Source organism: Paramormyrops kingsleyae, chromosome 14, assembly GCF_048594095.1.
Source record: "Paramormyrops kingsleyae isolate MSU_618 chromosome 14, PKINGS_0.4, whole genome shotgun sequence".
NCBI lineage: Eukaryota > Metazoa > Chordata > Actinopteri > Osteoglossiformes > Mormyridae > Paramormyrops > Paramormyrops kingsleyae.
This window is the reverse complement of record NC_132810.1, coordinates 12,643,137-12,888,999: the sequence shown is the minus strand read 5'-3', so window position 1 is coordinate 12,888,999 and position 245,863 is coordinate 12,643,137. Positions and strand designations below refer to the sequence as shown.

Below are 245,863 nucleotides of genomic sequence, written 5' to 3'. Positions count from 1 at the left end.
CAGTTGCCCCAGGGGCCGAGTCACCGTGCTTTCTCAATGCCAAGTCTCTTTGGATAAGTAGCTGTTAAATGTAATGTGAACTATAAGCTGCCCTCACGACCATATAAGTGAGTAATACAACAACACAATTGAATTATTATAACAAAGAATAGAATTTTTAAATCAGCACCACCCACATTTCTCAGATTAATTAGTGCATTTTAATTTCATGACCTGTTTCAGAAAGATTAACTCCTGCTCGCATCCTCTTTTCTCTCTAAAAGGCTTTGAGCAATCCGCTCTGCATATGCGCATTCTTCTTTTTGTTAGAAAGAATCCTGGCTGTGTCATACGCTAATTGTGGGGCGCGGGCAGGAGTCCGTAGCGACGGAACACATCAGCTTTATTCTTCCGCTGAGACGTCAGTTAGTGCTCCTCAGCTGCCTCTGACACATGGCTTTCAGGTTCCTGTTGCGTGCTGCCAGCTCCAGCAGTGACTGACACATTGCTCTTCCTATCAGGCCATAGCCCGCCCACACAACACCTGTTGATTGGATGAAGAGGCCTGAGTAAAAAGGAAAAGAACTGGGGGGAGGGGGTACACAGGCTGCCCTCAACTCCTAGTAGATTCCCAGCCACTTGCAGCAAAGAGGCCAAAAATAAGTGCAAAAGCCAGGGAACGTTAACAAAACAAGCCGTTTCTTCTGTTGTCATGAAGGCAGAGTCAGGATAACCCTGAGAAATCTAAGAGCAATAAGAAAATCTGTCACGACTAAATTTGGACCTAGGAGGCCCTGTAGGTGCACACTGGCAAAAGCACAGCATGTCCCATGGAGGACCGAAGGAAACAAACACACCTCTCGTTCCATTGGGTGGCTGGGTCTGCGGGTGGATCTGAGCGAACTGGGTGAAGCTGGAGCTACTGGTGGGTGGGCTTGGTTATCGTATGATTGTGAGTCCCCCCCCACCACGTCCCTGCACAGGTACATACTGCGAAGGCGGCGTAATGATAGGATGCAGGGAATTTCGGAAGATGTCCTACACCAAAGATAAGGAGCACACTAACTGCTCTGCTGCTGCTCCGCAGAATGGTTTTTTTTAAAAAATGTTTTTCTGCTATCATTGCCAGTCTCCGTCGACATGGAGACACAAGGGCTAATGCGCTGCTGCATATACATTAACATACATATCATAATGGCCTAGTCCAAGAATGAGGATGATGTCAGCTTCTGCTGTAAAACACACAAGCGTCCTGCTTCCCAGTCTTACGCTGCAAGGGCTTGAACCTTGTGCTGCACATGCAACAGTGCCAACCACCAGCGTAGTCAGAAACGAAACGCCTGCACTTCACATCATCACCATCATCATCATCATCATCATCATCGCTGTCGTCATCACCAGACACCCTAATGGGGAGGGGGGTCGTCCCTGGGGTCACAGAGTACAGGACACACCTGTGGAACACACTGCAGGGTGCCCACTGCCCATACCCACACTGCAGGGTGCCCACTGCCCATACCCACACTGCAGGGTGCCCACTGCCCATACCCACACTGCAGGGTGCCCACTGCCCATACCCACACTGCAGGGTGCCCACTGCCCATACCCACACTGCAGGGTGCCCACTGCCCATACCCACACTGCAGGGTGCCCACTGCCCATACCCACACTGCAGGGTGCCCACTGCCCATACCCACACTGCAGGGTGCCCACTGCCCATACCCACACTGCAGGGTGCCCATACCCACACTGGAGGGGCAAACCCACCACCACAGATGCAGGAGAACCTTTGGCCAGCTCGTGGTTTCTAGTCGGGGGTGGACACACGATTAGTCAAAGGAATCTGGGGTGGGGGCTAAACAAATATACCAAGAATTCCGTAACAGGGTACATATTTAGATTTGAACAGGTAGACATCCTCTGCCAGCCCGAGAAAAACTGTAAAAACTATTCTGTCTGTTTATATACAAACATACACTGTGTTCACATCGTCTCAATGTTGATAACAATATCAAGAATGATTAATCCTGAGTATTAAGAAACACGAGGAAAAAACCCACATGCAACATCCTACTGCATGCAATCTTATGCTAAAAGAACACAGTGAGCTTCAAAAAGAAAATATTTACTGTCATCTGATTTTCCAGTCCCCACTGTACTCTGCCTGCTCAGGAATCAGGAGAGCAAGCCTCCATCCAGCTACTGCGGGTAATTAAACACTCCGCTTGCGAATACACTTCATAGCTCAAAACTGCTCAATAAAAATATACCACAAGCATCTCCCTGTGGCTGAGCATGGAGCTCCTAGAGTCGTAATGGGAGTCTGGCCTTAACTTTGAATAGAATGTGAACAGCACATTTTCCATTTTCTGTCATGTGACTGGATGACCTCAGGGGAAACAGACAAGCTGAAACCTTAAAAAGGGGAAGGATTTTGAAAATGTTACTATAAAGGCAACTGTGTCAAAAAACTAACAGAGCTGCTGATGAGACAACAAATCATTGATCGGATTTGAAACATGGCTCCTGTGATCAGATAGTTTATGAAATATGTTTCTCCTTAAATCAAATGACACAGAACGGGCACTATGGGGCTCAGCGGGTTGCGGCTCCGTGCCCCCACACCTGGACGGCCGGCAGAGTCACCAAATCACTTTTGGGCCTTGAACCCAATTATTAAAGACCCCGGCTGAGCCTGCTCTCTGATTGCCTCTTCAGACAAAACAAATGTAAAACAAGGAAAGTCTATTGGAATAATATAGCCCAGTCATGGCTGCCATGGGCTTCCCAGTGACACACCTGTCACTGGAAGGCGAGTCCCAGGGCAGGGCTCACGCTAGCCGGCGGTGCGGGGAGGCAGCCCACCTTCTGTCAGATGGCTTATACCGTCGGGTCTGCCGCTGTCAGCTGTGGGGGGGGGGGAGGGGTGCACGAGGCCCAGAGAGCGAGGAGGAGAAGGAGCGGCTGGGGGGCAGCGTAAGAGAACCAGGGTGGGATTAACTGGCCACTGCTGACTGGTTCAGGGAACAAAAACTAGCAAACAGAAATGAAATGGAGAAGATTAAAAATCATTCTGACTTACTGGCAAAGATGAAGACCAACATCAAAACTTTTCACATGTTAATTTAATCATTAAAAAAATATTAATATTCCTCTGCATTAAACAATCAATTTTACAGTTTCTGGCAAACTAAAAATACAGTTCAGATGTGATGTATGCTGTGTGTCCAGTGTAGCACCATGAAGGAAGCATGTCCTCTTCAAGTGCCTGACAATAATGATGATGAGGAGGAGGAGGACGTTCTACAAACGCTGAGGCAACAGCATGGCCGTGCTGCTAGAGACATATCACCCCGACCTGGACCGGGTGCAGGCAAGCGACAGGTGTGACCACCAGCATGGTTTCTGGGTGACAGGTGTGTGTGTGTGTGTGTGTGGGGGGGGGGGGGTAAATGTCTGAAATAACAGCAGACTCTTTAAAAAGTCTGTCAAATTTAAAAGGAGGGGCTTCTGTGTCTTTCCACAGATCATGTGAACCCCGCAAGCCGTCCGATTGTAACAATACCAGGGAGGCATATAAAAGCTTCAGAAGAAAACAATCAGATGCAGTAATGAGGAAAGATTAAATTTACAGGCTGATCACACAAAAATGGAGTGCAGTGCAAGACGTAACATTACATACAGTCCTACTGCCATCGATGTCCCGTCTATTACAATCATGACTCCAACAACCAGGATTGTTCGATAACCTATTCCTGTGGTCATCATCTTAAATCAGACAAAACATCAAATTAAACCACATTTCTGGGAAACATCCACAAGCTTTTCCTGCAGCGTGCCTAATTATATACGTATTCTTTTTAATGTACCCCATGTACTTTAAAGCAGGAGGCAGATATATTTACATGGTTTGTTTCCCCCACAAACTGCGTACAAATTACCAGCACTGAGCATGATGTACCAGATCTCCAGGGGAGCCCACCGCACGACAGACGTGACAAGCTGCCAGGGACACACTCTGTCCCGCACACACAGCCACACGGCCCACAGACCCCTGCTGCCTGCTGCCCTCTCTCTGCCATCATGCGGCTCCGGAGATCTCATACTGTAGCTATCTGAAGATGTGGCCAGCCACATCCCAGCCAACTAGACAGAGACTAACCTTATACCATCATGGAGACAATCGCCAGAATTAAATCTGGTGCTCCGCTGCCTTGATGGGGCTGTGTCAGTAGCTATACCACCTGTGGTTCATGCCAGGTAATCCACCTGAAACTAAGCAGGCTTGGGGCCTGACCAGTACTTAGATGGGAGACCACTAGGAAAGCTGGGTTGCTGCTGAAAGAGGTGTTGGGTGTGGCCAACAGATGAACCCATTCTGAGGTTCGTGTGGGTCCCAGTGCAGTGAAGGGGACGCTGTGCTGTAACAATGGTGCCGTCCTTTGGATGAGACATAAAACTGAGGTCCTGACTCTTTGAAGTCATATAAGATCCCGGGGCATCTTCTGAAAGAGTAGGGGTGGTACCTCTGCCTAAAATTGCCCACTGTGGCCCTATCAAATCTGGCCTCCTAATCATCCCCTGTATCTAACTGGTGAATTCTCTGCTGCCCCTTCACCACCTTAACTACTGTGTGGTGAGCGTACTGGTGCAGAATGCCATCACTTCATCCAGGCGGGTGCTACACAGTGGTGCTGGCTGAAGTGGCTCCCCATTTGGTTAAATGAAGTGCTATATAAATGTAACATTCATTATGACATGAGTTCAGTGCAAACCATCACCCAGGGCTGTAGCCCCGCCCCCTGCATGTCATGTAACCTCTTGGGTCCCCAGTAAAATGAGATTGATATGAACTGTATGTTAACGATACCTGTTCTCCACGCACAACAGGCAGGACCTCACCCAGCTCCCTCTGGCCACACCCAGAAATTCAGCAACATTCAGATCATACCTTTCAATCACAGACAGTATTTAAATGGCAGTTTCATTGCTATATTAAAAACATTCCTGTCTTAAATTACAAACAGTCACAATCTCATGTGTTAAGTGCATGATAAACATCATTCACTATCATTCATAAAACCAGAAAAGAATATTCCTGTTGTGGAAAGAGGGACATCGCATTTTAGCTTTTAACACTAGGATCTTCTTGAAGAACAAATACTTTTAAAACAGGCGGCGTGAGGAAATGATGAGAATGAAAGGCTTTCAGTTTTATAGCTTCTATAGTAAAGTTTATGTCAATACAACTTCCCTTTACAAAATGATGCAAAAGAAAAACAAAACACGCCATGAATAATCTTAAAGTAGAAGAGGCTACTTGTAGGCTTCAGTCACAATAGCTGTACTTTCAACTACAGAAAGAAACACAATGGACTGATTCTCCAAAATGTGTCATTTCCTTCCTTCCATCCATCCATCCGATAAGCCTGGAGACAAGATCTTCGTTCAGGGTACCTACTGAGCCACCTTATTATTAATTAAACAAACAAACGTGTGTTCCCCTGGACTCTTAAAGGCAGATTTTAATTAGTAATTAAAACAATTTCCCAAGTTCATTAGCATCAAATGGGGCCCTCGTTCGCTTAAAAATGCACAGCAGGTAGCGCTGCCTCACATGCAACCGAAACTGCTCACTGAGCAGCAGCACATGCACCGTTACGACAAGGAATGGGCCCTGCCCTCCATTCAGCGCTCATCTCATCAGAATCCTTCCCTCCAAAATGAAAGCTAAGGATCGGCCCGCAGCTATTTCAAACGTTCAACTCCTACTTACAAACCTTAGCCTGAAAGGTTAACACAACTGACACTTGACAGAATTCACCGGCATGTATCACTTATAAACATAACACTCCATTGTAATGTTATGTGGAGTCTATTAAATGTATCATAGAACAAAAGGTACAATTGCAATGACTGCAGCCACTTTTGATTATTTAAAATGTTAAACTCTAAACTACACTCACAATTTTGACTGCTCACCACTTTTTATTCAGGCCTACATTTACAACTCAACAACTATAAATGTCTTGCAAGATCCCTTTTAAAGGGTACACGTCCCCATAGCGCAGTTTTAATCAGGCACTGTACAGGTCCACCCCACCTCCAGGCCCACCGGCGCTCAGTTACATCCATGGGTTTAGGGTGATGTTTTCATTGGGGAGACAAGACAAGCAGAGCAGTCAATTACAAGGTCAGGCTGAATGATCAATACAAGACGCCTGCCTACAAAATGCATCTGACATAACAATCAGGGATCCACGAAAACTAACTGAATATCCCATTATAAGAATAACTAAGAAGTAAGATTCACAATCACAACAGCTTGGTAAGACCAATCTTATCCTACAATTGGTTAGAGATCACTGACTCAGGTTCAAGCCTGTGCGGGAGGGTGTGGCTTAGTGTGTCAGCTTTTGGGTCAGCAGAGCGATTTTGCTATTGGGCCCTTGAGCAGGGCCCTTAACCCAGAGCTCCAGAGACTGGCTGACCCTGCGTTCTCAAAAAACGTTTGGGTCATTCCATTTTAATTCAACAAATGGCCTTTGTATCACCATTTCCGATTTTGATTAAATTTGGCATGTGAATTACACATACCTTTCAGAGTTCAGAAATTAAATTATTCGTTTATTTGCAAAAAATATATACCTTTGAGATATAGTGCTTTTTCTATATATTGGGTAGCATAAAATGATAGAGTGCTTTCCTGTGAGTTGTAACTTGCTTAATAATTACAGCTAAGGATGTATCAGTACATAAAATTCATGGATTCGGCAAAAACTTAGCTTTTGGGTTCATGGTTTGGTGCAATTTTGATACAGCAGGGAAAACAATTTGTTTCAAAACTATTATGAAGTACGTCATAATTAAAATGAGCTAAATCCTGTCTAAATTCTATATTCCCTTCTACCGAGTACAGTCACATATGTATAGTGATAAATACCCCAATGACCTTAGTTATACACCAAATAACCATTTTCATTGGGTCACAGAGCATGTGGTTAAAAAAAATCATTGTTTTTTTCCCTAATGTCGGACTTTTTTTTTTTTTTTTTTACTTTTTACAGTGCACGAAGGTATTGCGCTACTGTTAATGTTCTATTTACTATTACTGCACTATTTCTTTGTGCAATAAATTTGGTTCAAAATTTGGGTTGTGACTTAATGACTTATGCTGACCGATAAATCGCATTGTCATTGCGATATGAACATGTGCAATAAACACATTGCAAAGTCTGCTGGAAATGTGATGAATAACAAAAATATTTTCATTTACACAAGCCATGCACCCACACTCAGCATACAAACATCTCGCCTATCAGATGGAGCCGTCATGCAACATCTCTTCCATTGCGCAAATTCCTTCCTCCTGTGACGTGACGACTGTTAGGCTAATGACGCAATCGTGATTATGCAATCATAAGTTTCAAGTTACCCCGCAAATTTAAAGTTTACCCTTACCTCGGCAGCAAGCATTTACAGCAATAAAACATGCTCACAAATGCAGAGTTTTACTAATTATAATAAAAAATTGTTTACATTTAGCTTGATTATTAATGTATATTTAGCTTGACAATGATGTTTTATCGAGCATAACTATATATTATGCTTGATAACTGTTTCACTGATGTACAAAATTTGTGTATAAATGTTTTTTAAAAAGGTGAGTTATTAGTTATAAAAAATAATTTACATGTAGCTTGATAGTATAACCGACATGTTTTTTTAGATTAATATACTTTCAGTTCAGCATAGCAGTGCACATATTAAACCAAAAATACATGGCCTAATATGCACAGTTTAATGTTTATTTATTGCAAGACAATATCATCAGTGCACTACTGAACAATGTTGTTGCGGATCGCAGATTTTCTTCATATCATACAGGCCTATTAATGACCAAGGAAAAATGTGGGTCCTGAGGCAACACTAGCTGAGAACCATTTCTGTCAAACAGATCATGTGCACATGGCTTCTAATTGGGAACATCAGCCCTGCACGGGGCTGTCGTGATGTAACTGCGATTATATGGCGCATGCTCAATAATCACCAGGGCTTTAGATGACGGGTGAAATGTTCGTCTGGATGCCAACTTTTTGGTACTATACGGACATTTACTTACACCGACAGTTTGGTAAGTAGATTAGTGATGTTCCTAAAATATTAATGAGATGTGTATTTTGATGGTCAAGAGTTAGTGATCTGTAAAAACTTAGTGTATCCTTATGTTTAATAAACGTGATGAACTTTAAACTGCAAAAAGTACCGCCACACACAAAGATGATGTGGCTGCTGATCTGTCCCTTTCTTCACTGCCACTTCAGTGCTTATTGCTTCCATAATTTACCGAAACAGTCACACGTGACGTGCTCCGCTAACCGAAATGAATAAACATAAGGATTACACTGTGACATGATGGCGTCCCCCCTACCCCTCCACATCATTTTGATGATTGCTGAATTATGGGCACCAACTATGACTACATGCCTCCAGCACAGGGGGAGGGGGGGGGGGGGGGAGTTTAAGTGGCCCAATCCAAAGTTGCGCAAATAGGTGACTCTAAAATGCCCACAGACTATGACTGTGTCCCGTTGCTGAATTAGGTCCCAGTCCCCCGTGACACTGACCATTTTAAGACATTGGAAGATGGACAAATTATTGACTTCTGAGTTTCACGGTCAGCTTAAAGAACCAGGTGGGAAAACTGAGGAGGAAAAAGGCAACAGGAGGTGGGAAGAATAAAGAGGATAAACGTCACCACTGACGATCAACGATCAGCAGAATGCGCCACTGCCGGCCGGCGATGCATGTCCTCGGGTCCAGCGTGAGAAGGAGAACTGAAACACGGCAAGCGAGGCAGGGCGACCAAGCGTGCAGAGCTGGCTCAGAGCCGGCAGCCTCCTGCAACCCGAAAAGAAAACAAGATCTGACAGGAGATTCAAATCACCGACTGTCTTTCCCGCCTTACTGCACACAGACCATTTGTAGAGTGATTCTGCAACTTCAAAGGATTCCTGCATGACTGACAAGACAGAGAGCGGATATACATGGACGGCTGATCCTTCGCTATGCTCCGAACACACCGTCAGATGCTGACCCTTTAATGAATCGTATTTCATCAGCGTGCTGTCAGCCTTCCTCAGGTATTCTGGGAATCCACTCTGCATGAGAAGGTAGAGTTAATGCAGTGCGAAGCCTTGCAAGCCTGGCCTGCGAATGGTAATGTGGAGCTTCTCCCCACACTTTGGAGGCTGCCACAGGGGACATCCATCTTGTCACTGGCAGGCTGTGTGAAGGGCATGAGCTAATTCAAATTTAAAAAGGGACATCACACTTGCTTAAACAGCTCTGCCACACCACTAGCCCTCAGCCTCAAAAGAACAAGCTTGCAAGCATCTTAAGACTGGTCCGTGATGGGCAGTTCCAGCATCTAATCATGCTCGCCACTGCTGGACCGATTCCTTTTATGGTGATGAAGAAGGGTGCCGGGATTCTGCAGGACAGCAAAGAGCCCCAACCGTTCTGCTCTAGTTCATATCTAGGCACACTGCTGCCAACATCCAATACTTACAGCTGGTTTTTTGTTTCTGCAGTCCCAGGTATAAATGAATCTCTAATTGTTACCCCTGTTACCTGCAGAACACAGGGCCACAATTATATTTCAGGTTTTATCTGATGTAATCAAAAGCCACTATTTGCAGTATGTTTTTCTTGCGTTCGTATGGGATGTCTGTACCCTACAATGCATAACTCTTGCATTACTGCGTTAAAAGATTCTTAAATATTAAACTGCAAGGAGAATCCTAGACACATATGGACATTTCAGATTTTTCTTAAAAAAATCTGTTAGCTAATCTGAAACCCCCACATAAAAATATGCATTCACTCACATTACATCATACAATAAGCGCAATTTATACCCAGTAATTTAACATTATTTTGAACAGTGGTAGGAAGGCCAAACAGAATGGGAACATGTAAAGCCTGCTGGACTGCAACCCACAACACAGAACGAGGGGACGAAAATATTATACAAATAGAGAGCCATAAAACTGAATATGAGCTACCAAGGTCCCCATAACAGAAAACATAACATAACAGAAAAACATTCTGAAATGAACATGAATTATCAACCAATGATGAAGAGTTCAGTCAGTTGGTATAAATAGTAAATATATAATGTCATTCAACGTTATTTATGATTGTCATGGTGTAACATCTCAAATCGGCATACAACGTGTATATGGCATAACAAATGAGGAGCAATGGGGGTTTTTAAGCGCCATTACGCTTGTTCCTACGTGTTAAGTTAGTTTTTATTTTTCTTAAGACACCCAAGAGGCCGTGCTAAGCAGCTTACTCGCAGTAACTTCAATCACGTTTCCTACAGTAAGGCTGTTTATTTTTTCCACGCCCCCATCTGCTTCCGGTTACGTCGTCGTCGAAACAACTGTGACGTTGTGAAGAATTAGAAGAGACGCCATTGCTCTCTAGACAGCCTTCATTTGACCTTTTTATAACAATTTCTTTTTAAGACTATTGTGTACTACGAAGCGCCACGGATCACGTTAATCTACATCCTTTGTGTAAAACCTCCGAAATAGTGAACACGACCAAGTACAAGAATGTTAAGAATCGACGTTAACCCACCTTTAATAATGCGCCCTTCTTTCTCTTTACCTCTGCCCCGAAATGGAAAATAATCACTAACAAAATGGCGAAAGGAGATCATCAGCAAGACATGCGCAGTATGATGCTCCATACATGCTTTCGCAAATTTGCACTTGCGCATAATGACACTCCAGATAGCCGCTTCGGTCTCAATGTATTAAATTTAGCCAATGGCTAAATTCAGGAGGGCAAGCTCTGAATTTGTTTAGCCAATGGCTGGAAAACGGAGCCCAACACCGGATGAAGGAAGACCAATCGCATTTTGAAGACGGAATGCCTTATTGTAAAGAAGATCTACGGTAAAACCCAATAAGCATAGGCCCTTCAGAGCGCCGCTTTTATATAAGCCAATCACATGATGGAAATCTGTAGGGCCTATAGAAATTACGATATTTGGCAACCAATCCCAACTCTTAAACACATTCACTACTGCTGCCGCAGCCAATTGGGTTTCGAGAAACACTGCCTCGGCTCAACAGCTTGTTATTTCGTTTATTGCTTTGCAAACCTGGCAAGTGGAGAATAGTCTCGTCGCTGTATGTAAGTATAGCTGCGGATATTTCACAAAAAATAGGTAACCGTTAACATTCGTTATTTAAGACGCTTCAGTGTGTCATCGGTCTGTACTTTGGCGGGGTGACGGCCGGTGGTTAAGTGTGCGCTTTGTAGTTTTTGAAGGGAAGGGAAGAGATGGGTGAGGAATTGAATGGCAGGGGCCAGTCGGCTTGTTTTTGCGGCGAAATGCGCCTTTTGTAGATCACTTTAATAAATAATGAATTCGCGCCAGTTACTTTACGGTGAGTCCGTCAGTCGGCGCGTTTCCAGCGAAAACGGAGCTGGGAGCTGAGCTCGGCCAGCTATGGGAACAGCTCGGCGTTTTAAATCGCCACAGCGAGGGATACTCGGTGAGCTAGTTAGCTGGCTAACTTGGTAGCTTAGCTACAGTTCTTCCGTTCCCACTCCTCCCCCACCCCCCTCTCACCGAGACCGCCCGATCTTTTCTCCGCGGCGGCGTTATTAGACCGTTTCGCAGAAACTTTTCGGCGTCAGGGAGACGCGGCGCCCCTCCTCGCCTGCCCCGGGAGCCGTGTGCGTGTTTGCTAGGCGGGCTGCGCTTTAGCCTGCTATTGACACGGTGCGACGCCGAGGGCGCAATGATGGCGACGTGACACGGTCGGGATCGGGGAGCGAAGCGGGAAGGAGCGACTCGCAGCCCTCCTGGTATCTCTTAGCCCCCCGCAGCTTCATGCCAAACACCGTCACACAAAAATGTCACTTTCCCCGCAATTTAAAATGGCATAAAAAACAGTTTCGCGGAAAACTGACTGGGATTGCCTGCTGAAGCGTTTCTTTTTTTGTTAATCTATCGAGTAAGGGGGAGTTGAGCCGAGCTGCAGAAGAATGCGTTAAAGTATCCAGCATGCCTTTTATCTTTTTGTATCGATTACGTGCTGCTGAATAAAAATTTCGTTTTTTCGATAGATCTCATACCCCTTTTTCTGTCTCCCCAGTTTTTTTTCAGCAGTCATAAACCATTCGACCTGGAATCCCTCAAATAGCCTCCACGATGAAGGTAAGTGACTTTACCTTGCGGGAGATGCAGGCGACGCCTCCCCACCGGCCTGTCGTCGCCCGGCAGCTAGCTCTCATAGCCCTGATGGCTAGCCAGTTAGCCGCACACGTGTCCTCTTGCCCCGCGATCACAGCGTGCGGTTTAACATGTCCCTCTAGCTCCAGACACAGTGTACCGCTGCTATTTTATAAACAGCAACCAGATCTGCTTGCTCGTAGCTGTAGCAAATGCGAGATAGCTTTGCTTATCGTCAGGGGAGTCGACCCCGTTCTGTAAAGCTGGCGCGTCGTCTTTGTGTCTGCATGACGACCGCTCCAAGTCACACTGCTTTTGCTTAAAGATGTAGCACTGATGACATTTGTTGATGCATTTGGTAACTTTTAGGCCTTTAATACCAGCCAGGCCAAAGCATAAACGTGAAAACCGACAGAACTGTAGATCAGCCTTTCACCGCTCCCCACCTTGTGCCAATGTTTCCAAATGGCCCCTATTGAAGGAACGGAATCTTATGTGGGGTATCTGACCTCCCCATTAGGCTGCAGCAGTTTAAGATCCCAGTCTACCTTGTACACTAAGGTTCACTGAATGCTGCATTGCTCTTAACCTTGTCATGTGCTCTGGCCTGTCAGTTGGCTGCTGTCCCACCCACCTTTGATAATTATGAGATGAAAGTCTGAATATTTGCTGCTTTGGGGAAATAGCTGTTGATAACCACTCCAAAACTCCAGTAATGCAAGACAAATTTTGCAATGTTTAATATTAAGAATTACATTTTCAGTTGCAGTGGTGTGTAACAGGAATGTATCAGGAACTTGTCCTTGTTCCCTGCAGCTTATGGTCACTGTGCTTTTTTTCTTTCTGAATTTGTGGCATGTTGAGCACATTAGAAACTTGTCAGTTACTTTATAGCACACCGTTTTTATTAGAGGATGGTTTCTTTCCTTTTTTTTTTTTTAAAATGGTTGCCTTTCCTTGCCGTTTCAGGCAGCGGATGAGCCTGCCTATTTGACAGTGGGGACGGACGTGAGCGCTAAGTACCGGGGTGCCTTCTGTGAGGCAAAAATCAAGAATGTGAAGAGGATGGTCAAAGTGAAGGTGAGAATCTCTCAGACGTCACAGAACTGGCAGGCCGTATCCTGCTGGTGCAGGGGTCTCCAACCTCATGTACACTGAGAGCTACTTCTATACAAAAAATAATCCGGTCAGCTGTGTGTTTACTTGATCATGTCAGCTGAGGGAGTAAACTCTGTCGCTCATCCTTGTCGTCAGACACACACTGAAACGTATGGTACTACCTCAGTGTACATGTTTATAAGCAAAATAAACAACAGATATTAACAACGTAATTGATCCTATTTCTGAAAATGGGTTCTGCGACCTACTCATTGGCTCCCTTCTGGTGGGCGATGTACTGGTGACCGACTTGCTCGAAAGTGACGTGTAATTCAGGGACAGGTACTTTAGCACAGGGTTAACTTCTGTAACTTTTGGTAATATCTGTGATCTTAAAGTTGTTTGCTTTTTTTTAACCTTGCTATTGATACTTTTACTAAATTACTTTTACTACATTATCAGCCTTCCTTAATAAGCTGAAGCTTACAGCTCTGTCTTATGTCCTGAGACAGCCTTTGCACCCCCCACCTTATGATGTCTGTGTATATATGACTGTCTGTTACCTTCAGCCTTACTTGTCAAGCAAGGAACTGCATGTTACGATTCCTTCCACGTTAATATGACATTGCAGTTTGAACAGGATAAGTCTTCGCAAACAGCATCATTTTTAAAGTGTGAGTGTCGTAGATGATGCAAGTACACTTTTTGATTGGAACAAATGCTCAGATGTTGAATGTTCGTGTCCTTGGCCATTTTAAGAGGGGCTCTGGTTAATGAAAAGTAACATTGAAAGCTGTAGCTAGTGAACTGGATGTATTTTTAGTCATTTCTAAAAATACTAGAATGCCAGGAATAAGCAAACTACGATTCAAACAGTGTGGCAGCAGGTGATATTGTGAAGCATTGTTTGATTTTTGAGGTGACAGCATTTTATCTGAAACTGAATTTTTTATATTCTGATGGTGAATATATTCTGAAAGGCAGCCATGTTTGCATTACCTGTGGTTTTGAGTTAATTTCTTGAGTTTTCTCTGCCTCTTGCACTTAAGGAATTCTTTTTGGTCACGCAGTATAGGAAAGAGCATGTTGAAAGCAGATACTGCTGTCTTCTGGTGGCTTGTATGCCCATTTGGTCTGGTTTCACACGGGATCTGTACGGTGGAGGGGCCGGTCATGCCAGCAGCGTCAGGCGACTGGTGTTGGAAGCTGCTGAATCCCCGGCAGATACGTTCTCGAGGCGTCAGTGTTGCCATGCGGCGCCACATGAGAATCCCAGCCCAGTAGGTGCTTTCTGTAACTCCTCCCCCTTACAGCATTAATTTCTGTGCAGTGTGTGAGGAGTTGACTGCTTTCAGAGCACCGTTTACATGGGCCTCAGTCACTGTACTGTCTCATAGTTGCTTTATATTGAAATCTCTTGGGATTCCTGTCTGTGGCACAGTCCAGTGTGTTGCAGCTGCACTCCTGTAGGCCAGCCCGGTCACTGCGACAGCATTCTCTGGTGATGTGACATTGTCACAGTTGTCTTGAAGCGTGCAGGTCGCCTTGCTGGAGCCATGTGCAGAGCCAGCACGCACACCTGTTCCAGTGGGTGGTGTCCGCTCGGTATCTCCCTCCCGTCCCTGGTTCAGAGCGACCTGGCTCTGCTTTTTGTGCTCGCGTAGGTGTGTGTCTCGCGAGCTTTATCGGAACAAGCCTTTACGCTCCTCACTGCTCTCTTCCCTCACCACGTCATGGAGATTGACAGACGCCGCACGTCAGTCATCATTAGGCAGAATACTGAAGTCCTTTATAGCGCGCTTTGGGGGTCATTGTTGGGTGGGGACGAGCCGCATGCTGCTGTGTCTGTCAGCGGGAGTTCTCGTAGCCCTGAGTGGGTGGGCTTCTGCGTGACGACAGAGCAGGCTGTGACCATGTGATGGTCTGGATAGACCGCCAGGGGGGCTGTGACAACCAGCCAGGGGCTCCCAGACTGCTCTGAGTAGCCGTGACTTCATGTAGAAGCTCTCTGCAAGCTTATCAGTAAGTGCAGGGCCTGTGTGTTACACAACCACATTAATTCACCTTGACTGAGCCCCCCGCTTTCTCTGCCTCTTTCCTTTAAGGTGGTGCTTAAGGGAGACAGCACCTCGCACATCGTCCAGGACGATCAGGTTAAAGGACCCCTCAGGGTAAGAGCAGTACTTCTTGAACTATAACTTTCAGACTTCATCAACAAGATATCGGCATTAAATGTGCAATTAGCATGGATGTTCCCTAATGTTTCTCTTTACTTGTTCTGTGTACTAATGGTTTGATGTAATGGATCATTTTGTCCCGTTTTGAGGTCTGCGATTTCTTGTCTTCATTGACATGTTACTGTTTTTTTCTGAAGTCAAATGTAATTAATATTTTGTTTACTCAACAGAGTAACTCCAGAGGTATTTATGGAGTCTGGGCTTCTCATAGTTCTCTTAGTCTCTGGGCATCACTTGTGTGAATGGATTGAAGTTCTTGTTATCACAGAAGAACCAGAGTGATTTGTATGAACTTTTGGGAGGCGGGGCACCGCTCCGTGTTTCTCCAGGTTATGCTCACAGGTAGGCCTCTCCTCCTCTGCAGGTCGGCTCCACGGTGGAGGTGAAGAACCCAGAAGGTGGGCTTAGTGAGGGGGTCATTAGCAAGCTCACGGACGCCAGCTGGTACACTGTGGGTAAGCCACCTTCCGGTTAACGTGACGCTTTTCACAGGCACAGTGTCGCAATTAGTTCTGAATCCAGCAGCAATTATGCTAGCAGCTTGCTTCTGTGAAAACAAATCCCCAAACAGAATGACAGCGTACTGGATGCTTTAATTGCAGGTTAGCTGTTATATTTGCTTAAAGTCACTTCATGACTTTGGGTTATTTTTTTTCTGATGTGTTTGATGGATATAGTTGGCTCTGGTTATAGTTGACATTAAGTAGATGTTTGGTGCTGATTTAAAAGTGGCGTCCAGCCTGAATTTGAGAAACTGGTTTCTGGTGATCGACATGCTAGCATGCAGGTGTTTTTCTGTGACGGCAGTAAGTAATAGCAGAAATGGTCTGGATGCAGCCTCTTCAGGCAGGGAGCCGCTGCTGGGAGTGATTGCCGTTTCACATCGGCTGTTGGGCATCTTCAGGAAGTTTGCGTCAGAGGACATGGCAGGGGTGCGATGGGGGGGTGGTTTTTCTTCTTACAGCTTCTCAGGTCACATGCTTTTTACCCACACTGTTTGTGGCCCCTGAACACTCAGCCCTGAACACGTACCAGCATTTGCACATTTATGGCCCCCTGTGGCCAAAAACTAAATCTGCCCCCCAGAGTCTGGCCTGGCCTGGCTGCAGTGGGCCACTGGGCAGCTGCAATAGTGGATGGGCCTGACTGGTGTTTCCTCACACTTGGATGCTGAATAGGGAATGTGAGTGCTGGGGGGGGGGGGGTTTGCACCCCATTGGCCATCCAGCTCGACCGCTGGATGCACGCAGCTTGCCGTGAGCTGGAATGCACGTGGCGCAGAAGGGCCAGCAAGGCATCTAGCAGCAGTCGTCTATTTTTAGGAGGCTGGGACAACGGTGGATTGCAGCAGGCAGTATTTAATACAAGGGGGAGTAAGAGAAGACAAAGGCGAGCGAGACAGGGGTGTGTGGTTGCAGCTCTCATGCACACTCAAGAAGGTAGCAGGCAGTTTGAGGTAGGTTAGATTTGCAGGAGAGTGCACTGAACTGTACGTGTTCCCCGCCGCTGGTACTAATTGAATTATTGGTGTTTTTGGGGCAGAAATAGTACAGATTGTAAGAACTGTTTTGTGACGTGAACTGCTTTTATAACAAAACCAGAGTGAGTCTCCATCCCTTCAGATTCCCGGGATCTGTTCTGCATGACCTCAAACAGACGTGTGCAGGGGATGAAAGGTCAGCAGATAGCCTGGACACTAGCAACGTGTCTCCGTTAATGAAACTTTAACTGCTGCGCTCTCTTCACTCCGAGTTAGTTAGTTTGGCTCTGGAGCCAGCTGCGGTTGTCTGGTTTTGGACGGTTCTTGTCAAGTTTGTCCAGGTCATAGGTCCTGGCATCTCCTGTAACTGATCGTCTTCTGTTTTAAGAAAATGGGAGAAGTCTTGTGCAGGAGAGATTTTACAGGCAAATTCAGTCAAACCTTATGCTTCTGTCAGACAAGTGCAGCAGAAAGGTGGGGGGCGAAGGCTCCCCTGTGTTGTGGCTCCACTGGTCCTGTTAAAGTTGGTTAAACAGGCAGCTATCCTTCCACTTAATGTTTGTTTGCACTCCAGAAAAGATTGATAGAGGATGCAAAATCCACATTGTAATAGTGTGGCAGGAAAGGCATTTTTCCAGATGCTGCAGAGCTTCTCCGCCTTGGTCTTCATCTCTGTTCTCCATGTCTGGAAGGACAGTCTGATTGCAGGCCGCTACTATAGCAGTGCAGTCATTATTTACTCTGCTCGTTATCTGTGTGCCTTCATAATGGGTGACTTATTTACTCTGTGCTGTACATGTATGCTTTCATATTGCAGCCCCTGTGTAACATGAGGCGGCTTTCCTTTATGTAAGTTAATAAGTTAATATCTTGGTTAAATGACAGCCAGCTCACATTTGCCTTAGCATGACCCCTGGAGAGTCTCTTTGTGCTGATTTTCTACATCCTCCGCCTTCGTCTTAATTTTGGTCAGTGCATCAAAGACCCACTTTTCCCGATGTAAGGACAGTAAGTTGTGCCTCCCTGAGAGCTGACAGGGCTGTGGGGTGCTGTGGCACAGGACCCCCATTCACTCCCAGACTGCATGTTACTGTCCCACTTCTGATATGAAGTATAGGATTCTTGCGTTCTGTGAAGGTATTTATTAAGAAACCTTAACACTGACATGTCCCTTCATACATGGCTCTGCTCTACCCCCCTGGTAAGTGGAGGTAGCTGGACTTTCTGTAAAAGGCTCCTCATGAGATCGACTTCCTCCCCTTGCGTTTATGCTCATGACAGGCTGCAGAGCCCCCCGTCGATCACATTGCCCCCCCCTCCTTTTCAGCCACCACACAGTCGGCTTGTAAAGGTACTCTCTGCTGCCAAAGACGTGGTTCTGGCTGCAGCATATGCAGTGTGCCCAGTTATCCACTGTAAACCGTGATAAGCTCGTTTGCCTTCTGCTTTTTGGCATTTCGCTGGGTGCCCCCGGCTCCTGTTAAAGGCCGAGCAGGCCCGGCCCCAGCTCGGCCCAGCCTTTAACCCCCCCCCCCCCCCCCCCATTATTCTTTCTCTGCACTCAGTGTTCGATGATGGCGACGAGAAGACGCTGCGGCGGACGTCGCTGTGCCTGAAGGGCGAGAGGCATTTTGCTGAGAGCGAGGTACTGAGCACCGTACATGCTCTATGCACCGTACATGCTCTATGCACCGTACATGCTCTATGCACCGTACATGCTCTATGCACATGGCTGCTCTGTGAAGACCTACAGGTGCATATTAACCTCCCACCTTCACCCCCCCCCTCACCTCAGACTTTGGACCAGCTCCCCCTCACCAACCCAGAGCACTTTGGCACTCCTGTTATTGGGAAGAAGACAAACCGTGGGAGGAGGTCCTCGCTGCCCATGTGAGTGTCGCACCCCACCCCCATAACCCCCCCCCCGTTTCCGGAGCTTTCTGCCCGTGGAAGCACTTGCTAGGTGTAGTGTGTGTGTGTGTGTGTGTGTGTGTGTGTGTGTGTGTGTAACCAGCCTGATGCACTGCTTTCTTAACGCTGCCTCCCCAGCGCCGAGGATGAGAGGGAGTCTTCATCCAGCGAAGAGGAGGATGAGGACAGGCGGCGGCTAAACGACGACCTGCTGGGGAAGGTGGCCTGCGTGCAGGCGGGTGCGGAGCGGGCCATGTGGTACCTCGGCCTGGTCAGTCTACTCCGCCCTTTTGGAAAAATTCCTCAGTACTGATGACTTGCTTTCATGTATGGGTACATTTGTAGTTACATTGCTTTTTTGTGTTTAATAGCTAGCAAAGGGTGCAATGAACTTGGAACATGTTCCCATGTTTTTATATGGGAGGAATGGGGAAACTACATCGCTGCATTGCTGGGTATTGGTTTATAACTGGCTTTTTCCCCCATTTTGCTTAGGTGATATCACCCAGCTGCAATGATGACCTGACAGTCAGAAAGGACCAATGTTTGGTGCGCTCCTTTGCAGACTCTAAATTGTGAGTTTCCCCTCTGAATTGGTCACGGGGTGACAGAGCCCCTGCATTCTGTCATTGACCGCTTCTCTAGTGTGCCGAGTCGAGCCTTTTTCAGCTCGTCAAAGTCAACAGCCTGTAGAGGCGTCTGTTTGCTAATGCTGGGTGGCTGATCAGGAACATTGTTTTGGTTTGATGGGGGGAGGAGCTTTGCTTATTTAATTTTAATTTTTTATACTTCCTCTTTTCAGCTACACAGTAGCAAGAAAAGAAATCCGCGTACTGACCACAGACAACATCTCCAAGTTGGAGTTCTCTAGCAAAAAAGGCAAGTCTTCGTGTGGGGGTTCCTCCGCTGGATCTGACCTCTGGTCGCGTCTGGAGCGGCTCCTGACCTGGCTCTCCCCCTCCCAGGATTTGACGAAGCTGCGCTTTTCCTGAAAGCCAAGACCATACCTGCGAGCTGGAAGATGGACATGAGTGAGATTTTGGAGTCGTCCAGTAGCGACGACGAGGATGGGGAGGAAAAGGACAGTGACGAAGATGAAAAAGTGGAGGAAGAAGAGGTAGGACAGGCTGTTTTTCCACAGGGTGGTCAAAGTGGTTCAGTGTTGATTTTTAAAAATGTATTTATTTTTAATCGTGGATTAGGGGCCGACGGTATTGATGAAAGCTCCAGTTTATCCTCCTCTGTTGGGGAAATACTGCTGGGAAAAACACTGCTGTTTTATGATTTGTCTTTCGCTGCTATGCATGACACTGGTGTGTTATTTAATGGGTGACTGTCTGGGTAACTTCAGGGAATCTGGATGGTATCTTGATTTGTAAAGGTGGCCCGGTGTCCATTAGGCTGCTGAATTTAAATTTAAATGCATCTTCTACTCAGAGCTCACAGATGTTCTCCGGCATGGTTCCTGAAGGGTTCTGTGCATGCTTTCAGCACTTTCGATTCTCATTCACTCCGTCGTGTGGTTCCGACCAGGGCAAATTTGCTGGAGTGCATCTGCACGTGCAGCCCGAATCCCTTTCAGAAGGCCTCATCCTTTGATGGCTTCTGAGCGTGTCCTGCTCGCGTCTTGTGGTTGAGCCCGATGGGGAGCATTAGCGTGCAGGGAAAAGCCCCAGCTTCCGAGAACAACAATGGAGATCATTCTTCCTGCTTCCAGAGCCGAAGCCAATGGCCAGCAGAGTGGCTTGTGACGTCGTCCCCATAGCAACCCCCAGCTTCCTCTCCATTGAGTGTGGGTTGTGTAGTCTGGCTCGGTGCCCAGGGTGGGGGGGGGGGCACAGCCTGATCCCTGTCCTCATGTTTCCCTCTGCGTTGTACCACACAAATGGTCTCTGCTTAGTTCCTGAATTTTTTCTTAAACTCACTTTGTGAAGCTCTGATCTAGAAGTCAGCTGTGTTTAGTTTTGGTTTTTCTTTATATGGTTCTGCTGGATTTTTTCAGATGCGAGCGTTTTGCTAACCAGCAAATGACATGGGGCTCTCCAGAGCACAGATTGTTGTGGCATTCAGAACTATTTGGGGGGGGCGGGGGTTCTGACTGTTTTTTTGCTCTTCGTTTTAGTCTAGTTCTAATTTCACGTCTCTGTTTACAAAATGAAGCATCCCTGCCTTTTTAGTTGTATACCCACCATAGGAAGTTTGTAGGTCAGGAATGCGTCCTGCTTAATTAATAGTCCAGAAGAAGATGGCAGCTTTGCTTTAGCTTTGTTGCACGTATCACATTCTCCTTACTGGCCCTATTTTCCGTGAACTCATTACACATGCTTTGCATCAGGATTTCCTCTTGCTTTAAAGTAAAATACTATCTTCAGCTGAATTAGTTGTGCCTTATTCCCACTAGTGACTATTTTACATCCCTGTATTGGAGTTGAGGTTAATGTGTGTGCAGTTCTTCTGTATTCATAGTCTATAATTAGTCCTGGAGGCCTCATGGACATAACCATGACATTATGCTGACAGCTTTGCTAGTGGTAAAATGCTGATGTGAGCAGGGAGCCCTTTGCCCCTGCCCCTGGGATATTTGTTTAGTATTTGGGTTTCTGCAGGAAGGAGCCTTAATATGGGTTGATGTGATGATGCCTGAGAATGGTTTCGCACACTGGACTGAAGTGCCTGTGATGTCATACTTCTCTTGGCTATCTGATCAGCTCCTGGCTGCGGCGTGACTTAGCGTTCCCCAGACAGGGAGCGAGCCCTAACGTCTGCGTGCCGTGTTTTGTTTTGCCTGAGCACAGTAAAGTAAAGGAGAAGCTTGAGTATATGGCAGGGTTCTGTTGGACTGCCAGAGTCCAGAAGTATCGCTGGGAGAGCGACTTCTCCCCCTCGCCTGGCGAGCTGGGCGCTCCCTGTCACACTGCGCACTGTATGTGTGGCTCATGTATATATTACATTGTGGGAACCAAATACAGTGAGAACTTAAATAAACTCAAAATCTAACTGCAGTCAGAAAACTAAAAATGCCAAAAGGTCTTGTATTATGTTTGGTTAAGGTTAGGGCTGGGTAGGGGTTAAGGTTGTCATTGTTTATTAGAGTTTTTCCCATGGAAATGGAGAGTTCCCACAAAGATATGTATATAAACGTACGTGTGTGTGTGTGTACTCCCGCAGCCGGAAGAGGAACCAGACCCTGAGGAGCGGGACCACTTCCTGCAGCAGCTTTACAAGTTCATGGAGGACAGAGGTGAGGCGTAATCCCTGATCTTTAGCACCCTACCTAAGGAGGGTGGAACTGCTTGGAGCACTTTTTTTTTTTCCCTTTTTCAAATAAGTTATATACACACACACACACACTCATCAGTTTACATGCTTGTCACAGCTATGTATGTCATGGCAGTATTGCACCTACAGTGATTTCCACAACTTTTTTGTGGTATGGAATGATTGTACACCATACATCTTTATCTAAATTTGAATTTGTGGGTTTTCTGAAACCAGCACGGTCAAAATTATACATATAGGGTCAATAGTGTATGTGCAGCAGGTGTAATTTGGTTGAATGTCCCTTGGCATGTTTCTCCTTGATCAGATGCGTTTGGTACCCATCAATAAGCTTCTGGGAGAGTTCTGCTCGGATATTTGACTTGGACATTCGCTCTCGTTGGCTGAATTGGTAGAGTTCAACCAAATTTGTTGGTTTCTTGCACTGACCTGACTTTGTAGCTCAATCCCTGTTCTTTCTGTAGGTTTGAGGTTAGGACTTGGGAATGATATTCCAAACGCTTAATGTTAGCCTGGCTTTGATTTGTGTTTCGGGTGTTTGTCCAAGTTAGGGTCAGTTGTGTCCAAGTTTCTGCCTTATGGCTGATGATTTGAGGCCTCAGCATGGTGCTGCTGATACACCATGCGGAACAATTCATACAGTGATCTTGGGGTTGAATGACTCACCACCTCCTCCAGACGTACCTCTGGTCATTGTGGCCGAACAGCTCAGTCTTTATCTCATCTGAAGATATTCCCCCAGAAGACGTGCTTTTTGTCTGTGATCACCCATAATCTTAAGGTGTCGCTTTTGGAGTTTGCTCTTCTTTCTTGGATGGCAGCCTCTCTCCCTATGGTGACATAACACTTGCTTGACTGGGCAATGTCTCTGGTGTTCGAGCAGCTTCAGTCCATGGCAGACCTGTTTCTTGGTGGTTCTTGTATTGTTTCTGTCCACCCAGGCCAGCTTTCTCTCAGCTCAGGGTGACAGTTTGGGTGTTCAGACCTGAGCAAAGTGACTACAGCTCCAAATGACTTACTGTAATAATATACTTACTAACAGTTGTTTTAATCTGATTTCGGAATCTGAAGTTCAGAAATGGCTCTGAGACGCATTGAAGTACTGCTAAATGTGATCCTCTTTTCACATCAGCACGCAGCTCCTTGAGCTTTCACATTGTGATGTGTGTTGGTCCATGCAATGAGTGCTGTCAAACGAGACCTCTTTATGGTGACAGAGAAGCTGTTGGCTGTAGGAAATCTGCATCAGTAACAGGCAGTTAGGTGGCCTGGGGACCAAGTTGAAAGACATTTTGGAGCTTTGAGCACCACTAAATGAATAGTCTTAGTAGCTGTATGTGCATTTCCGACCCTGTATGTGTAATTTTGACCCTGTGAGGGTTTCAGAAAATCCACAGTATATAAACTTCTGTGCTAAAGGTGGCTGTGTGAGGGTACTTTGTCAGTCAAATCATTCTGCCACCAAAAAAGTTCTGGAAATTATTGAATGCTCACTACTAGCATGGCATGCATGTCTGTAGCGCAAGTGTATGTAAACATGACCACCACTGCAGATGCAAACTGACCCCAATGTGCCTATTCTGTGTGATTCCCCTCTGCCCCTCCCCTGCAGGGACACCAATTAACAAGCCCCCCGTTCTGGGTTACAAGGATCTGAACCTTTTCAAGCTCTTCAGGCTGGTTTACCACCAAGGCGGCTGTGACAGCGTGAGTCCCATCATTCACACCCATGTCAGCTGTCTTTGTCAAGTCTGTGTGACAATTCACATTTTCCATTTTGATTCATTCAGGTTTGTAAACATTGTGCTAAGTTTACTGTACATGACTTTCAGTGTCGTCAGATAGCTGTATTGTTCACGCTACACAACGATCTTGTAATCGGGACTCTTGAAAGCGACGTAGTTTGCTCGTTACATGACTGGTCAGCGACTTGGGAGGGTCACACTACAAGATCTTTCACCAGGAGGAATCCCTGACTAAACTTTCTGGCCTCCGAACTGCACTTTGTCATGAAAACACACGTGAGAAGTGACACAGGGAAATAACGCTATGCATAAGACATATTTAGGCTGTTAGATATGAGTCTGACGTATCATGTCTATGAAGAATCCGAAGTTGGGCAAATTGGCACTGCATTGCTGAGCAGAGCGAATACCGATTTGCCTCTGATCCGGAGCTTTCTATCGGCGGTCTCCAAAAACTGTCGGCAAGCATACAATATGAGATAAAGTTGTGTAGCGTGAACTTGGCACGGTACATTCTCTATCCACAGCTCGGCACATTTTTAGGCTCTGTTTATATGCTGAACACAGTAACCCCCCCCCCAACATCCTCGAAGGTCCTCGAGGTTAGGAAAGCAATGTGATCCAGATGACATGATCCAACCTGTTCCCTCTTTCCAGTCGGTGGGACCTGCCTACAAGGATCGTGGCTTTGTGTGGCTGTTGAAATTTGGACCTTGGAGAAAACAAGAGTACTCCATCTCAAACCTGTCTGTCGTATTAGTGTTCTTAGCTGCCGCAACATTTGGCTAACAGTGCAAACCATCAGTGAGGCGTGACTGTCCTGCGTTACTGTGCTGGCAACGCTGTTGTCTCACTGCTGAAGAGTCACATTGCAGAAATGTTTCAGTGAGGGCTGTGTTTAGCATAAGTTTGTGTCTGACTCCCCAAACTAATAGATAAAATCTTTATAGAATAGATTACATCATTACAGCTCCGCAGGCCTTCACAGGGAGCACTGTCGTCTCACCTGCCCTCGGGATTCCAGCTTAGTGTTTGGGTTTCTGCAGGAAGGAGCCTGTGATGTGATGATACCTGAGAATGGTTTCGCACACTGGACTGAAGTGCCTGTGATGTCACGCTTCTCTTGGCTATCTGATCGGCTCCTAAACTGCTGCTGGCTGGCCTGCCCTTGGTGGCGTAACGGCTGAAATACTGTCACACGTAGCGCAGACATGACGATGCTGTTATTTGGTGCTCTTGGGGTCTGCTGGGCTTGACTAGCTGTGCTCCCCCCGCACTGGGAATCCGGGGAGGAATCTGCTCAGGCTAACACTTCAGATGTGACTTGTGATAACTGTCCTGGGCCAGTGCTCACCATACAAAAACTGTCTAGAGTGAACATGAAATGTGCTGAAAAACTGTCCTGAATCAGAGAAAATACATTTCTTTAAACACATGCAACAACAAATATAAAATTAGTTGCTTTCAGCTCTAATCTCTTGTAGCAGAAGTTGTTTTAGTTTGTTAGATGTTACCAGCACTGAATTATGCATGATGATTTCAGTGTTATTTCAGGACAAAATGCCCATTTGCTTGTCATTCTTTTGCCTTGCGAAACAGAATGTTTGGTAGCCGTGATGTACAAGTCCTCCGCCGGGTTTCTCCTCACCCTGTATCTCGCACTCTCATTGGCTGTAGCCTTGTTGTCATGGCATGGTTGCCATTTGCTTTGGTTTTGTTGAGCGTGATCAGTGAGGTTTCCGTGAGCATTAAGTGCATGTCCTGATGCCTGCCTGCCTGCAGATCGAAAGTGGTGCTGTGTGGAAGCAGATCTACATGGACCTCGGGATCCCTGTCCTCAACTCCGCTGCCTCTTACAATGTGAAGACGGCTTACAGGAAGTAAGTGGACTGACGGTGTGCCGACCACTGCCACCCCCAGCCTTGCACCTCCTTCCCAGCTGATCCCTCCCCTGCTTCCCAGGTACCTGTATGGCTTTGAGGAGTACTGCCGCTCTGCCTGCATCCAGTTCCGGACTATCCACCACAACGACCCCCGCCCCCCTGCCCCGGTGGAGAACAAGGTGGAGACCATGGTGGAGACCAAGGTGGAGACCATGATGGAGAACAAGGTGGAGACCATGATGGAGAACAAGGTGGAGACCATGGTGGAGAACAAGGTGGAGACCATGGGGGAGACCATGGGGGAGAACAAGGTGGAGAACAAGGTGGAGACCATGGTGGAGAACAAGGTGGAGAACAAGGTGGAGACCATGGTGGAGAACAAGGTGGAGACCATGGTGGAGCCGGGTGATAGCGACGGGGTGCCAGGGGTGGGGAATGTGCCGGAGAGGGATGCCGAGCCGGAGCCAAGGGAGGAGAAGCCCCTGCTGGTTGAGGAGTCGTCGGGCAGTGAGAGCGACAAGGAAGAAGCCAAGGAGGGACGCTCCCACCGGGTGAGAGGGGCTGGGGGTGCGGGGAGGGCCGGGTGACATTGGTGGCTCCTTGGCCTCCTGTGAGGCGCCGCTGTATGGTGACATCGCACTTATGCGTGTGTAACTGCGCCAGCGGTCAGGAGGGAAATGGGCAAACTGTATGTAAAGTTAGACTGAGTCGCGTCTGTGCAGCACAGTGACAGCTCACTCCGCTCCATCCCAGGGGAGGCGAAAGACTGCCTCGGTGACCCCAGTCAAGCCAGAGGACAAGGAGCCCGTCGAAGAGGAGAAGGTTGAGGAAGACGAGGAGCAGCCCGAAGAGCTGGGGGACTTTGGGGAGCCGCCGGACGGGGCAGCCGACGACACCCCTTCCAGGGGGGCGAAGCCCGAGAGGCGGAGCCGGCGGCTGGAGGAGTCAGACAAGGAGTCGGACGAGGAGGAGCAGGAGGACGAGGATGATGATGCTGATCGGCTGCGTCCCAGGGAGAGGTATGCTGAAGAGCGCTGTGGCGTGACCGTGTGCTGGGTACTCAGTGCTGCCCTCTGTCTGTGTGTCTGACATCACTGTACCACCCCCCGGCGTGTTAAGGTACACAGCCACCTGTATAACCAGTATTACATGGGTACTGCATCGATGTAATTGTATTAAGTGATTAGGTCAGTTACACCAGTCAGATGGAGTGCAGTTAGATGCCACAGTGGTCACTGGAGCTCACTGGAGCTCTCTGCAGCTTCTCATCAGGGCCGCCGGCCCGCCAGGCAGGAGGAGTTACCAGGGTAACCGCACCCTGCCTCTTGCTGCTGGCAGGTGTCGGTGCAGGTGGGCCGTGGGACCCACTTCCCCCATGCTGCCGCCTACTGACTGATGGCCATGTGTTCGCTGAGCCGCCGGCCTCTGCTTTAGCTGCCACTCCAGCCTTAAGGGCTGACGCACATGTGTGGAGTGACACTGATATTTGATCACAAACTAATCAGAGGGCCTGCAGAGTGCAGTGGTTTGCATCTTCGTCAGATGTGCCCCCCACAGCACGCTGAGAATGATCAGCCTGTAATGGGATTTCCCTGTTTGTGTGGCGCCCGGCTCAGGTGCCCCTGTCACTGGTTTCCGATGGCACAGCTGTGTTGATGCTGTGGGACAGAGTGATTGTGCAGTTTGTCCGACTTTGTGCTGTTCAACATTAAAACTACCGTTTCCCATGCCAGTGACATTAGTGATCATAACGGCAGCAAATCTAACACTCTCAACCAAAAAAGTGGCTGTGCTGTCCTGAAATCGTAAAGTTGAAAAGTTTTTAAACGCCGTATGTATTAGGGCTGGGCTAGAGCTGCGCGATATGGCCTAAAAATAAAATGTCTGATTTTTTTCACAAAAAATCCGATTTCCGATTTTAATCGATTTTCCCCTCCCCTACTCAAAATCAAACTACAGATGACAAAAATGGTTCAAAACAAGTTTTAACTTTATTTAGCTTTTTTTTTTTACTTTAGGGTTAAAGTGCAATCTGACAAGCCATAAAAGATGCTTGTAAGTGAGATGGCAGACCACGCCATTGTAAACACTTTTAGAAACTTGTAAAGTTTTAGAAAGCTTTCTCTATAGCTTATTTTCAAACTGGCAACAACACAATACACCCTCAAACTTATAAATAAAAGTAATAAGTAATATTGTAATAAAATTGTGTGTGTTTTTTTCTATTATCATGTCAGCTTGGTATTAAGTAAATACTTTATGCCATTGGGCTTGACATAGTGCAAAAGAAAGCTTTTGAAAAATTGCCAGTGTTAAGAAAAATGAGGCACATACTTTGGTGTAAAACTTTTAGCATGTTAATGAATCCCAGCTTTTCCACAGTATGTATGGGCACCATGTCTTTTGCACTATACATCGCGACAGCGTTTGCTATCGTCTTCCATCGTGCCCGATTCTTATCATATGGCACACAGTTCGAAAATGTGTCAGGGACAGTTGCTTGCTTAACTTTGTTGTGCTGGTGCTGCGGCTATTTTCATTTCGCTGGGAGCGGCACTTCTCCCACTCTGCTGCGTGCCTCTGCTTTACATGCTAGAATAAATTAGTCGCGTTGCTTCCTTTGGTTGCAACAGTTTTTAAAGTCTTTGCAACGAGGACTTGTTTGGTCTGTGTCCGACCTCGCAAAACCGAACCAATTCCATATTACAGATGTAGCAGCACTTTTCTTGGGCACTAGTGCTACAGTGTTTGGGTGCGCTGTGCTAATTTACCCGTGAAGAACGGTGCGTCGCATTAGTTCCGCTTTTGGCACTCGTGTGTAAAAAAAGTAATAAAATCGGGCTGGGCGATATCATATCGATATTATATCGCACATGCACAATAATCACCAGGGTTTCAGATGACAGACGAAGCATTTGGCCGGATGCCAGCTTTTCGGTGAAATACGGACATTATGCCCATAATTTGGTAAGAGGATTAGTAGTATGGCTAAAATATTAATGAGATGCGTTTTGTGATACCCAAAAGTTAGTAATCTGTATAAACTTTGTTTCTTAAATTCGATTAGCGGAGCACCCCACATAATACTGTTTTGGTATACTACGGTTTGGTATACTACGGTTTGGTGTTCCTCAGTGCAATATGCACTGAAGTCGTGGTGAAGAAGAGCAGCCACCACATCTTTTAAAAGAGGAGATCTTGTGGATAAACAAGGTAAAAACACGTCGGCGGTGTGGTGGTACTTTTTGCAGTTCAAAGTCTGACACATTTATTAAACATAAGGATATGCCGTATTTATACTAATAATGACTTTTGGACGTCATACAAAGCCTCATTAATATTAGCCATACTACTAAATTGTGGGCGTAAATAAATGTCCATTTTTCACCGAAAAGCTGGCGCATGGCCAAATGCTTCATCTGTCATCTGAAGCCCTAGTGATTATTGCGCATGCGTGATATATCGATATTATATCGCCCAGTCCTAGTATGTATTATATAAAATGTTGGGGGGAAAAAAGTGGACGTAGTTGATTTCATGTTCATCAAAGTTTCCGCTTTTTAACAACTGTATAAAGTAATGTTATTTTCTATACAAATCAACTTGGGTGAAACACAATTTTAAAAATATATTCATTTTCAGGGTTTGCCAACTCATGCATCTGGCATAACACTTTCAGACTTTCACGCTCACGGCGCAAGTCTTACAGCAAATCTGTATTATTCCATTAAAAACCTAAAATTAGCTGCATCAAAGGCGTTGTGGTAGTTTGCAAACCCTACAGACTGTTTACAAGGTAATAAAACTGCTGCATACAAGTATGTACGGCTTGTCATTCTATTTGCGTTGTTACTCTGAGAAATGTAAGATGAATATGAGAATCATTACATGGCACATTTTGTCTTTTCGCAATAGTAAGACTTCCCATATTCTACTGTAATAGCAATTAAAGTGATCAGTTCTTTTGGTATTTATATTAAAACAAGGCTTTTATTACTGTTGTGGGATTATTGAAACCAATACTAAAATCAATGGGCACTAAAATATGACACAAACATGACTGTATTATGGCTTTCATGGCTTTTTTGGGGTGCCGGTTTCTCCGCTGCTGTGCGGATTACTGACTCTCCCATTGTTTTCTTGATGGGTGAGCGGTATTCTAATACGATGGCCCATTGACAAAAATGAAAGGTGTGATATGTCAAAGTACCTCGCTGGTGGTGTTTAAAGGATGTCCCATGCCCTGCATCCTTAACGTTTACTATGTGGGGAAAATGACTGAAGTCTCATTTCATCTGTGTGATTAGCAGCAATTACACACACATTAAATTCAACCTGCAATTCTCCATCAGGTTGCACCTAGACTGCAGGCTCACATGTGCGTTTCAGTATTTAACATTCACAAATGAGCTGCTCCCTTTTGTTCGGAGAGATGACTAGTACAGTGCATGATGAGCTTGGTTTCTTGTTTCCTCGCAGCGCTAGCTTGCTGCTGCTCGTCAGCCCGCAGACGCGACGTTTGCCCTGCTAGGAGTGCCGTGTGATAGGAGGACCAGGTGCCTTAAATGAGTGTCATGTTGCATGTTGTGCTGGGCAGGCGGGCCGGCATACGGGCACTATAAGGCCTGCAGATGTACGGCTGGCATAAAGAGGCGCGTCTTTGTACGGTGTCCTTACAGCACAGGACCCGCTGCCATCTGTATTTATATGAATAATCGTTGCAGAGTTGTGTTTTGGTAAATGGCGGCTGCTCTCAGCAGGGTAGACCTTATTGTCCTACTTTTCTGTGCCTTTGGTGTCATATTTTAATTGCCTGTTTTGGGATTATTGTTGAGTCAGGAAGAGGCTCATTCAGATGTGATGCCGCCGGTGGCGGCTCCGTCCGGCGTGTCTCTGCTGCCTGTCTGCCGCTCTCCCCCCTGCCAGCGCGCCGGCTTGCTGTGGCCCGCAGGCTCAGAAGGCATCATGCCCTTCTAACGCTCCTCTGAGTGGCGCCCCCCTTCTGAACCAAGCCTCTCGCTCCTTCCCAGGGACGAGAGGGAGGTCGATGAAGATGGTGATGAAGATCCGGAGCACTCGCTCACCGGGACCAAGGTCAGGGTCAAATACGGCCGGGGCAAGACGCAGAAGATCTATGAGGCCAACATCAAGAACACGGAGATGGACGACGGGGAGGTGCTGTACCTGGTGCATTACTACGGCTGGAATGTCAGGTAAGCGGGGGGGGGGCAGGCGGCTGAACCCACAAGCTCGTGTGACACACTCACTCTATAGCAGGCAGGCATCCATTCTGTTTGTTACATTGATATGGCAGGCACTTTATCCAAAGTGACGTACAAATGAGAGAGCAGGGGCCCCTGGTGCTTGGGGCCCCTGGGGTTAAGGGCTTTACTCAGGGGCCCTGCAGCAGGGTCCTCTGACTTTTCAAAAGTATTAGCCATTGTGGTTAACTACTGGAGTCTCCTTAGCCACACATAAAATGAAAAATCACTCTCACGCTGGAAGTGGGACTGTTCTACACATGCAGAAAGGTTACATTTATGTGGCCGTGATGCTGTGGGTGTTTTTCCACCGCACCAGATACCGAACTTTTGGTACGTTCTCAAACGTCTGGTATCTTGTGCATAAAAACTGCTACCGGTGCCAAATGACATCACAACGTCAGGCACATACAATTCTAACATCGCTAGGCAGCTATATTAAGGCTTTTTCTGTACGGACATTTTAGCACGGTGATTAAAATTTCACAAAAATATTTTCGGTCTGTTACTGTCATAGGAAAAAAAACTTGGCAAGTTTTGCAATTTTAATTATTCCTCTTATAACTTATGTTTAAAAATCAGTTTAAAGTTTACGTCCACTGCTTTTGCATGAACGCTGCATACATTCTCAGAAGATCATAATCATTTTCATCCTTGCCATTCAGACAGTTTGTGACAAACTTATGAACTTTTTTCTAAGTACCCCAATATTTATTACAACAAAATCACATCGCTAGGACAGCACGCTATATGCATGCTGTATTAGAGTTTTCAACACAATACTTAATGTCTTGTCATGCAATCCAAATCTTTTTGCTCTCTATGTCCTTATGATCAAATCAGTTTTTTTCCCTTTTGTTTATTGTTGTTTTCTGAGTTTGAAACACAATACAAACACCGCCTTGAACACAGTTAGAGGCAGGCTATTTGCATAACCAATCGACAAAGAAAGCCCCCCCGAGGTACTAAGGAAATACCCCAGCTGGTTTGGCACTTTCGGTGCTGGAGCTTTTGGTGCTGGTATTTTACCGGAAGTTGATGGAAAAGCGAAAGTTCCAAAAGTACCGTACTTGGTGCGGTGGGAAAGCACCCCATGTGACTGTTGACAAATAGCATGCTGTTGCCTAGCAGTGGGTTTTTGCGCATGGTTTACATTTCCCCAGTGCACCCTTTAGCTCTTAATTAACCCAGAGAGACCACATATGGCACATCTAGAACGTATGGAATGAAATTTTATGCTTTGTAGCGGCTGCATGGTGAGTGTGTCTGTGCTCATCAGTGGTTGCTTTCCCACCGCCGGAACCTTTTTCAGAAACCTGGAACTTTTGTTGTGTTCCCACCGCAGGAACTCTGGTCCCATTTGTAGTTCCTTGTAGGTCCCCATGGCCAGACAAACTTACTGAAGCTTTTTGAACCTGTTCTCTCAGCGAAGCCCCTACGAGCTTCATCGTACAGCTGCATGTCTTTCTTTGAGAGAATGCTTACCTGCTCAGAATGACATACAGCACATTGGATTGGGAGCGTGGCTGTACTTTCTGAATCCCTTATCCTCTGCAGTTGAAAAGGGCTGGAAATTGCTGGCACTCATTAACCAGTTCCTGACCCTGTTGTGTTCTGATGATTTTTTTTTTTGCGGATTCCGAGTTTTGAAGCCGAGAGTGACGACATGCGTGCTCCCGTTTCTCGGAGATCTGAGAAATATCTCGGACAGCACAGAGGATCCCGATTTCAGAATTCAATATGGCTGCGCCCTTTATCAACAGAAGGGAAAGTTGTAGTTTTATCCTGTTTAAGCACTACTTCTCACTGCACACACTATACCGTCCAACTTATCTGTGAACGTGTTGCTACGGAGTTTTATACGCGAAGCACAGCGCGTAATGTGTTATCAAGTGATATTGCTGAGGTACCTTAAATCCGACAAGTTGTCCGGGTAAGCAAAAAATCTTGTTTTTTCATATGGGCATATGAATTTTCATGGTATTGCTACTTCTGTGGCAAATGGAACGCATCCGACTTGGTTTTCCTGAGTTTTTAGCGGATGTGACGTAATGTCGGAATCCGAAGATCGGATCCCAAGGCAAATGGAATGCATGATTACTGTCGTGCGGTATGTAGGACGCGGAGCGGAGACAGAGGAACGGCAGACAGGAAATTGGGGAACACGGGGTTTAATAAAATGGGCAGGCAAGAAAACGCGCAGTGACATTACAATGACCGGACTGGGGAAACAAACTGAAACGCGGACTAAACACAGAGGACTAATAACGACCAGAAACCGCTGACCACATGGGGATTCCACACAAGGTTAACGAGGGGGCGTGGCACACAGAAGGCAGGACAATTACTATCTGAAACTGCATGATCATCAAATCAAAGCAAACTTGTGGGTTTTGGAAAATTTTGTTGTGGTACTGGAAAAGTGTTGGAAAAGTCATGGAAATTTATTCTGCCTGAACTGGGGTAACCCTGTACAGAGCATTAATTTGTCACTTTTCACCCTCAGTATGTTTCTTTTATTCTTTAGTTCTGTTCACTGTCAACACTGTAACCCGTTTGCTGAAGCTTCCACTCCGGAGCTGACAGATGTATAGTTTGAATGGTTTGGCTACTGAAATCTGATTGGCTTAATAATGTCTTCAGTGCGTGAGGCGGCTCATCGCTCAGACATTCTTAAAAACTGACTCTTAGACTCGACTCGTTGGCAAACGAGCCGCCGTTATTTTCTACTCTTTTCTCTTGCGGTGGGACTAGAATGTCTGAGAAGTAAACGGCATATCACAGACATGTTTATTGTAACAAAACGGTTGGGATTGTGAGTTTGATTTTTGGCAGTGTGGTGAAATGGCTGAGAAATAAATGGGGCACATTCACATGTTAATCGCCCGTGGTGATTGGCCAGCGAGAACCTAGCCATAGTGACATCACATGCTGTGCCCAGTGTTGTGTGTTAGAGCCCAGACGTGCTGTACGAACGGTTTGCCCCCATCTCGTGCTTACCGTACTTTGTCATTCTGTAAATAAGGGAGATGCATGAATTGCACCGAAATGTACGGAATAATCTGGAAAAAGCCGGAGCAGGCGAGTGAAACTGAATGAGACTGGATGTCCTTTGAGTGGTAAAACCCGTTTGCTCCTGCAGGTATGATGAGTGGGTCAAAGCTGACCGCATAATCTGGCCTGTGGACAAAGCAGGGAACAAAAGGAGGCAGAAGAGGAAGGTGAAGGTAAGCGTCCGCCGTGCTATGGCGGGGTGGGGCGGGTGGCAAGGCTCTACAGCTGACCACTGCTCCCTGCAGAGCAAGGAGGACGCAGAAAAGGGGGAGGAGGAGAGGCTACCCAAACCGGGGGCCAAGCGAGGGCGCCCTCCACTCCGGTCCACACCCCCCAGCGTGCCGCGCAGTGCTGGCAGCGGCATCACCAAAGCCCCCGGCAGCGATGGCCGCCCCTGTGGGAAAGCCCCCCGCCAGGACGGCATCCCCAATGGCGAAGGTAAGGGGGGCATTGCGGGGCCCTGGCCAGGAGCCTGCATGTGCATCTTACATTGCTGAATGGCTTTCACAGTCTTTGTGTGCGGGGTGTTTTTTATTAAGTGTTAAGGCAGAGATTCCCAAGTAGACAAACCGCCCCCCTTCCCAAATTCTGGCCACAGTACAGTTGATTACATCACCACTCGGGCTGACTAATCCCAGTGCCTGATGAGATAAAAATATTCTGGTTACCAGGTGATGTGCTGGGCTTCAAAATCCTAGGCAGCTCGCTCTGTTTATATATTTTTGCTGCTTATTTCTAACAAGTTTATAAGTTTGGTAATTCATGAAAATGCATTTCACTGTGTCAGCTTCTGTGTAATGCTGCTTGTCAGTGACAGATGTGCACGTGCAGTTTGTCAAGAGCACTGCAGCTGGAGTTTTTACATGGCTGAAAGTAACTGTGGGCAATATGATGATTTTATCGTGACTATGCAGTTGTATCCACAATAAGCATTTCAGAGCTATTGCAAGAATTGTGATACAGCAATACAATTACATTTACTCTTATTTAGGAGCTGCTTTGCCAAGTGACGCACTATTCCCGTCACGTGATGTCTGCATGCTCAGAGGCTGCAGCAGCACTACAAGAAAAACAGACCGATGTGAAACAGCAATTTTAGCCTGCATAACAGCGCTGTCTGTACATCTCACTTTGTAAATTTTTTGTCCTAGTGGATCTCAACTTAATGACTGGATCTTGAACTTGGACTTATTTTTAATCAGTTCAGATTTAAAAGGGAAAAAAAAGCTGTGTATGCCAACAGACTGCTAAAATCCCTGCACTCATGTCACGCCACAAACACATGGCCCAAAAGCTGGTCGGCTGCGCTGTTGAATAAGCAGAGTGAAATGATTTGAGGAAAAATTGGTTCCAGAAAAGGGTTAGTTCGATTGTGTGGAAATGATTTGGATTTGTGAAATCTGGCATGCACCAATCTACTGTAATTTGCAAACTTTGCAAAGATACCTTTTGCACAACAGACAGCAACATAGCCAATTATATTAATCTATTATAGGTTTTTATTTGTAGTAAACTGAAATCAGAAGTGCACAGATTATTGACCAAATGTGCAAATGAACATTTAGAATTAATTTAAGTTAAAAAGCACTTTTGCTGTCATGGATTAGTCTTATATACATACCTTTATTAATTAAATCTATTTTATGTGTTTCTTGTAAGGATAGAATTACTGGATAAGTGGGTAGATAGTCAATTAACATTAGTACATGCGTTTCAGTTTGGTTGGTTTGCAAACCAAAAAAAAAATTATTTATAATGAACCCCCCCCCCCCCCCTGAAATCTGAGAACATTAAGCTTAATTGTCCTCTGCAGTGCTGTTCAGGTTGGTGCATGTTCCTTGTGGGATCTGCATTGCTCTGGGGGGGGGGGGGGTGGTAACGCTTTGCAGTCTAGTTGCAATGAAAGTGACATTTCTAGTGGCGTGAAGGTGAGCAGAAGGCCAAGGACGCCGTGCTTGGCTGCCGTTCCGGCTCGCTTCTGCGCCCACCCCCGCCCTGCCCCCTTCATCCTGTCATCGTGTTCCCGACAGGAACCCCGCGCCGAAGGACTCGCCGAACATCTGGCATGTACGACTCCGACAGAGGATCTATTGGTGGGCCTTTCATTTCTCACATCTGCCTGTGTCTGTCTGCATGTCTGTCTGTCTGTCTGTCTGCGTGTCTGTCTGTCTGCGTGTCTGTCTGTCTGCGTGTCTGTCTGTCTGCCTTTACCCAGGCTGATTCACCAAACCCACAGATGCACAAAACTCAGTTTGACGTTCAGTTAATGAGCCTCACTTAAATTCTTTTATTTAGCAGATGTATAAGTTAATAAGCTCCATCATGTAGCTAATCTCGATTGGCCCTTTGAGTACCAGTGTGCTGGGAGGGCTTTACCACGTGCTCGTTAAGTATGGTGTCATTGTATTTACTTTGGTGGATTTGACATCCAGATGGATTCATTGCTGTAATTACTACATTTTAAAAATAATTTACCTTAAATTAGTAATGTAGTGAACCGACTGCTACGTGAAGCGTCTTCTAAAATGCGTGTGACGCTCTAGTACTCTGGGCCCATTGCTGATCCATCAGTAACTGCCTTATAATGCTGCAACTAACGGCTGTTCTGATAGTCGACTAGTCATCGACTATTAAAACGATTAGTTGACTAATCGGATTATAAATGGCATAATTATGATGGCTCCTATTTAGCTACCAGCTTTTAGATTTAGCATGATATTATTGTTTGACTTGAATGCTGCAAAAAAACACATGTAAAATGGGAAAGAGCTGTTGCGTGATTGATTGTGCAAATAGATTTATCACGAAATAGGAGCTATCTTTTTAGAGATTGCCAAAAACTAAATAAGTAAGTATAGGACATGGATTGGTCACACATGGCCGATACCCGATCCGTGAAATAGGTCTGGATCGGTGCCGATCCGAATTTCTTATACAATCTTTATTATCAGGGCTGCATATAACTGGTACATAAGTACGCATTCAACTTTAAAAGCGATATGTGTGGCAATCAATTGCTGTGACAGTGCAAATGCGTACGTATTTTATGTGCATTTGCGCTTATATGACCAGAAATTATCATGCATTTTAACCTGTATATGCTAATTCGTACTTCATTTGCGGTATAGAGGTTAAAATGCACGGTAATTTCTTGTCATATCAGCTATTTATATAGCTTATGTTTACAAATAAAAACTCATTTTAAAGCAGGCTGAAAAATCCCAAGATCCCGACCCAAAATACGGGAAATTTAGAGCAGCTTCCCATTGCCATTCCTCTGTTAACAGCAAGAAAACGGACTTCAAAACTACTGTTTATTTTTAACGGAGCCTAAGCTCTCACAGCACTTGCGACATTGGAGCCACTGTCCTGAATCTTGAGCTTCGGAGTTTTGGCTTCTTTATCTATTTAAGCAATGGGTTTTCTCCACTGTTCTCCGACCTTTTTTTTTAGCTACTATTATCGAATGAGACACTTCATGACACACCACTGACTTCCAGACATAAATACGTTCTATTCCGATCTTTTTTTGAAAATGTAAAATATACTACTACTAACCTAATATTATGCCTTGTTGTTGTTGTTGTTATTATTATTATTGGGTATGCCAGGCAACAAGAAACCCGTGCCATTCACCCTTTTGCAGATCTCGTCTTTGTTTTGGGACATTAAAAGCCTTTGAGACTGATGTGGCACTAAATGCTGGGGAATTATTTTCTCCTTACTATGAAGTTTGGCATCTTAAACACGCGCCGGGAAATAGCTTGCAGCCTGTAGGCTACTCCGCAGCCGTGAATGTTTAAGCGAACTGCCGAAACCATAATGTTTATTTTTATTTTTAGGAAGAATAATTAAATCGTAATTAAACAAGAAATACAGCCTTTCCAGCCCCCCGTTTTTTTCTTCGTATCTACATAAATCTCATTATTAACCTTTAGTGCACTCAGTTGACGGAAATCCGTCATAGCGACCGAAAACTTTAATCCACGTGTCCCAGACTTTAGAGCATTTAATACGCGATGTTGCCTGATTTGTGGCCGCCATTCTTCTACCTGTCGCTGAATAGCTGAATGCTATTGCGCAAGAGCGAATCTCACCAGTGTGCTGTATTGGTGCAGTCTATTGGAAAGCGGTAGTATTGCACAGGTAGAAAGGAAGGGAAAACGTCTCACTCCGTTTAAAAATACGTCTGGCGACAATTATCATCAATCAAATTCGTCGCCGACTAATGTTGTTGTCGCTTTTTGTCGACAATGTCGAATAATCATTGCACCCCTACTATTAAGGTTTGCTGTGACTTTGACTTGCTGGGGCAAAGACTAACCCTGGTGTCTCCCCACAGAGGAGTCGGGGAACTCGTCAGATGACACAGACTCTGAGAGCTCCCCCGAGAAGAAGCTCACACGGCAGGGGAGCACTGACCCGCCCATGACCCCCCAGGACGACCAATACGAGGATCCCAAAGCACAGCCATGCCTACCCATTGACTTCCTGCCTGAGCCGGAGCTCTCCGACGGCCCTCAGGGGCCCCAGATAGAGAGGACCAGCCTCCAGGAAGAGGCCCCTGTTACCAAGGAGCCAGAGGAGCAGGAAGACGAGGTGTCCTCACTCCCAGATCTGGAGAAAGCCTTAGAATCGCAGGAAGAGGAACGGTTTCCACACACCAAGGGCAGGAGGGGACGCTGTAAGGAGCAGGAGAAGGAAGTGTCCCCTGTGAAGCAGGCCATCTGTACCAGCCACCCAGAGGGTGAGGCTGTGGCCCTGCTGAGCCTGAGTAAGGCTGAGGTGGCCCCCGAGGGCCCACACTGCCCACGGCCCTTACCCCTCCCCCCGCTGGGGCCCACTGACTCGGACACAGACTCGGCCACCGAGGAGATCTGCACTGAGGACCGGAGGCCCATCAAGCGCAAATCCCCCGAGCAGCGGACGCCTGAGAAGAAGGTGCGGGTGGAGAGGAGGGAGGAGGTCGAGCCAGACAGGAGGCTGGAGACGCCGCCAAGGGCCGAGGAACGCCTGGCAGCGGCAGCCGGCGGGGAGCTGGAGGTCCGGCCCGGGATGCCCACCCTCAGCATGGAGGCAGGGCGGGAGGAGCTGTTGCGGCCATGCCCATTGGCCGAGGCGGTTCTGGGCGTCCAGTCTGAACTCATATCTCAGATAGGCCCCGAGTCCCTGGTTTGCCATGAGGTGGACCTGGATGACCCCGACGAGCGGGAGAAGCCTTCCGGAGAGGAGCTGCTGCTGGCGGTGCGGGTCGAGGAGAAGCCCCGGGCCCCCACTGCCGCCATGCTCCATGCCCTCCCGGGGACCTCGGCACCACCCCCCCTGGCCCCGTCCCCCAGCACCACGCCTAGCCCCAGCGAGTCACACAGCACTAAGAGTGAGAGCGACGTCACCATTGAGGTGGAGAGCGTGGCGGGCGAGTCGCAGGAGGGCCTGTGTGAGAGCGAGGCAGCCAACGGCTTCGAGGGCTCAGGCAGCTCCAGCGCGTCGCTGCAAGACCGGGGTAAGCAAACGTCAGCCCCGTGCTGCCCGACCCCCCCGCGGACCTTTCGCAGTTGCCGCCCGCCTTATGTGGTTAAGCTTAATGGGAACTGGTCGTTCAGTTGCCCTTTATTCTTAATGATGCCGCTGTACTTTGACTCTGAGCTGTACAGGCGTTAAGTGGCATATGGACTCCTGTAGATCCTCAGCTGTGAGCGAGTGGTGTCTCCACGCCTGGGGGGGCTCAGTTCGCTTGTTCAGTGGCTGCTAGCTCCCAGGCCGGCAAAGTCTTGCACACGTGCCCGCTGACTGCCCTCCTCCCTCCAGGCCATAAGAGGTCCTTGGATGGAAGCGGCAGCTCGTCAGCAAAGAAGCAGAAGCGTGGCCAGAAGCGCTCAAGCGGTGCAGGGGCCGCTGGCAAGGGAGAGAAGAATGGTGCTGGTAGGTGCCCTGGGGTGTGGGGCTCACGAGCATTAGAGTGGCGCCAAAGAAGCTATTGCCATTAATTCTTGCATTCTGATAGGTTGTCTCATACATGTATAGTTAAATTAATGTGGTCATGTGATCAGATATTTTTCTCATGCTGCTATTCCCATTCAGGGCACAGCAGCGACAGTGAGGACCTCCCTGTCACAGACACGTCCGGCAAGCTGACTCCCGTTAAGGCCCCCGGTGTGCACAGGGCCCCGAAGCTGCCCCGCTCCCCGGGGACTGTGACCCCTGGTGCCCCCAATGGCAAAGAAGGGGAGAAGGACAAGCAGAGGGACAAGTCGGCTTTCTCCTCTGCGCGCACATACAAGTGGACGTTCCAGCTCGGTGAGTCCTGCGTGTATGTGTGTGTGCGTGTCTGTCCGTGCATGTGTGTGTAAAGCCGTACCTTCCCAGCACTCTCATGTGGATCGGCTGCTTTCAGGGCCCTTCGGATTCATCTGGTTTTCCTCCTGGCCCTTCGTATGAGACTAGCTTGTGTCTCTGTAAGTGGTACTGAGCTGTGTGTGTGTACTTGCAGATAGTGGTTGGTAATGCCTTATTGATATAAAGTGGCTTGGATGTAGTGTTGCTCAGTGAGAGCAAAGAGCGCGCAGTTGCTGTGAAGATGTCTGCACACAGGAATCATTATTCCTGGGATGGGGTGGACCTCACTGAAGGGGACCTGGGGAATGGCCTTGAGAGAGGAGCCGTTCAGTTAGCAGTTTTGAATGATCTCACCTTTATTGCTTTACAATTCTTTGATCAATAGACGATTGTTTTTGTAATAGCTTGCAGTAGCTGAGGCTGAAATGCCTTCTAATGGCATAACGGGTACATCACAAAGATTTATTTCCTTTATAATTTGCTCTCTGTCTTCCATAAACTGTGATGTCGTTGCGATTATTTCTGGTTGTGTCTTTAATCTGGTAGAAGCCATGGCCCTGAATGCCAGCAGATCCTTACAAATGCCTGCGAGCACAGCAGCGTTTGGGTTCTGTTGCTCCTGAGAGCGCAGCCGGAGGGGGGGGCAGGGTGCCGCTGATCCCTATCCTGCCCTTTCCGGGACTTTTCCTGCTTACGCAGCACTTTTCTAAGAAAACACTCCAACCTTTTCTTCTAAAACACAATCCCTGCTCGTGTTGCTAACTCCACATCTGCTGCAATGGAGATTATCAGTCTGACAGTGAGACTCATTCAGTGCCTCAATTGTATTTGTAGCGTTCTGTGAATGAAGCACACCTTCGGACTATACTGATTCTGCTGTACCTAATACCTTTTTATTGGTGTGATGTTAATGCCATTTCCTGCAGTCTGTCACTGCTCCCAGGGTCCTTCAGTGTTTGTACTGTACTTTTTATTGTTTTACATCCATTTGAACAGTGTTGAGTTGGGTTTGTCAGGTGTTCAGAAGGTCTCAGCCAGTCTCAGCCATGAACAGTGGGCCTGTGTTGGTTGGTACACATTTTCGTGTACCGTCTGGTACATTTTCAGATCAGTACACAGTGAAGCAAGCACATACATTTATTGACATGGGACGAATGTGCTGGAACTGCCACAAAAAAAAATCCTTGTGTGCCACACACACACATGGCCAATAAACCTGATTCTGATTCTGAACATGAATTCACAAGTAGATGTTCCCATTATAGTAATTGTGACTGAGCTGGTTACGGCTAATGCTGGTTAGTCGGTCATCAGCAGTTTGGGAACATTTTCGTTGTCCAATAAATTGCACCGAAATTGCAAACCTGACATCCCGTGACAATCGAGTTTTTCCCCGTTGGGCTACCAAAATGTGACACCACCTCCTTTATTTGCCTTTTCTACACTTAACTTATTTGGAGGAAAAACTTTGACCATGGAGTTGATCACGATGATGGTTTGTCTGCTAGGAAGTGCACGCTTTAAGCCTTGATTTGTTTCTTCTGCACCCACCTCAATCGTTGCGTTGTCAGCCACAGTAATGGAGTACTCTGTGCACATTAAAGCAAACAAGTCACGTACAGGATCTCACCAGTCATATTAAGTGCACTGGGTATGGTAACGTGAAATAATGTTATATAAACATTATATAAAAGCAGATGATATAAAGAGAGAACTTATGACAGGAAGGGACCCATACACAGCGAAAGCACAATGGTTGAGAACCACCGACTATCCGTTATGAGAGTATCATTAATTATCTAGTTTTTAACCGTGGGTAACACTGAAGCAAATGAAAGCGGGTAAAAGTTACAGAGTTAATAGCTTAATTTATGGCTGGGTACAAAAACTGTCGGAAAGTGGACAAAATATTTTGATGTATTCTTGGGAAAGTACAAGTATATTTCTCATGCTTATTGTTCATTTATCATTGCTGTACTTATCGTTATATTTTCATCATGTAATGGTAACATGAAGCAGTTATGTTGCTCTGCTATAATGTTAACGTTACAGTTCTGTGCCTGTTACTACAACAAATCCGGTTTCATTGCACATTTGTTTCAAGGTAAATTGTTTGATTTTTACTTTATCCCTGCATGTGCGGCTGCAGGACATGAGGAGCTGTTTCTTTTTGCTTTCCTCACTTGTCTGTGATACTGACAAACCTCTTTGCCCCTAGTTTGCCTCTGTCATGCGTAATGGCTGGTTTGTCAAAGCTGAAATAAGAATGCCATTTAGGATGTTTCCACTTAAAATTTGTTTTTAGTATTATTACTTTGTGTGTGTGTGAGGGAGAGAGAGACTGATTATTTTGGCCAACTCTTAGTATATGCCGATACAGCAACGATTGTCCATTGGCCAATGGTTAAAAATGAGCCTATGTTAACTGTCAATAATTCCCTTTAAAATGGTGACCCATATTGTTTTTCATACCCACGTACTAAACAGTTAGAAAAATGTCTGTGTGGAATTATTTTAACGTTGTTAGAAATGCATTTTGCACAAAATTTCTCTGCTAAAATCTCATCTGAACACTTCAACACAACAAATTTGATTGCTCACCTTAAGGTGACAGTGAAGAGTTTCTGGAAAAACAAATGCATTCCAACAAAAAAGGCTGCAGTACTGCTGAATAACACCAGTCTATCAGTAACACAAGAGTTATGAATGTTATATGTAGGATGTATACAGTTATAGTGCGTTGGGACTGTTGTTGGCTTTCGGTATCAGCCAGAAATCTCCTTATCACTGCATCACCAGTGTCTTGTTTTTAAACTTGGGATAGTTAACATTCATCTCAGGCAACCAAAATTTGAAGTCAGAAAGGCTACTGTTATGACAAACTCCATGTTGCTGGAAACATTTGAGATGACGACGTGACTGCTGGGAACACGGCAGGAATGGCTCTTCAGGTTATTCTTTGTGGTGTTTAAAGCGCTTTTGCCACGAATTACAATTATTGGTATTTATTGCGACAGAAATGCAAGCATACCCTCGAGTAGAGAAAATGGAATTTAGATGGATTTAGTTCAGTGTGTGTGTGTGTGTGTGTGTGTGTGTGTGTGTGTGTGTGTGTGTGTGTGTGTGTGTGAGAGAGAGATTTGTACACTAGTTTTTTTTCCCTGACACATTAACTGACACACTGACTTTGTTTTGCAACTGTTCCTAATTGTTTGAGGTTGCAGTGATTTTCAAGCATTATTTCCCCTGCTGTACTGAAGTTACACCATGAACCCAAAGCTGACATGCTAGACCCGTATATTACTGTATGAATAACATGGAGATCTGCGCCTGCTTTCATTTTCTAACAAATTGCCCTAAAAAATGAAGCTGCGGCGCAGTGTGGCCGCAAAGGAAGGGCAGGCTGTAGAAGTTAGCACATTTTGAGACAGATCACCCCAAAATTGAAACAATTCGAACCCATTATTTCATGCGGCTCTGCAAAACGGCAATTTCAGACACTTGGTCCCGTTAGTGCAGTAACTCAAACTATTAGATGTTTTTCAACCTTTCATGGCACATTGTTAGAGTATGACCTGCACTTGATTACATTTTGACACAAATCACATCAAAATTGAAGCCGCACTCCATAGTTGCAACGAAACCTGGAGACTTTATACACAATCTTGTGAGGATAACTATTTGTCGGGCATTTTCCAAACTTTGCAGACACTGTAAAGATGAAGATCAAGACCTGATTAAATTTTGAGGCAACTCGCATAATTGCCGCAACAGGCCTTAGTAACAGAAAAAGAAGGGTGACTACAGAAGATGCTTGACCTTGTGAACAGGATTACACTTTTATACGAACACAATATACTCTGACTTTTGAGTTTTATTGCCACTTTACAAAAATATTTATTTGGGTGAAAATCTACTCCACTTTTTGCCAGCTAAGTGGCGCTTGCATATCAATAGTCAAAAACAGTCTAGGTAGCAGTAACATTTGATCTCAGAAGAATGTGAGGTCAGAGGGATCTGCATGCGTCTGACTTTACATGCCAGATACTTGGTTAAACCATTGGTGCGGCTCTTGCACTTCCTACTGTTATATCATGGAAAATGTTAATTATTGTGCAAATGAGAAATAAGCAGAATATAAATATTGTATTTTAAGACTTGGATGTTAAGACATACATATGATATCAGAATCTTTCTCTAGCTTCATTAACTATTTGCCATGTAAGTGGAATGTGCAGTAAATGAATAGGTGTAGTTTCAAAGTTGTGTGGCACAACTAGGACTCGGAGCATGCAGGTAAAAACACATTTATTGGCCTTCACATTTCCAGGTGATCCATCAGGTAATTCTGTAACTTGTTGAGGTTGGGGAGTGTGAAAGGGGTAGGGATTAGCTGGGGGGGGGGGGGGGGGGCTGTCCAGGGAGAACATTGTCATTCCAACAGCATCTTTCCTAGTTGTAAGGTGCTTCTGTTCAAAGCAGTGCAAGTAAGGAGAGCTTAGTGTCAGATAGTGGGCTGGCCGGCACCCAGCGCTGGCTTTAAGGGCTTCGCTTTGGGGCAGTGTCACGATTACTCTGCCACCCATGGGATTCAAACCTACAACCCTCTTGACATGGGTATAGATCCCTATACCACTGAGCTACACACCACCTCTCAAAAAGCAGGTATGGGATTCAAACCTGCAACCCTCGAAGTGGGGAGCTGGATGACTGGCGAGCAGCTGTCCCATGTGTGTTCGTGTGTCATCCGTAGTGAGCGTTTATGAGCCACTTTGTTTTAGACTGATCCAAAGTTTATACGATAAGGTGACTGATACACTTGCGTCATTCGTGCCCCCCACCTGCCTTTGCCCGGGTCTGCGGCTCTTAGCAGCTGGGGGGCCTGGCCTATCTATGCATCTGTCATGCTGCTACTGGTAGCATTTTAGGAAATGATGCTCATCTTGGCCGCAGTATAGTGGCTGTATATTTGGTTTAAATGAAAGGCGTGTGATGCTGTGCTGGCGGTAACTGGCAGTGTTGTGTATGGATGCTGATGTTCTGCTCACTGTTAGTATCTGTGTTTAATGTTCTATATTGGAGGCATCCAACTTTTAATATGAGGAAATATGGTGAACTAAACTTGTGAAAGTAGAGGCTACATGTTGCGGTTTATAGGCAAAGGCTGTACATGTTTCTTCCAGATGGAAAAGTGCCATCAGCACCTAGTGGCAGAGGGTCCTGAAGACCCCAACGCAGGCTGTCCTGCTTCTCCCCTCACGGGCCCATTTGGGAAGACGTCCGTGTCCTGAACAGCAGGACACTCGGTAATAAACAGTGTAGTAGGACGTGCGGCTTCCAAGACTGAGCACGTGTCGAGCCATGGAGGGATGTGAGGCGCTTTGCCCCCCCTCCCCCCAGCATGCCCGGTGACCTCTGCCGAACGTGCATCACGCTCGTCGCTTTGTTCTGTCCCATCTAATAAAACACAACCCTGAGATCCATGCAGTGTCATCCCCGTAACTTGGCAGAATGGACTGGTGTGTCCCTGAATCCGGCTCGCCTGTCAGTTTCCCCCTCTTCACGGTTGTCCCCGCCATGTGTCCGTCACGTGACATTATCCCGCTCCGGGTGCAGCTGAGGTCCTCATTTCACCACGAGTGGCTTTATGTCCATCAGATTGCTGCCTTCGCTGAGCTACCCACTCCCCGACAGTCATCTGTAAGATGAGCTTGACCCTCTGAATCATTAGGGATCTCTAAAATCAATATTGTTTAAACTTCCACAAATTTTCCTTTTATTTATAGAAAAATACTTACTGTTGTGGATTGTTTGGTTTGTGGATTGTTTAGGTCAGTGTCGACTGGTTATTTTAAAATGCATGTTTGTCATATTGAGGTATCGTTTACATTTATTTGGCAGATACTGCTGTGCGGAAGTGAGACAGATGATGCATTTGTAGCCTGAGCTGCTGGTTGCTTAGGAGGTTATCAGCTGCAGAATGTGATCACCTTCCTTGCATCCCTCCCCACAGCCGAACTGGACAACATGACGAGTACAGAGCGCATCACCTTCCTGCAGGACAAGCTGCAGGAAATCAGGAAGTACTACATGTCGCTGAAATCTGAAGTGGCTTCCATTGACAGGAGGAGGAAGAGGTTAAAGAAGAAGGAGAGAGAAGGTGAGAGTCGAGATATTGTGAAAATGTTGCTGTTTGTGTGTGTTCAGTGTCAGGCTGATCCTGTTGTCGGAGGTCACTTTGGCCCGTAGCAGCACACGGCTTGTGGCACTTTGCTTATTTAAAACCCGCATTTGCTACACGGCTGTGAATTGGAGGTGCGTCCCCAGGCTGCCTGCTTGAAGGCCCAACCTGTGCGCTCATGCTCTGCTGCTTCCCCGACAGTGTCCCACACGACGGCCTCCACGTCCTCGGGCTCCTCCGACACGGGCATGAGCCCATCCTCCACCTCGCCCAGCCAGACCACGGTAGCGGTGGAGTGCAGGTGATGGCCCCCCCTCTGCTGCCTTCTCGGAGACGCGCACTGAGACTGACGAGTCAGAGCGAGCAGCCAAAAGCACTCGACCGTCCCCCTCCCGGCCCTGCCCGTGTGACCACTCCCACTTCCTGCACTTTGTGACCCGGCCCCGCCTCTTCCCCCAGCACCCAATCACGTCAGGAAATGGATTCTGTGAATTGAATGTAAGAATGAGTCGGAGATCGGTTCTCAAGCCCTCCTTTCTGAGCGTCATCCTTTTACAGTTCAAGGCACTTTTCTCCCCTCTCCTCCCCGACGAAAGCATACGCAAACCTCTCCCGCCGGTTCCGGCCATGGGGCCGCTCTGGATGCAGTATCGTTCGAGTTCTGTTGCTCAGAATGAGGCGAGTAGCCAGGCAACGTAATATGGATGTGTCCTTCTATTCGGTAATGGTCACTGTTAACCAGCTGGTCATGGTTTGTAAAAAAAAAAGGTCAATTCTGCTCGTTTGCTCAATCAGAACTGCCAAAGTACATGTGTTACAGCAGAGTGCCCTATTTTGAAAAAGTGGGACAAATTCAGTTGCGAAGGGGAGTGTAGTTCACTGAAAACTGCAGCTCTGTCGTCTTCCTCTGGTCTTATTTGAGCACAGATAATTATGCAAAACTTGTTTGGGTTCCCCCATTGCCCCCGTGCCCCCCCTTGTCTTTTAAAAAGAAAACAAATGTTTACAGTGGAATAGAGGCAAAAATGTTTTCAGTGGACTAACTTCCTCCGCAAGTGTATTTTGTCGTTTTATATGTAATTGCAGAGTTTTTATTTTATTATGGGAAATTTAAAAAAAGTATATATCACAGCCATGAAGTTATTTAATGAAAGATTTCTAGAGCTGAAATTTTGTGTAAAATAAAGGTATTATCTTGCAACTTGTTAAATATATTTATTCACAGTGAACATAACATTTTTATGTATTTTTTACAAGAATAAATCAATTGGAAGCTTCCACATTTGGTTAGGATGGTGGGGAAAATGAGATGAGAATGTCGTAAGCTAACTGAAAGGCAAACTCTGACAACTTGTACATTGACTTTTTCCCCAACCTTTGGGCCCAAATTTATTTTTTTTCTTTTAAGACACCAGAAGTCGGTGGCTTTTACTTTTCTCGGCTTGTATTCAGATTGCCTGGTACTATTTGTTTTAATTTAAGTGTATATTATTATTTGCATTCTGACCATTTGAATAATAATAAAAAGTATTGCTAAGAGAACGTCTGTCCTGCCCAGGGGTCTCTCTCTTTTGTATATAGATCTTCCTAAACCATGTATTTGAAAATACATTTTACACAACCTGTAAAAAAAATTATTTTATGTTTTTTTTTTTTTTTTAATCCATCTTTGTATTTTTTTTTCTCCCCTGATGTTAAGTCAGTAGACTTTAGTGCACCATCTGTAGACTGTATATGATGAACTTGGCTTCCAGTGACTGCTGGAGCCAGACTGTAGTGTGGAGTAGGACTTCAGTACATTGTACATTTCTGCTTTATAAACATTTTATTTCATCAACATTGTCAAGACTTACTTTTAAAGTTTATCTACAGATTCCTGGATGAAGGAAAAACGGTATTAGATTTCCTAAAGCAAAGCCATTGTATCTTTATGTAAATTAAGCAGAGCTCCCCTCATTTCTAATAAAGTTTTCAAATATATTTCTACTGTGTTTCTGTGGTTGTCATGCTTATGGCTGCTGTGTGTGTGTGTGTCTAGCTAGCCTTGAGTAAAGAGGAGTGTGTTTAAAATAACAGTAGTTTGGTGCTGCTGTCACATTCCATTGTCATTCCTGGTACCACAAATGTCTTGTGATTAAAACCACAATTGATAGTGGGTTTGGATACTTCGATTCTGGTTAATTAACATCACTGTGCTCAGAGCTTGGAGTCTTTCACATGGGTTTCAATAATTGGTAAAGCCTTTGTTTCCAGGGCATAGACAAATTCCTGTGATTCCAAGGAAATGAGCACGTTCCCAGAAAATCCATTCTTACTTGGAATGGACTTTGCGTAAAGAACTTGCATGGTGAAGGTTCTCTTGTGATCAGATTTCCAGAGACGTGTTAAGAATTTTTTTGCATCTTTTGAAAGATTGTGCAGGTATGAGGTTTCTGCATCTACATATACCTTTGTGCTGTCTAGAAACAACAATGTATTTATATCACACTGCAGAGTGCTGATCTGGCAGACTAAGTGGAGTCTGTCTCAAGCTTGCTGTATTATAAAATAACAAATGAATACTGATACAGAAGAAACATTCACTTATCGTTTAATTGTATTACGACTTGGCATCTCTGCACTGGGATAAATATATAATCATCTTAAAACATCTCCTGTGAAAGTCACTGAGATACTTCAAAGCAATTTAAAGAATGAGACAACGAAAACCATTCATCCAGTATTTAATATGTAACACTGGGACAATGAGCCCTTAGACTCCAGCATGTGAATGATCCCTTCTGCCTTATGATACATACTTAAGAACCCACACAGGGTGATCCACCCCCCCCCCCCCCCCGCAAGTTGGCTGGCCGTGTGCAGGTCAGGCCGACCAGCCTGAGGCTGCAGCACACGGCTCCTGGCTCAAGGCCCAGGAGGGCTGGGTAGATGGGAAGGCATTTCAGGTTGTATAGCTGCCTGCTCCACCCTGGGCTCTGGACTCTCCTTTCAAATGGAGGGGGGTCTCTGTTGTTTGAAGACCGGCAGGACGCCCTGGGCGGGAGCGTGATTCCCAGCACCTCCTTGCTCTGTCGACCCGCCACCGGAGCCTTATCGTGGTTGGCCCAGTATGCCCGCCTTGGCCGCCAGGGCCTCGTTTTGCTGGATGTGGTATTCCTGAAAACGCATGGAGATGCGCTGGGTCATCTTCAGGTACTTCTGCAGGCAGCTTTCCGAGCAGGTGCCCTGAACAAGAGAAACTGAAAGTTACGGCCACATGGAAAGGCCGTGCGTGCTCTGGAGTCCTGCCAAAAGAGCCACTCCATGCATTACAGCTGTGTTCCAGAGAGTATGGTCCAGCTAAATACTGATTCACCCAAGGCACCATCAATGCAAAGACTAGGGAAATTGTATTGTGTGCCGACTCACAATGAATCTATTATAACAGCAGTTAGTGTTTCCAAGGCAGCACACAAGGCACCTGTGACACTTATAATCTGGTCAGTTGCTTGATAAAAGTGGCTGATATTAAGGTTCCACAAATTAATTGGCATGGTATGCCCAAAGGTTCAGTCCTTGGTCCCCTCCCCGTCTCCCTGTACACCATATCTCTTCTCCATTCCCCTAGTCACATGGCTTCTACCACTATTATGGAGATGATACTGAATTCTACTTTACTGTCCCTCCAAAGTTATCCAAAGTCTCTGCCACAATTTCTGCATACCTTGGTGACACTGTAGACTGAATGAGGAATCACCAGCCAAACCGTTCAAAAGCCAAGTTTCTAGTATTCCCACCAACCATGTCATTCAGTAGAAAATCGCAGTACGGCAGTAAGGGTAACAATAGAAGACCAGCTCCTTGCTGTCCACATTGAAACTATCCCTATCGCAACTCAACTCCTACTTCAGGCACTTATCTCATTACCGATTCTTTACTGACAGGGCTGCCAACATGTGCAAAGAAAGAATGGAGCATCTGGAATTCAATCAGCTCTCATGTTATGTGCCTCTTTGTCTCTCTTCATTGGCTCTCTATAGGCGCTCTCATCAAATCCAAGTCATTGGCGCTCGCATTCAGAACTGGAATGGCACCTACCTACACTGAGTCAATCTTCAGGACCTACCCATCCACATCTGAAGTGCCTAACAACCTTCACACAAAAAACCCCATCTTTTCCAAGAACAGTGACCTGCTCACCATCTTCATCTGACATCACTTTGTTTGCACTCAACACTGGGTGCTCTTTTCTAGAATTTTGCGTTTATCTGGTAGGTATCTAGTCTCCAATCCTCATGCCATTTTGGATTTGACTGTCTTTTCTGATATTAGCTTCTAATGGTGTTGCATAGCTTCTGGTCCAATCTCATGTCTCCAACGCACTTGTTACTGGCTATTCGCAGCAAGCTCAGCATAGCAGCACCTGTACCAAAGCTTGTTATCTACTTACCTCACTTGTAAGTTACTTTGGATGGAAGCGTCTGTTAAATAAATACAAGTATTTTCCCAAAATTGTACAGGACCCAATAGATTTATTATTTAGGGTATGATTAAAATCAGAGGAAAGAGGAAGGTGTAGGCAAATGGCTCATGAATGCATATCAGGTTGGACATTTGGCTAGTTGAGCAGCCCTCCATGATCTACTCCACACCTGAAACGCAGACTGCCTGACATCTCCAGCTTCCCAAACACAGTATCCGCTTGTGCTCAGAGACCACATATCAGTCACTAACGTACAATCTGCTATTCACAGCCCAGCATTAAAGCAATGTTCTGTGCGCTTTGAAAAAATGCATTATATGTTTTAATGGAGTTTAATTAATACTTTGCTCTCCTGGTACCCAAACTGGCAAGAGTCCAGACTTCCAAGGTCGCTGGTTTAAATTCAGCGGCTGGCAGGGTAATCACATCACTGCTGGGACCTGGGCGTAGATCTACACCCCAAAAACAGCTCTGGGGGGTGCCCCATAAATTGCTGTGCCTGTTCTCTGACACAAGTTTCATGCCCAATGGTATATAACAGGTGATGAAAACACCGTTACATTACCTCCTCTGCTTTGACTTCTCTGGTGGTGAAATCCTTTACGCAGTCCATAAAGCAGTTCTCTGTAAGCTTATTGTATGTTGACAAAAATTCTTTGAACTGTCCAAAATAAAAATAAAAGATTTGTTAGCTGTTTGTAGTGAATGCTTTAGCAGTCATTGAGCACTAAAGCATATATCTAAAATTATGGTATGGCTGAACTTACTGAACCCTATTTACTGGTTTTAGCAAGGCTTTACAGTAAATAAGCAAATAAATAAGCAAAACATAATCCAGGCTAAAGGAACCTGGGTTTTTAAGGTAGATACATAGTCAAGGGAGCAAAATCATCGTACAATACAAAAACGTCGTCTCATTTCAAACCCGGTAAACGTTACTTACTTGTTTTATTTGATCTGATTCTGATATCTGGGCAGCCATGACTTTTAAATGTATACAGTTTTCTTAATTTGCCTAGAAAATGAAAACAAACAAATATAAAAATTATACTGAACAAGCACAAAAAGCAAAAAACAAACTGCTTTGTATTAATATAAATGCATATGACTATTTCACTGCGAAAATAGAAACATAATTAAAGATAACATTTAAATGACAAGAACACCATAACACTGCGAGTTCATTTGTAAAAAATAGAAAAGAAAATATTATATTGTAATGAAAATTTAAAAAGCTGTAGTATGATAAATGTCTACAATAACTGGGTAATTAAATAAAGTATTTTTATTAACTTAACTTGCACCGCTGAAATAGTGACTTTTCCCGTGTGGATGTACTTATTCAATCAGCTGTATATACCAAAGGCTAAATATGAGACATGTCATAAATGAAAAACATCAAGTTTAACTAGTAAAAAACCTGAATGACACGGGCCTAGGTATGAAAATACGCGTAAAGAAAAAAAACATTTAATCTGTCCGTATTATACTGTGTTCAGGTCGCGGGATATTGCAGTGTAAAGTATATTTCATCAAAACGGACAGTCAGTCTGCTGAACAAATTCGGTTTTAAGACTAAAATCAAGTCACCATTACCTGCATTCACCAAATTACATAAAGCAGGAAGCACCGCTCTGCGGAAGAAGGACATGTGAGACGCCCCTGCGGAAAGGCTGAAGAATCGCTTCTGCAGATCCCATATAATCTGACTTACCTTATTTATCAATTATCTTCAGAAAAAATGGATAACATACACGAATTTTACATACTATTACTTATTTTGGAATATATCAATTGAAAGCAATATAAATTCAAAAGCATATTGTTTGTCGAAAATGCTAATAGCGAATTTACGGGATAGTGTGTTACTTTATTTAGAGCCCGACATGCCACCAAGCAGTACTGTATAGCGAATCATACTTTCTAGTTGAGGGTGGTGTTTAACTAGAGATTAATTAGTTCTGATTTAGGACATAGCTCTGGATATTAATTTTATATTTTTTATATTGATACACGTTTTATGTGATTGTGGAATATTATAAGGTGTGCAGGTCCTCTGGGAGCTTCTGAGCACCAATTAAGCGTCATATGCAGAATTAAACATTTTACCTAATAAATTATTTTACCTTGCATTTCTACAAAACTCATTTTGTTGTTTCACGCACTTCTGCATTTTGTGCATTTCTCCAACTGGGTAAATATTAAGCAGGTAAATCGTGTGTGTGCATACTATAAACAAAACGTAGACTTAAATGGCACCTCTAATAGCCAATCTTATGTCTTAATTCGTGGAAAAGGAAGCCAAGAAATTAAGGCATCGTAGTTCTAAAAAGAATTAACGAAATGAAGTTCTTTATTTGTATGGTACGGAACTTGTTTTGAACCGGAAGTGATTGTTGTTCCCCGAATGAACGTCCGTTTAATGTGCTTATGTACGTAAATGAATATTTTAATAATACGCTGCTTGGTGCTGATACATATTTTGGATTTTTCGTTCATTGTAGTTTCCTGACCGCTTACACACTGTCTTTATACTGTTAGGTGTGCCCTAGCACGGGATGGGTTTTGCAGAAGTTAGTTGTGTTGCCATGTTCCCCAGTATTGTTAGAGTCAGCTGGCTGAAGCCGGGCGGGAAAGTTATTTAACAGGCGGCTGTATGACTGGTAGCAATGGAGAGGTCGTGGTGTCTTTCTAAAGGAAGCTAACTGCAGCTTTGACACCACGACTGCCACGATGTTCTGCTTGTTAGCGAATATATGTATGTGAATAATTTCACCATTTATTAAGTGTAGTACTTTGTTTACATTGTCTGGCTCCTTAGTTGTATTGGACTGCTTCTGCAGTAATTGTACCAGTATCCAATTAGCAACTTAATAAATTAGTCACGATTTGGTGTCTACATACGCCGTGTTAACTGACTGACAATCTCGATGCAGAGCCAGCAATGGCAGACATTTTAGCAGCGTCGCTTCACAGAGGAAACCCGGAGGAGTCTGCATCAAGTTCGGACGCCGAGGATATTATAATCCGCTCGACGAGAACCCAGCCGGCAAATCAGAGCTGCGGGAAGCAGGACGTGAGCTTAGTCTCATCCGGATGGTGCCCTAAAGACAAAAAGAGAATTTCTGTGCAGAAGCTCCGGGGAGCCCCGTCGTCATCGCGCTTCATCGAGCCGTCAGTTCAGCAAGCTGACGTACCTCCAGCATTGGCAGCAAACAAGCTGCCCACCTCTCCCTGGGTTGAGGGAAATAGAGGGTCGCTGCACGGTAACTTGGCCTTAACGTTTTGGCATGATCACAAAATTAGCAATGAATTAAGAAAGTCTCTTCAATTCGCAAGCTGTTTAATGAAATTAGTAAGGTACTATTTCCTCCTATATAAGTTTTACTGTAAAATAAATAAATAAAATGTACTCCTGACAGCAACTGACGTGATGTTCGTGCGCCACCCCGTGGCCATTTTTAGTCCTTTATGTTTTAAATTTTACAGGGAACGTCGCGGTCAATCCGCAGCTTCCTGATCAAGATCCCTGGGCCCATCAGGCAAGTAACGAAACGAAAATACACAGAATTTGTTTGACCTGAGTTACTGTACTATGCCATTCTACATTCAGCTGTAATAATTGGTACAATTCAATAGATATGTTTAAAAAAAAGGGAACACTTAGTAACGTGAAATATGCGATAATATGAATGAAACCTCCACTTGCTATAAGCATGTTTTTGTCTATATTAATTCATATTCGATTGTGTCTGTTTAGACTCCGAATAAGAAGAAAAATAAAGCAGTTAAATACAATTGGCCACCAGGGGGCAGTGCACCCAAAGGTAATGTTCAAGCGTCAGAACATTGAAGTTTGCTGGTATTTCCATTCAAAATCGCACTAAAACGCAAATCTTGATATTACATGATCAGCCTAAGCAGCTTTTAAAACATTGTGCATTGTAGTATTGTGCTTTATTGCTTCTAGTAGTTAAAAATGCCATAAATTCTGCACACTATGAATAATTTCACCTTTTGTATTTAAATGGTTGGGTTTTGCTTCATTACTAGAGTACTAGATGGTAGTGAATATTTAAGGCATGTCTGACTGATTTGCATATATTATAAATGATGGTTTGATATAACTTGCTAATCGGCAGGGATTTCTGGGAGTTATTGCTAAGATGGAGATCATGTGACTTGTCGTGTGGTTTCATCATACCTGCTTTGTCCCATGTAGGAGAAGACATGGTGATATCTAAGTTTGCACCAGGAAGGAAGGAAGCAGTCCGAGCCGCTCTGAAGCAGAGGTAGGAGGCCACTCTGTGTCCTACTGCATGCTGGGAGCAGAGTGACGGTGACGGTTTTATTAGGCTCCGTCCCTGCACCGTGTTCCTCAGTCCATTCTACACGGTTTCATGTCAGTGGCCTTTACTGTTTCTCGTGTTAAAATGTGTCCCCCTCGTTAACTACCAGCCTTTCATTTCAGTTTTATTCCCAGAGTGGATCGGAGTGCACTCTGAGTTTCATTTACTCCATCTTTGTTTAACAGGCTGCCAGCCTCCATTTTTCTTTTGGCTAAGATCCCACGGGACTCTCTTGCTCGATCTGGGCCCCTGCTTTGTCGGAGGCACTCGTGTTTGCCGGTGGCCGGATGGGGAAGCCGCAGCCAATGGGAGGCGAAGGCTGCTCCCGACACATTGATGATGAAATCGCCACGGTTACCCGGGCGAGAGGCTGGCGGGTGTTTGAGATGCGAGCTGTAGCTTGGGGTGCAGGTGTCTGGTTTTGTGTGTGAATGGGGCTGCTGTCTCTCCTGTGCCCCCAGCCCTTCCTGCGGGACACTGCGTTGTAGTTCTGAGGCTGGGCGGGAGACGGCTGATGGGGGGGTGGGGGAGGGGGATATGGGGGTCTCTTTGGAATACTTGCGCAGCACAACGCTGGGAGCAGCTGGCAGGTCCATGCTGGCTATGAATAAAAGATGGACTGGGGGCAGCAACTTGCCCCCACTCACCTGGGCAGACAAGGTGAAGGCTGATTCTGCAAAGACTATGAGATGATCTCCCTCAGCCCCCCAAAAAATGACTGATTTACATTTGAATTTTTTAAATTCCACTTAATAAAGGGTCATTTTTCTTTACTGAAGAATGTGAGGAATACATTTTGACCAGAATGGTCTTGTAAATTTTTGGGCTCTCATTTATGATCTGGAAATGGAACAGAGCTGTGTCACAATGGTAATCTTTGCCAAAACACAAGCATGATTGTGAGGTAAACATGACCGTATGGTATTACAAGATTTATGATACATCACTTTAAAGCTGTATTATTAAATCTGTCCAGCTACTGCTTGAAAGTTTTATTGTTGAAGCAACTCGGCATGCAGGTGGTCAGATTCCCTTTGACCTTTTTGTATCAGGTCTCAAAGCGCCCCCTTGAGGCGGGAGGTAAAAGTGCGGCTATTGGAGCAAGAAGTAACCCCTTTCTCTGAGCGTCAGCTCAGTGATGGCTCCCCAAGAGAGCATGTGACTGAGGGGGCGGCCTCTTTAGCTGCCGCTGTCACTGCCGCCGCCCTGGCCGCCACAGCACCACTCATCAAGGTGGGTCTCCCTTCCTGTGCTCAGTGTGCATCTTGACTAAAAATCACAGTGTAGCTTTATAAATTCATCGATTGAACTGAAGGTATTGTGAGGTGGTGCAGTGGTTAGCACTGTCGCTTCACACCGTTGGGACCCGGGTTCAAGTCTGTGGCATGGCTCCATGTGTGTAGGGCAGGGTTGGGGCCATTCCGGAATGCATTGATCAATTCCAGTCCAAATCAGGAAATGGAACTGGAGCTGGGATTGGAAAAAAAACTACGGGGAACAGAATTGGAGTTGAATTTGAATTTCAGGGAGATTTAAGTTCCAACTCCAGTTCCATTTCCTGATTTGGATCAATGCATTCCGGAATGGGGTTTGCATGTTCTCCCCGTGTTGTCATGGGGTTTCCGTCGGGTACTCAGGTTTCCCCCTGCAATGGGCTGGCGCCCCATCCTGGGTAGTTCCCATCGCCTGTGGGATATAGGCTCCAGACTCCCTGCGACCCAGAATAAGACAAGTGGTTATAGAAAATGGATGGATGGGTGAATTTATTGTGACATTTTGCCTTAGACCATTTTCATACGGCTCCCTCTGCTGGTGTAGAGGCTCCTCGTTTGGTTTCTGGGGTGCTGACCAGGCTGTGCCCACAGGCCCAGAGTGACGTGGAGGCCCGAGTGTCCCAGGTCTCTGAGGGCTTGCAGAAGCTCCGCGAGGCTGAACGGCCCAGGAACAAAAGCCAGGGGAGCGAGGCGGGGTCTCCCCTGGCCCGCGTGTCCCGGCTGGAGGAGCAGCTCAGCGCCCTCACCCAGCAGAGGCTGCAGCACCTGGAGAGGATCCAGGCACAGCAGCTGGAGCTGCAGGTTTGTAGCCCATCCATCCACACATCCCTCCGTCCATCCATCCATCCATCCATCCATCCACCCATCCAGCCAAACTATCTGCTTGTTCTGTTCCAGCATTAAGCCAGATTTAAGCCCCCAGCCTTGCTGCAGCCTTATCTGAATAATTCAGTCATTTATATGCAAACAAACAGTTTCATTTCCGTCGCCTGTGTGTTGGTTTGCTCTGTATGGCTTTCTTTGTGTGATGTAAAGGTCACTCTTCCCGCAGCCCTGATTCCCCTTTGGATCGCCTGGTGCTCCTGTGCGTTTGGCGGCAGTGCAGGCAGTAGTTGGGGCCTTGCTTTGCATTCCAAGGCTTCCCATCCCTCTGTAGTCGCCAATATTATCACCCAGCCATGACGTGTCCCTGTAAACGAGCTTTATTGCCCCCACCCCAGGTGTGGCGCTGGCTGACCTTTGACCCCTTGTAAGCGTGACATCAGGGCGTACTTGCTACTCCCACAAGGTGCCCCCTGCTGCCATTCGCCCTGTACTGAGCTGTCAGCTCATGCAGCTCAGGAAGGCACCACCCCGGTACCGCTGGCTCCTTACAGAGATTTCCAGAGGATAGTTTGTCATCATGATGCTGTGGAACGTGATGCATTCTGGCCGAATCCTGATTGGTCACTCGATTTGGGCGTCGCTATGATGCCTTATGTCCTTCAAGTGTGACGCCTCCACTCTGCCACCTTAGTGACCTTGGCTCTGTCCCCCCCCCCCCTCCCCCACAGAACCGGCTTCTGGGCTCAGCGTTGGATGCCATGAGCACCAGCGCCCCCTCACTTCAGCCCTCCTCCTCCGCTCCCGCAGGTTTGTTACCAATGCCCCCCCCCCAAGCTTGCCAGCTGAAGAGCTGATCTTTGTTTCTGTTTTTTCCCTGAGAAATATTTTGTCGTGTGTGTGTGTGTGTGTGTGTGTACACTGCGAGGCATTTTGAGGCTCAAAATTTCTAAGACAGCAGTACACAAGAACAAGGTGAAGCAGGAGACACTGGCAACGACCAAAAACCAGTCAAGTACAGGGCAGAAACGACGTTCTGATGCCGGAGATGACGGTCAACTTATCCAGCAGTGCCTCATAAATCGGAGGCTGACCTCAAGTGATCTTCAAAAAGAATGGGAAACAGTGCAGGTGTGAGGTGCACTGCTAGGACAATTCCCAACATGCTACTAGAAGGAGGACTGAAGACCCATAAAGCAAGAAAGAGAAGCAGGGAAGAGCCAGGCTGCAGTAAAATGTGTATTTTACACAGGCGCAGATGCTAAATTGAGAAATGACTGCAACTGAAAATTTTGCTTAATTTTTTCAGAGCTGTCTGTGTGCCTGAATAATGTATAAAATGTGTGTCTGTTTGTGTAATTATAATTATATAAATGATATTCCTTTTTTTCCTCGCCATGCTGTAATTCTTTTAAATCTGTGCTGCTGAGAGCAGCTGGAGCATTAGTTAGTCCTTTAGTTAGTTGGTTAGACAGTCAGTCAGTCAGCCAGCCTGCTTGTTTGCTCTGCAGACACGGACCCACGCAGACGCAGGACAGGGCGCAGTCCCTCCCCGCCACGCTGCTCTGTCCCCATGGCCTCCTGCCGTCACCCTGCCGCAGGGTCATGTGGGAGATCGCGCTCAACAGCAGGTCAGTGCCTCCCCTCGTTAGCCGCAGTGTGTCCCCGAGGAGGAAGAGGAATGGAGGAGGAAGAGGAGGAGGACCAGCCGCAGCTGGTCCTCCTCTTCTGTGGGTTTCGGGGGGGAGCCTAACAGGTGGGGGGTTAGGATGGCCGCTCAGTCCCTCTGCCTGCTGTGTGGCCTGCTTCACAAACACACCATGCCACCCTCCCCAAGGGTGAGAGTGTGTCCATGGGAACGGAGTCTCAGCCTCAGGCCCCCCTCCCATGCAGAGACGTGTGTCACATGCGTGACGTCCCTGTGCTGGGTAAATGATAACACACGCTTACATGAATGTTGCCTATAGGGTGTCCTGTCCTGGCACCAGAGGTGGACATTTTGGGTCCAGAAAGTAAAAATCCAAAACAAGATTTTGTTTTGATGAACCAGTTGCGTATAAAGAGTCACAGTCACACTGGTTCACTGGTTGGTTGAAACAAAATCTTGATTTTTACTTTCTGGTCTTGAAATGTCCGTCTCTGCCTGGTACTAATCGTTAAAGGTTGACTGTTGTTATGCTAGTGATTAAAATGCAGTTGCCATGGTTTCAAGGTATGTGGCTTTCAGTATTCTGGCAGGGTTAGGTGTTGCCCCCCCCCCAGCCAGGGGCGGGTGTGTGCGAACGAGTGCACCTGACTGACAGAGCGGGCCCTGTTTCGTTCAGGCCGTCCTGCCGCCTCCCACAGTAACTGCAGCTGTACCCCCCCCCCCCCCAGCCCTTCCATGGCAACCAGGAGATGTGACTTCCCTCCTGCAATCTGTGCCTTTCCTTTTCCGTTCCCCGGTGATCAGCTCTCACAGCACTCAGAAGAGGCTGTCAAGGCCCCCAGTGCTCTCTGCCCGTCGCGCTGCACCGTCTGGGATGCACGCCTGGCTTGTATGTAATAATCACTTAAAACTCCCAACATGAATCTTGTAAGTGAGTAAGCAGGACTTCAGGTTGTTGCTAACTGTCCATAACACTGTCATTCTCCTGTCCTGCCCAGCCGCATGGCCGGCCTGCGTGTGCCGGCGCTCCTAACTACCCCCCCTCCCCCCCAGAAACTAAACATGGCTGTGTTGCCGGAGGGAACCAGAACGGGAGACTGTTAATGGCATGGATGATGACTATTTAAGATTGATTTATTAAGTGGGGGGGTGTGTTTACTGTTTTTTTTCTGCAGCTTTATTGAGGCATTGGAGGAGAAATCATGATAATTACAGGATGCATGATGTACAGCATTAGATGGCTTTTCAGAGCATTCATTCATCTCCCAGTCACTCTCCAGCACTCATTGTGCACTCTGAAACTAGCCTTTTCTGAATGGCCTTGCATCGAGGGTTGGAAATTAGTTGGCCTTGTCTCATTGGCTGTAATTCCGCCTTGCGCCATTTGATGGCAGTAGCGCTCTCCCGCAGGAGATCTCCTTTGTCGGGAAATGTAGCTTGAAATACAAAGGAAAACGGCAGGGGCGCGTACGTATAATCTCATCTAGAGTTTAACTGCTCCCCTACAGCTCTCCTCTGCTCCTATAGCTTTGTTTTTGTATGTTTACGTCTGCATAAAATGGCAAGTCTAAGCGTCCTGTTGCAGGATGGGCTATGTCTGCAGGTGTGTTTTCGGGGACGGCTGCTTGGTGGGAGCCGGTAGCGCGGCAGCAGGGGGACACACACGGCTGATTGCCTTGTCACGAAAAGACACAGCAACCCTGAAGTCACTGTGTGTCCCCAGTCAGCATTGAGTGCACCAGGCTTTTATAATGTGCGACCTCATGGATGGATGGATTGGCCGCTTGCCGGCTGTGTTCTCCTTCGCAGTCTGCGGTTCACTGGGGTCTTGTCCTCTTGGACAGTATCTAAATGAGATCTGGAGTGGAAGAGCTGCCTCTCGCCTCCGAATCTCGCCTCCTTTCCTCCGGTCCGCGGTCATGCTTGAATATCGAAGTCGCCCCCCCCCCCCCCCCCAAATAAATAAAAATAAAGGGGGGGATGATTACTATGGCTGCCTGCCCTGTCTCTCTCCACAGGCTTTGGAATCCACACTATAGGACACTATAAATGTTAATTGGAACCAAGCTGGCCCAAAGCGCTGCGTTTTCTCTGTGACTGTCCCTTTTCCAGCACGTTTCAAACAAAGGGTCTGTGCGTGCACACACACACACACACACACACACAGACCCACACTCACGTGTGTGTTTGCACTGCTGTCTGTGTATCATCTTCCCATTGATCCCAGCGTGATTTATGGCTCCCAGCCCTGTTTCTTGGGGATGTCCCCACAACGTTGAGGTTTCCTAATTTCCAGGGATATTTTGGCAACCTTTGCCCTCTCCTCTGCCCTTCTGCCCATGATAGAAGCATATTAAATGTTAGCATGTTTTACAAAGGTGTCATTATAAACCTTGACAGAAGCTGCGTTTTAAATGTGTGAAACGCTCATTAGCTTGCACTATCCTGGGGCCTTGCAGTGGGCAGCCGCATGGATCTGAATGGAGGCTTCCTGTTTTGGGTGGGGGTGACATGTTTCTTACCCGAGTCAGAGTGAACGGGATTAAAGCTACAGCCATAAACATGACTGTGGTACCATGGTTACTGCTGCACGGTATACAGCCTGTGGTCTTTATCATTGAAAGCGCCTTTGTAATGGGGACCTAGCAAGCTGGGCCTGGTGTCTCGGCACTTCCCTGCAGGATAGTCACACAGCCCACGGCGCCGGGCCCGGATGGACGGCTCCGCTGGTCCCCTGCTGACCTGTAATTACAGCGCTGGCCCTCGCCCGGCTGAAAGGTCAGTGCCGGGCCGCTGCGACGCCCTTTATGAAGGCTGGGGCAATTTTCCTCTCCGAATGTAATCTGCCTCCCTGAAGCCGAGCCAGCCAATCTCCCAGCACCCCCAGCCCCAGCACCCCAGAACCGCTTTCCTGGAATCAGAGCTACAGCCTGCTGGGGATGATGGATGTGTGTGTGAGTGGAGAGCTAATTATGGCACAGAATGTAGCCTTTACAAGTGCAGGTGCCTGCTTTCACGTCTCTGCTGTTCCCAGCCTGTCCTTACTTCCTGCCTCCTCCTCTCTCTCTCTCTCTCTCTCTGCCTGTTCCCACCTCCCTCAGCCTCCCTGTCTTTCTCTGGTTGTACATCATCTGATTAAATTCCCCGTTTGCCAACCCTGTAGTCCATCTTGTTCTGCATGCCAAAATTCCAGGTTGTGTTGGACAAAATTATAGGAAACAGAACGTGCAGCATCATACAGCCAGTATTGTCTTGCTGCTTCAGTAAAGAAGGCTTGGGCCTTTCAGAAATTACACATCAACCTACATCCATAAATGTTGTGCTGTCAAATATGTTAGTTACCTTCTAGTGTGTTATGCCCACTCGGAGTAGTATTTCTACAAATGCTGTGCTTTGATATATTAAAGGATTTGATCATGTGCTTGCCCGGGGTCATTGTGAAGAATAGCCACCATTCCAACTGGACGGGTTTAAAATTGCTTTAAAAATGAAGAAAAAACAATCTGCCTTGCTAAACCTCCTGGGCTGTCTGCATGTTCTGTGCCGTGCTTTGAGCTACTCATTCATTTTGAAGAAAGGAAGCAATCACAGATTTCAGCTACATGTGTCCCATCGCAGGCGCAAAGCAGAGACTCTGCCATAGAAAAAAGGTCACGTCTGCGTGTGCCTGCACTCTTGGCCGGGCCTTGAAGGGAAAATTCGGTGCAGGACTGGGATACAATCATGGGCATCATGTGAATTTCCAGAGGAGCCACAATGCATCGTGGGTAACCTGCTGTTATTGGCATGGCGGTGAGTGTGAGCGCCTGAGAGGTCCCTACGGTCTACAGCGAGACGCTTCCCGCTGCACGTTTGGTAGTAAAACTGTGGGGGTGGGGAGGGGGGTGCATGCTAGACACCTTATTACTTCAGTTTGATTTGCAGATGCTGTTATGCGCTGGTTGCCGTGGCAACCGAGCGTGGCTGCCGTAGCTAGAAACCTCCACGCCGCCGACCGCTGGACCATTCCTCACCCTCCTCGGGGATGTGCTATTTTTACCTCCGGTTTTATTGCGTTTCCTGAGTATGTCAGAGCCACGATAACCGTTACCTTGAAATTAAATATGGGGCACTCTTGGGGGTGGGGGGTGGAGGGAGGGGGTTGGCTATCCCTGTGATCATTTCCGGGGAGACTCCTCCGCCGCTAACCGCCGTCTCCTCGCTGACCCCCCCCTTCAGATTGTGATCATATTCCTTAATATTTTCTTAATCTTTTTCAGGATGTTCTGTTTCTGCACTGTTTGCACTATATGTCTCAGTTTCTCGCCTACCTTGCTGCTGCATGTGCCAGCATTGCCCCCCCGAGCCCCCCTCTTAATCCTGTCATTGGTCACACGCCATGGAGCAGCCTCACTGTCCAGGTCCTACCTGCAGTGTCTATCCCGCATAGCCTGATGTTCTGGTTTTTCTCTCACGCTGTGTTCCTGTGACACCCGCCCCCCCCAGGTGGCTGTCCCGGTGGGTCCTAGGGGGACGAGGATGGGGTGATTAGTTAGTGTGCGTTTCCGCTCTGCACTCCACTGAAATGTACTGATGTGTCATGAGCCGGAGCGCCCTTCCGGTCCAGTTCAATCAGGAGCTTAGCCCCACCCGATGTGGGGTGTCCTTGGGGCCCCTCCCATCGGCCAGATGCTTATACAGTCTGAGTCCAGAGCTGACCTCCTGGAGGGGTTAGGGTGGGGGAGGGAGTAGAGGTTAGCCTCGAGGCTTGAAGCTGGGCTCTTCCTGCCCCAGTAGGCCGTGCTGTAGGCTGTGGTTACAGGCGGGTTGCTGGTTCACGCCTAGATTGTAATTCAGGGCTGTAAGATGGAATCGGTGGCCCAAGCAACAAAACCTTTTGTTTATTAGGTGGAGGTTTGTACTGAAGATTGTGAGCTGGCCCCCTCGCTGCATTGTTGTTCGTTTATAATGTGCAGTAGTGTGTTTATATACACACATGCGTCTGTGGGAAAGGTGTCGGTATGGCAACTGACAGAGTCACGTAGATTTCGGCAACACTCATTAGTTGTTGTCAACTGGACCATGTTGGATCTCATCATGTGGCATACGGGCCGCGCACAGGCGGAAAGCTCAGACACGTGAGGTCCGGCGTGGCCTTTGCCAGCGTAAACTATGCTGGGTGTTTCCCAAGGAGCGGAGCGTGTTCTTTGTGCCTCGGCGCCTTTACACTCCCCGCTGGCGAGTTTGGCGCGGGGGTTTCCGTAGCACGGAACCAGACGTGTTTGCCAGGCACCCAGCCACGTTGTGCATTTTGTTCCGGCAAAACCGTCACAACGAATGTGCTACGCTGGCTAGAGACCTCAAAAATCAGTCTCTGGTTATTAACTGGAATAATGCTTTTTAGCCTAAAATAGGAAGTTTAACAGGTCTCTCCTCCAGCAGAATTCCCTGTGGACTGAGTTTTTATAGCACCGTGAACTTTACTCCACCAGATGTGTCTATTTTAATATAAACTTCCCGTTGCCTTACTGTGCTCTTTAAATTCTTCCATTTTTATTTCCTCCTTCCCGCTGTCCAGAGGACGCCTGCCTCAAATGATAAACTGCAAAAATGGTCCTCTGTAGCTTTTTGCAGATGAATAAAGACAGTAATCAGAAATATTCATTTTCCCCCCTATAAATTTCTATCTGGTCCGTGATTTATGATGCAGCTCTGTCTGCAGTACTGTATACGGTTACTGTATGCCTTCTGTTGCTAGGTAACCGGCATCCTTTTGTTTAGATGCCCGAAATGGAGGGCTGGGGGAGGAGATGCGGCAGCCCAGTTCAGCGCCTCGCAGCCTGGCAACGGTTGCCAAGGAGGTAGAAGCGGAATAGCATGGAAAGCTCCGTCTTAAAACAAGGCATGGGAGCCCGGCGCTGTACGGCGGCATGCGGGCATGTGAGAGTGTGTGCTTCGTCCTTTACGGGGTATGTGCGAGCAGCAGTCACTGGGTATGTGGCTCCAGGCTGGTCTGTGCATGTCGGCGCCCGGTGCTGTTCGTTTGGGGAATCAGCCTGAAAACCGAGTCACACAACAGGTCTGCTTAGAGCCGATGCATTCCACCTCAGAGGGTTAATTCCACTCACACTGTGACACGATATTAATGGTGTCTCCGGTCTCTGTAAAGCGCTGAGTATCATGAGACGCACAGGCCCTCCGTAAGTGATGGCTGCTGGCTGATCTGACAGTTAGCAAAGAGTCGTTCGTACCACTCGGACTGCAAGATCTGGCGCTGCAAAGCATTGTGGGGGATAGATGACCTCGCACCTTGGATCGATCTTTCCTTTCGGAAATGTAGATGCCGTTTTAGGGGGCTGGGGCACATGATGTCACCGCTTATTAATGATCAATGAAATGGGGAAGGCGCTCCTCTGCCAGGCATGACCTCACTGGCTTTCCAGGGCGGGGAGCAGCTACGCTCGATTCCCACGCTGGAAACACCGGCCAAGCTTCCAGACGCCTGATGTCTTTTCCATGCCGGTGTTGTGGCTCGAACCGCGAGACTTTCTTGGCCTCTCTCTGCCGCCGTCGCCTCTGATGTGGGAAGGGGATTGTCTCGGGTCACTGTCTGGCTCAAGGAGAAACGCAAGATCCTGCAAGATTCAGCAGCCGTGGCAACATTAAAATTAGCATAACGTCCATTAGTCAACCAGCCATCCATCTTCTAACTGCGTATTCTGGTCAGGGTCATGGGGTCAGGATACTCCCTGTACGAAAAGCTGGTCCGTCCATTAAGCTGCACCATATAAAATAATCAAAATCTGCTCCTACTGCTTACAGATTACGCAACCTACCTACCGCCTAGCGTGTTACTGGCAAAAACACCATTAGCATAATGCGCGGCTGCTAATGCGCTGCCGGACGATCAGGATTAGCATAGCATGCATGCCTGCAGCCTGCTGCACCCCCAACACCGCTGGCCAGCCTCGGGCCGCTCACATGGGCCCCAGCCCCCTCCCCCTCCCCCTCCCTGCAGACAGGAGCTTTTTAAAAATAAATGTCAGGCTTTTTTATTAGCAGGTGCCTCTGTCTGCCACAGCAGCCAATTGTCAGGGCGACGGTGTGACCGCTGGGAGCTGCAGGCTGATGACAGTGCGCTGGTGCACGCATGGGGGCGGGGCCTCTTTCTCGGTAATGCCTTCTCTGTGCCAGTCATGTTTTAAGACTTTGGATATTAGCATCTGGAAGGCAAAACGTTTATGTACCTATGTGCACAGTTGCCTATCCTACTGGTGCAGTTGGCTGAGGCTGTCGTATTGGCATAGTTAACTGCACCAATATAGCTATACGTCTCGAGGGGACTCGAGCAACACCCATTATGTGGTAAACGTGCCGCAAACCTGTGTCCTTCCCCAGCAGCTATCCTGCTTTCAATCATGCTCCTAGATTAATGTTAGTTAGACTGAATAAACGCTTCTTATTTCTGATTAATGACATTGGGGTCGTACCGAATCGTCTCCTTCCAGCTTTTTGCACCGTGCTTCCTGTGCCCTCGCGTCCTGTCACTTCTCCGCAAGTTCGTATTTCACGTGGGACAGTGAAGGCGTACCTGGCCGCTGTGTTCATGTGTTGATTTGATCTGTTTCAGATGTATTCCCATCTACTTTCTTTTAGTTAACCGCTGTTTAACCCGGTAATTGTTGGGGGGGGGCGCGATTTGGGGGTAATTATGATTTATTTGCTCCCCATGTCCTCATGCAGGAGAGTTTGCGAGGCTTGCATTCCGTTTGGCATCCATTTAGGTGGTCGAATATTCACTGAAGAAAAATCCGGGGGCAGGGGTGGGGGCCTTCTGCATTTACGCTCCCCGCTGTTTTGTCAGGGGGCCTGCCGTCCTTCGGCCGCCTTTGTGCTGCCGCCCAGCAGCTGTTTGTAAAGTGTGTTTTTCCCTTCAGGTCAGTTTAACGGCCGTATGAACGGCTGCTTATTCCTGAATTTGCCGGCCCTGGCATTGTCAATTGCTGCGCGCGTGTGTGTGTGTGTGTGTGTGTGTGTGTGTGTGTGTGTGTGTGTAGTGTAGCGTAGTGACGCACTGAGCTGCAGTGCGTAGTGGCAGGAAACGCCCTCCGAAAAAATGTGAGCTGGACACCAAGCAGCCGAGCTCGCAGTGCCCTGGGGGATTCAGCTGAGAGCCTCTTACTGTATTTTTAGGGCTCTGGAAACATGAACAGAAATCGCAGTTGAATGTAACCATGATTTCCTCCCCATCGTAACAGTGCTGCATATATAATGTGAGATTCAATTTGCTTTTTTTTATTTTTCAGGCATCATAACAGAAAATGTTCATTTCAGGCGCTGGTTTCTCGATTAGCTCCAGTTTTCAAAGATCCCTAGAGTAGAATTTGTAGGCATCAGCATCCCAGATGATGCCTTCACGACGGCTGAGATAAATGAGGCTCTGCGTAATTCGTATGCGTGGTCTTCCTTCCTGAATCCCCTTCCAGCTCACCCCAGCATGCAGAAATTCCAATCTCAGTCATATAAACAGACCCAATTTACTCAGGTTGTTTACTGGTATCAGGGAACCAATTCAGTTGGTGTGGATCCCCGATAAACTGTTTTTAAGAATGAGGCTGATTATATGGTGTCTGTCATTCAGGATAACCTTTGTAATTGGAGAGCCTCAGAACGCTTCACAAAGCTTTTGTATTACGAGTTCTAAGATGTCTTGTGACTCAAACTTTAGCCCCCATGAATATAAAAAAAAATTAAAAGTTATGCAGTATTAATCCTTATTCAGAAGTGAACAAGTTTGTCATGAAGAACAAAACTAACGCCTTTGCTGCTGAAGTGCATTATCTGCATCTAACTTGTCGCCGCTTTTCTATGAAATGCCCGCTGTCACCGCAGTAGCATCAATCCCAAAGCCATCCTGCGGTAACAGAAAGCCCTGTTTCCCAAGACCAGGTTCCAGAAATGCCCCACCGATCCAAAGGCGCCAGAACCTGCCTCCTAAAATCCCTTCATCCTCTACAGGAAACAGCAGGCTTCTGGAGGAAATCGCTAGCGAGCCGACGTCTCGGGAGGGAAGGACGGGGTCCACGGGGGGAGTGGATGTTACCATGGGGATGGTATCCGGCCAACCAGAGTCATCCAGGTAAGGGGAGAAACGTTGCAGAACAGTCTGCTGCTGCTGCTGCTGTTTTGTTTGTGTGCGTGTTAAATTGTCCTGTAGATGGGTTTTCCGTTCTGTCCTGTTGTTTCATCAGGCAGCCTGGAAATCGATTTCTGTGGTTTCGTCAGCATAGGACATGCTCTCCTGCCTCTCATTCATGCATTTTTATCTGTGTATCACGTGACTGGCCATATTTTATTTGTGGCATGTTGAGTTTCGTGAGAGTGGCACTTGTGGAAATACATCTATTGCTATTGGCAATTCCAAAACACTGGTAAAAATTATTTTGTTAATGTTTTGTTATTTTGTTTTGTTTGCACGTTTTCCCTGTTGTCACATGACTACTCTGGTTTTTGCCTATTGGTTCAAAGACCAGTTGAAGGAGGACTGGTGCCTTTAAGTTGCCCTTGGTGTGTGAGCGTGTGCCCTGTGATGCCCTAGGACAGTGTTTCCCAGTCTGGTCCTTGGGGTCTCCCAGATAGTTTATGTTAGATAGTCCATGTGGACTGTCTGGCACAGAGCTCGGAGGGAGCAAAAATGTGGACCGGCTGTGGGCGACTGAGGAGCAGATTGGGAAATACTGCCCTAGTGTCCTGCCTGGGGTGTACCTGTGTCATGCTCTGCACTGGAATAAAACTGCTAGTGAAAAGGCCTTTATATGTCAGTGCAGACAGAGGAAATTTCACAGCCCTGACACTGTAGGTTGATGGTGTTGTATGATAATGTCATTAAATCATTTGTCATGGAAATGAGGGGGAAATGTTTGCGCTTTATGAAATTTCCGTCTGCGTTACGAGAGCTTTTCACTGAGGTGTGTGGCAGCACTGATTAATGAAACTGGATCCTACTGCATGACCTTTGGAGGGTTGGGGGCTTTCCTGTGGCTCTTAGCATGGATTTTGTGGGCACTCGCTTGAATTGGCGTCACACTGGATGGCTGTCAACAGGACGTGACAGGGAGCAGAGCGCCCCGGCTGCTCCTGGCCACTGGCCCCCCTGTAAATTAACCCACTTTGAGGCAATGGTGAGAAACGTGGGTTTGCAGAAAGACCTTCATTGAATGTAAGGATTCTACATAACCCACTTTGATAAGCCCCCCCCCCACACACATGTGTATGGTACAGTCTTATTCGCCTTTATTTTAATTAAGGCTTGATTTGGGGATCAGCAGTTCGATTGACTGTCAGGAACAGGTACCTGTGAGATGCAAAATATTGAAGCTGACCTGACAGTTCCGGATAGATTCTGCCATGTCTTCTATTTATTTAGTACAAACCTGGCAAAACTGACTGGAGTCTGGTGTATGTACTGCCCTCTCTGTGATATTCTGTATAACCTGCATTTTTTTTTTATTATTAACATGTTCATATCAAGCATGATTCATGTAGTCAATAATTAAAAATCCCCCACCCCTCTAATTACCAAAATAAACAAGCGAGAGATGTTGACGGGAAGTGATGGGGGCGGGGGGGGGGCAGGGGAGTGCGTGTGGAAAAATAAGGAGCGATCCCACAGATATGGGCAGGCCGGTCTGATGGCCTCTTATCGCCATGGCGACAGCAGCGGCGTTTGTCAGCTCTCAGAGGGTAGGTGAAGTAAATCTGCATGCATGCGGCAGCCTGCCAGTGTTCCGAATGAAAGAGCACTTTGAACCATGGCCAGATTCGGGAAAGTAGAGGAGCTGTCAGGCCTGTTTAATGCCGGCAGTTTGTACTTGGCCAGCCTCGCCTCTTTCCCAGAATCCCTCTGTCTGGCAGCCTGCCAAGTGCTTAGCAGAAGCTAAAAATTAACCAGTGCGATCGACTGCGGCGGCCTGAAAATTTTCCACATGAAGGGTGTGATAAACAGAGTTTGTATGGGAGGTGGTGCAGTGCATGTCACGTGGGTCACATTGGGTTTGGTTCGGTGGTAATGTGTGTGTGGGGGGGGGGGGGGGGGGCAGCGCATAGGGGCAGCAACAAGACCATGCAGTTTGAGCAGCAAAGAGAACAGTTTCTTCCAAGGAGGATGTCAGTCATGTTTTGGTGTTATCCATATGGGTTGTTTTAAAAACATGCTTTATTGTTGTGTGTTTTTTATCATTATTATTATAATAAATGAAGTCCTTGCATAGCCCCCCCCAGTCTGGCTGTATATTTTAATGAATTCCCAGTGCTCTTTACAGAAGATCCGCACAAAGGCAGCGCTGCAAAGGACTCTGCCAGTCAGTGCAGGCCGAGGATTTTAATGAGAGCCTTTCATTGTGAGGTGAAGTTGCACTGCATCACCAAAGCACACAGAGGCCTATTATGAGTGCCGGAATAATTGGCACAAACACGGTCCCCCTCCCCCCCCCCCCCCCCCCCCACCACCGTGCCGTTCTCTCTTCCTCCTTTTCAAATCGCCTGCACCGACAAAAGGCGTCTCCTCCATTCTTCTGAGGGAGTCACGAGCTTGGGGTGCAAATAGACTCGAGATTTTGTCTACGACTTTGGCTCTTCGGAGCAGTTTGGCCAGGGCGGCTTGCAGTGGCCTTGGGGGGGCGGGGGGGACAGGGGATGCTCCTCCCCCTCCATACTCATAAGGGTGGTTCTTGTTACCATTTGTTATTCTATGTCTTTCAAAGCCTCCCTTGTTGCTTTTTAAAGCATTTGCGGCCATTTTGCTGTTTACATTCCGAGTGTGTACTATTTTGGGCATGTTAAAGATGATAGGGGATGACGAAGCATTTTTGTAGCAGCTTTTATCATGATTACATGCTAATACTGAGCCACATATTTCGCATGCAGAGTATAATGCCACAGTCACTGTAATGAAGTGATTGGAGCCTCCATTTATTATGTAAGGAAAAATCAGCATCCCAGCTGCTACCCTAGAAGTCCCTAGTTTTTAGCTTGTTTGGTGTGATTCAGTGCAAAATCCAAACCAAATGAGTGCCCCCTTTTTTCCAGCTCCTGGTATTTGGCACTTAATGTGCAAGGATTTTTGGAATAGAACCCCAGTCATAGTTGGCCTTCTGCCTACCTCTCTGTCTCTGGAGCACAACTCCACCCTGTGGTATGCAGGGAGTGCAATAAATAACTTGTCTTCCTCGTTGTCCTTTCCCTGTTTTTTTTTTTCCTCCTTCTCCCACTACCCCTCCCCTTTCCTAGTTGTGTAACAGGGGAAAGTTTTGTTCCACCTCCCCAGTGCAGTTAATCAGGAAGGGAGGCCTAGGGAAGGGGGGAGGAGGAGCCGCTCTTGGCTGTACATTTAGGTAAACAATCAGTGAGTCAGGGAACCCAGCGTGTTTGAACTCTCCTAATGCTTGGCAGATCTGAAAAGCAGCGTCTGCAGTCACGCTAAGCGCCCCGAGAGCCCGTGGGAGAGAGTGATACGAAAATAAGACACCGCAAACTATCAGCGTGTGAATGCTGCTCGCCGTCCGTGTTTTACTGGGCCGCTACACACAATCATACGCTTCATAAGAAAGCAGAAAACCTTTTTCGTTTACTCTTTCTAGACATTGTTTGAGTTTTTTTTGTATGCTATATTCTGTATCTGTATCAGATTACAATACAACCGACATTAAAAACGTTTTCCGATACATCAAACGTTTTAAAATTATTATTAATATTTAAAGCTGCAGCATTTCCCAATGAATTTCAGACAGTTCTTAAATAGTAGCTATCAGCAAGCAATCGGTTATCGGCTGATGACGCTTTTTCATGTGGTTAAACGCCTGGTGCAAATTGATTTGTCCGGTGGTGCATTGCAACAACACGTTCATCTGATACAGGGAAGAATTGAGGTCAATTCTATACCCGACATTTAGGAAACGTAATGTGGGTCAGTCGCTGATCCGTGCAGATTTGAAGCGTGTACTTCCTAAAGCAAATGATGTTCTATTTGTATGTACAAACGGTTATAAGTACGGCGTGGTATGTCTGTAGACTCTGTACGCGAACTGTAGTCTGTTTTGAAATAATCCGACATGCAGTTATCACAGCTTGACTTGTAACTAGAATATATCCACCAGGATATATTTCGGTCTGGATGTTTGAATGTCACGATTCATTTTACTTTGGAATAACTTGTATAGGGCAAATATAGTCAGGGATTTGGGGTTTCTGACGATTTTCCCATGTATATCTTCGTAAGAGAAGCGGTATCGTAATATTGCTGATGTCAGCAAAATTTACCGTAAGTTATCTGAACAGTTAAGCGCTTCTAGGAATACATTAAGTTAGTTTGTGCTGAGTTCACAAGTGGAGGGGTGGAGGAGACGTTTTTCTAGCGGGCAGCGAATGAGTAAATAGCAACGATTTGCGTGACGGGGCCTATCCGCACTTCTCACTGGCTGAAATTCGATCAATGTCTTTGCGGTGAAGTCATTCACAACATAGGGGAGTGGTTGGCGCATGCGCGCTGGGGGGGAAAGCAACAAGTGGCATGTCGGTTTGTTACGGAGAGGAACTGCGGAACGTGGTGCTGACGTCACAGCCGCGGCCAGGTGGCATTCCGAGTGGAGAGAGAGGACGTGGAGTCACAGTCAGAATTCCAAATCAGAATGCGAGTCAGAATGCGAGGCGCGCGCCTTGTAAATTTGAAACCTGCAAGCTACGACCGCTAGTCACACATTTGGCGCGGCGCGGCCGATCGAGCGACAGAAAACCTTTTATTTGCAATATAGCCAAGGCTGGTAAAAGAAGGGGGATTGCAGAGAGCGTGATAGAAGCGGGATAAGGAGACAGGAAAAAGGGGGCAAGCATCATGTCGTCTGCCCAAGTCTCTTCTTCCAGGAGACAATCATGCTACCTTTGCGATTTGCCCCGCATGCCCTGGGCTATGATCTGGGATTTTACGGAGCCGGTGTGCAGAGGTTGCGTGAACTACGAGGGTGCGGATCGGATCGAATTCGTCATCGAGACTGCCCGCCACCTGAAGCGGGCTCATGGCTTCCAAGAAGGGAGATCCCCCGGACCACCACCGCCTCCGTCGGTGAAAGCGCAGACGGCGATGTCATCTAAAGAAACGGTGCAACTTAACCATGTGGACGGATCTTCTAAACAGCAGCAACCAGGACTTGATCGCTACTCCCTGAACGCAGATAGAGCTCGTTTTGATTACCCGGGCATTTCCGCTCATGCTAACAGGCTTCCGAACGGCCTGAGTGGACCAAATGGGTTCTCAAAACCGGACGACGGACCCCCTGAACTAAACCGACAAAGTCCTAACTCTCGGAGGAACCACGGACTGGTTGCAGTCCCCGGGCAAATGAATGTGCCTCCTAATCTGCTGCCGCAGACAATACTGAATGGCCCTCCTACTACGGCTGCCATTGCCCCGCATGGCTTGGCGAGCCGACCCCCTCCGCCATCCAGCATGGGACCCGCGCTATCTGTGACTTCTCAGTCGATGTCGGACGTAGGCAAAAGACCGGGCTCTGTGTCAAGCACTGACCAAGAACGAGAACTGAAAGAAAAGCAGCGCAACGCGGAAGCCTTAGCAGAACTCAGTGAAAGTTTGAGGAACAGATCCGAGGATTGGGCAAACAAACCGAAAATAGTAAGAGACACTTTGATTACGCTTTCTAATAACACGCCTTTTGATGTGAGGTTTAAGAAGGATCATTCACTGTTGGGTAGAGTGTTTGCTTTTGATGCCATCTCTAAGCCTGGAATGGACTACGAGTTGAAAATATTTATCGAGTATCCAAGTGGTTCTGGAAACGTGTTTTCTAGCGCATCCGGAGTCGCTAAACAGATGTATCAGGACTGCATGAAAGACTTTGGTCGTGGGCTTTCCTCGGGGTTTAAGTATTTGGAATACGAAAAAAAGCATGGCTCCGGTGACTGGCGACTTCTGGGCGATCTGTTGCCTGAGTCAGTCCGGTTCTTTAAAGAAGGACTGGGCGCTGAAATGTTGCCCCAACCTTATATCGATGCCAGCTTCCCCTTGCTGCCTACGGCGTTAGTCAGCATACCTCGTGCCTTGCCAGCTGCGGGTGCTCCCAGGACTGGCATTCGCAAGCGGAAAGCTTCACCCGAGCCCGACTCTGCGGAAGCGGCTCTGAAACTATCCGAGGAACAGCAGAGGCAGCAGTGGATGGCGAGTCAGAGTGAAGCTTTGAAACTGACCATGGCATCGGGTGCTTTTGGCGCTTCTCATGGGGGACCCCCGCCGCTCGGACCTGGCCACCCCGTGCATTCCAGTCGGACCACCCCCCCCGAAACTGCCCCACAGAACGGACAGTCCCCCATGGCTGCCCTCATGTCGGTCGCAGACACTTTGGGTAATGCTCACTCTCCAAAAGACAGCAACTCTGTTCACTCCACGACATCCACGAGGCACAGCAGCAGCAGTCCGGTCTCTCCAGCCTCCGTATCCGGTCAGCGGCGCTTGACGTCCCGCAATGGTGAAATGAGCCTGGCTGGGGCACCCCCTCAATCCAGTACTCACCCTGGTATGGATCAAGTCCACCCTCAAAACATTCCAGACTCGCCCATGGCAAATAATGGACCGCTGTGTTGCACTATTTGTCACGAACGGTTAGAGGATACTCACTTCGTTCAGTGCCCATCAGTTCCCAACCACAAATTTTGCTTCCCTTGTTCTCGAGAGAGCATCAAAGCACAGGGAGCAACTGGCGAAGTGTATTGCCCTAGCGGAGATAAATGCCCCCTGGTAGGTTCAAATGTGCCTTGGGCTTTCATGCAAGGTGAGATCGCAACCATTTTAGCTGGGGACGTTAAAGTAAAAAAAGAGAGAGATCCTTAGACGTATCGCTTCCCTCGAAATACTAAAAACCAGTCAAGTGTAAATACAGGTTGTGAATATTCAAACTGATCGGATTAGTCTAATGTACAGACAATATTTTCTTTTGTTTCTATGTTTTGAAACAAAGGCAGTATCTAACGTTACACTTCATTTGAAGGAGAGAGCCGCTTTGTTTGACTTACCTTCTTGACTGTTTACTACATAAATGTCGATGTCAGTCTGTTGTGTTGGTACGGAGTTAAAGCACTTAGCAATTACTGCTAGTGTTGTTTTTTAATTAATGAACACATGCACTTCTGATTGCCAAGGCCAGTGCTGACGCTCAGAAAAGGCAAACATTATAAAGTGACGTCCGATTTTAATGGGGTCCTGGTTTCTCTTAGATCGGGGTGGGCAGATTTTTTTTGATCCCTCTTTTTATTTTTAGTTATGTTAATTACTATGGGAAGGGTTTCTTTTTATCTTGTGGTCTGAGTATACAAATATATATTTTACTACGTGTTTGTTTTTCCCCTTTTTTGCTTTGATGCACGGATGCTTAAATGTAGAGCAAAAGCTGTACATGAACATATTACGCTCTGTTTGTTTATACATTTCTGTAGTAACAGAAGACTGTAACGTGCCTTGGAGCTGAGTAAATTGTAATAAATTTCCATTGATATTAACTCTTGTTGAGGAGTCGGTTTGTTCAACACGTGCCATATGTCGTCTGACATGGTGTGCTGCCGTGACATTTCATGGGCGGGTAAAATCTGTTACTACTCCGCAGACCACTAGCAAAAGCGGGAAACGGTTATTTTTTTTTCTATGAAAATGAAAGATTCACGTTGTGATTTCGCTTCACTCAAGTCCACGAGGCGTGTTTCGTTTTCTCTTACGTAACCCGCAATCATCTACAGTACTGTCTGTCCTACTGTATTGTAAATGTCTCGATTGGCATGAGTTGCTGAAAACCATATATTCGACAAACTCCAACAATAGACCGAGGCATAAATTCTAAAGACAGTACCAATTAGTTAGTATTTTAAATGTATGATTAAAATCACAATATAGCACATATGTAGGCAATAACCAGCCTTTGTATGATGGAGACACAGGTTGCTGTGATGTATATATGTAATCTCTGGAAATATATATTTGGGAGGAGATAAACTGCAAAATATAGCTGGTATTTAAAAATTATCAATTAAAAAATGAAGACGTTTACATTTTATTTTGTGATTACCGCAGCTGATGTTCAAAAACGAAAGCTGTGCATATGTACAGTAAATAGGTGGATAACATGCTTACAGCTTAATCTATTTCACGTCATGATTTACTCTTCCATAATTAATTCTTTCTCTAAAAATATTCTTGCAAAAGGTTAAAAACATATATTTAAAAGAACATTATTTCACACATAAAACATCTTCTCTGGCTGAGTGATTTAGGCAGAAACAATGTTATCACCCTAGTAATCATACTAAGAAACTGGGGGGGGGACCTTGGAATGACACTTGCAGGGAAAATAACAGTAATGTCCAAGTAGCAGAGGTGAAGTGAGTGCAGCCGGTGGGCTTTGCGAAGCAGAGCCTCTCAGCGCTCAGACCCCATGTTCCCCAAAAACTCATGCATGGCATCATGGCTCTTCGCCTGGCAGCTTCTTGCCTGCCTGTAATTTTGTGGCGCAAACATGTAATTTCAGTGATGCGAATGGTCAGGCAGTGAGCATGCATTCGGCTCGCATTGACATGGGGCCAGTTTGTGTGTCTTTTTTTTCATTCATTGGATTCTTTGCTTAAATGCACGCAGTCTTTACAAGTCATTGTAATAGACTACTGTTTTGTAAGTATGTACCCTAAACCTCTGCACACTGCTCCATGTAATTATTCGAAGGATAAGAATTCTTTGGTCTTTTTTTAAATTAAATGTTATATAACATCAAATGATCAATGTAGGCTTTTGAGGGGGGTTGAGAAAAAGGATTGGCACAACATAATTTGAGGTAATTAAGAGCAATTGTTTCATCTTAGTTAATCTCTCAATGCTGTGTTTTCTCATTCCCTTAGTAATCCATGCCAACTGTCTGCATTCATAAAATTGCAGTTCCCCATTTTGGTTTGTATTTTTGAGACTTCATACAGTCCATAGGTTTGCCTCACCCATGCATTCTCTGTGTGATAGCACAGGCACAGGCATGAGGCGGCCTTCAGGGGAATCACCCCTCGCCTAGGATACAGCAGACAGTCACATGACAAAGCCGACAGTCCAATTGGCTGGCCCACAGGAAGGAGTGCTCGTGTTGTTTGCCTGTTGCCATGAGTTAACGCGGTACTTGGACGATGTCACAATCTTCTTTCACAGTGACATTCAGTGGCCTGTAGATAATTCACACATTTTTCACCATGGCTTATGGCCTGGGGAATTAGTAACAAGGTACTATAAAGTTACTGTGCTCCCAAAGTGAAGTCAAAATATTCAGATACGGTCAAATTTAATCCTCATTTGTCATTGTCAATGAATGAATGTTTCCCTATCTGAAAATGTGCTACAGTTTGGTTATAGTGATGGGGGAGATATAGATTTATTAATTAATGGTCTAATAATGTGTAGTATGTGTAAAGGATGAGGTTAACTCTAGCTTTTGGTAGCAACTATGGATTCTGCTTCTGATTTATAGCCATGCAAACGTTCTGGCGGAATGTGAGACTCGGATGTAGCCCCCCCCATTCAAAAGTGTACTGCGGGGTCCTGTGGTGTCACCCTGACATCCTGCTTCAGCCCCGGGAAGTGAAGCTGAGTGCCACCATTAAAATGGGGTAAACAAACAAAAGATAACTGGTGAGCCCTATCGCTGCCGGGGTCACACACGGCTGGCTCCATTCTCGCGGGGGTGGGGATTGTGGAGGCCTGTTGCCATGGTTGGGGGTGGAACGGAGGGGGGCAGGGAATTCTCCATCCCCCCTCCCGGTTCCATCTGAGGCCTAGCACTGAGACATTATTTTTAGGAAGCTCTGCAAAATGCCATCAACCCCATTTTAATATGGGCTTTTCAGCTGTACCAAAGCATATTACATTTCAATGTGCAGGATGTTTGGAGTGTGCCTCTGTACCCATGATCAGAAGGTCGCGGGTTCACATCGCGTGACTGGTAGAGTGATGTCACCGTATGGGCTCTTCGGTGAGGCCCTTAGCCCCAACTGCTCCAGCAGAGCGGAAGGAAGCGGGGGTTCCCAGACAGGGAGGGTGCGGGGCGAGCAGAGAGGTCGGATTTCAGGGGCCGCGGTTCTGTCTGGGTGGAGTGTGATCTGCATGGCCGCCAGGTCCTGCCTGCTGCGGATCCCGCTCGTGTGGCTCATGCATTCCCAAAAAGCAGAATTTCATGGGCGCTGCCCTGCATTTATGTAGCGGTTTGACGTCTGGCATGAAAGAACGCGGAGGTGGCTGCTTTCTTGCCGAAATGGACCAAAATACTGAAGGTGCCCTTGGTTGTCACGGCAATAACTTGGGTTACAGCTGTGTGCTCTGTGCTTGATGAGGAGAGGCGAGACGCCCCTGAATACTAAACTGTTCATTAGTGCGCAAAATTATCCCCACCAGCCCATTTTATGCGTCTCATGGCTCTTTTTTTTCTGTACTGAATTGCAGCCAGTTTACCTGCCCTATATTTCTCATTGAGCACTGGCTTTGACAAAGCGCTCCTCTTTTTTTTTTTCCACGCTTATAAGATGGGGTCATCCTGTGGTATTGTGCCTTACGCGCGCCGCGTGTAAACGTTGACCTGTCGTGCGCGGGCAGTACGTAATCTTGATTCATTTGCATTGCCCAAACCATGTTAGTCAGCAGTGCACTTCCATTCCCAGTGGAGATGAGTCATCTCAGCTTGAAAGCGGGTTAATGTGCGGAGGAAGACGCCGTTAGCTGGGACAGCGCCGTGTGCTTATGCCGTGAAATTCGGGGGGTGGGGGTATTGCTCTTAGGGTTGCCTTGACTAACTGAGCTGATGCTTTCAGAAGAGAACAGCTGCTTAAGAAACCTCTTCTGCTGGGCTTAAGCTGCCCTCTCTGAGGGAGGAAGGCGGATGGCATTACTGCACCATACGAGCCAGGGAAGAAGGAGCCGTCTGGGGGGGTACAGGGTCCGCAGCTAAAGCAGCCTCAAGCAGTGGTTGAGGAGCCCACATCTACCCAGCTGCAAGCACGCTCTACACACACGGGCTGTGCTGTAAGGCAAGGTGGACGAAGGAGAGAACCGCAGCCCGTGCTCAGTGTCCGGCACCTATATTGCCGCTTCCTGTGGCAGGGCTGCTCCCCAGGGCTACATGAAGCTGGGAAATCGATCCAATCGCAAAAAGCCCCCCTTTTCCCATAGTGAGGATGCACAAAGCAGTTCCCCAGCCAACCTCATTCCACATCTCTGTATCAATAAGAGAATCATGTGTAGGATGGCGCCCTAGTGAGCAGCCCTGGATCCTCCCCCATCGGCCTCGCCAGCGTACTTTCTGTTTAACAAAACCCGGCTTGTGGGCAGCGATCATCTGTTTCAGTTTTACATCCTGAAATCTCCGCAGTCTGCTCCCCCACCCCCAGCCCTCCTCCAGCCCCCGGCTGCGAGAGGGGAGAAGTTTCCACCGGATAAAAATACCGGCTATAAATCCCGCCACTCCAAAGGTTACTCTGCGGTGCTATCCCGTGCTGTTGCCATTGGTAACCAGCCTCGCGCAAAACACTATTTATTCAGGAATTTCGCGGACGCGGGAGCCAGGAGGCGGCGGCGGCGCGGCGTTAACCTCTGCGACGCCGGACGCTTCTCACGGCTGCCGACGCGTTTTTATTCATCTGTCCGTGCATCTCTCTGCATTACAACTCGCCGGTTTAATACAAATATATATATATATATATATATATATATATATATATATATATATATATATATATATATATATATTTCACGCAGTAAAACTGAACAGTGCAATTCCGTGCATCGAAATCCATTCTTGGATATTAAATACGCGTGGTTTTAGAATCTGTCGTGTAGATAAAGGATTTCTAATTTAGATTGTAACTGACGATTTATATAGATTTTATTTAGATTTGAACTAACAGAAATCTCGTCCCATGTCACTTACAAGAAATAAAATGCAGTCACGATGCTGCGCCGACACGCTTGAAATGCAACGGGCACGCGACAATAAGTGCAAATCGCTTCTTTCATTCCGCCTCTGCGTAAAAGGGAAGAAAAAAAGACTTGTGCCGTGGCTCCTTGGCAGCTAGGAAAGGGTTACTCCCCGCGTTGTTTTTGCGCTCGCTGCAGCTCAGAGCTCAGCCATTTACAGACAGTGATGTCAGCAGTATCTCTTATGGCCCCGGGGCCGCTAGCAGATAATGCATGCAATCTGAAACATTCCTTTCTGGCAAAGCAGCTTCTCCGAGGTGCAGGAGTGCACTTCCTGACCCTGTCTGCGCGACTAAAACCCGTGAAAGGGAATTGATTCCCCAACCTTTCTCATTTCCCTTCTTCTCTCAAGCAAAACAGAGCTGAAAAGTAATGTTTCGTTACATTATTTAGATGCTTTTCTCCTAAAGCGATTAACCCCGTTAATGCCTCCTTTCTTTACTGGAGCGGTTCAGGTTAAGTGCTCTGCTCCCGGGTGAGAAAGGCACGGCTGCTTTTGACGGACTAGCCTGCAGCTTGCAGTTTCCCGGTCAAAGGTTTACTTCATTAACGAGCGACTTGTCCTGACTGCTGTGGTAATTATTTAAAAAGATGCCCGTGGATCTTTATTGCTTTTTGGTCTGCTTATTGAAGTACAGAAATTTTCCTGTGTTTTGTGTAATATGATATGCATAAATGAAGCATATTACGTATGGAAGTATATATTTTACCGCAAAGTATATAATTTCTCTCTATACATGTTTTTGGCTGAGATGATAATAAAGTTCACTTTGACTTTGATTTTTTTCCACTTGGTCCTGTCACCATGTCACGTTTTCCAGTAAAATATCTTTTTTCCTTGAAGACCACATTAAAGCTGAAATGGTAATACTTATGCTTAAAGCTGTAATTGTGAAGCACACCGCATGGTCCTTTTTCTTAATACAGCTCCACAATTAATATTCCTTCAGTAGAGGCTTTGCTTGGTTCCCCCCCCACTCCCTTTTTGTCCCTTGAATGGTGAAGATCAGCATAATGTTCCCATTCTTACCCCCCCACCCCCACAAGAGGACAATTGTCCTTCCTAATCGCTCCATGTCATGTCATGGAAATTGCCCCCACCGATCCTGCCCGTCCTGGCGCGAAAGGCTCCTCGTTGAGGTGCTGCTTCATGATGGGGTGCTGGCGTGGCTGCAGCGGGGGGGGTCGCGGCGGGCGGAGGCTCCAGGTGCACACCAGGCTCAGCTCTGGGTCTGTTTCGGCGTGCTGATGTTTGCAAAGGCTGGTAATCTCCCCCCGGGGGGGGGGGGGTTGGCAAGGCCCCGGACCCTGCTCCTTGGGCTCCCCAATTGTGCTCCCCGCGCAGGGCTGGGGGGGGGGGGGGCAGAGCAGCTCAACTCACATTCCAGGGCAGCAGCCCCTGGAGAGGGAGCCTATTTAAGCAGCCCGCGGGCTTCCTGCCTGCAGCGGGGGGGTCGCTCAGGAGGCATTGTTTTCTCCAGAATTGAAAACAGACAGTACCATCACAATCGGGCGGAAGGCCGGCCGGCCCTGAATGCAGCGAAATGTCAGTGAGTGCCGGCTGCCAGTCCTGAGTGTTTGCCTGCCCCGACGGCCATTGTGGCAGGAGGGGTGCTTTTCACCCGCCTTTACAGCCCGTTTCAAATGTGCACTGTTTACACACACGCAGCGCCCAGACGCTCACGCTCAGGCATGAATTATCACCGGGAAGATGTCGGTTAACCCCTCTGTGTCCGTTACGCCCCCCCGTGTCGCGGTCAGGTACAATCGGCCATCATCCGGTGTTCCCCAAGATTCTGGTACAATCTCACATCCTGGACACATCTGAGTAAGTGAAAAACATTGTGTGTGTCGCTTAATTGCGGTGCATCATTGCCTTGTTTGGTCAATTGTAAACTATTAATAATCACCCACAAATGTCCTGCGCACATCCCACAATGAATTTTTAGACATCTTTATTCAAGAATTTAAAAGCCGCAAACCTTAAACATACCTTAAACATTACCTTACTCACTTCATACATTAACAGCACTCTACTGTATAAGAACAAACTGAGATTAAAGCTTTCCTGGACACTGCTCCTGTCCTGGTAAAACTCCCACTGACCACATGCTTTCAGCAGGGTAGGAGTTAACTCCCCCTCCTCCCCATGAGGAGTGCCGTACGGTGCTTGGCAGGCTGACAGGAGAAATGTAGCCCTTTCATTCGGCGAGTTGTTTACACGGGGGCCCTGGCAGCCATTTTGGATGGTGGCTCTGCATGCTCAGGCGAGGGTCGGCCCCCGCTCCCCGTGGAGCGCGCAGTTTCTACGCCACCCGTTATCTCTTACAGCCGCACCCCCCACTTTTTGCAATTAAAAACCAGATTCCTTGGCCCCAGAGCATTTCTTTTTTTATTGCTCCTCCGTCTTCCTGTCAGTGGCGTTTCGGGTTGTGAGCCACACCTTTTCTGACACCATTGTGCATTCCTCCGTCTCGTTCCCTCACTCCCCATGCCGCGTGTGATCGCTACCCTTGGGTGTGTCACTGATGTTTACCCTTATCGACTGACTGCCTCCCCCACCCCCTGAAATCCCTGCCTGTTCTTACACGCTCCCTCCCCCCGCCTGCCCGTCCCTGCAAGCGAGGTCGATTTATTACAGACACGGAGTATGCACGTGACCAGAACCCAAAACCACACGCACCCTGGGCTCGGGGGCTGGGGGGGGGGCTTTCTTTTGTCCGTGGCCTTGACCGCAGCCCAGTGCTGCCGTGCTCCCTCCGGGATAAACCCATTAGCACGACAAGGAGCGCGCTTCCATTTTTATGAGCCCCCCCCCCCCCCCCCCCCCCACAGGGAGCTGAAAAGCGCAGCATCATCTGTTTGAGAGGCCGCGGTGAGCAATGGCTGGTCATGCTTTCTGTCATTAGCTGGCTGCTGGGGCGGCCTGAGGAGTAGCTATTAGCATTAGCCCTGTGACGCAGCCATAAAGGCAGCTGGCAGCTTTGTTTGTTTGCTTTTTCCGCTCCATGCCGCCCCACTGAGCACTCGCGCCCTTGCATATCTAAAGCCAGCCTTTCTCCATGTGACACTTGAGAGTACTGGGGGGAAATTCCACACCTCGGCCTCCCCGCTCTCTTGCTGTCTGACCCCCACCCCCCCTTTCCGTAAATATACACCCCCACACAAACGGAGCCCTTTGATGCATCCTCTGTGGCTTTGTAGGGTGTTATCCAATGGCTTTCACCTGTAAAGTAACACCACACTGCAGTGTTTGATTCTCATTTCTCTACTGCTTTACGTTATTGGACTAGATTATTTTACCAGTTGCACAGCAAATAAATTATATAACATGAGAGCAGCAACGCCGACCATCTCCTAGCCGCACCGTTGTCATTCTGACAGTCAGAAAGACTTTGAAAGTGAGACGTCACACGTGAAATGGGCCAAGTCTTGTGTTTGTTAATTATTAGGTGCTGCCGTCATGCTGGGGGCAGCTGGAGACAATGGAGGGTCACCGCATTCCCGGTTGGGTCCCTGTTTCCTTGTGGGAAGGAGGCAACAGCCATAGGTCCGTGCTGATTGGGCCTTCCTCAATCCACTGTGTCTCCATTGGTGGAGAGCGAGGCCTAGGAGCAGGTGCTAGGGCGAAGTCAGTCACTGGGGCAAGGTGTTTATTGGGATGGGTGAGGCGTTGTTATTTTTGCAATGGATCAATCCATGTGTTTATCATGTAGTGCCGTTTTTGATGTCACATGACTGTAGAAGTGTGTAGGCTTGGCATCACTTAGTGGTATGGGCCTGTACTGCTTAGACGCTAAAGTGTGGAATGTTTTCCATAAAGCCGAAAGCTTTCCCTGAAGAATTTCTAACCCTTCTCTCATTTCACGGCTTACAACGTTCATCGTGGCCGATGATTAAGAGGGGTCGGTGGCTTGCGTGTTCTTTGAAGGTGTTCCTTGCCTCTTGGAATCCACTGTGGTGGTCACTGGGATGGGGGGAGTGTCTGGCACTAGGGCTCGACTAGAGGAAGTGTTAACCATCCCCTCAAAACAAGGTCCTTGAAAGCAGAGCGAGGACATTAACACTTCCTGGCAGTATGAAAGGGTGTTTTGGCACCTCCGTTCCTCCTGGGAGGCTCACTCTGGGGGATCAAGGGCGTCGCTAATCACACCGGTTATGTTGGGTTGAGTGTAGACTGAAAGTAGCACTTGTCCTTATCCACGCTTCCAGACCAGTGCTGTCCAATCCATGGACGCTGGAACGGGCATGAGGTGTGAAAAGCGATTCGCTGGGAAGCGGGCGGCGAGGGAATTGATGGGTGTGATGGAAGGCCCCCTCGCCACACTGAGCCCTTGTTCATCCATTAGGAATGTGCTGACATTCTGCTCTACAGGAAACATGCTGGCTTCCAGCCTACGCAGTGCGTCCTCTTAGAAATCTTCCCCCAGTCTGAAAAGGGTACCCGCACGGCACGGCACTTCGCCCTCTCTGCCCTAGCTTGCCGCTTCCCTTTACTCCTTCAGGGTCACGACACCCCCAGTCCAGCCACGTGACAGTTGTTGGTCAGTTGTTTAGTTGATCGGTTGCTTGTTCTTTCGGTTGATCAGTTGCTTGTTCATTCGTTCGGTTGATTGGTCGTTTGTTCGTTCGGTTGATTGGTCGTTTGGTTGGTCGTTTGTTCGTTCGGCTGATTGGTCATTCTCGAAGCCTCTGACCTCACTCAGCTTAGGAGACCAGCCCATCTCTGACAGTGTTACTGGCTCATTCCACCTGTGTTAAGATACAGACTTTCCATGTTTACTCGCATCTTCTTACCAACCTTGAACCATCTGCACTGTACTGTGCCCTTTCTTGTAATTTATTTATGTATTATTTATTTCATGGAGGGGGGTGGCAGTTGGGCTGGGAGTTATTTTTGTAATGCTGCAGGATGGTGAAAATTTCCCCCCAGGGGAAGAAAATTCTATATGATCATCCTCCCCACTCAGGGACTTGCTACCCTCAGATCCCTGGTTCTCTTGTGCGGGGCTGCCCTGCTCTCTGCGCAGGGGCTGTCCTCCTCTCTGTCATTACTGCAGCGAATAGCTTTTCTCTGCCTCGTACTGCTTCAGATAACGGTGACTGACCCCCCCCCCCCCATGTTCCCAGGGTCAGTCGGGCATTTGCGTGAGGCATGTGGGACTGACATTCTGCTATGCAGATAGGGCTGGGAGACACGTGCCGTTTCCATCCACAGCCCTTTGTGTTCCATGCTTCACGGAGAGAGACGGTAGAAGCCCCGTGGGTTTGCTGCCCCCTGGAGGGCAGGGTGAGACATTGCAGGATGCAACAACACCCAAACCCCAGAAACGTGTTTGTTCAGGTCTGTGGGTTTGTTCCATGAAAATGGAAATGTTTCAGAACCCCCAAGGGCCACATCCGTTAACTGAAGCACAGACTCTTTTTTATTAAATTATTTAGTTTTTATATTTGCAACCTATTTCTATTTATTTAGCTATTTGAGCTGGGAACGCACTGAACCGATAAATCACCTAATATAAAATGTAATATTCAGAGAGGAGAAGGAATAATTGCAAGGTAACAGTGGAGTAGCCCTGGGCTATGGAGACAGAAAGGTTAGCGTGAGAATGCCGAAGCCGGCAGCGTCCGCATCCGGCCTGCGTGGCCGGCGCTCTTCACGACTTGGCCTCGTCCTGGGGAGGAGAGAAGGGCATTGCTCACACGCCTCCGCAAGCTGAGTCCTGAAGGGCTTCTCTCTGGCAGAGACGACCTGGACGGCCTTTGGAGTTTTTTTTTTGTTGCAGAAAATCTATTTTCTTTCTATTTTCAGTGTGCGGTTCCGTTTCCGAATCGGTAAGGCTTTCATCCAGCTGAATGTTTCACTGGGCCGGCTTAGGTAGCAGAACCACCCGCCCCCAGGGCCCAATTTCAGAAACTCCCAGGTTCTGGTGTCCCTGTCTGGCTGACCGTGGACTCACCGCGGTACTGTACCGCAAAGCAAAAGGAGACGGCGAGGAAGCAGGGATGCCAGCGAGAGCAGCCCTGCAGAAAGGGTGTGTCTGCCAGTAAGCCCCCACATGTGCGACTGCTTGCCCCCGCTGACTGCAGCATGTGAGTGTGGCTGTGCCCCCCCCCCCCCCCCCCGCCGTGACCGCTGCATGGCCAGTCCTCCTATTCTCCTACTCCGGCTCCATTTCATTTCCTGTCAGCTCTGGGGGCTTTTTCAGGACACACCCCGCCTCGCCACGCGTATCTGTCATCGAGCGGCAGCTGGTTTTATTTTTTATTTTTTGCGGCAGGGGCAGGCAGGCGGAGGGGGGGGGGGGGGCACGGGATAGTGCTGCTGCTGTCTGGCTCTCTGCCGCCACCATTTGCTTTTTCAAAATGGCTGCCGATTCGGGGGCTGCTGATGGACCGGGTTATGGGGGGTAGGGGTATTGGCGTTCGATATTCCGGGAGGGCGTCACTGTGCCCCCCCCCCTCGCCTACCCATCGACGCAGACTGGGAACGCACACGGTTCCCCCTCAGCAGACAGGAGGGGCCTCTGCCCCCCCTGCGCTTTCTCCTTGGCAGCCCCTGCGCTTGTCACCGCGCACAGGCTGTGTCCCTGAGTGATGACAGCAGCAGGTGGAGGAGCAGCACTGTCCTTACATCTGCCCGGTGTCTCCCTGATCAGCCAGAAGATCACATGCTTTCAAATATATCACCACCCCTTTGCCTGCTGAATGTGTTTTTTGGGCTATACTTTTAACTTGATTAATGGTTACTAAATAAAACATAAAAATTTGAGTGTCGCGGTATGTTTACCGAACTGGATGTGAGGATTAGAGGAGGCTGGGGGGAGGGGGGCTGATCCTCCCATCCGCTGTCCTGCTACAAGTCCGTAAGACACAGAGCCAGTCAATGGCTCTGGTGTCTCCATGGCGAACTGGAGGGAAGCGGCCAGCTGTGCGATTTGATGAGATGCTTGTTGTCATGGTGATGGGGCTGAGGATCGAAGCCTATTGGATCTCACGCACAATCCCCCCCCCCCCCCCCCGACAGTGGTTTTCTCTCTCTCTCTCTGTCCCAGTGCCAGCTTTGAGTGACAGGCTGCAGTATGTGCCACACAGAATACGGTCCTGTGTGGTCATTTCAAACTTGATTATCGCTGCATCCGAATACTAAGATTTTGCGATAGTGTGGCGCGTGTTTGGGAGCTGGGAGCACTGGGAGCACTGTGGTGAGTAGCTCTGCTGGCAGGTCCCGTCAGCCCCAGTGCTGCAGTGATGCCCTTTCCGTTAGCCCCAGAGCCGCATGTGTACCTGCGTCCACCTAAAATGACAGCATATATGACAGGAAGCCTCCTTTTTTTTTTTATTTTTTTTTTTATAAAGGAACCCTTCAAAACATTGCATATTACTCTTCTTCATTTAGTACTGCCTTAAATTCATTATTATTTCCATATATACTATCTGGACATTTCCTCCCCCAGATTTCTTGTTAAAAATCTTTGGATACCGCCGGACCTGAGATAGCATCCCTCCGTACCTTCTTTGCCGGCTGTTTGTTTATCTTAATTGTCTCGCCGGAATGACCCGGAACCTCAGTGGGTGTTAAAGTAGGACAGAGTGAGTGAGCTTGAGGGTGGGTGGGTCGGGGGGGGGGTCATCCTTAATTTAACTTCACTGTTAATAGGTAGTTTTGTTCGTTATCTGTCCCATCGCTTTTTTGAAAGTGACACCATACACAGAATGTCCTGGGATTGTGCTTGAAGGAAACAAGGATGCATTGTGGCTGAATTCCAGTGTTGCTGTGAGCACAGTGCTGACTGCAGAGTCACTCAGCTGCCATTAATGACGACACCACCACCCCCCCCCCCCCCTGCTGTTCGTTAAGTGGAGAGCAGCGGTGGCGTGATGGCTGGGGGGGGGGGGTGATAAATGCAGATGTGGTAGTGGGGTGGGGGCGTGTCCCCGTGACCTTCAACACGACGGGTTTCGCTAGCAATCTTTTAGCATAGGCTCCTGTTTTGGGTGTGTTTGGGGGGGGGAGTTGAGGCCTTGTAGCACCTTCATGCCTCTGCAATGTATACAGTGGGTGTGTGATATACAGTGTGATGTATACAGTTCATGTGTGATGTATACATCACAGATACACTGTATATATTTCATGTGTAATGTATATAGTTCATGTGTGATATATACAGTGTATCTGTGATGTATATAGTTCATGTGTGATGTGTACAGTGTATGTGTGATGTATACAGTGCCATATACTGTGTGTGATATATACAGTGTATCTGTGATGTATAAAGTTCATGTGTGATGTATACAGTGTTTGTGTGATGTATGCAGTGCCATATACTGTGTGTGTGATATACAGTTCATGTGTGATATTTACAGTGTATGTGTGATGTATACAGTGCCATGTACTGTGTGTTTGATATACTTCATTAACTGTGGCATTTACAGTGTATGTATGATATGTACAATATATCGCAGGCATATGTGCAGGGTGGGGTTTGCAAATCGGATCAGCAGGGATATTGACTGATTGTCTTTTATGGCTGCCCTCCCCGTTGGCTGTCCTGCCAAGCCTGCCCCCTCCCCCATACTTTCTCTCACCTTTCCCAAACCCCCACTCCTAGAGCCATCCTGACACTGCCATTTTTGTGACTGAGACCTTGGACCTTGTCCTGTTGGTCAAGTAGAAATAGTTTGATTTTAAGGCGGCTCAGCTCCTAAAGCATGTGATATGGGGGCAGCCATGTTTACACACACACACACACACACACACACGTAGGGTAAACATATCCTTATGGGGACCGCTCATTCATTTCAATGGGAAAAATGCTAACGCTAACTATGACAACCTTAACCCCCACCCTGCCCTAACCATAACCATAAGTAACCTAACAAAATACAAGAGTTTTTGCATTTTTGGTTTTCTCATAGCAGTCACCGATTTTTATAAAATAGAGTTTTCCCTTATGGGGACCAGGAAACCGACCCCATAAGGGAAAAAAAACGGATATTTATCACGTTATGGGGACATTATGTCCCCATAAGGATAGGTAAACCTTGGCATAGGGACACATGAAGCTTCATGTGCCTTGGTGTCTCTGTACTCAATTGACTTTGGCCTTCCATGGTTAAAAAAGCAAGCTGCCATACCCTGCTTAACCTCCATGCTGATGTCCTCCCACCAAGGCCCCCTAGTGGCTGGCTGGCAGTATTGCAGCCACAGTGGGGTCCCTGGGCCCATCGTTTTAGAAAGGGGAAGGAGTCGACTCATAGCCGGCAACACAGTGAATAAGACCCCCCTTTGTTCCACCCCTGTCACACCCCCTGTCACACTCCCCACGGCCCAGTCCCCTGTCACACTCCCCAGGCCCCGCCCTCTGTCACACTCCCCAGGCCCCCCTGTCGTGCCCCCCCCCCACCCCGCACACCACTCTCCTCCTTGTCACATGCTTTTTTGGCCGTTTTGTCGACTGTCACTCAAGTGTCTCGGCCCTAAAAGGAAAACCAGCCTTGGGGTGTTTTTTTAAGTGTTTGGGTGTAATGTAACCCAGCCCCCCCCCCCTGACAAGTGCACCCGGAGAATGGAATCTGCAGACCAGGTAGGAATAATGTCAGTCTGCCTGTCTCAAATCACTCTGCCCCCCCTGTCACACCACCCAAGCCACAGCGGGACCCCCCCCCCCACCCCCCCGACATGGTGTTTATGTCCCTTATTCCCTCCTGTGTCCCCAACTCCCATTTTCATGTCTCCCCTGGCTCTTCTTTGCCGGCTGTTTGTTTATCCTAATTGTCTCGCCGGAATGACCCGGAACCTCAGTGGGTGTTAAAGTAGGACAGAGGATTGTGAGTGAGCTTGAGGGTGGGTGGGTCGGGGGGGGGTCATCCTTAATTTAACTTCACTGTTAATAGGTAGTTTTGTTCGTTATCTGTCCCATCGCTTTTTTGAAAGTGACACCATACACAGAATGTCCTGGGATTGTGCTTGAAGGAAACAAGGATGCATTGTGGCTGAATTCCAGTTTTGCTGTGAGTGAATGAATGCGTCGCTTCCCGCATGTGATGCCGCATTCTGGCGGCCACAGGTCATAAAACGGGTTCGACTGAACGCGCTCAATCCAAACTGCTGGAGTCGGCGGCTGCTGGATCCCACGAGCAGCACCTCGTGTTCCCCGCGGACTCTTACCTCTGCAGACGACTGCGATGTCAGTGCCATTAACCCGCTGAAATGATGCTGCTAAAAATAACTCCCCCCACCCCCACCTCTCGCCTGCTTGCTTCCCACCGCCATCAGGAGCAGCCCTTTTGTCGCTAGGCGACAGCATCTTGGTCCTGATACGTTCTTCATGGGGGCAACTCGCGAACCAGGGGGAAGAAGAATAACCAGGGAGGCCGGCATCCCGTTCAGGCGGTACCCCAGCCCCGTGCCCTGTGATGGACTGGCATCCCGTCCAGGCTGTACCCCAGCCCCGTGCCCTGTGATGGACTGGCATCCCGTCCAGGCTGTACCCCAGCCCCGTGCCCTGTGATGGACTGGCATCCCGTCCAGGCTGTACCCCAGCCCCGTGCCCTGTGATGGACTGGCATCCCGTCCAGGCTGTACCCCAGCCCCGTGCCCTGTGATGGACTGGCATCCCGTCCAGGCTGTACCCCAGCCCCGTGCCCTGTGATGGACTGGCATCCCGTCCAGGCTGTACCCCAGCCCCGTGCCCTGTGATGGACTGGCATCCCGTCCAGGCTGTACCCCAGCCCCGTGCCCTGTGATGGACTGGCATGCCGTCCAGGCTGTACCCCAGCCCCGTGCCCTGTGATGGACTGGCATGCCGTCCAGGCTGTACCCCAGCCCCGTGCCCTGTGATGGACTGGCATCCCGTCCAGGCTGCCCCGTGCCCTGTGATGGACTGGCATGCCGTCCAGGCTGTACCCCAGCCCCGTGCCCTGTGATGGACTGGCATGCCGTCCAGGCTGTACCCCAGCCCTGTGCCCGGCCTCATGTTCTGCCTAGAATAATCTCTCAGCAGTTTTACACTGGGTAAATGAAGAATGGACTGATGGGATGTATCTACATGCTAATCTATATAAAATGATTTTACTGTCATTATACATGGTGGCCTAGCTTCTGTCATTTGTGTGGTTAGCAAAATAATTGACCCAAATCTTTAGGTTGTCTAACAGTATTAGTTGTAAGAGTTAAACATTTCCGGCATGTTAATGGGAGGCGAGGGATGCGTGATGGGACCATGAGCGCGGCATAACGTCCATTATGCTAAGCAGCCGCATTATTCTTCTCCTGTCTGGGCACATGGCAGCACAGCGGCAAGCAGTCGAGTAACACGTCATGCTAATCACAGCCAGTCACATGTGTCGTTTGACATGCTCAGCAACGCACGTTGGAGCCCGGAGTCCAGCACGTAACGGATGTGATGCTCCCCACTCGATATTTATAGGTGACCCTGCGCATGTTTTCCTGTGGAACCCGTGCAAGTGGCGTTTAATGCAGGTAAGCCTGTGTGCGTGTGTGTGCGTGTGTGTGCGTGTGTATACGTAAGTGCCCATATGAGTGCGCATTCGTGAGTTTGTGTGGTTTCACCAAATATAAACCAGCCACTGATGCGAAACACCAAATATTGCACTGGAGCCATTTTCAATTAACAATTGATACCTGCCATTCGAAAATTCAGTTCAGTATGGTGATGGAGTCTTAAAGTGATTGAGCCAGATCAGTGGCTGTCACTGTGGTTGGGAGTTTGGTCATTACGCTGTAAAGCACCAGCACTTCTGCGCCTGTCTGCCTCTCGCTGTCTCCCATGGGCGTTTTCCCGTTTAATTCGCTTGTTTTCCTTTCCTTGCGCCCCCCCCCCCCCCCAGGACACAGCATCAGCTTCGCTGTCTGACCCTCTGCTCACTGTCTGTCCTGTTCTGCAGTTCAGATGGACTCACTGAAACCGGCGCCGTGGGCATTGCGTGCGCCTTTTAATGCCACAATCCGAGTGCAGCCTTTTAATGCGACGGTGCAAGTGCACCATATGTTGCTGTTTGTTTCTCAGTATTACAGATGGACACATCGGTAATTTGCAGGCTGGCATTGCCCTCAAACTTGGCTCGGCTTATCACAATGCCACTCTTTATTTGGATCCGTGTTCGTAATGCGCTAGTCCCACCACCCCCTACGGGGCATGTCTTCTGCATTGCTGCTTTTAGTGAATCCCGCCCCCCCCCAAAAATCTCCATGTCAGGTCAACAGCTAGACTTAGGACCTTCAGTCTAATTCAGAGGCACTCAGCTGTAATCAGAATACACGCAATTCTTTCCGGACACATTTCCTTCATGAACCAGGCGGCCATGTGCCCTCTGCAGTGCTTAGCCCTACCCCCACCAGCCCCATTCAGACGTGAGCTGCACCTTCCCAAGGAAGCGCTCTCTGCTGGCCTGCCCCCCCCCCCCCGCCCCAACCCCGCCTCGGGAATGCTAAGTTTTGTGTTTCTGCGGCAGGAAAGGAGAAACGGAATACTGCCACCCCGCCCCCCCCCCCCATGAACAGGCATGCCATAAAACGACAGGGGAATGACAGCTGTCACGTCAGCGTGGCTGCCCCCGGAGCAGGCCGGGCCCGGCGGCGGCGCTGCGGCGGCAGCTGCCATTAATATGTATGGCTGGCATTATTAGAAACAGGTCGTTACATTAATCGAAAAATGCATGAGCTTTGTATTAAGGCTAATTAATATTAATAAGGCAGCACGGACCCAGGCTGCAGATGCATCTTAATAACGGACGTGTGTCACAGTGCTGGGGAGTTGGGGGGGGTGGGGGTCAGTGAGGAGAATACCAAGTCAGGAATAGTGGAAAAGGGGCGGGCAGCCTGTCCTCTGAGCCAAATGCTGACAGTCTCTGAGCCCCCCCCTGGCAGCCTGCCTGACCTCCCCTCCTCAACTGGAATCGATAGCTCTTAGTTATATTAAGTGTGAGGGGGAGTGCCCCCCCCCCATATATCCCTTGCTGTCTAGCGCTCTTGCTGAGGGAGAGACAAAAACAGCCCAGCCGCCCCCCTCCTCCATGAGTCAAATAAACGCGAGTTTGTGCCGACGGCCCTTTGGGTGGGGGGTGGGGCGGAGGTGGGGGGCATGCGGTTGAGAGGGCGCCCTGCCCGGCGTGGGCCACCTCGCTCGCTCACCACCCCCTCCCTTTTATTTCCCAGCCGGTCCGGTCGGGACGTGCCCCCCCCCGCGGCATGTGTGAGCTGAATGCGCCCTCTCAGGCAGGAAACCTTTCCGCCCCTCCCTCCTGCTCTGCCTGTGATGGGGTGGGGGGGGGGGGCGGAGGCAGTGACCATGGCAAAGCAGCCTTGACATTTCCTTGTTAAAGCAGCTGTTTTTTTTTTTTTTTACCGGAAACTATTTCAGGGACCGAGAGAGCAGGGGGTAGCAGCCAGGAAGCTGAACAATGCACTTCAGATGCCCCCCGCCTGGCGTGATATTTCAATATCAAACGTCAGTAATGAGTTGCTGTGCGGTATGCTTCTGAAAGACTTCCTGTTCATTCGCTTTGGTTTTGCGACTTCAGTCGAAGCATCCACTTATCCTTCAGGGATCTTTGTACCTAAGGAGGCAGTAATGGAGGGTGAGCCTGATATTATCTGTGGACCCTGTAGGGTATCTGTGGACCCGGTAAGGTATCTGTGGACCCTGTAGGGTATCTGTGGACCCGTTAAAGTATCTGTGGACCCGGTAAGGAATCTATGTACCGGTAGGGTACATAGGGACCATCATATGCAAATCATCCCGGGGACAGGAAATCTTACATTACTGTGGACATTCAGGCTATATAGGGGCCTGTTTTTGGGAGGAATGGGAGGTGAGCTTCATTGCCAAATGACCCGGGAGAGTGGCAGTGCTGTTTTTTGGTGCTCTGTAGGCCCAGCATCACCATATCCAACTCATTTTAAATTTGATTTAGAGGGAAGCTCCTCAATGCTGTTTTTTCTCGGTGCAGGAGCAGAAATTAATATACATTTGGGATATCCAATTTCAGTTTGCCCGTGGCCATGGGGTTAAAGTGCAGAGAATGCTCACAAAAACCAGCCATTTTTAATATGCTTTGTCCTCTTTATTTTGTATATATTTTTCCTTTATGTCCTCAGGCAGTCTTACTTAAAATAACTCTGTTTGTTTTTACATTGTCTCCACCTTTCTTAAAATAGAAAGCAGGAATAAACCCATTTGTCTCTGACGGTGATGTACACTACAGAATTATGAGTCGTAAATCATTCAGTCTGTAAGGTTTTATTTTCAATTAATTTTGACACAGTTTGCGTTGGGGTCTGTGTGGCAGGGCAGAGTGGATTCCTCCTTTCTTCTGCTTGCAGGCGCAGGGTTGGGCTCCATGTCTAAGATGTTTTCGCGCTGTTGTGTGGGCATTCTGGAGGAACAGCGATTTCCCAGAGTAATCTGTGAATCGCCGTTTCGAAATTGCCCTTTGTGAGTGAGTGAGCGAGCGAGCGATGGAGAAAGGGAGCGAGTATGAGGAAGCGTGATGCCGGGGGTCCCCTAATGCACATGAACGGATGAAGCCCAGCTTTGTTTGATACAGATTTGGGCTCTTGACTGCATGTTACATTTACAGTTTGTTCATTGACTTCACATTAAAGCTCCACGTTTGTTTGTGAGAATGCAGCTGGGTCACGTGTCCATGGTGGGCTGTAACAGCGGAAGCAGATGCAGAGGTACGTGGCCAGTGTCTATAGGAGTTGCTTTGTTTATTTTCCCCCTGCCTCACGGTGGGTGCTGGTTTTGTTCTGCTCTGTGGGACCCTTCAGCCGTATCTCGGTCACCTGGTGTTACACCTTTTCCCAAACACACCTCTTTTAAGAACATGCAGATGGGAAACTCGTGTGTGTGTGTGTGTGTGTGTGTGTGTTTATAACATTGTCTGTAAGTTGAGATATTAAGTGCGAGGACTTTGGGATGGGGGGGTAAAAGTGAAGTGTCAGGAATAAAGGAAATCTGCAGTTGCTGGATCACACAGTATTCATCAGCCAGCAGGTATTTCCCAGCTTCCCTTTCAGTTTCCCAAGGTAAAACTGCTCAAAACAAATGACGCAATAAAGCCGCGGCCTGCTTCCTTAAAATCCTCAGGGGATGTCCTTCATAAGCTGTGTACATAAAACATCATTAAAATGACGATTGCATTGCGGCGGTTTGGGCTGACGACCTGCCTGTGAAGCCATGCCTGTGAAGCCATGCCTGTGAAGCCATGCCTGTGAAGCCATGCCTGTGAAGCCATGCCATGCTCAGGCTCAGACCTGGATGCCCCTCTCCAGCAGCGAGATGTCCCCACTAAGGCCACACCCGACAGTCTTGCCTCCTCCAGTATCATATCCGTCACCTCTTCTTCCTCCTCCTCTTCCTCTTTCTTTTTTTTCAGCAAATCGGCAATCGGAAACAATGTGGGGGTTTGGTGGAATTATTTGCTCCTGCCAAGCTTTTTTTTTTTTTTTTTTTTTGATAGCAGCAACATTTTTAAAGGGGAGAACGTCAGCGGGTGGCCTCTCTGAGAGAGAGTGGCCCCACGGCATGATGGGAAGAGAGAGAATGAGGGAGGAAGGAGGAAGAGCGTCAGCAGGAGGCCTCTCTGAGAGACCGGCCCCATGAGATGGTGGAAAAGGAGAGACTGAGGCAGGAAAGCGGAAGAGTACCTGCGGGAGGCCTCTCTGAGAGAGAGTGGCCCCACGGCATGATGGGAAGAGAGAGAATGAGGGAGGAAGGAGGAAGAGCGTCAGCAGGAGGCCTCTCTGAGAGAGAGTGGCCCCACGGCATGATGGGAAGAGAGAGAATGAGGGAGGAAGGAGGAAGAGCACTGGAGGGAAGCCTCTCACTGCATCCCGAAGGTATGATGGGCAAAGAAAGACTGAGGGACCAAGGAGGAGGAGTAGGAGGCCTCTCTGCAAGCGGCCCCACGGCATGATGGGAAAAGAGAGAATGAGGGAGGAAGGAGGAAGAGCGTCAGCAGGAGGCCTCTCTGAGCGTGGCCCCACGGCATGATGGGAAAAGTGACCGAGGGAGGGGGAGGAAGCTGCACCATGCAGAGGAGTCTCACCCTCCTTTCCACGACTGTCTCCCCTCCACCCCCCCAGAGCTCAGCCTGCTGCTGCATCAGGAGTGCCCTGGTAGCGGTGCAGCTCCATCTCATTTATTCATGAACACCCAACTCCCCCTCAATATGGCCGCTGCAGATCACTGACCTTGGATGAAGCAGCAACATCACTAGATGCCGTATATATGAATATAAATGCACATTAATTTCGATAGTAATTTAAGAGAGATGGTATAGACAGAAAGCCATTCCCCTATAATGTATTCAGGGGTTTATTACATGAGTAGCCTCTTCCTGAGGATTCATCGTGGTGGCGTCCTTCAGGGAGACTACATTGAGCTTTGTGTGCCAGTCTTTACATTATGAGGATCTTTGTATATGTGGGTCTTTGTATGTCAGAACATTTGTACTTGGGGGTCTTCATGTGATGGTGTCAGTCTGGTCTTTCTGAAAGAGACTGTCATTTTCTACACCAATGCAAATGTTCCTTATGTGTATGACTGATACATGGGCTGCCTGCTGAAGCCTGTGGGTCTTTCCCCCTTTGCACAACTTGTTGATATATTATACCAATTATGTTATCACAATAACTTTTATAATTGGAGTCGTTCTCCATTAGCGTGAGATCACCGCCCCCAAGCTGACGCAAGTCCCTTGAAACCAGGTTTGTTTGTATTTGCTAGATAATTATGTTTTGTTTGGTTCTGATAAAGGTCGGGTCACGTTGCGGCACACGTAGCCGCAGGAATGTAAGATTTCCTTTTCCCGGGATGATTTGCATATGATGACCTCTCTGAGGCTGCTGCGGTTCAGCCTTCCTGCGTCTGCGTTCTGATCAGTCTGAGCAGGATCAAAAGCACTCGCATCAATAACCCCCCACCCCCTTCAAATGGATTAGCGCCTTTTTGTGCATCTTAAATCTGAGTGAAGATGACTGGCTGGGCTGCATACATCATCGCAGCGAGGGGCCGCTCTGACATTTCGCCTCATGTTTATTTATTGGAAACCCAACAAAGAAAATTAAGCATCACCTCGGAATGGCGCTTTCCTTCTCTTCCATTGAGTGAGCATTCCAAACACCCTGCGTTAGTGGAATTTCTCAAACATGGAGATGCTTCCAGTAATTATGCAGTCTGAAAGCGTTGGTCACAGGGGCATTATGGGTAACATTTAAAGTCCGATTTCCCCTTTTTATTTAGTGGCCTTTATATAAAACATATGATCAGGATGATTATACCAGCCCCTAACCTGATGTCTTATGGTAAACCAAATTCATAGCTGGTACGAGATCGCTAAAATGACATATTGTACGAATAGATACAAGGAAATTTCAGTAACAGTCATTGTCAGACAAGTGCAACAGGTCTGTAATTTTGTATGTGGGAAAGGAACAAGATTAAGAGGTTATTGCAGTAGCTTCTCTCTCTGTCTCTTTTGTTTCATGGAAGCGACTGCCGTCGCCCTGGTTTCCATCCATCAAATGATGTTGTGACTGCGAGTATCGCACCTTCCAAAGTCGTCTGCTGTGGATGGCAGAGCGGGAGCTTCCGGCAGGGGGCAGTTTCCCAGTGTGTGACTCGGCTGGGGATATTTGATAGGATGCTGGCAGCGAGGGAGGTGGATGGTTCCGGAATATGGAGCAGAGACATTGTATGTAGTCCGGAGTTCATACAGGCTCATTTAAGCAGGTCACCTGTGTTGTTTTGCTGGACACTCCCCCCTGCCCCCCCCCCAATTGGTTTAAGAGCTTTAAAAACATGTTAGACAGAGGGAGCTTGATTAAATTGCTGCTGTAAGTATTATTTAATGCATTAATTATTATACAAAGGGGCGTCGTGTCTCTAAGTGGGGATTTATGATGCACTCCCTGCAGAACACACATTTCCGCTTTGCAGAATGCCTTAACATTGACTTTTCTTGACTGTAATTGCATTGTGATCGGCAAGCGCAAAACAAACAGCGAGATTTTGGGAGCTGCTTAGTATGGGAATCATTTTCCTGGAGGACAGCAGAGCTGCTGTTGACATTGCTGTCGACACGAGTCCTCTGCACCGCGTTCTTTCTTTAATAACCTCCTGTTTTCATGGATATTGCAAATGTCTCAGCTACCCCAGAGTCTGAATCCTTCTCAGTGTTCAACTCACAGAACAATCATCAGCTTCTACTGTAAAGTTGTATGGTAACTGGCCAAATTGGCAAAAAATAAATCAAATATGAGTACAGAAATTGAAATGGGAATATAATCATTTCAAAGAGCACAACCAACAAAGCAGGTTTCTCACTGTACAAACGTGGTTCCAGCTTGCTTCAGAAACACAGAAGTGCATCGAAAGCAATGAGTTTCCTCCTAAATACAAGGGGTGTGCAAGAGATGTCAGCTAACCTCTGTCACCGGTTGGATTTGGCTTGGGGTCAGCCAGAGGTGGATAGTTCAGGTCCCTAAAAGTAAATATCCAGACCTAGATTTTAATTCAGCCAGTTGACTCTTTTTACTCTACTGGTTGGTTGAAACAAAATCTTGGCTGGGATTTTTGCTTTCTGGGACCTTTGGGATCCACCATCCACATGTAGCATGACCACTTAGAGCAGGTGACCAAGCACAGCTGGTCCATCATGAGGGAGAAATACCAGCCTTTCGACAAAAGGGCAGTACATTGTAAGGAAATCTACCTCTAGAACAGGTATGTAGGATAAGTCTTAGTCTGGTTTAGTCCAGCCAAATACGAGGAACCCAGAGGTAAGATGGACAATCTGTGGGCTCCTGTAGGTGAAGAGTTTGCTGCATTTCCAACAAGGGTCAGAGCATCTAAGCAGAAGTAATGCTTGCAGGTCTTGTTGAAGCAGTGTGTGGCTTATTCAACGGTTATCAGAGCATATTGACAATGGATACATTTTGCTGCCATATTATACTTAATGTCATCCAGGAAAGATGTTGTGCCCCCATAGGGGGGGAGCAGAAGATGTTTGATGTTTCATTAGAGTTATAGACACAGTAAATGCCTTCATTAATCAGGAGTGTAAATTACAGTTTCTTTTTATCCTGAGTTGTCCCATTGTACAAACACTCTTTTTTTCTGTCCTGTTAATTCAGTTAGTGTTGCTCAGTTCTGTCCATTCCAGCCATAAATAAGGGAAATACAGTAACTCTTACATTTTTGTTCGAAATTAGGCCACTGGAAATTGGAACGCGTTTAGAACCTTGTCCAGCGCTCTGTTGGTTATTTTGGGCTCGGCTGTCAACGTACAGTAGGAAAGTAGACCATAAATTTGCATTTACAAGTATGAATGTACATTTTAATAAGTAGCATGGAAATGTAAATATAAAAAAGTGTGAAATAAAAGAAATTTTAAGAAACATTGCCTATTATTAATATTCACGTATCACTGAATTAGGCCCTAGATCCTGATACCAGTATATCTCAGAGTATTAAACTTTCAAATGCAGTCCAGCTCAGTATAGTAGATTTATACAGATACTCCATGAAAAGACATCTAATTTGTGGGCTGCAATATATCGATGTGGGTATTTGCTTATCAGGGCCGTGATCCGCTCATATCGCCTGAGTTTGCGCGCAAGGAGGGGGCAGCAGGTGCTTCCCACAAGAGTCCCACCCTGCACAGCCACCAATCACCATCTTATTCATCACACGAGTCGTCTGTCTGATTGGTCACTGGAATATTTCAGTCCAAGGGGCCCATTCTCTCTTAGGAACACATCTAATCACTAGCCCTCTCTGCTTCTCACCTCCGTCTCTTGTACCCCTCAGATGTATCAGTCGCCGCAGTGCCGGTCAACCACCGCAAGCCACCACCCGGGTGCCATCTTCTGAGCAAGCCGATTGCACCTTGTCTTGGCCGGGGGGTGGGGAAGCTTGCCAGGGACTATGTGGGCGTCGAGTGGTGCTGTATTGCAGGCTGTGTACTGCAGGTTTCTGTCGCTGTTTATTCGCTGTCCTTGTGTGAGAGCCATCCTGTCCCAGTGCAGCACACTCAGAAGGTGAGGACCTTCTGATGTGGAAGCAGACTGAGTGGGACCTTCACGGCGTCCTGGGTACGGATGCTGCTGCCGCTTCTTTAGTAAGAGCGCGATGCTGATGGGGAAGGAGGGGGTGCTGTGGAGTTAGCACGCTTGCAGCGCCCTGCCGGGAAATGCTGACTGCAGAACCCACACCCGCACCAGTGAATGCTTCTGCATGTCCGTGGACCCGTTACTGCCTTGGTTGGGATTAGTACCCGGGGCTGGGCCATTGACCACCACTTATGCTTTAATGTCCACTGTTATGTCTTGGCTGAGATCTGCTGTACTGCCTATTGGCCGCCATGTTCTGCCACTCAGAGCTCACCTTCAAGATTCAGGGAGGCCATGTGCGCTCCTGTGACTTTTAGCAGTTCTGTCGACATGACCGTACACCCACAGATGGGCCAGCGGTCTCCCAGTGATCTGGATCTTTTGTACCAGCTCAGACACTGCACTGCAATTCAATGGTGCCTTATGTCACAATTCTGACCCATTTAAACATGTCAGGGAGCATAATACCGAATGCTTGCCTGAGTCCTCCGGCTTTGCCTGTGGCTCTGTCACTCTTACCCATAATCCTCACGTCTCTGTCCGGTATTATCTTGTGAATTGTTTTGTCTACATTAAGAAATACGGAGGGTTCAGAACTTTCATGCAGAAAGGGTCGGATCCCTCTCTCTTACTTTCTCTCTACTGATGTTCTGTGCTTCAGCAGAGAAATGGTTCCCCTCATCCTCTTTAATCTCTTCATCCTCCCCCCTGTGCCTCTCTCTGCAAATGTGCCGGAGCGTCCGTTCTCTCCCCGGCTCCCGTCACACCTCGTCTCGCCTCCCCGAGCCCAAAATTGTTTGTTGGTGGGCGGAGCGGCGCTCATTACATAAGACACTCTCACGCAATCCAGAAGTCTGAGAGCGTACAATTACCCAGAAATGGCTAGCTGGCTGCCAGCAGCCTTAGGGAGGGAAAAAAAAGACAGAGTGAGATGGAAAAGAACTTTTTTTTTTTTGTTCTGTAACAAGACAAATGAGAAGGTGCGATCTGAAAACATGGAGTTTGAGAATGTCGAAAGGAATGAGCAGTTTAGTTTCCGAATGACAGATTTGGCAATTATCTCTAAGTACCTCCCTTTTCTCTGCTTTCTTCCCCAGCCGGAATGGAATAGCAGTTTGCCTAAAAAAAGTAGCTGTTGAATAGTATGAAACACGCTAGCAGGATGTAGGTAAATGGGAAGTGTCGGCGTGTGATTAATTGTGGTGAAACAGGCAAGCGTGGCAGTGCCGGGGCCATCGAGTTTGCCGTAATTCTACCCGCTTTGGTGATCCTGTTCAACAAAAACACTTCGTTTTTCAGCAGACATGCTGCAGACCCTGTTAACCTCTTTCCAGTTCAGACTTGGGTTTTGTTCTGCAAGTGCTCCGGCCAACGCGATCCCCCTGGTTGGGGTCCTCGCTCGCAAAGGATTTGGTTTCTTGAGTGGGACCTCACTGAGCTTGGATGCACTGACTCCCGGGATGGGCCGATGCACAGCTGTGCACTCGCTGTCTGCGCGGGCAGAATATGATCTGCTGAAGGCTACAGCTTTTGTAAACACCATTCTCTTGGTCCCATTCCTTACTGATATGAGTATCCCTCCTGGAATAAGCATGTGGATTTACTGTGGTATGGACCCTTGCTATAACAGTACCACCCCCAAGTAATTGCTGCCTGGTCTCCTCTTGCACCACAACTTCCTGTTTTCACTTCTAGTTTATTCTTGCCTGCATTTTGCTGGTTTGAGGAAAAAGCCTGTTAGTGATGTGTGAATGTGGAAAAGCCAGAGTGAGAGCCTGGCTCCAGCTTCCTCCTAGTGATGTGTGAATGTGGAAAAGCCAGAGTGAGAGCCTGGCTCCAGCTTCCTCCTAGTGATGTGTGAATGTGGAAAAGCCAGAGTGAGAGCCTGGCTCCAGCTTCCTCCTAGTGATGTGTGAATGCGGAAAGGGCAGAGTGAGAGCCCGGCTCCAGCTTCCTCCTAGTGATGTGTGAATGTGGAAAGGGCAGAGTGAGAGCCGGGCTCCAGCTTCCTCCTAGTGATGTGTGAATGCGGAAAGGGCAGAGTGAGAGCCTGGCTCCAGCTTCCTCCTAGTGATGTGTGAATGTGGAAAGGGCAGAGTGAGAGCCGGGCTTCAGCTTCCTCCTAGTGATGTGTGAATGTAGAAAGGGCAGAGTGAGACCCCGGCTCCAGCTTCCTCCTAGTGATGTGTGAATGTGGAAAGGGCAGAGTGAGAGCCCGGCTCCAGCTTCCTCCTTGTGATGTGTGAATGTGGAAAGGGCAGAGTGAGAGCCGGGTTTCAGCTTCGTCTTAGTGATGTGTGAATGTGGAAAGGGCAGAGTGAGAGCCGGGCTTCAGCTTCCTCCTAGTGATGTGTGGATGTGGAAAGGGCAGAGTGAGACCCCGGCTCCAGCTTCCTCCTAGTGATGTGTGAATGTGGAAAGGGCAGAGTGAGGGCTCGGCTCCAGCTTCCTCCTAGTGATGTGTGAATGTGGAAAGGGCAGAGTGAGAGCCGGGCTTCAGCTTCCTCCTAGTGATGTGTGAATGTGGAAAGGGCAGAGTGAGAGCCGGGCTTCAGCTTCCTCCTAGTGATGTGTGAATGTGGAAAGGGCAGAGTGAGGGCTCGGCTCCAGCTTCCTCCTAGTGATGTGTGAATGTGGAAAGGGCAGAGTGAGAGCCGGGCTTCAGCTTCCTCCTAGTGATGTGTGAATGTGGAAAGGGCAGAGTGAGAGCCGGGCTTCGGCTTCCTCCTAGTGATGTGTGAATGTGGAAAGGGCAGAGTGAGAGCCGGGCTTCAGCTTCCTCCTAGTGATGTCTGAATGTGGAACGGGCAGAGTAAGGGCTGGGCTCCGGCTTTCTCTTAGTCATGTGTGAATGACAGAAAAGGTCAAGCTATGGCCCGGCTCCGGTGTCCTATTAGTGATGTGTGAATATAGAAAACCCAGAGTGAGGGTCAGGCTCCAGCTTCCTGTTAGTGATGTGTGAATGGGGGAAAAGGCTGAGCGATGGCTGGGTTCCAGCTTCCCATCAGTTGCATGTCAATGATGTTTAATCTGACCTAAGAGAACAAGTGAAGAGACTGTTATTTTCTTTTAAGCATCTTTTTGAAGCAGGAATAGGGGTGGCTTTGCTTTGTGTTTTTTTATTTATTTAGCATAGACATAGATTATATATCTATATGAAACAATGGAACAAAATCCTCTGGCCTGCCACCGAAGGCGACATCCCCAGCAGCCCGAGGACCCTGACGAGGCTGTCCCGTTACTGCCAGTCTGCCGGCCCACAGCGGTGCATCCCGTATGCAGACCCGCTGCACGCCCCTCCACTGTCATTTCCTCTCCCCCCCTTCACAGAGCATGCCGGCTGCAGCCTGAGCCCCCTCCGGCCTCCTTCCTCCCATCCTCTGTAATGCTGGAAGCTGGTGCCAGACCATGGGACCCAGCCTCTGCCTCTGTACGGCTCGCACAGCCTTGGCCCGCTGCTGAGAAGGACCCCGGCCGGCTCAGGGCAGGGAGGACGCCGGCCCTGACCCCGACGCAGGTGAGAGCGGCAGACATGGAAAGGCTCTACAGGATGACACAAGAAGGCATTCGTGTGACAGAGCTGTGCCTTAGCACCTCAGCAACCCTTCTTCTAGTTTCCAGTATCTTTGAAAAGCAGCCTTAGTTCTTCCTGCTCAAGGGCCTTTACAGAAGCAGTCAAAGAGTCACGCATTTAACTAATCACTTTACTAATTAACTAGCTCCCAGGATTATTATTGCAAAAAGATAAACTCAATGTGATTTCTATGTGATATTGAAGGCACATTCGCTTTACTCTTCTTAAATACATAAATAATCCCCCTCTTTGATCTCTCTCACCATGAGTAAATCCAAGTATGTTGAAACTAGATGAGCTCGCCGCCGGTCACTAAGGCAGTGGCTCCGGGTTTCGATCCACAGTATTGTGACTCTGCTCCAGTGCAGTCTTACTGCAGTAAACTTGAACCATATCTGACCTCTTAAGGTGGTTCCATGCATGCTTTCAATCAGCACTGAAAAACGCCAGACTCAACCTAAACCTGACAGATTTAGTGCCAGAAACCCATCATGAGTCCAAGTGGCATCATTATTTTTAAGCATTTTCCTGACTCAACCCGTTACATTCTCATTTTATCGCTGAAAAACCCCTTAAAGCTGGGATTTCATAAATGCAAACAATATGTTATATTCGTGTTAAATCCAGCCCCTCTTCCCGTGCCGCCATTACATCATTACGCTCAAGTTCAAAGCCTCCCGCTCGCTCATTTTACAAAAATTCATTTCCCAAAACCTCAGTCGATTAGCCTGCCAAGAATCACCTGACCGTAAATTACTCATTTTAAGAAAAACTATGAATTCTGCTTCCAGTGTCTAGCCTGTTTTTAGTACAAGAAATGTCACCAGAGGGGAGATGATTTTGCAAAAAAAAATTAATATAATTGCACATAAGAATAGGTTGTCAAACAAAATCCCTAAAGCATATCTCCCCATTGTTTTTTTAAAAAAACAATGTTGATGTCATCTATTCATGTTTTTACAATATTAACTAAATCCACACATCAGTGTACTGTTCCCAGTGCTAAATAATATACATACAATGCAAGTGAATATAAAACATGTTTAAGTCCTGCTCCGCAGACTCTGAGCTGTCCTGTTGTTATGTTCAGCATTAATATCATTGCAAATAACAATAGGAGGATTGTCTGATTCCCCAAAGCCGCCTATTGTTAAAATGAATGTTTATTTTGCCTTGATTTTTAAAATAATATTAAATTTGTTTGTCAGTGCATCAGAGTATCAGTGCCAGAGCCGCACATGACATATGCGATGCGTTTAAATGTAACGTGCATTCAGCGTGTTTCAGCTGGGACCTCGCTGGCCAACTGGTCCCCAGTGCCACTAAACAGGCCGGTCTTTTCCAGCACTCCGTCTGAGGATGCTGTAATCCAGTTGGGCTGCCACTCCCCAGATGAGATCAAGCTGAGGCGGGACTGCAGTTTGTATTTCAATGACCAGACTGCAATTCCCCAATCGGTGTCCCCCCACCACACTCCAATGATAAATTACAGCCCTCATTGTCATCCCCACCAAATGTAATGCTGCCTGCTCTCATTCATTATCGACATGGCCGACGGGCTGTCGGATATCCGAGCGAGCCTCGCCGGCTTCCTTTGCCTCCGACTGATGTGTATATGTGATGGGTGACATGTCAGTGTGTCATTGTGGGAACCCTTGGGCAGTACAGCCAAGCCCCTCCCCACTCCCCCCCCCCCCCCGCCCCGGGAGAGAGGCAGCCTGTGATCACAGTCGCGGGGACCACAGTCACGCTTGTGCAACAGCAGCTATTTATAATTTTATTTTAAAAGAATGTTTGTAGCAGCAATATTTGTGTAAAGACCTGATTCGGCTTATTGTCAAGAGAAATAGTGCATTAAAGTCACAATGGCACTTGTGATAAAGTTCAAGCACAGGCCTGGCGTTATTTGCGGTGAAGCTTTCAGACCTGTCCGAGTGTTCGGACCCTTCGAGTAGGACGGTTTTGCCCGGGATCGTTGCCGTGGGGGAGTGTCAGTGGGGGTCAAGCACAGCCGTAAAGTGGTAACTCGGCAACCTGTGGCCCTTAATGACGGGGCATTTTTGTCCCTTAGTAGGGCTGGGGCCGGCCACTTCACTCTCTCTTAGGCTTCCTTTGATTTACTGCAGTCAAGGTCATGGTAAAAAATCATTTAAATGTGCCCCTAGGCTGTTTGCTCTCTGCCTTTTTGAATTTTTCTGAATAAACCAATTGTTGTGCTACTCTTTTTACTGCTTTGTCAAAACTATTACTATTTCTGATTTTGAAATGTATTTAGTGTTTTTATGATAATTGATAATGAACCGGTGAGTCATGATTTGGTGGGCTTCACCCTCTGTGGTCCCTAAGGCAGTGTAAGGAATGCCCCCCCTTAAAAAAAAAACGTAAGTTTGCACTCGGATTGTCAACATTATTCGTTATGATCTTTACCTAGAGACCATTGCAAGAACCTGCTACGTGTCACCCCCCCCCCCACGCACACGTCACACCCTGTTCGGGTCAGATCGATGAGGCCATAATGGATTAGATGGGGTTTTTTCCATCTCTTTATGATAGCCTGCTTAGTGATGACTCACAGCTATCTTCCCGGAGCGGAGTGCCTGGTCCGTAAGTATGCAAGGCGGCTGGCTTTCTCCCTCAGCTGCAGCAGTCGCATAAACGTGGCATGTTCAGTCGGCATATGGACATGTGAGCCGGCCTGCTATCTCAGCTGCACAAATGTAGCGTGTTCAGTGGGCCTATGGGTGTGCGAGGCAGCCGGTTTGATCTCTCAGCCCCAGAAGATGCATAAACACGCGGACATGCAAGCCGGCCAGCTCGCTCTCGCAGCCGCAGCAAACGCCCAGATGCAGCATGTTCAGTCAGCCTGTGGCCGTGCGAGGCAGCCTGCTTGTTTCCTTAACTGCAGCAAATGCATAAACCCGACGTATTACGTTGGTCTGAGGACATGCGAGGCAGCTGGCTCGCGCTTTCAGCCGCGGAAGACGCATAAATGCGGCCTTACGGTCCAAATGCAGACATGCAAGTTAGGGGGCTCACTCCCTCAGCTGCTAGGTGCACAGTGTGTTTAGTCAGCCTGTGGCCGTACAAAGGGGCCAGCTCACTCTCTTAACTGCAGTAGACGGACAAATGCAGCAAGGTCGATCGGCATGCGGACATGCGAGGTGGCCGCACACACAAATGCAGGGTTCAGTTGGCATACGCGTGAGCTCGTGCCTCTTTGATCACTGTCTCTGAAAGCTTTTTGTGCAGTATTTAAGGTTGATGAGCACAAATGGATGAAAAACGTCATTCCATCATGATAAAATAGTGAGGATAAGACCGAAGAGTCATTTCATGACAGGCCATAACCTGTAATTTAAAGACAATTGCAGAGCTTGATGAAATTTGTTTGAAGATGTGACAATTTCATGAAGTTTAGTATTGGAAACAGTATTTCTGTGCCAACGGTCTGTTTAACTGTGCCTGTCTCTCTTATCCTGCCCCCTCCCCCATCCACGTCCAGCTTGGCAGCGCAGTCCCCACGGAAGACGGGGAGCCAGCCCAGACCAGTGCCGCTGGCCGCCCTGGTTTCAGCACCCTGCCGCCTCCTCTCCACATCACTACGGCAAGTTTCCATGGCAACGGCAGCCTCTGCAGTGCCGGTTTCTCGGGATCCTCTCGCATTGTTAGGTCCCCGTTCGCGGCAGCCTTATATGCGGCTGAAATCCGCCAGTTTGCGAGATCTGCGGCTATTTACATTTGGCTGTAAATCAGGATGTGGTGAAGCGCTCCGGTTATAGATCTGTTTTAATCCTCCAGCTTACTATGGAGCTGCTCTTGGTTTCCTTGAACATTGCTGACTGCATTCTATATTTAACTGGTTATTTTTATCCTGTATGTAAGTTGCCAGAGTCCTGAATAGTATGTAGCAGTTTACAGCTTTGAACAATGGTAGGTGGGGAGTGCAGCATGTTTTCTGTCTTTATTTACACACACACACACACACACACACACACGCACACACACACAAGTAGCCAGGAGCTCGCATGCATTGGAGATCGACCTGGCACCTGATACGTACAGCGATTTGCTATTATTCACTCCACCCTCAGGAGGTGATCTCAATTACCAGACTTAATAAATTTGCAGGAGCCTCCTTAATGTGCCACCACAGTGCAACTGGGCCAGTGCTGTGAGGTGGCTTCCCAGTCAATGAAGGGGGGAAATCAGAATGCAAGCAGCGGCTCGCATGTTGCAGCGATTTGCATGAAGTGACGACACCGGGGCAACGTGGCGCTTCTTAATGGCTCGTGAAGGTCAGGCATTAAGGAGCCAAAGCAAAAGCAGCATGACTTCAGATACAGCAGAAAGCACGCAGGAGAAGATGCTGGAAGCTGATTTTATCTTTAAAAACGGTCTTGGGGGAGAGGTGACATTTGGCAAGATGGCGACTGCGGGCTGCTGCCTCTGTGCAGGCTGGCAGATTTACTGTGTGGGCGGGGGGGTTCGGGGGGGTGGAATCTGCCGAGGTCATGCAGCTGGAAAAGCGGGAACGCCTCTCGTGTGGTAAAAGAAGCTGGGGGGTGGGTGGGGGGGGTATATATTGAGATAGATTAGCGGTGGATTTTGCGCTCGCCTCCGTCACCGGAGAGTCGCCAAATTGGAGTGGAAGGCGCCAAGATGGATGCCGTTTGCATGTTCGATGGCCCGTGGCAGCAGAGCGCGTACAAATCTAATATGTTAATCATATTATTCTGTCTGCAGCCCCTACAAAGATTAAAGCACTATTGAGTTTGCATACTGGCTGCTCCCTTTTCCTGCTTTGGCTTTAATGTGTACTCGTGCTGTGAAAGGGCACACTGCCTGTGATCTGACCCCAGAACAGTGCGCACCCTCATGCATCCATCAGGTCTTCCCCATGCAACCTGCAGCAACATGCCAGCAAGATGTCTGTCTTGAAGATTGATTTCACAAATAAATACTTTTGTTTTTATTTCCCAGTCGTTTCCCCACATCCACCTTGTAGCCCCTGAGCTAAAGATAGCCCTCTCCAGCAGATAGCCCAAACTTCCTGATCATTGCATGTTTTTGGAGACACATGATTAATCACCCCTGCTGCTTCCTGCTAATATCGCTTCTTGCAGTTGCCTTACTATCTACTCTCTCGTTGGTGAGTTTTAGCCGATTGCCGTCCTCTTTATGGCGGCCCGTTGTCTCTCTCCAGCCCAGAGAAGCTCCCTGTGTTTTCCAGTCCAGTTCTGGTCAGCATACACTTGCACCCCAGCCGTCCCTGCTGCAGAAGAGCCAGCCCGCCCCGTCCATGTTTGAGGAGGCCGGCAGGGTCCTCCGGGAAATCCGGCACAGCAAGAAGGTTCTGGAGGAGAACCTGGAGGCCATCCTGCGGGCCAAGGATGCGGAGATGCTGTACTCCCAGCTGGAGGGGCTGTCTGGCAACAGGTACAGACTCTGCATCTATGATGGATGGTTTGCTACATTAAACTGTGTTTTTGTAAGAAGCAAAATGAAATTAATATGTAAACTGCTGTGGAGGGGGAGGGGGGGGGGCTGGAGTCCCAGGCAGCAAAGGGCGCAAGGGTAGGGATACCCTGGGTGGGATGCCAGGCCATAACAGGGCACTATGGGCAACTTAGAGACACCTACATCCTACATGACTTAGGGGAAAAGGCAAACTCCCCAAGCACAGATGGCCGGTGGGGGGCGGGGGGGCATAATGGGGAGCACCGTTTGCAGTGTCGGATGTCAAATTGGGTGGTGTCCAGCATGCTTCAGGTGTTTTGTCATTGAAAAACAAACTTCCACTTTGCAAAGATAGCCCCAAAGCTGCTTCCTGTTGTTACGGCGTGAGCGTCTCAATCCGGCCTCGTCGACGGCTTTGCTATTGTCCTTGACTGCATGACCTTCATGCCTGCAGAGTGGCTGATTTACAGGCGAATTGCTGCTGCAGATAGAGAGATGTGTGGGGGCCCATGGTGGCGGCAGTGATTTATCACGCTGTAGGACAAACGTTTGGACACGCAGGGACCCCCGCCTCCCAGTTGCTGGTTATTATTCATCGGCTTCAGCCGCGCTTTCCTCTTTGGGGGTTCTGCATGCTTCTGTGCAGCTTGCTGTCATTTCTGTTACATGCGTCTTAGAGAAGGGTAGCTCTGTATTCCCGTGGAAGTGCCCTGTTTCACTGTGATTTCTCTTTAATGAGTACCAAGCTCATCTGAATGTTAAGTGTTATGAAGGCACATCTTTCTTGGCATCTTACTTTCCTTGGTGTTAAATGAACCTGAGCGTGAGATTAAATATTGCACAGTATTTGTGTAGTTTGTGGGTTTTGTGTCCCTGCAGCATGACTGTTCTTATAAATAGCTTATTTTGCCTTGTATTTTTCTCCCCCTCTTATGACATTGTGACAAATCAATCGATGGCCCATAAACGTCCCTCAGTAAAATTTTCTGTGCCTGGTAGCAAGAGGAATGAGTTCTCATATCCCTTCCATGGTAAATATCGGAGTAAGGCTGTGTATTCTTTCTGGCGGTTAAAGTCATGGTCTGTTGAGTGCAGTACACTTGCTTTACTTTGCTTGGAAGACAAAACTGCAGTGTGAGTCATTAAACTGTTGGACTGTAATATTTACATCCATAGTTTATGACGGCTCTTTAAATGAGGCGCTATGGTGGCTCAAGAGGGACAAAATACTTGGCTTTCAGTCATCGACATCCCAGTCCAGTCCCATCAGGCACAGAGGTAAATGCTGTACATGAGCTTGTTCTGGTTTTTACAACAATTCTAAGGGGCCCTGACTACAAATCTGCTCACTCTTGAACAAGATGCCTCCCTGCCCTGCCTGGGGAAAAATTCCTGTCATGATGGCAATGAATTTCCCTCATCGGGGGACAGGAATCTGCTCTATTAGCTGGGCTTTAAACCTTGTTTTGACATTCTCAGCCCTGCAATACAGGCGACAAAAAATACGTGAAATCGGACAAGAAGCTTCAGAAACCATGATGACTAGCTTGACTGTTTATTCCCTCATTTTATTATTAATTCCTGTGAGGGAGGCCAGCGAGACTCTCCTGAGTTCAGGTCAGCCTGCCCTTGCAGTGCTTTTGTCATTCTGCTTGGGAATACCTCTCATGCCATGTTTTTCACCTCATGGCTCATTTTGTTGTTTTGCAGGGCATCCTGTTGCTGTTTGTTTGGAAAGTCAAAGCTGCTTTTGCCCCTTGGATTATTCCTAACCGCTGCTTATTCCAGAGTACGAATGGGTACCTGAATATGGTGATGCTGAAGCACTAGCACTGGCTGAACAATGTGATGCTAAAGTGCTAGCACTGACTGAACACTGTTATGCTTAAGCACTAGTGATGACTGAAGACTGTTATGCTAAAGCACTGGTGCTCACTGACCACTGTAACATTATAGCCCTAGTGCTGACAGAACACTATAATACTAAAGCACTAACAATGGCTGAATACTTTAACGCTAAAGCGCTAGCTGAACTTGGCAATGCTAAAGTCGTGGTGCTGGCTGAACACGACCATGCTAAAGCCCTTGTGCTGATTGAACATGGAGATGCTAAAGTGCTGGCACTGCCTAAACATGCAGATGCTAAAGCTGTAGCACTGGCTGAAATCTCTGATGCTAAAGCAGTAGCACTGACTGAACACTGTGATGCTAGAGCAGTAGCATTGGATCTACATTGCAATGCTAAAGCACTAGTACTAGTTGAACACTGCTATGCTACACTCTGTCTGGGGAAAAAAAGTACCAATTTGTACCTTTGAGAGTACAATTACTTGACACTGGAGCTGTACTTTCAAGGGTCTGCCAGTTGTACCCTAGTTGTAGTTAAATGTACCTTTTAGTCTAATTTAATGTACAAAAATTGGCTCTGAGGAGCACTTTTGTACCATTGGGGGTATATTAATGATGTTTGTACCTTGGGGAACAGAACAGTAGTAAGGCTGTACCCTTTTTTCTGACAGCAGAGGTACTGCAGAGTATAACCCATCATTAGGTGCAATCTGTGTATCCGGGTATGTTTTAACAAAGGCAATCAAAGAAACAAAAGACAAAGAGCTAATTAATCAAGCGACGGCTTCGGTATGTTGGCCCCATTTTGTCTCGGGCCATAGTCTCCTCTGTGCGTGGGTGAGGAATAACGCCATCTTTTCCATAGAGGCCTTCACGCGGAAAGATGTAGATTGACAAGACCAGCTTAGAACGTGGATGGATGCTTGTCACGCCCGCTCATAGTGGAAGTCCATGGTGCTCAATGGCAGAGTGTCCGAGTGTCTCTTTGCGGCCAGTGTGGGGTTTACACTGCCAGGGTAACGTGCCAGTGCCGTTCCACTCAGTTTCGCTCATCATCTCTGTCCTCCACATCAGGGTCAAGAAACTGTTTACACACCAGAGTTTAATGTACATTACAGATGTATTATGGTTTATTTGTTGTATATTCTTAATTAGTACCTGAGGAAATGAACCCAAACTCACCTAATTAATTCAGAAGCCCGTGTCAGAGAAATAATTGCTATTGATTTTGCAAACTAGTGCCCAGCAGGAGGAAGGACGCATCTGCACTCATTTTTCATTATGTGTCATGTTTAATTACCTGCAATTTAGATGTTTTAGGTGTCATTGTGGCCTTATTGTTCCCAGACAGGGGTGATGCCGCTCAAGCCCCCCTCCCCCGACAGCAGCACACACTTTCATCACCGTTGCTGTTACCACATCCCGCGCCTGCAAGGTGGGGAGGGGTGCAAAACAATTACCTAACTAAATGGCAAATTGCGTCAAGGTAAAAATAAAAAATTTAAAAAAATGCAAGAGAGGGCTGACTGCATGCTTTAATGTCAAGACCTGTTGCATTTGTTGATTGACAGGTGGCATAAGAGCGTGCTCCCGGCAACAGAAGGCTGGAGCAGAAAAAAACAACCCGCGTGATTGGCAGCTGTCAGGAGTGACTCGTACCTGACTGGTCGGCTCGCAGCTGAACCCGCTATATCCGCTGTGAGATGGAAATGGAGGCGCGTGTGCAGTTCTTGCTCCGTGCCGCATTTCATTAGCAGGCTGTCCGCTTAGCATATAGCTACAGCAGGCATATTTTAAAAACAGGGTGCTGCGTCGTTGCTCCTATTATTGTGAAAAATAAGCAATTATTCGATAGGCAACTTTTTAGATTACCTGGTGTGTACAACCTGCTATTGTCCGTTTTTAGATATTGAAAATCTGTGAAAGTTTACACGTTAAATTATTGATTACTTAAATATAAACTTATTTTGTGTCCTCAATAATATGAGGCATGGATGTATTTTTTTCAGTAGATATGATTCAGATGCAACATTCTGACAACAGTGTTGTGCTGATGGGTTTTTCAGTCACCCTCCCCGTCATGTTTTATATGGTCATCCTGTCTGCCTCTGCGCTGATGATCTCTGAAAAATAAGCCAGATTTTCTTTTGTATTTATACGCTTTATGAATCACTCTACTCATACAGCTTTGTGTCTTCCCATCTTTAGAGTGAGTTCCAGTTCCATAGTCTTTGACCATAATTTTAAGGTATGTCATGTTTATAAGAGAAGAGAAAGAAGAGAGTGCTTTACCACAGAGAGCTGTAGCAGGTCTCAGGTTCGGCCCAGATGCCAGAATGAGACATGGGAAAAGGCTCAACATGAGTGAGGCATCTGGAAAAATGGGTACAAGATATTTTTAAAAAAGCCAGCCCAGGATCCGTTCCAGGTCTGAGCTGTACACTTCATGAATTATCCAAAAATGTGCAAAATTACTCCAAAGGCTACAGAAAAGATTTTGGAGGATGTTGACAAAAAGCACCAAGCCCTCAAGCTGGAAAGTGACACGGCATTACTCCGTGCCAAAGGAGAATGACTCGACAATCAGCGCAGTTCAGAATGATTTGACCCCTCGGCAAAACCTTCATCTTAGTGCTTGCAGCAAGGATGAGCTCATACATGATACTCAAGCACATCTGCTCAGAAGAGTGGGGTTCCGGGCTTATCTGACTGGTGGGCGCATGGAGGGTTCCTCTGATAGGTTACCTGGGAGGCCAAGAAAATCTGCAGTGACCTGTGAGCGATCCAGTTGGATTAACATTCTGCATACAGAGCAATGAACCACTGCAATGTCCCTTCTTATATGAAGTAGTTTGTTCTTAAAGCCTCGTAATCCAATCTTCCACTGCTAATGACATCCCATAAATAACAGAGACACCTTAACAATGTATTGATACCAAAGACCAAATACATGGGGGCCACCTTTCAGAACACTTCAGTCCCCCTTGGAATGCTGTCATTCATGTCCTGAACTGTGTATGGTAGGATCTTGGGCCATTCTTCTAGAAGAAAAGCATGCTGCTCTTTGAGGGATGAAGGAGGTAGGAATCTCCTTCACACTCTATGCTTTATAAAGGTTCAGTGATGTTTAGATCTGGTTTTGTGCTCCACAGAGCAGATTATGTGCCTTTGGGCATTGGCCTTATATGAAAGTGGTTTGTGACTGGCAGTCCTGCTATGAAGTCCAGATCTGTGAAGCTCAAGACGCACAGCTTTCATTGAGGCTTGGTCACAGAAGTGCTGATTCAGGTCTGTGATCCTTTTTGAGGCTGTTCCACCACTGTCCATCTATTCTGATATGTCAGCTTTGACTTGCAGCGGTTCCTTTTTGCCAGTGGAATTTCCTGCTTCTCTGACCTCCTTGGAATTCTGTTAGTTGCTTCAAGTTGCTTTGAAAATTTAAATATGAAAATGCTGATGGACCCTTTATATCTGGCCAATACAGCAAATTAGCAAACTCACCATTCTGGCTGTTTGTAATTGTGATTTACTGTAGTTACTTCAAAATGAACATTCTTTTTATGTGGTGCTCCTATACATGCAATATTAACCACACTAACAGTGCTTAACACGATGGATGATCTGTAATGGTGAAATATTTATAAAGGTATAGCTAAGTCCATATGACCATTTGCCTAGACGTATGAATGTCCTGACAACTCGTGGCAGCTGTAGAGAACATGGGGAGGCGGACCTCTTAAAAGGATCCGCCTAAGATTTGCATCTGTGCAGCTCTGCAATAGTTTGGCCTAGTCTCATGTCTCCTTGTGATCTGTGGTAGTTGAGATCAAGGTTGTAAAGTGCAGAATCATGACAGTTAGACACTGCTGGGTTGAACACAGCAGGGATTGCTTTCATCAAAAAGAGAGAACGACCACTGGACTCAGGTACAACCAGGAACAGCTCAAATCAATGGAAATTTGGCAGACCAGGGAAGAAATCTGCAGTTCCCCCAGGTGTCTCAAACTGTCCTGAGGCTAGCTGATAGTAATGTGGGCTGAATATGGAAGAATCAGCGGCTCGGCTAGGGGAAATACTGCAATGAGGTTTTCGAGAGGAACAGACATGGTGCAGTACTGCATGTACAACGACTGAAAGCCAGAGCCATCCCTGGTGCGATTGGCTGCTAAGGATTATTAGTACGTGCTGGCGTCCAGTGAAATGACTGGGGTAGTAAGCAGCAGTGAGGTTTGAGGGTTGGGATGGCAAAGTGGAAGACAAGAGGGGTGGGCAGTGATTTGGCACTCATCCCTGACCTGTCTAGGCCTTACCATTAAGATTTATGCTGGTTATTGTCCTAGCCAATCACTTAATGAATTAACCTTTCTGCTGATTTTGCCGATTGAGCTGTTTGCTAAGGATGCGCTATTTTTTATATTTTCGTGACATTTTTCTGTCTTATTGGCAGATATTCGCTGCGAGACCTTTTTAAACATTTATTTAACATTGAACTTTAAATTAATCAAATATTTATAGCATGCTTAATTGTTAAAGGGCCAATGATTAATTGAAAATGTGAGCACTTGTTATACAAGGCATTCAAAATCTGTTTCCAAATCCTTTTGTGACATTTTAGCTTCTATCATAACACGTGGACTTAGCGTGAAATTTTTTGACCATGAAAAATTCTAGCAAGCGCTCACCTAAAGCCTTCGGTTTTATGCAAGTCGGACCCTGCGATTTTCGCAGTAGCTAAGATACCGGCATAAAGGTGAACCTGCTGTCAGTGCAGGCAGATTGGGAGCAGGGTAGCCTGCAGGCCCTGCTCACAGACCGCGGGGGCGTCGCACTGAGCTCGCTCTGTCGCTTGAGCATGCCAGCGTTGATATATCTGAGCAGGTCTGTAAGTAAATCAGGTGTGCAGGAAGCCTCTCGCCAGAGCCGTGTGGCACTCTGCAGGGAGAGGTTAACGAGCGTCATGCCCGCGGAGCTATTTGCTCACGCTTATGAGTCATGTTTTCTGCAGCCAGGTCCGATGTAGTTACTGTTGGCGTTCTCCGCTACTCACCCGTTGCTCATTATTCAGTGGCTGCAGAGCCCTGCCGAGCCAGCTGAAAGCAGAAAGCATTTGTTTTAAAGCGCCGGCAGGTTAAGGCCGCTGATGCTGACCGTTAGCCCACCTGCCAATGTGTACCGCGGGTGTATTGTGAGAGAGGCCCCCCAGGCCTCGGGGAATGGGCCCCCAGCTCAGAGATCTGTCGTGCCGGCCGGCTTCGTGCTCTCACCCTGCTCCTTTCATATAGCCACTACCTCTTTTCCCCTTTTATCTTCCTGCAGCTACCCCTCTGGCCCATGGCTGAATTCTCACTTTCCCTTTGAAAAGCTTTCCTCCCCCTGTGTCGTCTCCCCCCGAATCTGTGCCCTGAATACTGATTGTTTCTTCTCCACAGCATAAATTGGTTTATTTAGAAATATATTTTTCCAAGAAAAGTTGCTGAAAATGATTAACACAGGTGACAGTGGCCAGAAGGAGTTGCAGAACGCCCCCCTCCCACATATAGTTTTTCATCCTTGATTATATAGGATTGTTGTATTATATTTTTTATTCCGTACTTAATAAATGTCTGAAAAGGGAATTCCTACCCTGAGACTACACGTTTGTTATGTAATAGAACAGCATGCCTTACTTAGTACTGCTTGTATGGTTCTGTATATTTTGGGAGATATATCACAACAGTTCATGTATCGCAACATTTTCTGTGACTCTACGCGTGTGAAAGTTGGAAAATGAAGAAGCAAGACAGGAGGAGTATGTCTTCGGTCTTTGGTGTTGCCAGGAAGTCAGACAAGTTTATTCTTGATCAAATCAAGCCTGAACTTTCACCTGAAAAGCTCAACTGACTAGACTGAAGCCATCTTATATTGAGTAAGGAGAAGACCCAGTTCACTGTAAAAGACCTGGAAACATTGTAGGACAACCAGTAACAAAATGGATGGGCTCGATCACAATGGTGAACATGCCTTTAGGAAGTCATGAAGAATACTTTTTCCTGTTTGTCCATCCATCCATCCATCCATACCTACTAATCCAGTACCAGATCATGGTAAGCCTGGAACTGGGCACACCCAAGGCAGAATGCCAGTCGCTCGCAGGGCACACACTCACGCATGTGTAATTCAGCATCTCTGATTCAGTTGTCTTGAACTTTAGATCACTAAGACACACTGTTGGTGTAAGTTTTCTGGCCTAATGGTTCAGTAATTGCTTGAAACATCTTTACCATGAAATGAGAATTTTTTTGTAGCCTTTTCTCTACAAGCCAACTTCACGCATTTACCACCACATTATCTCTCATTCAGCAATGCCACAGTCAACAAAATTCAACAAAATTGAAGACATTTCACAAAAATAGCCATTATAGAAAACCAGGAGGAAGCCAGTTGGTCTGAAGGGAAAAACATGGATTTTTTTTTGGTGTACAAATTAAGCTTTACCATTCAGTGATGTGGATGAGCAGAGTGAGTTAGCAATGCCAAGCTTTGCTATTGGGTGACGTGGATGAGCAGAGTGAGTTAGCACTGTCAAGCTTTACTATTGGGTGACGTGGATGAGCAGAGTGAGTTAGCACTGCCAAGCTTTGCTATTGGGTGACGTGGATGAGCAGAGTGAGATAGCACTGCCAAGCTTTGCTATTGGGTGACGTGGATGAGCAGAGTGAGTTAGCACTGCCAAGCTTTGCTATTGGGTGACGTGGATGAGCAGAGTGAGTTAGCACTGCCAAGCTTTGCTATTGGGTGACGTGGATGAGCAGAGTGAGTTAGCACTGCCAAGCTTTGCTATTGGGTGACGTGGATGAGCAGAGTGAGTTAGCACTGCCAAGCTTTGCTATTGGGTGACGTGGATGAGCAGAGTGAGTTAGCACTGCCAAGCTTTGCTATTGGGTGACGTGGATGAGCAGAGTGAGTTAGCACTGCCAAGCTTTGCTATTGGGTGACGTGGATGAGCAGAGTGAGTTAGCACTGCCAAGCTTTGCTATTGGGTGACGTGGATGAGCAGAGTGAGTTAGCACTGCCAAGCTTTGCTATTGGGTGACGTGGATGAGCAGAGTGAGTTAGCACTGCCAAGCTTTGCTATTGGGTGACGTGGATGAGCAGAGTGAGTTAGCACTGCCAAGCTTTGCTATTGGGTGACGTGGATGAGCAGAGTGAGTTAGCACTGCCAAGCTTTGCTATTGGGTGACGTGGATGAGCAGAGTGAGTTAGCACTGCCAAGCTTTGCTATTGGGTGACGTGGATGAGCAGAGTGAGATAGCACTGCCAAGCTTTGCTATTGGGTGACGTGGATGAGCAGAGTGAGTTAGCACTGCCAAGCTTTGCTATTGGGTGACGTGGATGAGCAGAGTGAGATAGCACTGCCAAGCTTTGCTATTGGGTGACGTGGATGAGCAGAGTGAGTTAGCACTGCCAAGCTTTGCTATTGGGTGACGTGGATGAGCAGAGTGAGTTAGCACTCTCAAACATGATGGCGGTGGCCCTGGGCCATGGAGATCTACTGCTCAGCGGCTCCGGACAGCTTGAGGGGGCTGATGGGGACCTGCTGGAAGAAATATTCAAGCTGCTGCAGAATTCAAACAAGGGAAGTTCACCTTTCAGCCAGACCATGATTGAAGCCACAAGGGCGGCGCTACACTACAGTAGCTGATGAAGAATTATAATGTCCTGCTCAAATTATACCCATCCACACAACTAAACATAACCTACTAATATCTGATCCATATGATAAAATGAGTTTGTCTGATACAGCCATGCAATCCTCGTTAATATGCTTCATATTTACACTCTACATGCACAGCGAATTGGCCTCAGTCATGTGCAGATCCATAATAAATGAGTAGGAACACGCTGTTCACTATTGACTTTCTTTTTTTTGTAGGGGGGGGGGGCTGCAGACATTGGAGGTGACCCTGTCCCCCCCATTTCTAACGCCCCTGCTGACAAACTGGTTCTTCTGCAGCTTTCACTGCGCTCTCCCCTTTCCAAGCCCCGTGGGCTCCTTCCACGGGGACTGATGCTTCGTGATTTGTTACAGAAGTAAACATCGTTCCAAGTCCCACGATGCACTGTGCAACTGTGAGCTGTGGAACAGGCGCTTAGGGGCCTTCTGCCATTTTAGGTTATGCTCTCACTGTTGCAGATGTACCTCGCATTATAAATTCTGTTTGACCTGATGGAACGAAAGCTATAAACGCAGTCAGCTAAGTTCTAACTGTGAGCCGTGTAATCGGCAGCCTACTCCATGTTTAAGGTAGAGATCAGCTATAACGGAAACCCAAACGCAGCTTGTGCTGCAGGAACTGTTGCTGCTTTGCAGTGTCCATGTTGTTAGTGGCATACCGGGGTAGAGGGTCCTGCTAGTGTAGATCACTGGTGGCCTCTCTCCCGGTGTTTATGATTTTTGGCAAACGGGTGTCCAGACCCACAGCTTCGCCCCAGGTGCTTGGCAAGCCCGTATTTCACCTCAGTGGCTGTATGCTGCAACACAGTGACCTACATATAAGTTGGACTTGTGTCCAAGCTTCGCATATGCAGGTCTAAATGGTTCTGTTAGGGCCTGGCTGATTCGTACATTAGTCATTGGTACTATCCAGTTGGGCACATTGATACAATTCGAGTTGACGATTATGCCAGTGTGCCCCCCCCAGCAGCAGTGATACCGGTCGCTTCCAGAGAACCTTCTGCAGATCATCATTCTCCTAACACCAGGTCATGTAAACACAAGTGCTCTGATTAATGCGCCTGTGTCTTGCGTGTCTGACACCGTTGATCTCTGCTTAGAGTAAAGGTTAGATGCTGCTGAAACCAGCTCCTGTACATTTAGCGCCTGAGCCGTGGGCAAGAGCGGAGGGGAGGCGGCCTGAGGGAGGAGACCCCACCCACCTGCTCGCGTGGGCGTGGCCGTGTGATGGATTCCTTCATTTGGCTCGGTGACATTGCGAAACGAGGCTGAACCGTGATTCCATGTGCAGCATCCGTTGTGCCGAGAGATTAATGAAGCCATTTGCAATCATAAAAGTTGCCAACAATTCCCAAGGCATATTATGATTTAGAAATTATTTCTCAAGCCCTATCATTTACTCCTACCGAAGGAAAAACTGAGTTCTCTTCCTGGCAAGAGCAAAAATTAGTTTTCCCAACTTCAACCTATTTTAACTTTTATTGATTTATTTCCCTCCACTTTGATGTTTACCTCGGTTTAATCAGTCCCAGCTTCTTATCAGCGCTGGCTGTCCGTCCCTGTCGGCTGCCACAGTGGTAGGCCGTGCCCTTCGTCCAAAGCCTTTGCTGTCACTGTGAGTCACATGGGATAAAAGGCGATGCCCAAAACAGTCTGTCGTCATTAAAGAAGGAATCGTTTGTCTTCTATTGCCTCCTGTTGGCTGGCTGACAAGGAACCATGGGTGTTGGCTGTCAGTCACGTAAAACATTGCACCCAAAGCCTTTGCTTGATTTTATTTATGGTCTTATTTTGTCGTGCCTTGGGGTGTAATTTATGGCATTCGGTTTCGTCGGTTACAAGGAAATGCAGCCGGTATGTTGTGGTGATTAAAAAAACCCTTATGATGATGTAAAGACTTGTGAAACAGCATCATGCGGTGATGTTGGTGTAGATCTCCCTGACGCAGCATGCAGTAATTGCTGTTCCCTTTCACTGACACCTGTGCTCCTCTTACTTGCGGCCTGCGGTGGCAGATCACAGGCACCTCCTCCCTTAGGAGCGCCTCCATGCCTGCAGTAGGGCGGCTCCCCGCTCTAGAATTGCAGTGGATGGTCTGTTGGCTGTTACAGCGCCGTACTCTTGGACCAGTACCCCTCAGGTCCTCATCCTGAGGTGAGAGGCACATGGACATTGATCGTGCTGCCAATTCCTCTCTGGGGGACAGTGAGGGACATCAGGGAACCATTGAGAACAATAGGGGACTGGGGGACTTTGGGGACAGTAAGGGACAGTGGAGAACAGTAGGGGACTGTGGGACTATGGGGGACAGTGTAGAACAGTAGGGGACTATGGGGGAGAGTGTAGAACAGTAGGGGACTGGGGGGGACAGCAGGGGATAGCAGCCGTGGGTGTGGCTGCGGTGTGACCTGCAGAGATCCTGTCAAAACACGCTTTGCTCACTGCAGCAGTGACTCTCTCTGCTTTGTGCTGCTGACCCTGGGGCTCGGAGTCAGAGGGAGGAATGAGCTGTTCTGTTTGTAATTACCTCCCCAGTGCGCCTCCAGAGCGCCAAACTCGTGTCTGTATGTTTTGGATTTTCCTCTAACTGCCTCCTCCCCCCTCCTGGCCTCTGTCCCTTTCATCCAGCCAGCTATTATTACCTCTTCACAATTACATGATCACTAGGAACTTATATAGGTTGTTGGCCAGTAACCATGGTGTTTATTCCCTGAATGTGCAGCCGTTCTTGTTCATGTAGTATATTTGTGTGAGGAGCCTGAGAATGCTGTGCACTGGTCAGATTGATACGGGTGAGTGACCCCACCCCACAAATGGAGAGGGCTGCTCCAGACCCTCGGCTGAGGGTAGAGTCCCTCTCGTCCAGATGTCTTTCTGCTGTTTAGCCTTCAGCAACGTAGCTGACCTAAATCACACTGTAACTGTGCTAGAGGATCGCTTGTGAAATGTGTGTCACCTTGAGTAGGACTGGCCACTCACTCATAATAGTAAACTGAGGTGCACTGGGTATTATGCAAAAACCTTGCTTCATAACCCATTTAAGAGCCAGGCTGCTGCTGTTCTAGTCTGCGTGGTAATTGGTGGCTCTGTAATCAGCGCTGGGTTTTACATTTTGTAGTCATGGCAACATGGTAATAACAGCGGCCTAAATAGGGGGAAACAGTGCAGCAGGGAGATATACCCGTAAGTGTGATATACCCGTAAGTGTGATATACCCGTAAGTGTGAAATACCCGTGATGTCGTGGCGTGATGGCGAGGTGTGATTGGACCCATCACACGTGTGACGGCACCAAGTAGAGCCGCGGGTCCAAGGAGCGTCTGATCTGTGAATGCGACCTGCCTGTGTAGCCACACCTCGCACAGCCACGCCCCGCACAGCCAGCACGTGACAGAGGCGCCGTTCTCTGCCCGGAAACAGGCCCCCTCCGCGGGACAGCCCTTGCCATTGGCCGGCTCGCTCGGCCCCTGCCATGCTCCCGTTTCTGTGGCCACACTCCACTCCCTATGATCATGCCGACGGTAAAGCAGATCTCACTCGCTGATGGATGAGAGAGCAGCCCCACCATGTTGTTTCCGGAAGCGAAACCGAATGCAGAGAGGATGAGGTGAAGGGTGTCACAGCGCATCACAAAATCAGCCACATTCTCAGCAGGGTGCTTCTGTCTCACTCTGGATCGTACAGCAGCGCTTAATTACTTCCTGGCTTATTTGATGAGCATCAGCTACATATTAACCTGGGTGGGGTGGATGCCATTCTTTTAAGGTGTCTGAATAGTGGGGGGTCCTTTCTGAGTGTCACGCTCGTAGTCATCCGGCGCATAAGAAGCCCCTGGTCCCAGTTTCCGATTTGCATGCCCCTGATTGCGTCTCCCTCTGATCCTCTCGGCGCTCATTGTTCGCATGACGCCTGCTTCGGCCTGCGCGTCGCTGGCCTCACCAGTGGGTTTCTGCCGTGTGAGCCAGCTGGTGTGAAATTGGTGCGGGCCGGCTCTGAAGCGTTCCGGCACGTCCGCGCAGGCCGCCGGCCATGCTCTGTGGTGACAGTGACAGACCCGCGTAGACATGCGGCGACCTCTTAGCTGGATGTTTCTGCGCAGATGTGTTTCTCCATTAAGCAGCAAGCCTGTTTGCAGTAGTTAATGTTTGCCCATATAAACAATAGCAGCCCCTTCCCCAGACAGCTTATGAAGGTGGATTTTACTCCATATTAATAGTCGCAGCCTAAGGGTGGAGGCGGTGTAGGTCACCCTGGTTTATGCGCCCCCTCTAGGCTGAATTATTCACTGCAGTTATAAAAAAAATCAAGCTGGACCCAGTAGCTGCTCGAGGCAACAATTGTAACCAAAGTAGCCAGCAAACACCATGCTTATCTGTCCCCTCGCCCCCTTATTGTGCTGTTGGACTGCCGCCTGCGGGGGGGGGGGGGGGGGGGGTGGTGTTAGCACTGGTGTGGCCCAACCCCCCAGTTGTTTAATTCCTCACAACGCATAATGAATGGGACGCATTAATTAAAGAAGTCATTTGCGTCTAAATGGATGTCGTTTAAGGACAATTTCTGAAAAGAAACACAAATGTGGTTTTTGCTGCTCTCTGCCAAGAGCTTGCGGTTGTGTGGAGTTGAATTTTTTGGCTGTGATTACTGCCCCAGCTGAAGTGTCATTACCCCCATTCCCTGCTCTTCTCAGCCTGTCTGCCTGCCTGTCTCTGTCCATCTGCCTGTCTATCTGCCTGTCTGACTCTTTCTGTCTGCCTGTCTGTCTCCTGCCTGCCTGTCTGACTGCTTGTCTGTCTCTCTGCCTGTGTGTCTGACTTTATCTGCCTGTTTGTCTGACTCTTTCTGTCTGCCTGTCTGTCTCCTGCCTGCCTGTCTGACTGCTTGTCTGTCTCTCTGCCTGTTTGTCTGACTCTTTCTGTCTGCCTGTCTGTTTCCTGCCTGCCTGTCCCTGTCCATCTGCCTGTCTATCTACCTGTCTGTCTAACTCTTTCTCCCTGTTTGTCTGTCTGTCTGTCTCTCTGCCTGCCTGTCTTTGTCTGTCTGTCTGACTGTCTGTCTGTCTGACTGTCTGTCTGTCTGAATACAGTGATGCCACAGAGGAGCTCAGGATAAAGCAAACTGTGGATGCCTGGATCAGCACCCTGAGCAGGGACATCCAGGTGAGTTGATCTGAGGCAACCATCACCACAATACAGGGGTCTCACATATTGGAAGTCTGACCTTTGAAGTGCTCTGTGGAGGAACAAGGATCAAGGCAGCACCCTCTGCCTGTTTGGAAGAGTAATACTTGGCACAAGTTAAAAATCAAGCACCCCTTAGCTAGCAGTTGGGAATTTAGCTTTAAGCGAAGTGCAGAAAGAGCTGGAAGGGACTTTATAGTGCTGGTGCAGGGCGTCTGGCATCAGAGATGCACAGAGTGCCAACCAACCTAGACAGTCGTGCAGAGCTGTCATATGTTGGTTGAGTAATGAGACGTGGCCCAGGAATGTGCCGATCACACGTGACATTCACTTTTGTTTTTGTTTGTTTGTTTTCTTGTTTTGGAAGCCGGGGGTCTGAGTCGCACCGTTCCCATTGGTGTCGGTGCCGGAGCCGGAGTCGGGATCAGAGTGATAGCTGGGGGGCACGTTTTAAGGAGCAGCCACGGGCGTAGCGGCACCCCGCTTGGAGCTGGTTCTCTCCTTTCCTCTTTTTTAATAACGGCCCACAGTGTCCTTAAAGATTTAGTGTGTGCCGCCTTTGAAGGGATTTTTAAAATCTCGCTTTCATGTCGCTAGCGTGACCTTCCGGGACAATCATCCCCGCTGTCAGTGAGACGTCTTTAGGGTGGTGGCGTCATTCTCAAACCCTTCTGAGGACAATGGCTTTTTCTCTTCGTCCCCTTTTCTATCTGCAGGCTGAAATGGCAAAGGAAGACGCAGTGGGTGGGGGGGGCAAGAATCCCACCAGCATCGACATCACTGCGAAATACAAGGGAGCTAACGGCCCCTGTCAGAGCGCCCCCAGGTGGGCGCCGAGGAAGCCGTCCGTGAGGAACAAGCTCCAAGGACCGGCCGACTCCGCAGGGATGCGCAATCGACAGTCTGCACCTCATACTATGGGGAAGCTGGCGGCAGTGGAGGTGAGTCAACTGACCGCGCACGGCGCACTTAACCCACGGCCGCGCCGTTATAGCAGACAGCAGCGGTGACTCATCTGACCCCGCACGGCGCTGTTAACTGACGGCCGCACCATTAATGCCGGCGGCAGCGGTGAGTCACATGACCGCGCACGGCGCTCTTAACCAACGTTATTGCTGACAGCGTGTTTATAATGTCCTGATGGCAAAATGTGTACGTCTCTCAAAGCTTCCATTCCCACGTCCATCAAACGACCTTGACAGCCAGTCCTGTCACCTGCTGGGGCTGCTTTGTGTAAACAGCTCTGCAGACTCTGCCTCTGTCTTCAAGGATCAGAATTCCAAATTTCATGCTCCAAGCAAGTCAAACACATAGGTCACATGTTCATTAATGTCTTCTCTCCTTGGTAAAGCTCTTGCTTCTTTTTAAAGTACCCTTCTATCATTCAGTCAGGTTTGTTAGTCATTTTGGGTCCATTGGAGAAATGTAGCTTTCGAAATGGGACCCCAGCCTGTAAAATGTCTGCCTGGCCTCCAAAATGGCCGCCTGGCCTGCATGTTGATCCACTGCAAACAATGTGAGCCAGGGGTGGCCATGCTTATCGACATCTGTGGCTGGGGTCCTTATTTGCTGGCTGACTCGCCATGGAAGCTAGTGAGGGTTGCGGAGCTTAGCAACCGGGGTGGGGGCTGCTGTCTGTACAGCGGTTGCCTTCCTACTACTGTGACACGTTCCACAACCAGCCCTCTCTCCCATGTGTGAGGGATGCAAATCATCCTTTTAAATCACACGAACCATCCCTTTAAAACATGCAAAGCTGAAGCAGACCGCTCATCACCCCAAGCAGTGCACCTCAACAGCATCCTGAGGTCATCCCTCAGCGCCGCAGATTAGAAGGAAATATCTGAACATGTGATTCTGAATACATTTCGCCGGTTTATACAGCTGGATACTTACTTGTGGATGGGTTCAGTGTCCTGCTCCATAATTCAACAGAGGGGTCTTACCTGGAATTCAAACCTGCTGTGTCTCGGGGGTCGTAACTGACTCAAAAACTATGGTGTTACCCGAAGGCACTCATTCTAGGGACAGGCCCGTGGTGAATGAAACTGTCAGTGTTTCTCTCCTTCTTTCAGCTATCTGACAGAAACATATGAAATATTGTCTATGATTAGGATGCTCCTCCATTTGACTGATTGCTGAGTTTTGTCAGGAATTGATGCCAGTCTTGTTTGCTGGGGTGTTAAATGTAGAAATAGAGAGATTAAAAAAAAGAAACGTATGTTGTTTGGGAAGCTGCTCATCAAAGCGTCGCTTCATCAGGCAGCTTTTCTCGAACGAGAATCATCTTTAACGAGCGAGGAAGGCAAGTTCCCAGCTCCCGTAATTATCTGAGTTTTATAAATTTAGTCATGGAGAAGTCGACTCTTGAAACTCATGCCAGCTAGACCCAGAGGAAAAACAAATGACATCATGGCAGATCCTTTACACCACTTTGATTTTTCATGCTTGCTTTTTTTCACTTTAATGTTTTGTCGTACCAGGATTTTGTTTGCTTACCAATGCAGTTGCTAGAACAACCTGGAATTGACTAAAGGGCTACTTTTAGAAATGGTTGCAGATTTTATGGACATCAGTGGTAAATGAGTAGGTTCTTTTGGGAAGTACTGTTGTCATGAATATGTAAGATAGCTTTACCTCTTGGCCATTATGAACCTGTCCTGTGTCATTGTGCTATTGACTAGCCCCTGCTGTCTTGTTCTTTGCTTTTGTCCAATTGTAATATTTTAAATGACATATTTGTAACTAGAGCTGAGCGATATGGCAAAAAAAATATCACGAAATATTTTTTCCGATATCAGTAATTATCAATATCATAGTTTCACAATGCTGTTCCATGTAATAATGTAATAATCAAAATAATAATAAAAAATAACCCTATTCTGACAAATAGAATGAATACATTGAAATAAACAATATTAGTAAACAAATACTTATTACAAAATTCCCTTAAAATTATAAAACGTTATTGATTTTCAAGTATTCAAAGAAACTTAGCTCAAATGAACAAAACCATATAATAATGTAACAATGTGCAAAACTGTATAATATTGCAAATATGTTAAAGGGCAAACATAAAATAAAGCAGGACAGAACTGACTGCAACAAGTATCTTCCTCTATTCTTGGTCTCTTAAAAACTTTTTAAAATTCTGAGGTAAAAAAGTATCTAAACCAAACAAAAAACACTTATTCAAGTGCCAAATCATGGTTAGACTTTTTTGTCCGGCGCTGCAAGACGTCACCACGCGTCACCATGTCACATGGTACAAAATCCTCGCAAGAGCAAGACGACTTGAGACAGACCGTGCAGCACAAACTGGAACCGCCTCCGTGACGACACAGCTTTGCCCTTATTGGCTGAAGATTTTACACACGCATGACGTTTGTATCCCAGGAAGTTCCAATGCGTTATCTATTTCTCCCGAAAAGCACGTAAAGCAGTGAGAACTGGTTTTCAGTTCATTTACCTGGTAAAATAAAGTTTAAATAATTTACACAAATGCTCTAACAGTAAAACGTAAGTTAGTGGTTTATTTATTGTTAGTTACTGTAATGTTGCGCTGCTTTAGTTGTTTAATCGTCCAGTCTGCGAAGAAGGCATTCAAGTAAGAATTGCATTGTACTCTGTACATGACAATAATAACTTTGAATCCTTGAAATACATGTATTTGATATTTTTCCTGGCAGCTATCTTTTTACATAGAGCCACTATACACAATAGTTTTATTCACTGCTAACAGTTTGTATCAGGAGTTGGTTATTGTAAAAGAAGTAATGTGCATGCAGGTGATATTTGTATAGATTTATCTACACCCTTCTGGCAGTGCTGCCATTGCAGTCAGGTCTCGCAGACCATGAGGAGTAGAAGTTGTCCGACTTGGCTGCAGTCAGTTTATACTCCACCCCTGCAGCCGCCGGCAGATCACGTTCCACGTGGTGTCAGCTGCAGACAGACTTGCCCAAGTCGAACGCACCCATTGCTTCTTTAAGGGAGGATGGGCAAAATTACAACGTCGTCGGTGATTGGCTGTTGTGCTGGCGTTCAGTAAACCTCTGCGCGATAGGCCATCGAGTTGTCTGTCTCAGCGCATTCTCTAAAACGGAGCAAACTTGGTTGATCGAGTTTTATAGTCTGTGTGTATCATCGTGATCGTCCTCATTTTTTAAAATATCGGGATAGTTTTATCGCCCAGCACTATTTGTAACTATTAAATGGTAATTAAATAGTAATTCCTTTGTTGCACACACCATCAAACTGTTCAACTCCTCATTGGGGGGCAGGAGGGGGAACAGAAGGACATTTAATTGACTGTACAATAGACCAATTAACCCGTGCAATAATTATTTATTAGTACCATCATCCCACCTCTATTTATTTCTTCTCCCTATACTTTTATCTTTGATTTCATAATTGTACTATGTGTGACTATGTGTGACTGTATGTTGTTTGTATTTTGTATGGTGCTATGTTGCTACCTGAACCTTCCCGAGGGATTAATAAAGTTTTCTTTCATCCTATCTATCTATCTATCTGTCTATCTGTCTATCTATCTATCTATCTATCTATCTATCTATCTATCTAATGTATATAGTAGTTATTTAGCATAGCTAAAGTGGTATTGGCCTTGTGGGAGGCCTTTCAGGGTTGAGGGTTCTGTGTGGAGTGTGCATGTTTTCCCTGGGTTGTGTGGGTTTCCTTTAGGTCCTCTTCTTACCTTCTACAGTCCAAAGACACACAGTTAGACTGATTGGTGTCTCTCAATCATAATGTATGGAAATGTGTCTGTATGTCAGTTGTGTATATCAGGTGTGGTACTTATTTGTGTATATGTGTATAATTAAGTATTTCAATCACTAATTGCTTGAACTGTATCACAGAAGCCACAGGCAGCACCGAAGCCCGAACGTGAAGATGAGGAGTATCTGATGAAGATATATGGCAAGGCGCTATATGAAGGCCATCGGAGAACGCTAAAGAACAGCCCCTATCTCCGATTCAACTCTCCTTCTCCGAAGTCCAAAGGTCTGCGGCCACGAGTCGTGGAAAGGGTGAAAGGTGGGTAACCAGCAAAGTTAGTGAAGGGGTGAATGGTGGATAACCAGCAAAGCTAGTGAAGGGGTGAAAGGTGGGTAATCAGCAAAGTTAGTGAAGGGGTGAAAGGTGGGTAACCAGCAAAGTTAGTGAAGGGATGAAAGGTGGGTAACCAGCAAAGTTAGTGAAGGGGTGAAAGGTGGGTAACCAGCAAAGTTAGTGAAGGGATGAAAGGTGGGTAACCAGCAAAGTTAGTGAAGGGGTGAAAGGTGGGTAACCAGCAAAGCTAGTGAAGGGATGAAAGGTGGGTAACCAGCAAAGTTAGTGAAGGGGTGAAAGGTGGATAACCAGCAAAGCTAGTGAAGGGGTGAAAGGTGGATAACCAGCAAAGCTAGTGAAGGGGTGAATGGTGGGTAACCAGCAAAGCTAGTGAAGGGGTAAATGGTGGGTAACCAGCAAAGCTAGTGAAGGGGTGAAAGGTGGGTAACCAGCAAAGCTAGTGAAGGGGTGAATGGTGGGTAACCAGCAAAGCTAGTGAAGGGGTGAATGGTGGGTAACCAGCAAAGCTAGTGAAGGGGTGAAAGGTGGGTAACCAGCAAAGCTAGTGAAGGGGTAAATGGTGGGTAACCAGCAAAGCTAGTGAAGGGGTGAAAGGTGGGTAACCAGCAAAGCTAGTGAAGGGGTGAATGGTGGGTAACCAGCAAAGCTAGTGCATGTTGATGCTTGGCTGGCCCATCCTTACTGTGTCGCTCACCTGTCCCTTAGAGTCTGACACATTCCCCTGTAATGCCACTTTTTAGCATGAATGTGCCCCTGTCTCCATGGGTGTTCACATATTAGAGTTGGTGCGAAGAAACCACTTACTAATTAGCAATGTCCAGATGGCGAGTGGCGGTCCTGAAGAAGGCGTTGAATGCCAGACCGTGAGCTGGTCTTATTTGTCCCATGGGCCCTCACTGTCGGACTCTCTGAGAGCCCTTCCCTGAGTGCGGGGCGCCAGGCCGTCAGCTGGCCGTATCTGCACCATGGGCCCTTGCTTTCGGACTCTCTGGGAGCCCTTTTTCTGAGTGTAGGGCGCCGGGCCATGTGGCTCTGTGGCTGCTGTAGCTAATCATTTGCATGCATGTTTTCTTGCCCATTTCCTCAGGGACATGTATGGCGGCCATTGACCAGCACGCTGATGATGTTATTTCTCTGTATGTGTCATGATAGTTTGCTGTCTATCCTATTTCACTGATCTGCTTTTCCAGTCTTGTTCTCTCTCAACCTCACAAAGTTCCATAAAGCTTAAATGAGTTTGCCTAGAGTAAATGTGTACTAATTGGCTGCAGAAAGCAGTAGACACAAACAGCTGACTTTAAGACCTCACTATCTCCTTGTGATTGTTATCGCATTTTTCTTTGTTGCCCTTTGCAGCGTGTTCGTCTCCAGTTGCTTGTGTGTTGTGAGTCTTGATCTGATGACTCTCTAGTAAAGCTGCATTTCGGTGATCATGCTGTGACCTCTGCGACAGGGGTCAAGGTGAAGTCGGCCAAGACGCAGACCAGCCCCTGCTCAGGACAGCGCGTCTTCAGCTCACAGCCTCAGTACATCTTCAGCCCCATGCAAGAGGTGTCTGATGACCCCAAAGGCCCCCGCACCCCCATGGAGGGCTTCCTCATTCCTATGGCGATCCCTCTCGGTGAGTCTGCTTCCTCATTTCCATGGCGATCCCTCTCGGTGAGTCTGCTTCCTCATTTCCATGGCGATCCCTCTCGGTGAGTCTGCTTCCTCATTTCCATGGCGATCCCTCTCGGTGAGTCTGCTTCCTCATTTCCATGGCGATCCCTCTCGGTGAGTCTGCTTCCTCATTTCCATGGCGATCCCTCTCGGTGAGTCTGCTTCCTCATTTCCATGGCGATCCCTCTCGGTGATTCTGCTTCCTCATTTCCATGGCGATCCCTCTCGGTGATTCTGCTTCCTCATTTCCATGGCGATCCCTCTCGGTGAGTCTGCTTCCTCATTTCCATGGCGATCCCTCTCGGTGAGTCTGCTTCCTCATTCCCATGGCGATCCCTCTCGGTGAGTCTGCTTCCTCATTCCCATGGCGATCCCTCTCGGTGAGTCTGCTTCCTCATTCCCATGGCGATCCCTCTCTGTGAGTCTGCTTCCTCATTCCCATGGCGATCCCTCTCTGTGATTCTGCTTCCTCATTCCCATGGCGATCCCTCTCGGTGATTCTGCTTCCTCATTTCCATGGCGATCCCTCTCGGTGAGCACCTCCCTATGTGACAGCTGTACCCTTACAGAGCTCAACCTCTGTGCTTAAATACCATCAGAGGACAGTATCCTAGGCATAAAAGAGCAAAGCTCCTTCTGTATTCATGGTTAAGGCTTTTTCCCCATATTTTTAAGGAGGAAAATTTGTTTATAATAGTTCATTATCGTTAATATTTACATCAGTGAATAAATGGCTTCACATCATGCAGTATTTTTGCTGCAGACAAAGCTCTGCGCTCCTTTGTGCAGAGGGACCCCGTCAGCATTGATGTCCGCACAAAGAATCCAAGACGGCGCGAGATTAAACGAGGCCAATCTGCGAGATTTTTTGGGGAGCCTTTGTGCCGTGGCTTCTGAAGCGTTAATTAGCCCGTGGTGCCTGACTAATTGTGATGTCATTATAGAGGCCCGTTTCCGTGGCTCAGCACGGCGCGATCGCAGCCCTCGTGGGCCTCGATCCTCATTAAGAGCAGCTCGTGAGGAGGCAGCTGTCAGCGGCTGCTGTGTCACTGAAGGTCACCCTCAGCACCCTGCCAGCCCTCCCCCCCCCACTGCCACACCTCAAACCCTCACGGCTGTAGTGGAAAAAGGAAAAGAGCTGCACAGTGGTTGGTAGGGGTGGGGGGCTTAATTAGACAGATATTTTAGCTCCGTGAGTTTAAACCTTAATTATAGTAGTGCCATTTCTAATTTAAAACTGCTGTTCACTGCCTTTATTTTAACCACACCATGGCAGAGAAGGAGAAAGAACAGAAAGAACGGCCCTTGTCTTTGTGAGGATTTCATGGGAATGCACCGTTTCTGGCCCTTAATCTGCTGCGTGACTGGCAAGAAAGAGCTGGTTGCAGGATATTATGCAACTGCAGCCGTCTGGGGTGGAGCTCTGGCTTGGTGCCGAATGCGCCATATGGTGGCACAGACATGGAGGTGAAGGGCGGGTCAGGGTGACCACCTGTGCCCGGTGATTTCAGAAGCCTCCATGTGCCTGGTGCTGTCAGGCATAAAACGGGCAGCGTGGTGCCAAGGCGCGGCACGCACCTTCGGGGGGATGTGCAACATGTTTGCTGCCGTTTGCTGACATGGGGGAATGAGGGACGCGCTGCTGGGGCGGTGACCAAAGCGGGGCAGGACTCGGCAAGCCTCAGGGCTGTCACTGCCTGTCATGTGACCTGAGGGTGCAGGTTAACACACACAGGCACATAGATACACAGACAGACACGGCAAGGGCACACACACACACAAGGACAGACAGACAGACAAACGGCAGGGGCTCACACACACACAGGGACAGACAGAAAGCAAAGACACGCACACATGGATAGACAGACAGACAAATGGCAGGGGCGCATACACACAGACAGTCAGTCACAGCAAGGGCAAACACACATGGACAGATAGACAGACACACACACACACGGATACATATTTAGACACACACACACTCACATATAGACACAGATACAGACAGATACACAGAGAGAGAGACAGACAGACAGATAGGCAGACGCACACAGACATGCTACTGTCTTTTTGAGCATCTCCCTTTGACATTAATCACAGTTAATGATTCCTCAGCCCATTCAGTTATCAGGTGTTGACTCTTCCGGAATGTTCTTCTGTCCGCTTCTGCAGGCTTCCCAAAGCCATGTGCATTGCTGTGATGATGAGTCCGTCCACCTTATTAAGGGTCATCCTCTCCCTCTGCTGCCAATAAGTTTTCCTTATTCCAGTCTCTTTGGACACCATATGCCCAAAATAAGCTAGATTTCATCTATAATCCACTTGATTCCACTGCAGTCCATGGTATTCTTCAGATCCTTCACCAGAATGTGACTCTGCTGCTTCTCTCTTGTCTGGCTTTCACATCCATAAAAGGGAAACTCCTCATTCTGACCAGCTCTGTTCCTCCCTTTAACAGACACATCAGTCCATGTTTCTCGCTCCTTCATCAGAGCTCTGCCCAGTGCAGAGTCTCCTTTGATGGACCTTTTGTTGTCAGTGAAAAACAAAAAAAAATACATAACAAATTTAGTTTTTAAAAAACAGATTAAATTACAAATAAACCTTTTCCATATTGTCTGATTTTCAGGTTCTATTTAAACGCTTTTCCCGCACATGGGTTTTATCGACGAATTGGCCGCATGCTGCGACTGGCGGCGATCGTCGGCCCGTGGAATATGTTCCGTAATATTTGATGCATTTTATGCGATGCACGGCACAGGTCGCAACGCAGATCATCTTCTGTGAAGCCGAATTAAATCCAGCCGTCAGTCGTTTGTAAATGCAGTCTCAGTGACAGGGAAGATGTCCCTCTGAGCACGAATCCAGGCCGGCACGTCTGCACGGTGGCGTGTGAGGCGCACCGCTTTCCCTGTGATGTCATTTCCTCTGTTGACCTTGGCCGTTTTCAGAGGCGCTGGATGAAGGTGATTAGAAAGGAAATGTGTAGGTAAGTGTGTTCTGAATCAGACTGATGTGAGCAGCTGCGTACCAAAGCAGGCTTCTGGGCTCCATATTAGTAGCAACCACTGGTACTCTGGGAAGAGTCAGACCCTGACTAACCTCAGAAACGGCAGTCAGACGCGACGTGTGTGGTGTCAAAGCATAGCAAAGTCATAATTTAGATTATCCGTATCAGAGCCCCCCTCCTCTGAGTATAGATTGCAGATGGTGAAAGCCCCCCAGTACAGGGCGACCTGTAAATCTCCTATGCATCCGCAGGCAGGCACACCGGCCAAGTGGCAGGGAGGAATCTCACGCTGCCTGATCAACCGGATCAGAGTAGAAATTAGCCAGGAGCTGGTGGAAATAAGGTGTTTTGTGTTGTGACCCTTTTTTTTTTCTTTCTTTCCATGTGGGGCAGCGTTGGTCAATGTGAGCCAGGGGTTCTGGGTATTTTGGCAGTAATAAGACCCCCAAGCTGTTTGTCGGTGATGTGTTGTCCAAAAGGGCCCCCACTCTGTGTGTGGAGTTTGCTGGCCCTCGCAGGGAGCGTAACCTCTGGCCAGTCCGGACGTACCCAGCAGAACAGAGGCCTTCATTTGAGCCTTAATATCTGTTGGGAGGCAGCATATTCCAGCAGCATCGCAGAGTGTTGAACTATGGGAACTTTTGAAGTACTGAATAAGTCTAAATAATGGCAAGAAAAAGCTTTTCATCAGAGCGTCTCGTAATAATGCAGCCTCCCGCCGCCGGGCTCCCGCCTACATCTCTGCGATAACGGAATCACCCAACGACGCTTAGCAATGCGCTCGCCAGCATGCCGCTGGCCGCTTTGAGCTGCCGGAGATTCCCCGAGCTGATTTACTTTAATCCCGAGAGGCTGCAGTCAGCCGCTTTGAACGTAGCTCCATGTTCAGGCACCGGATCGGCTTCTCCAGTGGGGGGTGCCGGCGAGCGGCTGCCTTACTGTGGTTTCTTCCCTCCTCTTTTATCTGGAGCTTCCCTCACCAGCCTATAGAGACATCAGCATGCGCTGCATCTCTAACATGTGCAGCTGGCGTTCCCGGTACGGCTGCTCCGGGAATCATCCTTTTGTGTGTGAAATTCCGAAGGCGGGAATGCCGTCCCGGAGATAACGGCTGGCGGTTGGCCTCCTCAGCGTGGCGGCTCGCCGGCGGAGTCTGGCTCCCCGGCGGAGTCCGCTTCTGGCTGAACCTTCCTGTCCTTCATAACGCTGTTAAACTTGATTTAATTTTATTCTTATAGGAGCACAGCCAAAATTCTGAGCGGAATATTCCAGTCTTCAAGCACCCTTTCCAAAACCGCTCGCTATTGTTTTTGGGATATTTTTTCGTAGTGAGTTTATGCTGTAGGCCGGCGCCGGGCTCCTGGCCGATCCCAGCGTAATGACGCAGCGCGGCCTGACCCCGTAACCGGAGTCTCACACGCAGCCCTCAGTCGCTGTGCACACTGTAAACATTAACCGTGAGATGCTGCTAATCACACACCACTAATAAGTACAATAACACACCGTGCATTTACATTTTTCTTGCACTTACAACAAGAAAATGTCAGAAACACATTCATTCTGATGAATTAACTGCTGTTTTCTTTCTTAGCCATGTCTCCCTTGAATATAAGTAGTCTCTGTACTACATAAAAAATCTGAAGCTAATTGTGCTCACATGTGTCACGCGAGTCATGGCAGCTCCGTCAGCTTTATGGCTTTTTTTTTTTGTCTTAGTCCAAATATGGTTGGTGCAAAGTCCCCTTGCTGGGCAGAGTACAGCGTGACCCCGCATGATCTAGCGTGACCCCGCATGGCCTAGCGTGACCCTGCATGGCCTAGCGTGACCCCGTCCAACCCCGTCCTTGCTAGGGGACTGAAGGAGCAGGTATGGGTCTCCTGGCTGTGCCGCTGTTTCTCGCCAGCTTTTGTTAGCGGAGACTTCAGGGCTAATGACAATACACTCCTTCGCAAACTTCAGGGCAGGATCGCCAGCTTCCACACCGAAATCATGTTAACCGTTTAAAGCCAGACTGATATGCCAGATTCTCAGCTAGCTGGGTGCCTTCCTTTGTTAGCTGTGTAACTAACCACTAGATTACAGCCACCGGAGTATACATACCTCTCCTTAGATCACAGTTCTCCCAGCACTTTTTACAGAAATATTACACCGGGCTGTTTTACCAAAGGTATTTAGGTTAAGCTTCTTGCTCAAAGGTACGTCAAGAGCCCTCCGTCTGGGTCTTGAACCAGCGACCCTCTGGTTCTGGGATTTGATTGGTTCCTACCATCTGCATGGAGCTGGACTGCTGGTCTGGGGACTGGGGTCCTTCAGGATTAGCTCTCTGGTCAATTTGCTTCCAGAGTAATTTGCACCTGTGCCTCGGTTTTCCCATTAGGAATCCTGTGCCGGGAAATCTGGAATTCAAGCACCTGACACAGGTGCAGTAAAGTATTGTGGCAGATCTGGAGGGAGGTGCCTCACACTGAAAAGGATGAGCAGCAGAGGCACACAGTGTCCCCGACTGTAGGGCCCCATCAAGGGGTGTTTACAGTGTGGGAAGCAGCTCCCTTGTTAACACACACATCTCATTAGCTTCCCAGCTGTCAGCAGCTGTGTGTCCCTGAACCCCTCCCCACCCCCCACTAGAAATGATCTTCATCATGTGCACCTTGGCGCGCCCCTACATGGATTACTCCCTGTTTCTTGTAGACTGAACGCCCTGCCGGACCAGAGTCAGACAGACTGGCTGGTGACCAGACCATGTCACGGCTCTTTTTCCAGGTCCTTGGGCACTTTGCCCACACGCTGTAATGCTGTGGAATATTCAGCTGCCAAAAAAAAAAATCACGTAAAAGTTGGCTTGATACATTGTCTTTCCTAATACCTGGGTTATTTTTTTCCTGATATGAAATATTGCAGATTTATCTTCTATCTGGTGTGAATACTGAAGGTAACAGTAATGGTAGGAATAAATAAGAAGTCTCTGCCCTTTGACCTTTGACCCTTTCACTTTAACCAGCGACGTCCTTCCTCTATCCTGCAGGCCAGCCCCGGATAGACGGTGAGCCACCCCAGCCATCTAGCGTCATCATCGGGAGCCGGCCCATAACCGTGACTGCTGCTATCCCTCCGACCAGCACCACCCGCCGGCCCAATGTGGCGGTGCTGGAGATGACGTCTAAGAGGAAAGCTCCCCCCCAGCTCCAAGTTCAGGTGGGGTCACCCCAGACCACAGTTGGGAACGCACAGATTAGTGCCATGAAATGCTTCTGCAGAATATGGCTCCTCACCTTGGTGTTCACTGCTATTGGTGAAATTCATTTGCACATACTTATGTCCTGTGGCACTTGTACATCCAGCCGTCTTCCATAGTCACTGATCCAGTGGAGGGTCTCGGTGAGTCTGAAATCTATCCCAGAAGGCACTGGGCACAAGGCAAGGGACCCCAGGTGGAGCACCAACTCATTTACCCTCAGTTAATTTAAAATTTGGAATAAAATTTATTTTCTTCAAATAATATTCATTACTGGCCGTTTTTTGGCTGTCTATAATTTCTAGAAACATAAAAATATCTGCAGAAAATACAGACTCTATACAGATATAGTATGTATTTGCATTTGCCACCCTGTTAGTTGAGCATTTTATGTGGAACACACGTGTTTAACATACTGAACAGCACTAAGCTGATGTTGGGCGGATTGAAGCTCATGTGGATGGGAAGCATTATGGCCTTGGAGTGGCCGCTCCCCTCCTCCAGCCCGCTGTTTAACCCATCCAGCGCCTCATGCTGTTTTCTCTGTCACTGAGGTGCTTTGTTCTGACTGGTTGCAGGTCCTGCAGGGTGTAGATATAGACAGCATCTCAAGTTCGCCCCCGGAGGCTCCTCCTGAACCTCCAGCAAGCATCCAGGTGAGACTAAAAACACCCAGAGCTGTTAGGATGTGCACATCCTTTCATTTATTGTTATTTTCTTTGCCGATTTAGTTGAATCGGGTGTTGTGGTTATGCTTCGTTTTTCTCTTTCATAACAGTATGACAGCGGCCTCTTTGACATTCTTGCTGGGTGAATTCATTCAGTATTTTCACATTTATTGGTAGTTGGTATAAAGACTCTGCTTACCGCCTTTACGCACCTCTTCAAACAATTCAAAATAAGCCCTGTCGGGTGGTGGAAGTGGCCTGTAGGACGTTCAGATTAAGTTTTGGTAAGTGCTGGACCCCAGAGTGGCCGAATGTCAGCAGTGAGGTGTAAGTCCCCCCAGTCCACCCCCCCCACCAAGGGTTCAGCCTGCAGCCCCCCATGCCTGAGACAGTGGGCTTCCTCTCACTGGGTTTCTTGCTAGTGGGACAAAGCAGGGCATTGAGCATGCAGCGTAACTCAATCCGTGTAGGGAGAACCAGAAACGCACACGCAATGTGTCCTATCTGGTGAGAAGCTTGATGTCCATCCCGGTGAAAGATAATGTCCGTGCCTGTGAGAGACGCGATGTCCGTGCCTGTGAGAGACGCGATGTCCGTGCCTGTGAGAGACGCGATGTCTGTGCCTGTTAGAGACGCGATGTCCGTGCCTGTTAGAGACGTGATGTCCGTGCCTGTGAATGACGCGATGTCCGTGCCTGTGAGAGATGCGATGTCCGTGCCTGTGAATGATGCGATGTCCGTGCCTGTGAGAGATGCGATGTCCGTGCCTGTGAATGACGCGATGACCGTGCCTGTGAGAGATGCGATGTCCGTGCCTGTGAATGATGCGATGTCCGTGCCTGTGAATGATGCGATGTCCGTGCCTGTGAGAGATGCGATGTCCGTGCCTGTGAGAGATGCGATGACCGTGCCTGTGAATGACGCGATGTCCGTGCCTGTGAGAGACGCGATGTCCGTGCCTGTGAATGACGCGATGTCCGTGCCTGTGAGAGACGCGATGTCCGTGCCTGTGAGAGACGCGATGTCCGTGCCTGTGAGAGACGCGATGACCGTGCCTGTGAGAGATGCGATGTCCGTGCCTGTGAATGACGCGATGTCCGTGCCTGTGAGAGATGCGATGTCCGTGCCTGTGAATGACGCGATGTCCGTGCCTGTGAGAAATGCGATGTCCGTGCCTGTGAGAGACGCGATGACCGTGCCTGTGAGAGACGCGATGACCGTGCCTGTGAGAGATGTGATGTCCGTGCCTGTGAATGACGCGATGTCATGCATGAGAAATGCAAAGTTTGGGCCTGTGGGCAACTACGTCCAAACTTGTGAGAGACATGATGTGTGGGCCTGTGGGAAATTCGATGTCCGGGCCTGTGAGAGACGCGATGTCCGTGCCTGTGAAGCACGCAATGTCCATTCCTCTGAGCAGCTGTGTGCGATGTTCAGACCTTGGAGCACCTAGTGACAGAGACACAATGTATTGTACCCTGTGTTAGATGTCTGTGTGGCTGTGCTAGATTTTGTTTTCTATTATGGTGGCCAGCGGTTGTCTGAGTTATGCAAGTCACAGAAGTGAACCAGAAATGAATGGTGCATTTATTACAAGATCTGAAAGTGCAGCGCATGTCTGGCTGAGCTTGATATTTTGAAAAATATGTATTGTGAGGATGATGCTGTGAGGGGTTCATTTGCACGTGTATGTGCAGGTTAGTATTTACAAAATACAAAAATAACCAAATGTGTTTTGTTTGGAGATGAATGGAGACGTCCACACAGTGATAAGGACCTCCCCAAAGTGATACGAATATTAACTCTGTGTATGTGTGCACGTGTGTTTGTGTGTGTGCGTGTGTGTGTGTGTGCGTGCATGCATGCATATGTGTGTCTCGACCATGTGCAGACACGTGTGCAGCGAGACCGCTGAGGAGCCCTCAGTCTCATTGTGAGTCAGGCACGTCTGGTTGCCAGGCAACCGCAGGAACGACACCGTCTGCTCGGCACTGCAGTGGCCACGCGGAGCGGAGATGTCTCCGGCCGATTCGTCTTGTCAGAGCGACAGATGCCGTGGCTTTGGGCGAGAGACGCGATGTTTTTCCCAGCTCGTTTTTCAGAGTGATCAATGGCTTTGCATAAGGGACTCGTATTTGAGGCTCCGCCATGGGCTTTCACAGAGCAGGCGCTCGGGTTTGTGTCTCTGCGATGAGGCACAAGAGACCAGAGACCAGCCACTGGCTGGTTATGCGAGCAGCTGTGCTCTGAATTGGGGGTGGCCATCTTTAGCTGTGTTATGCGATCTTTTCCTGCATGTTAGTATAAATAAATGGCCTGCAGTGGCCGAGCTTTATGTGGTGGCCAGCAGAGCATCACTAGGGAGGGGACCGGGATTTCCCTGGTGGTGGCGCAGTAAGCACAGTGAACCACTAGGGAACCAGCCCCCGCACCTGGCCAGATGTACCTTAGGGCTCAGACATTGTGCAGCCATGGGAAGCAAAGGGCCATAGAGAGTACAGAGGCATGGGACCCCCCCCCCCCCCCACACACACACACACACACTCAAGGGGGTAATGTGGCCGGAATTGGCACTGCTCATCCTCTACTTCACTGTAATATTCAGACATTGGGCTCCATTGAGGCAGAAGATGTGTCTTTTTTGATGCTGAATGGATGCAGCTCACACAGAGAATTGGAGAGGGATTGACATTTCATGTTAAACTATCCATCTTCCAACCTCTGTCTCAGGCAGCTTAGGGCACTAGACAGGTCCATCCCAGCCTAGGACACAGACAGTCATGAACTGTTACCAGTTCTTGCACCGCTCCCCATGGTGGCACGTTGTTCGATTGCAGGAGTTAACATGCAAACTCCGCCCACAGATTAAGGCGTGGACTTCGAACTCTGGCCCCAGTCCTGCTGCCTCCTCTTCAGTGCTGCTGCCTTTTCCAGGCAGTTCTGCTGTCTGGATGTGTCTCCACCTGCGAGACATTAACGCTGAATTAGGGAGAGAGACAGAAACACTTTGAGCGATGCAGATCGGAGCAGGAGTCTCGCAGGCTTTCCGGGCAGGTTTCCCAATCCAGGAGCAGCTCTGGGGCAGGCACCTTCTTGGGTGGGGGGCCCACCTCGCTTCGCAGGAGCGTCATCCAGTGCAGCTGCTGACTCACACCACTGGCTGGTGAGCTTGTCCCGCCCACCCCGCTGCAGGGCCTGTGCCCAGCCTGCCAAGGCTCCCGGCTCCCCCCCCTGCCGCCGACACGCTTCTCTCACAGTCCTTCCCGTATCTTTCGGCGCTGGCATGAAATGGACCTGGCCCACTTTAGGGGAACAATCTCCAGTTGGTCCACGGGCGAGTCAGGGCAAGGGCTTGATTGCCGTGGCGTTGCCGTGGTTACCGTGGTGATGAAACTGAGGCAGCCTTCTCCAAAACACACGCTTCACCTTCAGCATGGATGTGGGGCGTTGCTCTCACCTGCTCAGCTACACTCTGCTGGGGGGGGGTGTTTGCTCTCTACGCTCCCTTATGCTTCTCTTTTCTCTCTTTTCTCCCTCCATCCTTTGCTGTGTTTGCCCGCTATTAACCCCCCCCCACGCATCACCCCCCACCCATCCGCCATCTCTTTTTGTGTCTCTCGCTCTCTCCCTCTGTTAATGGTGTGAGAGGAATTATAATGAAAGGCAGCCACTCTCCCCCTCCTTCCCTCCGTCTCTGCCCCCCCCCCCCCCCCATTAATGCTGTGAGGCGAATGGCAATGAACAGCAGCGTTCGAGCTACCTCGGCATCCCAGGTCTACTGCAGCATGCCCCCCCCCCTTCCCCAGCGCCGCTCTTCTCCATCTGCAGCCCAGCCGCAGTCCACACGACATGCCCCCCCCCAGATGTGGAGGGCAAAGTCAGGGCCCCAGCCAGAATAATGTGTGAAACATTGTTTTATAAACATTTACATTTATAATTGACCCCCTGTGACTATTGCAGGTAACCAGATAAACTGGGCATTAATATGCATGCAGAGTATGTTTATAGAGATGTGTCCTTCCCTCTGTGACCTTGCAGTGAGGGGGGCTAGTTATTAGGTTCAAACTATAAATGGCCACAGAATAGGTGCTCTTGAGGATGATGGCTATTTTAAAATGAAGTGGGCTAACTAAGAATGGGCAGCACCAGGCTGAGCATGGCCAGCACACGCCGCTGGGAGTATTGCTGTTTTTCAGCTTTATATATGCTGAAACTGGGGCATGATTCTTGGAAAAATGTATAGTACTATTGAAAATACTGGAAAAAGCATATATGTCTGTAGATTGAGACATTTCAAAGTCTGTAGTATGAAGTGTTTACCAGAGTGTGGGCGCGTTTATTAGAGTGCTTTGGAAACTGCGGAGCAGCTTTGAGCTGGAGTGAGGTGATATGAGAGCTCTCTGTCAGGCTGTTGGCAGAAGGTTCTCCATCTAGGGGCAAATGTGGACTCGGGATAAGAGTTCGGAAAGGGCAGATAGGAGAGCGGAATGCCAGCAGATGCTCAGGGAGGGTGCCGGAATGAGGCCGGTCAGGGCTGACAGGGATGAGGCTGGTCAGAGGTAGCAGGAGGAAAGAGGTTGGTCAGAGGCTGGGGGGGGAGGGGGAAATGAGGCCGATCAGAGGCTGGGGGGGGATGAGGCCGATCAGAGGCTGGGGGGGGATGAGGCCGATCAGAGGCTGGGGGGGAATGAGGCCAATCAGAGGCTGGGGGGGGAATGAGACCGATCAGAGGCTGCAGGGGGAAATGAGGCCGATCAGAGGCTGTGCGGGGGATGAGGCCGATCAGAGGCTGGGGGGGAAATGAGGCCGATCAGAGGCTGTGCGGGGGATGAGGCCGATCAGAGGCTGGGGGGGGGGGGGGGGGGAATGAGGCCGATCAGAAGGTATGGAGACAAGGTCAGTCACCCTGGGCCCCTTTTGCCCAAATTACTGAAAGTGCCCCCCTCCCTTTGAGATTCTGAGTTCCCTTTTCGATAAACGACGATCATCCTTCCCCACCAGTTGGCAAATATTACCATGGGGGCCTCCACCCTCTGCAACATATACCCCACCCCCCGTTCAAGCACCTGCCTCATGAAAAGTCTCTATGTGATACTGCTGAGCATTCAGCAGGGTCATGGATACCAGACCCCGCCCCCCCCCCCCCCCGATGGCTCACCACGGCGGAGTGTGGCATAAACCCTGGGCGAGGCAGTTTACTCCCTGGCAATGTCCATTACTGAGTTCCGGCATCCCCAGACCCCCGACTGCTCGTCTATGACACAGAAACATTGGTTTGATCACCATTGTTTTGCGGCTTTCTTGCCACTGATTCTAAGGTGATTTGGACACTGATCCTTCATCTTCATTGTGATTCCTGATGTTTTTCACACGTCTGAGCTCTGACACATGATTTAGTGCCAGGCCAATCGAACGGATCCTTCACAGCGCGTTGTTATGGTGATAAGCTTTCTCCCGTCGTCGTGACAAGGAGGAGCTCGACTGGCCAGAGCTTAAAGAGTGGAAAGCATCACTGGCTGCTGTAATTCTTGTAATGATATTCGGCAGCAAACACGACAATGACACGCGTCAGTCTGCGCGAGACACACTGAGTCACGCTGAGCGCAGTGCGTACGCAGTGCGGTCGCCGCCTTGCTGTCCCGGGGGGGGGGGGGCACCCACGCTCATACCTCCCCCTCGCACTCTCAGTCCTTCCCTTCTGAGTCCTCTGCTTGGTCCACCACCCGTCAGAATGTTTTTCTGCAATTGATTTGAACATGTTGCTTCTTTCTCCTTTTATTGCGTCATTCAATTGCTTTTCATATTAAACACACACACACACATTCCTAGGCCGTATCTTCTTTTGATAATCAGCAGTGTTCTGCAGAGATCATCATCCAAAGGCTCCGTTATTCTCTAATTGTCTTAATTACCCCGACCCTCCAAAAACTGAACAGCTCCTGACACAATGAGAGCCAAACCCATACTCATTCTCAGCAGATTTTTCCAGTCCTCTTTCTTTATCTTTTCCCTGCATGAGTAGATCTTGTGTATTTCCAGACAACTGTTCTGTCACTCCTCCTAAAGTTAAAATGGGGTCTCTGTCCCTTGTTTATTTCACGAGTGGTGACTATTTGCATCATTCTGTCCCACAATCTCCCTTCCACTTACCTGTTAATTTGTGTTTCCTTGCAACACGTGCCATTTTGTATGTCGGTATATGTTGTTCACAGTGCTCATGGTTAATATTTGCCTTGCATAACGTAAAACTTCACTCGATCTGGTGCAATATCGCCATTTTATCTGCAAGATATCTTTCAAAGTAGAAGCATAAAAGAGACATTCTTTTAAAAAAGAAAATCAGACAAGAATCTTACATAACGTGACCTAGCAGGAATTAAACAGCGGACATCAATGATGGTCCTGTGCTTACTGAGCTGCTTGCGTTAACGGTGCCTAAATACCGGCTTTGTTTGTGAAACTGCTCTGCTTTCAGACTGCACCTCAAACGATTGCCGGAGAGGAAGAGGAAGACGTCTTTCCTGGCACGGATTTCCTGGCTGTCGCTGACATAACCCAGGTAAAAAAAAAAACACCTTCTTCCCTGGGTCAGTCACGTCCAGCTGACAGAAGGCGGTGGAATCGTCAGATAGCAACAATAAGAGCTCAGATTCAGTGTGGCTTCTACTGCATCTATACTGGGCCCTTTGAGACGTTTGGTTGTCATAATTATAAAATCCAGCCTTATGAAACAGAGGCATTGGAGTGAAGGAACAAAAGATGGAACAATGAACGTCTGAAACAAAAGACAAGCTTCTGTTTTGTTTGTGCGACCAGAGACTCGTGAAAGATGCCGTCCGGACTGTGAAGGAATCTGTCTGACAGACTGAGCCTCCACGGTCAGGCAGACAAAGACGCAGCCCCTGGATTTTCTGATAATAAGTAGCGCAGGTTCTGCAGCAAATTGGGCATTAGGTGGATTCCACAATTTGGTCCTACAAGGGCATACGCTCGGTTAACAGGGAAATACTGCTGCAGTCATTAGCGAGTTGTCGAAGCAAAATTGAAGAGCAGCCATTTTTGTCATACATAGATGCTGTATGTTTTTCTGGAAGTGTGTGCATCTGTGTGTGTGTGTGTGTGTGTGTGTGCGCGTGCGTGCGAGCGCGCGTCTGTGTCTTTCTGGCTGTTGAAATAGAACGACAACACCTTAATCCACATTGCCCCCTTTTGGTAGGAAAGTGAACTACATGTTCAGGCTGTGATTTTGATCGGCAAGTCTTTTTGATTTTATCTTTTATGTGAGATAAAAAAAATTCCAGGGTTTTGATTTTGGTAAATGCAAATCCCCCATATTTATAATATTCTCCCATAACTTTCTGTTCTCGATTTTATCTTTTAAGTAAGGGTCAGTGCCCAACAAGCTTCGTGTTGTACATTTTTATATGCACGACAGAGTGCGTTCAGAAACATATAACGCACGGACTGGCATGCATTAACCCACTTATACAATGCTCACCACACATTTGGCTTGCATGTTTGTACTTGAAGATATTCCTTTATAAACTAAAAATGCATTTATTATTATAGTTATTATTTAAGCATACCATGATATTTCCTTTGTGCAAAACTGTATCTTAGGACCAGATCAGAGGTGCCCAGCGTGCCCCTCCGGGGGGGGATACAAGGCTCTGGCATGGCTGTTTTGGGGGTTGTGAGCTGAAAGGTTTGGGAACCTATGGTTAAGATAATGTTTGTGCTATAATGCTTTTTGGAAAGGCCTCTCTTTTATAGTGCTAAGAAGCAGATATTTTTGCTGGCTACTGTAGTAATGATCAAGACTAAGGTAGCTAGCTAGCTAAGAAAAATGAATGTTTAGAGATGCATAATATATTGCTTGACATATCAGTATCATCCAACAATTTGTTAAAAATCAAGATATCTGAATCAGCCCAGTCTGAATTATGGCCAATATTTAAGCTTTACCAACATTCAAAGCGGCAACAGAGCTAAAGACTACAAAAATAATAATAGAGATGATTGCACTGGACAATCAGCGATTTTCCGTAGTGGAGGACAAGAGATTTCATCGACACATTCTCCACTTGGAAGAGGTCTCAAAGTACCAGCCTGCGACATGTTTATAATTCTTTGTTAAATCTGGGCTGCAGATCAATCTTTCGTTTTCTGCACAATAAAAAAAAACCATGTAACACCATAATGTTGTTATTTGTGTCGGCAGGATCAGCAAGTTTCACTGCCAGTAAACCCCTCCATCATGTTGCTCTTCATGTGTTCTTTTGCTCTACAGTTAAGTAGTTGACAATTTACATTGTGTAATTCTTCCTGATTAAAAATAACAGTAAAAGTTAACATTCCAAGATTCTGCTTTCTTTGTGTTCCATTAATAGTATGTAATTAAGTTCCCATGGTAATATTTGGGACATTTTTTCAGTAAAGCTATAAATGGTTCGAATATAGGTTATCAAAATAACTGGTTATTCCAAATGAACTGTGATAGAAATGAAGGATTTCTGATGTGCAAAATTGTTCTCTAAGTAATTGTAACCAATTCAAATTGCCTTGCAGCTAACTATTTACAGCCTTACTCCTGGTCATCAGCACTGCTTGTTGTCTAAGTGATTTAGAGCAAATTCTTTGCTTTATGTTAGTTAGAATTAAATTAACGTTAACATTAGTCAGAATTAAAGCCTATAATCGCACATTGATTTACTACTGGGATTCGCCTAGTTGACACTGTGTGTGTGGTTATGGAAAATTAATCAACACCCTTCAGAACTGAGAGCTCAGCAGTGCTGTGGTATAATGCAATTTAATGTATCTTCCATTGTGTCTAATGGACTCAGATTTCAAGATCTGCTACACAGATATCACTGTTTGTTCAGTGAGCTGTTTTGTTTTAGTTGCAATACCTGTATTATGCTATTCTGAATAATCAGTGCATCAATACTGTTTTTTCAGACCAAGTACAAGTACCACGACTTACTTTCTAATCTCACCAAGACCACTTATGGGGGGGATTCTTATTTGCAAAAGGTCGGTGTGCATGCAGGTTTTTTGGATAACCTTTTGGTCAGCTGTTCAAACCCAGGTGAGAGGACTCTTCAGCCAATCAGTCCTCTAGTTAGTAATCTAATTAGGGAGTTGCAGTGAATATCCACATACACAGTGGTTTTTTTCTGGGTTAGATTGCTTGCCCCTGAGCTAAAGCAGCCGTCTTTACATCACTTACTGCCTCAGAGAGTATTACATTCTTTGGGTACCACCATTCTGGCATCATGCTTGATCGTTAAGAACAATATACTGGATAAGAGCTTCTGTTATTTTCACTGCACAAGGTTTATCGTCTGACTTTTTCTCTTGCTATGCTAGTGCTCGCTGCATGGTGGCCAGTTGCACAGTTTCATTTTACTCTTTCTTATGTTTAGTTACATTGCCTGTCTTTGTATGACCTTGTTTTTGTACCTCCTCTTGGTATCTTAGCAGAGCAGTTTGCAGTCCGCTTTGCTTAATTTTTTGTAGTTAATTTTGAAGTACTACCACACTACAGACATTTTGTGGTGCCATTTATTTTGCTCATTAATTAATGATACCGCTGATACATCATGGTATCAGTTATAGGCATTGATGCATTGTCACAAGGATGAGTACACTAGCACTGTATTGGACCCAATATTGATACAAGTATCGGTATCATCCATCCGCCCATCTTCCTCTGCTCATCCGGGGCCAGGTTGTGGGGCCGGCATCCTGAGCATGGATGCCCAGACCTCTGTCTCACCAGCCACCTCCTCCAGCTCCTTATATTGTGTATATATATATGGTCCTTATATTGTTTTAAAGCTACTGTCCAGCTCTATAGATTGAACAAATAATATGCCATCCCCATATGAATAATTACTATGTAATGACTGATTAAAATATTAAAAATTCAATAACTAAAAAAAAAATCTATATTTCAAAATTTATCAATTTTTTTTACTAAAGCTAGATCATAACGTCATGAACATCTCCAGAAAATTTGGCCTTTGGTTTTTAAGGTGCTGCTGAGATATCTTGACGTAAATGTAGCGTCACATGGTTTCATATCACTAATGGGCCTTTCTAATGGCAGCCAAACTGACATGAAATAGTATAACAAGCACACGTGTAAGAAATAATGTTAATTAAGGTTACAAATATGCTACAATGAAATTTAATGGAAGCTTCATTAATGTCATTGCAGACGCCTGTTCTTGCCATACTATTGAAAAGGCTCACATGGCTAGTAAATATGTCACAGGTTCAACTACTAAAAGCACATCCTGATGATCCATAACAAGTCTATCAGGATAGGATGGAGATGGTCCATGAGGATGTAAAAAGCTCAGCCCCAACTTTCCAGTGCTGGGCGTAGTTTCTTCAACACATCCTAGCCACTAATTATCATCATACGCAGCCACGACATAACCTTTGGTGCTTGCAAAGTCGAGTGATTCCCTAAGTGTGCACTTACACTGGACCAATTTGCACACCTCACTCGCGTCTGATGAATGCAGGGCAACTCAAACAGCAACTCATCCCCGACCTAGAGGGGGCAATCCACCCTTTACTGGTTGTGAACCATGACCTCAGATTTGGAGGTGCTGATTCTCATCCCGGCTGCTTCACACTTTGCTGCAGACTGACCCAGTGCATTTATTAATATTTATTAGCCATATTCGCTAGCCATGTGAGCCTTTTCAATAGTATGGCAAGTACAGGTGTCTGCAATGACATTAATGAAGCTTCCATTAAATTTCATTGTAGCATATTTGTAACCTTAATTAATGTTATTACTGACACATGTGCTTGTTATACTATTTCGTGTCAGTTTGGCTGCCATTAGAAAGGCCCATTAGTGATATGAAACCATGTGACGCTACCTTTAAGTCAAGATATCTCAGCAGCACCTTAAAAACCAAAGGCCAAATTTTTTGGAGATGTTCATGACGTTATGATCTAGCTTTAGTAAAAAAAATTATCAATTTTGAAATATACCTTTTTTGTTATTGAATTTTTTATATTTTAATCACTCATTACATAGTAATTATTCATATGGGAATGGCATATTATTTGTTCAATCTATAGAGCTGGACATTAGCTTTAAAACAATATAAGGACCACTTCTGTGCAGCTTACATTAAGGTAAATATAGCCAGTCAAAATCACCCCCCCCCCACCAAAAAGTTAAAACTTTACTTAAATCTCCCTCAATATTGATCCCAGACACGCCCAATTTCAATTTCATAAGTCACTTATGTGACCAAATCTGCATGCCAAGTTTTGTTAAAATCTGTGACGATGAGGTCCGAAAGTGTGATGATTTGACATGGAATGACTCCCCTACCCAAAGCTTGTGACCAGAGGTAAGGGTCGGAACATAGATCGACCGGTAATTCAATAGCTTTGCCTTCCAGCTCAGCTCTATCTTCACCACAACAGTGCGGTATAACACCCACATGACTGCTGACGCTGCACTATCCTGCCTGTCAGTCTCCCACTCCATTCTTCACTCGTGAACAAGAACTTGAGATACTTAAAGTCCTCCACTTGAGGCAGCAACTCATCCCCGACCTAGAGGGGGCAATCCACCCTTTACTGGTTGTGAACCATGATTTGGAGGTGCTGATTCTCATCCCGGCTGCTTCACACTTTGCTGCAGACTGGCCCAGTGCATGGTGAAGGTCACAGCACAATGAAATCAATAGGACCACATCATCTACTAAAAGCAGACATGATCCTGAAGTCCAAACTGGACCCGACATGGGCATATTTTCCAAGTCCACAACACACATTGTTTGGGTGAAGATCTGATCCAGTGTTCCATGACCAGGATGGAACTTAATTGTAATTCACACAAGGAAATGAAGATTGCATGTCTCAGGACTAAATAGCTTGCCAGCAACACTGAAAATCCGTTCCACATAAGCTGATGAACAGGAATGGATAGGGTCTGACATGCAAGTTGGGCCAAATAGAGGAACCAGTTTTGGTTTTCCTTCCAGAAGACTCCTCAGTATGGCATGGTAGGCTTAGGTACCTTGGCACCTACTCTGATGTCGGTACCTGTGAAGATGTGCATGGATCTTCGGTGTGCATGAATGCAAAATGTTTTGCTCTCTTTTGTGGTGGTGACTGTTTTGTGGTGGTCTGTTGCTTCCTCAAAAGGTTCCAGGGTTTCACAGAGCTGTTTCATTAGCTTGATCTCACCAACCCTGGTTGTAAGACATCTTCTGGTCCCCTTTCTTAAAGATTAGGACTACCACCCCAGTCTGCCAACCCAAAGCCACTGTTCTCAACCTCCACACAATTGAAGAGATGCATCAGCCAAGACAGCCAAACAGAATCAAGAGCATTCAGAAATTCAGGGCAAATCTCATCCACCCCAGGTCCTTATCGCTGATGGTTTTTGACTAACTCAGCCCTGCCTTTACTTCCTCCAAGGAACATGTGCCAGTGGGATTCAGGAAGTCCTTGAAGTACTCTTTCTGCCGCCTTACTGTATCCGCAGTTGAGGTCAACAGCTTTCCCTCCCTGCTGTGAACAGCATAGGCAAAGCCCAGTTTCCCCTTCCTGAGTCATCTAATGGTTTGCCAGAATCTCTTCAAGGCCGACCGAAATTCACTTTCCATGGCCTCACTTGAACTCCTTCCACACCCAAGTTGCTTCCACAACTGCCAAAGCTGCATTCCGCTTAGCCTGCCAGAACCTGCCAGCTGCTTCAGAAGTCCCAGGGGCTAACAAAGCTCAGAAGACCTCCTTCTTCAGCCTGACGGCTCCCTTTACCACTTTACCTCTGCAATAGAGACTCGACACATCACCCATTCAGACTCAATGTCTCTAGCCTCCCTCTGAATGCAAGAGAGGTTATGCCAGAGGTGCGAGTTAAAGATCTCCCAAACAGGGTCCTCTGCCAGACGCTCCCAGCACACCCTGACTAAGCGTTTGGGTCTCCCAGGTCTATCCGGCATCTTCCCCCACCATCTGATCCAACTCACCGCCAGTTGGTGATCAACTGACAGCTCAGTTCCTCTCTTCACCCGAGTGTCCAAGACATGCGGTCGCAGGTCTGACGACATGAAAATCAATCATCGAACTCTGGCTTAGGATGCTCTGGTGCCCGGTGCGCGTATGAATATCCTTTTGTTCTAACATGGTGTTTGTTATGGTATCAATGCTCACCTATTCTGAATGCTTTCCGCAAATGCTTAGGACCAAATAGGCCAGAGAAGCGATGCATCGTTTCTTGGTCAAAATTATCAAGTGACGCCCATTAGCAGGGCAGAAAACTCAGGGCAGAAAACTCAGGGCAGAAAACTCAGGGCAGAAAACTCAGGGCAGACGCACAGTGCTCTGCTACATCAGCTTTTGTGCATTTCAAATGATCTTGGACCTTTGTGTTTAGTAGGTACTGTTAGCTAATTTTAATTTTTAAATAAATTTGCTTTGTGCTGAATTTTTTTTGTTGCTATAGTACCAGGTCGAATGCCTATAAATAAGTTACTTAGGGATAAACATCCCATAATACATTTGCTGGGCAAAAATGTCTCATTTCAACAGGTTATACCCTATGCAGTGGATGCTATTTTTGAACAGGGCCTTAGGAATAAGAAGATGGATGTGGGGGACAGTTTATTGTACTATTAGGAATGATCCTATGATGTAGTTGTGTGTAATTATCTCATTATAGAAAAAGCACAACAATGAATCCATTGTGTGCTCGTAAGTGGGTTCTTTGCATTCTTTTTTGTCTGGTAATTAAAATCAGGAAAAGTGCTTCAGTGACGCTGAAATTTCCAGAACGGTCTTCAAACCGTAAAAATTTAAATATACCAGGATGCAATTTGCTGTAATTACGTCCTTTTCAAACTATTGAGAATGGCTTGCGTTCTTCCCTTCTGTAAATCCACCCCCGACCAAATAAATAATTGGCTTATTTTATAAACCTCCAGGTAAACAGCATAGCTCGCTAGGGCACAGAGAACCCTGAGGGAGGAACAGCCGCTTGTGTCCAAGTAACACTGGGCTTGGCAGCGATAGATCTACTGAGTCAGAATCGTCAGAGCGGCACGAAATATGATTTTTATAACCCCCCTCCCCCAAATGACATGCATCTATCTCAGGACAGACCCCTTCATTGTCCTGTTACTAAGACATCTGAATGACTTGCAATTCCGGTGAAATTCAGACTGACTGTGACTCACTTTGCAAGTGCCAGCTTTAACATCCAGTTTACTGGATCAAGATCCCCCCCCCCCCCCCCCCCCCCCCCCCGGTCTGAAAAAGAATCTGACTGCCTGGAGTTTACCACGGTATCGTTGTCTGGCAGACACTGCCACATGGGACGCTACCACTGTAAGACCGTGTCCATTACATCTCTGCTGCACAGCAAAGGTGGAAGCTCTGGGATGTTCTCATTGACCTTCTGAAAATAAGATCTGCAGTCGTGTTGCAGCATGTTGTCTTGTGGCCGTTGTCCAGCCTTTCTTTAGCTGTGTTATTTTTGCGAGCGTGAGCCGGTGGGAGGCAGAGTAACGACCCTGGGCAGCTTCTGGGGATCGCTTAGGCTGCCATGGCGAGAGATCATTAGTCCTGGCTCTAGAGGTGATGCAGCCATGTGATGGATGGATAGGGGTTTGTGCAAATCTAGGTTAGTGATGTTTCTCAAGAACTTTTCTTTATTTAGTCACATTAGTGCTTCCATAATAAGTTATAATAAGGATTGCAAAACAGAAACAAATTGGGAAGGAAGTCTAGCGTAGCAACTCCGCTGTGGGCCTCAGGCTTCACCTGACGGAGATCCACAATCTTGGCTGATTCCAGGAGCCGGAAGCAGTGGAGGATCTGCCTGTGCGGATTGATGGCCTGCCCGTGGCCCCGGGGGCCCCGTACCATGGCCCTGTCTTTCCACCACAGGCCCCGGAGCCCCCGCACCTTGAAAACCCCACCTGCTCCACCATTCAGCAGGAGACACTGGAGAACCGGCTGGTGGACTGGTAAGGACCCCCTCCCCCCATTGCCAAGCGGGTGTCCTCACCCTCCCAGTGACTGTGATCCTTGGGGGCTGCCATTGTTGCCCAGCTCTTGTGAACTCGGTGCCCCTTTGCAGGGTGGAGCAGCAGCTGATGGCCCGCATGGTGACGGAGCTGCACCCCTGGGCCGAGCCTGCGAGTCCCTCTCCGGAGAGCTGCTCCTCCGCTTCAGACATCGGTGAACACTCAGGCCGAGTGGGAACAGCGCCCCCTGGTGTTATTCACTTTGCTCACTGGCTGCCCAGCATCGCTCATTCGCCCCTGTCACCCCGAGTCAGAACTTAGTAGGGGGTTTTGGGTTAGTGTTAGTATGGTGTTACTGCGGGGTTAGAGGCAGCTATGTTTCACTGCCTCGTGGTCGAAGGCATGGACGCGTCAGAGACATGGCGGGGGCCACGCGTTCTCTTTCATTAAACTGAACCACCCCCGTTCATTCCCATCATCGCCCCCCCCCCCCACACACACACACAGATTTAAAATCGGTTTACTCTACACACAGTGCAAGAAAAGATGCCTTTCCAGATCATTAGCTTTCACTTTCCTTTAATAGGAAGATCAATGGTGTGGCAAATGTGAAGACAGGGCTGCAGGTCCACCAGTGCACTCTGCTGCTTTTGGGCGTGTGCAGAGCACTGGTTTTGGCCTGGGGGGGGCGCCACACCCTGCACTACTGGAAACGGCTTTGATTATTAAATTCCACCAAGTTATAATGGATATCACACCATAGTTCACACATCACTCATCACTAAGAGTTATAGCCAAATTATATGATCTGATCAGATCATTTTTGCCAGTTCTTGGGAGTCTCTCAACAGTGTATTGCAACATGTTAATAACCCTTCTGATCCGGACAGTGTGTTACCTGGGCGATGACCTCTGACCCTCTGATTAGTCGGTTAGTGGAGCTGTGCTGTGCTCTCCCTGCAGTGGAGGCCGCCGGCGGGGGGGGCCTGCAGCTGTTCGTGGATGCGGGCGTCCCAGTGAATTCCGACCTCATCCGGCAGTATGTGAACGAGAGTCTGGCCGAGATGGTGGCCCTCTTCCTGGGCCAGAGACCTGCAGCACCTGGCCTGGTCGAGGACATCCCTATTCCAGAGGTGGGGTGCAAGCTCCTTAACTGCTGCATTAGGGCACCACCTGCAGTAAGATACAGTTCATCTTAATTCCACCCATCTTCCCCACTTCCCCATGCAATGCAGAGTCTCAGGGGACCTGGAGCATAACCCAGAATACACTGGGCCTGAGACAGGGGACATCCTGGCGTTCACTCTTGTTTTTCAGTTTGCTTACCTTGTTGCAGTAGGAGAACCCATATTTAGTTCAGAAACAGAATGAGAATTATACCCTTAATTGGCCTGGAAAGATGCAAGGCACAGGGAACAGGACCGGGGAACTCTGTGATACACACACACACAAACACCCACACACACACCCGAGAGTATGTGTATGCACTGTGGGGCCTGGAGTACTGGACTTTGATTCAGCAGAGCCTTTGGGAGGTGATGACGCAAAAGAAAAAACCCCCTAGCTGTCCGTAGTGTGTGTGTGAATGTGTTCATCTGTGTTCTGGTGCTGAAGGAGCCGGTGGTGCAGACCCCCGTGCCAACCCCCAGAGACAGCCCCCCGCCCGTGGGCAGGACACAGATCCCCTTGGGCACCCCAGAGGCCTCAGAGCTGGAGTCGCTGTCAGAATCGTGCCGGGAGCCCCAGCGAGTCGAGCCCCTGAACACGCTGCTGTCAGGTCAGTATGGCTCTCCTTTGCAGGCTGGACCTGTGTGGAGTAAAGAGCAGAAAAGTAATACAGCCTGTCGAATCTTTTCTGACCTTAGAACCAGAACGGAGTCCGGTAGCCACACCCAAATGCACTCCCGTCCCCTCCCCTCCGGTGCTGGCCACGCCCACCCCACCCTCCACCCACCTGAGCCCCTCCGCAGGCTGCCAGTATAGTGACGCCTGGGGAGACAGTGAGCTTCCCTTGGAGGAAGAGGCCCCACCCATGCGGAGCGAGCAACTAGAGGGTGGGACAGGGTGAGTCTGGGGGTCCCAGGGGGCTGGAGGGAGAAGAACAGCTTCTGCTTTCTGGCACGTATGAAAAGATAAAGTGTGCAAGTTCAGTACAATTTCTGATTATTTTTTTTGTTTTCAAGACTCACATTTTGTCGCTTTTCACCTGCGCAGCCCCTTTGTCAGATTAAGATTTGTTGTCACGTTGGTGACCTGCCTCTCAGTGCTGCAAAACGCTCGGCCTCATAAGCACCACGAACTGCCAGCGCTGCCCAGTCTGGATTGCTCACTGAACTGCAGGCAGTAGGGGGAAAAAAAATCAATTCTGTAAGAACTTGTGGTTATCGAAGTGGGTCATGTTTTCTGTATTCTGGCCTCCAGTAAAGCAGGGAATTCACAGACAAAATGTTATACCACAGCGCCCCCTGCTGTTTACTGTTGGAATCAGTCATTGGATGCCTTTGCTTATCTTTCTAGCCAGTGTAAGTTAATTGGCCTTGCAATTCTGCACGTATGTAAATAAAACAATAGTTTTATCAAGTGTTACTACTTGTTTGATGTTTGTGTGGGGTGGTGTGTGTTGGTATGTGTTTAATACCCACTTTCTCCATTGTGTTTCTGCCGCAGTGTTTATGAGTGAATGACACTGGATGATTTGGTCGTTGCATCATATCTCTCAGGGTGATGTCAGTGGCCAGGGAGGAGGAGCCTGTCAGCCTCATTTCCTCCATGCCTCCTCTTCCTGTGGAGGCGATCCTGCTCCCTCCCATGCAGACTCCTCCCCTTCAACGTGCAACCCCGCCCCCCGTTCCCACACTGTCGACCGAGGACAGCAGCACGGCTTCGTCTGTCACCGAGACGGAGTTGGTGGGGAGGCACATATCGGAGGGGGAGCTGTTGGTGAGCTGCGGCCAGGTGGAGGCAGCGAGAGGTAAAGCTGGAGGTGGGATCCGCCAGCAGGGGGCAGGCTTCGGTGCTCAGGGGAGGCTGTGTAAAGCCAGATAGCTGTGCAGGCAAGCTTTAAACTCCCCCCTGTGTAAAATCCATAGGGAGGCAAGTTGGGCTTTTCTATTGTGTTTAGCATATGTTTAATTATATTTTTGTTTAGCCCCATTGCCTCACACCTCCAGGGTTTAGGGTTCAGTCCCTGCACCTGGCTTTGTATCTGCATTGCTATCTCTGGCTGCTCCTGTTTCCTTTTACAGTCTAAACACATGCAGTTAGGTGTGCTGGTATCTCTGAACCAACGATTCTCAGCCCTTGGGTCGCGTCCCATGCTGATCCGCGATCAGATTTCCCAGCCCCAATCCTAGAATTAACCAATATAAACAGGTCTTGGATCTGCAACTGCTTAGCGCAAAACTAGTGAACACACAACCAATCCAAGAAGCCAAACCACAGATGCTTAATTTAAAATTCACTATCCAATCAGGTTTGTGCGATAGGCGTTGATTGACGTAAATAGCAGAGTGCACTGTGTGCTTGACCATACTGTTACTTTAGACCTATACTTGATATAAGGTCACGACTGAGCTTTGCAGTGCAAAAAAGGTTAGAATCACTGTTCTAAACTGTGGTTATGAAAGAAGGACTGTGCTGGGAGATTCCAGTAGTCATGGTTACCTGTGTATATTCAGTTTGTCATAAACATAGTGATGGTGGGCAAGTTTAATAGGCGCTTTCAAGATTTTAGCCAATGGGACGTTCCAATAGGATGTTCTCATTGCTCAGGTTTTAGCCAATGAGATGTTCCCGTCACTCAGGTTTCAGTCAGTGGAACATTCCTATTTCTTGGGATTTAGCCAATGGGAAGTTTCCTTCGGTTATGTTTTACCCGATGGAGTTCGGGCAAAAAACAGGTGAAAAGCATGAGTAACTTACTCAGCGTTCGGCTTTTAAAAAAAGGTTAACGATTAGGTTTGTGTCCATGTGGCAGCACAATACGGACCAGACAGAGTTTCCCTACGGCAAGTCTGTGGCCCAGCTGAGGCTGCTCATGGCGGTACTGGACTGCAAAGCAGTGCTTGAGAATCCTGGTTCTAAGCTGAGAAAGACTTATAAATGTGAAGGGTTTCGGTGAATGACAGCCATGTTTCCTCTGCAGGCCTGGCGGAGGACGGGCTCACTGTCCCCAACCTGAATGCCAGCCTCTCCAGCTCCCTGCACGAAGTCCAGGACATGGTGAGCACCAGGCCGGCTGTCACCATGGCAACAGGCATCCCTGCCGATGCAGAGCGAGCTATGTGCTGAGCGTATCCAGAATAACGCAGTAGCTGCCACGGCTTTCCCTGAAGCCCCACCAGCCCCCAGCAGGGCCTTCTGGCGCCCCCCCCCTGACGCTTCCCTGCCTCTCTGCTGTAGGATTATGACCCACCCAGCGAGGGGCAGGTGATGAGGAGGCCGCCCCACATTCATCAGGCGCCTGCTAACAGGGGCGCGGTCCCGCCCCAAGAAGCAGTCTGCCCCACAGAGGTACGCGACTGCAGTCTGCACACCCGCTTGCACATCCTCACAGAGTCCACAGGCTCTCGCAAAGTTGCTTGGCGTTCCATTGCATCCTCTGGTTTCTTCCCACATTTCAGAGATACGCAGTTAGATGAACTGGGATCCCTAAATTATCCATGTGTGAGTGTGTGCATTTGTGGGCCCTGTCAAGGTGGGCGGATGGGCCAATGGATGCATCTCCATCATGGACTAGTTATTTAAACTGCCATACCAATGTATACCTGCAGGGGGCAACAGAAGACAAGGAAATACAGTGTTCAAATTGCCTTCCCACAATACATTCATCAAAATGTTGAAGTATCAATGAACTGATACTGATGTTCTTTTTCCACAGAATTGATTTGCAAATTGCTTTAGTTAAATGTGTCAGCTAAACATAAAATAAATGAAATGCTATATTTTCCCTAATGTCATATCTATGAACAGAGGGGGCTTTGCACGATGACATTGTGTGCTACCATTTGATCAGTCTCACTACCTGGTGCTCTTTTCGTTTAGTTTTTTCAGTTAGCTGACTTACGCAGGATGCTTCCCTTAGTGTCATCGTTCTCCTGTATTTTCTGCTCGTATTTTTAATCCCTGTGTAATGTTAATCACGATATGTGATGCTAATTTTGAGGCAGCCATACTGGGTGGGACAATGAAGGGGATTCATGTAAACATTAGCAGAATTTAAATGGCGAGTCGCCGTACTGTGCCTGTCAATGGTGTGTGTCGCCCAGAGTCTCTGGGACGAGGAAAGCAGTCTGGGAGAGGTCAGTAAGGGACAGCGCCCCCCTGTGGCTGCTGACGTCGAGCACGCACTCAGAGGACTCTCCCTCCTGGGGCTGGCTGGGCCTGAAATGGGACGGCTGTCTTCCCCAGGACAAGTGCCTGCGCCCTCAGGTAAGTGCTGAGAGCCGTCTGTCAGATATGAATACCCCATGTGACTGTCAGTGTCAGTGTCTCCTCACATCCATAGCTATTCAGATCTGTCTCTGCATTCACTTAATCCTTTGGCTTCAGCTGCTTCTGGTTGCTGTATTCCTTATAGCTGCATAACCCTTAAAACTGGAAGCCATAACCACTAACCAAGTGATAGTTTAATGGTTAAACCCCTGGTCCTAACTACCTCGCGTAAGGGTTTAGTACTGGCGGTAGAGTTGAGAAATGGGAAACTGGTTAAACTTTAATTTTTTTTTTCATGATCGTAGTGAGTAGGGTGACATGAAAGGAGGTGTTTCAGCCTTTGAGGTGTTTCAGTAGATGGAGAATGTAATCCTTTATGGGCATCTATGTATGTATATACAACCCGTAGCAGCTGCTTACAGCACTCCTGGCTAGTGTCAGGTAGGGGCTGCATTTGACAGTCTTTCTGCACACCAATGGTGTCTTTCCTGTTAGTTTTAATGAGTCTGGCCATTCTCCTCTGTCCTCTCTTGTTAATAAGGTATTTTTGCCCACTGAACTGCCACTGACTGGCAGTTTTTTTGTTCCTCACACCTTGCTCTCTAAATTTTAAATACTATAGTGCACCAACATCCCAGTAATCAGGGCTGCCTCTGAGATGTCAGAACCACCATGTCTGGCACCAGTAATCACACCATATTCAAGATCGCTTCAGTTGGGCATCTTAGCTGTTTTAGTGAGAACAGTAGTGCGCTACTTGCACAAATGCATCCGGGCTCAGCTTAAAACGGTTCCATTGTTTCCACACTTGCTTGCTTGTACAAGGTTGTGGCGTGAAATGTTTTACACTCACTGCCTCCATTCTAATGTGAATTGACAATAAAATATCTTTGACTTTGACACGAGCATTCATCACGAATGTTCTCTTTTTAATTTACAAAAGAGTAGATCAATTCGATTGTCGATTTAAAAATGCATGAGCTCCTGTGAGGTTAAACCTTACCTGGTGCAAAATATGATGTCATCACCGTAATGCGAATGACAACGTGTGTAGCTGGTTCTTCAGGTCCTGACTTCATGAGACAGGTCTTCGATTTCTGCACATGTCATGTCTGGTGTGGGGGTTCAGGCAAAGAGCAGTAATTTTGAAACAAGTCATATTCTCTGCTGGCATCTGTGCAGCTTCAGAGGGTCTTTCCCTTCTCTTCTCCTCCCTTGGCTGTGAAGCTGGATGCGTGGAGCTGTTCCATGCAAATGGCAGCTGAACAAAACCCTTCACCAATCTCCTGCGATCCCCCATGGCTCTTGGTTCAGTTGCGTGGTCAGTGACGAAATGTCTACTGCAAACCTCATTGTGTACGGAGACTGTAAAACTGTCGCCCTGAATGTAAACAAGCCACTGCTTTCTTAGCTCAGACTGAACAGGGAAGCAGAAGCAACTTCAACTGGCATTAAATTTTGATGATGCTGTACGCAGAGGCGCACAACAGTGTTTGGAATGTTTTTGAATATCTTCCAGCCACTAATTAAGAAATAAAAAAGATGCTACTTTAATACTGAACAGCAATACCATTTGTAAACAGAGAGACCAGGAGCAAGTGAGCCATACTATTTAACATGGAACTGCGTTATGTTGAAGTACTGCATGAATCTCTCGTGACTCTCAGTATTCAGTGACTCGCTGTTTCACGTTTTCTCTGGAATAGTTTGAGGTGATTTGCTCACGAACAGGACAACACAGCAGCAAAGCTCCAGTTTTGAAGGTGCTCCATCGAGCTGTGAAGTTCACCGTTCATTAGTAATTCTGCTGACCCGGTCGACACGCGTCCGTTGATGTGAGGAAGTCCACCTCTTTGCTGTATGATGTTAACAGCTTGTGTCCTGCTCTCCCCAGACCCCACTGTTTACTGCCCGCTCAGGGAGCACCATCGCATGATTACCTCCGTGTTGCACTTACAGCTATTTTCAGCTTTTATGGCCTGTGACCCTTTGCTTTCTGCTGCTTATTCAAAGGAAAGTCAAACGCAGCCGTTCATCTTCCGTGGAGCTGGCTGCATTTTGTTCATCAGCATGTTTTTTTTTTTTTTGTGGGGGGGGGGGGGGGTATCCTTCTTGCTCTTAAATTGCACTTGGATTGCAACTCTCCAACTGCTTTCAAATTATTTTCACCCAAAGTTACACCATGACAGCTCACCAAAGGACAAAACTGTAATTTTCTTGTAGTTAAACATAATTCCACAGTTTCTCGGAGCAAATAAATTGGAGAACTTTCTGTTATTCCATTCTTCTTAAAGTAATTGCTCGAAATGACCTCGTTCCCACTGCTCTTTGGTTCCTCTTCATCGATGAGCATATCGCCCCTTATGGGGAAAACCCGGAATAATACCAAGAATAACATTCCCATTGGGGATCATGCCGTCAGTTTTTTAGGAGGGGGCTTGCGAAGGAGAGAATCCCTGGGTCAGGCTACAGCCCTCCCGCATACCCAATACATGAGGCTGCCGTTTTTGTCTGGGGGTCTGTGGTATTCGCACCGTGTACTGCTGGGGGGCTGATTTTAGCAAGGACACATGTGCTGGCCTCCCGAGCAGTGCACCCCCTACTGGCCTGCGAGGTGCTGGTAATGAAGCAGCCCCCCCAGTCAGGGAGATGTCCAGTGCGTCTCCATGATCAACAGTGTAGCTCGTCTGTAATGGGGTTTGCCTGGTTCTGCACAGACGCTATGCAGACACCCTACTAAGCACCAGCAGCCTGCCATATGTGTGTACAAAGTGCCAGTCCTGGTTGAGCTGTAGCTGTTTACCGACGCCCTTACAGTCCCATCTGTGGGCGTTCAGCTGACATTCAACAAATAAACTTTCATGCTACAACTGCTTTTACAAACTGCCAACACAGTGTCAATTCTGGTTGGTTGATAGTTGAGCATTTGTAGATGTGTTATGAAGGACCACATTAGAAATATTTCCCAGAACCCTTTCTGACAGGCTTTGGGCAGAACTGGGAAGGACTAAATTTGAGTAAATCTGAGGATTGTTATTAAAGTTTATTTTGGATTTTTAAGTAGTTTTGCTGCAGTAAATTGTACATGGAAATAAGAAGGTTACGGATAGCCTGAAGTGTATATTGCTAACTGCGTTCATGTGGCTCAGAGCATTGGGGAGGTTCATCCACCGCGACCACCCGCTCTCGGCACCAGAGGAGCCCGCCGGACTGCATTCTTCATCAAGACCTTGCCTCTCTAATCCCGTGCAGGGAAGGGGCTGTGACAGTCTTTACCCAGCATCCCCTGCTTCACAGATACTAATCATAAGTTTACCTCAGTGATCTCATGGCTTTGTTGATGTTTTAATATAAAGGGAGAATGCTCCTATCTTTCCTGGAGCCGGAATGGCTGACTCAGAGTTACCAGAGCCGTCTAACATCACTAAGTGCTGTTATTCTGCAGAGGGTGTTTTACGTTGTCATTTTCCGAAAGACGTGTGTAAATGTCTGCTTCCGTATGAATGATTTAGCCTCACGCTTTTCTAATTCATGAAGACCGGTTCTTCTTGATATATTGGGGTTTCTTCCTCGCAATAAACCCTTTTGAGGCTTTAAAAGCGGCCTGTGTAGAAAGGGGTTAATTTCCCTGCATATTTCTCAGCTGACACCCCATCTGTGCCTCCCTGTCCAAACGGCAGAAGGTCCCGTCCTGGCCGCCGCTCCTCCCAGACCTCACAGGAGCGCTCGCCGCGGATGCTCCCTCTCCTCCTGCTCCAGCCTACACCAATATTTACTTTGAACCACTGCACAAAACCAGCCCCGCTCGTATTCGGAGGAGGCGCGCCGTTGCTAGGAGACAGGCCGTGCCAGAAAAAAATAACAAAAAGCGGCTTCTTAAGTGGAAATTTAATGGGGTCTTTGTGTTTCTATGACCAAGGATGCTCTGTGACCCAGCGAACGCCGTGTTTCACCACTACTCTGCCCCTTTTTTAATCTGCGCTCTATCCAAAGCGACCTTAGATAACCCCGCATCCCCCACCCCCCCGTCTTGCAGGCCTACCCCACCTTCCTATGATTTTCAACCGAACGCCCCACTCACACTGCCATAGGCTCTGAGTCGCCGCATTTAATTGAGCACCGCTGCTGGAATTGCATGTAGATTGCAGAGTGATGTGCTGACCATGCAGCCTTATATATTACAGGACAACATATAAACCCAGATATATACTGTAACACACAGACCCAGATATATAACAGAGGCAGAGCTAATACGTCTAGAGTTTTAAATACTAACACCACAGATGACATACTTCTATCTCCATCCGCCCGTGTGAAGTTGTCGTTCTGACTCAGTGACTCCTAATGGGGGGGGGACTCCCTGAGCGCCCTCGTGCAGGGTTTCAGCTCTGCCTATCAGCACATTTCCGCTTCAGTGTGAGTGGGTCTGCTGGGTGCTTTGATTCCCATGATTCTCATGGTGACCCAGGTAGAGAGCCAACACAGGATTTTTGCCAGTGTGAAAGTGACCTCCAAGCCATATTCCCCCAACCTGGTGTTTATGGGGTTTATTCATGGAACTTGGTTGGTTTTGATTGCTGAGGGATTATGGTGCAATGCGCTGCTAAGAAGTCAATAAGTCAAATACACTATTACGTCACAAAAAAAGTCAAGTTTTTATTAAATTTCTGAAAACATGAAAAGTAGCTAATTTTTGTCTGTCTGTGTACATCTCTCAAATATTGAAATCATATTAAAAATTGAGTTTACTTTAAAATCTTGAAATATGTGGCCAGGTGAGATGGACTCTAGCTGGCTGAAGGCCTCACCTGTGGTGTAAATAATGAGCTCAGTAATGAGATGAGAATGTGAGGTGATGACGACCCGGAGCGCTGACAATGGGAGCGGCCGGCTGGCCTGGTTGTGATCGGAGGGAGATGTGCTTCCCCAGGTGTGGACCGTCATTCAGTCAGCTCCGGGAATCCAGAGGAGCGACCGGGGGCTCCTCCCACATCCAGGACGAGGCAGGTGGGCGACTCCCAAGACGAGAACATGGACAGCGATCGGCAGGTGTGGAATTCCAGACCCCTACGTTGGGAAGCACTTTCTGTTTAAGGCTGTGGTTCTGATATCATGCAAAGGAGCTTCTGACACGGACTGTGGACAGGTGGGAGGAAGGGAGGGGGGGGCCCCCAGCGTTCCGGAAGCATCTGGGGGGAAGCCTGGCGGGCCGTAATGCAGCCTCGCCGTCTTTGGCCTCCACTCAGCTGTTTCTGATCACAGGCCCATTTGATGGCTGCCCTTCGCCGGGTCATGGCCGAGAGGGGCTTTTTCAGCACAAATAAAAGGGGCATGTCTCAGGGCTAACTGGGCGATGCTAGCGGGGCTCTGCTCCACTGCTAATCAGCCCCCCACCCCCCACGATCTGACATTGACAAACGAAAGCCTGTTGCTGACTCCGCTAACACGTGCTAATTGCTCAGCTGGATCGCCTCACACGTCCGTAGGAGCCTGAATTGGGGGGGGGGGGGGAACAAACAGTCTTTCTTTTGCTGTTGACAAACGCTAAACGGTCATTTGCTTGGCCGTGCATGTGTTCGGGGGGCAGGAAGGCGGTTTGGAATTACATACAGCACACGTGTGTCTGGCTTACTTGTTTGTTTCTGATCCTGTTGCTGTGAAATAGCCGAAAGCAGATTCTTTGCTTTTCTCTGCTGCTCCTTCCAGCTGTCTGAGGCGTCAGTGCATTCGGCGGAGAAAGCCCCTCCCATCCTGGTGAAGCAGTACCAGCCGCAGGCTTCATCCCTTCAGGAAAGAGGTGCTCTCTCTCTCTCCTGCTCTTTCCCTCTCTCTCTGTCTCATTCTCTCGCTTGTTCTTTGTTTCACACATACAAACCCACGCATCCTGGTGTCTGATAATTATGCGAGACAGATAGGGCTTGCATTCCTACCAGCTGCGTCATTTCTGACAGGCAGCGAGGGAAGGTGCCACTCATGCTGTCAGTGATTCTGCGTGACCTTGAGTGACCTGCATGCAGGGCACTTCCAAGGCTCCGAGCGGCTGGGGATACCTTGTACCGCACGTGCTGTCATGCAGAGGTGACCACTGGATGGCAGTGTGGCGCCCTGCAAGCCGCCGGCCGCTCCCTTTGTCTGGCAGACAGGCGGCCTCCCCCGCTAGGTTTCAGCAGCCTGCCGCCGCGTGTGTCTTCCTCTCGCCTGCAGACCCTCGGGGGCCAGCGCAGAGGTCCGATTAGAGCCGGCCGTGGCTGCAGCCCACTCTGCTGCAGATGCATTTCCTTCCCCATGTGTTTTCATTAAATCTGACATGAAAGGACTCCGGCACCCCCGCAGAATCCACCTGCACTGGCCCATGCGTCACCACGCCCCCTGGTGCATGGTTACCGTCATGGTTAGGGCTCTTAGGGAGTGACACCTCATTCCGGAGTTTTCCCTAGTCTCCAGTTAGTCGCCTGCCAGTTCGCACACTCACTGCAGGAGGCTTTCAGGTGCACCTTCGGGTTTAAGCTCATTCCTGCTTGCAGTGTTTTCTGTCGCCGATCGGATTGCGTCCCGGCCTGCAGAACTGCGTGCTCTCCCCCTGCGTGTCTTTCACCTTTCGCTGTGTCTGGTGACCAGCCGGCATCCCCCCCGACACCCTGTACGTATTAGCCGTCGTGGCAGTTGGATGGGTGTTTATGGGCTGGATGGGCTTTTATGACTGTTCTGAGCGTGATCCGCAGTGCGAGAGCAGCCTTGGGCCCTGGTGAACAGCCTCGCACGGAAAACTGCAGCAAACGGCTAACAGAGCTGAACTGCATTTAAAAGGCTGGACATACAGACCCACACACTGAAGGAAGCTTAAATGTGGCGGCCCTTCGGGTTATCAGCGTTATCAGTGAGAAGCGGCCGTGTGCCGTGACGAGAGTGAACGTGTCACCCTTTCACAGCCATGGTGTTCAGCTGACTGCATGGAGGTGTGGGCTGTCGCAGCGGCGGGCCGGGTCAAAGAGCCTCTCGGGGTCCGTGTGTCGTACCGGTCAGTAGGAAGACTTAAGTGCACCACTGAACAAAAACATTTAGTCAAGTATACGTTAAATCATTAAACAACCTGGGACTTTGTCCAGTTACTTATCATGATCAAAGTGTAAGGCATGAGGATCACTCTCATCTGAGTCCCTGAGCCACTAACCAGCCTTTTAGTAAACTGTGTGTCACCGCAGAAGCAGCTGCCTTGCCTGAGTGTTTTATTAGGCCAGTGACGTGATTGGTGGCACGTGTTATCGGGCTTTTAATGTTTACAGCTCTGTGTGTAAGTGGGTGACTAAATGCACGACACACTGGGGTGAAACGGCCCAGGGCACGAGTGCGGGTCACTTTTACTGCTGCCACCCGGGAGGTTTCCATGGAGGTTGTCATGGTTACAGCAGGGCAGGCTGCATCGATTGTCCGGCGTGCAGAAGGGGCAATTGAATACAATACATAGAGTGCTGTGTTAATAGTAGGTACTTCTAAATGGGTTTTTAAAAGCAATGAATTTGGTTGAGAGAAATATATTGTATGGCCTTCATTCATTTGAATCTGGTCCATTTTTGGCCTGGAATCAATACCACATATTTGCAGACAGACCTTGCCATTTGTTGTTGATCTACCAAGATGGATTATTATTTGAACTCAACTTGCGCTTATGTTTAAAGTAATAATTTGTTCCCTGGGGACTCATATGTTAAGCATAAAATGCAAAATTGTCACCTTTTTTTACTCGCTCACAGAAACTTCTGGAAATTCCCTTGTTGTGAACAAACGTACAAATCTTGTTGCATAATTTGGGTCTGAAATAATTTCAAATACCTGTTGTATTTTTGAAAGTGTGCTGGAATGTATTATTTAAAACATTTTCTGTATGAAAATGATGTTCTCTAAAGTATAAGTTAAATATTAAAGGGTCCTTGTCACTCTAATATGTTGTAAGGTTGGACGGTTCCCCTACAATGTTATGTAAAGACAGCTATTCCCAGCTAACAGGACCATCTCTTTGTCTCAGCACTGAACCAGTTTTAAAATACTCTCTTCTGAACACTTGGTTTTGTTCAGTGGCCTGAAGGCAAACGCTCCCCCAGATATGAAAGTTTAAAACCTACCAGATGCGATTCGGTTCCTGTTATTTTGGAACGACGTGGCTTAGTGCTGGAAACCAGCGTGACTGCAGTGCATGCATGCGGACAGTGCAGGGATCAGCATGTACATCAGCAAAGCGAGGCGACCTCAGAGCCAGGCAGAGAGGGTTGGCAGGGAACGTGGAGGTGGGGCTGCTCCCTGAGGGGGCGGGGCATGGCAGAGGGGGGCGGGGCATGACGGGGGGCGGGGCGCGTTGCCGCCGTGTGCAGCTGAGTTGTGACATGCCCTGCAGGGGGCCACTGTTCCACTGCGGCAGTGCATAGCGTGACGACAGGGCCTGCATCCCGGCACAGACCAAGAACGTGAAGAGTGACCCAAGAAAAAGTGTGAAAATGACATTTGGACAATTGCTGAAATATTAGCAATAAATATTTAATCAGCCATAGATAGATCTTGAAATGATCTTGATAGAATCTCTGAAGAGAATGACTTAATTTCTCTTTTTTTAATAATGGAATGTCATAAATAGGCCAATTTAGTGCTTTATGATTGTCAGTAATCCCCCCCCCCCCTTCCTTCCTGTGTCATGGGGGGTCTGAGGTCCTGGCCGCCCCCTCCTCACTCCCACTCAGACATGCAGCAGCAGCATAAGCAGACCCCTGTCTGCTCTCGTGAAGCGCTGTTGCACGTCTGCGTGTGACTGTCACCAGCCTGTCTCTCACTGGCATGAACACGTTGCTCTGTAGTAACAAAATAAGATCACAGATCGGGGGGTGGGGGGTGCACATTTTCCGTCCTCTGCCATACCGTGAAGAGGCCGATGTAACCCGATAGTTAGGAAGTCCTCACTGACCTCTGCAGATGTTCCGCCTAATCTGCAGGGTGGCCTGTCCAGTTTTATCCCTCCTGTTCTGCTGCTCTCTCTGATACTCTCCCCAAACCCTTATTCACTTTGGTCTCCCTGATTAACATCATGTGGGGACTTGGACTTATTTACCAGCACAACGGGGTTGAAATAGCCTTTGTGTTTTTGACAAAAAGCTGCTATTTACTGCGAATCCTCCATAATTATCTGATGTTTTAACAGTTTATGTTTTTACTGCACAGTATTAGATTCCAGAAAGACCCAGACATTGATGCGGGTGATGTATGGGGCATTGCATAAATGCATTTCTGCCTCAGCTGAAGTGCTGTCTTATTTGCATATTCAATGCTGGTAAATTTAGCTGTTAGCAGTTGGTGGGGATTGATATGCTCCTGGGCAGTGAAATTGTCGGGGGGGCCGAGGTCCAGGCAACGCCTCTGAGCCTTGAAGCCAGCTGTCGGGGCTTCTGGCATCGCCCCGTGCTCTGCAGTAAACTGGATACTCTTTTTTTCTCTCTAAAATTTAAACGTGTGTTTTTAGTGTGTCTTTCAGTTAAACACTGAACACAAACCGCTATGGACTGAGAATGGCCTATACATCACTGGTGGGAAATTCTCGCTGAACATCAGTGTTTATAAAGGTGTGGGCAGACTTCCTGCCGTGGCGCTGGGCTTGTGTATGTTAGCATGAGACTTCACTCGAGAAGGTAACGAGGCTGCTCTTGGGCCCTGTTGTTTATCTGACCATAGCGGCAGCAGCTGACCTGGGATAGAACCTCAGCTTTGTCTCTAAATAACCAAAACTTCCTTAGTAACTAGGCAAACAGACTCCCTATTGACTGTAAGAGCTCGTATGGCTCAAAATGACTTTTTTTTGTAATGATGGATTGGTTAATAGGCATGAATAGCTCTGTAGTCATCTTTTGTTTTATTTGAAGGTATATTTTTTCTTCTGTCCTGTTTGCCAGCTCCTCAGACTCTATGAAGATCCTCACGGCAGCATGCCAGCAACTGGCTGCACACGCACTGAAATGATCCGAGTTTCCTTTTCTCAGGCGATGCGTCCTTCAGCTTTACAATGTTCGGACAGTAATGTTAGCAGAGGGGGAGACATGAGAGCGCCCCCGCCTCCCCATAATCACCCATCTCCCCCCCCCCCCCCCCCCGGCACAAGAGGCTATTTATGCCCCCGTTAATAGCACAATTAGCTGAGTGCTTCACCGCTCAGGAGGGGGCTTATAACGGCTGCTATCTGACAAAGCTTCAAGAAATCATATTGTGTGGCGGGGGTTGGGTGGCAGGGGTGGGGGGGATCATGTTTGGGGAGAAACGGGAGCCCCTGGGCTCATTTGCTCCACCTTTCCACCAGAAGCCTGTCAGGCTTTTGCAGGAGTAGCAGCATGTCAATGCAGAGCTTTTATTTAGTGTACCCCCCCCCCCCCTAGTAAAATCAACATGGGCTTAGATGGTGTATGTGCTTCTCAAGTACAAATGAGGAGCTGGGGGGGCGGGGGGGTCTCGGGTCACCCCGCCCGGCAGCAAGGCTCACTGTTTACCCAGCCGAACTTGGATGTGTGCTTTGTTCTCCAAGGTGAAAGAGCGACCCGTTAAGTGCATTCTTTTAAACAACTTTTACTTGGATGATTGCCAAGATTTAACACCCCCCCCCCCCCCCCACACACACACATAAATACAGCACACGGTGAACGTTACAGCCCCTGTGTGTCTCACAATCTCCCACGGTAACCTGGCCCTGTGAAAATCAGACCTTCGGTTGACAATTGTGACTGGATGCTGAGTTTTAAAGTCACTTCAGTATTGGAAAATTGTGGGTTGTGTGATTTAAAGTGATGATAATATATTAAATTTACTGTGTTGTAATACATTACTGCCATAACAAGCATAAAATACTGTTTTAAATGCAGAGCTGTCTTGTGCATCATGATGTTAAGCTTAAAGATTTCCCAAGAGTCTACAAGCATCTGAGATGTCATACAGTAACTTTCTCTTTATCTGTCTCTTTCCTTCTGTCTCGGCCGCTCTGATTTCTGTCTCTTTCCGTCCGTCTCAGCAGCTCTGATTTCTGTCTCTTTCCATCTGTCTCAGCAGCTCTGATTTCTGTCTCTTTCCGTCTGTCTCGGCTGCTCTGATTTTTGTTTCATCTCACTTGGCCGCTCTGATTTATCTTTATGCTTTTGTCTCTTTATGCTGAAGTGAAAACACTCTCATAACGGTAAACGTCATTCTTGGGAAATGGAGCATGGCGGTTTTGGTTCAGGGGTGGTGACAGGCCTTTTCAGCTGGCTCACCGTGCCCCACCTCCAGGACTGCCAGGAGGCTGTGTTTGAAAAAAGGTTGTACTTATTTAAGCAGGAAGTTACATGGGTAATAATCAGCCCCTCAAAAACCAAAGAGGGAAATTAGGTCCTCTCTGTCCTTTGTCACCTTCTTGCACACACACAAACACACAGCCTGCGAGGCCCAGGCCAGAACTGGGGTAATGAGACCCCAAACAAACAGGCCTTGGCTGCTGGATAAGTCCAGACGGCTGCTCTCCCTCCTTTTGGGCCAGGAGCTCCCCAGCTGAGAGAGCTGGGGGCAGGGAAACAGCCAGTTACAAAGAGGGCACCTAATATCTGGGTGAGGGGGACAGGGTCACATGGGAACAGTGTCATACACTTCATATCTGGGTGAGGGGGACAGTGTCACATGGGAACAGTGTCATACACTTCATATCTGAGTGAGGGGGACAGTGTCACATGGGAACAGTGTCATACACTTCATATCTGAGTGAGGGGGACAGTGTCATACACGCGTCCCGTGGCAGGGATGTGCAGTCAAATAGACGCTGACCTCTTTGACAGTTGTAACTTGTGCCTAAGCTGTACTGGTTAGCCAAGGGGTAACCTAACTCGGACAAGAGCAGTAAAGAAGCCATGGTAACAAGTCCTTGTGACATTAGAAACATTAGTTTTATTGGCCATGGAAATGCAGTAAAGGGAGGGGGGTGCATATAGACAATGAGCCAAGTGAAACTGGCCGTTTTTCATCCCGCATCCAGTGAAATTATCAGGTAAAACTTCCAAATAACCCTGCTTCATATGTGTTTCACGTTTTCACCCGTGACTCACATGGCAGCATCACAAACGACGAAGAACGATAGAGGTGCAGAAACAGCCTGTTCCCAGTGCTACGCTTGTCAAAGAGGAGAATGTTAATGTTCCTCACATGCTCGTTTTCTTCAAACAAGCCCAGGATTTTATGTTTTAATGTGCTGTGGGATGTTACAGGTGCCAGAAACGGAGCAAAACGCTCAGTCTGAGTTCAATTTACTGTGCATAGTAAGCAAGTCTGGGTGGGTGGGTGGGGGGGTTTTATCTGAATGGATGAGTCTCTGGTGAGTCAAAGCAGGATGCAAAGTATTTCTCTTTTGGGCATTTTATTCATTTGACACAGTATTTACTTAAAAAGCTGTGCATGCATGTGTGTGTGTGTGTGTGTGTAGTATACACACACAATGATGCACGGCTCTGTCACTACATACTGTAAGAGCACCGCTGTGGTTCGGCTGCTTGAGTTACAGAATGGGTTAATGGGTTAATGATGGGTCATCGAAACGCCAATGTCCTCTTGACAGATGCATAGAATCATGTAGCCAGGTTTGGTCCCAAAAACGGCTTGCTGGGGAATATGCTAACAGGCTAACTAACCCCATGTGTGTCTCATGGACTCTTCTTGTGTACTATGGTCATTTCTCATCTGGGAGGGATTATTATGGGCTGTCTCTGGCTTGACCAGTAGCAGGCCTAATCATAAAGATACCTTCCCTTCTCCACACACGTCATAAGTTGTTGGCTGCTGCTGTCGCTGCTTCTGTTTTACCCTTAAGCGGAGGTGGCTGTGGGAGGATGGCACCGCCTCTCTCTCCCTACCCCCCCACGCCCCTCCCGCCCGTCTTTGTTTTGGCCCGGCCTCCATCTCGTGAAATGCCAGTTATGTCGCGGAATGCCTATCGTGCCGCCACACCCCGCCAGCTGATTTCCCATCATGCCCCTCAGTCTCACGTCTCAAATCTCAGACTGCACTCATCAGTAATACTTTTCAAAATATTATCGATCCCCTGGACAAAGTACCTATCTGTAGTAAATATTCAGCTCTGTAGCTGCAGACATTGCGTGTGTGGAAGAGTAAGATACTATGTATAAGTCACGTTAATAAAAGTGTCCCTTAAGCAAATAACTCCTCGAAGAATGGATTGAATGGAAGCATTTTCACAGGGCATGTCAGCACATGCTATGCCACACCTGGTCCTGGGGACCTACTGCTTACTGCTGCTCCATGTTTTTGTTCCAGCTAAGCTCTTAAATAATTAGCCTTAATTGGACTGCAGATTGATTCAATGTCACTATTCTAATGACATGAAACCAATTCATAGCGGAGGATTTGCTCTACTTGCTGTTTGTTACTAAAGGAATACATCTAAGGCAAAGTGATGAAAACAAATGAAGATCTCGAACTGAAAACACTGCAGATTTCCTCCTAAATAACAGTCCGGTGTTCATCTGTTGAATAACTTTTAAGCGAATCGAATCCCTAAATTCATATATAAAATGGTGTACCATTATTTCATCCTTCAGTTAACAAAGCACACAAAATAAAGTCCTTTCTTGAGTGTTCAAGGACTGAGATCATTAGAACATGCCCTTCTGTGCTCTCTGCTCGCTGAGACTTCAACTATTCATTCAATCAACTGTTTAATCAAGGCTTATTAATTATGATTTTAGGAGCAAATAAAGCTAGCAGGTGTCCTGGATGCGCATTAAGTACCTGTGGTGTAATCTGCGGGGGGCGGGGGGGGGGAGGCGGCCTCCGTACTGTGCCATGCACGTGTATCCTGTAAGGAGTGCTTGGCTGGGTCATGCACCCTCATGATGTCCTACCAGATGAGGCAGAATTAATTAGAGTGGCATCATAGCGAGGGTTGGGCTATGCATCCCACACCTTGAAATCTGGACAAAAGATCTCCTGTTCTGGCTCCATTCTGAGCTCCCCAGTCCTCAGGCCGTTTCTGATGTGTTTGTGGTGAGTTTTCATAATTACAGATGGTGTGCACTTCAGTGGATGTCAAGGAGACACCCGCATGTCTGTTTTATGCATCCTTGACTAATACACCAAGCTGTTCCACAGCTGTCTCCTCTCCTTTCAAGGCAAGGCCCCGTAGATCTGCAGCGAGTCGGTAGCCTTGGAAGGGGCCGATATCGAGGGCGAGCTGCCGATCTCCATGGTAACAAAACAGTGCTGAATGACTGCAAGTCCACAAAAGTCAATAGTAAATGGAAGATTTTATTATGATATGTCTAAATGATGAAAACTCTTCAAGTGAAAAATGACTTGATGTCTTCATCGCACTGCCTTTGCAGCTGGCGGTCATGGCGACGCCTTTATGTGGAAGCGTAGGATACATTGTTCTGAGTCAAACACTGCATGTGAGTGATATTGTGATGGAATATTAATATTGTATATCTTAGTTGCTTATAAGAATACAGTCGAGAATTCATCATTTTTCCATATTGAATGTCAGTAAGCCCAGGGAGAAAATACCACGGTTTCTGTCATGGTAAATATAAAAGATAAATAATAATAATAAATTAAAATTAACGCTAAACAAAAGAAAGAAATATAAGAAGGATAATAATTAAGAAAGGAAATATACTTCCACCTTGATGTACCCTCTGTGCCCAGCTGGCTAGGTACTCCTAGCTAGCATGGTGAAGAACCCACTTTTCTGGCCTGTTAGGATTCACAGGCAGTTTTGCTGGGGAGTACAGTCGTCATTTCCCAGAAACCCAGAAAGGTGCTATGGATCATGTGCTAATGGCAATGCGAAGCACGGCTGTCTCTGTTTATCCCTTTCTGCATGGTTAATCTATTTATGTAGTGTAGTTTACGGCATCTATCCATTTACGCCCAGTGTTCTGGTAATTATATTATCTGTAACATTGTCTTGGATTCCCTCAATAGGAGTTGAAACATAACACATGGATTTTCCGGGCTGTTAATCTGTAATATTGAACACGCATACCGTTTCCAGTACTTTTCAATAATTATTGATCGCTGGCCTTTATTGTAAAAGAGCCGTTTTTATGTGACTGTAGTTGGAGTTATTTCTGTTAAGGTGTCACACTCACTGGGTTTTAAATTAAGAACAAAGTGTGTCAATGAGGCATTGTCAGCAGGCGATGAAGCCAGTCAGTACGTTTACATTATTGTGTTAATTCAACTAAAACTGGACTTTTAAATACATGTAAACATGTTAGTCCGACTGAAATCATACTGAATTAACTTTCTCAAAGTCAGATTAACACACCCAGATAATGCAGTTGGAGTCGATTTACTCCTTGTAGTCCCCCCCGAGGCTTTGACCAAGACGTAACAAAACATGCCAGCAAAACAAACGGAAATCCAGAAAGTTTATCATTGAGAGAAAATGACTTTCTTTTTCCGCTCATGTACTCAAGTAGCTAGTCAGAAGCAGATGGGTAACCGCAAGGCAAAGTAGACCTATCAAAGTAAAAAAGAAAAAAAAATAACTTAGTTTAATCAGGTCAGGTATTAAAAAAAACCCAAAATGAACACTGTAAACGGACTACTACTTCATTAATATAAGTAAATTATTTGAACAGTATTTGTACAGGAAAGATTCTGTCCCAAGATTTTTGATCCATACAAGTGGTTGATCACTATTTCTGTGATCACTATAAGTAGTTTCCACTGTATTTTGAAATTCCTGGGTGGTAGAAAGTGCATAGTGGAGCACAGCAGAGGTCACGTTGTTGGCACTCTCCTGGACCTTAGTCACTCTCCAGGACCTTAGTCACTCTCCAGGACCATACATTGGTGTCGCCGTCGGATAACACCAATAGCCACAAGGAATATAGTGCATTGTGTTTGTTTCCATTTCACTGCTCGACATTTACCATCAGCTAAATTGATTCTCAGTTATTTCGTCTGTGACATAATAGGTCAGCCGGAAAAAGCCCAATGCCAACGAGCTGAAAAGAGCTCTATCGCCACCTACTATAGCAGAGTCAGACATACTTTGGCCAATAAATCGACTCCCCTCCTGTGCATATATACTGGGACAAGGACTGTAGTCCGGTTAAATGGCCTAGACAAACTATAACTGTAGCTCGGCTTAGCTGTGCATGTAAACATGCTGAGTGAACATGGAGGAAGACCCCGACCTGCCTGCCTGCCTGCCTGGCCGCATTACTCTCTGTGCCCCCCTCTGGCTGGGATGCAGTTAGCCACTGTATCTCACACGCACTGCAGTGATGTCACTGTCTCCTCACACAAATGCGACAGATGTCCTGACTGCCGGGCAGCAGCATAACCCTCGAACCTGTGTGCGGTTTATCTCTCCGGCTAAATAGAGTCGCTGGTGTTTAGGTGCTTGTTGCTCCTCAGCCAGGTTTCCTGGGCCAGTTCCCACCCTGGCATAAAGCCATTATGGGACCATTATGCATGTGTCGTTACCCATGTAAGATTTCCTGTGTAAAGTAGCTGTTGTAGTGTTGTAGTATGTCCCAGGGAGTACCTGTGTGCGACCTACACTCTTACACACTGCTGCTGTCGTGTAACAGGGAGGTTCTACACGGGCTTCACAGTGAGGGCCCGCTGAGGTCCCCAAGTACCGTGCCACATGATGTCTGCACGTTAACTGTGGCGGTAATTACGTTTAAACGAGTTGTGCATTATATTAACTTGCTGTAATTATGACATACTGATAGTCAGGACATCAGGCATTGAAAAATGAGCAAACCCCCATCAGCTCAAATCCCCACTGCCCCACTGATTATTTTTAGGATGTCCTATATTCTACTGTGGTATATGGGCTGGGGGGGGGAGGGGTTTGGTTCTGTTGGCTGATGAAAACCTGAGCGAGCAGCACAGCTGGACTCGCATCTTACTGTGAGCGGCTGTGGGACGGCCCGAGAGAAGACGGCCGGGTTATTGCGTGTGTGATGCGACTGAGGTCACATGCTGGTGGGTGACATTTCTGTGTGCTTGCCGGCCTTCTGGGCAAAGTGGGCCCCCACCTCTGCAAAGTGCACCCCCCACCTCAACAAAGCGTGCCTCTTCTTAGGGTGTACTGACACTTGGCCTGGTTGTCCTGTACCGTGCTCTAACATGATTGTCCCCCCACTCGCTTTCATCATCACCATGTGACTTTTTTGTGTTGCTATAGCACAGCCAATTGGCTGACCTCTTCAAGGGGCCTGGGCAAGGTACAGTATGATCACACTAGTCAAACAAACTTGACAGTGGGGGTGAAACGTGCTTGGGCATGGTGTGGGTCGGCTAGCATTAGTACCTTCCCTTAGCAAAGCTGGCCGCCACCTCTGCAGTGTGAGCCCTCAGCGAAGTGCACCCCATCCTCTCAGCAAAGCACGCACCCCTCCCCTCAGCAAAGCACATGCCCCCTCCCACCAGCAAAGTGTGCACCCTCTCCCCTTAGCAAAGTGGCCCCCCACCTCGGCAAAGTGCGCCCCCACCTCGACAAACCCGCCGATTGCTTAAGCCGAGTCAGCTGAACACTATAATGGGTGAAACATGCCGGTTATTTCACCTTGGCACCCAAATCTTGTGCTTAACCTAACAATAGTGAAGGCAGGTCATTTTAGATAATCAGATGAGAAAACAGAAACACCCCCTGACGTATCTCCGTGTGAGTGCTTTAGTTATCTGGCATCTTTCTGTCATATTTTGGACATAACAGCATGATAGCAGTAGGACATTTGATTTGCTTGTTACACTTATCTTGTAAAATGGATGTTCTGCAGAGACAGACTCTTCAGTCGCCGTGGTGATTCCGGGTCAGAGACTGTCAGGCACACAGATGGCTTCCACCGGCACAACTGAAACCGGACTCTGTTTCTGGGAGGCCCGGCTCACCCCGGCAGCCCAGAGCGGGGGCCCGTCCCAGGGGCCGTGATGCTTTGATCTGGGGCCTCTAGCATACGGGCCCTCAGCATCTCACGTGTGGCGCCACGCGACAGAAGGACAGGGTTCGCCTTTCATGTGACCACCAGGCCCCCATACCCCCTCCTCCAGGACATCTCCCATTACAGTGGGCGCGGGGGGCGGGGGGCGGGGGTTCTGTCTCATGTCTCAGACCATCATTGTCTGTTGATGTCGGGGGCAATGCCATTAGAGTAACACTGACAGGCAGCGGTGCAGGACAGGTACCATTTAAATGTGGCCCCCGGCTAACATTCAGGGGAGATTGTAGCACTTTGGATGTATACTGCCTCTGACTTGAAAGCGTTTTATGCTTGAAAAGCTCTGAAAGGCCCATGTGCATGAGCAGGAATGTGAGGCAGGTCCCTCCAAACAGGTAAATTAGACACCACCAGCTTTAAGGATCTTTTTCTTAAAGCTCACATCTGCTCTCCTTTTTATCTCCTTAACATGGCAGCGTCTGTGCCTCTGTATTATGTATCTTCCTGTGGGGGTTCCTGTAATCAGCGACAGTGGGTGACACTGTCACCTCACACCTTCAGGGCTGAGGGTTTGAATCCCACTTCTGCTGTGTGAGGGTTTAGTTTGAGTGCAGCATGCCTGAGTGGGTTAGGGATCAAAACTCTTTGCCAGATGCTCCTAGGTTCAAATCTCATGACTGGCTAAGTAACATATGATCGCTGGAACAAGGGACACTGGCAGACCCTGGGCTCTGATCCTCACCTGTATAAGAACATAAGAAATTGACAAATGAGAGGAGGCCATTCGGCCCATCAAACTCGTTTTGGGAGAACTCAACTAATATCTCAGAGTTAAAATCTTATCTAGCGCTGATTTAAAGGAACTCAAGGTTTTGGCTTGCACTACACTAGCAGGAAGACTGTTCCATACTCTAACTACACGCTGTGTAAAGAAGTGCTTTCTCAAATCCAGCTTAAAATGTTCTATAAGAACATAAGAAATTTACAGACGAGCCCATCAGTCTCTTTGGGCAAAAGCATCTGCTTAATAATCTATGCATTTTAATACAAACAGGATGGGAAATCTAAGTATTTAATTTTATTTGGTTTGTTAATATTTAGGATCAATTAACATTATTGGCACCTTATCGTAGTGGTGGGGTTTGTGTGCTTCTGTGTTCCTAGGAGTTATGTAGTCTAGGGTCATTGCTCCTGGTAGAGTCTCTCAAGGCAAATTAGTCCTAGGTGAGCAGCCATACTCAGTGCGATTCGCATAGGCCCCTGTGATGATTAACAATAAGGACCATGTGACTCTGCCCAGATTAGGGAGACTGGGACCTCATCCTAGAGTCAGGCCTGGGGAGGCTCGAAGGCAAGCACTCGGTGGCCAGGCCTTTACTCATGGGCCCAGCTGGGCATAGCCTGAACAAACAACATAGGTCCACCCTCCTGTGGGCCCACCTCCTGCAGGGGGAGCCATGGAGGTCAGGTGTGATGTAGATTGGGTGGCAGTAGAAGGCAGGGGCCTCAGTGGACTGATCATTTACTCCCAAATCTGGTTTTAGGAGCGTGGAACGTAACCTCTCTGGTGGGAAAGGAACCAGAGTTAATGCAGATGGTACAGAGATACCGACTAGATGTAGTCAGGCTCACCTCAGCACAGGGCTTGGGCTCTGGAACCAAATTCCTGGTTCCAAATTCCAGGCCCCTGTACAGGAGATCTTCTGGTGCACCTCTGACAGTGGCTGGAGATTTTGAGCCTGAATTTGTAGTGTTACAAGCTTCCATTGCTGAGGAGGCTGTGCGGAATTGTGGCCATAAGGTTGTTGGTGCCAGTTGTGATGGAAATCTCTGAACCCAGTGGTGGACACCAGCAGTAAAGGGAGCCATCAGGCTGAAGAAAGAGGCCTTCCAAGCTTGGTTAGCTTGTGGGTCTCCTGAAGCAGCTGACAGGCACCGACAGGCTATGCGGAATGTAGCTTTGGCAGTTGTGGAAGCAAAAACTTGGGTGAGGATTCTGGCAAACAATCAGGCAACTCAGGAGCTTTGCCCAGGCTGTTTACAGCGAGGATGCAGCGGTGTTGACCTAAAATGAGGATATAGTCAGACTGACCCATTCATTAGAACACTGAAGTAATCAAAAAGCTTTTCAGTGATAAAGCCCCAGGGGTGGATGATATTCCTGAAGGTTCTTAATGATGTTGGGCTGTCTTGGCTGACATACTTCGAAAATATTGCACAGAGGTTGAGGACAGTGCATTTGGATTGGATGGTTCCAATCTTTAAGAAAGGGGACCAGGGGGTTTCTCTAACTTCAGGGAGATAGCACACTTCAGTTTCCCTGAGAAGGTCTATGCTGGGGTACTGGATAGGTAGATCCGCCTGTTGGTTGAACCTCAGATCCAGGATGAGTAATGCAGATTCTGTTCTGGTCGCGCAACGCTGGGCCAGCTCTTCACCTTCACAAGGATAGTGGAGGGTTCATGGGAGTTTGCCCAACCAGTCTACATGTGTTGTGTGTACCAGGGCTGCCCTTTGTCACTGAGTCTGTTCATAACCTTCATAGACGGAATTTCTAAGCGTAGCTAAAAGCATAGCTAATGCTGCTATGCTATGTTTTGATGACCTCAGGATCGTATCTTTGCTTTTTGCATATGACATGAACCTTTAATCAGGACCATTGTGCTGTGACCTGCAGCATGTACTGGGGTGGTTTGCAGCAGAGTGTGAAGCGGCCAGGATGAGAATGAACACCTCCAAGTCTGAGGTCATGGATTGACAGGCAGATCGGTGTAGCATCAACAGTAATGTAGACATTGACAGAAAGTCAAGCTAAGCTGGAAGGTGAAGCTTTCGATTTACTGGTGGATCTACTTTTCTACCCTTACCTATGGTCACGAACTTTGGGTATTGACTGAAAGAATGAGATTGTGGATAAAAACAGCAGAAATGAGTTTCCTTCGTGTCTGGGCTCAGCTTTAGAGATGGGGAAGACCTCGGACATTCTGTAGGAGCTCAAAGTAGAGCCGCTTTTCCTCCATATCGAAAGGAGCCAGCTGTAGTTCAGGCATTTAGCTAGGTTGCCCCCTGGACTCCTCCCTGGGGAAGTGTTTTGGACATGTCCAACTGGGTGCAGAACCCAGGACGCACTGGAGACATTCTTTCTCTCAGCTGACCTGGGAATGCATTGGTATTCCCCCACTGGAGTTGGAGGAGGTGGCTGGTGAGAGGGAGGTCTGATTATCCTGGCTCAGACTGCTGCCCCCGCGACCCCACCCCAGATAAGCGGCAGAATATGGACGGATGGATAAGCTTATTGTAGGTAATCTGACTGCACTGGCTGACATAAAAACCTCAACATCAGAGATGTGTATAGTGGTGCTGGTCGGTTTCCAGTGCCAATGAGATGCACGGTAGGCAGCCCCCCCCCCCCCCATGCTTGGAATGCACTTGAAGCTAAAATAGCCATGTGCTGTGTAGCCCCCCCAGCCAGAACGGGTCAGGCACAGCTGCAGCCTTCGTACCGACGCCGTCTGGCCCGATGAGTGACAGGCCGGCCGGGCTGGCACAGGCTCTGCCAGTGCCCCACCCCCCAGCCTGTCTGGCTTTTCCTCTTTTCTTTCTTCTTAATCACATCATGTCTTTGTTTTACAGTGGTCAGGACAGCTGTTCCCCACATCTGTGGGTGGGCATGTGTCTTGGGGTGGGGGCAGGACATGGGCTGCCTGACCTCACTGCCTCAGTCCGTTTCACTCACTGCTGCTTTTCCCTTCAGAACCTGGAATGGGTCTGATGCAGTTTGTAATTATTCAGCAGTGTGAATCTGGACATGGACCTTCATATCCAGCTGAGCAATGGCCTCAACCCCCGTCTGTCTGAACGTCCCTTATCTACAATGACAGCAGACATACAGTCGCTTCCAAAGTGTTTGTAATTCCTTAGCATATTCACTTCCGTTCTATCCCTGCCTTCGACCCGTAGCCTCCGTGATTGGCTCTGGACCCCTCGCAACTCTGAATGGCACAAGTGGTAACAGAAAATGGATGGATGGAATTCCATTATATTCTCACACTTTCTTTATGAAGTAGTGTTGCGATGAGCGTTAATAATGGACATAAACCATTGCCGGGTGAGTTCCTTTTCAGAAATGACACAGAAGAATGTTCCCTGGTGTTTTACACATATATATGTTTTAAAAGTGGAATATTATTGAAAACTGGGCCAAACTAAGTCGCTTGGGTTGGCATTTTAATTACAAACAGGTCAATGTGAGGTAAAGTACTATTTCCAGGCTCTTAGTGTGAGATTTAAAGTATTGTTTTCTGATCCAAGGATTTTGGGATTTATATGCTAATTAGATTTTTTTGACCTTTAAAAGACTAATTTCTGTCATTGGGGAAATCAGGCTTCGAAACCTACAATGGGTGATGTTATTATGGTATGCCCCAATGGGACACAACAAATTATTCAGCAGAGAGGAGGTTTGCCCAGTTAGTGACTGACAGCATGCTAATCCCGCCCACAGGGTTTCGAAGCATCATCCACCCTCAGGGAGTTCGTATTGAGCAGCGTGAGATTAAATGTTTGGAAGGTTTTTGCCGAGCTGGATTGCTCCACTCTAGGGGAGCCCCTCTGTGTCCAGCAGCTGTCAGCGCTGTCTGTGTCATGTGACCGGCCCCCACACGAAGGGCCCTTCCCCCCTGTCATCCGCTTGCATTTTCGGCCAGGGCTCTGCCTTTTTGGCAATGAGCTGTCACCTTAAAGGAGCGGCCGTGACTGCAGCAGTCATTCACAGCCACCTGTCCCCCTGTTAGGGTGGGACGATGTGACAGCACAGGGAGAGCCCTCCCTGTGTACTCTTAGTGGGGACAGTGGCTCATCTTGCAGGACTGATGTTTCTTAGGTGCCCAAATCCCCCAATTAACCCCACGGTAGCCCCACTGACTCACTGACATTTGTGGTGTGGTAGTGGGTGAGGGGGGGGGGGGGGGTTGAAACGGCATGGCACACTCCAGCTTGGTGATTTTTCCATCCCTGGCTTACGTTGGCCTCTCTGGGGTTAAAGTCGAGCCCATCTGCCCATGGACCTTAGCTCCCCTCCCCCGCGTGCTGCCCATCTCTGGAAAACGATCCGCCTGCTTCACAGAAGGCCCCACGCTGTAGGCTTCTGAGGTCACGAAGTGGGCCTCAGTGAGGGTACCAGAGGGGCTCCCGGCTTACTCCTTTGCTGTAGGGACACTCTTGTTCCTTTCATCCTGTGCTACGCCTCATCTGGTTTCCATCGTCTGGCCTGCCAGTCCCTCACACTCTCCGTCCGCCCCTCCCCACAGTGCCTGAACAGCATTTTGGGTAGTGCGGCCGCCCGCACCCACCGTTTGCCCAGCCAGACTCTGTCCTTGTTGGGCAGTCGTTTCGCCGTGCTTGAGGCCGAAATTAGCGTCTCTTTCCCACGTCGTTTCATTAATAGCAAGAGGCTCTGATTCTGCTGCCCTCAGCTGGGTAAAGGGCATTTCATTTTAAGTGCTACCAAACTGCCCACTTGACTTGCATCTGTGTTTCATCAAATATGAATTTTTCCTCTTTTTTTGAGCTGCTGGTCACTCCATCTTTTTTTTAATTGCCAACCTAGTTTTTAAACGGAATTCAAACATACCTCTTTCTTCATAGACTAGAACTGAATTTAGAGTATTGCTGCTGAAGCTAATCTCTTTGTAGAATTTATTGTCCTAGAACAGAATTTATGATGACCATAGGCCAAAGCTTTTAACTAAGTTGTGCTTGACAAAACATTGATGATTAAAACTTTAAACGAGGTGAAGTTGCAAGTAAAATTACAAATGTGTCTCAGGCAACCTTCACAGTCTCATAAAAACCCTCACACAGACCCTCGCTGCCCCAGGGAATCGTCACTGCCTCACACAGACCCTCGCTGCCCCAGGGAATCGTCACTGCCTCACAGAGACCCTCACTGTCCCAGGGAATCGTCACTGCCTCACACAGACCCTCATTTCCCCAGGGAATCGTCACTGCCTCACACAGACCCTCATTTCCCCAGGGAATCGTCACTGCCTCACACAGACCCTCATTTCCCCAGAGAATCATCACTGTCTCACACAGACCCTCACTTCCTCTGGGTCACAGCTGAGATGGGGGCTCTCTCGCCCTCCCATAGCCTTACCGTGCAGCCCCTTCCAAATTCGTACAGACAAGAAATCAGTTTTAATTTCAGGCCTTGATGCCCCAACAAGCGGCTGATAATGAATAATGAAGTTACCAGTAGGCTGCAATTTCATGCATGTAATTACAGAAGCACTCTGTAGAAAACTGTTTAGATTTGGGCGGGTAGCTCATGGGTCTCACTGATGCTTCTGGTCTGTGTAGGTGCAGCTTGCATGATCTCCCCATGTTGATTTAGTCCTGCAGGTCACAGACAAGGTTAATTGACATCTCTAAGAGTAGGTGTGCAGTTGGTGTGTGCACCACAATGGCCTGGTGTCTTGTTCACGGCGTCCGCTAGCCTTTGATAAGCAGGTATAAGATGGATGTACAGTATGTATGTGTGCAGACTTGAAAAATACTCTTTTGGATCTCTGGTTATATGAAGTATCGACGCTCAATCGTATATAAGATTTCATTTTAATGTTACCTGGGTGTTACATTAATGGAAAGCAACTAAGATTTTCACATTTATGATGGTTAAAAACAACAAAAAACTTAACTATAGTAACACAGAAATTCCACATAATTGTCGATATGCAATTCCACATAATGTTTCCTCTTAAACGATTTGTGTCTTTCATAAGTTAAGGCACAGTAAAGAACGAAAGATCCATTTGCCATATTTCGAGCCTTTTCTGTTTCTGAAAAACAGATGCACGTGTACTGGCATAAAATAGAAAAATGCCATGCCGTTTAATGCCATTCACACTCTGTTATACTTCAGTCAAAGGCTGAGAATGTTTTTAGTCAATGAGAGTGACGTACACTTTGCAAGCCCCCTTTACATAGACAGATTTTTTGTTTGCAGGCGTTGTCACCAAACCGTGGTCATTGTAATTATGCGTTTCTAGATTCCATATTATATATCACTATGAAATGTGATCTAGCACCAACACAAAGACTCTGCTTAGCAGATCTGCGGTTCAGAGGGTCCTGCTCCCTCAGCCGTGTTTAACCCCCAGCAAAATGTAACAAATAAGCGGATGCAGGGAGATGAAATGGCGGTGCCTGTTCCTGTTGCGGTTTCATCCAAAGGGCTGATTAGTGCATACAGGCAGATGCCCCTCACTGCCTCCTTCCTCCCGCTCGCAGATGGCGGCCAGGCTGGGCGTTGCACGCATAAGCCACACTGACCCTCTCCCCATCACTGCCATACCTGCCGTGCAGTGTGAGCACACATGCTGGCTCCCCTTCCATCTGCACAGCCTCGGCAGCTGCCCCCCTCCCCCACCTTACATTGAGAGAGCCCATCCTGTTTCTGGGCAGTATCACGAGAAAGATCAGAAGTGTCTACACAGGTGTTCCCCAGCGTAGCCACAGCCAGACCTACTTTGCTTCCTCCCAGGAAGCATCGTTTTGCTGGATTTGCTGGTCAAACCCATGAGTCGCAGTTTCAGCATCAGGCTACATCTGCAGACCATTAAGCAGCATGTAAATATCTTGCATTAGCATCTCCTCCTGCATGCAAAGGGCTGCATATGGAGTAAACAGGCTTATCTTCACACGGCCACCTTGTCTCTCGGTTTGCCTGCTATCTCATCGTCCTTCCCTAACCCCTCCACAGGACATTTTTATATGGAGGAATTGCGACAGAAGTTTGTGAGAGGATGCAGGTTGTTAAGGGGGACTTCTCTCCCATAATGAGAATGGTGAATGCGTTCCTGCAGCTGCACCTTTGCGCCCCGATACTGGCATGCGTGTGCATGATCCCGGCGTACCTCCCACAGCGCGCTGCGGCGGTCCTTTCCTTACTACGCTGATGTCATTCACACTGACCTGCGCTGCCAAGTGTCTATAGCAGGTTAAAGGCAAAGCCATTATAGTCCTCATCTCTTTTCAGTTCTTATAAAAGAGATTAGGAACATTTATCCAAATGCGTTGAAGGGAAAAAAAGCCTTCATAGATAGAATAAAATCTGCTGAAATTAAGGAAACCTTTAGGGAATGGGTTTCATGATAAAGTACAAGAGTCTCCGTCAGGAAGTTGCTGTGAATCAGGAGTGCTTGCCGTATTATCTACCCTACATTTGCTCTGCTTTGAAGATTAGCGCCGTCACTGTTATTCATGGATTTCTTTCATGCGTTCGGGCCCCTTCTTAGTGGGGGGGGGCTTTTCTGGTCATTGTGGTCTCTGTAGAAATGACACACACACACAAAAAAAAGGAAATCCCCCTCAGGCAGTGTAGCTAAATGCAACTGTACATTTCTGTATAGCTACAGATGCCTGCGGACGGGGGGGGGGGGGCGCCGCGATCAAAATCCGAAAGACAGACGACCGCTTTTCCAGGACGCTTATTTTGAAAAAGCACCACACATTAAATTCTGTTTTTAACGCCAGGGCATAAGTCATTGGGTGTTCTGTGCCCAGTGTGACATTAACGTGTGTGTATGCCGAGGATATTTATGCTTTATTGCGTCTTTACACCGTCGTAGCCATTAATCTATGAGATTTACTAGCTAATAAAATTCCTATTTTGATGCATTGTGGCATTTTCAGGCTGGGAGTTTTTAATGTTTAACACCCAGAAATTGCAGTGTATATTTTACTTTTGAGGAATTATTAAATTACAGCAGTAGTAATTCCCATGAAATGCATGTAAATGGATAAAATACTATGGATCTCGGTTGAATGCATGATGACATTTTATAGATGTAAAAGAGCCATCCTAAAAGGACACTCTCTGTTTTGGACAGTAGCTCAGCCGTGTGGAAATTGACTTCTGGGCGACCCCTTAAGATTTCAGTCCTTTCGCTTTTTTCTCTCACTTTTGACAGAAAGAGCAGTGGCTTTGTACGGTTTCTGAATGCTATGGAAATGTCTCCCCATGATCTCTTTCACTGGAATGGCGATGAGTTTTTTTGGCAGGTCGCATACATATATTTGTGTCTGATACTGTGGGAGAAAGATCGTCTCCTCCGTGCTCTTAGTGATGGTGCTGATGTTGCCTCACCCCAGGATGGCTTGGTCCGTTTGTTCACTACTTTCGTTTGCGATTGAGGTGAGCCAGGCGGAACTAAGCAGCCCGAACCATCGGCAAACACGGAGGGTTATCGACCGCTGGATGGCTTTGCCCTCGCAGGACACGTCGGTGTTCCGGCTTTAACACAGAGACTGTGGTTGCTATGGCGCCGATGTCACAACTGCAGTAGACCAGACAGAAATCCTGTCAATCACTTCTTTGTGTTCCAAGCAGAAGGTGGAAGGAAGATGGATGAAAATCAAGCCAGTCTGAATGAATACATCTTAAAATTAAGTGCTATATTTCTATTTTCTATATTGACCTTGTTGGGCACTGTGCCCTACAGAATAATGTATAACTCTATATGCCAATAAATATTTATCTGTGACCCTGTGGGTGCAGCCAAGGCCTTGAAATAGTAATTAAGTTTGGGTCTGCTTTGACATGTGTAATGAAAGGATGACTTTGAGAATTAATATTTGATACACATAAAGGAAGAATTTTTGTGAATAATAGAGAGTTATCCTTTTGACCTGACCATCGGTTTCTGCAGGGTTGAAAGAGGCTGTGAAGAATGTGGAACAATATGACACAAAAAAGCAATTATTTTTAATTTCTGAGAGTCTGTGGGCCTTTGCCCTGTAAGTGTGGGATTATTGAAGATCTAATGCATGTCCTTTTGTTTGATGGGTCTGATGTCCATCTTAGCAGAGTCGAATGGGCACTTTGAAGACGCCCATTTGAATGGTAGCCATTGAGGCTTCCTTCGCCTGACGGTTCCGTCCTTTTGGTGCCGTTGGCAGCTGTTCCGGTTTTTTCCTGTGTATGTTTTTCAGACTTTTTATGTTTTTTCAGAGAAAAGGGGATTTATGAGTATATGTTCCTGAAGTTGTCCCCACAGGGTGCTTCCAGTCAAGTGTGATTAGAAATGACTCTGATGAAACTGACCACTAGGGGGGACGCCCCCCCCCCACCCCCACCCCAGGGACACAGGTCTGCACACATATAGTTTACTCAGTGCTTGACCTCCTACGCTAAGGGTAGCATTGATGCTGCTGAACCCAGAGCCACCATGATGTTTTATTCCCCTTTTTTTTTGGGGGGGGGGGGGGGCATCTTTCCCCTTGTCCCGGGCCTTCTTTTATCTCTGCAGTGAGACTTAGTTGAAAAGACTGCCAAGTGGGCCCCTCCCCCCCACCCTGCCCTCAATGGGGATAGACTGGGGATGAAAGCCTTCATGGCCAATTGCAAATGCACCCCCCCCTGCTGCTAGGGCCTCCCCCTTTAGCCCTGCGGAGTGGCACACGGCTGCGGGGGCTTTCCCCTCTCTGACCCAAAGCCAGAGCTCCATTCATTCAAACTGCACTGAGCCCCCGTCTGTGCGGAGGGGGCCACAGAGGCCGCGGCCCCTAACTTTCAATTAGTGCTCCCCTTATTGTGCTGCCCCCGCTTTTAAGGCCTGGGCCGGCTGGTGGGGGGCGGGGCGGGGCAGGAGCATTGCAGCACAAAGCTTCAATCAGCAGCACATACAGTTTCCCTGTTCGGTGGTGTAAACATGCCAGGAGGAAAGGGTGACTTAAGAGAGCCATTGATGCCTTTGATTGACTTAATCTTTCTTCAGGGAAAGGAAGTTTGCTGCTGTTTTCCATACTCCAGGGATGACCCCCCCCTCCCCAGGAAGTGAAGGGAGGGAGACAAAAAAACTCCCACAGCAAATCCTGTGATGGCTACTTCTGTCCTCTGCTTGGGGAGGAAATGGTTCTGTGCTTTATAATGCAGGTTTGGGTGCCATCAGTTTGGGGCACATTATGAAAGCAGCACATGTTGCTAATCAATCAGTCAGTCATTCAGTGTTCTCCAGCTAATAGTAGATAGGACATGTAGGTCCTGTGCAGTCAGATGGAGCGGAGCGGAGACATATCAGCCCTGGTTTATGTCGCGTGTCTGACATGTGCGTTCTGCTGGCCTTTAGCTTCTCAGTGGGCTCTGTGGAATCTCTGTGTGTCACTATGCTGTGCTGTCGCGGTGTGTAAATGAGGTGATCAATGTCAACTTGCAGGCTCAGCAAACTGGGCACCAGGCTCTGTCTGACAGTTGGGTTCATTTTCATTACTTTCCCATAATCCCTTCGTCCACCTTACTGAAGCGGGGCCGTCACCTTCCTATGGCCCATTTCTCCCAGTGTCTGTAAACAAGGTGATGTTTTTTTTCGATGATGAGAGGTCTATGATACTGCTGTGAAGGATGAATGCTGTACTGCAGCAGTGTCCATTGCAGTCCTAGATTGTGGTGTACAGTGAACCCCCTCATATCGCATCGGAAAATACGTTTCAGACCCATCAGCGATAGGTGAAAATCCGTGATATAGAAAGAACATATAAATAAACTTTTTTTTATCGTTTAAGCCTTAAAATACCCTTCCCACACGCTTTAAACACATGAAAACTTATTAAAACAACACATATGATATGTGGATGTTGAGCTAAGGATATGAGTAACATAAAAATAATAATAATATGTAATGGTCAAAGTCTTCCTCTGGTGCTTAGGCCCACTACTACCAGAAGGTTTAGAAGATGCAGGACACTTGGGAGCCATCGTAGGGCTCAAAACAAAAGGAAAACAATCGGACCACAAGCAAGGTACGCGATACACAGAGAACTGTGACGGGTCGGGGGAAAATCCGCGAAATGGCGGGGGGCGCGATAGCTGAACCACTGTATAGCAGGGGATCACTGTACACCATCCTGTAGACTGTGGTGTTCACCATCTTAAACTGCATTTTATGTGCAGATATTACCTTTAGCTCTGCTCCTTTTGAATGCAACATTCACGTGATCATTTTTTGGCTTTGAAGAATTATTTGACTCAGTCTCTAAATAAGGCTTTCTGTGATAATGCAGATGTGGGCCGCATAACGTTTCGGTCAGTGATGGACCGCATATCGCATAAGATTTTAATGGAGCTGATTTTTGTTATTTAGACTTTTGTAGACTTTTAAACTTTTGTTATTTAGACTATGCCATATAGCCTAGCTGTATAATAGGCCAACCTAGTTGGTATAGCCTAAGTACACTCTATAACTTTTGCACAATGAAATCGCCTAACGACGCATTTCTCTGAGCATAATATTGTCGTTAAACGAAGCGTGACTGTAGTGCATTTGCAGTTAATTAAATTGGGTCTTATAAATGGATGCTTCTGACTCAACAAGATTGAATCTTTGCACAACTAGTGTGAAATAAAGCTGTCGATCTTCCAAGAACTAAACCATAACAGGTTAACGGTGGGAGTGGGGGCGAGGGCAAGGGGGTTGGATGGGCTGTAAATCATTTTTGCTTGTTACTAGTATTTCCTGGGCTGTGGCAAGAACGGCCCTCCAACAATTGCTGTGTTTCCTGAGCTAATTATTCACCTGGCATTTGCAGTAATGTTTTCCACTCGTGGTGGATCACTATAAACAAGCCTGTTGTTTTGCAGCAATCATGGAAAGTATTTGTAATGTAACCTCCACAGATTCAGGAGATGCGGGGCCCAAGGGTCTGTCCTGAGCAGCCAAATCATTTATTATTAATATTGTTCTTAACAATAACAGTTGTGATGACAATGGCAGTGACGATTTGGGAGTTTGGATGGCATGTCCCTGAAGGTGTATGACACAAACAGAATTCCCCTCTCTCTCTCTTTCTCTCTCTCTCAGATCTCCACTATGTTTTCTGATATCCACCCTGTCAAACCGGTTATTATTCCTGGGAAATAATGAAAAATGCTTATCAACGCACCAACAGAAAATATATTGTTCTTCCGATTTATCGTCATTATTTATGACCACCTTTAATTGACGTGCACATTGGTGTCGGTGGCCCCTTGACACTGGGTTTATAGAGCAGTCGGGAGGTCCCGGGTGTAAACGTCTCTTTCTATATGTGTGGACGGGGAGAGCTACTGCTGTAAAGCATGAAACGACCCATTAGCTTCCAGATCAGAATGTCACTTAAAGGGCCGGTCAGCCTTTTTCGCCCTTTAGAAACACCTCTCTGGGTTTTTTTTCTACCCGTCTCTCCAGGTTGTTAATTTTGTTGGTTTGTTTTTCAAAATTATATGTTTAAATACATTTCGTGAAAATACTTGGTAGACAAAGTCAGATTTTAAGGGATGTTCATAATTTAGATTTAGAGCCTTATTCCACCAGACGCTCACCCTACCACACTACCAAGACCTGACATTATGACTGTTTAATCAGAGCTCCAGGCTATTGCTGCTACTTTGAACTTTCTTTTGTTTAACCAATTTAATGCTAAATAGGCATTATTCTCGATGCCTGCTGGGTCAAGATGTCGAAGCCCTGAAATTAAAGGATCCTTTATGACGAAACCCCCGTTGAATGGCTTCTGGTGAAGCCGTTTGCTGTGGAGATTCTGGTGTTCATGGCTCTGTCTCCTCTTCTGCTGTGGGCTCTGCTATGAAGGATAATCTATGTGTCCAGACTGTATAATCACATTATGAACGTCACTATTTATATCTGTTACATATACTTTGGATTTTCTTTTCGTTTTTGAGACTTCTCACTGTCTCGGCCTACTTTTCTATGTCCTTAGCACTTCAGGATCGCTAAACTGACTCTGGAATCTCTCTGCTCTCTCGTAGGCTTACATCTGCAGGACGACATTTCCAGCGACACAGATGACTTTTTCCAGGACAGGAAAGGAGGTGAATGTTTTACTGCAGGACCGCATCCCTTATTTACTGTGCTCAGAGGCATACAGATCATTCTGGAATATTCTGGTTCAGATATTTATTTCTCTTTCTTTGCTTTCCTGTTAAGATTTAGCATCATCCACCCCTCGGTTAACAATGTATTTCGGATCCAAGAACAGCAAAGATTGAGGACAATTCTCCTGGTGTTATACCTTTGGGGGAGGGGAGGGGAGGTGGGGGGCGCTTAACTTACCAGGCCAAACTCCCCAGCAGCTGGGGGAGTGAAACTGCTCCCCGGTTTGATGGGAGATCCATCTGTCAGGCCTTGTTCTCAGCCAGGAGAAAACCTCAGAGTGCTTGCAGGTGTCCCGAGAGAGCGGAAGGGGAGGGGGGCAGGGGGGCACGTCCTCCTGTATGGGCCTGCTGGACCCAAGCCCGGCCCGGCCAGCCAGAGTGAGGTGTTCCTTATTAGCAGGGGGCCCAGGAAATCCTGGACGATCCCAGGTGTCTCCCAAACATCTCACTGCTCGTCATGGCTTTCATCTCTATCTGCATCTCCTGTGTGATCGAGCTGGGCCTGGGTCACATGATTAGCCCAGGCTTGAAGGTTCTGCCCCGGATCTGGTTCGACATGTTAGCCACGTACTGTGTCTGCTGCTGCTGTGTTATTAATTCCCCCTCTTTTGTAACATAACACGCTTAGACCAGCAGGGTGCCCACGGCATCACCAGCGTTCTGGCCATTCTTTCTTTATTAAATGTAATTACTTCTTTTGTATGTTGCTTATTTGTATCAGAGAGTGGAAGCCTTCCTGGTTGAGGTAGTATCACCAAGCAGTAGGAATTAGTTGTGTTTTCTGCGTTACTTAATCTAAATGAAGATAATGTTTCTCAACAACAGTAACGATTATGAAATTATACATGGCTGAAATAGTTCATGAGTAAGGGTATGGTGTAGGATACAGTGTGGGGCATGTTGTAGGATATATTGTATAATATAAGGTATGGTGTAGGATACAGTGTGGGGCATGTTGTAGGATATATTGTATAATATAAGGTATGGTGTAGGATACAGTGTGGGGCATGTTGTAGGATATATTGTATAATATAAGGTATGGTGTAGGATACAGTGTGGGGTATGGTGTAGGATACAGTGCAGGGTATAGTGTAGGATACAGTGTGGGGCATGTTGTAGGATATATTGTATAATATAAGGTATGGTGTAGGATACAGTGTGGGGTATGGTGTAGGATACAGTGTGGGGCATGTTGTAGGATATATTGTATATTATTAGGTATGGTGTAGGATACAGTGTGGGGCATGTTGTAGGATATATTGTATATTATTAGGTATGGTGTAGGATACAGTGTGGGGCATGTTGTAGGATATATTGTATATTATTAGGTATGGTGTAGGATACAGTGTGGGGTATGGTGTAGGATACAGTGTGGGGTATGGTGTAGGATACAGTGTGGGGTATGGTGTAGGATACAGTATAGGGTATGGGGCAGGGTACAGTGTGGGGCATGTTGTAGGATATATTGTATAATATAAGGTATGTTGTAGGATACAGTGCAGGGTATAGTGTAGGATACAGTATAGGGTATGGTGTAGGATACAGTGTGGGACACGTTGTAGGATATATTGTATATTATTAGGTATGGTGTAGGATACAGTGTGGGGCATGTTGTAGGATATATTGTATATTATTAGGTATGGTGTAGGATACAGTGTGGGGCATGTTGTAGGATATATTGTATATTATTAGGTATGGTGTAGGATACAGTGTGGGGCATGTTGTAGGATATATTGTATATTATTAGGTATGGTGTAGGATACAGTGTGGGGCATGTTGTAGGATATATTGTATAATATAAGGTATGTTGTAGGATACAGTGCAGGGTATAGTGTAGGATACAGTATAGGGTATGGTGTAGGATACAGTGTGGGACACGTTGTAGGATATATTGTATATTATTAGGTATGGTGTAGGATACAGTGTAGGGTATGTTGTAGGATACAGTGCAGGGTATAGTGTAGGATACAGTGTGGGACACGTTGTAGGATATATTGTATATTATTAGGTATGGTGTAGGATACAGTGTAGGGTATGTTGTAGGATACAGTGCAGGGTATGGTGTAGGATACAGTGTGGGGCACGTTGTAGGATATATTGTATATTATTAGGTATGGTGTAGGATACAGTGTAGGGTATGGTGTAGGATACAGTGTGGGGCATGTAGGATATATTGTAGGATATGCGGCCACACTGTGCAGATGGTGTAGATTCTATGCAGAAGTATAATTAAATCAGCCTTAATTTAGCTGGGTCATGTATCCATGTAAATAATTTTGTGGATCTTCAAATCCAGTCTTTAAATTACACTGGGCAGTAATTTATATACGGGTGAGTGATTTTTATCCATATTTTACTCATGCTGCCTCCTTCTAGACAGCAGCAGGCTTCAATCAGTTTTATAGTCCATATTCAGTGGAAGGAGTCATCGGTGTAATGAAAATCAGCAAGGAGGCCCTGGGCACTCTGTGTGAGTGAGGGACCAGCCTCATGCATTTCTTTCCGATTGGGTTAGGAGAATGATGTCAGCCTCGATCGCCCAGCTCATAGGCCGTTAAGCTCTGTTTGTGGTTACATTCAGCTTGAGATTGGCTTTGGTTGGGACGTCTGAATATGAATAGTTAGTTGGTGAATGCTCAGTCAAGTGCCAATGCATTTTCTGTGTTTTTTTCTGATTTTAATTCTGTTCAAATGTGTTTAAATTTTTCAGTATTTTCTGGTTTACACGACAGCTAATAAAACACATTTTTAAGATTTTGTCTGAGCATCAGATTTTCTGTGGGCATGAGTTGTGTTGCAGGATAATGGTCCTTTGCCCATATGTGTCATGCTGCTTCTGAGCTTCCTGCTCACCACCTTCCTTTCATATCACCAGACTCCCAAAAAAAGGCTGATAAGCGCAGCTGCTGAGGAAACAGGCAGCTTCTGGTAGTTGTATGAAACAGCTCATAGTGCAGATAATGACCTGAATGACTCTCTCTCTCTCTCTCTCAGGCTCTGTTCCTGGGAGGATGTGTTTCCTTATCTGCCTTTAATTAGAAAGGAAACAAAGCGTTTAGAAACCGCAGAAGACGCTTTGGTGTTCCTCGCAGACACTAATGATGATCTGAGAGGGGCTGAAGCAGAGATGTCTGGGACTGGCGTGAAGGTTCAGGGGTACATTTCTCACGGGGCATCATGGGAGGCCGGCCGCCCTCTCTTGCCAATCTGGGCTTCTTTCTCTGAGCAGGAGCTGAAGCTCCACACTCCCCAGGGCCCCCCACCTTTCTACAGAGCTGCCTTTTTTCCACTGGCTAAATATGAACCCAAACAGGTTGTTTTTCCATAGCAGGCCACGGATCGCTAGGGTCCCCAGTTGCCATGGCCGGTGTTGACGTCCTGTCAGGTTCCCGGGTGGTGCTGACTCACAGCACGGTAACACTGGTGTGGTTAAGGCTCTGCTAATTATAAACTATTGACACTTTCCTTTGCAGTTTGCCTGTCCCTCACAGGCCTGGCCTCCCAGGAGATTTACATTCCCAAATCATCAGTGAAACTGATCCATTAAGTTATACTTTTATGTGTGTGCCAGTTGTTTATTGGTTATTAATGGAGGTACGCATATAGCGAAATGGCCGCACCCATGTGGACTAATAAATGGCCAAGATCCCCAAGAGAGTTTGCTGGCATTCATTTTCATTGAAAAATGGCCCTGTATGGTGAGAATGGATTAACATCCCATTTAACTCTCTGGGGTCGAGTATGTCGTCGGCGACATCGCGTACTTTTCGCGTCTATTTCAGTTTATATCTCGCTGAAATCTTAATGTAGAATCATGAAAAAAACGCTGGCTAGATCCGTAATCTGTCTTCTTTTAATACTTCCATTGTCGGAAGTATTAAAGTTTTTTTAATTAGGTTAAATCGGCAAAAAAGTAAACCATGTCATCTTACTTTGTTTTACCTGCATCGGGGGCGTATAGTACCGCTCTCACCCGAAGATCGCTGTTCACATTCTAAATAGCCGCATTAGCGCGTATTCAAATCGCATTGGCATGGTAATTTTATTAACAGCGCAACGGTTAAGATACATCCCCATCAGCGCCATAAAAGGGGGTGGGGGACGTGGCCAGGTGACAATGGCTCATTCATACACATGAAAGTTGCTACATATTCAATGAAAGCAGCCAGAAATAGTGACATGAGTTAGGTTTTTCTTATTTATTTATCCAAATGAATGTTGCAACTACACCATTTAGTATTCTTCATGTACCCAAGATTATGGTGATCAGATATCTGGGATCAAAACAAACTGCCAGCATTGCTTTGTATGTACTTTTATGTTTCTGCAAGTGTTCCAAACTGCATTTTGCAATGTCTATACTTTGATGTCAAATTACAAATTTAACAAAAATAAAGATGAGTGTAATGGAAAAGCAAATATATAAGAAATAATTTATTTGCCGTGAATTAAGTTTGATATTTGAAGAAATGTGTGATCATGCCCCAGTCAGTGAAAGTGTGTTTCCTACCCCTAGACCCCAGAGGGTTAACAGGCAGAACATTCCGGCCTATAAAACAGGGGAGCCATTTTAGTAGAGCCATGAAATCAGAATCCACCTTCCTTATTTGTATTTTCAAGCCTACAATCCCCTGTGCTCAGTGTTGATGCTGGGGCCTGCCCCCCTCAGACCTGCCCCCTCCCTGCAGGCTTGCCCCCCTTCGCAGGCCTACCCCATCTCTGCAGGCCTGCTCCCTCCCCACGTCAGGCTCTTCTGGCTGCTCGGGTCTCTCATGCAGCCATGAGGATTTGTGAAGCCGCACACAGGGAGCAGATTCACTGCCTTTCGCAGCCATACTTCAAACGCTTGGCAGGCCGTCGGGAGCCGCTGCAGTCTCTGGAGAAGCCTGCAGGGATGGGTTGGAGAGCCGGATAGTCCAGCAGCTGTTGTGAAAGGGGCCTTTCACTGGAAAATATTATCAGGAACGACTCCTGCAGCTTACGCTTTTATGTTTCATTCTGTGAGGTCCCCAGCCTCTCACCAGTCACTGATTTGGGCTTTCATAAAGTTGTTTACCCATTTTCAACAGCTCATTTCTTATTTTCAGTCTTTCTTTCTTTTGTCTTTCTTTTCCTCCCCAAGAAGAGACTCCTGCTCTGCTTCCCACCTCCCTTCATATCCGCCTTCCCTGTTTGGTAGCCATGGGGCAAACTGAGAGGAGGTTGACAGGGACGCACTGAACTTTGGCCATTTTCTCAACAGAAAAAAGCATCCTGGGCTGCAAGAGACAAATGAAAATGTCAAAAAATAGAAATAAATCGATCGGTAGATGCTTGGAGGGGCGTTGAAACAAGATTCCCTGCCATACATTTTTCATAATCATAACTGGAGATCTGTTGGAGGTGTCACATTTTGTATAATGTTTTCCGGTGAAAACAATGTTATGCAAGATTACTTAAGAAATAACCACATTGTGCTTTAATAATGTAGAGATTTTTTTTTTGGGGGGGGGTGCTTTTGTTTCATTGCGTCAAATCTCGATCGGCTGTATTCCTAAGCTTAGTTTGATGGATTGAGGCGACTTCCGTAGGGCCCGCTCGCCAATTGGGCGCTGTCTGAGCTCATATACACACGCCTTAAAGATCTCGCCATGGGGTGGCACAAGTGCTGGGCTCACCAGACCCAGTGTGGGGGGTTAAGCGGGCAGTGAACCTCCAGGGAAGAGGTCATTAGTGGATGAATTGTCTTGTCTTCCTGCAGGTGTCAAGGTCCCCGCCCCCCCCTTAGCTCGTCCCAGGTCCACGCCTGTCAAGCTAGCCCCTGCTGGACAGGAGGAGGCTTTGGCCAGCATCAGCTCCATCGAGGGGGACACCGATTCCTCTGGGAACCATTTCTTCTAACACGCAGCCTTCCAATCCACTCAGCTGATGCCCCACAGTTGGTTCACATAGGCCTCAGGGACCAGTCAACTACATTTAAGATTTGTATCTTATATTTTAAGATTTATGTCTTTGTAAAGATACTAAAAGTTTGTTCTGTATTGAAATTTTAAGTGAACAGTTTTTATGGCAATTTAAGCTGTTTATTTTCTCCCTGTTCTGTCAGGGTTTTAAGATGATATTTTATTGGTTTTTCGACGATTAAAGGCTTTCTGTTCTCATCCTTGCACTGCTTGCTGTCTTTCTTGCACTGATGCTCAGGTTGGGTTATTAATCTCCTTGGTTATGGTTCTTCCCACCAGCAGTTGCGCAGCCACTCTACAGAGGCCCGGCAGGAGCTGTGAGGTCATCACGGACAGACTGCTGGGAGCCGGGGCTTTAATGTCGGGCAGGAGGGGGCTCGCTGTTCACCCAGCATCCTTAAGGGTTTTTTTTCTTCCTCTTCTTCAGTCAAGATTTTAATAGTTGTGATGCAAGTGATTGACCAAACAGATCAGCCCACCTCAACAAGTGGCTGGGGGCGGGGGGCGGGGGGGAGAGAGATGGAGCAGACCAAGGGGTTGCTCTGGGGGTGTCAGTCCCTCTCCTGGGTGCGCTTGTCCTCCATTACACACACATTTGGGTTTATCAGGTTAAAATATTAGGTGTAAAATGTGTGCGTGTAAATACTGTATACGTACTATATATATATAGAATTATATTTATAGGTGGCTCTAGAATGCCCTGACTGGACAGACATTTTAAAGTATCAGCTAGTCTCATATTTCTAATGTCTTAAACATGCCACAGACATTTTTTTTAATTTAAACACAAATCAGAGAACTGACATGTCAATGGCTTGTTTCTAAAATATGTTTTATATAGCTGACATGCATCTAAATTGTTTCTAAAAACTGGGGGAAAACCTGAGTTACGATTAATGCTAAATGCAGCTGTGAACTGTATCGTTAGATTTCTCTTCACATGTTTTATAATGATTCCTTTATCCTTGAAACTCTGGCCCTAAATCCTCACACTGCAGCTGGCTTCATGTTTCCTGTACCGGCACTGGCTTTTAACATAAGGTAACAGAAATACCAAACAAAATAATTAAATTACAGTGTCCTGTGGATAAATCACTGCCCTGTGTTTTGCTGACCTGAATGTCGCTGACTCCCTGGAGTTTCACCTGTTCCCAGTGTTTGGTGCACTTGGGTTTGCTGTGATATAATGGTGTCACCGCCTGCCTGCCTGCCTGCCTGCCTGTCTGTCTGTCTGTCTGCCTGCTTTTGAATCCCATTCAAACGGCTTCAGGCCACAGATGAGGGCAGCTAGCAGCTTGCTTTTGATGCCCTCTGTCATATTGGAGTGCCAGCGTCCCATTGGCAAATCCACAGAAACCGTAACAGCAAATCACAACAGGGAGAGAGAATGCTAAGAAAGGGGCGGGGCTGTTGTCAGTTTCGGCCGAAAGATCTTGAGCTCTGAGTAAACATGCATTGTTTTGGAGGCGTATCCAGAGCATGTCGAGGTGGCGTTGGGGCCGAGGCGACGTTGGGGCTGTGGTGGCTGTTTTCTCTGGTGCACGCGCACGCAGGTGGTATCCCGGTCCTTGGTGTTTGCCTTCGCCGGGTGAACATTTGGCGGTGCCTGTTTTGGTAGTGCCAGGTTTAGGGCATGGGGGCTGTTTGGACAGACTGCCATGGTTCTCTGATCATGCTACTACTGATAATAATTAGCTATGAGCGGCACCATCTGGTAGCTGAAATTTACTCGTATTCCAAGGGAAGGTAGCAAAGTATAGTGCTCACCGAAAGTCTTGGGATGTTTGCTTAATTCTGTACAAATATTTGGTGTTTTATGTTATTGCAGAGGTGTTACTATCTAAAAAGCTCCCATAATGAGACTGCTTGTCAATTAACTTAGAACAGATCTTTTAGAACTATAATTTGGGTTTCAACTTATTACTACTTGAAATTAATGTTTTACTTAAAAAAAATTACTGTTTGTTTTTTATATTTTCGTAAAGCAAATGAAGTACTGATTTTTTTTATAAAACCAATAAATTTCCAATATTTTTGCTAAATAAACAAACGTCCCAAGACTGTGAGCACTATGTATGAATATTGTTTTGCAGTATTTGTATTGCCTGGGAGTCATCTTGTATAAATCATCATCTTAAGTAACCAAACCATTAACTGGAAATTGTTCAGTAGCAGGGTTATTAGTCAGTGTTATAGTAAGAACCTACCACTAATCTTTCAGTATGAAAATGGACTATTTGACTGGAGTAATTGATACAGTATCTGATACTTTTCATTTCTGCAGTAAAGCATGAACAATATCTATCAGATTGTGTTATATGTGCATGGTGCACATCCCCTACCATTTGGCCAGCCTGATGTTCAAATTAGATTAGAGTCCAGCCAATTGAAACTCAGAACTTATATGCATTATTTTTCACAATATCTCGCATAGCAAGGCCGAACCACCTACCTGTGCCTCCTTACTACACTCTTATTTGTTAATGAGAAAACCTTCGATTTCCTGTGCCTCATTTTTATGACTTATTAAATGAGATCCACGTTAATGGTTGAAAATGAGCTTTTGAGTTGAACAATGAGTGAAAACAGGGATAATTGGTTATTATTGATAGTATGTATGCTTTGGGTTTGTGGGGTAATTCATCAAACCGGAAGCTCAGTCAAGCATTGATGGTGAACAGAAGCAAATGTTCTATTGGAAGCATCTTTACCTCGACATGTGGTTTGAAGACCACTGATTGAGCCTCATAGTTAAACCCTATAAAGTCACATTTTTGCAGGATCTATCTCTCCAATAAACATATTAGTCAAGCCTGGTCTGTTTGCTGCTGCTGTCAGCAAAGCAGCCTGTTACCAGGCCATCAGGAGCTCTGGGGGTGGGGGGGAGCAGCTGATTGATGGATACATGCGCGGCCAGTTAATTAGGCCCCCGCCAGGTGGTGTGATGCCATTACACCGGCTCATTATAATGAAGGGCTCGCTGGGGCTGGTGCTGAGAGGGGGGTCACTGCAGGATAGGCCTCCTGACGACGCCCTTTCAAAGACCACCCCCCCCCCCCCCGCTCAGGGTGGGGGTGCGGGTTGACGTGACCAGGTGATCAGGTGGGGTGGGGTGGGGTGGCGGGAGGCTACCCATGGCTCATATTCACAACCAAACCCCCCCCCCCCCCCTCCCCACTACGGTTACCGCCAGTCCGGCTTTGCTGGAGCCAGAGCAGCTGTTAATGGAGGCCAGATGTGCGAGGCAGGAAGCGAGGGGAGGCGGAGCGTGACATACCCCAATCTGCTCTCCGTGAGCGCAGGAACATAAGCCGGCGAGCAGCGGCCTGCTTGTCAAGCCTGGCTCCCTATATGCCCCCCCCACACTGCGGACGTCTAAACGCTCACCCGGCGGCGTTTCCGGCAAGCAGAATGCTGGCGCGCGTTCCGTAGCGGATTAGCATCCCTCCGCTGTGACACCCTGCGGACTGAGATACAAGGCTTGGCCGGCGAGGCCACAGAGACTGTCCCACCAGTGAACTCTAGGCGTTGGTCTGCATGGATGGAGACGGTACCTTAACTAAACTGGGCCAAGGACAAATGGGCTTTGGGTACTAGATTATTTCCAGAACTCACTTCAGGTTTTCCAGTGTTATGTGGTGAGGGTAATGTCCCTGTGCATTACATAGCACTTAGGAGGGACAAAATGTATATCATCATCCAGAGCCCACCCCGGAAGCTACAGGTGCAAGGCAGGGAGTATCCCAGGACAGGGCACCAACACACTATGCAGAAACTCCAACTCACCTCAGCATGTTTTTGGACTGTGGGGGGAAACTACCCAGAGGAACCCCCCAGTGATGAAACTCCACACACAGAGCATGATACATTCATGAACTTTAACAAGCAAATTAGATATTCCGTATAATTTTTTTATGACATCAATAATAATAATAAGAAGAATACAGTAGCATTCATTTGCTTGATATGCTCTTAAGCCTGAATGTATATGGCAAGTACATATATAAACTATGCTACTGAAATACTCCGTATGTGTGTATATACACTTGGTGGCTCTTTTATTAGATACACCTGCTTGCTCTTCCAAACAGCCAATCATATGGCTGCAACTTTAAACATACAGCATGCAGACAGGCTCAGGAGGTTTAATTACTACGCAGGTAAGTACATAGGTAGATAGTTCAGGTCCAGAAAGTAAAAATCCAGACCAAGATTTTGTTTCAACCAACCAATTGAGTATAAAGAGTTACTGACACAGAGTACTCAACTGGTTAGTTGAAACCAAATCTTGGTCAGGATTTTTCCTCTCTGGACCCGAACTATCCACAGGTGGCTAAGTGTTAGAATAGTGGTGTGGGCCCGTTGGTTAGGAGCCTGCTCTTAAATTAAGTCTGAAATGTTCAAATCCTGCAACCTCTAGGGTAATGATATCACTGTCATGCTCTTAGTCTCAGCTACTCCAAAGGGGCGGGGCAGCTCTGACCCCAAGCTTCTTTCCTAAATAAATAGCTAATAGCTAAGATGCATTACCTTTTCAAGTACCATTTTAAACGTGGTGTAATTGGGTGGCTTCAGAATCTCACAGACAGCCACCTTCCTGGGACTTTCATGCACTATGGTGCCTAGAGTTTACAGAGAATGGCGAAATAGACCAAAAACATCCATTGAGTGGTATTTCATGAAAATGCATTGTTAATGGGAAAGGTTGGCGAGAATGGCCAGATTTGTTAATGCTAACGGGAAGGACACCAGTGACAAAATAAACATCCCAGTACAACAGTGACATGCGGAAAGGCTTCTCTGAACGTACAGCATGTCTACCATTTAAGTGGGTACGTCCTTGTAGAATCCAGCCGGCACTAGCTAGGTACATCTAGGAAGATTTTCAGAGGGTAGCTATTTGTCTGGACATGAATATGACAAAGCCTGATCTCAACCCAGCTGACTACTACGGTCCTTGCAATGTTAAAATTCTATGTGCATAACATGCTACGTTAGTATTAACGTCACACATTGTCCAGCCCTATAATATACTATAGCCATTTTTCAAATTCAGTACAAAGTACCCCGCCTCATGTTGTAATGTCATTCAGTGCCGGGAACCAGCTTTTATGCCAATGGAAAGCCAACACTTTGAAGTACTGTATTTTAGGTACTTTCTCAAAGTACCAAAAGTAGGTACCTGGTGCAGTGGAAAAGCGCACTAAAAAGTGACCACTGTGTGTATTTATTTATTTGGTTACAGTAAATACATTGGGTATATACACACTATACACAGTACATTTATTATTTATTTATAGTCTTGGTCATTTATGAATAAGATTCTTACCACTAATGGATCAAGGCAGCTAAAGGCTTGATCTAATAGGCTGCATGAAAGTAGCCTATTCAGACAGGGAAGGTTTCATGCATTTTAGCCTCTTGCTAGCGACACCCCCTGGCCGGCTTCCCTCAGAGGGCGTCACACAGGTTTAGGTAAAAGGGCCCCTTTTCCCCCTGATAATGAAACGCCCTGGTACACAGCAACATGGAATGAAATCACTTTCATGGCACAAGCTCTCGGTAATGAAGGAAGGGGAGACAGACGAAAGGTCCGTCTTGGTTGCAAACGAGCCCTTTCAGGCATAATGTGGAAGCGTTTAGTGCTTGTTCCGTGCCCCCCCTCCCCCCATCCTTCCCAGTTTGCTGCTGAAAAGTGGGTGATTCATGCAAGCAACATCTCTCTAATTATCTCTTCATTGTGAAGGTGAGCGTCCTAGGAAATGGTGGTGATGGTGATGTGGGGGGGAGATGTAAACGGCAGAGCTGCGCAGTGATGGCGCATTCAGCCGCTAGCAGATGTGTGCCAATGCGTGATTGTTTGTTTGTCTGAATTTTTATGAGAGGAGGCTGGGTGAGTGATTTCACTTTTATACAGCACCTGTGCTCTGTGACAACCCATAATAAAAAAATAGAAAGCTTCATTACATAGTGTGATTTTTTTCTGTGCAAAATACGAAATATTGCTGTTGTAAACCTTTTTAATGACCTATTTACAAAAAATATTGCTTTTTTTCCTCCTTTTAGGCTTAGGGTTATGATTGGGTACTAAATAAATGGCCATGAACGATGGATTTTTTAAAACTTATTTTTAAACCAGAAGCCTTTGACCAGCCAGATGTTTTTATGCTGCTTCGCAGGTCGGATCACACACATATTCATATCCTAATAGCTAAATATGTTTTCCTCTTTTGGATCTTGGGTCTTACAATAAGGCCTTTAAATTGCACTGGATGTTGAAATTGCTTTTGCATTTCTGTTAATGGTTGGGAGCAGTTGAGGGTAAAACTATAATTCCATTATATCAAAATACATTTGAAAACCACTGGTACAAAGTTGAGACGACTTCATTAATGAGAAAATTTTTATGGGCAAATGTCGGCCCGCTTCCTGTATCTTACAGGAGACACTTCCTCATTTTCCCCTCTTTTTGGAGGCTCAATTGCAGCATCTGTTAATTACTGGGAGGGGGGGGGGGTTGCTGGCATAGAGTAGGCTCCAGTGTTTTTGTGGAGCCTTGGGGGGAGTAGTAGCAGTGGGGGGGAGGGATTTCTGGCGGGGCGCCAGGCTGCGCTGCATGAAGTCACTGGCTCCTCGGATGCGTGGGTGACCCAGCGGCGCTGTCTATGGATCCTTTTTGCCTGGACTGTTCTTCGGCCCGCCGAGGGAACAGCATTCTTTTGTGCGCTTATGCAAATGTTTTCCTCAAAAGTGAGCTTAATTATGCACCGTACAGCCACAGGGGGCACATTCCAGCAGATGGATGGTGTCTGGTTGAATTAACGCGGATCTTTCTCTGATTCCTCCTCCACGTTGCTGCTCTGCCGTCAGGGCAGGGCTGGGCTTTTTCGGAGGGGCCCAGTGTGCACAGATATCCGAGGAGTACCTCATCGTTGAACAGCTGAGCCAAGGTGTTTAGCTGTTCTGTTGATGTTTACATTCATTTTTTTGACCAACGCTTTTCTCCAGAATGACTTGAAGGATTCAGCTGATGGTCCAGCATGTAATTACAATTAGATGTGTACGTAAGCTGTGTAAATCTGTCTGGATAGAAGCATCCAATATGTGATAATAAAATAAAAGAAAGTTCTGGACCAACGGCATGAGTGATGCCCCGAGGGGTCCTGTCTGTGGCTTCTCCTGGTCACCGTGCCTCCCTGCTACAGGGTGGCTTACCCATAATCCTCAGGCTGATGATGGATACCTAACCCTAATATTTGGACGTGGTATCGGTGTGACTTGTCTGCAGCCACGTAGCGGTGATTTGTCTGGCTTAGGCTTTGTCATCATTTGAAAAACTGCAGAGCAGTAAGGACAGCAAGGCCCGCTTGGAGAGATCCAGGAGCGCTGACTCTGGACAAAGGCAGCACTGTGCCACACTGTGCAATGGGGGGGGGGGCACGTGTGTTTTAGCTTTTATTCTTGTAAACCGCAGGTTATACGGTTATGTAGAATGCGGAGGAATGCTTGCACGCGGCGCAGACACGGCGATGTGAGTACAGTGTTTGCTGGTTCTGCGGTAGCCTACCGCTAACAGCAAAGCAGACCTCCTGTGAGGCTTCTGACGTCTCCAGGCTGCCGGAGGGGGTCCAGATCACCCGAGGATGAGTTGGGGGGGGGGGGCTTTGTGTCACCTGAGGGAACAGGCAACAAGAAAACAGGGCTTAAAGGGCATCCCCCCCCCAGGAGGCCAACCCCCAGCCTGTGCATAGGGGCTCCTCCAGCCGCCCTGGCCTGGGCAGCTGTTTTCCACAGCTGGGGACAATGCTGTACATTGACTCTCTGCTCACAAAGAGCCTCTTATTCCTGCTGAGACTTGGAGCGCAGCCCGAAAGTGGGGGCTGTCGGGGCGGGGGGGGGGGGGGGGCGGCTGCATATCACACAAATGATAAAAAAATCAAGAAAGACAATATGAAATTTACTCTCATTCCTCAGGAGAGGCGGTAAAGAAAACCAATCAATTTCTTATAATAAACCGCATTTCAGGCAAAAGAAAAAAGGGCTCAAAGTAATAAACGATCACATAGAGAGATTCCAAAGACAATGATGGAACGCAGTCTTTCATTTCACAGAGGTGAAGTGCGCAGCAATACCAGTGTTTCCCTAGTACAAGACAATGGGAAGATGTAGACGTGCACATCCCAGGCAGATCCATGGGAAGATGTAGACGTGCACATCCCAGGCAGATCCATGGGAAGATGTAGACGTGCACATCCCAGGCAGATCCATGGGAATATGTAGACGTGCACATCCCAGGCAGATCCATGGGAAGATGTAGACGTGCACATCCCAGGCAGATCCATGGGAAGATGTAGACGTGCACATCCCAGGCAGATCCATGGGAAGATGTAGACGTGCACATCCCAGGCAGATCCATGGGAAGATGTAGACGTGCACATCCCAGGCAGATCCATGGGAAGATGTAGACGTGCACATCCCAGGCAGATCCATGGGGGGGGTATGGCCATATGAACTGGAATTAATTTCAAAGTTAAAATTATATGCCAAAAAAGAGTTTCATAAGCAATGTAATATCCTATTAAAAAAATTACATAGTCACAAACAAAAGCTTTGGGTTGATTAGGGCTGCACAATATTACATCACAATATGTGACATTTCTGCTAGTAACATTGCGGTATTTATAAGACAGAAAAGGAGATGAATTTTACCCAAAATAAAGTATGGGCAAATGGAACTTTAATATCAACCAATAGAGTCTGTCAAATAATTTTGAAAAAAAAGCAGTGCAAAGCAGACACATTGCAGCACCAACAAATGCAACAAATGCAACGTATGCAACTTATGCAACGTATGCAACGTATACACATTGCAATGACGATGCTGAAACAAATATATCGTGTAGCCCCTAGGGCTGATGTAATCATTTCTCAGTCATACAGATATTACATATTTTGACAAATGAATCAAAGACCATTGTGGCAGCAAGTTTCCAAAATAATGTCAATAATGACTGAGTAATGGATGAAAAATGCTACCTTGTACTTAACAGCTTAAAAAATAGTTGTGAATTATTTTGATAGTTTTCAATTTTCTGTGCCAGAATCCAGGAGCATTCTATGAACAGAGTCCCTGTGGCTCGGGGCTGACATGATACTGTGCCGGAAATGTCCGTGCTAAGATCCGCAGTCTCGTTCTTCTTATCCTATATGCTGCTCTGGCCTGTAGCCACATTCTGTACGGCCACAAGCGGAGCAGAAACCGGCGCCAGCTGGCCGGGCTGACTAAGTGGGTCGCTGGATTCCCTGCCACCCCACAACAAGCTGTTACATATTTAAGAAGCAGTTGGGGTGAGGGACAAGGGTGGGAGGGGGGTAGTCACAGGTGGAGCGACAGGGGGATGAATTATGCAAGAGCCTGAGAGCCGCACCCCCCCATACCCCCCAGGAAAGGATGTTGTGAGAGTGCAGAGCACACGCCTCCAACATGAAGCTCATTACTACTGGCACACACCTGTAGCTCAGGAAGGTCAAGCCTGTTCTCTCTAGCATTGCCTCTTGCCGACTATACCAGCGTTTCCCAACTTGGTCTTCGGGGACCCCCACCTGGGAGGGAGCAAAAATGTGGACTGTCAGGCAGAGAGCTGGGAGGGACCAAAAACATGGACCAACTGGGGGTCCCCAAAGACCGGGTTGGGACATGGGGATCCCCAAAGACCGGGTTGGGAAATGGGGGTCCTCAAGGACCAGGTTGGGAAATGGGGATCCCCAAAGACCGGGTTGGGAAATGGGGATCCCCAAAGACCGGGTTGGGAAATGGGGATCCCCAAAGACCGGGTTGGGAAATGGGGGTCCTCAAGGACCAGGTTGGGAAATGGGGATCTCCAAAGACCGGGTTGGGAAACCCTGTACTATGCCATCCACCCCCCATTATCTGTCAGAAGAGTAGATTAGAGGACTGCCCCTTGCAGGGTTGCTCTATATCTGCATTTTGTTTTGCTACTCAGACTCACAAATCGTCAGCTGAAAATGGAACTAAACCGTAGCTATATCTACATGTGTGAATCGGCCCAAGAAACACTCTTCCTGGGAATGGGAGGAGCTGCACAGAGTCAATTTGATTTGGTAATTAGATAAAGGATGTGTATTGCTTTGTTAAGGCTGTTATTTGTCTGTCTAACTGAAATGCTTTGCAACACCCTCTGTGTTTTGGCATGTAAATCACACTAAGTGTCCTTGTCAAATAAAACTAATAAGTAAGACCTCTCTGATTGGCAAGACTTTTGGTGAACGAAGACCACAGGGCAGTGATTAATAAAATGAAGTGGGAAAATATGTGTGTAATATCTTAATTAACATCTCTGCCATTCAAGCAATTTAATTGCACTTGTAACCATTCCCTCTAAGTTCACTGGGTATGTCTTTTAAGAATTTTAACATTTTGAGCTGTAATGGAGGCCAAGCTCATGGGATTAATATTTTAATAAAACATTAAAAACATCAGAGAGAGAGTAACATAGGCAGAGGATGTTCTGCTTACTCTGCTCTGGGTGCCTTAACAGGCATGGGTGTGGTCTGATATCAAGTGAGATCAGATGACTCCAAGTGCCTTAAGACAGCTAGAATATCAAAGCGGCATAAATTGGTAATTTTTAAAATAGATCTTCATAAGCATTGCGCTCAGGTAGGAGTGTCCTAGTTCTTCACAAAAGACTCAGTTACTTCCAAGCTTTTATTTTTATTATATTTTAAAAGTGTTGTATTTTGCTTTGTAAAAAGCAGTAATAATCCTTGATCAGAGCTCCTAGGCCAATTGCTGCTTTTTTCTGCTGATGGATGCTGACAGCAAATGCTGCTCTATACTGCGGTTCGAACATTTCTGCGATCATTCTCCCTTCAGAGACACCCTGTGTGACTTTATGAACTAAAGTTTTGAGTCGTGGCTGAACTGACACCAGTTGTCATTCTGAGTCAGCGTGACATGTTATTGGGAAATAGCTGATATCAGACCACAGCTGCGTCTGTAAAAACAGCCCCAGAGCAGCGCAAACATAAAATACTTGTGGTTCCTTTGCTCTTTTGTTGATAAAAGAATAAAATGATGGGAGATTTTATTAACATTTTATTAAAATATTAACATTTTAGCAATAAAAACATACAGTGTTTGCCTTAATCCAACCCTCCATATAAGTCTTAAATCTTAACTTTAAAAAAAACTTTTTAAAAACATTAACTTCTGAACTTAGAGGAACTCATGAGTAATTATTATTGATCTAAGTGAAATATGTATTCATTTTATTTTTTCATTAAAAAGTGAATGCAACCTTACATCTGCAGTATACCTGTGGAATGTTTACGTTTTGTGAAAACTGTGAAAAAGTGCTACTGACGCTTTTAGAAGCAGTTTGAAGCTTAAGCTCTAGGTGAAATCATATGAGAAATGCATCGGTCATTATGGACAAAGTTTACTCTAGGTAGACAAAGGAAAACTGATGTCGTGATTGAATTTATGAATGACTAGTCCATCTGTCAATGTTAGGCAAAATGAACAGGAAAGGCGCAGAACTTCAGACTGATTGCTGTTTGCCCGCTTTTACAGTCCATATTAATGCTGCCTGATGTGTCAGCAGGAAGGGGCAGCAGATAATTACAGCACACTGCTAAAGCTGCTGTGCAAAAAGGCCTTTTGATCTGGATGATGGAGCCGTCTAATTGAAAGAGAGGGAATTAAGAATGCGTGAATAGCTCAGATCTGGCCAGGGTGCAAATAAAGGGTTAACAGCCAGATTTCAGGTCACTGATGCCTTTGGAGATTAAAAAGAAATCTCTCCAGAACACCCCCCCCCCCCAAAAAAAAAGGTCTTCAAAATAAAAAAAAGCTGATCGATGGTTTGTGAGACATGAAAGAACACTCGTCTGGTAGGGGTGGGGGACGGGGAGACGGGGGGCTGTAATCTAAATCGAAGGGGACAAGGTCTCTGTCCAGTTTGTATCATTTAACGGGCTCTTTAAACAGTTAAGCCTTAATGGAATCCCCCATTTGCTCTCTGTTTCACAGAGGTCTGCTGGGGGGTGGAGGACCCCACCTGTCACCAGTCTCATGCAGATAATATGTATTTGATCTGGCTGAGGACCTGGAGTGATTTAGGTGAGTGGGATGTTGCCGGGGAGGAGCACAGCGTCTCACTGCAACTTCATTTTCACATCCGCTAAATATGGCAGAGTGCTGGCGTACCTCCGGCACAGCCGGCAAAGCACCTCCCGGCTTTAATGAGGGGGGGCGGCTTGTTAGCAGTAAAGGCAAATCCTGAGGACTTCAGGACCAGCTAATGAATGAGATGCTGTATGTATCACTGTTACTAGAAATACTATACGGCAGATATGTGTTAGCAGAGCGTATTTCTCCCTCAGGCAATGTTACTCTCTGGATTTACATACATTTCTTGGCAAAGGGCAGCACAACGGATGAATACCATCGTGAATATGTAATATCCTTTTGTGTGGCAGTGATTCAAAATGTGTCTTATTTATCCAGTTAACCTGGATTAAACATAATAAACTAAAGATGTAACTCTGTTAAATCTGCGTCTTGAAGTAATATTTCAGACTGCTGTTTGTTGACTGCCCTTTACTAAAGTTTTAAAATTAAGCCACTTGATGCTTAACCCAATGCCCATTGTAATGTCCCTTCTGCTGATGTCTCTGCTGTAAGGTGACAGTTGTAGGTCCTCCCCAGGCACTGCGGTACCTGACCTGAACCATTACACCAATGTTATCTGTATTAGAGGACTGACAGAAATGAGATTAGGGGCTGTCACCCCTGGGATCTGAACCCGGGGCCCCACCGACGAGGCGGACACCTTGAGCCCTGGCTCTGCCAGCGAGCAGCAGGCTGCTGGCAAACCCCCACTGCAGCCTGGCTGCAGCGACCTCCATGTCCCCGATCTGATGGGTAAGTGGCAGGCAGGAGGCAGCAGACGAGGATCAGCATCGCGTCCTACTCCCACGACCGCATGCCGGAAAGGATTGAGGTGTCCTTCTCTGACAAGGACACCCCCCCCCCCCACAACACACACACACACACACATATCTCGGAGCTTTAAATCAGCAAACAAATCACTGGGATGAATAGATTGGACGGGGAGGGGGGGAGCACAGCTGGTGAGACGTTTCCATGACAACAGCAGCAGCATAACCTTGCTGTAATGCATCTACAATTAGACAGCGCTTAACACTTTCTGTCCCAGATGTGTGAATAGCGTTCAGTGCGTTCAGTCGCCCTCACCTTAAATTGTGATGTTGTTATTTAACAGACATTACTCTGGTATGTATTTTAAATAAGATGATTCAAAACAGTTTGTTTAAGAGGACATATATTGTATCATTGTCCCTCATTACCATGGCAGGAGATGGAGGAAACAGAGAATATTAAGGAAAAAAGCTGCAGTAACATCTTAATGTGCCAGGTGTCCACTGATGGGCGAATGCCTGCGGTCTGCGCAGACAGCGTGCGCCATTCCTGCATGTGGCATAAGGCCTTTATGAAAGTGCTGACTGATACGACACCTGCAGGGTCTGCGCATCTCCCTCGACAGCAGCAATATTCTCATGTCGACAAGCAACAGTTTAGCCTTCCCTATTCCATTATAAGATACAAAAGTGTTACATGTAAATGTAAGCTATCAGCTCTAGTGTATAAGGATGGAGGTATTAACATACGGAACAATGCAGAGCTGGACTGGTGGCAAAAAAACGGCTAGGGGTGCGATGCATTTTGCCGGCCTGCAACCCCACGGTCCGCCGGGAGCATGCCGGCCATACCAGATGGCCAGACCAGCCCTGGAACGATGTGTCATATTCAGCAGTGATTATTGCGGTTGCTGCTTGCAGTAAATGGCCTAAGTGGCTCACTGAGCCTCACTGCTGCCTGTTCATTCCCTGGAGGTTCATTATAAATATAGCACAGCAACGGCACGCTCAATGCCCAGGTACATCAGAGCCGCACACAGCCTTCATCTGAACTAACACGCAAACATTAGCGGGGGGGAACATGGTCAATAGTTGTCATGGCAACATTGGTACAGCACGCCATAGGGTCTCACTCTGATTTATTGTGCTGAGAATTACGCTTATTGTAAAGTCATGCAACTGGAACAAGCAGCAACCACGTCTCTCGGTGAATTCCGTGCACGGGGCAGCTCTGCAGGTTCGCGCCTACGATCCTGCCCCTGGCCCAAGGCACACAGGGCTGCATGTGCACCATGTGTTTATGCGGATTTTCCCCTACTGTGCTACTGTGTCCCGTCTCATGCCCTGTAAATTCTGGGACAGGTTCCAGTCTCACGTCGACCTGGACTGGATAAGCAGTTATGACTGAATGTAATAGCATAAAGGCCAGGTTGCCAATATTACTATTACCTTACATGTTAGTCAGTTATTAGAAAAAGCTGGAACATTTGGTCATATAAGGCTTGCATTTTCAATGTCCATCCATCCATCTGCCAACTTCTTATCCAGTATGGGGTCACAATGGGGTCTGGAGCCTATCCCAGGAAACACAGGACACAAGGCAGGAAAGACAGTGTCTTCTAATCAGCTTTCCCTTCCTGACACTCATGCTCAGATTACAAAGTATTTGAGATGAAGGATCAGTTCAACTTTGTTACCACCTCCTGCAGCCTAAGGGGTGAGAAACCACTTCAAAACAGCAATAATGTCATTACAGACAGTTTTAGAAGAAAAAAAATGCCTGTTATATTGTTACAAGATTATGTTATTAGTAGATGCTGTCAGATGGTGGATGTCATGTTTTAGGAACGTCAGTCTCAGCTTGAGATCTTGTTGAATTTGGCCATAATATGCGGCATCTAATTTTACAAAGTCAGATTGTAGAAAAGGCTGCAGATTGCAAATACCTTCCATGATATTCTAAAGCAACTTCAAACCAAGAACTTCTGAGGAAATGTAAGCTTTAAAGTCTGATCACAAATGGACTGTATGGCTCTCCTGAGAGAAGTTTCATTATCAAAGGAGGGGCAGGGATCTCCTATCCTGTCAAACCTTGTCTTGGGAACCAGAGCAGATTTGCATTTACAGAGTTTGCAGGTGCTCTCCGTTCCTCAGACTCCACTGCTCAGTCTCCGCTGCTCCGTCTCCGCTGCTCAGTCTCCGCTGCTCAGTCTCCGCTGCTCCGTCTCCGCTGCTCAGTCTCCGCTGCTCCGTCTCCGCTGCTCCGTCTCCGCTGCTCAGTCTCCGCTGCTCAGTCTCCGCTGCTCCGTCTCCGCTGCTCAGTCTCCGCTGCTCTGTCTCCGCTGCTCAGTCTCTGCAGCTCTGTCTCCACTGCAGGCTGGAAGTCCCACATCTGCTCAGGAGAGTCATACCTGTGCCCACCCTAATGGCTTTAGTGATGTAGCTTATCACTTCCATCATTTCATTTTATGTTCCTTTGGTCTTCAATCCCTCCCACAGAAGCCCGAGGAGATCAGCTCCTCTGTAGTTGAGGGCCACCCGCGAACACTGCGAATGAACATTGTGGGAAGTGCCAATGCATACCAGCTGTGTCTCTGCCAACCCTGACACGTTCTGACCCATTGATTTCAGTCCTGTTATTGAAACGTTCCCCCGTTTGCAGCTGAAAGTGTCAAGGAGAGTTTTGCTGAAGCAAGCAGTGGCCCTGTGCTGCACTCACACCTCAGACAGGCACGGTGTGCAAACTACGGCAGGAGATAAACACACAAAATATCATCAGATCCCTCTCTGCCTCCTTCATCTCGATTCTTCCGATGCAGAGCTGGACTGGAATTAAGTACCAGCTCTGGACTTTGGGGAGTTCCCAGTTCCCCACGATAAATTTTGCCAACTGGGGGGAGAGGGGGGGGGGGGTGCCCTACCGTAAAATTTTACCAGTCCACATACCCAACAACCCACCGGAAAAATGTCTGGTACAGCAGATGGCCAATCCAGTCTTGTTCCGGGGCATATTAATCATGTCAGGTGTCTTTACCAATCTTGGTGACTGCTGCCAGCAGCATGAACACTGCCCCCCCGACAGCCGTGAGCTGACCTACGATTTGCCTGATATAAAGGCTCAGTCACACACTGCTTGGGGATGTGCATTCTGATATTTGTTCATCATGTTCTCTTTATGAATTCATTCCAGGAATAGGGGGCAAATTTTCCTCACATTTTAAAAAAGATTAGGAGGATTGAAGATTTCCTCTGACTGAATGTAGTAGTAGTTAGCAGTTAGCTGTCAGTGTGACTGGATTCCAGTCTGAAGTTCGTCTCACTGCCCCTTCTCTGCACCCTGCTTAATTTCATTATGCTGAGTTTCATACTCTGACGCTTCATTTAAATTTTGACCATCTGCGCCTCTTCTCTTAATCGTGCCAAATTAAAAGCACCAATCCATTTTTCACTTCTGCGGGCAAACATTTCGTAACCGTCATGTGCGCACCGTCAGTCCACATCATTTCATTGCACTCTGGAGAACGGTATCCCAATGCATCCCATGATGATGGCACTAAGGGAAATTTAACCGTCATAAAAAGCCGCTCCAAACACATGCAATCTGTAACAGATCACCAGTGCATAGTCATGGTGATAATGAAGCTGAAGCACAGGACATGAGGCAGGGGACAGACTGGACAGGATGCCAGCCCAATCAGACTGATGCACTATGAGTAATTTAGTCACCTAACCACCTGTTTTTTGACCGTGGAAAACGACCCAGACAAACACTGGGAGGTCATGCAAATGTGAAAATTACAAAGCAGGGAGTGATATTCAAACTCACGACTGTACAAGCATGAGGCTGCAGCATTAACCACCATATTATACTAATGGATGCAACACACATGTCGTTTTTTCTGAAATTCTGCTACAATACCACCAGTGGCAAGTGGAACTAGTGTCCTAGATTTTATAAGGTCTCATGAGGGAATTATTGTGTTTCGAATTGATGCCGCACCGTTGGCCAGAAGCCTCAGAGACTCAGACTAACAGGTTAATTCTCCCCATTCGCCAGCTAAAACAGGTGCTGCAATCCTACTTTGCTGTGGCAGAGATGAGCTGAAATGGGGATTCTCGCCCAAGCGGAAAGCCGAGGTGTCGGCCCGCTCCGAGTGAGAAAGCGTGACGGTGGCACTGATATGTCACTTTGCCGGAGTGTGACGATGGAGCCGAGGAAATGTGCAGCGATGTGTGATTACACAGGTGACACATCGTACAGCACTGAGTTTCATTTCACAGCAGCTAGGCGACTGTACCACCTCTGTCCTACAAGTGGGGGTGTGTAAGCGGGACAAAAATGGTAAATTTGTAGAAAGGACTTGTCAAAAGACTGGCATCCCGTCCAGGGTGTCCCCTGCTTTTGGGCTTCTTGGTATCAGCTCCAGGGTCACAGAGGCCCTTTAGTCACTAAATTATTATGGAAGATGGATAGATAGTAATTAAAAAATTATGTACATTTAAATAAAAGAAATATCATATATCCATCCATCCATCCATCTTTCAACAGTAACACAAACATGACACCAGGACAAAGGTTTCAAACGCTGAATGTGGACAACAAAAGTATTAGAGTCCATAATACAGATTAAGTACATTTTAAATTATGTAATAAAGATAAAAGTAAATGAGCCATTTATGCAGAATAAAAGTCAATTTCATCCACCCAAACTTCCCTAAATATTGAATTCATTCTTAATGTTATTTCTTATCTAGTCCACTGGAATAGGCTCCTCTGCAGACACAGCGTTTCTTTGTTACCGTGGGTACCGTGGGTATGCATGTCCCCGCAAACAGGGAGAACCGCAGCAGCACCACATGTGAAGAATCTGACGTAACCAATCATTTTCCAGTCAAGGCTAATTCAATGAAGTGCTTCTAAATTTGGGGTGTATAACTATAACACACAGACTACATCATCCATCCATCCATCTTCAAACGCTGGGTCTGGTCAGGTTTGGAGCTCATCCCAGGCAGCACAGGCATAGGCAGGGGACACCATGGCACCCAAGGCCCCTCCCTCACAGGGCACACAAGCACCGTCATACTCTATGGACACATTAGAGACGCCAGATCAGTGAAGTACATGGCTTTGGAATACAGGAGGAAACTGGAAGACAGAGAAAAAACCTGCACAGCATGGAAAGAAAAAGAACACACAGGAGAGGCTGGGATTCGAACCTGAATACCCTGAAGGTGTGGGGGAACAGCGCCACCCACTAATGTCACTGTGTGTGTGTGTGTGTGTGTGTGTAGGCTGACAAACAACTGCAGATAGGGGGCTAATGTTTCACACTGGGTAGTAGTAAAGTAACAGTTATGAACCCCTGAACAATTTTTTTGGAACCATTCAGCCACATAATCAGATAGTAGAATCACTATTTAGAATGGAGGGGTGGGGGGAACAAATCTAGCAAGGAGGTGTGCACAGATTTTAAATGAAATGAAAGATGTCGGTTTTGCACAGCTCTTTCAGGATGGAGAGGCCCAAACCGCGAGCAGACATGTTTCATCTCAGAGAATTACTGCTCCTTAGAGTGACACTGGCAAGAGACTCCTTGTAATTTTACATGGCCACTTGTTTTTGCTACAATGTGAGTGAGTCACATCATCAACTGCAAACAGCATTTGTGCATTATTGTTTGTGCTTTTGAAGAAAATGCCTTTAAGTTCTCTGCGGATTCCCCACGCAGTCTAGCAGCGTGTGATTAGGCGGACTGTTGTCCCTACATTGCATTTAGCGTGTGACTTTGTGCATGTGTGTGCCCCGTAATAGACTGGCTTCTTACCTAACGGATGCCATAACTCATGCCCTGTACAGGCAGTCCCCAGGTTATAAATGAGTCCCCTAAGTCTGTCTTTAAGTAATAACTGGTAATAATTAAACAGTAATAATAAAAGTAACTACATACGGTACTGTACTGCACCTCTAGCTGATGAACCACTGAAGCCATGTGCTGCTTTCATGCGCGTCACAGATCCCTGTATGCACAATCGTCATTGCGATTCATTGCATTTAACCAGGCTTATGGCAGTCCGTTCCTGTCTATGACGTGTCAATAAGTTAGACCCTTCCTAACCCAGGGACTGCTTATGATTACTTTCAGGCTCAGTTTACCTAATAAGCGGCATATGGATGGATGGATTTTATATAGAATGTAGTTAGTAATAGAGTCCTGTTGTATTTCAAAGTAAACATATACAAAATATTATTTAAGACACTCTTAATGCCGGACCATTTACAAGTTGGGCATTTACTACAAAGAGTATGTCTAATTGGTCTGGCATATTGATGGACAGAAATAAATGGGGCTTCCCTAATATACAAAATAAATGCATTGTTCTTTGGGGTTATAATTTAAAAGACTATAAATAATGCTTTTAATCTCTAGCTTTTAACAAAGCTCCATTAAAATCTACAAAATCGGGTATTGAGTATGATTTAAGATTTGCTTCTGAAGAGCTTGGTATCATTAGGGACTGACCGTATCTCAAAGCAGTTTTTTTTTTGCTTTGCTTTATTTTTTGAAGTAGTGAAAATTTTGTCGTCTCATGTTGGATAAGTTTAACTTTAAAGTGGTGTAAAGTTTTTCCTTGTGGGGGTTTACCGCCATACCAGTTGGCCCCCGTCTCCTGCCGTTAATTGAATCGTCACTTTAATGTAATTAATGGCACGTGGCTGAGAGGCTGAGAGGGAGGTGTGACGGGCCGTATGACTCGCACCCGGCCCTTCAGAGGTCAGGGGGCTAATGGTGTCGGAGTGCTCTCTGGGCACACGCTTACATGCCTGTGTGGGCTAGGCTAATTGGCATTGTACAGTGACGAGTTGGCTAGACATCAACAGCCTTAACGGCCGAGGACCTGACAGTGAGGAGCTGCCTGAGAGCTGCCTGACCATACAACATGAAAAGTCTGCTGAGATCCAGCACCCAGCTGACTGTGTCTATCTTGGTAACTAATGGCACTGAGGCCTGGCCTCTCTGTTTTGTTAACGGGATACTATGCAAACATTACATCGTTTGGAGAATGTTTATTGTATTGTCCGGTAGAAACGCACCAAACCCTCTTTGCTCATCGCTAAAGAGACATAAGCAGTTTGGAAAGTTGGCATGGGTTTAAATAAGCATTTCATGGTCACGGAAACAGTGGGCAAAATAATTTACCCATTCCTAGCCCTGAAAGCTATTTTCAGTTTTGTTTTTACAGGAAGGCTGTGTCCTCGGCCCCAGAAGTGCAGAATAACGATGAACGCACTGACCAGGGATGGCCAGGCCCGGCGGAAAACGGGCATCTCGCCACCTGCAGGACGGGCAGCTTCATCATCTCCTACGTTAATTAGCTTTAATGTCATGTGGTTTCAGTTTTTAATGTATGACGTATGAAATGCTGATTGTTATTTGATATGAGATTACTTCATTGTGGTGACAGTACATGCTTATGTAGATCGACACACAGTTACAGTCTGACTGCCTTTCAAAGCATAATCAGCCCTGATCTTGGACTGTAATGCACATAAACGTCCCCTCATCTAAATCCGAAACTTAGACCCAGTTTAATCTAAATCGGTTTATTATGACTGCGTTTCTCACATTGCTCTTCTCAGATGGTGACAGTACTTCTTCAGTGTGGGTAGCTGCTCCGACTCTACATGACCGCTTACCGACCGTTACACTTTTCATACTAGAAAGGACTCGTCATAGATTAAACCAAATATTTCCTGGTACATTTCATGCGCAGAACCTCATAATCAGTTCTGATATAGGTCGTGCTCTGTACTATATATAGCATTAGAAAAGGAACATATTTGGTGCGTAATATATGTTTGCTCCATAACTAAAGCTCTAATATGCAATTAAAAGGTCAAGATATTGTACCTAAGATCAAGGGCGTTGCTAGAAATTTTCCAAACCAATCTAGTTATTTTCTAAATTTTCTAGGCCCCCTGTCACTCAGGGGCCCTTGGAATCGCCGTAACTTTCCCCCACCTTAAGGCGCTCCTGGCTAAGATACTGTACATGATACCAAATTTCATCCGGTTTTATTTTGTTGTCATTCATTTCAAAGCCTACTGGATTAAACTTGATGCTATGTAAAGTACGACACAATGAACGAGATGGATGGAATACCATCAGGCTCTGTAATACCCACGCACACATTATTCCACACTGTTATACCATTTTTGTAACAGTATATTGTAATTTTATGAGGAACGGACAAATTTGTTAGAAATACATTTAATTACAGAAAACGCAAGGGTCAGATTCGTTCATATCCTGTAATTTTTTTTTCCGAAAGTCTATTTCCAACAAGAGCAAATCTTCGAGACGCTGGGCTTTCAGAATGCATCAGGAGCGCACATATGCAGCACATGTGGTGGAAGCATGTGTTGTCATGGGTTACGGACCATCTTTCAACATCCTCTTCTTTGGTTGGGGCCACGGGGCGGCAGAGCTCATCCTGGGAAGCGGGCAAGGAACTCTCCGGGCAAGGTGCCGTCCCATTCAAGGACTCTCACACACAACAGGAAACATGGAGTCACCAGTTTAGCAGAGCTGCATGTCTTCAAACTTGGAGCACAAACCGGGGCTAGATTGGAACCAGGGTTTGAGCGATGCCAAGCGGTGAGTCACCATGACCTGCAAAGGGACGACAGGAGCAGCTCAGCCTTGCTGAGGCTCAGAAATGTCATGGAACATTACAGCAGGGATCCAGTCTGTGTACTCAGCTTGATAATGTAAAAACGACTGAAGATTATTTCAACATTCGACTTGGCTCTGTGTCAAGCTTTGCATTTTATATTTTTCTTAATAACACAAAGTACCCAGAGCATCGATTTGTAGACAGATTATTATGACAGGAGTTAGGGTATGATAGTATGATTTTTTTATTATCTATGTAATTTAGAGACACATTTCTGGTTATATATACATACTGGTGGAGAGGATTGGATGTGGTGAAATGAGGCAAAAAGCTCCCTTAATAAGAAAGAAATAAATTAAGTAAACTGTCCCCAGGCAGGTTGTGCCGACACAGGGCGTTACTTTCAGACACATTGCTGAGCTGTTCGTTCTGTAGGCGATAAAATGCATTGCCTGAAAGGTTAATAGATTTCGAAGGCTCTGCAGTGTAAGAACACAGATGCCAGTCAGATGCTGGCCAGTGCTGTATGGGTATACAGTGATGGTGGCCTCAATTAAAGGTGAAGCCACATGAGGAACAGAATAATTAACTCAGCGTAATACTCATTTTTTAGCCATTAAGATACAATGAATAAACCGTGCTATTGAATTAACGGGATGCTGTGGACAAGGTCAACTTTGTCAGTCGACAGAGATAAAATACACGCTAAAAAAATAGGGAGGGAATATTTCAAAGCCCCGTGCGGCACCTAAAGAAGACATGACATTATAATTTGCATAGTGCTGTTAAGTCATTAAGTTATTTTACATTACATTACATTTCTGTAGCATTTTCCAGCCTTTGCCCTATTCTGCCTGGGATAGAATCCAGGCCCCCTGTATTCCTAACCATGACAAATGGATACATAGATGGACAGAGCGATGGATGAATACATTTTCTTATCCACAGCTTTTTGTATTTTAATTCCATCCACCCACCCATCCATCCATCCATCCAACCATCTTCTCTATCGGCTTATTGTGAGCCAGAAGCCCATCCCTGCAAGGACAGGGGACAAGGTGGGGGGCACCCTGTGTGGGGTGTTTAATTTAATTTTTTAAAGTTAATTAAAAACCGCCCCTTTGATATGCCAGGTAACCTATGTCGCTATGTTACTGAACCCCTCTTTGAAATGAAATGAGCAAAGCCACAGTTTCCGTACTTTTGTTTATCTTTCCTCTGCTTAGAAGATCTGCACAGCTGGGGATAAAACAGAGCTGCTCTGCCAGAATCTGCTCTTCCTTTCACCGCATTTTGATGACAAACGCAACTGTGTCTCTTGCTGGATCGTGCTTTTTTTGTAACAGGGCAGCCATTTAATTTCTCAGACAATGGAGCACAGCGCTAAACACAGGACCCACTGTGCCTCGCACTTTCCAGCACAAAGACTTTGTAAGCTTTGCCTGACACAACCAACAAGTAATTTGGCCTGCACAAACATCATGCTAACCTCTCTCTGACGGAAGCCAGTTTAGGCATACAGGCCTATTGAAATAAACTGACAGAGAGCATTTTCAGCAGGCCAGAAACGCTTAATCTTCTTCCTTTGGCATAAAGCTTCTTTTCATGCTCTGATGTTTATTTTTTCTTTGAAACTTGACTTAGGGGGGAACGGGTGGCATGGGGCAGCGGAAGTTGCTGGAACACGCTGAGGAGACGGCTTGGTCTGCCAGTGAGCTACTGAAATGCTCCCTCTTCGATGATGTTGAAACACATTATTCTGTTCTCCATGTTCCTAATGATGCCTCGGCATGACTGCCCCATGAAAAAATAATGGATGCTGCCCAGGTATCCGTGTCCCTCTTTCCAGAATGTTCTCAAACATTCGTTTGAGCAATAACATGTTAGCTTAACCATGTCCTTTCCGAATGAAACCTTCAACTGCCAAACCGCAGCAACACAAACCTGGGGGAGTGATCCAGAAAGCAGGATTTCTTCATTAGCCAGAAATCTTAAGTGAAATGTAAGGATTGCCCAATAGGAATGTCACTTACCTCTCCTGCTTTTAGACAGTTTTCACATTGGGCTTAAGGTATCCAGCTGACTGGGAGAACCCAGTTTTGTGGAATAGCCCCCTGTTTGTCCCGTTCACTGTAATGCTAGATAGTGTTTTTTGTTTATTAGTGGCCAATGAATACAAAAATTATTTCTAACCTCCAAAAAACTACTGAATGTCCTTTCCGTCTGCCCCCATGGTTTCATTACAGTGGCACAATGGGGCTCTTTTGCTGATCTAATTAAGGTGTTTGGATTGACTTTGGTTCACTTCCTGTTTCCTGGACCAGAATTCTATTGGGCATTTCCCCCCCACCTCCCCCCACCCCTAAGGACATACAGAATTAATGACTGTCATTTACTCGTTCCTGCTGTTGAAATCCCGTCTCTGAACTGAATCTGGCTTCCACAGTTTTTCCGCCTACGCTGCTGTCTTGTTTCCGTCCTGTGTCCCTACAGCATTAGATTCCAGAGAATATCAAGACCTGGGATGTTTGTGGAAGGTCACCATTTGTACCTCAAACATCTGCTCCTCATAGAGCTGTCCACGGATCCCATTTCCTTAATCCATGTCAAGTCTAGAAAGAAAAGATCAGCTTTGTTTGAGCCTGACACAGTTCCCGGTTTCCAGCGTCTTCTTAACCTCAGCAGGAAATCACTTGTTTAGATACATCCAAACACAGCCCCAAAGTAAACTGCACCCCCTGAATGGACTAGGCTTAGGAAGTGTAATGTTTTTAATTAGCAGCACACCTAACAACGGACTGGCCGTTCAGACAATCTGTCAACATTGCTAATCGCCCCAATTACAGTGATTTAGAAACATACACGCAGAGTGTCTGTCTTCAATATAATTTCCTTCTGCATAAAGATTTCTACACCAAATTAGGAATGGATTACATTACATATAAACTCAAAGATAAAATTGCATGTTGATGTGGAGTCTTGTAATTACATTATAATGTTAAAAGACAAAAAATATTCTAAACTGAATAATGACAAAAATGTGCTTGTTGTATCACCTTAATTTTATGTTAATTTCACATTTTATAAAATAAATACATACCATAAAATGCTTTTTAGCTTTTACCTGCAGATATCAGTACATATTTAATCATATTGTTCCAGCTGTAGTTCACCTTGCTTTGAAACAATAATTTAATGTGGAACTCCGTGCATATTTAACCTAATTAAATAACCATGTCACGTTCGGCCCGTGTCAGATAAGCTCCCAAATGCTTTCATTTCCCAATGAGAAAATAGGGAGGGTTTGCAGTTTCTCGGGGTCAGTTTAAATAAAACCAGACTTTGGCATCTTAAAGGCATCACTGGAAATCTTGCTGGAAAAACCTGGATATGACATGAATACCTGGAGTTGTAGGATTAAAAGGAGAATGGCAGAGGAATTACTGGGGATTTATTTTTTCGGTTCAGACACTGTTTACGGTGAAGGGTGAAGCTGTAACAGAACTGGGCTGGTGACCAAGCCAATGCTGCTCTGGATTGACGCAGCCATCGCTGCACTGTGCCCTGCAGGGGGATTCTGTAGCATGGAGGTATGATATAATGCTTTTAACAGAGGTACAGGGGGGCGACTGCGTCATTGAAACGCTAGTATTATTAGCCAGAACATACAGTGGACCTCGAACACAAAGCCTGGAATCACTCACAAACTTGTACAATATTTCCATTCAAATCCACAGCCAGCCAAACCCCCAAGTCATTTCCCTGTCATCCCCCCCAGCCCCAAAAAACCTCAAATACTTTTAAAAAATTCTGTCCTAACCTGTCAGATTCATCCTAAAACCGCCATCTACAGAATTAGTCGCTCTAAACTGATTGCACACTTGCCCCCCCCCCCACATGCCTGAACATAAGTAACAAATGTCAGCCAGTATGCAAGTACCCCCGCCCCGCCAGTGTTAAACTTCTTCCTACGCCACTGAGTATCCACAATCTACATAACACTAACACTATTTAGCAGGCAGTTTTATTCAATGCAGCGTACGATTGATGAGGGAGGGTCATCTGGTCCCTGGAGCATTCGGGGTTAAGGGCCTCGCTCAAGGGCCCAAGGATGAAAACCGCCTGCCAGTCATGGGATTTGAACTGACAACCTTCTGATCGCAGCAGAGCCACCCAACAATTTACCCCATTATCAAAGCAGTGAGTCCTGTCCCTGAGTGTCTGCTATGCAGATCTAGCCGTATTGTCGTTGCTCAGGGTTACCATCCTCGGAGGTGTGTCACGGCTTTTCATTCTCTGTCCTTCAGCCAATTGCAAAAACATGTGAGAATAATCTATACACATCCTGGCTTTCCTGTGTGGTCTGACTCTATACACAGGACCTTCACCTGCACTTAGAAAACAACCTAATAATAATGAAAGATTTACTTTAAGTAATTAAAATAGTGGATTACTTGAATGGGAGATTTATCTACACAGTCATCTTCCAACTGCTTATGCTGGTTAGAGTCGGGGTGGGGTGGGGGGGGGGGGGCAGTTGAGGCACCCTGGGCAGGATGCCAGGTCGTCACAGGGCACACACATGCACACACTCACACCTGGCAGATTTATTGCATGTTATTTCTAATGCATGGACTGTGCCCCTCCCTGTTGCATATTACTAACAGAGTATTGTTCTCATTTGCTGTGAGTTGTCCTATAATGTGTCACCATCATGCATGGGCGCATATAATAGATCACTAATTTGCATTCCACTTACATATATAGATCATTGCAAAAATAGCCAAGCATGGGTGTTACGAATGGAGACATTTCAACCATTGCCTTAAAAAAATCACAAGTTATTTAGCATTTCTTCAAATTTACCTGGGTTCCATAGATCCTAAAGTGATTCAGGCTTTCATATGCAGACACATAGGACAGGATTATGTGTTATAATAAAATGCATGATCATGAATGCTTTCATGCCACACCCATTAATGAATAGGGCTGCGTCGAATACATTGAAAAGACAACACTGGCTCTTGTAACATAGTAGTCTTTTCAGCAATGATTTTTCTGTAATATTAATGTTCTGTTGCATAGAAGGACAGAGTGTGCTATTACTGAGAGGAAACTATAGTATGTCTGCCATTAAGTGAAAAACTGTGAAAACACAAACGGATGCTATTTTTACATGTGCTGCAGCATGTGGACCAATTACTCCAGCATGAAACCACCGAGAAAAATTCCAAGCTCCTGACTCAAACCTCCTCACTTCACATCAGGAGGCTGCACTTAATGCCTATTAGAGACTTATGACTTAAGTGTATAATTTCAGGTCTGAAAGCAGTCGACTTTTAATAATTAAGAAAGGTAAATAGAAATTATTTGATCCAGGGAATATAATTATTACATTATGTCACTGCCTGGAATTTAAGAGTGTTCGATTGTTAGGAAAGAAGAGCTTATATACTTAGATAAAAGTAAAACATTTACAATGAAACATAAAAGCAGTTTCCTGTCTATTGTGATGACACTGGCCATAAGGCATAACAGAGATAATAAAAAGAAGCTTAAAGAAATCTAAGATCACAGTTACCATCTCCTCCCTTGGAGATAAAAAAACACAAGCAGAGAAAAAAAGTTGTCCTTCACAGAGCCTTTGTCACATTCTGGGTGGAACTACATGATTAGATCATTCTTTAAAACCATTAACAGATCTGTAATAAATCACAAGCATTTACAGAGCATACATTCTTGCATTCTTTTACGCTAAGATAAGCGATATTCAGAGTTTAGACATCCTATAATGCATACAGTATAGTATAAGCGGTTCTAGACACTATTAAAGGGGCTTTAGCCCCCCTATTTTTTGTCTTAGCACCCCTGAAAAATAATTACTCTAAAACCGCTTAGTGATTTGTCCGGTATATTCATACATATTTCGTGCCCCTCCTTACGGCACATTTAATCACGGGGGACCCGGGAGAGATAGCGTCCTGTATCAAAGGGTTGAGACCCCCTAAGGGTCAAATCCTAGAATCGCGCCGGTGTGACAACAAAGAAGACTATTAGTCACGAGAAATCTTATTCCTTCCGGAATAAGATCTTTATTCCACCCAAATATACTTTTTATACTGTAGGCTACTATTGGTACAGTTTTTATTCTACTGTTTTCTAGTTTTGCTGCTCTTATCTTGTACTGTACACTTTCTGCCGTGACGATGCAAATTTCCCACTTGTTGGACTAATAAAGGATTATCTAATCTAATCTAATCTAATCTAATCAAAATGTTTATTTGTTTCATAGATCAATGAATATATTTTACCGACATTGTCTACTCTTCGGCAACTTTCGAACTTTCACTTGCTGCTTTGTGGACAATATTGACCCAAACTGGCAAGACCTCTGGCATGTGATGGCATGACACTGGTAACGAAACACACGTGAGTGGAGTTCGCGCAATGGGTGCCGCCATCTGTGAGCGTGTGCGCATTGCAGTTGCGACTGACAGATTACTTCATGGTCCTAGCTTTGTTTTTAGTGACCTTCCCCTCTAGGTTTACGATTTAAAAGTGTGCAAACGAAGGCCGAGGAGAAACGAGGAGATCAGAGTGATCTGTATGAACAGATAAGTTAAAGGAGGCATTTATAACCCTGGAATCCGCATCTGTACCTCCTGGGGGTGCTCTTAGGAAATCGTTCACAGTCGCAGACATTTCGCAGTCAGCGGTGTGGAAACAAAGACGGCTGTTTCTGTCGTCTTTTTTCATAGGTCGTGTTGAAATGTCATCATTGGCATGCCTTGCAAACGTACTGCGGTTGCGGTGCGCTTATCTTCTATTACCCGGAGTCAGCGCTGGCTGCTCACGGGAGGCCGTGAGCTCCGAAAGGCTCGGCGTGCGCTTCTATCTTTGCATCAGTGGCCGGGGTCTCGGAGGTTCTACGAGGTAAAACAGCGACGGATCCCAGACAGAAACCCAATCCACTGCAGCACAAAGTCAACCCCAACTCCTTCCCCTCTTTCAGCTTACCCAGAAGTTATTGTCATACATGATTTTGTGCATATTGAAACATGCAGCCAACTTGAGTTGGACCATAGCTCACGGATAAGTATGTATGCAACGTAAATATCGGAATAAAAATATTAAAACGTGATATTGGGAACGGGCACGTGACGTTAAGACAGCAGTGCATGTTTCGTACTTTCCAAACGAACAAGCTGTTGTATGGCAATGGGAATATATCTGGGTAAGAAGCATGTCAGGTTTTTTTTTTAAAAGTAATGTCTGCGGAATCCCCAAATTACTAAGAAGCATCTGAGACTACACAAAACGTCAGATACGGGTAAAACGTACTAGGCTACTTGTAAACATATGCACCATGTTATGCCTCTGCTTTGTGACCGAGTAAAATTGTGACAGAATACCTATTTTCTGCAGAGGGGGGCGCTGTTATGCCTTAACTCGTATTAGTAATTAGTAACCCGAAGTACTCATGTACGATATATATATATCGGGGATAATAAGTTACAGCATTAGCTTAACGCGTGCCACTGCGGGAGGCGAAATTAATTTTTTTTTTATTATATGCGCGCCTGGCTAAGTAATTGTTTTCACTTGGAATTTCGATCATACCAGTCCATACCATTCTTAAACCGGCCTTTTCGAAGTAGCCATAATGTTATAATTCGGTTCCACTTTAATATCAAAACTCCCGTGCACGATTTATATTATTCTTTTCTGCACGCGTAAACAGCGCTTGGTTGCAGATGGTCGAAATAAAAGGGGAGGACGACAGGCGGGCACTAGGACCTCCCCGGTCTCTCAGGCCGGCCGTAGGCTGGCGCTGCGCTGCCTGAGCTCCTGAGCGGCGCTGCCTGTTACAAACTTGAAGGCAGCTGTCGGCTGCGCGTCATTCACTGCGAGCGTAAAGCCGAGATTGAGCGTCTAAAGACTTGAGTGATGTTACCTTCACAGCCGTGCGTGGCCAAAGAGATCTATGCATTTCGCATCTCTTAACTTTCTATGAGAAGTAGTCATGCTTGCAAGTTTTCCTTAATTATATTAGGTTTTACATTTTTACTGCCCTCTGAGACGATTTATGAGCAGAAATCGATTACCTGGAATTTGAAATTGATTGGATTCCTGTGAATGTGTTTTTAAATTTTTAATTTCGCCTCCCGCAGTGGCACGCGTTAAGCTAATGCTGTAACTTATTATCCCCGGTTAATATCATGAAACAAGCAACCGCCGCTGCGGAGATGCCAGCTTGCAAGGAGAGCCCGTCCGTGCGGGACAGGAGGGAGAGCGACGTGAGATCCCGAGAGAGGATTGAAGGAGACCTGGATCGGCTCCGGACGCGGGAGAGACTGGAAGCGACGCTTGCGGGACTAGGGGAACTGGAGTACCTGAGACAGAGGCAGGAGTTGCTGGTCAGGAGCGTGTTAAGTCACCGGGAAATATCTGCGATTACCGGGGATGATAAAGTCAGCGCCGGAGCGCTGGAGGACAACTACTTGAGCTCAGAGGAGAAGCTCTTGGAGGAGAACATACAGTTGCTGAAACAGCAGTTGGTATGCATTTAAGTTACGATTTGTCAGTTTTAAAACAGTGTATTGGAATATACACAAACATTAAATAGCTCATGACGACGTGGCTTAAGCTGAAGCGTTGGAGTTAATGTTACTTAGAGTAATAAAGTTGGGGAACAATGTTAAGATTAAGAACTGCCGTGTTGGGACACATTTTTCTGCTAGTTTGCTGGCATTATTTCCCCTTTACGATAGACATCACTCTGGGATAGGGGATGTCTAATTAAAGACGCGCTAAATCTACAGAAGAAGTGAAAGAAATGTGTTAAAGTGTTAAATATTAGCTGTCTTAAATTTTTCCAGAATTGCTTTTTACCGGCACAAATTGATGCCGTCATACTTAGTGCTTCACGAAGCTAATAAATTATTTTGTGATAATTTTCAGTTTGCAAGTCAATAAATCTTATCAGCATGAATCTAATGAACTTTCAACCCATGCGTGCAATCACAAGAAAAATATAAACTGACGTTTTTAAAGACGAGGTTAATGTATAAAATGATCACGGGGTTAAAAAGATATAAGGGTTATTTAAATGGGATCTTCCCAGTGTTTAAAACAACCCAGATAACCTAATCCTGGCAAACAAGGGTGACCAGCTGACCGTTTGAGACCCGATGATGGGCTACAATGGAGGAGGCGATAGAAATGAACTTTTACAATCATATCCTTCACCCCCTGCTGTTGTCAAAGGAACCAGGCCAGTTCCCGACAGCTTCTGTGGGATTAAACCTAAACCGGCACCAACACACCGGCGTTTAATCGGGGACTTGTTTGCGTGGCTTGCTTCTTATTTGAATAAGGAGTGAGAAACACATTTTTGTTTATCTCGGAGCTTTTGACATGTGAATGAATTGACTGGAGCCACTGACAATCAAACACAGTTTTTAAACGACTTAATCGAATGTAGAAATACCGATAGTGGTGCTCAATATTGTTTCGTTTCATACTACGTTAAATAAGTAATGATCTTAACCCCTATCAAAAATCACAGTGAATAAGACAAATATAATTAGGAAAGAATGTTTTTAAAAGGTATGCTTATTTGAATGGTTCTTGTATTCTACTACAATAAAAAATGAATAGGTTTTAATCAATTGGGTGACTTAAATTCGGCAATGACAACTTGGTTGATGATGTGTTTGGATAAAGAAACAGACTCGTCCTTGTTCGTCACGAGCCCAGGTTATCAGCAGCACATGTGCATAATTCGATTCCTTTTGCAAATAAGCATAGGGCTGCTTTGCAAAATGGCACATTGTATAAAAATGGTCTCCACTGCGCTAGCATGCACTGAGCTCAGGGTGCATTAATCACCCCACTGCCTCCTGTCAAGAGCCCATTTTTATGGTCAGGCTGTTCACTGCTGAGGGAACCGGCTCCCTGTCCTGTATGACTGAATGCGTCAGTGTTGCAGTACTGGCCTTGTATACAAACCAGCCGTCGAGATGCCGGGGTGGGGGGGCTGGGAGTACGGCTTTGCCATTGTAATTTTTGTCAGCTCCTCCATTGAGAGGGATACATCTCCATTGTTCTTCCTCCTCAGGCCCACTCATGTCTGGAATGCATGACAAGGTCTGGCTGTTGTCACATGTGCCCTGTACCACATTGCCTGCATGCTCTCTGACTGCATTGACCCTGCCTCAGCTCACAGACACGTCCACCAGCCCTATGCCTCCTTCTCCATCTAAAATTGGGCACATATTTGTAGACTGGATCACATTAATTTAAGATATAGAATTTAAAAAAAATGAAACAACCCTTTAAACATGCATTTAAAACTTAAGTATAGTTTAATTTGTTTACTTTGTTCCACTCTTGAATTTGGACTCTAATACGTGGCAAAAGATATCGGATGCGGTAAATTGCGAAATGAGGTATTTGTCACGGCTTACACTGATAAGAAGCAGCATATGGGAATTCCTGTGCGTTGGTAATTAATGTAATTTGGTGCTAAATCTTTAAATAGACTGCTGTGAGCAGAATGCCTTGACCTCTTGCTTTTGTTTAGTGTTTTCTTTCTCAGACATGCATCTAAAATTAGATGGTTGAATGAAATAAAAAGGCAGCAGCGATTTTCCACTAATTGCTTACAGATTGTAGGATTTAAGTTTCTTTCAAATGCTTCATACAATATGCTCCATTTGGAAAAGGCATTGCTTGAGAATTAGCTGATACTATCAAAAACCCTTGGAGAATGACTGTTTCCATTTTGTCCCCCCCGTCCCCCCCCGTCCCCCCCCCCCCAAAAAAGAATTGTTTGAGACGGAGGGATGCTGGGCTGATCAGTCAACTGCAGGAACTGGACAGACAGATCAGTGACCTCCGATTGGACAACGAGAAGGTGTCACATGACCACGTGGAGACTGACAGCCGGCCAAGCTCAGGTGAGAAGCCCAAGAAGAATGTGACACTTGGAGGGTTGTGAGCCTAGAGGAAAGTAATGGCTGTCTTTAGGTATCTCTGACCTCTGTGGACAGAAAGCACGGAGATTCGTTAAGGCGATTTGACAGTCACTGTACTGCATATAATATGCCATGAGTCTGGGGTCTAGATCATTGTTATGGAGTTTGGTTGCAAGGGTCATTGCAGGTAATGTAGTGGCACTAGTTGATTGATTAGTAACATTGTTACCAGAATTTGGAGGAAACTGGGATCTTTTAGGGAGCTAAGCAGCTGTTGTTGAATGTATGAAGCACAAAATTTTACCTAAGGATCATTCCATAGACTACAGATCTCTGCAACATCATATATTTACAAACTTTTATCATTGAACCTTGTATTGAATTATTTTTATCAAATGACAGTTGATCATGAGTGAAACTAGATCTTCTCAGATGTACCGTATTTATTTCCAGTATTTATGGTGTCTATCAATTTATAAATAACACTCTAGGTGGCTGATTATACAAATGCTGGAATATGGGTGCTTGCTTTTGGAGAAATGTTAAAGGAACTCTGAGCTCTATATAGTTTGCTGATGTTTTTTGTTTTGTGAAAACTGAATGTTCTGAATGTTCATACATACTATAGATGGTTGCAGCTAAGACCAGCGCTTAATGTGTCAAGGTTATACAGAGCTGGTCGATTACAGCTCATGGTATTTAAAATAACCTTGGACACAATTATACTGCTCTCCCCTGCTCATCAGCTTCCTTATAGGATTTATGACCATTAAGAAGTTACATGTCATCTAAATGAGGTGGTATTTTGGTGTCAGGATCGTGTTTGGTTATTGCTTTTCTTTCCTTTTCATTTTCTCTTTTGATGGTATCAGATCTTTCCTTGCATTTCCACATCATACATACTCAGACTTACTCCTAACGACAGATTAACCTAATTTTGATGTATGTTTGACAGCATTGCCATTACGTTTCATAGAAGTATTAAGTAAATTTACTACACGCTGTGGTTCACTTTTAAGTTTTAACCAAAGTTTTTTTTGTTGAAGATCTTAGTGTTCAGGTTGGCATAGCAGTAACCACATAATGCTCAGAAGACTATGCCCTTGGCTCAGATCATATTTTATTCAGAAATCGTCCTCCTCATAGAAGATTAATGGGCTTGTATTAAAGTCAACCTTATGACTTCTGTCACCTTCTCAGAAAAACTCGTTTGAACCGTAATCTTTTCACACCTGGGCTCATGTAAAAACATTGCACCCTCCCCCCCTCTGTTCTCGCCAGGCTTTTACGAGCTGAGTGATGGGGCTTCTGGGTCTCTGTCCAACTCATCCAACTCGGTCTTCAGCGAATGTTTGTCCAGCTGCCAGTCGAGCAGCTGCTTCTGCAGCCCCCTGGAATCTTCCCTGAGTGTCTCGGAGGGACGACCCAAGTCTGCAGGTGAGTTTGTCCGCCATAGCATCAGAACACCCCCACTATGGAATGTTCCCGTTGTAGTCTTGTGTGGCCTGTCTGGTTGGGGACCTTCACCCTCCAACAATTTGTAAGCAATCCATCCACTCCTTGACAGTCTCAAACCAAGGCTGCCGTTAGCGAGCCCTTCACCCTACACCAACCCCAAGCTCGAGTGTTGCAAGTGTCTGGTGTAGCAGAGCTGTGGGGTGGGGGGTTTGAAGGGGGATCATACCACAGGCCAATGTTCCCTTGGCCATGTAATTTTATTAGGGCTTGGGATTTTTAAAAGTGTGGATTTATTGTTAAATAAAGACTCTCAAACTCTGCAAACAGAAGAAACTATTCCATGGCCTAGCGAATGACAGTCACACAAATGAGGAGGCCTTTTAATGGGAAGACGTTCCCATGCAAGTTCTCTGCCCTTTTAAAGCAGCGAACCATGGATGTTTAACATTCCTGGGAACAGCATAGTGCCATCCCTGCATTCATTCTGCCATCCTTAGATTTTTATGCTGCAGTGAAAGACCATTGCTGATTTTGCTGGGTCCACAAATGCATGGATGCATGCAAAGTAAATTTGAGCTGATGAGAGATTTGAATGACCACTAACATTTTAAGTTATTATATTTAGCAAACATGCTAAATGTGTCAGTAGTTCACCAGTTGCAATAGTATGTGTGAATAAATATTTAAATGGGTTTTTAAAATTAATTGTACCTTTCTTAGTTTTTCCTCATTATTTAGGACTTATGGATTAGTTTTTTTTCCTTCAGTATTTAAAAAAGCTTTGTTCTAACTAAGAATTTCTGCCGTGTTGCAGATGGCTTGATGGAATGTGTGGAATGCGAAGGCCAGTGTGACGACCAGAGCTCCGTGGTGGCCAGTAGGTCCTGCTCTGCTTCCTACCCATCTTCCGCCGACGGCACCTTCGACAACCAGTCCAAGTACCACTGCGACCTGGTGGCTAAGAACGGGAGTGACGTGTACCGCTACCCCAGCCCTCTTCACGCTGTGGCCGTACAAAGCCCCATGTTCTTCCAGTCTCTCATCAACCACTTGAAGGAAGAGAGTGTCCCACTGAAAAGTGGTGAGCCTTCGAGCGACGCCTTAAAACCTGAGCAGCCTTTGGTGTCCCAGAGTACCTCTTGGCCTGCCTCCTATGGACCCACCAACAAAAGACTGGATAATTACATCTTCGGCTTACTCCAGAGGCGGACCCAGCCCATGAGGACCAGTAAGCCACGCACAAGCATAAACACAGACCCCTCCAAGAGCATCTTGAGGCAAGGTAGCCTCTGTGTACGGCAGGCTGCGGGCCCACCACAAGGAAAAACTCCTGACCCCAAAACCACCTGGCAGGGAAGCGTGCATCCCGGTTCTGTGAACAGTGTGGATATTGGTGTAGGGTCTCCTCTGAAACAATGGGTGGTGGAAACCCGGGCTGAAGTTCCGGAGAATGGAAAGTGTCACATCCCGGGCCTACCTCCTAATGAACATTTGACCAACGGCAATGGTGACGTTCATGCGAACAGCCTCTCAAAAAAGAAGGCTGTAAATAAAGGCCCTTCGTTAAGCTCAAAGAATTACCATGAGCCAAGTAGCACTCATGCAGTTTCCTCACCTAAAGACAACCGGTACGCTTACCTTCTGCCACATGAGGATAATAAAGCCCCACAGACGGTGAAGATGTGCACTCCAAAGAAATGCACCAAATCCCCCCCGGCTGTGTTGTCGGCTCCAGAAGAGCGACCCGGTCTAGAGCTAGTAAGCTTAGGCTCTTCATCTCAGAGCCAGGATGAAGGTGGGCAGTTGGTCAGCGCTCAGTACATACCTGGCCACAAGCAGACGGTGAAACTCCGCAAGGGTGGGAAGAACGTGAAGGTGGTCAAGGTGAAGAGTGCCTCGCTGAAATCCAGGACGCAAGCCGATCTGCTTCCTGAGGCAGGACGGGAGAAGCAGAGGACGGGGCCAAAGAAGTGCCGCTTCCCCGAGGATGTATCCAACCCTCTGAGATCCTCTAAGAAGATGTCCTCCTCTCGAATGAAGAGGATCCCAGCCTCCATCCCAGAGGGCCGCATAGTGGACAGACACCCACACCCAACTGCAGGAAAACAACCTGTGACCAAGCACCATACACATGGACGTGACGTGGTGCTGGCAAAGCCTAAGTACAAAAGGAGCGACTACCGAAGGCTGAAGTCTATAACGGAGGTACCTTATGAGGAAGCCATAAGGAGGGCGCGGCGGCGGCAGAAGCGGGCGATTTTGGGCCACGTCCCCGCTGTGTACCTGCCATCTGACGTGCAGTACCCCAGCCCGTACTCGTACGTAGGCAGCGACTCGGAATATTCGGCGGAATGTGCCAGTTTATTCCATTCCACGATTCTGGACACGAGTGAGGATGAACGCAGCAACTACACCACCAACTGCTTTGGAGACAGCGAGTCTAGCCTCAGTGAGGTGGACTTTGTGGGGGAGAGTACAACAACCAGTGACTCGGAGGAGAGTGGGGGTATGAACTGGCCTCAGTTTGGCCAAGCCGCTGGACCCATTCTTGGCCAGGAAATGACCGCGGCCCAGGCTAAGGCTTTTGTCAAAATAAAGGCATCCCACAATCTAAAGAGGAAGATCCTCCGCTTTCGATCTGGGTCTTTGAAACTGATGACTACCGTATGAAAAACTTGTCCCAGTAGCCAATGAAATTGGTTCATCTCCTCTCCACAAGTGCCTTGGCTGTTTTAGGCTCATTGCGTGTAACTGTCCCAGCGACTGTTAATAGGAATCAAATAGCGATACAATGATTTACAAATTGTATCTGTAACCTCCTTAAACCTGCACTTTCTAGGTAAAATCATACAGTTTGCACACTGTACAAATAGTCAGTGTCGCCCAATTATTGTATGAAGCCATTTTTAAATATTTATTATTGACGGTACGTTTATTATCGGTGGTGCTATCTTCCTGGTACCCTTTTTATGTAAATGTGTCATTGACTATGGTTTACTTTGCTAAAAAAATATTTAAACTTAATATATTTTAATTAGTCCAACATCAAATGAGGAAGTAGCTATAAATTGATTATCAATGCAGATTTTTAAGGGAAGGGGAAGGAACCTTCCTTTGAAAAGACGCAGTCTGTTTCTGAATTGAGTCTTGGGACAAACTTAAAGACTATTGCTGATATGGTGCTTTTTTTATTATTTGTGCACATAATGTATGCATGACCAACTGCTTTATCCTCCAGTTTTCTATTGATGCCAAATAGCTGTAAATAGCTTTTTTGTATATAGATCCTTGTATGTATTCTGTTAATGCTGGTGCGCTACATTTTTTGCTGAAATAAATGTCTGATTAAAAACGTCCTTTTTTCTTCTTCTGTACGTGGAAGTGACTATTTGTTTGGAAAAATTATATTTTTGGAAATATGTCGTCACCTGACATGATTTACAGGACTGTCTCTATCTCTCTCTGACACCCGTTCTACGTTTTATCTTATTGAATTTATTATTTTATTATAATTATTGCCAGTCTCTGAAGTGACTCGTTACCTCTGTTGCTCTATTGGCAAAGGTTGTCTGGAATTGTCAGTGCGGTTTCTGCATTCTTTATGCTTTTGTGGATGTTTCAAAAGAATAGCTCGTACCATGAAGAAGAAAGTCAGAGGTAGACTTGGGAAGTTGTTTGTCACAGATGGCTTTTGTTAAAGCAAGGGTAGTCAAACTTGGTGGGGACCCAGGAGAGCATTAAGATCTAGATTTTCAGGTACTATCATTATACCTGTGACCTTATGCTTTTCTGCTCATCCTTAAACTTTTAAATGAAAATCCTCATAATATCTGCTCACAGCTGCAGCATAAGCGGTTTTATGCAGTTACTGGGTCACAGAAAAAAAAACACTGTAGAAGATGGAAGGTTTAGTGTTTAAGAAACAAAGTTTGGAATGTGCCTGTAGTCTAAGCTTTAAGTGTGAAGTTCTTATGTATAAGTGCATCGCAGTTGCCATTTCTGTTGTGCAAATGGATGCAGATTATTTTCTATAAAATATTTAATCTGAACCGCTGGGGTTGTGTTGTCCCTTCCCACTAGAGCAGGGTTATTCAAATCACGGTCCTCGAGGTCCGAGCACTGCTGGTTTTCCAGCCTTCCTTTACCTGTCAGTCAGGTGTGAAGACTCTGACCAATCAGAATCAGTAATTATTAAACTAACTACATGGGAGAACTGCAAACAAGGCCTGGATTTGGAATTGAGGTCCAGATTGAAGAACCCTGCACTAGAGGGTAAGGGTGGTTTGAATCCTGCCCCCATCTGTGTTTTGATTGCATGGTCCCCCCCATGTTATATGGCTCTCAGCCTGGTCCTCTGATGTCCTCTCGCAGTTCAAAAACATCTTTTAATATTTGCTCATCTAACATTTGTGCCTTGCTAGGACTAGCGTGATGCGTGGGATTTTCCACTGCACTGTGCATTGTGCTTCCTGGTATAAACATCAGGTCCACTCATCTCCTATTTAAAAAAAAATGAGATGACCAGTGCATCTGTAGGACATCTTGATATGGTGCCAAGAGGTAGTATGAATAATCAATATCTTATGGATCTTTTGATGTATTGTATTCCCCCCGTTTTGCTATATAGTGCAAATTCAACATCTCTGGAACTGCAAGTGTAGAATTTTCCTTATTATGGCGCTTTATAGCCGACTAACAATTCTCTTCGGAGAATTTCAGGGAAGCTGGCTGCGTAGTTGTGGGGGCTGCTTTTGAGAAGTCATTTATGACTCCAGTCTCATTCCTGAAAGATGAATCCTTGGTCCAGATGTTTCTTTGTATTTGTTAGCATGGAAACACATAAAGCTTCCACATCCAAGTACACTATCTCCACAGAGGTTTCCAGAAAAGGACCGAGCAGCAAGAACATTTCCATACCAAAAATTCTATCTCAATAGCTTATTTTCTGTGATTGAACATTATCTACATCTCAAGGAATGTCTGGTCTTAATATAATGAAGTTTATACAAAGGAAAGTGTATATTATTTCTACAAACAAATAGTAGTATACAATTCCCTACAAAAAAAAAATGTATTCCGCTTTCCCTCCAAAATGCAAAAACAGGCTGAGGCTGACTGGAGTGACCAAATTGCCTGTAGGTGTGCATGCGTGAGTGGATGGTGTGTGACTGACTGCCGTGTTAGTGACTGCCGTGTGACTGACTGCCGTGTGAGTGTGCCCTGTGGTGGGCTGGTGCCCCCTCCCTGCCTTGTGCCCATAGCCTCTGGGATGGGCTCCCGACCTCCTGCCACCCTGAATAGCACAAGCGGTTACAGAAAATGGATGGATGGATGGAATTTTGACCAGTTAATCTTTTTCTTTGTTCAAGGGGGAGAGTATTTTATACATGTGTATATGTGCGTGCCCTCAGTGGCCAGTGTATTAGGTACATCTGCTTGATAATGCCAACAGCCTATTATTCCAAACAGCCAATCATATGGTGGGAACTGAATACATACAGCATTTAGACAGGGTTAAGAAGTACACTTACTGTTTGATTAAGCCTTAAAAAAATCGATTTTTAAAGTTGTGTGATTGTTGGTGCTGTACATGGCGATTCCAGCATCACCGAAACAGCCACTGTCCTCGGATTTTCACAGACTACAATGTGTAGAGTTTATAGAACACAGTGTGATGAACAAAACACATCCAGTCAGCAGTTATTCTGTGGGTGATAACAGATCGTTAATGAGTAGGGTCGGAGGACAATAAGCAGAATTATAGCAAACAGGAAGAGCACAAACACAAAAATAGCAGCTCACTACAACAGCCGTGTGCAGAAAGGCTTCTCTGAATACAAAACTCGTCAACCCCTCAGGTGGTTCTGGAGGCAAAAGTGGGTCCTACCTGGTGCTATGTAGGTATACATAATTGGTCATTGAACGTAAACTCTAAAGCAGACACTGGAATATCCCATTTCTCCAGTGACATTGGGTGAGATTCCCAAAGCCTTCTTAACGCTAAGTCGTTCGTAAGTTCTGTCTTTTAACATAGAATTAGAGAACAACGTAGCATTAAGAAGGCTTCGTGGAACTCACCCCCGACTTTGTTGCTGGTTCTGTAATACTGGAAAGCTTTTGTTCCCTATTCCTCCTTTCAAGAGGTCATAAAAATGTCCTAAACCCACTAACTAATGGAAAATTGAAACCATATTTTGATTTACTATGATGTTCTCTATTTAAATATTTTGCATTGCTTCTTGATAATTTTTTCCTGTTTGACAAATTGGTTCTGTTGATTCATTTATAAAAACACTGCCTTGAAAAAGTCCTAATAGAAATTGCATAACCCAACTCATTTTGGTATATTCTGACTTGCTGGCCGATATATGGATGCTGGAACCTTAAAATGTTTTTCCTCACGTGCTCCTGTAAAGACGACAATGTGGTCGAGTCCAGATTTTGGTTATGAAAACATTCTTGGTTGTAGTATCATAATTCTGCCTTGTTTTCTGTTTTCTGAATGTTTGGGGCTGACAAAATTTCATAGTGACTTAAACGTTGTATGTGTTGCTAATTCTGCAAAATGTTCCAAGGAAATGTTTTTCCAAGAGTGGGAGATCATTTTCAGATTTTTTTTTTTACTGGGAACAAGAAATCTGATGCATTTTACTTTTTTTCAATACCGTTTTTTAAAGTGCTGGTAGAGACATTGTTTGACACTTTGATGACAGACTCAAGAAAACTCCCAAAGTTCTGGGAATGTTTTCTGTAGACTGAGAGTTCTACTGGAACACTGTCGTAGACAGCTTCCTGTGTTACGCAGAACATACTTGTAACCAACCTACTTGTCCCCTAAATTCCTGAATTGCTAAATTCCGCAGTTCCCCAAACATGAGCACAATCACCACAGTGTTTCTGTATTTGTTTCCAAACATAATGTTGTATTTATTTTGTATTTGTGTTTGTCTCCCTTGTGCCCAGGGCTTCCTGGGATAAGCTTCAGGCTCACCGTGCCGTTGTCCTGGATAAGCTTAAGAAAGATGGGTGCACCCTGGATGGGATTCTGGTCTGTGCAGATAAATCTATCTATGCTTCACCCCAAAGAAAGCTTCTCATCACCTTCGTCAAGGGGATATCAGACTCTGTGAGATCATCTTTTAGCACTGTGAGGCCTAGGATTGTGGTGTCCTTATATACAGCATGCGGGGATCTACCTGGGCTCATAGCAGTGTTTGTGGAGATACTGGTCCAGACGGTGGTCATCACTCTGTTAAACCCCCTCCCAGAGGTAATGTAGCTCATGCACAACACTGCTCTACTCTTTGTTTCGCATTGCCTCCACTCTCTGCAGTTTATACTGGTTCATGGCTGAAATCCAGTTCAAAGCCTTGTTTCTGGCACATAGAGCTGTCTAGCTTGCCGGTGTGGTGCCTTGCATCGCTCCCTCACACCTCCGAGGTTGAGGGTTAAAATTCCACCCCTCAGCCTGTGCAGAGTTTAGATCTGGATGCTCCTGGTTGGTCTGGTATTGAGTCATTGCTGCCTCTCATGGTCTGTGTGTTTGTGTCTGCGCATGTGTCTGCGCATGTGTCTGCGCATGTGCTCTGCAATGGAAGAACCTCTTGTCACGAGTGTCCCCTGTCTTGTTTCCTGTGCTTCCTGGCGTTGGTTCCAGGTCCTAACACTGTACCATTACGTTGTCACACGATGGATGAATCGCTGACTACAGCTTCAGGTCTTCACCGCCTTCTGCACCTAATGAAGGTGGGATATGCTTCTCCTGCCAGGCTATCACAATTTCTATCATTCAAGATGTTTAAATGCCTCTTCAGATTGGACTTCAGCCCCACGTCAAACTGCTTTGCTTTGCTGCCTTAAGCAGTGGCCCTCTTATGTGTTTCTTTCATATAAACCCTTATAAAATGGCTGCCGATTATTGTCTGTGCAGATGGCCTGCGTTTCATTACCAGAGCTCACTGTTTTTGTACGTGCTGACCTGTATGTCATGTCAGGTCAATCCATCTCCTGTCAGTTGACAGCCAACAGCTCAGACACAGCCTGTCCAACTGAAAATAACATCACTTTAATCTCCCCCCCACACCCTCCACCCCTGTTTTTTTTTTTTACCCCTGTAATGTCAGTGAAATGGGCAGTTCCAAGTCATTTCCCACTCTGACCAGGTACAGATGTGAAAGTAATTTGCAGTAAGCTGTCTCGTTCAGCCCGACTTCCTTCTCTTTCCCTCTTCTTCCTTGGTTTCTGCACCGATGCGGCACATTGACAGAAGGACATGGCAGCACAGAATGCACCGCATGCTCAAACGGAGGTGCGCTGCTGTATCTGTTGTGTCTTCTCTATTAAAAAGAGCCTGTCGCTGTCCTGAATGGCGCTGTAATGAGCACTGCCGTCTAATGCACTGCATATCCAGTTCTTTAGCTAACACAGCATTTCTTATGAGACATTGGCTTTTTAAGAAAGTCTTTGTGAACTAGGAGGTTTGAGCCAGTGGTTGTTATGTTCTAACCTACAGTAGTTCCTCACTAAACATGTGACTCCCCCCATGCCCTCCCCCCCCACCCACCCCCCGGAAGGGTCAATTTGTTTTTTTTTGGTTTCCTTGCTGGGAGAGGTTAAACTGGGCTAGACAGGGGCACTCAGATAGTATCAGATAGCCAGTGGGAAACCTGTGTGGTTTCCTATAAAAGTTAAGGTCCTAGTTCATCCTTTATAGAAACATTAATAAATGCAATATATATATATAGGCAGGGTGGTTATAATAATGAATATATTTAATGTGTAAGATTGTTGGATTAATTATACTCTTTTTCTCAATGTGTAAAAATTATGGATCATTTTTAATTTCTGACGATATTAACTGTCATCACCCCCACAAATCATTTGTTTTTCCATTTCAGGTAGCAAAATGGAGATGAATGGAAGGTATGTGCAGAAATGGAGCCATTCTGTGAGGACTTTACACAGCATAACACAATAGATTAGCTGATCTGAATGGAAAGGCTTTTTAGATCGAAGTCTACAGTGTCCAAGTCAACATTTAGGCTTACTTGCTTTACACTGGGAATCAGAAGTAAAAAATGAAAAAGCATTGTGGAAACTTCTCTGTAATTCTATTGATATTTTAAATGATCTGTGACAATTACTGTACACAGTTGCTAGTGTGTTAGGTCACTGGTTTTTCATTAAAATTAATTTGATGTAGAGTTGTTAATGCATGCAGGGTATTAATTATGCATTATTCTGAGTGTCTCGTTTGTGTTAAATTGTTTTCATTGTGACTGGAATGTATCTAGAATATATCTAGAATGTAAGTCTAGAGACCAAAAATGTAATGAGATTTGTTAAGCTGTGGTGGGGACCCATTTTGTCTGCATCGGAGGTGTTCTTTATCCCAGGAAAATATCCAGCATGATATATTGGGAAGCCTGGGGGCCGTGTTTTGGCTAATGGACCCAGCTGTTTGCAATGCCCAGCATATATCAGGCAACACTGAGTCAGGGAGGGGGGTCACCTCTGCCTTTGGGGGCCAGGGTGGGTTACTGGTTCCTATTTACAGACTGCCAAAAAGTCATTGAGAGGCCCTGAGTGGATGATGAGCATTTTTTGGGCACTTGAAACCGGCTCCCTTCATTTTTTGGCAGTGAGGAGGGGGGGGCAGTATGAGCAGTGAGGATAGTTGACTAAGAGTGTGCCCACTCACGATTAGTGAATGTGTAACTACAAAGTGATGCCAGACATTGTATAGATTCTGCACTTTTCTCAAGTGAGTGAGGATGCTAGTTGGATCGGCTTTGCAAAATGTACTGAAGTAAACACCTCCCCTGGTTCAACAAGAAAATGATTATTTGAAGCCCTTAGCATGTTCTCTGTAGTGGGGTCATCCTAAGTTCACAAACAAAAGCCTCAAGTACGTCACCCAGATGACTAATTCGTTCTTGTGGGATCATCATCCACATTTTCCATTCGTGTTACACATAATTAAACTCAAAACCCTGATATACGTAATGGTGGCGAATGCTTCTTGTTCTGAGATTTGGTAAAGAATATCTCTGTCGGGGTATTCCTCTACATATTTTATCACCGCATTAACGCCTTTCTCTTGGAAACATTTTAGGAATTTCATCCCACCTTACATTGTACATAAATCACAGGAGAGATTAAAGAATTGTTTCTTTTACTGACAGAAAGTCTGATGTGACCTGTTTTACCGATGATTTAACTGCAAAAATACTGTGTTTAAGGAAGAACAAATGTTTGGGCCATTTTATTAGCTGTTGAACAATGAGTGATTTAGAGAACACAGCAGTCCTTAAGAGCTTCCTGTTGCTGTGAAATGGTCTGTAAGCTCTTAACCAGGCCCTTGTCCCCTGCCTTAGCATGAGAGATTAGTCCCCCAGCAGTGTGGGTCAGTTGCTGGGGTTATATTCAACCCCCTCAGCTCTCAAGGTCAAAGCTCGCCGTTTGAAGCCACTCCAGGGCCACACTCACGATGGGGACGCCGGGGTATGTGTGGCATCCAGTCTATGTTGATTTAGCCGTGGTCTGTGGAAGCTCTCCGGAGGCCAATGAATTTCAGGCTCTTCACGGAGATGAAGCAGAAGGCTTCGAAATGAGGCCTGCTCACAACCCGCTGAGGCCAGGTGGGCAAACCTAATACCTGAACAACTGCTCGGACATACTTCCCCAAACCTCCCTGGGGGTCACAAACCCCCCCCGCCCCCCCCGAACGCTAAGAGCTTTTTGCAGACGCAAAGCAGCCAGTGAAGGGAAGATGACAAGAAGCTGAGATGTTTTCCCAGATAGACCTTCAAACCAGATGGCAAGTAGACAGTCCCGCCATGGCTGTTTGTCTGCAGCAGGAGCTGTTTGGGTAATGATCTGAGGAGGAGCCGGCGAGGATCTCTGGCCCGTCTGCCACTTCCTGTTGCATGGCTGGCTTGACCGAAGGTCACAGACGGAGGGATGGAGGTGTCCAGCCCAGACCCTCAGGGACCGCCAGTGCTTACTGTGAGTTTGCTGCTACAGTGGGTCCTGGCTTCGGCAGAGTATATTCATAAATCTGGTACTGCTGTTTTAAAATGACTGTTGTCTTATTAATATGCCTCAGACAAATAATCAGACCAATTAACCCTGAAATTCTGCAGAATCAAATGCGTGCAGACATCTGACATTTCAAACATGCTTTTGAGTGTTTTCTGTTGAGAACCTTCGGCCAGTTTACACAATGGATGTTACTGAGCGACTGAACACTGCTGTTGATAGAAAACGCATAAAGACATCTATCTATTTTCTCACCACTTATCCAGTACAAGGTCATGAAAAAAAAACAAATGGTAGAAGGAAATGCAGGCTTATCTGTCTTTCACAGAGACCGCCATTGAGAAGCAATTGAGTGTCTGATTTGCTAATTTAAAGGAAAATACAGTTCTTAATCCAAAATTAACCAAAACCCCTACAAAAATGAGTTTTCCATCAGGATTTTATCATGCGGTTGTCTTGTGGTTCTCTTTTTGTGACATTCCAGCTTCTGTGTTTATTGCGTTTGCTTATACGTGGTGAGCCAAGTTCTTCTAAAAAGTCTATTATTAAATTACCAGATGTTCCCAGGCCTTAATCTGAAATGAAACCATTGCAGTCATCAGTCAGCGCGTCCTAAGCTCACCGCTGGATCCAAACGCCAGGCCGCCGACGAGGGCGGCTCCAAGGGGAATGGTACTGCAGATTATTTCTGGAACGTTTCTTGTTTCTCTAGGAGCATTTTCTCATCTGTCATCAAAAAGCGTGGAGTTTGCTTAAGAGCGGTCGGTCTCGGTCGTTTACCCAGCCCAGAGTTTGTGCGGCCATTAATCAATAAAGCCTATATACCACTAAAGCTGATTTGTAAGACTCCAGTGTCGGCTGCCACTGTTCGGCACAAACTGGCCATGTTTTCCAGATACGGTCAGTGTGTCGGAAAACCGACCGCGCCTTGGCGTCTTTGCGCTCTTGTAGGCTGCAATTATAGTTTTTATGGCAAGGGGGGGGGGGAATGATATAATTTATAAAATGGGATCATGGTTTTTATCTCAAAAGGCTGCCGTGTTGCTGTGTGTGCTGTAATAAGCATATCTGTGTTCTGTTGAGTCATTACAAGGATAACATTGCACCAGAAGACATTTCCTTGCATCATTACATTCTATTGGTTTACCTTGCTGTTAATTATCTGTGCACCGCATTAACTGCTTATCTTAACTAGCATTACAATTGAACCTCATTCACTAGTTAGGAAAAGAGCTGAACTTCCCTCCAGCCGTGTATATATCTGTCTCCCTAATCGCTTATCCAGAACAAGGTGGGGGTGCGTCTGGGGTCTCTCCTGGGAAGCACAGGGCATTATGCTGGGGATACTCTGGACAAGACACCAGTCCATCTCAGGATGCTCCCTAGCAAACTAAACAGGCGGAATCAGCTGACGTTGATGATTCTTTTAGGTGCTGCTGAAGTCGGGGAATTGCAGAGCAGGGCAGTCCCAAAATAGCACTCAATCCATGCAGCTCAATCAATCAGTCATGCTCCATGTCGCGTGGCCCCGCCCCCCTTCGCAAGGATGGTAATTGCTTTTTCCACAGCAAAATGAAACAATCACCATAATAAGTCAAACTCCCGACTGCTCTATAATATCCATGTGTGCCTGAGAGTTGATGCATTCTGGACTTTAAATAAATATGGCAGGCCATGAGCGGACAATGGGATAACTCTATGGAAGTCTATGAAGCACTTATTACTCTGAGCTCAAAATAACGCCTCAGCTGGCAGAACTCACAGAATCTTTATATTATTGTTTTACTTACAATAATAATAAACTCTATTCTCAGCACACAGGGTGTCACACTGGCACACGACGAGGACTTTCCCACTTGCTTTATTTACCTCAGATGCTTTTACTCAAATATCTTCTGTAGCCAGAGGTGGAAAGTTCAGGCTTAAAAATTACAAATCCAGACTAAGATTTTGTTACAATTGACCAGTTGAGTATAAAGAGTCACTTTCACAGTACTCAACTGCTTGGTTGGAACCAAATCTTGGCCTGGATTTGTGCTTTCTGAGCACTTTCCAATCCTGTCAATAGTTTTGCCGCAACTGGATATTTGACGGGACCAGTTGAGGCTAATCTAGGGTTCAACAGCAAACTTCACTCTGGGATCTCATGCCTTTTAGCACTGTGGTGTTGTTGTTTCAGTGCCTCTGACCCGCAGCTCGCTGGGCTGGATTCTGCCTTCTCTGTTATCTTTCGCCTTCCAGCTCCTGGATGACAGTTCCATCAGCCTGTATGGCCTGACATGCTGGGGATGCTGGCATCACAGTGAGTAACGAGGCTGGTCAGAGGAATGGAGGCACCAGCTACGGCCCCTGGGGATAGAACCAGCCAGGCATGTTTTATTCATGGCCATTAATTTCCCACCCCCTCTCCCACCAGGTTTAGACCTTCATCTGCAAATATATGTGTTTCTAATCAGTGCCTGGCTGGCAGCCCTCTGCCCAGGCCCCTGGTAACCCACATAAAAATCCCCTGATTATGATGTCTGAGAAGCCTGTCCCATATGCCCAGCCGCCTGGTTACTCCCAAGAGCGGGGCGGAGCTCATCCCATACAGTGACCCACCTGGTCATTCCCGGGAGCGGAGGAGAGCCTATCCCATACACTGACCCGCCTGGTTATATCCCGGGACCGCGGAGGAGCCCATTCACACTGACACGCCTCATCATTCCCGGGAGCAGGCGGAGCCCATCCCATACTCTGACCTGCCTTGTCATTCCCTGGACCGGGGAGGAGCCCATTCCATACAGTGACCCGCCTCATCATTCCCGGGAGCGGGACGGAGCCCATCCCATACTCTGACCTGCCTGGTTATTCCCGGGAGCGGGGCGGAGCCCATCCCATACTCTGACCTGCCTTGTCATTCCCAGGAGCGGGGCAGAGCCCATCCTATATACTGACCAACCTCATCATTCCCAGGAGCAGGGCAGATCCCATCCCAAACAGTGAATCGCCTCATCATTCCCGGGAGTAGGGTGGAGCCCATTCCAAACACTGACCCGCCTGGTTATTCCCAGGAGCAGGGCAGAGCCCATCCCAAACACTGACTCGCCTCGTCATTCCCGGGAGTGGGGCAGAGCCCATCCCATTCACTGACCCGCCTCGTCATTCCCGGGAGTGGGGCAGAGCCCATCCCATTCACTGACCTGCCTTGTCGTTCCCGGGAGCTCAGTGGAGCCCGTCCCATTTACCAACCAGCCTTGTTATTACCGGGAGCGACATGGAGCCAGTTCCGTATGCTGACCCACCTTGTTATCCCCAGGAGTGGTGGAGAGCCCATTCCATATACCGATCCTTGTTGTTACTCTCAGGATCAATGTGGAGTCCATCCTGTACAATGAAGCACCTTGTTATTCCCGGGAGTGGGGGCAGAACCTGTCCCCTATGCCAACCTCATCATCGCGCCTGGGACTGATGCAGAGCCTGTTCCGTATGTCAACCCACTTCCAGGAAATGGGGTGGAGCACATCCAGTATGTCACCCTGCCTTGCTGTTCCCAGGAGAGGAGCAGAGCTCGTCCCATTCGCCAAACTGCCTCAGTATTCCTGGGAGCAGCACAGAGCAAATCCCGTATGCAGACCTGCATCTCCTTGCCCACTGATTTTCAAATGGTTGCTAGAGCCATAAACCTAATGGGAGGAAATGGAGGAAAGATATGGTGGGATTAGATTTGTAAATCAAAGATGTCATGTGGTCTGCAACCGCAATTGGTCCAAAAACCTTAATTTTGCCAGAATACCATTTAATTTATTTTTATTGCCCACATTTCAAACTATTTAATATTTTGTGATGATGACAAATAACATTTTGGGTTAGATGACTTCAGCCTCTTTATTCATGAGAATTTGTCTCACATTCAGTTATAAACATTGGTCGTAGGGAACATACGTCTATGTTTTTATGGAAACCAAGCAGCTTACATGCATGCTCACATAAGAGCAATCTCATTTTTCCAAATGCATGCAGGATTTGTTATATAGCACCTTGCATATATACCCATTGCTCAGTGCAGTTCAGCTCAGGCAATTCAGGCACTTTTTTTAATAAAGCTGTGATGTCGTGTGGCCACGGGAATTAATTGAACGTGCCTGTTTTTCCCATCACTGTGGCACAGGGAAACTGGGACGCGGGGGATGAGAGAGCATCCACAGACAGGCGCTGTCACTGGGAAATGGATGAGTGCTTCTCTATTGAAATGAGCTCCTTGCGTGACCTCTGGGAGAATGGCGGAGGATGCGGGGGGGTGCAGGTGATTATGGCTGATGGCATTGTCTTTTTTAATAGACCTTTCCTTGATACCATCCCTGGTGTGTCATCACAGCGGGGGCCCGCCATGGCCGGCCTGCGAGGGGTCGTCTGCACCCTGGGGGGAGAGAGGGCCTCCCAGAGGTCAGCAGGGGCCAGGGCCTGGAGGGGTAGAGGCTGCAGAATGGACAGGACCCCCTCACTTTGTTTACATGCAAGAGGATCCCCTGAGCTGCAACCCCCAGGGGACACCTTGACCAGGGACACTGTCCCCCGCCCCTCTGTCCCCATCTGAAAGACCTGCCCACTA

The 245,863-nt window shown here is 46.9% G+C and overlaps 5 protein-coding genes and 2 non-coding genes across 12 annotated transcripts; 6 read left to right on the top strand and 1 right to left on the bottom strand.

Annotated features, from left to right (window-relative positions):
* The first annotated feature begins 11,168 nt into the window (after positions 1–11,168).
* Positions 11,169–48,683, top strand: arid4a (AT-rich interactive domain 4A). 2 transcript variants are annotated; one of them, XM_072699333.1, is made up of 25 exons: positions 11,169–11,190; positions 12,163–12,223; positions 13,208–13,318; positions 15,442–15,507; positions 15,938–16,028; positions 18,619–18,698; positions 18,849–18,943; positions 19,103–19,235; positions 19,460–19,539; positions 19,767–19,843; positions 19,930–20,081; positions 22,133–22,205; positions 23,856–23,950; positions 25,771–25,868; positions 25,951–26,422; positions 26,625–26,890; positions 30,902–31,084; positions 34,275–34,359; positions 34,432–34,624; positions 36,217–36,279; positions 38,529–39,689; positions 39,995–40,108; positions 40,268–40,483; positions 46,536–46,682; positions 46,905–48,683. In XM_072699333.1, exons 2-25 carry the CDS (start codon positions 12,218–12,220, stop codon positions 47,006–47,008), a joined length of 4,161 nt encoding a protein of 1,386 aa, XP_072555434.1. In that variant the 5' UTR covers positions 11,169–11,190; positions 12,163–12,217; the 3' UTR covers positions 47,009–48,683. The 2 variants fall into 2 exon arrangements, with proteins under 2 accessions (XP_072555434.1, XP_023696061.2); XM_023840293.2 differs by lacking the exon at positions 11,169–11,190 and adding an exon at positions 11,296–11,447 and having other exon boundaries at positions 12,162–12,223.
* LOC111858490 (small nucleolar RNA SNORD53/SNORD92) lies at positions 21,590–21,672 on the top strand. The gene has a single exon (XR_002841593.1). It is a non-coding gene; the product is annotated as a small nucleolar RNA SNORD53/SNORD92 (small nucleolar RNA).
* LOC111858492 (small nucleolar RNA SNORD53/SNORD92) lies at positions 25,045–25,127 on the top strand. The gene has a single exon (XR_002841594.1). It is a non-coding gene; the product is annotated as a small nucleolar RNA SNORD53/SNORD92 (small nucleolar RNA).
* Positions 48,684–49,409: 726 nt separating the features above from the next.
* On the bottom strand, positions 49,410–52,868 carry timm9 (translocase of inner mitochondrial membrane 9 homolog). 2 transcript variants are annotated; one of them, XM_023840302.2, is made up of 4 exons: positions 52,762–52,868; positions 52,109–52,180; positions 51,731–51,826; positions 49,410–49,859 (listed from the first exon to the last, which is right to left on the bottom strand). In XM_023840302.2, the coding sequence occupies exons 2-4, from the start codon at positions 52,145–52,147 to the stop codon at positions 49,794–49,796; spliced, it is 201 nt and encodes a 66-aa protein (XP_023696070.1). In that variant the 5' UTR covers positions 52,148–52,180; positions 52,762–52,868; the 3' UTR covers positions 49,410–49,793. The 2 variants fall into 2 exon arrangements, with proteins under 2 accessions (XP_023696070.1, XP_023696068.1); XM_023840300.2 differs by having other exon boundaries at positions 49,410–49,928; positions 52,762–52,867.
* A 186-nt stretch (positions 52,869–53,054) lies between these two features.
* Positions 53,055–196,353, top strand: kiaa0586 (KIAA0586 ortholog). Of its 4 annotated transcripts, none has more exons than XM_072699330.1 (33): positions 53,055–53,374; positions 54,102–54,431; positions 54,655–54,707; positions 54,926–54,992; positions 55,388–55,457; positions 56,567–56,747; positions 57,380–57,589; positions 58,342–58,420; positions 59,122–59,241; positions 68,256–68,376; positions 103,760–103,946; positions 107,506–107,607; positions 109,207–109,439; positions 124,105–124,177; positions 124,915–125,139; positions 129,079–129,256; positions 130,746–130,913; positions 136,988–137,157; positions 137,776–137,853; positions 144,341–144,424; positions 152,710–152,882; positions 152,996–153,096; positions 153,846–154,015; positions 154,497–154,659; positions 154,748–154,946; positions 155,603–155,853; positions 157,027–157,103; positions 157,284–157,394; positions 158,150–158,312; positions 163,246–163,364; positions 164,022–164,112; positions 190,083–190,145; positions 195,949–196,353. In XM_072699330.1, exons 2-33 carry the CDS (start codon positions 54,110–54,112, stop codon positions 196,086–196,088), a joined length of 4,542 nt encoding a protein of 1,513 aa, XP_072555431.1. In that variant the 5' UTR covers positions 53,055–53,374; positions 54,102–54,109; the 3' UTR covers positions 196,089–196,353. The 4 variants fall into 4 exon arrangements, with proteins under 4 accessions (XP_072555431.1, XP_072555432.1, XP_072555430.1 ...); XM_072699331.1 differs by lacking the exon at positions 53,055–53,374 and adding an exon at positions 53,557–53,597; XM_072699329.1 differs by lacking the exon at positions 53,055–53,374 and adding an exon at positions 53,604–53,923.
* Positions 72,515–75,797, top strand: irf2bpl (interferon regulatory factor 2 binding protein-like). Its single transcript, XM_023840299.2, has one exon. The coding sequence runs from the start codon at positions 73,126–73,128 to the stop codon at positions 75,130–75,132; it is 2,007 nt and encodes a 668-aa protein (XP_023696067.2). The 5' UTR covers positions 72,515–73,125; the 3' UTR covers positions 75,133–75,797.
* A 29,244-nt stretch (positions 196,354–225,597) lies between the features above and the next one.
* Positions 225,598–233,602, top strand: dact1 (dishevelled-binding antagonist of beta-catenin 1). The gene is made up of 4 exons (XM_023840311.2): positions 225,598–226,353; positions 228,624–228,756; positions 230,056–230,211; positions 231,047–233,602. Exons 1-4 carry the CDS (start codon positions 226,015–226,017, stop codon positions 232,900–232,902), a joined length of 2,484 nt encoding a protein of 827 aa, XP_023696079.1. The 5' UTR covers positions 225,598–226,014; the 3' UTR covers positions 232,903–233,602.
* Positions 233,603–245,863: the final 12,261 nt, after the last annotated feature.

Bases quoted from the DNA above. Each gene is read 5' to 3' on its own strand.
- arid4a (XM_072699333.1), top strand. The intron at 20,082-22,132 runs GTAGGACAGGCT...GTACTCCCGCAG, and splicing joins AAAAAGTGGAGGAAGAAGAG to CCGGAAGAGGAACCAGACCC. The intron at 34,360-34,431 runs GTAAGCGTCCGC...TGCTCCCTGCAG, and splicing joins GGCAGAAGAGGAAGGTGAAG to AGCAAGGAGGACGCAGAAAA.
- timm9 (XM_023840300.2), bottom strand. From the start codon at position 52,147: ATGGCTGCCCAGATATCAGAATCAGATCAAATAAAACAA. The intron at 51,827-52,108 runs GTAAGTAACGTT...TATTTTGGACAG, and splicing joins AATCAGATCAAATAAAACAA to TTCAAAGAATTTTTGTCAAC. The intron at 49,929-51,730 runs GTAATGTAACGG...TCTCTTGTTCAG, and splicing joins GAGAAGTCAAAGCAGAGGAG to GGCACCTGCTCGGAAAGCTG.
- kiaa0586 (XM_072699330.1), top strand. From the start codon at position 54,110: ATGGCAGACATTTTAGCAGCGTCGCTTCACAGAGGAAACCCGGAGGAG. The intron at 137,158-137,775 runs GTGGGGTCACCC...GACTGGTTGCAG, and splicing joins CCCCCCAGCTCCAAGTTCAG to GTCCTGCAGGGTGTAGATAT. The intron at 144,425-152,709 runs GTAAAAAAAAAA...GGCTGATTCCAG, and splicing joins CTGTCGCTGACATAACCCAG to GAGCCGGAAGCAGTGGAGGA.
- irf2bpl (XM_023840299.2), top strand. From the start codon at position 73,126: ATGTCGTCTGCCCAAGTCTCTTCTTCCAGGAGACAATCATGCTACCTT.
- dact1 (XM_023840311.2), top strand. From the start codon at position 226,015: ATGAAACAAGCAACCGCCGCTGCGGAGATGCCAGCTTGCAAGGAGAGC. The intron at 228,757-230,055 runs GTGAGAAGCCCA...TGTTCTCGCCAG, and splicing joins TGACAGCCGGCCAAGCTCAG to GCTTTTACGAGCTGAGTGAT. The intron at 230,212-231,046 runs GTGAGTTTGTCC...GCCGTGTTGCAG, and splicing joins GGGACGACCCAAGTCTGCAG to ATGGCTTGATGGAATGTGTG.